Below are 221,423 nucleotides of genomic sequence, written 5' to 3'. Positions count from 1 at the left end.
GGAAACCAGCCCCACAATGCAGAATGTCGGACACAGTCGAGTTCAGAAGGGATGCCCTGTTCCCCCCAGGGGCTTGGAGGGTCAGTCTTTGGGCAGCCATTGTCGCCTGGGAGGAAGTGGCAGTGACCGTCAGCTCAGGGGGCGTCGCCAGGAGGACCAGCATTCAGTACCGTAAGAAGATCAACGACCTCCACCAGGACACACTGGTGAGTTGGCACCGGCCCTGGGGCAGCGGGGTGCTGGACATCAGAATCTTCACCACGGGTGTGGTGTGATGGTGGGTGGGAAGGAGTGGGAGGGGGTGATATGACCGACGAAGCCACATCCTATGAGAAGCGGGCGAGGATGAGTGCCTCCCTACCCCTCTGGGCATGCCGGACGCTTGCCACTGCCGCCTGTCCTCCACCCTCCGGCTGGTCCTGCCGGTCCTCCCAGACCCGTCCTCCAGCCCTCCCTGGTCCGGCGCCTCCTCCTCAGTGGCCACATGTTCCTCCCCCTCCACGTCCAGCACGTCGCTACCGCTGCTGTGCCCACATTGTGGAGGTTACAGCAGAACACCACAAAGCAGGTGACCCTCTGGGCAGTGCACCATTAGAGCGGTCGAGGCATCAGAATCGCACCTTGAGGAGTCCGTGCATTGCTCAATGACAGCCAGGTGGCCACATGGGCCTCATTGTATTGGGTTTCTGTGCGGTCACCAGCCTCGATACTGGTGTCAATAGCCAGTCCTAAGAGTCTCTTATCCCCCAAAAGCCAACCAGCAATTCTGGGGTGGTCCTCGAATAGGCTGGGGATCTCCGACTGCCCCAGGATGTAGCTGTGCATGATCTAGTGATGGTAGTCGCACATGAGTTGAACATTCAGGAAGTGGAACCTCTTCCTGTTGATGTAGTGTACTCCCCGATGCCCCCATGCGCGCAAAGAAACATGCGAGCCATCTATTACCCCCTGGACCTGGGGAATCCCGGCGATGGCTGAGAATCCTGCTGCCCGGGCATCTTGTTGGGTCTGGTCCAGGTCAAAGTTTATATAGGTAGCTGCCCGGGCAAACAGGGCATCCGTTACTTCACGGATGCACTTGTGGGCAAAGCGGTAGCTTGTGAAATGCCACAAGCATGTGACAGGAGCTGCATGCTCGCTGGCAATAGACCAAGGAGGATGATGAAATGTATTCAACAGTTTGTTTTCGAGGGGCAGTCACTTTTTTTAAAGCAAAGTTCTCTGCAGGCTGAAAATCTGAAATGAAAACAGAAAGTGCTGTAAATGCTCAGCAGTTCTGGCAGCATCCGCGGCGAGGCGAACAGAGTTAACGGACGCGATCTAACGGAAAAGTTTCTGCTTTCCTGTGAAGTACCCGCTCGAGCCCTGGAATTTTCCTGAGGTGTAAAAATTCAGGGCTGCAGTGATCTTGACGGCCACTGGGGGCAGGTATCGCCCTCCTCCACGTGGTGCCAAATCTGCAAGGATATTGCACAGGTGACGCTCTGTCCCCTTGCTGAGGCGGAGCCTCCTCCGGCACACGCTGTCTATCATCTGTTCGTAAGACCAGCGACGCCTGTACACCCTGGGCCATCGCTGGCCTCCCCCTCTGGGTCCCTCCCTGTCCTGATGAGCGGCTGGGTCCTCAGGATATGGGTCGGGGCCCTGCACATGGGCCGCAACGTTGAGTCTCTGTCGACGCTGCTGCCACTGCCTTCTCCGGTGTCTGGCCGCCTGGCCGGCCTGCCAGCAGCACCACGAGGACAGGCTCCATGGTGACCAAGATATCTATTCCGTGTAACATCTGGAAGGAATTGGAGATGGCGAGAGACTGACAACCAGCGATGTCTTCCTCCCCAGGACCCCCCCAGTTCCCCGTGGCTCACATCCTCCCCCCCCCCCCCCCCCCCTCCCCCCGACACATCCCCTGTTATCCCTCTGGGTGCCATCCAACCAGCCCTGCCCACAGAGCCCAGGCCACAGTGGGGGCCTCTGGGCAGCGGACCCCAGACGCTGTACCCCAGACACCTGTTCATAGCATTACCTGGATCAGGCGCTGGTTCCCTCACCGGTGCACACACGCACTCTCTGGTCGCGGCAATGTCCCCAGTGCTGAGGCCCAGACCCTCGATGTTCGGATGATTGCTGCTGCGTCAGTGGTGTTGAGGTACACACAATCCAGGGGGTGGAATGGCGAGCCTGCAGGTGCAACACCTGACTCTCCTCCAGTCTAGGGGCAGCCCCCGCCCACACCAGTGGCGGCGTTCCCCTTGCCAACCCCGGAGGCTCCACTAACTCCCCCCACCCTCCCCCCACCCCCCAACCCTGAGCACTGGGGCAGCAACCCCAGTGCCCTCGATCTCATTGCCCGGGGTCGAAGATGGCAACTCACCTCCTCGGATCCTCACAGCAGCCATTACACCAGTTTCACATTTTTTAAAAGGTATATTAATTGCCGCCCGTGTGACCACTTGCTGGGGAAGGGGTTAGATCACGAGAGATCGTTGGATAGGGGTCGTTCCCATTAATTGTATGGAGATAGGCTTGAAAATTAAATGAAATGAAAATCACTTATTGTCACAAGTAGGCTTCAAATGAAGTTACTGTGAAAAGACCCTAGTCGCCACATTCCGGCTCCTGTTCAGGAGGTTGGTACGGGAATTGAACCGTGCTGCTGGCCTGCCTGGGTCTGCTTTCAAAGCCAGCGATTTAGCCCTGTGCTAAACCAGCCCTTTAAGTAGTGATTATTGTTTTCTCACCACGCCACAGTGGGATTCGATCCTTGCCAACCGGGGGGGGGGGGGGGGGGGGGGGGGGGGGGGACGGTTAGATCGCAAGGCGATCGGTGCCAGACGCGCCTCCTCATTTTGGTCTCTCTCGCGATCTAATGGCCGCATCGTGCTCTTGCTCAAGTGTGACGCAGCCGTTAAATCGCACCCAATGTTTCGGGTCGGCGACCCTTCGTCAGGACTGCAAGAGACGTAAACAGTTTTAAGCCAGTGACAGGGAGAGCGTGTGAAAAAGAACAACAGAGAAGATCCGGAAAGGATGGAGGGGCAGGAAAGATTAAATGACAAAAGGATGATGGTAATAGGACAACAGAGGAACACAAGACGCGTCTAGAGGGGTTGCGGATGACAGAATCACAAACAGACTCTATTCAGAAGTTTTTTTAAAAAGCGTGTAAAACAAGAGAGGAAAACCAAAACCAGCAAAGAAAGTGGAAACAAAATGGGGGTGGGGGGGGGGAGATATTACTGTCTGAAATTGTTGCTCCAGATGTTTGCAAAGAGCCAAACCAAATGATGTGGTGCAGGAGCCTATGTGGAGCTTCATTGGAACACAGCAGCGGGCCAACGATAGAGAACTGAAAGTGGGGGCAAGGGGGAGAATTAAAAGGACAGGTGACTGGAAACTCAGGGTCACCTTTGCAGAGAGGATGCAGACGTTTGGCAAAGTGGTCACCCAATCTGCATTCAGTCTCCCAAATGTGGAGAGGATTGTATCATGAGCATCGCGTAAAGTATACTAAAGTGAAAGAAGGACAAGTAGATCGCTATTTCAGATGGAAGGAGTGTTGGGGCCTTGGATGGTGAGTAGGCAGGAGGTAAAAGAGCAGGTGATGCATCTCCTGTGCTTCCATGGAAAGGTGTTGTGGGAAGGAGGTGTGCTGTTCTTTGTGATGTTTATTCAGGACAGATTGCATAGTGTTCCACAAAGACCACTATGATTTTATTCACACTACTAAACTGGATTTCGACACTTAGCCCTTATTAGAATACAGAATTGATCAATAACACCAAACTGCACTCACCTACTGCTAATCTCACTGACTAATATAACTTCAATCTAACCTTCTCACACTAACTGCTCTGATAACCTCGCTCTACCTGTCCCCTGAGGTCCAGCATCACTTCTTTATGTCGTAGTATCGGCAGCTCCCTCTAGAGGCTATTCATGATACTACGTTAGCCCTTGTAATACTGATAGTTATGATAATACCTCATGAAGGAAGGGTTGTTCAGGGTGATATAGAATCGTAGAATGGGGCAGCACGGTAGCATGGTGGTTAGCATAAATGCTTCACAGCTCCAGGGTCCCAGGTTCGATTCCCGGCTGGGTCACAGTCTGTGCGGAGTCTGCACGTCCTCCCCGTGTGTGCGTGGGTTTCCTCCGGGTGCTCCGGTTTCCTCCCACAGTCCAAAGATGTGCGGGTTAGGTGGATTGGCCATGCTAAATTGCCCGTAGTGTCCTTAAAAAGTAAGGTTAAGGGGGGGTTGTTGGGTTACGAGTATAGGGTGGATACATGGGTTTGAGTAGGGTGATCATTGCTCGGCACAACATCGAGGGCCAAAGGGCCTGTTCTGTGCTGTACTGTTCTATGTAATGGTTATAAAACAGAAACAAGCCATTTGGTTCTCTCCAAGAGCAACTCGGCTGACCCCACTGCCCTGCCCTTTCCCTGTAGCCCTTCAATTCTTTTCTCTTCAGGTGCTTTTCAATTTCTCTTTAAAAACCAGTTTCAATCTGCCTCCACCACACTTCAGATAGTGTCGTCCTGACCCTAACCACTCAATCTGCCTCCACCACACTCTCAGGTAGTGTCATCCATATCATAACCACTCAATCTGCCTCCACCACACACTCAGGTAGTGTCGTCCTCACCCTAACCACTCAATCTGCCTCCACCACACGCTCAGGTAGTGTCATCCTGACTCAAACCTCTCAATCTGCCTCCACCACACTCTCAGGTAGTGTCATCCTGACTCTAACCACTCAATCTGCCTCCACCACACACTCAGGTAGTGTCATCCTCACCCTAACCACTCAATCTGCCTCCACCACACTCTCAGGTAGTGTCATCCTTATCCTAACCACTCAATCTGCCTCCACCACACTCTCAGGTAGTGTCATCCTTATCCTAACCACTCAATCTGCCTCCACCACACTCTCAGGTAGTGTCATCCTTATCCTAACCACTCAATCTGCCTCCACCACACTCTCAGGTAGTGTTGTCCTGACCCTAACCACTCAATCTGCCTCCACCACTCTCAGGTAGTGTCATCCTTATCCTAACCACTCAATCTGCCTCCACCACACTCTCAGGTAGTGTCATCCTTATCCTAACCACTCAATCTGCCTCCACCACACTCTCAGGTAGTGTCGTCCTCACCCTAACCACTCAATCTGCCTCCACCACACTCTCAGGTAGTGTCATCCTCACCCTAACCACTCAATCTGCCTCCATCACACTCTCAGGTAGTGTCGTCCTGACCCTAACCACTCAATCTGCCTCCATCACACTCTCAGGTAGTTTCGTCCTGACCCTAACCACTCAATCTGCCTCCACCACACTCTCAGGTAGTGTCATCCTCACCCTAACCACTCAATCTGCCTCCACCACACACTCAGGTAGTGTCGTCCTGACTCAAACCACTCAATCTGCCTCCACCACACTCTCAGGTACTGTCGTCCTCACCCTAACCACTCAATCTGCCTCCACCACACTCTCAGGTAGTGTCATCCTGACCCTAACCACTCAATCTGCCTCCACCACACTCTCAGGTACTGTCGTCCTGACCCTAACCACTCAATCTGCCTCCACCACACACTCAGGTAGTGTCATCCATATCCTAACCACTCAATCTGCCTCCACCACACTCTCAGGTAGTGTCATCCTTATCCTAACCACTCAATCTGCCTCCACCACACTCTCAGGTAGTGTCATCCTGACCCTAACCACTCAATCTGCCTCCACCACACTCTCAGGTAGTGTCGTCCTGACTCAAACCACTCAATCTGCCTCCACCACACTCTCAGGTAGTGTCATCCTGACCCTAACCACTCAATCTGCCTCCACCACACTCTCAGGTAGTGTCATCCTGACCCTAACCACTCAATCTGCCTCCACCACACTCTCAGGTAGTGTCATCCTTATCCTAACCACTCAATCTGCCTCCACCACACACTCAGATAGTGTCATCCTTATCCTAATCACTCAAACTGCCTCCACCACACTCTCAGGTAGTGACGTCCTCACCCTAACCACTCAATCTGCCTCCACCACACTCTCAGGTAGTGTCGTCCTCACCCTAACCACTCAATCTGCCTCCACCACACTCTCAGGTAGTGTCATCCTGACCCTAACCACTCAATCTGCCTCCACCACACTCTCAGGTAGTGTTGTCCTCACCCTAACCACTCAATCTGCCTCCACCACACTCTCAGGCAATGTCATCCATATCCTAACCACTCAATCTGCCTCCACCACACTCCCAGGTAGTGACGTCCTCACCCTAACCACTCAATCTGCCTCCACCACACTCTCAGGTAGTGTCGTCCTCACCCTAACCACTCAATCTGCCTCCACCACACACTCAGGTAGTGTCGTCCTGACCCTAACCACTCAATCTGCCTCCACCACACTCTCAGGTAGTGTCATCCTTATCCTAACCACTCAATCTGCCTCCACCACACTCTCAGGTAGTGTCATCCATATCCTAACCACTCAATCTGCCTCCACCACACTCTCAGGTAGTGTCATCCTGACTCAAACCACTCAATCTGCCTCCACCACACTCTCAGGTAGTGTCATCCTGACTCAAACCACTCAATCTGCCTCCACCACACTCTCAGGTAATGTCGTCCTGACCCTAACCACTCAATCTGCCTCCACCACACTCTCAGGTAGTGTCATCCTTATCCTAACCACTCAATCTGCCTCCACCACACTCTCAGGTAGTGTCATCCATATCCTAACCACTCAATCTGCTCCACCACACTCTCAGGTAGTGTCGTCCTCACCCTAACCACTCAATCTGCCTCCACCACACTCTCAGGTAGTGTCATCCTGACCCTAACCACTCAATCTGCCTCCACCACACTCTCAGGTAGTGTCATCCTCACCCTAACCACTCAATCTGCCTCCACCACACTCTCAGGTAGTGTCATCCATATCCTAACCACTCAATCTGCTCCACCACACTCTCAGGTAGTGTCATCCTGACCCTAACCACTCAATCTGCCTCCACCACACTCTCAGGTAGTGTCATCCATATCCTAACCACTCAATCTGCTCCACCACACTCTCAGGTAGTGTCATCCTGACCCTAACCACTCAATCTGCCTCCACCACACTCTCAGGTAGTGTCATCCTCACTCAAACCACTCAATCTGCCTCCACCACACTCTCAGGTAGTGTCGTCCTCACCCTAACCACTCAATCTGCCTCCACCACACTCGCAGGTAGTGTCATCCATATTCTAACCACTCAATCTGCCTCCACCACACTCTCAGGTAGTGTCGTCCTGACCCTAACCACTCAATCTGCCTCCACCACACTCTCAGGTAGTGTCGTCCTCACCCTAACCATTCAATCTGCCTCCATCACACACTCAGGTAGTGTCATCCTCACCCTAACCACTCAATCTGCCTCCACCACACTCTCAGATAGTGTCATCCATATCCTAACCACTCAATCTGCCTCCACCACACTCTCAGGTAGTGTCATCCATATCCTAACCACTCAATCTGCCTCCACCACACTCTCAGGTAGTGTCGTCCATATCCTAACCACTCAACCTGCCTCCACCACACTCTCAGGTAGTGTCGTCCTCACCCTAACCACTCAACCTGCCTCCACCACACTCTCAGGTAGTGTCGTCCTCACCCTAACCACTCAATCTGCCTCCACCACACTCTCAGGTAGTGTCGTCCTCACCCTAACCACTCAATCTGCCTCCACCACACACTCAGGCAGTGTCATCCATATCCTAACCACTCAATCTGCCTCCACCACACTCTCAGGTAGTGTCATCCATATCCTAACCACTCAATCTGCCTCCACCACACTCTCAGGTAGTGTCGTCCTGACCCTAACCACTCAATCTGCCTCCACCACACGCTCAGGTAGTGTCATCGTCACTCAAACCACTCAATCTGCCTCCACCACACACTCAGGTAGTGTCGTCCTCACCCTAACCACTCAATCTGCCTCCACCACACTCTCAGGTAGTGTCATCCTGACTCTAACCACTCAATCTGCCTCCACCACACACTCAGGTAGTGTCATCCTGACCCTAACCACTCAATCTGCCTCCACCACACTCTCAGGTAGTGTCATCCTCACCCTAACCACTCAATCTGCCTCCACCACACTCTCAGGTAGTGTCATCCATATCCTAACCACTCAATCTGCTCCACCACACTCTCAGGTAGTGTCATCCTGACCCTAACCACTCAATCTGCCTCCACCACACTCTCAGGTAGTGTCATCCTTATCCTAACCACTCAATCTGCCTCCACCACACTCTCAGGTAGTGTCATCCTTATCCTAACCACTCAATCTGCCTCCACCACACTCTCAGGTAGTGTCGTCCTGACACTAACCATTCAATCTGCCTCCATCACACTCTCAGATAGTGTCATCCATATCCTAACCACTCAATCTGCCTCCACCACACTCTCAGGTAGTGTCATCCATATCCTAACCACTCAACCTGCCTCCACCACACTCTCAGGTAGTGTCGTCCTCACCCTAACCACTCAACCTGCCTCCACCACACTCTCAGGTAGTGTCGTCCATATCCTAACCACTCAACCTGCCTCCACCACACTCTCAGGTAGTGTCGTCCTCACCCTAACCACTCAACCTGCCTCCACCACACTCTCAGGTAGTGTCGTCCTCACCCTAACCACTCAATCTGCCTCCACCACACTCTCAGGTAGTGTCGTCCTCACCCTAACCACTCAATCTGCCTCCACCACACACTCAGGCAGTGTCATCCATATCCTAACCACTCAATCTGCCTCCACCACACTCTCAGGTAGTGTCGTCCTGACCCTAACCACTCAATCTGCCTCCACCACACGCTCAGGTAGTGTCATCGTCACTCAAACCACTCAATCTGCCTCCACCACACACTCAGGTAGTGTCGTCCTCACCCTAACCACTCAATCTGCCTCCACCACACTCTCAGGTAGTGTCATCCTGACTCTAACCACTCAATCTGCCTCCACCACACACTCAGGTAGTGTCATCCTGACTCTAACCACTCAATCTGCCTCCACCACACTCTCAGGTAGTGTCATCCTCACCCTAACCACTCACTGGATAAAAATGTTTTGTTTCGTGCCACCTTCACTTATTTGCCGACCGTCTTCATTTGGTGTCCTCTGGTTTTTGAGCCTTTTGCCATTGTGAACAGTTTCTCTGTGTCTGGATTGCTCATGATTTTGAACACCTCCATCAATTCTCCTCTCTAAGGCGAACAGCCTTCTTTACTCCATCCACATAACTGAAGAACATTCTCCTAAATCGTTCGGCACTCTCCCCAGTACCTACACATTTTTCCGAAAGTGGAGTGCCCAGAATTAAACACAATACTACAATTGAGGCTGAAGCAGTTGAGGTTCACCATAACATCCTTGTTTTTATACTCTATGCCCTATTAATAAAACCCAGGAACCGATTTGCTGTGGTAGCCACTTTCTCAATCTGCCCTGCCACCTTATAAATTGTGCACACATAACCCCAGGTCCCTCTGCTCCTGTATCCCCTTTTGAACTGTATCCTTTCTTTTATACTGCCTCTTCTCGTTCTTCCTACCAAAATGTATCACTTCACATTTGTCTGCATTCAATTTCTTCTGCCACGTGTTTGGCCATTCTACCAGCCTGCCTATGTCACCTTGAAGTCTATCACTATCCTCGTCAAGTTTTGCATTTCTTACAAGTTTTGTGTTATCCGCAGGTTTTGAGACTGCATTGCCCAAAAGGTGTAGGGGGTGGCACGGTAGCACAGTGGTTAGCACTGCTGTCTCATGACACTGTGGATCCGGGTTCGATCCCAGCCGGGGCCACTGTCCGTGTGGAGTTTGTGCATTCTTCCGGTGTCTGTGTGGGTCTCACCCCCACAGCCCAAAGATGGTAGGTGGATTGGCCACGCTAAATTGCCCCCTAATTCTAAATGTTTTTATTCTGAGTGGTCCCCTCTGGCTAAGGGGAACCCCCTGCCCCAAGCTGTGAAAGGGGGAATCGTTTGAAGCACTGCCTAAATCGGTGTCAGAGTCTCCTGATGGGGTGTCTGGCATCTCAGCTTCCTGGGTTTCAACAGGCGGTGGCGACGGGGAGAACGGGCAGACCCGGACTGGCACATCCTGACCCTTTTCTGGAATCTCCTGCATGCAGCAGCGGATGTGGTCGAGGTGAGGGCTGGCTTCATGTCCCTGTGTCTAGACCAAATAGAAAACTGGACTAGTTGCCCGGGACACCAAGCCCAGGACTCATGGGGCGTCGGCGCTGAAACTGCGCACGTTTACAGCGTTCCCTGGCTTGAAATCGCACAGCTGTGAGCGTTGACCAGAGTCCGTCTCAGAATGGACCTGTCGCTGGTGAATATGAGCCCTCATGTCCGGAATGACTTGGGTGAGATGGGTCCTGAGCTGATGTCCCATCAGCAACTCTTTTTGTCTTAAAATTTAGAGTACCCAATTATTTTTTTCTCCAATTAAGGGGCAATTTAGTGTGGCCAATCCACCCAACCTGCACAACTTTGAGTTGCGGGGGTGAAACCCACGCAGACATGGGTAGAATGTGTAAACTCCACACAGACAGTGACCCAGCGCCGGGATTCGAACCCGGGTCCTCAGCGCTGCAGTCCCAGTGCTATCCACTGCGCCACATGCCACCCTCCCATCAGCAACTCTAATGGTGCCACATCCGTGGTAGCATGAGGGGCCATCCGGTAACTGAAGAGGAAAACGGGCCAGCCGCATCTCACAAGATCCTGTGGTCAGTTTTCTCACTGCAGATCGCCGAGCAAAGCTCTGTGTTGGCCCTCAAACTGGACCATATGTCAGAGCCAAGGTAGCTGTGGGTCCACCTGGGTTCACTCTTTTATGCAAGCCGTGACCACAATGAATATGAAACCAGTACCGGTTGACGATTGTCAAAGGCTGCGCATTAAGAAGCGCCTCGGCCAGGGCCAGCAACGCAGCGAAAGACTTGGGAGTCCGGCCTGTCCGGGTGTGAGAGACTTTTGGTGAGCACATAGGTGGGTCCCCCGACTGCAGTCAACTGGATAACAGTCTGTCATCCAACCCCAATGATTGTGTTAGACCGAATAAAATACTGTACCTGCTTTACCTACTGGGTTCAGTCCTCAGTCCTCAGTACCAGCACCGAACTGTTCATGTTTCCCGATGTGGAGAGACTTCCGGTGGCGACATTTAGGTGGAAGTTGCATGTTGGATGGCTCCTGCTCGAGGCTCTGCTTTTTGGAATTTAATGCCCAGTCCCAGGGGGCAGCTTTTGGATGACCAAGTGCAGGAAGACATAAGGAAGGAAGGGAATGCCGAAGAACCAGAAAAAAGCCATCAGGAAGGAGGGGGGTGTTGGTTAGAGGAAGTTCGCCATCGAGCGAACAGTCAGCCCGGCTGCATTTAACTTATACCCGGAGAAGGCCCCAAACCTCTCTTACCCCTACGCAGTCCAAAACACTGTGTACATTGTATGTACACTTGCCACTGGGCCTACCTCCTCCTGTCTCTGTGTGCCTTGAATGAGATAATCTCCCCTCGGATCACCGCCTTCAACACCTCATATAATGTGGCCGCTGACAACTTTCCATTCTGATTAACCTCCAAATAATCTCCAATCGCCAATCTCGCCTTTTCGCAAAACCCTTTATCTGCCAAAAAAACCCAAATGCAGTCAGGGGCTGTTTAGCTCACTGGGCTAAATCTTTCACTGGCTTTGAAAGCAGACCAAGCAGGCCAGCAGCACGGTTCAATTCCCGTACCAGCCTCCTCGAACAGGTGCTGGAATGTGGCGACTAGGGGCTTTTCATAGTAACTTCATTTGAAGCCTACTTGTGACAATAAGTGATTTTCATATGGCCCCAACTCGGACGATGTAGGGTTTGTGAAGAGGGTGCTGGGTACCATCCCGGATTTAGACACTCATGAGTTAATAGTAGGGGGGGAATGGAATATGGTGCAAGAGCTGAGGATGGACAGATGGCAGCTGCACCCACTGGCCCAGTCAGGGGGGACGGGGACAGGGGACGGGGACAGGGACGGGGAAGGGGGGGGAGCATAGCACATGACTCGGGCTCAGATAAGTGAGTAAAAGCAAATTACTGCGGATGTTGGAATCTGAAACTAAAGAGACAATGCTGGAAAATCTCAGCAAGTCTGGCTGCATCTGTAGGGAGAGAAAAGAACTAAGGTTTCGAGTCCAATGACTCTTTGTCAAAGAGGGAGATATTTAACACCATGTCGGGGGTGCTGCATATGGATTTGGAGCTCGGTCCCCTAGAGGCCATTTTCGGGGTGTCGGACCGGCCCGAGTTGCAGGCGGTACAGGGGCAGACGTTTTAGCCTTCACCTCGCTGATTGCTTGTAGGTGGGTCATGTTGGGATGGAGGTCTGCTTCTCCCCTCCCAGTGCCTCAGCGTGGCTGGGGGAACTGCTGGAATTTTTGACTCTGGAGAAGGTGAGGTTTGAGTTAAGGGGAGTGAAGGAGAAGTTCTACAATTCATGGGGTTTGTTTATCATGCACTTTCGGAAGTTGGTTGCCATTGAATACTAAGGGAGGGCGAGGGTGGGAAGGGGGGTTTGTTTGTGGTTTGTTTTTCGTTATTTTTTAACCTGTGAGTCAATGTTTTAGGTTGTATATTGGTGGGATTGTTTTATTGTTGTTTTCCTGTTTTTCTTCAGTTCGTGTGGTGAAAATGATGAAAATATGGCGAATAAAAAGATTTTTAAAAAATGTTTCCCTATGTGTGGCATCTCACCGTTCAGAGTTTGGCCTCTTTGGGCCAGGACAAAGTGGATTGGCGGTATAATGCACGGCCACTGCGCCACTTGCACTTCACCCTCATCGCCAATGTAGAATCCGACAGGAGAGACAACAGGAGCGCAAGGTAGGATAGGAATGAAAATAAGTTTTTTTTTAAAGATATTTTATTCCAAACATAAACAATAATAGCAAAACACCATCCCAACAAAACAAAGTTAACAGTTTGTACCTTTTAATCCCTTCTTTCCCCCCTCCCTCCTCACGATGAACAGCTCCTCAAATATTTCCATGAATGATCTTCACCGTACCTCGAAGCCCTCCTCTGACCCCCTTGAGGCAAATTTAATCTTCTCCAACTGAAAAAAAGTTGTACAGGTCTTCCAGCCAGGCTGCGACCCCCGGTGGCATATCTGGCCTCCAATTCAAAATAATCTGTTGCCGGGCAATCAGAGAGGTGAAGGCTACGACATCGCCGCCACTGGCCCCCTCCAGCAGTTCCGGCACCTCAGAAACCCAAAGATCGCCACCATAGGGTCCGGCTTCACCTCAGCCCCCACTGTCCTTGATAAAAAAGCTTCCCAATAGCTCTCGAACCTCTCTCATCCCCAAAACACATGAATATGATTCACTGGCCCCTACCCCACTTCTCACGCCATCTGTTACCCCTGGAAAGAACCCGCTCATCTGAGCCCAAGCCATGTGGACCCTCTGCACCACTTTAATGAATCAAGCTCAGTCTGGCACAGGAGGAGATAGAGTTCACTCGCCGCATTGCCTCACACCAGAGTCCTCATCCTATCTCCCTCCCTAACTCCTCGTTCCACTTCTGCTTGATCCTTTTCACTAATACCTTGTCCTGCTTCCCCAACCACACATAAATATCCCCAATACTGCCCTCTCCCACCTCACCTAGAGAGCAACATTTTCTCCGGTAGCATGTACTCTGGTAGTTGGGGAACGTAAGTAGCTCCTTTTGTGCAAAGTCCCGCACCTGCCAGTATCTAAACTCACTCCCCCTCGGCAATATCAACCTCTCCCGCAGCTCATCTGAACAAAAGGTTCATTACAGTAAACAGAAATATCAAAACTTCACCTCCTCTCCCTGAAGGGTCACCCTCCCTGACCTTCACCCAGGTCAGGGTTTTTGCACTGAGTGGTTCCCCCTTGCTAAGGGGAAACCCCACCCCCATATACCGGGGGGGATTCATACTTTTCTGTGAAAGGGGGGGAAAACCGTATAAAACACAGTCCTTCGTACCCAAAGGGGTGTAACACAGACCATCTTTTCTCTATGCTGAATGCGCATCCACTGTAATGCAGAGAATTGCCTGCCCCAGAGAGAACCATGGGAAGTAAGTGTGAGTAACAATATCCATTCTGAGAATTCCTCATCCAGTTCACAAGGAAAGGGTTAAGGGGGGTGTTGCTATCAATGAAATTTAGAATTATTTCTCTATATCTAACGGAATTGACACAGTACTTTCCAATCAAGCCCTTGGCATTCCAGCGCAATCTATGGTCTTCTGAAAGAAGAAAGAAACACTTGAAGTATTTGAAATAACATTCTTTGCTCTTTTAAATAATTTCAATCACGGCTTAGTCTCTTATGTTAATGAATTCTACAGGGCAGATTTGCAATTGAAAACTGCTTTGAAGGGCCTATTAGGTATAACTTCCCAGATTAGAGTAAATCTGATAATCTTGAGAGTACCTATTGTGAGTTTTATTCTGCAGATGTAGCCTCTTTAATCTAATTTTATAACAGGATCAGCTTCTTAATGATTTTGATCTTGAGTTTAACCCAACTGTTTTGGAACAAGTCATCTTCTAATCACAGCATGCAAATTGTAATTCGTACACCTTCATTTTAGTCACAGGATATATCCAACGCCCCTATCTCCATGTCAAATGAATATTCGGAGATGTTGAGGAGGATCTTCATGTAGTGGTGGTGAACCTAAGGTCCTCAGTTTGTGATGTTGTACAAATTAAGTAATGGCATGATGGGAAAACTGGTCAACTACTTGGTACAATGTAAGAAAAGCTGACCTAGCCATTCCAATATACCAGACGCCTGTAAGACTGATAAGGCCGACTCCGCATAACTTAAAGCATGAATAAGATCAGAGAAGGTCAAGCGATTTCAAAATGCCTGACCTCTATAACGTAGGATAAGGTTAACTCATCATGACCCAGGGCTGTATGAGTAAGACAAGATAAGGTCAGGAATTAAGGAGTCACCGACCTTTTAATGTTCTATCAAAGGACAAGATAATGGTATGAGGGATGAGACAACGAGTCCTAGAAGGTCAACGGGCCGTGCCTGTTTTATGACATTGCTTATGTTTCTACCTCTGATCGAATTCCTGACTAAGCTGTAATCACATAATCTTGATAATGATAATGTATAAAAACTGAACTGATTCTCTGTGTAAATGCGGACTTGAGGAGGAATAAGCAATGGATAACAACTGCTCTCTGAACTTAAGTTGCAGCCAATACTGCATGCGGTCTTTTCGTAAATAAAGACTACTTATTTTGTCGAAACTAACTTTGTTGAGTCTTTCTACCACAGTCCGGAAGCAGGAAAACTATTGACTTCTACAAGTTCTCCCACTGTGTGTTCCCAATCCTGATTGTAGGAAGCACCAAGTAGAGGCCAGGTCCATCTCCAAAGGTGAAAAAAGAAGAGGACATTTTTTAAAAAACTTGCATTTAAATTCCACCTTTAGTACAAAAGAATGTCAGAAACTGCTTCACGGGTGAAGAAAGGAGTAGACACAAACCTTTGAGGGGAGCAAAGAGATGTGGCTGAAGGGTGGGTTAAAGATATGTATTTTCAGGAAGATTTTTCTTGGCTGAGAGGAACTCAAATCTCCTACAATCACAAGATAATCACCACTCCCTTGTCCATTATACGCTGTCCATAATTTTCCAATGCAAGGTGCTCTCGGTTTACTTGCATCTTGCTTTTGAATATCTTTGGGAATTGGAGATAAATTTATCTGAGCTTTCTTAACATCTAAATTGATTTTGTTAAAAACTATATTTCCCTGCTTCTCCCAGCAAGGTGCAGAGTATTGGAAATTGTGTTGTCCCACATGACCATAGAGAGCGGACTGGTGGTGATTTAACCTGAGAATCACCACACCTCATGTTGGGGTAAGGAAAGCCTTTATGAATAAACTCAGGTGGTGCGAGAATTGAACCCATACTGTTGACACCACACCATGAGCCAGCTGTCCAGTCAACTGAGCTAAACCAGCCCTCATAGTTGCTTTATGTGACTGACTGGATGGAGTAGCTGGCATTTTACTGCCCATTTATTTTCAGTTGGTTCTAAGATTGAGGCTCCCTGTGCGGTGCAACATCCTCTTCATTTACTCAAAACCATCACTATCCCACTTCTTCCCCTCATAAAGCTCACCCTTCACCCATCCAGGTTCTGGTACGAGCACTCCATGGGCTGGATTTTTTACATGCCCCCACCAGGCATGTTTTCAACAGGAGCTGTGAGAGAATTTTGGGTTTGGGGGCCTAAGACAGGCAGTCGACTATTCATAAGTAATTTTAAGATCGTTTATTAAGAAATAACAGTGTAGACTAACGGTGGCAGCCATGGAGTGAGTGGTCTCACACAAGGCAGCTCCAGCTCAAAGACGTTGGTTTGGACACTTTATACCTATTAACGGGGTAACTCCAGCAGGAAAGTGATGCAGAAGGTGTAGAGGGAGAGGTTCTCCCCAAGATTGCCATGTCTACTGGCTACTAGTCCTGGCAAAAAACAGTTAAAAACCTGGCTAAGGAATTGGAGGAGACCTGTGACGCAGCAGTAATTACGCAAATGGTGGAGGGGGGAAGGGCCGTTACCAGTGGTATATCTTGTGATGCCCTATTATGTATTTTCTTGTATTTTCTTGAATTTTGTTTAATTCCCTTTTCTTCCCATGTACTAAATGATCTGTTGAGCTGCTTGCAGAAAAATACTTTTCACTGTACCTCGGCACACGTGACAATAAACAAATCCAATCCAATCCAATCCAATCCAATCCAATCCAGCAACATCTCTGCGAGGATGGATGGACCGGGTAGAGAAGTGCCACAAGAAGCAACAATACACGAGGTGGAGAAGGTGATATCCAACCAGAGCAATCAGATCGTGTCCCTGCAGGCGGAGGTGGAGATCCTGGGGTTCTATGCAAGTCGCTGCAAGTGAAGGTGGAGGAGCAGGAGAACAGGTCCAGACGGCAGAACATGCAAGTTGTAGGTCTATCAGAGGGTGAGGAAGGAACGAGCACCACAAAGTATGTGTCAAGGATGCTGGCCGGATTGGTGGAGGAGAGGGTGCTGGTCAAGGCCCAGAGGTGGAGTTATCCCACAGGTCCTTAAGGCAGAAGCCGAGGGTGGGGGAGCCACTATGGGCGGTGATTGTGCGGTTGCACAAGTTCGTGGAAAAGGAGAAGACTCTACGGTGGGCCAGGGAGAAACGAGACTGTGAATGGGAGGGGAACTGTGCCCAAATATACCAGGAAGTTGGCACAGAGCTGGCATGCAGGGTCAAGGTAGTGTTGTACCGAAGGAAGATTTGATTTGGGGTGTTGTACCCATCGAAACTTTGGGTCATGTTTGAACGCCGGGAAGACTATTTTTAAAAAAGTATTTTTGTTCGCTATAATTCCATCATTTCCGCCATATAAAGAAAGAAAAAAAAACAGAACAACCCCAACAATATAAAACCTAAACATAGACTCATAGAGAAAATACCCTCCCCCACTTAACGCCATCAAATAAGTTTACCCGATCAAATGTCTTCTCTGTATCCAATACCACCACTACTGTCCCATTTCCCCCTGTCAGCAACGTAATCACATTTAACAACCGTCTCACATTCAGAAACAACTGCCTTCCCTTCACGAACCCCGTCTGACCCTCTCCAATCACCTTCGGGAGACACCCTTCCAACTTTGTCGCCAGAACCTTTACCAATATCTTGGCATCTACATTCAATAGGGATATGGGCCTATATGACCCACACTCCACAATGTTCTTATTCTTCTTTAACAGCAGGGAAATTGAAGCCTGCCCCAATGTTTGCCCCCTACTTATCGCATCCTCAAACTTTCCCACCATCAGCGGCGTCAATGTATCCTTAGACTTCTTATAATATTCCACTGAAACACATCTGGTCCCACCACCTTCCCTGCCTGCATTCTCCCAATTGCCTCCTTTACTTCCTGCCCTCTCACCGGCCCATCCAACCCTAGCCTGTCCTCTTCCCCCAACCTCGGGTACTCCAACCCATCCAGGAACTCCCTCAACTCTCACTCCTCTCCCGGTGGCTCCGACCTATACAACATCTTATAGAACTGTTCAAATACTTTATTGATCTGCTCCGGGGCACCATCTTATCCCACTTTGGAATATCTCCCTCGACGCTGCCTCCCTCCGGAGCTGGCCGGCCAACATACGCCCTGCCTTCTCCCCATGTTCATAGACCTTTATCAACTGGTTCACCGCTTTCACTGTGGAGAACTGATCAAACTTTGCCTGATGCTCCTTCCACCTGGCAAAAGGGCCGGACCTGGGTCATGCACGTACCTCCTATCCACCTCTGGAATCTCCTCTATCAATTTTTGGTGCTCCTCTCTCTCCTCCTCGTTCACCTTAGCCTTAAACGAGATCGCCTCCTCCCTCACTACTCCCAGACCACCGACTGTAAAACTTCTCCTGAGCAATTTTTTTTTTAAATTTAGAGTATCCAATTATTTTTTTTCAGTCCCCTAACAGCCCCACATCCATTCTCCACCCGGTCTCTGAGCCACCCCCTTCTCCAGAATCACGCCACCCAATGTGGCACGTGATCCAAAATCAATATTGCTGAATACTCCGACCCTTTGACCCCAGCCAGTAATGCCTTCCCCATCATACAAAAGTCTATTCTCGAGTACACTTTATGTACCGGAGAAAAACAAATACTTCCGCTCCCTCGGATGCAGGAACCTCCACGAATCCACTCCTCCCATCTCTCTCATGGGCCCAGCCAGCGCCTTCGTCCCCCACTTGACTGGGCCAGCGAGCGCGGCTGCGACTGTCCACCTTCAGCTCTTGCACCATATTCCATCCCCCCACTATTAACTTGTGAGTGTCCAAGTCCGGGATGGCACCCAGCACCCTCTTCACAACCCCTGCATCATCCCAGTTGGGGCCATATTCGCTCACCAGTGCCACCAACCTCCCCTCTAATGCCTCCATCACAAACATGTACCTACCCCCCTGGTCCGCTACCACCATCTCCATCTGAAACCTCACCCTCTTGCCCACCCTCCCCTCCCCCACCGTTTGTGGTGTTTATTTTTTGGGAAGAGGTGATTTGTGATTTTGAGTTTGTTTGAGTTCTTTCTTTTTATGGGTAAAGGGTGTGTATGGTGGGGCCAGTTTGATGGGATTGCTGGCTGAGGCACATTCAGGTGGGTGAAGGGCCATTTGCACAGGCTAAGGAGGGACCAGTGGGGGGCAGTGGGGTGTGCGGGGGGAGGGGCCTTTGAGTGGGAGTTGCCACGCTAACAGATTATGCTGCTGAACGGAGATGAGGTGGGAGAGGACGTTGCGAGAGGTGGCTAAATGGGGAGGGGAAGAGAGGCGGAGGAGGGTTTGCAATGTGGCAGAGTTGGAGATTGAGCGTGGTCATGGGCGGGGAGGGGGGCCATCTTGGATGGACCCGGTTCAAGGCAGTAATAAGTAAGGTAGAACCGGTGGGGGATGTTGATGGATGGTAGAGGGATATGGAGGCGCAAGCCTCCGCAGTAAGAGTTGTGATGTGGAACGCCCGAGGGTTAAATGGACTGATTAAGAGATCCCAGGTTTTTGAGCACCCGAGGTGTTTGAAAGCGGAAGTGCTTTTTCTACAGGAGATGCACCTCTGGGTGAAGGATCAGGTTAGGTGGAGGAAGGAATGGGTGGGACAAGTATGTGACAGTAAATGGGGTGTTGGAGGGAACGGCAGTGGTGCTGCTCAACATATATGTGCCGAGTTGGCTGATGTGGGATTTGTAAAGGGGTTACTGGAAGCGATCCCAGACTTAGGCATGCACCAGCTGACTATGGGTGGGGATTTTAATTGTGTGATGGAACCAAAGGTAGACAGGTCGAGCCTCAAGTCAATGGGAAGGTCAAGGATGGCGAAGGAGTTGGGAGGGTTTATGGAGCATATGGGAATGGTTGACCCGTGGAGATTCAGGAACCGGCGGCGGGGGGTGGTGGTGGGGGTGGGGGGGGGGGGGGGCGGTGGGGGGGGGGGGTGGTGGGGGGGGGAATACTCCTTCTCTCACACATGTATAAGGTATACTTTAGGATTGATTTCTTTGTGGTGAGTCAAGCGGTGTTGACGGGGTGGTGGGGGCGGAATATGTGGGAATTGTGATTTCAGATCGTGTGCCGCATTGGTTGGCGGTGAGGCTTAGCTCGGGGCAGGTGCAGAGGCCATGATGAAAATGAAAAAATGAAAATCACTTATTGTCACGAGTAGGCTTCAATGAAGTTACTGTGAAAAGCCCCTAGTCGCCACATTCCGGCGCCTGTTCGGGGAGGCTGTTACGGGAATCGAACCGTGCTGCTGGCCTGCTTGGTCTGCTTTCAAAGCCAGCGATTTAGCCCAGTGAGCTAAACAGCCCCTGACTGCATTTGGGTTTTTTTGGCAGATAAAGGGTTTTGCGAAAAGGCGAGATTGGCGATTGGGGATTATTTGGAGGTTAATCAGAATGGGAAGTTGTCAGCGGCCACATTATATGAGGTGTTGAAGGCGGTGATCCGAGGGCAGATTATCTCGTTCAAGGCACACAGAGACAGGAGGAGGTAGGCCCAGTGGCAAGTGTACATACAATGTACACAGTGTTTTGGACTGCGTAGGGGAAAGAGAGGTTTGGGGCCTTCTCCGGGTATAAGTTAAATGTCGAGAAGAGTGAGGTGTTTCCAGTGAATGTGGCGGGGTGGGGAGCCAACTTGGAGGTGTTGCCATTCAAGGTAGCTAGGGAAAAGTTTAGTTATTTGTGGATTCAAGTGACGAGGAATGGGCTACAATGCACGGGTGGAATTTAACAACGTTGGTGGAGGAGATTAGAGGGGCTTGTAAAAGATGGGATACGATACACTTCACACTGGCAGGGAAGGTGCAGGTGGTAAAGATGAATGTGATGCCAAGGTTCTTGTTTGTTTGCCAATCCCTCCCGATTTTCCTCCCGAAGGCCTTCTTCCAGAAGTTGGAGACTGTGATTTTGGAGTTTATATGGGTGGGGTGTTGCACGTTTTACTTGAGTGTATAACGCGTTTATTGGAGTGTATTAACACGCCTCCGTTTAAAGGCCGTGTGCTTAACACTGCTACAGCTCTGTGTGTGTATTTTCAGCTCGGAGTCGCCAGGTGCCGTATCTAGACACCTCACAAGTATCTCAAGGTCAGGTTCAAAGTAATAAAACTATACACCGATTAGTAAGTTCCAACGATCAATATTTATTATACAAATATAATAAATACGCATGCACACGCTAAAGACTAATACCTATTTCTACTATTAAACGACTAAATACTTATCTAAGTGGGAACCAGCAAGGTCAGGGGACAAGGCCTTTGTTCCTTTCTGGGCTGCACCTTCTGTTCGTTACTAGTTGATTAATGTATAGGAAGGCTGGGTTCACGTAGCGAGCGTCGTTTTGGCACTTACTGAACGATGGCTGGTGCTCAACGGCTGGTGATGGAAGACAGGATCAACGGCTGGAGTCGGAGTCAGGATACAACAGCAGATCTGGGTCGAAGTCAAAACAGCAGTCCAAGCCGGAGCACAAAACCAGCGGAGCCGGAGCAAAACAGACAGAACCATGTGCGGGGTCTATCTTTATAGGGCCCCCAATGTCCGTGCCTTTTCGGGGCGGTCTTTACCTGCCATGTATCGATTGGATCATTTCCCAATCGATGTCTCACAAATCCCCCAATCTGAGGGTCTCTTCGATGGGTGGGGCGGTCTCTAGGGTCTTTTGTGATGGATACTTCGGGTGCCGTTTCGTCTGGGCGTCCACTCAAAGTATCCATTCAAAACCAAATGTTGCTATTGTGTGTGCCCAGATCTGGATTGCCTCATTACTATGCAAAGCGTTTTGCTATTTACACCTTTGGTTGAGATCTTCCACCTGGCCATAAACTAGTTTTGCTACGTGCAGAATGCTAATTAGCCTTTGCAGACTGCTTGTCCTGGCTAAACTGTTTTCTCCATTTTGTTAGCCCAGTGTCCATCTTAGGTGGCTACATTCCCTCCTTGTGATCCTCACAATTAAAAATTGTGCAGGATCACCTATGCACGTTGCTTCGAGTGCTTCTGGGTGCCTTCTTTGTGTTCCCTGACCTCGGCAAGTTCCTGGGCGTCTATTCTGTCCTTGACTATGGGAAGAAAAATTTTTACCTGACATCTCTACTTGGCGCTATGTCAAAGGGGACATGCATTACCAAAACCGGGAACCTCTACCTATCACAACTATCCTTGTCTTACCTTAAACATTTTATTAGTCTAAATCTCATCCATTCATACCACATTACATAACATTTCCTGACTCGGCAGTCGAGTCCAGGACAATATAATACATGGGTATTTTTTTTATTCACATAGTGCTTTATTCATTGAGGGGCTGGGGGGATTGGTGGAAACTAAAAATAGGGGATTGAACTCCATAGATGGTTGAGGGGCAGGAACGGGAGGCTCTCCTCTTCCACTTCCTCAACCTGAGGGTCTGTATGATTATGCAGAGGATTGCGATCACTAGCAGTGATTCAATCACATATGACATGGAGTACCATGTCATAAATTTTGTGCACCAGGTCTGAACTTCACTGATCAGAGCTGAGCACGGGGAAGTTGCTGTGAGTGAAACATTGACGGCGGGGGTTGTGGGGGAAATGTGCCTTGCTTCCACACATACAAATATAACATTTAACAGTAATAGGTAGGCTTCCATCATGGTCTTCTCTTCGTTCTTTTTCTCTTCCTCCTGTATGGCCGATCCTTGCTGTGAACCCTCTTTCGTCCTTCGAAAGCTATGGGATCAAGCACAGTATCTGTCAATACACAGTTTAATATCCGTACTTGTTAGTGTATCTGTCCTCTAATTCCAATTGACCCATTAAAATGACTGGCCAAGTCACACCCTGTGACTCCCCTCATTTTTTTTTCAAAAGCGAATTTAATGAACAGAATACACCTAACAACTCTCCTCCTGCGAGCCGTCTCGCAGGCTTTGCTCATTTACCATCCGAATGTTCCTGGATGTAAATAGCATGTGGGATGGCGGCCTAAGGGCTGCCTAACGAAAAATGAAAACAAATTTGAAAGAAAAGGTCGAATGGGTTGCGTATGGGCCGCTACGGGTACGATTTGAATGGGATCCCCGGGTAAGGCGTGCTGTGCCATACCCGAGCTTGGCTGACCAAAGTGGGTTCTCAGACAGGGCGGGTCCTCAGTGCCGTTTGTCCATTGCCTGAGTAACCTGGATTAAACGGGCAAGAATGTGTTTACCGTGGATTTGCAGCCTCTATTCGCCGAATAGAGGGGCACCTAAAAACAAGGGAGGAGCCAAGATGCTCCTTTTGAAAATTGAGCTGGGCTTCAGACATTTCAGATGATAAGGTGAGCTGGTCACCATAGAAAGTTCTCAGAGGTATCTGCGGACAAGCTAAAGTGCGTGCGAGGTGGTCACAATCTTTTCAGCTGAAAAGATCTGCAATCAAACCCTTAACATATTAACAAGGAAACAAACATAAACTGACAAACAAAACATACGTGCAGGTTCCATCAGAAAGGAGATCGCTTCCCTCAAGCGGTTCCTATTTTACATCATCTGGACACCTCACTTTTCCTCTGTCTCTGTGAACAGGGTCACAAAGGGGTTGCCGTATCGGGATTCAGACACGGTGTCGTCCTGCTCTCCCGGATCCCACACCCTTGTGTGGATCAGGCATGAAATTTTTGGGGATGGTGGAAACGTGTCTCTGGTGGACGGGGCGAGGTGTTCTGCTGCGTCTAGCAGGACATAGTGTGCATGGTTGGACTGTGTTCCATATGCCTTTAGCTGGTTAATATGGAACCACGCGGTCTTTCCATTGGGATATTTTATCCTGTAAACTGAGGGGCTAATTTTATCCGAAATTGAATATGGGCCTGAATATTTTGGTGCCAAAAAACTGCTGGGGTTGTATACAGATAGCATTACCTGTTGCCCAACCTGGAATTCTGTGGGGTGTACGGTCTTGTTAAAGCATGCTGTGCTTTGTTTACGCCGTTTCCCTAGCTGAACTGCGGCTGCGATCTGTGCAGACCTCACAGTCTCAACTAGGTCTTTAACTGTCTTTTCGTGTGTGAGGGCCGTCACTTCGGGGCTAGTCATGTCCAGTCCTAAAAGGAATTCTGTACCTTTCATAGGGCGTCCGGTCATGAGTGTGTGTGGTGTGTATCCTGTGGAAGTTGAAACTGTATTTCTGATGAACATGAGTGCAAATGGGAGCACTGAATCCCATATTGAGTTGTTTTCTTGAACCATTTTTCTAAGTGTGGATTTTAGGGTCCGATTCATGCGCTCTACAATCCCGCTGGACTGTGGGTGATACGCAATATGAAAGTTTTGTTTGATGCCGAATATTGTCAGGACGTTCTTCATGACACGTCCTGTGAAGTGAGATCCCTGGTCCGAATCAATGCTTCGGGGTAAACCCCATCTCGTGAAGGATCTTTGCAGCTGTCGTAGCTGTATTCGTTCTAGAGGGGAATGCCTCTACCCATTTGGTAAAGGTATCGATTACCACCAGAACGTATTTATAGCCATTCCTACAAGGGGGCAATGGTCCTATGAAGTCGATCTGGAGGTTTGTCCAGGGGCCATTAACTGGTCGAGTATGCCGAAGCTGTGCCTTTTTAGAATACCTCTCCGGGTTATTCTGGGCGTAAATAAGGCAATTCTCGATGTAGTGAGTTACATCTGTCCTTAGGTTAGGCCACCAACAGAGCTGCCTGAGGTGCCTCATGGTCGTGTCGATTCCTTGATGTCCATGCCCGTCATGGAACAAAGCAATCATTTGATTCCTGTCCTGCTGCGGGACCACATAAAGTTGGTCCTTGATGATCACACCCTCATGTGTGGTCAGTGCGTGTCTAAATTTGTCAAACTGAGGCACAAAGTTGCCTTTAAAAATCTCCCTGAGATCCTCATCCTGCTTCTGTGCCTCAGCTAAATCCCTGATATCGGTCTGTGAGACTTGAACTGCGCTCACAGGGGCGCTAGCTGGTGCGCTAGCTGGGGGTGTCCATAAGTGTCCTCGCCTGGAACCTGCCTTTGCCAGTGCGTCGGCTATTACATTCCCAGGGGGGATGACCTATGGTGGCTTCTAACTTTTATGATGCCGAAGGTTCTGTCCTTCGCTTTATCTAAAATGTGGCGGAGTAAAGGGGCTGATGGAAGGGGTTTCCCGTCTGCGGAGACAAAACCTCGTGTCCTCCACAGGGGTAGAAAATCCGTCAAACTGTTGCAGACATATAGACTGTCCGAATATATGTCCGCCGGGCTGGGGAAAGAATCGGGGTGGTCCACTATATAAGCTATGGCCGCGAGCTCTGCTGCCTGCACGCCTAAGTGACCTGGCAATTTTAACGCTATTTCTTCGAGAGCGCGACCCTGCGCATCCTCGACATAGATGCCGCATCCCGTGATACGCTCACCTTCTAAAACCGTGGATGAACCGTCCACGTATATCCATAGTGGTCCACACGTGTCTGTGTGTTGGGGGCTTTGTCTTGGGTTCCCTATCTTCCTGGGGGGTGTCTTCGCTATGAAGGGTCCTGTGTTGTGTAGGGGTGCTACAATTTCACATTCATGGGGCTGTCCTGGGTATTGGAGGTTGTCGGCTAAAAATGTGTGTGTGCGGGTCCGTTTTACTGTAATGTCCCGTCCTTGTAAGAGTAGTGTCCACCTAGCTGCCCTAATCTGGCTAACTGAACCGTCCTTCAGTCGACCGTCTAGGAGTAACTGTGTGGGGGTGTGCTCGGTCAAAATAGTGATGGGGTTGAGTCCGGTAATGTACGAGAAGTACTGAACTGCCCAGAAAACTTCTAGGAGGTGCCTCTCGCAGGCTGAAAATCCTTGTTCCACTGGGTCTAAAAGTCGGGAGGCATAAGCAACTGGTCTTAGCTGCTCGTGCCGTTCCTGAAGTAACACGGCCGAGAGGGTCAGATCTGTGCTCGCTACCTCTATTGCATAGGGGGAAAGGTGGTCTGGGACTTGTAGCGCGGGTGCTGCGCTAAGGGCTTTCTTTAACTCCTCCACAGCCTCTGTATGCTGCGGAAGCCATTCCCAGGGGGCTCCTTTCTTAAGGAGGTCTGAGAGTGGGGCGGCTTTTGTCGCGAATCCGTCGATGTGGTTCCGACAATAACCAACCAGTCCTAAGAACGACCGGAGGGCTGAAACATTCTGGGGAAGGGGCAATTTGACAATCGAATCAATTCTTTTGAATTCGATCTCGCGTTTGCCGTGCGTGATGACTGTACCCAAATACATCACTTTATTTTCCAAAATCTGGGCCTTTCTTGGGTTAACTTTACAGCCAATTGAGGTTAAAAGTTCCAGGAGCTCGGCCAGAAGCGTAATGTGCTCTGCCTTTGTGTCTGTCTGCAGTAGTAGGTCGTCTACATACTGTACCAGACATTCGGGGCGGGAAAAGTTTTCTAGACCATTCGCCAGCTGTCGGTGAAAAATGGAGGGGGAATTGTGGAATCCTTGTGGAAGGCATGTCCACGTATACTGCTGTGTTTTGAAAGTGAAGGCAAATTTGTACTGGCACGCCTTTGCCAATGGGATTGACCAGAAGCCGTTGCTAATGTCCAATACCGTGAAATATTTGGAGTTGAGTCCCTGTTTGAGCATGGTCTCGGGACTTGTTGCTACCGTGGGGGCTACTGCTGGGGTTACTTTGTTGAGTTCCCGATAATCAATGGTCAGACGCCATGATCCGTCGGGCTTTCTCACTGGCCAAATAGGGGCATTATTGGTCGAGGCTACTGTTCTAAGCACACCTTGCTCCAATAAGCTACCTATTACCTTCTCTATTTCTCCCTCTGCTTCTAGGGGAAATCTGTATTGTTTCTGTGGTCGGGGGTCAGGTCCGGTAACGTGAATTTGTCCAGTCATTCTGCCACAATCGTGCCGGTGACTGGCAAATGCTGTCCTATGTTTGTGTAATACTGCCTTTACTTGTCTGTCCGTGTTTAGTGTAGTCAGGTCAAATGAATAGTCTCCTACTGCACTAATCCGATTAGCGTAGTCTCCTACTGTGAGGGTAGCGGGTGCCCTGTCCGATCTTGCCATTCGCCAGACACACTGGTTCACTGGGTCGAACGACAGGCTATGGGCATTCATAAAATCTATCCCCAGGATGTGTTCTGCTGTCCGGGGAAGATTTACTAAAACAACTGGGTGTCTGGTGGAGATGTTCCCTAGCTGGATTGCTACGGGTGCTGTGATGTGTCCCTGCTGCGAGTGTCCTGTGAAACCGCTAAGTGTGATGGTGGAGGTGGTCGGCCACGTGTCTGCCTGTGCCGTGGTGGTGGAATTAATCGTGGTGCGGGACCCTCCTGTGTCCCAAAGTAACTCTATGGGCTTCCCTCTAACCTTAGCTGTGACTACCGGTCTTCCGGATTGATCCCAAAGAGTGTCACAGACCCAAGTGGGGGAGCCCGAACACCGTCAGTCCGTTCCGTCCACATTGGTCTGTCCTGACTGGATCCCTATACTATGGATTGGTTTGGCTTTATTCCTATTCAGAGTGCCTGTCTGCTGGCCTCTCTGTGATCTCTGGGGTCCATTACATTCCTTAGCCCAATGTCCTAACTGGCCACAGTTGTAGCATTCCTGCGACTTCTGTGGAGGGCTGTTCCTTCCTTCATTTACCCACGCGGGGTTTTGGTGCGCTCTCACTGCCTGTATGTCCGCTGCAGCCTGAGCTTCTTCTGGGGATTTCACTTTGCCTCTGCCCTGAACTGATTGCTCCCAAGCGCGGGACAATCTTTTCAGGACCCACTTCTCATTATGGGCCTCTTCTGAGGGGTCATAGCTGTTGCAAGCGCTCTGTCCTGCATCTGTGGCATGGGAAATTATGGTGCGCGTCCATTTAACCATATTTTCTCGGTTCAAATGGGCTCTATTTAAATCGCCAAAAACTGCGTTAAAATGGATCCACAGCCTTCCTGCGAATGCTGTGGGGTGTTCGGTTTTCTTCTGTCGGCACTTATTAAGTCCTTCTACGGGGTCACCTCGATTATACCCTATGGCATCTAAAATGGAGGTGTGCATTTCCTCTAGGGTGCCTCCGCCAACGTTCTGTGGGTCGGGGAGGGCTGCTACTACCGATTGGTCTAAACTCAGAACTGTGAGCTTAACCTGCTCTCTCTCGTCCAGGCCGTACATGGTTGCCTGTTGCTTTACTTTTGCGAAAAATTGGTGGGGGTCTGCGGTGGGGAGAAACGGAGTGATCTTTTCACACGCGTCCCTGAGTTGGGTTACAGTTAAGGGGGTGGTGTAAGTAATATCGGGTGCGCCTTCTGTGGTCGCTTTCCTTTGGGTGGTGACTGGATTCATTGGTGCGGTAACTATCTGATCTGTGGGGGGTTGGGGTGCTTGTCTTTTCTGCTGCGCTGCTGGCGCACATGTTCCCTGAACATAACGCTGCGCTGTCTCACTTAACTCTTTCCAGTCTGGGGCATTCTCCTCATCTAACTGCGTTCCAAAGGTGCTTTGAAACCCATTTTGCACTGAAAGCAGCGATTGCAGCTCCGCAATCTGCTTCCTGCATTTCGCATGATCTACTGTACTCTGTCTTTGTTCTGTGGTGGCAGCATGGAGTGTCTTAAAGCTGCCTTAAGGTCAGAGCATTGCCTCTGCAAAGCCTCTACCTGCTTCTCTAATTCTTCTCTTATCAGGACGGCACGTTGCACGTCCTGATAGGCCTTTTCGTACTGGGTCTGGGAACTGCAGAGATGGGCTAGACAAGACTGATGTGCCCTCTTGGCATCATCCACCTCTCTACCTTTCTCTGCCAACTTCCCTCTAAGATCCATATTTTCTTTCTCGATGTCCCTGACATCCACTTTACTCATTCGATTTCTCTCCTGTAATTCTGCCCGGAGCGTCTGAACGACCTCCTCTGTGCCTCGCAATTGTGCCAAACAGGACACGATTGCCATCGGCTTGCGTACTTTACTAAGGGTCTTCTTATGAATTTGAGAGAGGTTCTCCCACCAAGTATGTCCTATACTTCCGGGACCTGTCTCCTCATTCAAACAGAATTCTTTCCAAAGGGGCCATCCCTTTGCTTGCAGATACTTGCGGAGTTCCAGCTCCCACACGGGACACTGACCTACTCGGCTACTGCTGGTCGCTGCGACCACAAACCATTCTGGATTCATGAGGCGTTCCATTGCCTGCATGGCCATTTTCTCTGACTCACTTAATTTGGAACAGGGGGTGTGGAGGTTATGTCTCACGAACGGGTAAGGCTTACGCTATGTTCCGTTCACAAAACTACCGAAAGTTTGTCGCAACAAAAATGCTTTCAGGTTTTCCTTACAACCCTGTTAGTACGCATGCACTAAACACACTTCCGAATTACGTTTATTCGTTTGAACACCTTGAATACATGTGATTTCTTTCCTTTTTCTTTACCAGATTTCTAATTCAAATTTCAGGGTCCTCGACAGAGTGGGGGTGCCACTTGTAACCGGATCCCACCAGAGTCGCCACTAAATGTTGCACGTTTTACTTGAGTGTATTACGCGTTTATTGGAGTGTATTAACACGCCTCCGTTTAAAGGCCGTGTGCTTAACACTGCTACAGCTCTGTGTGTGTATTTTCAGCTCGGAGTCGCCAGGTGCCGTATCTAGACACCTCACAAGTATCTCAAGGTCAGGTTCAAAGTAATAAAACTATACACCGATTAGTAAGTTCCAACGATCAATATTTATTATACAAATATAATAAATACACATGCACACGCTAAAGACTAATACCTATTTCTACTATTAAACGACTAAATCCTTATCTAAGTGGGAACCAGCAAGGTCAGGGGACAAGGCCTTTGTTCCTTTCTGGGCTGCACCTTCTGTTCGTTACTAGTTGATTAATGTATAGGAAGGCTGGGTTCACGTAGCGAGCATCGTTTTGGCACTTACTGAACGATGGCTGGTGCTCAACGGCTGGTGATGGAAGACAGGATCAACGGCTGGAGTCGGAGTCAGGATACAACAGCAGATCTGGGTCGAAGTCACAACAGCAGTCCAAGCCGGAGCACAAAACCAGCGGAGCCGGAGCAAAACAGACAGAACCATGTGCGGGGTCTATCTTTATAGGGCCCCCAATGTCCGTGCCTTTTCGGGGCGGTCTTTACCTGCCATGTATCGATTGGATCATTTCCCAATCGATGTCTCACAAATCCCCCAATCTGAGGGTCTCTTCGATGGGTGGGGCGGTCTCTAGAGTCTTTTGTGATGGATACTTCTGGTGCCGTTTCGTCTGGGCGTCCACTCAAAGTATCCATTCAAAACCAAATGTTGCTATTGTGTGTGCCCAGATCTGGATTGCCTCATTACTATGCAAAGCGTTTTGCTATTTACACCTTTGGTTGAGATCTTCCACCTGGCCATAAACTAGTTTTGCTACGTGCAGAATGCTAATTAGCCTTTGCAGACTGCTTGTCCTGGCTAAACTGTTTTCTCCATTTTGTTAGCCCAGTGTCCATCTTAGGTGGCTACAGGGGAAAGTGCCGAGGGTAAAGAGGGATCTGCTACAGAGGCAGAGACAGAAAGGGGATTTAGCATTACCGAACCTGCGACACTATTATTAGGTGGCGAATGTGGAGAAGGTGAGGCAATGGAGGGGCGGGGGCAGAGTGGGTCAGGATGGAGCAGGAGTCCTGTAGGAGATCCAGTCTAAGGGCTATGATGACGGCTCCGCTGCCATTAGTTGGAGGGGATGTCGGTGTTGACGCCACTGTGTGGGATCCACAGGTTTAAGCTGGGGGAGATGGATGTGGGCCAGGACAGAGAATCCCCGCGACCGGGCCAGTTGCGGGAGAGTTTGAGTTGCCGAGGGGTAGTGTGTTTAGATATAGCAGGTGAGGGACTTTGCATGGAAAGAGTGGTGGATGTTTCCCAAGTTGCCGTAATACACTTTATTGGAGCAACTGCTGCTCCCGGATGAGTTAGGGATATATACGGGTGGCTGGGGGAGTTGGGGGGGGGGGGGGGGGGGGGGGGGGGGGGGGGCACAGGTGGTGAGGATCAAGAAAAAATGGATTTTTTTTTCCAATTAAGGGGCAATTTAGCGTGGCCAATCCACCTACCCTGCACATGTTTGGGTTGTGGGGGCGAAAGCCACGCAGACACGGGGAGAATGTTCAAACTCCACACGGACAGTGACCCAGAGCCGGGATCGAACCTGGGACCTCGGTGCCGTGAGGCAGCAGTGATAACCACTACATCACCGTGCTTCCCACCCTGGCCCTTTCTAAACACTGCACAGTGCAAGGAGCCATCCTACCAACTTAGAAATGTCAACCTGGAATCCTGAACCAAATGAGCCTGATGTTTCCAGACTCTGGTTAGAATTGTTACCTGTTTAGAAATGGCCTTTCCAGAGAGAGGATCCATGCTGCTTAGGTAATTTCTTACAACATCTACACTATGCACAAAATACCAGTTTATCAAAGACCCCAATTTCTTCCAGAGGATATGTAAAATAGTGCAGATGACTAGTCCCCCAACCCCACGCTCTCCCCCACAATAGGTGGGCAGGCACTGAAATTGGCAGCCCACCCACCATATATAAATTAAAAATTAAGGGTCATCTAGCCTGATACACAAAACTATTGACCTTAAGAATACAGATGTTTAAAATGTGTAAGAGAAAATCCTGCAAATATAGGCAACATCTATAGAGAGAACAGATGAGGTAGTATTTCGGATGCAGGTCCTTCACCAGAACTAAACATTTACAGCTGGTCAGGAATATTAATGCAATCTGATAGGAAACACAGAGGAAAATAAATTATTATTATTTAAACATGTTTAAAAAAATTTAGAGTGCCCAATTCATTTTTTCCAATTAAGGAGCAATTTAGCCTGACCAATCCACCAACTGCACACCTTTGGGTTGTGGGGGTGCGACCCACGCAAACACGGGGAGAATGTGCAAACTCCACACGGACAGTGACCCAGAGCTGGGATCAAACCTGGGACCTCGGCGCCGTGAGTCTGCAGTGCTAACCACTATGCCACCGTGCTGCCCAAAGGAAAATAAATAATGTATGAAAACATAAAGATTATTTCTGTCTGATGAAACAAAATTAGCCGTAAACGTTAACTCTGCTTCTCTCCCCACAGATGCTGCCATTTCCTGTGTCTTGCTTGCCTTTCAGGCACGTAAGGAGTAGAAATGTGAAGCCATTAATGAAACCCAAGGGAATATCGATAGTCGAGGAAATCGGAGCGTTGAGGAAATACAAGAAAATGGGAAACCTTGGAGTTGGGCCGAAATTAAATCAAGTTTGAAACCAGGATATGGCTAAAGTCTGCTGTTCCTGAATCCAATGTCCTGTCCAATTCCCACTCTGACCTCTCTGTAATTGGCCTTGTGTATGATTCTAAACTTCAGGACCCAACGTAACCCCCAGATTCACATAATTCCATTCCATCAGTTATAACTTGGAACAAAGGTTGGGCGCGATTCTCCGCAAAGGCGGAGAGTCGTGAAGGCTGCCACGAAACCGGCCGTGTTTCACGGCAGCCTCCGCGCCTCCTCCCGGGACCCGATTCTGCTCCCCGGTCGGGGCTAGCATCGCGGCCCCGTGAACTCCGGCATCGCGGGCTTAACGAATTTCGCTAAGCCCGCGCGCCAAAGTTAGCGACGGCTGACGCATATGATGACGTCAGCCGCGCATGCGCGGATTGGACGACTCCAACCCGCGCATGCGCGGATGACGTCATCCGCGCATATGCGTCAGACCCGCGCATGCGCGGTCCGTATTGCCCCTCAGCCGCCCCACGGACTTATCCTGCGGGGCGGCGGAGGGAGAAAGAGTGCGCGGGAATCGGACCCGCTGCCCGCAATCGGTGCCCACCGATCGCAGGCCCATGCCACCCTTGGCCGTGGTGCGGCCGTGCCAATCGGTGGCATGGTTGTGCAGAACAGCACTTTGCGGCCGTTTTCACGAACTGGTATAGCAGGTGTATTAAAAATCGTGAAAACGGCCGTAAAGGCCTTGGAAATCGGCCCATCGGCTAGGGGAGAATCGCTGCTCGCCGTAAAAAAACGGCGAGCAGCGATTCGTGTCGGGGGGCGGGCGTGGGGGGGGGGGGGAGAATAGCGGGAGGGCGTTGGACCAGCGTCGCCGTAAAAATTTGCACCACCCACTATTCTCCGCCCCGTCGTGAGTGCGGAGAATCGCGCCCATTGTATTTTCTATCTTCTTATGTTCGATTCATTTTATGTCCATGTTTACATCTTATATATCCCTATCAAATCAATTATTCACTTTTTCTTCAAATCAACTTCTTCATCATTATTATCCAAGTACTGTACAATTAGATCCATTTTCAAGACGTCCCATTTCACCATCAACGGGGCCCGCATTCTCGTTTAGCGCCACAACTTTCCTATTTTTATTTTTGGGCCTCGGCGAGGAACAGCCGGCTGAGGCCTGTCATGTGAGAGTACTTTTAGAAATGGGTGTTTATAAAAATATCTGTAGTGGATGTACCTTTAGGAAATGGGTGTTTATCAGTGATGCCAGGGTGTGGGTGGAACTGAACTCTGTCTCTGCTTTTTAGGTTCGGTTTGAGGAAAAGCTTGGGTGTGCCTGTGTTTCTTAGTTGTGCGGTTGCTCCACTGATGGACTTGCTGAAGAAACGTCGAAAATTTCAGTGGAGACTGCCTGAAAACTGTGATAACTAATGCTCCTGTGTTGGAGAATTACAAGGGACTCTGTGATCAGATTGAACTAAAGTATCTGACTTTAAAGAGAAACATCGAGGTGTAGAGAAATGGATGGATCGTGCAAACACCTTCTTTTCAAAGAGTCTGTCAATCGAGAAGGATTCCAGTTGGAGGAGGAAGAACAAAAATGGACTCTGTTATTATACCTGTTTGTGTGTGTTTTTTTTTTAAAACAAAAACGTATACTTACTGTCTACATTTCTTAAAGGATAATGAAAAGGTGAAAAATGAAATCATCTTGAAGTTGATGGGTTTTTTTTTCTTGGGGGAGGTGTCATGTAAGAGTAGCTTTAAGAAATGTGTGTTTATAAAAATATCTGTAGTGGGTGTACCTTTAAGAAATGGGTGTTTATCAGTGATGTCAGTGTGGGTGGAACTGAGCTCTGGCTCTGCCTTTTAGTTTTGTTTGGAGGAAAAGCTTGGGTGTTGGTGTTTTTTAGTTTCGTTTTAGTGTTGGAGTTGCAGCCAGCCAAAGAAGGTGTAATTTTCATCTATCTGCCATCTAAAGACTAGCTCTAGATCATGTGGTGAATTCAGAGTGATAACTGCTCTCAGTAGTCTGTAAAAAGGGTTTTTGTCTTATGGATGTTAAAAGGAAAGTTTAAGGATTAATTAGAGTGCTGTATTCTTTGGGGGTTGTATTTGAATTGATGGTTGCTAAGATATTCATTGTATGTTTTAAAAAGGTTAACTGAGTTCATAGAATAAACATTATTTTGCTTAAAAAAATACTTTTAGATTTCTGCTGTGCTACACCTTTAGAGTGGGCCGTGTGCTCCCCATACCACAATCTAGTAAAAGTCATGGGTCAGGTGATCTCCATGATATACTTTGGAGTTCTCTAAACCCTGGCCCACAACAAATTCGGGGCTCGAGGGGGATAAAAATCTATCTACTGGGTTGGCTTTGTGAACTTAAAAATGGTGAGGGGTGAGCATATTGTGGTAGCTTTTCAGGTGTGGTATTTTAGTTTAAGTAGGGAGTGTGTTGAGGCCACTGGCTCTTTCAGAGGCTCAGAAGATTTTGGGTGTGGAGATGGTCACACTCAGTACTTTACAGCCAGAGACTAAAAACAGACTTTAGATTTGGCAAATACATTGCATTTAACATTACCTGCCAAGGTACGAAAAGATGAGGTACTTACGGCAGTAGCTGAGCATTTAAAATTGCCTGAGATACAGTCTGATGCATTAGAAATGGCAAAACGTCAGTTCCAAATCAAGCAACTTGTACATGAAAAAGAATTAAAGCAGCTTGAATACAAAATGAGAGAAAAATAAAGAATAGCCCTAGCACAACAAAAAGAGAGAGAAAGGGAGATACAGATCAGGGAAAAAGAAAAAGAGAGAGAAAGAGATAGATAGGCAAACCGAAAAGACAGAGAAAGAGATAGGATGGAATTCTCCGCTCCCAGGAAAAATCGGGAGGGCCGTCGTGAACTCGGCCGAGTTTCACGACGGCCTCGGAGGCCGCTCCTCGTCCCCTATTCTCCCCTCCCGGCGGGACTAGGAGCGGCGCTCCGTAACTCTCGGCCGCCGAGCAGCGCGCCGAGAGTGACATGACGCCGGCGCCTATGTGACGTCAGCCTCGCATGCGCAGGTTGGCCGGCTCCAACCCGCGCATGCGCGGCTGACGTCACGACGGCTGACAGCTCGAACCCGCACATGCGCGGTGGCAGTCTTTCCCCTCAGCTGCCCCGCAAGACGTGGCGGCTTGATCTTGCGGGACGGCGGAGGGGAAATAGTGCGTCCGATTGAGACGTCGGCCCGACGATCGGTGGGCACCGATCACGGGCCTGTCCCCTCCCGAGCACAGTCGTGGTGCTCATTCCCCACCAGGCCCCCTACAAGCCCCAAAACCGGCATCTCACGGGCGATTTCATGACGGCAGCGACCAGGTGTGGTTGCCGCCGTCGTGAAACGGTCGCGAACGGCAGGCCGCTCGGCCCATCCGGGTCGGAGAATCGCCGGTCGCCGTGAAAAACGGCGAGCGGCGATTCTTCCGAGCGGGGGGTGGGAGAATCAGGGGGGGGGCGCCAGGGGGTTGTGAAATTAGTCGGGGGGCCCTCCCACGATTCTCCCACCTGGCGTGGGAGCGGAGAATCGCACCCATAGAGAGGAAAAAGAAAAGGAGAGAGAAGAAATGAATAAAGAAAGAATGGCCCTAGCAGAACAAAAAGAAAGAGAAAGGGAAATACAGATCAGGGAAAAAGAAAGTGAGAGAGAAAGAGAAAGAGAGGAAAAAGAAAGAGAGAGAGAGAGGACAGGTAAAGAGAGACAGTGTTTAAAATTCGGAAAATGGCCATGAAACATGACAGCCAGTTACGATTGGCGGATTTAAGAAAAACATACATACATACAAAAACATACAGCTTGCCAGTACATGAAAAGATCACTGATCTGTTCACCCCCACCGTGGCACCCAGACCCACCCCCCCCACCCCAAAGCCCCACCTAACCTATAAAGGGGTCCTCGAGTCCCCCGCACTCTATCTCATTAGGGCAAGGCACTCCCCGGCATGATCCCCAACGTGAGCAAAATGCTGCTCGGTCACCCTTACACCACCAGGAGGTGGGTCAGTGCAAGATTGGTAGTACCACCTGGACACCCAAAGTAGCACTGCCAGGGTGTCCAAGTGTCATCAGGGGTGCCAGGTTACCACTCTGCCTATAGCACGACCACCAACGGGTCCCCAATTGCATGGGGGTCCTCTCAAGTGCCTGTATGCTTTGGACCACGGTGTGGAGATCATTACAAATCTGCGCTGGCCACGCATTTTCTTTTCAAGTTGTTTCTCACTGTGTCTCACATAGAGCTATGTGATCTATTTAGTGCCCTTCGAGGCTGCTCCCCAACCTATCCCTTGCTGTCGATCCACCTCCTGCAAATTGAATCTGCTCTTCCTGCTTCTCACCGCTCGCCTCCAGAGACCTCGCTCCCCTCAGGGATTCGGGAGAGGGAAGCAGCAAGTCGGTGCGGTGGCGAGTTTCGGTGAGAGGATGTCCTGCAGCGACCCGGAGGGACAGGGAGAGGATTATAAATAATCTTTATTAGTGTCACAAGTAGACTTACGTTAACACTGTAATGAAGTGACTGTGAAAAGCCACTAATCACCACACTTGTTTGGTGAGCGGGAGGTTTGGCGAGCAGGGTCAGCAGTGAGCAGGAGAGGCAGTGAGTGGGAGGTTTGTGGAAAGTTAGCATATTTCTTATATATTTTTTAATTTATTTTATTGTGAAATGTATTTAATTTACCAATGTTGGAATTTACCAATGTAAATTGGCAAATTGGGGCAGCAGGTGACACAGTGGTAAGCACAGCTGCCTCACAGCACCAGGGACCCGGGTTCAATTCTGGCTTCAGGTGACTGTCTATGTGGAGTTTGCGCATTCTCCTCGTGTCTGCGTGGGTTTCTTCCGGGTGCTCCAGCTTCCTCCCACAATCCACAAATGTACAGGTTAGGTGGATTGGCCATGATAAATTGCCCCTACGTTTCCAGGAATTTGTGGGTTAAGTGGGGTTACAGGTTTGCAGAGATAGGGTGAGAACCTGATTAGGGTTCCCTTTCAGAGAGTGGGTGGAGACTCGATGGGCCAAATGGCCTCCTTCTGCACTGTAGGGATTCTATGATAAAGTATTTCAATTTATGGTGTATAATCTTTAAAAAAAAATCCTGATGGCAAAGATCCTACACTGGCTTCTAATGGGTCAATTTGATTCACTGAAAGTTGCACTTTTTAGGGGCAGAATTCTCCGACGCCCCGCAGGGTCGGGTGATGTCATTTACGCGGTGCCGTAAATGACGCGGCGCCACTCCTAGCCCCCTCAGGGTGGGAGAATAGGGGGCGAGGAGCGGCCTCCGACGCCGGAGTGAAACACTCCGGTTTTCACTCCGGCGTCCGCACTTCGTCTCCTGTTGGAGAATCCCGCCCGTTGTTCCTGTCTGATGTTAATAAGGGCAAACTTGCACCATCAAGTGGTAGATGTGGGTATTACCATGCAGAGAAGTTGAATTTGAAAGTCATAGAACATTAGTGCCGTTAGTTACCAGAGAAGAGGGACAAAATAAAGATAGAGGGAATAAAAATAGGAAAGAACACAATCCTGTTATAAAAATGATGTTATGCATTGGTTGCTGACTCCATCATAACATTAACTGCAAGACAACCATGATGTAGCAGCAAACATTTTGAAGATATCCCAAAACGAAAAGAATTTGAAGCTTTTAATATAATTAATGGTCAGCCTCGCAAGCTTCCATATAGTATTCACTCAAGTACAGATTTCAAACATGTACCATGAAAACGCCCTCACGATGCTTGGAGATAAATTGAATAGTTTGATACTTTGATCAGTGTAAATATTTTTAATGAAATGTTACATGGGTTCCCATCCAATGATAATGCACACATTGGCTAGCCTGGGCAGGGTATTCATCACAGGCTGCAGAACAAGCTAATGGCACTTTAACCAACTTCGACACCACCACGAAAGAATCCCAGTGAAAAATTCAGCATAAACACAAACAACATGTTTTCTTTCAGGCACTTTAAACAAACATATCAAAATCCAGGACAAGGCCCCGGTTTCAAAAGCAAGGTGCTACCCCGAGGAAGGAACATTTTATTTGTTGAAGAAGTGAGGATAGGGTTGGTCCATTCCTGCACTGCCCTGATTTTATTTTTTAAAATAAATTTAGAGTACCCAATTCTTTTTTTCCAATGAAGGGGCAATTTAGGGTGGCCAATTAACTTACTCTGCACATCTTTGGGTTGTGGGGGTGAGACCCACACAGACATAGGGAGAATGTGCAAACTCCACACGGACAGTGACTCAGAGCCGGGATCGAACCCGGGTCCTTGGCGCTGTGAGGCAGCAGTGCTAACCACTGCGCCACCGTGCCGCTAATGCACTGTCCTGATTAACGTCAAGTGTTTTTTGGTTGTTCAGTAGGGAGAGGTGCATGTCCCTAGTGGAGTCCACCAAAGTTTCCTGTAAGCTCTGCGCCCAACTGGAACCTCTCTCCGTACTCTTTACAAACGTACGGATTAGTAACAGGAGTAGGCCACTCAGCTCCTCGATCCTGCTCTACCATTAAATAACGTCATGATTAATCTGATTGTAAACTCCCACCTGCCCCTGATAACCATTCACCCCCTTTTTTATCAAGAATCTATCCACCTTTGCCTGACAAATACCCTATGGGCGGCACGGTAACGCAGTGGTTAGCACTGCTGCTTCACGGCGCCGAGGACCCGGGTTCGATCCCGGCTCTGGGTCACTGTCCATGTGGAGTTTGCACATTCTCCCCGTGTCTGTGTGGGTCTCACCCCCACAACCCAACGATGTGCAGGGTAGGTGAATTGGCCACGCTAAATTGCCCCTTAATTGGAAAAAATGAATTGGATACTCTACATTTTAAAAAAGAGGAAGAAAATAAAAGTATCCTTAGACTCTGCTTCCACCACTTTTTAAGAAAGAAAGTTCCAAAGGCTCACCACTGTAGCCACCGAAGTTGGCCACTTCCTGACCCAAAATGGTGATTTACAAAGCACGCAGGGAAAATTGGACACTTTAAGAAGGACAAGCAGGTTGCAGAATCTTTCTGTGTATTCTGGCTGCAAAGAAAGCAGACAGCACCGAAACCAGCAGTTTGTATATCAATGAGCGATCCCCGGGAACAATGGTTACAACGATTAGCTACATTTGGGACATTCTATAGCAGGTCAGACTTCCCGGCGCCAACGGGAGTCTGAAACAAAAGAGACAAACCAGTTAGGAAGAACCACCCCACAATCGAGGGACAGCCTCAGTATTGGGGGGATTCATACCAATCGATTGGTATGCGATCCAATTGATTGATAGTAAGCCCGGGGTCCGCCCAAAAGGGCGCGAAGGCCCTGGGACCTATAAAGGTCAGGTCCCAAATCCAGTTCACTCTCTTAGCCGGCCCTCCCAGCAGAACACCTTTGCAGCAGCTCTCTAAGAACTTGACTGTGACAAGTTAGGCCTGGCCAACAGCTATACCGACAAGTAAGTGTCCAACCAGCGCACGCTACAAGAATAGACAATCCTGACTCCTTAGCCCGTACCAACTGGGAAGCCTGCAGTCTCAGGACAGAACTAGAGGCCATTGTTCCCTGATCCAGTGGGTTTTCTTATCAAAGATAAGTATTGGCTCATAGTGGTAGGAATAGTTTAGTCCGCTTGTATTAGTTGCATGAGTATCAATTTACTGTGTAAATAATAAATGTGTTTGATTGAACATTACTAACTGGTGTATTGAGTCATTGATCTGAACTTGAACTTGAACCTCGTGGTGGTATCATAAAGATACCTGGCGACTCTAGAGCTAAGGAATAAAACAGAGCCAATTGAGTGCAAAGCACACTCACCACAACGAGCATCACCACCCTCTCAGAGAAAAAGGTTCTCCTTGGGCGTGATCTACTGGCCTCATCACTCCAAACTTGGGAAGCAAGAAACCTCTCGCGAGATTTACGATGCTGTCATGCTTCGCGAGATCTAATGAAATCTCATGTGGTGTCACAATCCGGGTCCTGTCCTCAATGGGCATGATCCAGACTTGCATATTCAAGTGAGTAGTTACTTTTACTTGAATATGTCTACGTTTGAGTTGTCACCTTGGTGACCTCCCTGGGGCGCCATTTTGCATTGGTCCCCACAAACGTGGATCAGGCGTTCCTGCATTTGGGAGGTCTCCCAGGCGTTGGAGGCCTCTGGGTGGTCAGGTTCCTGGCACTCCTGATGCTGCCCGGACTGCCAGGATGCCAGGCTGGCAGTGCCAAGGTGCCCATGTCGGGGATCAGGCCCGGGGGGGGGAGGGGGGAGGTGCCCTCCCCTTGTGAGGGGGGCATGAGGACTCTGTAATTAGTAAGTTGGGGCATTGGGTGATTCCATGTGCTGCGGAGGGGGTTGAAGTGGCACCCCAATCTTGCACTGGTGAGCTGATCCTTTAAATAAAATTGAGGGTGTCTTTCCTCCGGAAGTGGTGGCAGAGAGCAGGTCATTCATCATGTACACTGACGTCACGTGCTCGCGGCACGAGAGAGATTCCTCCATTTTGTTGCTGCCAGCAGTGCTGGTTTGAGATCCAGGCCTCTGGTGAACAACCCATTAAGAAGGAACTGAAAACAGGAACAAAGCAGTAAAAAGGTGATTTTTTTTGAGGTGTGGGTTTATTAACTTTGCCAGTGCAAATCAGGATGAAACGCCAATGTCTGTTATATGCAGGGAAGTACTGGCAAATGAAAGATTAAAACTCTCAAAACTTCAGAAGTATTTGAAGACTAAGCATGGCGGGTTCGAGTCCAAACCTCTTTATTTTTTTCAATGGATACAGTGAGAACTTCAATCATCAGCTGAAGCCCTTAAGCAGAAATGCAACATTGAATGACAAAGCAAGCGAGATCATGAGGGCCAAGCAGGCTCATCTGTCACATTAAAGATAAGCGAAAATGGTGGGCCGTGACATTAGGGCGGCATAGTTCGTGAAGGTCGGCTGGTGTGAGTCACTAAGGTCAGCCAGCGTGGGCCCCGCAGGATGGCCGGTTGGTAAAAATGGGTCCCGGGCAAAACAGTTTGACAAGCATTGACCTTACTGAATGGTAGATAGGCTCCAGCTGCTATTCCAGTTGTTACATATCCACTGAAACTCACAGATTGTTTGAAAACTGGCAAGTTTGTGTTGCATCAGTTGGTAGTTAGGCTTGTATAGCTTGTGTTACGTTAGTTCTATATAAACAAGTGACAATCCCCAGAGAGGCACTTCTAATCTAATGCCATTCTTCAAATGGCTAACAATAAGTTTGATTCCCAATGGGTCTGATGCATTTAGGTCTGCCATGAGCTTTATTCCTGGAGCACGACAATAGCAAACTTGCATTTAAGAAGCATCTTTATTTTAAGGAAAAATGCAAGGTACGTCACAGGAGCACAATCAGGCCAAAGGGCAGCACCTTCTTAATGGGGCGAGACAAATGGAAGGTGCAACACAAGGGGTGACTTTCTGATCCTATATTCTCCGCAGACAAATTGTGCTCGCATGACGTGTCCATTGGAGATACCGCAGCAATAGTGTAGCCCCAATTTTTAAAAATTTGTTCATGGGATTTAGGCACCCATTGCTCATCCCTAATTGTCCTTGAACTGAGTGGCGTGCTGGACCATTTGTTTTTCTAAAAATATTTTTATTAAAATTTTTTAATTTCTAACAATATGACCATTAAAAAACGATGTTACAATTTACACTATAAAAGAAACACAACCAACAGTATAGATCACATCCAAAAACCGACCCTCCCAACTGTAAATTGGACAGCCCCCCCCCCCCCCCCCCCCAACTCCCCAACAATTGACGGTGACTAACTTTTGAAAAAGGAAGTTAATGGCTGCCATCTCACATAGTAGAACCCATCAACTGACCCCCCCCCCCCCCCCCCCCCCTCCCAAACAGTGTATTTGATCTTCTCCAAATGCAAAGCCTCCAGGAGGTCACCCAACCAGACCGGGGCACTGGGCGGAGTAGGAGACCTGCACTCAAGCAGAACTTGCCTTCGGGCTATTAACGAGGCAGAGATACTGGGCCATTTGAGAGTCAACCACCTTGTTGTGGGTCTGGAGTCACATGTAGGCCAGACCAGGGTAAGCACAACAGATCTCCTTCCCTAAAGAAGGGTTAGTGAACCAGATGGGTTTTTACAATCATAAATTCATAGTCACCATGAGAATTATTTCCAGATTATAATGGATTCAAACTTCACGATCTGCCATGCTGGGATTTAAACTCGGGGCCCTCCAGAGCATTAACCTCATCTGCATTATCTCTGGATTACCAGTCCAGTGACGGTACCACTATGCCACACCCTCAGATCCCTAATCCTTGGGAGTGCAGCAGCCTGTGAGATTGCAGGTTCACCCTTAAAATGTTATATCTACAGTGTACATGCCGCATGCTTTTTTATGCTGAGATCCATTTAACATAAATAAAAACAGCAACATCTCCATTTCACATTATTTCCCAATCAAATAAAATGGCCTTGGATTTGTCCCGGCACTTGTAGTACTGATAACTCTTTATTTGTTGTTTGAAATCAGAGAAAAGGATAAGAGGCCTTGGTCTGTTAGCATTTTGGAATAAGATAAAACCACAAGAAGGTTACATATTTTAACATCAGTCTCAGCTGGAGGGAAGTCATTGGGCACACACCACAAACTAAATGCGCATAGATCTGCTCTGTTAGTGACTTGGTATCTTTCTCCTCCCTTTAAAAGTATATCTTCTCCCCTTGTTTTTGATCTTCTTGCTCCAGTATCAATCTCCAGTTGCACAAAGTGTAATGACTGGGTTGGACGGGGCGACAGAGTGGAATGGGAAGGTGATTAGCTCTTTTACCTTCGAGTCCCACTCTATGATATATTCATGAGAGTGGTTTGGCTCAATGTGCTGACAATTCTTGTTCCTACTCCAGGACAGATTATTTATTGAGTAGTAATCTTTGGCTGCCGAGATGTTATTCAATGATATGCTGTAATCATTGTCATCTATTCACTATACCATATTCAGAGTCATGCACATGTGTACACCACCCATAGGCCGGGATTCTCCACTGCGAGTCCGCCCTGCTACCACTGCGAGCGAGGACGGAGAATTTGACGCTCAGTCAAATCTCCCGTTCACTTCTGGGGACATGAGGGGTGGGATTCTCTGACCCCCCTGCTGGGTCGGAGAATCCCCGGGGGGGCGGCGCGAATCCCGCTCCGCAGCTCCGACGACGGCTGCCGTATTCTCCGGCGCTGTTTTTCGGGCAGGGTGGGGATTCACGCAACGCTGGTCGGGGGCCATTGGCAGCGCCCCCCCCCCCCCCCCCCCCCCCCGGCAATTCTCCAAGCCCCGATGGGCCGAGCGGCTGTCCATTTTTGGCCAGTCCCGCTGGCGTAGGTTATGCATGATCCCACATGGCGGGACGTGGCAGGTAAGTTGATGGGGCGGTCCTCGAGGGTTCGCGTAGGGGATCCGTTCCCGGGGCGGGGGGGGGGGGGGCATGGTGGCCTGGCCTGAGATTGGGGCCCACCGATCTGCGGGCGGGCCTGTTCCATGGGGGCACTTCTTCCTTCCGCGCCGACCCCTGTAGGGCTCAGAGAAGAGAACCCCTACCGCATGCGGCAAAATACGCCAGCCGATCTGCGCATGTGCAGAACCATGCCGGCGGTTCCGCGCATGCGCGAGATCCTGCCGGCCCTTCGGCACATGCGTGAACTCGCAGTAACCCTTTGGCGCCGACTGGAGCGGTGCCAACCCCTCCGGCATCCACCTAGCTGTTGACGCCGGAGTGGTTGGTGGCGGTTCTCGCGCTGGTGTGGGGACTTAGTCCCCAGCAGGGAGAATCCCGCTATAGAAGCACGTAGCTGTGAACAGATGGAGAATCCGGCTCATAGCCTTTGAGACTGGTGTCAGCCACTTTAGCACAATGGCCTCAAGATCAGACAGTTCTGAGTTCAAGTCCCATTCCAGATACTTAATACAAAATCTAATCTTACATTTCAGTGCAGGACGAAGGGAGTGCTGCATTGTCAGAGGTGCCATCTTTCAGATGAGATGTTAAACTGAGTCCCCGACTCCCCTTTGAGATGGATGTAAAAGATCCCATGGCACTGTTTTATGGCCAGAGGAGTTCTTCCTGGTGTCCTGGCCAGCATTCATCCCTCAACCAACACCACTAAAATGGATGATCTGATCAGTACCTCATTGCTGCTCATAGAAGCTCCTCTGCATCAATGGGTTAATGTGTTCCTCCATTACCACAGTAACTGCACTTCAAAAATAAGTACTCCATTGACTATAAATCGCTTTGGGATGTCCTGAGGTTGTGAAAGATGCTACATAAATTCAAGCCTGTTTATGTTTTTAATTCATACAAGGGATTCATCCAAGGGGTGTGAATGTCATTGGCTGTGGCAGCAGCTATTGCCCATCTACAATTGCCCTTGGTGGTGAGCTGCCTTCTTGAACCGCTCCAGTCCATGTGGTGTAGGTACACCCACTGCGCTGTTAGGGAGGGAGTTCCAGGATTTTGACTCAGCAACAGTGAATAATTCCAATCAGGATGTTGTGTTCCTTGGAGGGGAACTTGCAGGTGGTGGTGTTCCCATGTGTCTGCTACCCTTGTCCATCGAGGTGATAGAATTGCAGGTTTGGAAGGTGCTGTTGAAGGGGTCTTGGCAAGCATCTGTAGTGCATCTTGTACATGGTACACACTGCTGCCACTGTGCACTAGTGGTGGAGGGAGTGCATGCTTAAGGTGGTGGTGGATGTGGTGCAGATCCAGCGGCCTGCTTTGTCCTGGATGATGTTGAGCTTCTTAAGCTGCACTCATCCAGGAAAATTGGGGAGAATGCCATTGTGTTCCTGTCTTCTGCTTGGTTGATGGTAGACACGCTTTGGGAGTCTTATGTTTCTGACTTGCCCTTGTGGTCAGATTTTATTTATACAATTAACATGCTGGGAATAGTGTTAGCAAATCTTTACCAATCTCTCTTGCGTTGTTCTGTGACTTGCCACTGGGAGGCATATGAGAGCAGGCCAGAGAAGGTCCTGGAGCATCAGGAGTAGACTCTACCTGCGACACATTGGTGCCTTAGCCAGATGTCGCTGTGTGGCACGGGAACTTGTAAAAGAATCTTAACAGAACAGAAGAAACATAATAATGATGTGTTACTTGTATCTGAATGTAATGTTCCTCAATTCTACTGTAACCTGTCAGTAAGATGAATTCAGTCTTCCTTTAAAGTCATTCTCTACCGAACAGAAACACTAGGGATGGAATTTTATAACCCAGTTGCGGCAGGGGTGGAAAGCTAAAATGCAGCAAGCTGTTCCGAACTCAGTGGGGCCGGAAAACCCCGCCAACGGGAACGGATGTAAAATTCTACCCAGTACTGCCCCTTTAAACCCCAGCAAAATAAAAAGAACTATCCTGTAGAATCCGCTAAAGCAGCACACATTGACCAGGCAGGTAGAAAACAAAGATGGTATTTATTTACAATATTACTCCCCAAAGGGTCTCCCTCCCCAGCCTGCTCCCAGGTCAGCGTTTTTATAGCAGAGATCTCCCAGTTAAGGGGGTTGCCCTGCCCCCTCGTTAGTGGAGGTCACCTGGAATCTAATTGTCAATATCTTGTGACCTCCATGAGGGTAATAACAACTCCTAAAATGCGGCTAACTAGAGGATTGAAGTGAAATTTATATATTTTTCATGTTTCCCTATCAGTAATCCCACCTCCTGCAATTAGACTATATTAAAGAACAATTCAAGAGCAAAATCTCAGCAAGTTATTGTGGCATGAATCTGCGGGTCATTCGAGGCCGACACTCCAAAGAAGGGGTGCGGCACGATTGAGTGTGTTGTATTTTGGGAGAGACATTAAAACAAGGCCCTACCTGTCCTCTCGAGCACGTGGCACTATCTCAAGGGAGGCGCATTCACCCCAACCTCCTGGCCAATATTTATTCCTCAGTCATGTTCACCGTGCTATTTGTGGGATTTTACTGTGCACAGATGTTTTTACATTATAACAGTGACTACATTTCAAAAGTTACTCACATGTTGCAGCCTTGTGCCCTGGAAGGCTGGTTACGAGGAAAGGATCCTGCCTCAGGGACCCCACCCATTGGTTAGGATCCTCTCCTCTTGCCAGTTATCCCCAGCATTACTTTTAGTTCAATACAAGTCTTTCACTGGTACTAAATAGTTCAGCACTTTTTTAACTAATAGTTTTAGCAGCCTACTATTCGGATGCATGGGGAGTGATTTTCAGCCGTGTTAGCCATCAGCGAGACATTGGACTAAAATACGGTGAGGTTCGGGAAACACGATTCCCGCCGGCGAGATCGCATTTTCTGATTTTCCAGGTCCTCGGCGCTGCCGTAGTGAGAATCTTGCCATGGAAGATCGGGAACCTCATTCAAATACATAATATCATTAATGAGCCCTCACAGCGAGACTCCTCCTCCTCCTCTCACTGACCATTCACCAGTCGCCGGCATAACATCAGGCCAGCACGGTTTACAGCAGCTGTATATAAAGGAGATACTGGTGACCTCGCCTCCAAAGGGGGTGGGCACTCAGGCCGCCATCACCCTCCAGAAGGGGCGCTGGAGATGACGCTGGGGACCCAGATGAGTGCAACCCGAGGCTGGGGGAGAGGGTGGGGTCACTCGCAGGCCTTAGTGGCCCTTCATGCCTGTCAGCCTCTAGATTTAATGGGGCCTGGCATGCTGGTATGCAGGCAACGTTTCCCGTGTCCTCCTTGCTGGGCTGTGTACATCAACTTGGACCAGGACCAGGCCAGCCAGGACGCCAGGGCAATAGGCTTCACTGGCATGCCCCAGGTGGAGGGTGTCAGTGTCATTGACTGCAGCCATGTGGCTCTCCACCCCCCCCCATGGTGCGGCATCTGGCACCACTTCTGAACCGCAAGGAATACCATTCATTCAATGTATAGATCATCTGTGACCATGCCATGTGTATTATACAGGCGTGTGCCTGTTTCCCAGGGAGCATCCATGATTGTTACATCTTGGAGTGCTTGCAGATCTGAGCCACTTTTGAGAGAGAGCAGCGACTGGAGGGATGGTTCCTCGGGGACAAAGGGTACACCAGAAGGTGGCTGGTGACGCCTGTGCAGAGGCCTCAAACACCCCCTGAGACTCTCTGTGGCGAGGCTCATGCATCAACGCGTGAGCTGGGTCAACAGACAATTGCACTGCTCAAGATACAGTTCTGGTGCCTGGACCGGTCAGGGGAGCCCTTCAGTACAGCCCCCGGAGGATGTCATGCATCATTGTGGTGTGCTGCACTCTGCACAGCCTGGCACTGCAGCGAGGAGAGCAGCTGGGACAGCAGGAAAAGGAGGAGCACCACATCGCCTGGGCCGTGGCCAGGACCCACATGGGGTGTAGGGATCGGGATGCCACCTAGCCTCTCAGTTTGGGGACAACCAGGACTAGGGTGTGAAGGCCGCATCCCAACATGGGATTCGACATCCGCTCACTTCGGTGGTGTCTGGGGGGGGGTTGCGGAATCATTGTGATAGTGGCCACATTCATGGGCAGGGCACTAAATTGATTGGTCGGACACTGCAGGAGAATGATGATGACTTACAGTGAGGACAGAGTGATGCTCCTCTTAATCGCAGCGATATGTCTGACTCCTGCCTGACAGAGAGCTGAGTGTCCTGCCACTGAACAGGGTGATCCAGGGGCGGACAGAGAATGACACATCTCAGCTCCTACTGCCTTCTCCAAGGTCCTGGTGATTTTCTCGACTTAGACAAGATGGACAGTCTGTCAACACATTTTCAGCCCTTGGCGTCCTCATCACTGGAGCATACTGACTGGCGTGAGTGGCCTGAACGTTGATGTTGGGGGGCGGGGTTCATCCTTCTGTGGATGGGTGGGGGGGGGGGGGGGGGGGGGGGGGGGGGGTCCATGCCGGGAGCAGCGTGTCTTTACTGCGTTGTCTGTGTTGGAGGTGGGAGAGACGCACTACCATTCTCACACTGCACGGCGATGAAGTGTGTGCGGGGTTCTGCAGAGCATGGTACCATGACATGACATCTTGGAGAATCTGCAGGGTGATTTTTAATACAAGTGCGCTATTACAATGGTGACCTATTACAACTAGTGCCCAGATTCACCCGTGCCCACTAGTTGCCTATCGTTTATAGTCTTCCTCACCCTCCTGCCATGTCCAGGATCCACAACTGGGGTTGAGGTGGCCTGCTGAGTTCCTTGATGGGTGTCGCCTGGGGGACTGGACCTTGAGAGTCCAGGCCTACTTTTGGGATGCATGGATGTTGTAGTGCAGCCTTCCTCAATGCTTGTCTCTGAGATATCTCCTTCAGAGCTGCTTGGGTCTGTGGTTTCCAGAGGGCATGAGGATGGTCCGGGCTGGTCGACTGATTGACCTGCAAGGGAAGCGAGATGACATTAGTACATCACAGGGGCAGACTGATGGGAGAAAGTTAACTTGCGTGATGCTTGCACCATGGCTGCATGTGTTGAGGGTTCTCACTTTTGTCAGCTGCTCTCACCTCGGCCTCACCTTGGCCAGCTCTAGGGTTCTCTCCTCATTGGGTGTTAGGATTCTCAGCTCGGGCATGACTCTGGCAGTCTGTGCCCGCACAAGCCGGTTGTGCTCAGGTTTGCCCTGCAGTGAGACAGATGAGGAGAATGTAGGTGGGAGCCCTGCCAGGTCAGATGGTGATGAAGTCTGGCATGTGTGGGATGTGAGTGAAAGCGGGGATGTGAGGAGCAGATTATCTACTGGGGGGACCGTGGGGAGGGGTGGGAAAAAAGAGTGGCATCACAAATGTTGGGGACTCCGTGAGGTGGCTGGGTCAGAGGTCACCATGCAGGTGAGATGGGTGTGTGAAGGGGTGCAGCGGGAGACACAGGGAGGCAGACTTACCCTCGCTGCACGGAGAAGGTCACTCATCTTCTCCAGGCACCGTAGCCCCGTTCTCTTATAGAGCGAGCTGGCAACCACTGTCACGGTCACTGCCTCCCAGGCAGAGTTGGTGACCTTGCTTTCTGGGCGTCGGGCTGATCGCAGGTACAGGATGTCAGCCCTCTGCTCGATATCATCCGGGGATTTGGTGAGGGCTCCGTCCATGAATCATGGTGCTGTCTTCCTGGCAGCTATCCCTTCGAATCGACTCAAAACAAGTGCTGGGAAGCTGTTTAAGAGGAGCACCCCACTGGTTACAAGGATTACATTTTCACACGGCGAGCGAATCAGAGGCAAGCGCCTCGAGCACGGCGTGAATTCCGTGGGAAAAAATTGTGAAAGAGGCTGAATATAAATGAGTTTTCCCACACCCTGCCTTCTCACCAGGACTGACACTTGGAATAATTATTGGAAATTCCGCCTGTGCTAAGAATGTGCAGCAGGATTTTATTGGGTATATCTGACAGGTCAATGGTGTTTGTGGTCATTGCATTATCAATGAATTCTCGGGATCAAATGATGCATTTGGGAATGTTCCAGGGTCATGATCCCACTGTAAGAAATCTTACACCAGGTTAAAGTCCAGCAGGTTTATTTGGAATCGCTAGCTTTCGGAGCGTAACTCCTTCATCAGGTGAGTGAAGAGGTAGTCTACACAAACACATATATAGATAAAGTCAATGATGCTAGATGATACTTTGAATGCGAATCTTTGCAGGTAATTAAGTCTTTACAGGTCTGGATGGTGTGACTGAAGAGAGGGATAATCACAGGTTAAAGAGGTGTGAATTGTCTCAAGCCAGGACAGTTGGTAGGATTTTGCAAGCCCAGGCCAGATGGTGGGGGGCTTAATGTAGTGAGACATGAATCCAAGGTCCCGGTTGAGGCCGTACTCATACGTGCGGATAGCATCTCCACATCATGATCCCACTTGTTACTAAAAGTGAGAATGTTGGAACAATCCAAATCTTTGTGATTGGACGAGTTGGAACCCTCACTGATAATGCTTATACACTTAAACGGGATTATCAAAGAACTAGATTTAATTCTGGTCCATAGACTCTAAATCAAATGAACGCCAATGTCACTATTATTAAGGGAGGAAGGGGGTAACAGACATTTCTGAAGTCCTCCCGATTGCAAGTGAACAGGAATTCAAGGCAGGCAAACAGAAAAAGGGTAGCTGCAAGTAATATACTCGCCTCCCAGCCAATCCTTGCTTTAAATAGCGGGTCATATCTGATCCTTTTCTATTACCACCCCCCACCATCGTTCAATGTGTGTTTTTTTTAAATAGCTGTTATTTAAAGAGACCCATTTGCAGCAAATACACAGAGGAAGGATTGATGACCCCGGTACAGTGACGATATAACCAAGATTTTAAATTGGAGCGAAAAAGCCTGATTTCTGCAGTGAGTTTAATTTCGCCTTTGAAACTCACCACAAGAAGAATCTATTGAAGGGATGTAACAAAAAAAAAGCAACCAGCGCCTCTGAAACCCATTGTTGTCTCTGAAATACACATCTCCCGGCAACATTCTCCGGAAAACTGTTGCATTTCCCCCTTCTCCTGTTGTAAAATTGGTAAGTGTAGGAAATCCTGGGACAATTTGCACCAAAAGGGATTCGCAACTGGAAATTAATTCGTTCAATGCCCCTTCCCCATCAGCTTTGTAATTTTGTAACTGGTTACTTTTATATTTATAGCAAAATCTTTAACCTTAATTTAGACCGCAAACGTTGCACTTCAGGAGGTTTTGCGGGGGGAATGTCCAGTTTGCCCACACACCAATGGGCTCTCAATCGCAACAATCTATGAAAGGCGATGGCTGTTTTTGAATCGATCGGATGGGGATTTCTCAAACTATTCCCATCGTTTGCAGGTGGTGATCGGCCAGCCGGTTTTCGGAATAGCAGACGAGATGCCAGGGAGAGGTGATCTGGAGGTGGGAAGGGAAGGTCTGGCCGGCTCGAGGAGCCCCTGAAGCGGGGGCGATGGAGCTGAGGGAGCAGCTTCCACCCCTTCCCCGAGCAGAGATGTTGGAGCAGGCGCCAGCTCGCAGGCGCCACTAATGCTGCCTCGGTCGGCAAAAACCTTCCCACCTCAAGAGAGGAAAAAAATGATGAATTTTCGGAAGACCAAGTTTGCAAGGTAAGATTATCTGTCAGTTAATTGTTGAATCCCATCTATTTCCCTGAGGGATGACAGTGCTCATTGGTGAACCAATTTGTGTTGTCTCTGCTTTTGCTTTTTTTATAAAGAACATCTCGGCAAATGTTTAAGGCGTTTGTGTGACCATGTCCTTTATAAAGGTGCAGGATACATTCAATACTTTTTGACAGAGTAAGTGGATTTGAAGTGGAGTCTCTGTTGGTCATGCAGGGAACCACACTGCCGATATCCAAGCTCCCCAGACAGCACTGTGATCAATATTGAGTGATGTGGGTTGAGGGATAAATGTTACCCAGCACAGCAGGGAGGACGCCTCTTCCTTGCAACCAGTGGGGTGGGATTATTGATCCCCACCTTAGATTGGGGCCTCAGTTCAACGTCTCATCGGAAAGACATCTCAGCAGAAGGTCAGGGGCAGGAGGTTTAGAGGGGATGTGAGGGGAAACATTCTCATTCGGAGGGTGGTGGGAATCTGGGACTCACTGCCTGAAAGGATGGTGGCGGCAGGACAGTTAAGAAGTAAAAAAAAGTAACGTCTCCATAGTCCCAAATGACCATTGGCTACTTTCCCCTGTGAGAGGGAGAGCTGACTGGTGGTGATTTCATCTGAGGATCACCACATCTCAGGCGAGGGGCAAGGTTCATGAATAACCTCAGCCGGAACGGGAAATGAACCCCACGCTGTTGACCTCGTTCTCCATCACAAACCAGCTGTCCAGCCAACTGAGCTATTTAGATGTGCACTTCGATGCCAAGGCATACAAGAAGAAGTCTTACAACACCAGGTTAAAGTCCAACAGGTTTGTTTCAAACACTAGCTTTCGGAGCACTGCCCCTTCCTCAGATTCACCTGAGGAAGGACCAGTGCTCCGAAAGCTAGTGTTTGAAACAAACCTGTTGGACTTTAACCTGCTGTTGTAAGACTTCTTACTGTGCTCATCCAGTCCAATGCCAGCATCTCCACATCAAGGCATACAAGGCCAAGTGCAGGAAAATGGGATTAGAATATCTCGGTAGCTTTTGACTGGCACAGACACGATGGGCCGAAGGGCCTTTCTGTACTGTAAGACCTCTAAGTCTATGACTCTATCTGACAGTACAGCACTCCTTCAGCACTGCCCTGGAGTATCAGCCTAGATTTTGTGCTCACGTCTCTGGTGGGACTTGAACCCACAACCTCCCACGCTGAGGTAAGATTGGTACCGAGTAGGGCACAGCTGAATATACTGGAAAGATGTGAGCAAACTGTCTTTTACACAGCAGTACTGAAGAAATTTGTAATGTGGAAACAATCCATCCGACCTTTGTTGGGTGTTTATCCCCATCATGGATAAACACGGTAGCATGGTGGTTAGCATAAATGCTTCACAGCTCCAGGGTCCCAGGTTCGGTTCCCGGCTGGGTCACTGTCTGTGCGGAGTCTGCACGTCCTCCCCGTGTGTGCGTGGGTTTCCTCCGGGTGCTCCGGTTTCCTCCCACAGTCCAAAGATGTGCGGGTTAGGTGGATTGGCTATGCTAAATTGCCTGTAGTGTCCTAAAAAGTAAGGTTAAGGGGGGGGGGGGTTGTTGGGTTACGAGTATAGGGTGGATATGTGGGTTTGAGTAGGGTGATCATTGCTCGGCACAACATCGAGGGCCGAAGGGCCTGTTCTGTGCTGTACTGTTCTATGTTCTATCATGAGCACATGGTCAATGTTATCCCGCACCCTTCCTTTCTTCAAACAACAAATTAGCCTATTCTCAAACGTGATCCCCACTTCAGTCGTTAACTCTGGTAGCCTGCCATATCCAACCTACTTGATTTGTTAGTGGAGGGCCTGTCCACTCACTTTCCCTCCCTATGGATTTCTTAACCTGTGCTCAGCACTTCCGTAAGTGTCCCAACATGAGATCAGAAACAAAAGGTAACCTTTTAACATTTTTCTACTTCCAAGACAAATAGGGACCACGTCAGTAATATTTGATGTGAAGCATTACCCCTCAATGTGCAGCCTGCCCAGTTTCTCATCCATTTAAAATAATGGCTGAAAAATCTGGCACTGTAAAATGGACACATCACTTTCACAACCCAGTTATTCATGAAATGAAAATCGTTTATTGTCACGAGTAGGCTTCAATGAAGTTACTGTGAAAAGCCACTAGTTGCCACATTCCGGCGCCTGTCCGGGAGGCTGGTACGGGAATCGAACCGTGCTGCTGGCCTGCTTGGTCCGCTTTAAAAGCCAACGATTTAGCCCAGTGAGCATCCCCCCCCCCTCCATGCATTCCTCGCATGAACCACATTGCACCAGGACCCCAAAAGGTAAAATAACTCCTTTACCATGTAAACCAGTTGTGTCATTAAGTTAGCAAAATAACCACAGTGGCGCAGTGGTTAGCACTGTTGCCTGTGGCACCGAGGACCCGGGTTTGATCCCGACCCCAGGTCACTGTCCGTGTGGAGTATGCACATTCTCCCCATGTCTGCGTGGGTCTCACCCCCACAACCCAAAGATGTGCAGATTATGTGGATTGGCCACGCTAAATTGCCCCTTATTTGCAAAAAAATAATTACGTACTCTTAAGTTTAAAAAAATAGTGAACAAAATTCTACATTTAAAAAAATTCCCCTGAAAAGTATACTTCATTCATAAAAGTTGGAAAGGTACTTTGTCAATTTAATTGCGACAGTACATTAAGTAGTTTACAGATTAATTTGGCTGAATGCCTCACATAGCATTGGAGCCTCACTCCACTTACAATGCAGTGTGGCGATGCCAAGGTGCCCAGGCAGCTGTGCTAAGATGCCCAGGTGGCACCACAGGTGCCAGGGTACCATCCTGCCCAGAACCCGACTACCCGGTGGCCTCTGATCACCTGGTGACCGCCTCCCAAGTGCCATTTGCGTCTGGTCAACATTTGTGGAAACTAGTGCTAAGCGGCCCAGGGTCCAGGGTATCCCAGGGTGGGCATGTGATTCCGGGCTTTGCGATACACCGGCGCAGACATATTTAACTCGAGCTAACTGTTCCCTTAAATATGCAAATCTGGATCCCGCCCAATGAGGGAAAGATCCATGTTGCAATGTCTCGCGAGATCTCAAGAGGAGTTCTGAGCATTGTAAATCTCACGAAAGGCCTCTTGCGAGATTTAATGGCCTCATCTCGTCACCTAGTTGGGCCTGACGGGGCCGTTAAATGTGGCCAGAGCCTTGCATTACAGAACTGCTATAGATGAACTTTGACCAAAAAACCACGCCATCACATTCCAGACACTCTTTTACATACACATATTCCAGAAGGAGATGGATAATGGACACTTCCCCAATTCAAGAGCCTTGAAGGCAGTATCACTGGGAATGCGTAATGGATTCAACATGGAAAGCCCTTCTCACTATCATCCAAGCTACCATTTAAAAAAATAAATAAATTTAGATTACCCAATTATTTTTTCCAATTAAGGGGCAATATAGCGTGGCCAATCCACCTACTCTGCACATTTTTGGGTTGTGGGGGCGAAACCCACGCAGACACGGGGAGAATGTGCAAACTCCACACGGACAGTGACCCAGAGCCGGGATCGAACCTGGGACCTCAGCGCCGTGAGGCAGTTGTGCTAACCACTAGGCCACCGTGCTGCCCCAAGCTACCATCTTGATGCTTGTTTGAAAGCTGTGGTGATGAGGCATTCTGACAAATGTTTTAGGTATGGCTAGATGCTCACCATGGTTAGATGCATCGCACTGTTCATTTGGGATGGTTTGCTGCTCTTCCCCAATGACAGAATGAAACACGCAAAGTTAGCGGGAGCAGGGTAAAGTTCCCAACACTCTACCTCAATACTGTGCCTCAAGCAAATTTGTTTGAAGATCATTTGAAGTTAATCAGTAGGTTCATACGGAACAGTGTTGACCCCCACCCCCTCCCATGCCACTTTTCAGCTGCAATGGTGAGGGAAGATGAGGGGTGGGGCTCTGATGGTAGGGCTCGGTGTCTTTTTCTTCCCCCCCCACCTCCCAGTTTGCCTTAATTGAATTCAGGCATGGGAAGACCACCCTTGGCAAATGGGGGCCTAATTTCAATAGCAAAGTTCCATCCTGTTGGCATTATCGGGGCATCATGCACTTTCAACCACAGGCTCCAATAAGATCCACCTGGTCTCCAATCTGCCAACTAACATTTATCAGAAGCCATGAATTCTGGTTGCAGGTGGCATGACAAGAAATCTGTCATGGAAGGTCAGGAACCCAGTTTAAATGTATTATATCATTAGTGAGCCCCCCTCCACCCATTCTGCTGACTGAACATTCATCGGGCACCAGCACGATTTACAACAGCTGTATAAAAGAAACGATAACCCCGTGACCTCCCCAACAGAGGGGATATCAGGGGCGAAATTCTCCGAAGACCTGCGTGACGCCCATTTCCGGCGGGCAAAAGCGGTGCGGATGACTCCGGCGTCGGGGCCTTCTTTTAAGCCGTAAATCTCCGTTCCCGAAAGGGCCAGCAGCGGACTGATGCGATACGCGTCAGTTTCACCCGCTGCGGAAGTGGCGCGTTGAGAGAGAGAGAGCGGACGGTACCGGCGCTGAGAGGGGGGGGGGGGGGGTACTGGCGTTGAGAGGAGAGGGGGGGGGGGTACCGGCGTTGAGAGGAGAGGGGGGGGTACCGGCGTTGAGAGGAGAGGGGGGGGTACCAGCGTTGAGAGGAGAGGGGGGGTATCGGTGTTGAGAGGAGAGGGGGGGTACCGGCGTTGAGAGGAGAGGGGGGGTACCGGCGTTGAGAGGAGAGGGGGGGGTACCAGCGTTGAGAGGAGAGGGGGGGTACCGGCGTTGAGAGGAGAGGGGGGGGGGGGTACCGGCGTTGAGAGGAGAGGGGGGGGGGTACCGGCGTTGAGAGGAGAGGGGGGGTACCGGCGTTGAGAGGAGAGGGGGGGGGTACCAGCGTTGAGAGGAGAGGGGGGGTACCGGCGTTGAGAGGAGAGGGGGGGGGTATCGGCGTTGAGAGGAGAGGGGGGGTACCGGCGTTGAGCGGAGAGGGGGGGGTACCGGCGTTGAGAGGAGAGGGGGGATACCGGCGTTGAGAGGAAAGGGGGGGGGTACCGCCGTTGAGAGGAGAGGGGGGGTACCGGCGTTGAGAGGAGAGGGGGGGTACCAGCGTTGAGAGGAGAGGGGGGGGTACCGGCGTTGAGAGGAGAGGGGGGGTACCGGCATTGAGAGGAGAGGGGGGTACCAGCGTTGAGAGGAGAGGGGGGGGGGTACCAGCGTTGAGAGGAGAGGGGGGGTACCAGTGTTGAGAGGAGAGGGGGGGTACCAGCGTTGAGAGGAGAGGGGGGGTACCGGCGTTGAGAGGGGGCGGTACCGGCGTTGAGAGGAGAGGGGGGGGGGGGTACCGGCTTTGAGAGGAGAGGGGGGGGGTACCGGCGTTGAGAGGAGAGGTGGGGGGGTACCAACGTTGAGAGGGGGCGGTACCGGCGTTGAGAGGAGGGGGGGGGGGGGTACCGGCGTTGAGAGGAGAGGTGGGGGGGGTACCAACGTTGAGAAGGGGCGGTACCGGCGTTGAGAGAGGGGAGGGTACCGGCGTTGAGAGGAGAGGGGGGATGGCGGCGTTGAGAGGGGGGGGGTTGCGGCATTGAGGGGGGGTTGCGGCGTTGAGAGGGGGGGTACCGGCGTTGAGAGAGAGGGGGTACCGGCGTTGAGAGGAGAGGAGAGGAGGGGGGGTACTGGCGTTGAGAGGAGGGGGGGGGTACCGGCGTTGAGAGGAGTGGGGTACCGGCGTTGAGAGAGGGGGGGGGCGGCGTTGGAGGGGGGTAGGGGTGGTGGGGAGGGGGGTAGGTGTGGTGGGGAGGGGGGTAGGGGTGGTGGGAAGGGGGGTAGGGGTGATGGGGAGGGGGGTAGGGGCGTTGGAGGGGGGTAGGGGTGGTGAGGGGTGTAGGGGAGTTGGAGGGGGTAGGGGTGGTGAGGGGGGGTTGGGGTAGGGGGCAGCGGCATGCAGAGGGGGGGGGCAATGGTGCGTTGGCCCCGGGCATCCGTCGCCCCCCCATCTGCATGCCGCTGCCCCCTACCCTAACCTCCCCACCACCCCTATCCCCCTCCCCACCCCTACCCCCTCCAACGCCGCTACCCCCCTCCAACGCCCCTACCCCCCCACCCCCACCCCACCCACCCCTACCCCCCCTACCCCCCCCCCCCCCCACCACCCCACAAACGCCGGTACTCTCTCCCCCACCACAACCCCACAAACGCCGGTACTCTCTCTCCCCCCCACCACCACCCCACAAACGCCGGTACTCTCTCTCCCCCCACCACCACCCCACAAACACCGGTACTCTCTCCTCCCCCCCCACACAAACGCCGGTACTCTCTCTCCCCACCACCACCCAACCCCCCACACAAACACCGGTACTCTCCTCCTCCCCCCCCGCACTCGATATTGGTAACTGAACGGCGTCAACCATCATCAATGGTTGACGCCATTAGAAACCTACTGTGATTTTCGCCGATGTGACCATCCGGGCCGGAGATTTGTTGACAGTAAAAATTAAATGAAATCCCGCCGGCGCCAGCTGTTCTCAGAGGCTGCCGGCGGGATTTGCACAACGCTGGTTTTTGGCCGCTCGGAGAATTCAAAACCCGGCGGGAGCGGGAATAACGCCGCCGCTGGCCGATTCTCCGACCCTGCGTGGGGTCGGAGAATTTCGCCCCTGAGGTGAACACTGGTCGCCATCACCCTCCAAGGTGGCAGTTGCAGAGGGAGCACTGGAGAGGACGTGGGGTATCCAGATAAGTGGATCGGGCCGGGGGTTCAGTATTGACATCCCGGGGGTGGGTTCGTTCACAAGCCTCAGCGGCCCTTCATGGCTGTGATCCTCAAGGTCAGGGGTCTGGCGGCTGGTTTGCTGGCTGGTTTGCAGGCAGCTTTCCGTGTCCTCCTTACTGGGCTTGTGGCGATATCACCGCTGAGGGATTTCCCTGTTAGAGTGGCAGCTGGAAAGTGGATGGGGGGGCAGGTGAATCCACAGGCTCAGCACAGGACGCGACAATGAGGTCCCGGAATGGGGTTCCATTAGATGCCAGGCTGCACAGGCTGAATGGGGGACTCTGATAAGGGGTATATTTCAGCTTCGTGAGGACTGAAGATCCTCACACTTGGGACAGGACGAGTATAGGGAGAATGAACCTCTACACCCAGGCAGCACTTTGAAGCCGGACGGCATGAGCTGTCTGAAAGTTTAAAGCCGCTGGTTATGGAGACCAGGCTGTCAGGGATTAGTGTATGAGTGGCTGGCTGTTCAAATTGAAAGGCTAGTTTAATCCTCAGCCCATGAGAGTTGGGGGAATGAGGGCTGTGATGAATGTGGGTTGGTATATCTATTGTATTATATGCTACAATAATTATTTAAAAGCCTGGTTTAGGGTGTGTATATATTTGCTGCAGTAATATAGGGCGGGATTCTCTCAGCCCGGGGCCAGGCCGGAGAATCCCCGCGACCTGTGCGAATCGCGCCATGCCACCCCTACGCCGGGGTGCCATATTGACCCCGTTTAATTACATTTCGATTTGATGCTTTAAGTCTCATTTGTGATTTGCTTTTTGTTAAACAGTTTCCCTTTAAGGGACTGTCCCTTTAATTTGTCACTCAGTTCATTTAATTTTGTTTACTTAGTTATTTGTATTAAACAAAATAGTTGGAAACGTTTCCCCAAAGTGTTGAACTCCGAGTCTCATCCTCACATCGACACAACAGAGAGGTGACACAGAGTGGCTCCCAATGGAAGGCATGGTGGTGAATTTGCTCATCAGCCACCCCGTTCAAGTGATGACAGGGGACACTGTCTTGTTTCCCCATCAGGTTAGAACGCAGTTCCATTGAATGCACTCAATTGCCCTCACTCCTCACTCATGGAAGGGGGGGGGGGGGGGGGGAGGGGATGGTCCGCGGACTGCTGAGGCTCAAATGTTGATGTGCTCCATTCAGAGTCTCCTCATGTTGGGTTTAAAACAATCTAACCCCTCCCTAAAGAGACACAGCTTCATGTGGACAGCACCATAATATTTACACACTGCAGGTAATAATGTTTCTGGTTTTACAAGACTGTCATTTCCTCTGAGTTACACCATGGGAAAGCTAGTAGTATGAAAACATTTTGCACCTAGTATGTGTCCATCACGCACCAATGAAAAGTTTTAATATGTCGCACAGAGCCAAAACAATCTTTAATTTTAAAAAAAGTTAGCGACTCACTGACATTTTGTTACAACTCCCGAGTTTAGAAGTAGCTAAAATTGCATGGTTTTATCAATTAACAGCAGCAGTTTTAAAGACGAAGGTCAGTTCAGCAATTAAACATTGCAACCATGTTCCAGACCCCAGACCACCATGTGTAACGTTTCCCCATCACTTCCTACAGTTGGCACCTGTAGAGACTACAAGAGGGAATAGAAGGGAAGCTAGAAAAAGGGGCTACTCATTTAGGACCGCAATGAGGAGAAATGATGGGCGGGATTCTCCGACCCCGCGCCAGGTCGGAGAATCGGCAGTGGGGGGGCACGAATCCTGCGAAGCCGCTCCGACGCCGGGCTGCCGATTTTCCAGCAACCGGAAAATCGGCGCCAATGGAGCCGGCGCGGTCGCTGCGGCGCCGGTCAGGGGCTGCTCAACGTGCCCCCCCCCCCCCCCGGCGATTCTCCGCACTCGACGGGACGAATGCCGCCGAGTTCAGCCGAGTCCCGCTGTCATCGTTCGCATGTGGTCCTACCTGGCGGGTGTTCTGGCTGTGGCGGCTGGCCTGGTGCGGGGGAGGGGGGATCCGACTCCGGGGGGGGGGGGGGGGGGGGGCTTCACGGTGGCAAGGCCCATGATCTGGGCCTACCGATCGGCGGACGGGCTAATCCGTGGGGGGACCTATGTTCCTCTGCGCTAGGCCCCTGTACGGCTTCGCCATGTTGCCCGGGGGCTGGCATGGAGAAGGCAACGCATTCGCGGACCCGCGCCTGTCGTGGCGCTCATGCGCGGACTCGCGCTGCTCGTGCTGCGCCTGTATCTGCAGCAGGAGCTGCGTGAAGCACTCCAGTGCCATGCTGGCCCCCTGTGCGGCGCAGGATCGCTGCTCCTAGGGGCCAGATGACGCCATCGTAAACGATCCGCCGTTTACGACGGCATCAACACTTAGCCTCATTATTGGAGAATCCTGCCCGTTTTCTCTCAGAGTCATGACTCTTTGGAACTCTCTTCCTCAGAAGACAGTGGAAACAGAATCTTTGAATATTTTTAAGGCAGAGCTAGATAGAGTCTTGATTAACAAGGGGAGGGAAGGTTATTAGAGATAGATAGGAATGTGGGATTGAGGTTACAATCAGGTCAGCCATGATCTTAGTGAATGATGGAGCAGGCTCGAGGGGCCGGGTGGCCTACTCCTACTCTTCACTCATTTGTTCATATGAGTAAGATACAGTTCGGGGCTAGGGCACGGGGAATAGCCATGAGGCAGCAAAGGTGAAATCTTTCAATCTAAGTCCCAATAAGCCTAAAAGCCTCACGCACGTGTTGGAGGAAGCATGAGAGAGGAACCTAAGGAAGTGCTAGGGAGCGGAGAATAGAAGCAATTTTGCTCTTCAGGATGATTCTGAAGCAATGAAAGATCCAGTGAGCAGAGATGGGAATCACGGACGTCAAATTGTTTTATACTACGGAAAGTATTTGAGATAAAATCTTCCTGTTGTGCCGGCAGTTGTCTCACTATCTGGTTGAGTAATGTCATGACGCTGAGCAGCTCGTCATTGTGCCTCTGTTTATATGACATGAATAATGCTTGTTTCTTTGTTGACTCGTTCAAAACCGTGACAGGAAAATCAGATAAATTATTAAGACATGTTTAGATGTAACAGATGTCTCATCCATTAGTTTATGGTACCAAGGGTTTAGAAGCAGTGTGTTCTCTTGGGGGGTATATTTTACTTCAGCCTCTGATTTTAACGAAAAGTCGGTATGTGTTTAAAATAGGAAATCTTTGCGCCAACTTTTTTTTTTGCTGACGTTAGTGGCTGGATTAAAATGGGCCATCTGGGGTAGAGACAAAGCCATAACTCATACCAAGTAATGACTACCAGTTTCCATGATTCAACAATTGTTACTGGTTTAGGCATACCGAGTCTGAGACAGATAACCCTGGGAAAATAGATTCAAATCCAACCTTGATTGTTTTGAGGATTTCACTTCAGTTTTAAAAGTTAGTAAATGAAAGTCTGTGGCTAGATTCTCCGATTCCCCAGCCACTGTTTCTCAGCGGCTCGATGTTCGCTGGCGTGGGATTCGCTACTCCTGCCGCTTGTCAGTGGGATTTCCCATTGAAGCCGCTTTGAAACCCACAGGTGGAGGTGCGCTGCCAGCGGGAAAAGTGAATCTCGATGACTGGAGAATTCCGCCCATAAAAAATTGACCATGAAGCTGCTGAATTATCATAAGAGTCAATGATCCCTTTAGAAAGGAAATGTGCCATCTTTACCCAATCTGGCCAAATGGCCCAAGTCAAGGTGATTGACTCTTAACAGCCATCCAAAGTGACCTGGCCAGCCTCCCAGTTATATTAAACAGATGGACTTCAAAGGTTCAAGAAGGCAGCCCATCACATCATCTTTGTAGGCCAACCATGGATGCGCAACACATGAACCCCCCCCCCCCCCCCGACTCTAAATTACTTGTTTATTGAATAATTTGTCCAAAAGATCCTGTCCCCACATTTTCCTGTCTTTCTCTCGTCATGAAGACTTGACCTGGCCTTTTGTGCTGGATGTTTCTGCCTCCCACCAGGAATTATTTTTGGTGGGGTGGGGAGCACATAAAATATATCCAGTGACTAGCCCACCGGTCCTCCTATTACAGATGGGGGGGGGGGGGTGGAGCACCTATTAGTTTACCCAGCTTTAGACCTATCAAGGGCCTTGTAGCTAATAACTGCCCACTTAAGATCCGTCAAAATCCGTCTCCACTGTGTCATGTGAGTGTCCCTTTATCTTCTCAAATGGCTGCAGTGATGTCATTGTCTGGGTGGAGCTGGGCTGTGGCTCTGGTTTTTACTTTCATTTTGAGCTGGGAGCTTGCTGTGGCTCTGAGTTTTACACTGTTGGAAGCTGAATTCAGACAAAGAAGGTTTATTTTGTCTCTCTCTCTCTGCATGTTAAAAGTTGTCCAGATCACTTGATAATTTAAAAGTGATAACTGTTTTCTAGAAAGAATTCAAACCTACATTTTTGGTAAAAGGCTTTTCCTGATTTAGTGGATGTTGTTATCAAATTGAAACAGTTGAAAGGAAAGTTATTTAGGTGTACAGATAGATAGATAGTACTGTAGCTGTGTGGAGTATTTATGTTTGTAGTTGATAAAATGCTTGCTGTGTGTGTTTTGTTTTTGATTAAAAGTGCTAAATGCCTCTGTTGAATAACACCTGAAAAGTAGGCCCTTGTGCTCCTCATAACCAAAATTAATAAACAGTTGTAGGTCAGCTGAACTCCATGATATACTTTAGAGTTTTCTAAACCTGACCCATAAAAGCTGACATAAAACAGTGACAGGTGGGTGAGATGGGGAAGGCCATTAATTAAACAACTTTGTTGAAAATCGTGGTGGCACGGCAGCACAGTAGTTAGCACTGTTGTTTCACAGCTCCAGGTTCCTAGGATTGATCCCCAACGTGGGACACTGTCTGTGCGGAGTCTGCACGTTCTCCCCGTGTTTGCGTGGGTTTCCTCCGGGTGCACCGGTTTCCTCCCCAGTCCAAAGATGTGCAGGTAAGGTAGATTGGCCGTGCTAAATTGTTCTTAGTATCCAAAAAGGTTAGGTGGGGTTACTAGGTTACTGGGATGGGGTGGAGGTGTGGGCATAAGTAGGGTGCTTTTTCCAAGGGCCGATGCAGACTTGATAGGCCGAATGGCCTCCTTCTGCCCTGTAAATTCTACGAAAAGGAAGGGGGCATATCATTATGAGTGGTGCATTGGGTGCACCCCTCCCCCAAGATATTGCCCATATTTATTCCTCCCTGCTGGCCTCCAAACTCTGTTCCCCCCCCACCCCTCTCACTCCTCTTACGCCTTTCATGAAGCTCCCCGATCCCTCTCTGCCCAAAACCCCGGACTTAGTTCTTTCCGGTGGCCATGTCCTCTTCATGCTGTGGCCTGCTTCCACTCCCAGCAAGGCCTACAACTGAGTTTCTGGCACGGCTGGAGCTGCTAGAACTACTGGACAATCAGAATGGTCGGCAGCTCTCAAGGGTGGGAAACTTCCTGCTGAGGGGCGGGAAGCCCAGCTCCCAGCTACTTTTGGCTGCCAGCAGTGTATTATCATTTCAGGCTGGCCTTATTTAAAGTTGATCAGTTTGGACCTGTAAATTGAAGCCCAATGTGTGAACCTGGATGATGAGCACTCAACCAAGGGTCGCCTCAGCCTAAATCTGATATCAGGCCCACACAGGGCCGACCCAAGGTACCGGCAACTCGGGCAGTCGCCCGGGGCGCCATGTGCTAGGGGGCGCCAGAGACTCGGGTCCCGCGCATGCGCAGTTTGGCCGGTGCCAACCAGCGCATGCGCGGTGGCCGCCCTCCCCCAGGGCGGCCCCCTCCGCCCCCCTCCTGCCCTCCCCCCTCCGGCCGTCCGTCCCCCCCCTCCGGCCGTCCGTCCCCCCTCCGTCCGCCACCCCCCGGCCCCGCCCCCCTGCCCCCCCCCTCGGGCCCCCCTATGCCCCGCCCCCTGCCTCGGCCCCCCCCCCCCCGCCACCTCGGCCCCGCCCTCTGTCCCCCCCGCCCCCCCCTCGGCCCCGCCCCCCCCTCCTCGCCCCCCCCCCCCCCCCCCCCCCCCGGAAGGGTGCTGAAGTTCAGCTTGCCCGGGGCGCCAGCAACCCTAGGGCCGGCGCTGGGCCCACACATGCACTTTCAATTCATTTATGTTAAGCTGGATTTGAACCCAAACCCAGAACCCATTGGATCACCCTGCCCAAGGTTGCCAGCCCTCCAGGGTGACCTTTAGCCCCTATGAATTAAAGATTTAATTGCAGCGAGCAGCCCCGACAAAAAATTGGTATTGAATTATAAAGAATTGTGTGCTTTTCTTAATTTTCTTTGAATATATTCATTTATTAGTAAAAGTATTGGATGGTTATAAGTCTGTTTGACCGGGCAGAGCATTTGGAGGTGATGACCCCCTGTGCACTTGGCTGTATAACTACACCCCATTAGTAGAACTCCTTGAAGTCTGCCTGCTAAGTGGAAATCTTCATTACACCAATGATGATTTTGGAAACTTTAGAGGAATTCAGCAAAGTTTAAACTTTAAAGCCTTATGCCTTTTTTCTGAAGTAAAGAAGTGCATAGGAATCCATTCACATCCACAAAAGTTGTGTGAACCTTTCCAGGCCTTCCAAATCGCTTGAGACCTATTTGCTTATTACCTAATTTTCTGGCATTCGCTCGTTGTCAGCAATGTTAACATGGATTAGATCATTCAGCAACGGCACCCCACAGGAGAATTGGGCAAAGTGGCACTGCCGTTTCACTCAAACTAATCACTTTATTGGAAGACAGACCTAACTTTCCAGTCTTTTGCTGCTTTTAGAAACTTGGAATGTGTTTGGCCTTGAGCACCTAAAATAATAGCAGGAGTCTTTGTTTCCTCATGCATATCTTTCATAACAGGGTAGATGAATCAATGACATAAACAGAAATAAATCAGCATTATGTGACAGCCATAACAGAAATGTGTTTGCAAGGTGGCCAAGTCTGGGAACTGAATTGTCAACTGCAATTGATGTTCCGAAAGGGTAGGAAGAAAGGAATGGGGTTGCTCCATCAATAAAGGATGAGTCAGTGGGAGGCATGGTGGCACAGTGGTTAGCGCTACTGCCTCAGAGGGCCAGGGGCCAAGGTTCAATTCCGGCCATGGGTAACTATCTATGGAGTTTGCATATTCTCCCCATGTCCAGGTGGGTTTCCTCCGGGTACTCCGGTTTCATCCCGCAATCCAAAGATATGCAGATTAGGTGGATTGACCATGTCAATGTGCAGGGTTACAGGGATAGGATGGGGGAGTGGGACTAAGTAGGGTGCTCTTTCGGAGGGTGGGTGCAGACCCGATGGGCTGAATGGCCTCCTTCTGCACAATGGGGATTCTATGAGTACAATAGTGAGAAATAATCCTGGCTCAGAGGATAAAATAACGGGCTTGCCTTCTGAGGAAAGTTTGGACAGGCTGGAGCTGTAACCTTTGGAGTTTAGAAGATTGAGAGGTGACCTTATTGAAACATATATGATCCTGAGGGAGCTTGACAGAGTGGATGCTGAAAGGGTGTATCCCCTTGAGCGAGAGACTGTACCTAGGAGGACACAGTTTAAAAATAGGTGGAGCCCCATTTAAGGCGGAGAGGAGGATAATTTTTCTCTTTGAGGGTGGTTAGTCTGTGGAATTCTCTTACCCAGACAATAGTAGAGGCTGGTCATTGATTATATTTAAAGCTGAGTTAGAAATTATTGACTGAGAAGACAGTCAAGGGTAAAGGAGGTAGACAGGCAAGTAGAGGTCACAATCAGATCAGTCAGGATTTCATCAAGTAGCGAAGCAGGGTAAAGTGGCGGCACAGTGGTTAGCACTGCTGCCTCACAGCACCAGGGACTCATAATCGATTCCGGCCTTAGGTGACTGTGTGGAGTTTACACGTTCTCCCTGTGTCTGCGTGGGTTTCCTCCGGGTGCTCCGGTTTCCTCCCATCCAACTGCATATCTTTGGACACTAAGGGGCAATTTAGCATGGCAAATCCATCTAACCTGCACATCTTTGGGGAAACCCGGAGTAAATCCACACAAATACAGGGAGAACGGGCAAACTCCACACAGCCAGTCACCCAAGCCTGGGATTGAACCTGAATCCCTGGCACTGTGAGGCAGCAGTGTTGACCACTGTGTCACCGTGAAGCCAGATTGTTTTCAGTTATAGTTTCATGGTCACCATTACTGAGACTAACTTTCAATTCCAGCTTTTTAAAATTTGTATTATATTGTCATTTTCTAAACATCCTGCGACTAGATCCTGAATGATAAATCCCTGCACTTTCCCAGTGACAGATTTTGGGTTAAACTGGTCTTTAGTTTCCTGCTTTCTGTCTCCTACTTTTCCTGAATCGGGGTATTGCATTTGAGGTTATCCAATCTGCTGGGACCTCTGCAGAAACTCAGGATTTAAAAAAAATTCTTTCACAGGATGTCGGCATCGCTGGCCAGGCGACCCTTGGTTGAGTGCTCATCATCCAGGTTCACACATTGGGCTTGAATTTACAGGTCCAAACTGATCAACTTTAAGTAAGGCCAGCCTGAAATGATAATACACTGCTGGCCCTTGAGAAGGTGGTGGTGAGCCACCTTCTTGAACCACTGCCGTCCACGTTTTGGAGGTGCACCTATAGTGCTGTTAGAAAGGGAATTCTGGAATTTTGACCTCGTGACAGTGCAGGAACAGTGTTATAGCTCCAAGTCAGGAGGGTGCATGGCTCAGAGGGAAACTTGTAGGTAATGGTGTTCCCTTGCATCTGCTGCCCTTGTCTTTCTAGGTGCTAGCCGTTGTGGGTTTGGAGGGTGCTGCGTAAGGAACCTTAGTGACCTCCTGTAGTGCATCTTGCAGATGGTACGCATTGCTGCCACTGTGCATCGGTGGTGGAGGGAGTGAATGTTTAAGATGGTGGATGGGCAGCTTTGTCCTCAGTGGTTTTGAGCTTCTTGGGTGTTGTTGGAGCTGCTTTCATTCAGGAAAATGCAGACACCTGACTTGTGTCTTGTAGATGGTGGACAGGCTTCGGGGAGTCAGGAGGTGAGCCATTCATGTAGGATTCCCAGCCTCTCACCTGTTCTTGCGAGCACAGTATTTATCTGGATAGTGCAGTTCAATTTCTGTCAATGGCAACACCCAGGATGTTGGTAGTGGGGGATTCAGCGATGGTAATCCCATTGAAAGTCAAGGGACAGTGGTTAGGTTCTCTGTTATTGGTCATGGTCATTGCCTAGCACTTGTATGGCACAAATGTTACTTGACATTTGTCAGTTCAAGCCTGTATATTGTCCAGGTCTTGCTGCATTTGGACATTGACTGCTTCACGAGGTAACCGAAAGGGCCAATGAGTGTAATGTTGTTGATGTGGGGTATATGGACTTTCAAAAGGCATTTGATAAAGTGCCACACAACAGACTAGTGAGAAAACTTATAGCTCATGGAATTAAATGGACAGCAGCAATGTGGATACAAAATTGGCTGAATAATAAGTAACAGAGAGTAATGGTCAATGGATATTTTTCAGGTTGGAGGAAGGTTTGTAGTGATGTTCCCCAGGAGTCGGTAGTACGACCCTTGCTTTTCCTGATATATTTATATTAATGATCTAGATCTTGGTGTGCAGGGGACAATTTCAAAATTTACAGATGATATGAAACTTTGAACTATTGTAAACTGTGAAGAGGACAGTGTAGAACTTCAGAAGGACATAGACAAGTTGATGAAGTGGGCAGATAAGTGGCAGATGAAGTTCAATGCAGAGAAGCCTGAACTGATGTATCTGGTAGGATGAACAAGGAGAGGCAACATAATATAAGAGGTAAAATTTTTAACGGGGTGCAGGAGCAGTGGGACCTGAGTGTGTATGTGCATAGATCATTGAAGGTGTCAGGATAGGTGGAGAGAGCAGATACTAAAGCATATTCCGGGCTTTATTAATAGGGTCATAGAGTACATGAGCAAGAAGGTTATGCTGAACTTGTACAAGGCACTAGCTGGAGTATGGTATACAGTTTTGGGCATCACTCTGTATGAAGGATGTGAAAGCATTGGAGAAGAGGTTTACAAGAATGGTTCCAGGAATGAGAAATTTCAGTGTGAGGTTAGATTGGAGAGGTTGTGACTGTTCTCTTTGGAGAGAAGAAGGCTGAGAGGAGATTTGGTAGAGATGTTCATAATCATGAGGGGGCTGGACAGAGTAGATGGGGAGAAACTGTTCCTGCTTATGAAGGATCAAGAACGAGAGGCAAAGATTGAAAGTGATTTGCAAAAGAAGCAAATATAATGTGAGAATGAGTAGGAACAATGTGCAAGAGTATGGGGAAAAGGCAGGAGCTGGCACTCAGTCACTATGCTCATTTGGAGAGCTGGAGCAGACACGATGGGCCAAATGGCCCCTTCGGCGGCGAACCAATGCTGTGATTCTGAGTATCCCAGGAAGTACGAATGGTACTGAACACCAATTGCAAATCTCCCATCACCAAAAATGTATAGCTTAGATAATAGTTAAATCAGATGCTAATCAGTTACTATAACTAACAAAGTAGCTGATAAGGTAAGTTGAGATAATGGATTAAAACATTGAATTACTTAGCAGGAGAGGAAGAATATGTGAAGCCACCTTCGGGCGAACCCTAGTAGCGAACCTCTCAAGGCGAACTTGACTTTCTCGAGGCCAAGAAAGCTCGCTATGTCCGATAGCCATACCTAAGCCCTCGGGGGCTTTGAGTCCCTCCATGCTAACAGTATTCGTCGCCAGGCTACCAGGGAAGCAAAGGCCAGAACGTCGGCCTCTCTCTATTCCTGGAGTCCCGGGTCCTCCGAAACACCAAAGATTGCCACCTCCGGGCTCATTACCACCCCAGTTTTCAATACCCGGAACATGAGGGGTGGAATTCTCCGCTCCCCACGTGGCGTGGGAGAATCGCGGGAGGGCCTCCCAACATTTTATATGCCCCCCTGGCGCCCCCAGCGATTCTCCCCCCCCCCCCCCCCCCCCCCCACCCCGGGCTCGGAAAAATCGCGGCTCGCCATTTTTCACGGCGACCGCTGATTCTCCGAGCCCGATGAGCTGAGCGGCCGGCCCTTCACACCCGTTTCACCACGGCAGCAACCACACCTGGTCGCTGCATTCGTGAAACGGGCGCCAGATGCCCGTTTGGGGCATCTAGGGGCCCGATTGGCACGGGAGCACCACGACTGTGCTCGGGAGGGGACAGGCCCGCGATTGGTGCCCACCGATCGTCGGGCCAGCGTCCAAAACGGACGCACTCTTTCCCCTCCGCCGCCCGGCAAGATCAAGCTGCCACGTCTTGCCGGGCGGCTGAGGAGAAAGACGGCCACCGCACATGCGCGGTTCACGCCGTCTGCGCGATGAAGTCATCCGCGCATGCGCGGGTTGGAACCGGCAACCCGCGCATGCGTGGATGACCTCGCAAATGCGCCAATTTGCGCGTCATATCCGGCGCAACGAGGTCGCGGCCGGGAAAGATGGAGGCCCACTCCTAGTCCCCCGGGTGGGGGTGAATTAATGCGGGGACCAGGCCCCGAGGCCGTCGTGAACCTCGGCCAATTTCACGACAGCCATCCCGATTTTTATTGGGAGCGGAGAATTCCGCCCGACATCTGCAAATTTCTGCAAATACACCCTGAGTTTAGGGCAAGACCAGAACATGTGTACATGGTTAGCCGGCCCTCCGGCGCATCTAGCACACTTGTCCTCCAGCCCGAAGAATCTGCTCATCCGAGCCACCGTCATGTGGACCCGGTACATGACCTTAAACTGGATCAGGCTTAGCCTGGCGTGTGTTGCGGTCGTGTTTACTCTGCTCAGGGCTTCTTCCCAAGTACCGTCCTCCAGCTCCCCCCAGAGCTCCTCCTCCCACTTAAGCTTCAGGTCCTCGGTCTACTTATCCTCAGCTCCCATTAGTTCCTTGTAGACGTCTGAAACTCTATCCTCTCCCACAGAAACTACCCTGTCCTGCCTCCCCTTCGGCGGGAGACATGGGAAGGACGGCACCAGTCTGCGTACAAAATCCCTCACTGCGAGTATCTAAAGTCGTTCCCTCTCGCCAGCCCAAACTTCTCCTCCAGCGCCCTCATGCTCAGGAAGCTCCCTTCCAGGAACAGATCCCCCATCCTCACAATCCCCGCCCTCCTCCACAGTCGATACCCCCTGTCCATGTTCCCCGGGGCAAATCAGTAGTTGCTGCAGATTGGGGTCCACACCGATGCTCTTACCTCCCCTACATGCCTCCTCCACTGGCCCCAGATCCGAAGAGCCGCCACCACTATCGGGCTGGTGGAGTACCGTGCCGGCGAAAGCGGCAGAGATGCCGTGACCAGGGCTGCTAAGCTAGTGCCGCTACATGAAGCAGCCTCCATCCACTCCCAAACCGACCCCGCACTCACCATCCATTTCCTTATCATCGCTATGTTGGCCGCCCAGTAATAGTTGCTGAGGTTCGGCAACACCAGCCCCCGTTCTACTCTGCTCCTTTCAAGCATCACCCTCTTCACCCGCGGGGACTTCCCGGCCCATAACAAATCCCAGAATAATTTTATTCAGCCTCTTAAAGAAGGACCGCGGGATAAAGATGGGGAGACACTGAAAAACAATCAAGAACCCCGGCAGAATCATCATCTTCACAGTCTGCACTCTCCCGCCAATGACAGCGGGAGCGCATCCCACCTCCGGGCCTCCTCCCTCACTCGTTCCACCAATCGGGACAGGTTGAGTTTATGTAACCTGCCCCAGTCCCGTGCCACCTGAATCCCCAAATATCGGAAACTCTCCCCCGCTAGCCTGAACGGCAACCCCTTCAGCCTACTCTCCTGCCCCCTCGCCTGAATTACAAACAACTCGCTCTTATCCATGTTCGGTTTGTATCCGGATAACCGGCCAAATTCCCTCAGGGTTGCCATAATACCGTCCATCGCCACCATTGGGTCCGATACATAACACAGCAGATCATTCGCGTATAACGAGACTCTATGTTCCACTCCCCCCGGACCAGCCCTTTCCAGCCCCTAGAAGCTCTCAGTACAATTGCTAGCGGCTCTATGGCCAGCGCAAACAGCAGTGGGGAGAGAGGGCAGCCCTGTCTTGTCCCACGATGCAGTCTAAAGTAGTCCGATTTCGTCCTTACACTCGCCTCTGGGGCCTGATACAACAGCCTAACCCAGTCGATGAACCCCGCCCCAAACCCGAACCGTCCTAGTACCTCCCACAGATAATGCCACTCGACCAGGTCAAAAGCCTTTTCAGCATCATGGCTACCACTATCTCTACCTCCCTACTCTCCGGGGGCATCATAATCACGTTGAGCAGCCTTCTTATGTTGGCCACCAGCTGACTCCCCTTTACAAACCCGGTTTGGTCCTCCACAATTATATCCGGTACACAGTCCTCAATTCTGGTCGCCAAAATCTTGGCCAGTAGCTTGATGTCTACGTTGATCAAGGAGATCGGCCTGTGTGACCCACAGGCCTTTGGGCCCTTATCCCGTTTCCGAATGAGCGAGATCGTGGCCTGCAACATCGTCGGGGGTAAACTCCCTCTGTCTCTTGCCTCGTTAAAGACCCTGACCAGCACCGCCCCACTATCCTGGCAAATTTTTGTAAAACGTGAGAATGGTGGGCCTCCCGGAGGGGGCAGAGGGGCTAGATGCTGCCACATTTGTGGAGTGTATGTTTCAGAAGTTGCTGGGGAACGAGGTGTTCCCGCGTCCGCCGGTGGTGGGCAGGGCACACAGAGTGCAGGTGATGCAGCCGTGACAAGGGGGTTCCCCACGAGCGATGGTGGTACGCTTTCACAGGTACCTGGACAAGGAACGGGTGCTGCAATGGCCAAAGAGCACACAAAGCTGTATTTGGGACAATATCACCCTGCAAGTGTACCAAGATTTGAGAGCGGAGGTGGCCAAGTCGAGGGGAGGCCAGGAATCGAACCTGGGACTCTGGAGCTGTGAAGCAATTGTGATAACCACTATGCTACCGTGCTGCCCAATAGACATACAGCTATGAAGAAGAGCACTCATATAGACCAGACTCCCTCATTCTTTTGTGGCAGTTTTTCCTATAGTAAACATAGAAACATAGAAAATAGGAGTAGGAGTAGGCCATTTAGCCTTTCAAGCCTGCTCCACCATTCAATATGATCATGGCCGATAATCCAGCTCACTAACCTGCTCCCCCTCTCCCCCCATCCACATAACCTTTGATCCATTGAGCCCCAAGAGCTATATCGTAATTTGTCTTACTTTGTCATTGTGGTGATATGATTTGCATACCTGTCTGCCATTGGGGCAGAACACCGGCTTACCATTGGCCCTGGTCGGTCATGTGCCTCTCGACCGATTGGTCGAGAGGCTGAGTTAACCACGCCTCCTTGCCGAGGTATAAATAGTCAAACGCCCGGCAGTCGTCCAGTTTATTGTAGACGACCGCAGGGCTAAGTTCTAGTTTATTAAAGCCTAACTTTTGTAAAGCAACTCGTCTCTCGTACAATTGATGGCCCATCAGTCATATAGCACCAAGCAACCTTTCGAAGTTACCAACCTTTGGATAACAGGCAACTGACTTTGTATGTCTTCATGCACAGAAGGTCCTTCTGCTTAGTAACTAGCTGATGCACTATCAATTACCACAAAGACAAGAGTAGTGGAATAATCGAGGCTTCATTGAGCAAAGATATTGTGCCTCCTGTAGCTGCTACCAGAATGGCTGCAGCACCGGCGAGAGCACACATTTATACTGGGCGGAGCCAGCAGGCAGGGATTTACCCATGTACCTCTACCAAATGTGTCTTACCGTAATGCATATAATACTACTAGTGGTGACTACCACACTAGCCTGATGCCCTGATATCATTTCCAATTGAGGACAAGACCACTCATGTTAATGTTTAAGTGAAACATGATTAAATTGACATTGATTATGCCACTTAGGGTGGCACAGTGGCGCAGTGGTTGGCACTGCTGCCTCACAGCGCTGAGGTCCCAGGTTCGATCCCGGCCCTGGGCCACTATCCGTGTGTAATTTGCACATTCTCTCCATGTCTGTGTGAGTCTCACCACCACAACCCAAAGATGTGCAGGGTAGGTGGATTGGCCATACGAAATTGCCCCTTAATTGGGGAAAAAAAATTTGATACTCTAAAATTTATTTAAAAAAAAGATTATGCCAGCTAAAAATATACGTGAAATTGGGGTATCCATTTAGCCAGGGTGTCAATGAAATTAGAAGATGCTGTGGGAAGATGTACACAAGTGTGAAAACCCAAATGGAGAAAGGTTTTTAAAGATCTCAATCAACCTTGCATGAGATCTTTATTCTTTAAAAAAAGGACCAAGGTCCATGATGTTGTTTTCCAAAGTAACGGTGTCAGGGTTCCAGAGGCTGGGTTCTATATACTACCCTCCAATCTGATTAAATGACCCCCACACCAAACATGCCACATTAGAGGGCACAGGATTTTGCCCAGTGTTACTGATCTAGGGACGCAGGAACAGCCAATTCCAGTGTGTGCACAGCTCTGCCTCGAAACCAGAGTTGCGAATCATATTTCGCAGGTTGGTTGAGATAGACTCAATTCGTGTCATCTGTCTGAAATATATGTCAATTATATTTGAAGACATCTTTGAACTGTAATACGAGTTTAAGGCGCACTATGAGCTTTACTCTTCCCCATTAAGCCACTTAGTGGCCTCTTGCCCTACCAAAGATGACAAGACATTAATTTTGAATCATTCCCCAACAGGGAATGAACTATCAAATTTAACCCAGGCTGCTTCTGCCCAAATAAAGCTTGATTATACTGATGGGTCACAGAGCCAGTCCTCTAATGCACTGTAATCACAAGATGACAGCAAAGCCTGCCACAATTCACTCAGCTAATCGTCTCAAATATTGCCATCAGGAGGGGTCTAAGAGGAGTGAGGACAAAGCGGAGACAAAATAGTGAAAGTTAATTGGGTACAAGTGTGAAAATGGCCTGTGTCCCTGCATCCATATAAGCATGTAAAGATAAAATGACTATCTCCAACAAGGGACAATCATCACCTCTTGACATTCAATGGCATTACCATTATTGAACCTCCCACCATCAACATCCTGAAGGTTACCATTGATTAGAAATTGAACTGGACTAGCCATATGAATACTGTGGCTATCAGAGCAGGCTGATGGCTAAGAATCCTACGGGAATAACTTGTATCCTGACTCCCGAAAGCATGCCCACCATCTACAAGGCACAAGTCAGGAGTCTGATGGCATTCTCTCCACTTGAGTGCAGTTCCAATAACACTCCAAGAAGCTTAACGCTGTGATGTCGCTGGCTTCTATGACAAAGGACTAACAGGTTAACTCTTTACTGAGAGATCTTAACAGCTCTTACATGCTGTGTTTCTGCCCATGCTGGGGAAGAACTCTTGTGCTACTGACATGCCCCTTCCTGTGTACACATCATCACAAAGTACACATGACAACTTAGTCTGCAGGCACCATCCAGGATAAACAGCCCATTTAAGCAGTACCCCTTCCACAAACATTCACTCTCTCCACCACCGACGCACAGTGGCAGCTGTGTGTACCATCTACAAGATGCACTGCAGGAACTCACCAAGGTTCCTTTGGCAGCATCTTTCAAACCCATGACCACTACCATCCAGAAGAATAAGGGTAGCTGACACATGGAAACACCACCATTTGGATGTTCCCCTCCAATGCACTCACCATCGTGAGTTGGAAATATATTACCTTTCCTTCACTGTCGCTGGGTGAAATTCCTAGAACTCCCTCCCTAACCGTGCTGTGGTTCAAGAAGGCAGCCCACCACCACCTTCTCAAGGGCAATTAGGGATGGAAAATAGTTGCTGGCCTAGCCAGCGATGCCCACATCCCATAAATGACAAATAGAAAAGAAGTAAAGATAAAAAAAGTAGTTTGTATACTTCCTGGTAAATATAATGGAACAGGTCACAGCAATTGATTTTTTTTTTTTTCCTAAAATTTAGATTACCCAATTATTTTTTCCAATTAAGGGGCAATTTAGCATGGTCAATCCACCTACTCTGCACATTTTTGGGTTGTGGGGGCGAAACCCACGCAGACACGGGGAGAATGTGCAAACTCCACACGGACAGTGACCCAGAGCCGGGATCGAACCTGGGACCTCGGCGCCGTGAGGCGGTTGTGCTAACCACTAGGCCACCGTGCTGCCCTGCACAGCAATTGATTGAAGAGTCTTGGATATCCTAACCTGAGCTGTTTGTTAAATCTTTCTCTTACTGAATGAGAGACCTTCGGCGAAATTCTCTGTTGGCCGACGCTAGAGTTGGGAAATACAATTGGGCAGAGAATTTGGCATCGGCTGAAAATAGAGATTGGTGCTGGATGCCAAAATGAATGCCATACTCCAGTCCCTCAACAGTAACGTGAATACGTTATAAGCTGCATGCCGGCGTGGGCATGCAAATTGTATAATAAAGGCCATTGGCATATCATTAATGAGCCCAACCCGGCCATTTTCTGGGCCTTCCGTGATGATCCGCCAGGAGGATTACCGACGGTGAGGTTCACTTGTGATGTTTCAAATTGAGACACAGGTGCTGTGGCTGCTGAGAGTGTGGGAGGGAGCACAGACAGTGTCCAACATCGCTATAGTGTGCTGACAATTGTGCCGCTGGCCGGGTTTGTCTGCCAGGGCCGGGGTGAGTTGTGTGGGGGGGAGGGGGCAGCTAGGAGGTAGACCGTAGGGCTGGGGTGGCCAGGCACGGACCGCCTTTGCCACAGCCTGCAAGGCGGCCATGTGGATGTGCACGCTGCTGACTGCCCATTCGGAACCTAGCACCAAGGGTCATATGGGTGCCCCCCCAGGCCACCCCCCTTTGGAACCAGTACCTTCTGGTCCCAGTCGACCCATCAACAGGATGGGCGTGCTCCAGCACAACCAGTGCCATCATCTTGGCTGGGATGGGCAGCACGGTGGCTCAGTAGGTTAGCACTGCAGTCTCACGGCGCTGAGGTCCCAGGTTCGATCCCGGCTCTGGGTCACTGTCCGTGTGGAGTTTGCACATTCTCCCCGTGTCTGCGTGGGTTTCGCCCCCACAACCCAAAGATGTGCAGGGTAGGTGGATTGGACACGCCCCTTAATTGGAAAAAAATAATTGGGTACTCTAAAATTTATTTTTAAAAAATAAAAAAATAAATCTTCGCTGGGATGACGGTTGGCACGCATTTGAATTGCGCGAGTTCTACGTGGCGCTGTTGCTAGCCCATTAACGGGACTTGAATCGCTCCTGGACCGACGCCGCTTTCGTCCACGCAGAACACTCGTGATTCAGTCCCGGTATCAGCACTAGTCTCTCAAATGGAGAATTCGCCTCCTTGTGTTTTGCACATCTTCTATTATTTTACAGGAGCCATTTCTAATAATTAGCAGTAATTATAATTCATGGGGTTCAATCTAACGCTGTTCTGAGACAGGGAGTAATGAGCAATCACCTACAAAATGTTGGAGGATCCAAAGAAATTAGATCCATTGATTTGGTCAACTGAGAATTTGGGCGTGATTCAGCAGACTTGAATTTAAGTGGGTGGCACGGTAGCACAGTGGTTAGCACTGTTTCTTCACACCACCATGGTCCCAGGTTTGATTTCCGACTTGCGTCATTGTCTGTGCGGAGTCTGCACGTTCTCCCCATGTCTGCGTGGGTTTCCTCCAATTTCCTCCCACATGTTCCGAAAGACGTGCTGTTTGGTGAATTGGACATTCTGAATTCTCCCTCTGTGTACCCGAACAAGCGCCGGAGTGTGGCAACTAGGGGCTTTTCACAGTAACTTCATTGTACTTGTGACAATAAAGATCATTATTATTAGAAGCACCGAACTATTCAACAGCATTTTGTCATATTTTTTGACTTCGGGCAGATTCTCTCTGCCTAGGCCGCACTTAGAGGCTGATCGCAGATCGGGGCGCCATATTGACCAGCTGCCCCATCTCTGCGCCCCCCCCCCCCCATTACAGGCGCCCCTCCCTATTTTTGTGACCCCTCCTAACCCCCATAACCTTGGAGCCCCCTGGGAACTGTCTTACCCCCCTCTACCTGGCCAGGCCATCCCAACACCCGCATCCCCCCCCCCCCCCCCCCCCCCCCCCCCCAGTCTGACCCCTGGCAGTGCCAACCTGGCACCCTGGCACTGCCAGCCATGCATGCTGGCAGTGACTTAGCACGCTGATAGTGCCACCCATACATCCTGACAGTGTCAGGGTGCCCAGGTGGCATCACCTGGGTGCCAGGTTGGCAGTGTTTTTTTTCTTTTTTATAAATTTAGTGTATCCAATTAATTTTTTTTACAATTAAGGGCAATTTAGCGTGGCCAAGCCACCTAGCCTGCGCATCTTTTTGCGTTGTGGGGGTGAAACCTATGCAAACACGGGGAGAATGTGCAAACTCCACACGGACAGTGACCCAGAGCCGGGATCGAATCTGGGACCTCGGCGCTGTGGGGCAACAGGGCTAACCCACTGTGCCACCGTGCTAGGTTGGCAGTTTTTAGGTGCAGGGAGAGGGCCAGGGTGCCACTCTGCCCTGTCCCCAACCACCTAGGGGTTTCCAATGGCCTGGGAGACACCCTCTAGGTGCTGTTATGCCTGGTCAATGATTGTGAGGACCAGTATCAAACGGTGACCTGGTGAGGTCTCCAGGCGCGGCCCGTGAGTCCCGGTCACTGGGTGAATCCAGCACCCGGGTATTTAAAATAGCTATACGATGAGATCAGATTGCGACAGACGGAGCGAGCAATGCCGGGACCAACTGGATTGCTGAATCACACCCTTTATCTCCATTTAAAATGTACCAATTTTTATTCCATGAGGGTTAGCTCTGCACGGTCATCAATCCCACTCGAGTAGCAGAGACGGGTTGTCGGGCGGCTAGGTAGCACAGTAGTTAGCACTGTTGCTTCACAACGCCAGGGTCCCAGTTTCGGTTCCCAGCTTGGGTCACTGTCTGTGCGGAGTCTGCTCGTTCTCCCCGTGTGTGCATGGGTTTCCTCCAGGTGCTCCAGTTTCCTCCCATAAGTCTAAACGACATGCTTGTTGGGTGAATTGGACATTCTGAATTCTCCCTCCGTGTACCCGAACAGGCGCCCGAATGTGGCGACTAGGGGCTTTTCACAGTAATTTCATTGAAGTGTTAATGTAAGCCTACTTGTGACAATAAAGATTATTATTATTCTGCAGCTCGTATTATTCCATTACTTTGTTCTCTCTCAGTGCAGCTGTTCCACTGCTCTTCACCAGCCTCGCACATTGCGCCGTCCATAAATCTTGGTTCATCTGAAACTCTTGTTGCCTATCTCCTAACTCGTTCACCCAGCACCTCTGTGCTTGCCAACCTAGATTGACTGCCTGCCCATCAATGACTTGAAAATTCTCATTTATGTTTTCAAATCCCTCGAAAACATCACCCCCTCCCTCTTTCTGGAACTTTCACCAGCTCTACAACCCTCCCAGGATTTCTGTGTTCTATCGAGTCAGACCTCTCGTGCTTTGCAGTTTCTCACTGCTCCATCATTGGTGGTTGTGCCCTCAGCTAATCAGCTCCAATCGCTGGAATTTCCTCCCTTAATCTGTCCACAGCCCTGCCTCTCTCTTTTAAAGCATACTTTGCTGACCATGCTTTTAGGCACCTGATCTAATGTCTCCTTACATATCTCAGGCCACGATTTAGAGGCCATGTTAGCTGCCGGCGCAAATCCTGTAGTGGCCGCTAAATCTCGCAAGAGGTCAAAAATGGGATATCGAACATCCAGTGCAGAAGGAGGCCATTCAGCCCATCAAGTTTGCACCGACCCACTTCCACCCTATCCCCGTAACCCAATAACCCCCCCCCCCCCCTAACCTTTTTGTCACTAAGGGCCATCCCACCTAAACTGCACGTCTTTGGACTGTGGGAGGAAACCGGAGCACCCGGAGGAAACCCACGCACACACAGGGAGAACGTGCAGACTCTGCACAGACAGTGACCCAGCGTGGAATCAAACCTGGGACCCTGGCGCTGTGAAGCCACAGTGCTAATCACTTGTGCTACCGTGCGCCGGGTCTTCCCAGGCATCCTCCAATTACGTGATCAGGTTCACGCCCAAGAAGTATGCAAACTGTTGGGGTTCGGTGGCTTTACTCGTGAGGGGGGGGGAGGGGGGGGCGCAATAATATCACATGAGTGTCGTCGGTCTTGGAGTGTGCTGTGTGTGGTGTGAGTCTGCTCTCTGTGGCATGGGCATCTGGGGCGGGGGTGTATGGCACCAGGGCAGGTGCAGGGCACATGCGATGGGGTGGATTGTGATGATTGCCATGCAGCCGGGCCAGATGGGCAGGGTAGTTGAGACCCTGAAGGACAAAGCAATCTGGTGCCCACTCCGGGGAGTGCAGATCAACTGGAGGATTAGCAATCTACTCGGCTTCAGAATGAAGGGATGACCACTATGAGCTCCCTGGCTGAGCAGGGTGCTTATTAGCACTGCTTCTCTCTGAAGGAGAAACCAATGTGCTCAGTTAGAATCCTGTGCTTCAAAGATGACCCTTAAGGGTCACCTGGACACAAAACATTAGCTCTTTTCTCTCCCTACAGATGCTGCCAGACCTGCTGAGATTTTCCAGCATTTTCTCTTTGGTTTCTGATTCCAGCATCCGCAGTAATTAGCTTTTATTCAGATACTGGAATTTAGGTGTCAGGGCTGTCAGCTTGGTGGCTCAGGAACAATTGGCAAGAGGGTCGCATCTCTCCCTGGTCCCCAACACCTGAAAGTAAGACGTCTTCAAGCCCGCTCCAAATCCCGCCATCCAGTTCAAAGGCGGATCTCACGATCCAGATGTCCGTGTGAGGTCAGTCTCTCCTGAAAGTATCCCCAGTGGTCCCACGTTTGAGGGAGGGGATACCCAGACTGAAGGCCAGATGAGGGCACATGCAAGGGGCAGCCCCGTACTGGAGCTGTGAGTCTGCGTTTGCTGCAGGTGATGGTCCTGGACTGGCTGCTCCCAGGTCAGGATGGCCAATGAGTCAGGAGATGTTAATGATCAGTAGCTGCAAAACCAACCTCCCTCTCTGATCCCTCGCAGCAATATCTAATTCGATATTGGGCCAGTGGAGCTGGCAATCATTAATTACAGCACTGAAGGTGGATAGACTCCAGCAACAATGTGCAGTGGTATTCATAATAGTCTCCAGATCAAGACCGGGGCCTTCAGGTCAGGATCAGGGGCTGAAGTGACTTAGCCGAATTTGAGGAAAATTCCACCCTCAGTGACTTGTTTATCAATACTCTGTGAAGCTCCTTGGGCCATTTTACTACATTAAAGCTGCTCTATTATTACATGGTTGATTTGTATTTGTACTGCTGATCTCCAGTGCTTTAGCATTTAAGGGCCATACTCCACACCAGTACTATGAGCAACCCATGAGTTTGATCTCTCGAACTACAAATTCTAGGGCCAAGATTCAGGCAGGAATCCATCACTTGCGAGACCGGTGGATTTGGAGAGTCGACTGAAAGTCCCAGCCGCGGGTGGCCTCTGAGTCTGAAATCATCCGAGGTCTCAGGAGTACACCTTTGGTTTGGTGCTTTTCATCTGGTAAAATTCCTCACAATTGTCTGATGCAGTTAAATCATCTCTCATTGAAATTCTACAACGCTCAGCTCTGCATCCACCAGTGATTATTCTGTGATTACTTCAGGCTGATGAAGTTCATCAATTAAGGAAACAGAAAGCACCAATATATTATGACGGAACCCTCCTGTTTTAAAGAGACCAGCTCATGTCAAAGCGTTTCACCACACTATATTTTGAGCGAAGTTTTAATTTAATGCATGAAGAACAACCAGTCCATCAGCCAAGAGCTTGAAGTGATGTATTTTGAACTTCCCTCCAGTTCCGGGCAGGGAGGCGTGCTCTTAGTTACCTAACATTATTCATTTCTGTCTGGCTTAGAGATGGATGATCTGCTTGTGGCGACGTGCATTTCCACAAATTAAAACTAGAACTCCTCCCAGCCGAATGTCACCCAGCCCCGAGACCTTCATACCTGCCCAGCAGTGTTGGAATACCACTGTATCCCCGCCCTACATGCCAGGCTGAGCATTCAGCTCACCAACAGCCAGGAAAGAAAGCCCCTTCGATTCCAGGGTTTGTCTTTACTGTCAGACATGCTGCACCCAGTGGAGGTGGTGGTAGGACTGACCTCTTCCGGGTAGGCCTCAAGCCTTCCAATGATGTCATTTTGTTTACATTACAGCACTGCCACCAAAGTCAAGGCTATCAGCGGGCTAGATCCTGAGTGGTTACATTTCCTCTTAATTCAGCACAGGTAACATTGATTAATTTAAAAAAAATTAATTTACGGGATGTGGGCTTTGCTGGTTAGGCCCGTAGCTGCCCTTCAGAAGGTGGTGATGAATTGCTGCCTTAAATCGCTGCAGTCCCTTCCCAAATAAAACAGCCCGTTTCATTTGATTTGAGGAATCCTGTTCAGGGATTTCACCTACCGGCTGGAAATCTAGCGAGTGACCCCGTTTCCTCTTTTTGGGAAAGCTCGCCATAGCAGAAACCAAACCAATCAGGCAGTGGCTAGACCAGTGATGGGCCTTCCCCTGAAACTCGCCGGTGAGCAGGTCTCTCCAAATGGACAATTGGAGGCCGGCCACCAGCTCTTGTGCTCAGCAGTGTCACAGGGGAGATGGTGGCTGCTAAAGAAAAAAACACCTACTAGAGTCCCAGGATAATCAAGTGACCCAGCCCACGGATAAATAATTCAGAGGGAATGGGTTTTGTAGGGTGGGTGCCATGCAGAGAGGTGTAGGGAGTTGGCAACAACGCCATGGTGAGGGGAGGGGTGCTCTCGGTGGACCCCCCCCTTCCCAATGTCAGTCCTTCAATCTGACACTGAGTTACTGTGATCGAGGAACCCTTCCCATCTCCCTTTTGGAGGTGAAGGGTTGGCCACACAGTTTTGGCTGTCATGCACTCAATAGGTGACAGGGCGGGTAGATCGACCATGGGCTTTCCCACCAAGAACTAATCCTGACGGTGGTGGGAAGGTAAGGAATGGGGTTACGGTACTCCACCACCCTGCCCAATTACATGCCCTTCTCGTCTCCAAGTTTGTCACCAGCGAGAACAAAAGATTGGGCTCAACGTGTTCTGTCATAAACCACAATTTGTCCAAGGATGACGGGCACTCAAAGCAGAAATATTTTTATAAACACCCCCCGCCCAGAATCATCAATCTACATCTTCATCACAGAGAACCTTCAAGCTGATTTGACAATGCGCCTTTCCTAAGAGTTGAAAACAATGCTAGGATGTCAAGTTTACCTGCCTGTTGATGTTGAGCTTAATCTAGGGATATCGGTCATGAAAATATATGTGCCTTGGTTCATTTAGCTCTTGGGAGAGCATTTCTTCTTTTGTTTGATTATTCAGTACTTATTGGAATGAAGAAAATAATCCACAAAATATTTTGGATGTATGGTTCCCAAAGCTTTCCAATACTGCAGTTTTTCCTCACCTCATGTCTGCGTTTATTGTAGAATTATTGGGAGAGATTGATTGCTGTGATTGGTCAATAGCTCTATTGCTGCTCTATTAGTGTTCATTAATGTCCATTAAGGAAGAAAATCTACCATCTTTAACTAAATAATCCTATCTGTGACACCCACAGCAGTGTCATTTACACTTAACTGTCCTCTAAAATGTCATAGCCACTTAGTTGTATTTAAGAAGATGACTGACCACTACTTTCCCAGGGGCAGTTAGGGATGGATAATAATTGTTGGCCTTGTCATCAATGTGCTGCATGAATTTAAAAAAGGTGCCAGCTAGTGTGGTAGAGGGGTACTCCATGAACCTTAGTATGTTTTCGACTACCTTTTTCTAGCTGGGCAGCATGGTGGCACAGTGGTTAGCACTGCTGCCTCACAGCGCCAGAGACCTGGATTCGATCCCGACCTTGGGTGACTCTGTGTGCAGCTTGCACATTCTCCCCATGTCTGTGTGGGTTTCCTCTGGGTGCTCCAGTTTCTTCCCACCGTCCAAATGTGCAGATTAGGTGGACTGACCATGCCAAAAATGCCCCTTAGTGATCAAAGGTTAGGTGGGGTCACAGGGACAGGTTGGGGGAATTGGCCTAGGTAGAATGCTCTTTCGGAAGGTTGGTGCAGACCCAATGGGCTGAATGGCCTCCTTCTGCACTGTAGGGATTATGATATGTCGGGACTTGAGAGTTAAGCCAACATGTTACAATCACAGAAATGTAATGGCGCAGAAGGAGGCCATTTCCCCCCTCATTGGGGAAGCTCATACTCCCTATGGATTGTGGGATTGCCATTAGTCCCCAGCCAGTAGTAAGCAGGCAGTTTATAACAGTATTCAAATAATCAACTAATAGCCTCTTGAGTGCCTCATTTAAACTTGCCTCTACCACATTTCTGGGCTGTTTCATTCCAGACCCCAAACACTCACTGTGTGAAATTTTTTTTCCTCACATCGCATTTGCTTCCTCTGCAAAACACCTTAAATCTGCATTTCTCTCGTTCTTGATGCTTTGACGAGTGGCAACAGTTTCTCCCTATATACCTGTCCAGCCGCCCCCCCGGCCATTATTTTGGACATCTCCATAAAATCTCCTCTCGGCCTTCTTCTCTCCAAGAACATCAAGATCAAGTGATCTTTTGCCCTTCTGCTCCATGGGAGGTTTCTGTCCTCCCTGAGCTCGCCTTAGGACACCCGCATTACGGTGTGACAGGTGCACCGGTGCTGTTCCAGAATAGTTCCAACCTCTCCAACCTATCCTTGTCGCTGAATGAAGCAACAATAAAGCAACAACATGGCAATACAGGGAGCAGAGTGCTCTCACTGTTGGTGTTGGCCTGACTGATAGCTCTGCTTAGCAGCACAGTGGAAGAGTTGTGTTGAACTTGGCAGCACAGTGTGTAATTGTGCACCACAGAAAGAATATCACAAGTCGTTCGTTTAAATGTTCTTGCGACATTTATTCAGCGATGAGCAGAGGCTGGGGCTGGTTTAGCACACTGGACTAAATCGCTGGCTTTTAAAGCAGACCAAGGCAGGCCAGCAGCATGATTTGATTCCCGTACCAGCCTCCCCGAACAGGTGCCGGAATGTGGCGACTAGGGGCTTTTCACAGTAACTTCATTGAAGCTTACTTGTGACAATAAGCGATTTTCATTTCAGGATGAAATGGGCACTCATGACACAAGCCTCTCATAACAAATTGCACCCCCCCCCCCCCCTCCCCCAACCACCACCCCCAACGCCTGTTAATGAGCATCAAGTAACCAAATTAGTTAAGGCTGAAGTAAATGTTAATAAAAGACAAGGGTCAACTGCTGTCATACTTTGTCCGTTCAGGCACCGCTGTCCATTTTTGGAGCAGTTTTGAGTTTGCTGCCTTCTGAACTGCTAGCTGGCGATGATAAAGTGGATATTTTCCAACTTCTGCTGCCAGCATTGGAAATATGCCCTCTTCATGTGTAAGGCAGGCTGGCAGACAAACCTCCCTCTCTGCTGCTGGTGGAAAGCGGGAAAATTAACTTCTTAACATTCTTTATATTGAATAAAAATAGGTAGTGGATCTGACCGGGCTGTGCTCTGGGAAAACAGTTGTAAATGAAGCCCCATCATTAAGATTGGATGGCCCTTCTCGTTCCTGTACTCTCTGGGTTTCACCGCCTACTTTAGGGACTCTTAAAGTCTGTACGCACTTCCCCTTTAAAATTGGGCATCTTGTGCCATTACACAGCATTAGGTTTCACCAGCACAACAAGTTAATGGTTTTTGAAGAATAGATGCTAACAGCAGTCTGCAAAAAATATAATGCAAAAAATGAGCTGCTGGGATGCTCAATATGTCTCTTCATCTCTGGAACTTGGATGGAATTTTCATTATCAATAAAGCACATTACAGAATCAAACCTGGGCGGAATTCTCCGACCCCCCGGCGGCTGACAGGCTTTTCCCGCCGGCGTGGTTTAATCCACCTCTGTTACCGGTGGGATTGGCGGCGCGGGCGGGCTCCGGGATCCTGGGGGGGGGGGCGCGGGGCGATCTGACCCCGGGGGCATGCCCCCACGGTGGCCTGGCCCGCGATCGGGGCCCACCGATTCGCCGGTGAGCCTGTGCCGTGGGGGCACTCTTTTTCTTCCGCCATGATGCACCAGCGCATGCGCGGACTTACACCGGCCGGCGAAGTCCTTTCTGCCCCGGCTGGCGTGGCGCCAAAGGCCTAGCCCCTCAATTTCTGGGCTTGGCCCCTAAAGGTGCGGCGAATTCCGCACCTTTGGGGCGGCCCGACGCCGGAGTGGTTCACGCCATCCAACACGCCGGGACCCCCTGCCCCGTCGGGTAGGGGCGAATTCCGGCCCTTGTCCCCACCGTCTTCCCTCCCTTGATTCCATCTCCTCTGTGCGTAGGTCCCGGAAAAAGCTGTTTATCCGGCTTAAATAAATAAATGCCATTTTTACATTGTGCTGCAGCCCATTAGAAGATTCTGGCTGTCTTTTACCCTCGATGATAGCAAACGAGATTTCCAATTGAAGAACCAAAGCACCCTGATCCAATTGCACTGTGCTAATGCTATTTTAACAATGTAATGGGAATCATTTTCTCTCTGTGATGTATCCTTTAACTCATTGTCCTTGTTGATCAAGATTAGATGGGCTGTGTATTTTAATGTAGAAGAAATCTGATCAATGTGATTTGGAAAGTTCACCAAATTGGAGAGAAGTAGCTGTATTGTAAAAATTGTGAAGTTACTCTTTATCTTGGCAACATAAATGCCCTCTTGATCTACATCAATTGGCAATCCATATCAGTTAACAGGGGCTTTGGAGGGGATGAGATGTTACACTCACTTACATACTGTGAGAATATTGTCGATATCAAGCACAAATGCTTGACCATTAAACAAAGTTTAATCAGAAGCACTTTTTAATACAAAGGAACCAATCTCCAACTCGTGATGGAATAAGGAAATTGCATCTTCATGGGCCCCAAGAGCTGCTGATCTACACTCCCTCAATACATGAACTCAAATCAGTGCATCTGCATGTATGCCTGCTGTTCTAACCCCCCATGGGGAACCCATTACTGTATTGATCTCTCCAGAGGGCTCCTGGAGTACCAGCTGCCCAGATAGGAAGTGGAGGCCACTTGCCTGGGGTTGGTTATGTACTGATATAAAAGCTGGCCCAGAGCAGGGCCTCGACAGACTAGTCCTCCCAGCAAGGATTCTACTGGGAGCAAGATGCTGCTTTAGGCAGATCTTTGTATAGAGTTAAAACACGTTAATGTCCAATTTCCGCCTGCTTCCTCAAGTTACGAACCCTGCCATATCAATTAATAGTGTCACAATGCAACATTGGGCCAGTTTTACAACACGGCCAATTTTCCATTAAAGCGACAGCAATACTGGAAGGGGTGTATGTCTGACATTCCATAAAATCCTGTGAGGATTTTTAAAAAATTGTTTTTTTATGACTGTGGGTATTTCTGCCCATCCCTAATTGCCCTTGCGAAGGTGGTGTGAACTGCCTTGAACCGCTGCAGTCCCTTGAGTGTAGATGCACCCATTGTGCTGTGAGGGAGGGAGTTCCAGGATTTTAACCCAGTGACAGGGAAGGAACGGCAATATATTTCCAAGTTTGGGTGCTGAGTGACTTTGAGGGGAACCTCCAGGTGGTGGCGTTCCCAGGTATCTGCTGCTCTTGTCCTTCTAGATTGTAATGGTCGTGGGTTTGGAAGGTGCTGCTTAAAGAGCCTTAGTGAGTTCCTGCAGTGCATTTTGTAGATGGCACACACTGCTGCTATGGTGCGTCGGGGTGGAGGGAGTAAATGTTTGTGGAAGGGGTAGGATCAAGTGGACTGCTTTGTCCTGGATGGTGTTGAACTGCTAGAGTGTTGTTGAAACTGCTCTCATCCAGGCAAGTGGGGAAAATTCCATCACCCGACTTGTGCCTTGTACATGGTGGACAAGCTTTTGGGAGTCAGGAGCTGAGTTACTCACCATAGGATTCCCAGCCTCTGACCTGCTCCTGTAGCCACAGTATTAATATGGCTAGTCCAGTTCTGTTTGTGTTCAATGGTAACCCGCAGCATGTTGATAGTGGGGTATTCAGCGATGGTAATACCATTGAATGCCAAGGGGCGATGGTTTGATTCTCTCTTATTGGAGATGGTCGTTGCCTGGCACATATGGGGCTCATATCTTACTTGCCACTTGCCATCCCAAGCCTGGGTACTGTCCTGGACTTGCTGCATTTGCACGTGGACTGCTAAAGTGTCTGAGGTGTCGCGAATGGTGCTGAACATTGTACAATCAGCAGCAAACATCCCCACATCTGACCTGGGCCTGAATTCTCTGGTCATTGCAACATTTTTCCTGTTGGCAGCGCATCCCTGCCAGCAGGTTTTACGGGTGACTCCAATGGGAAATCCCACTGACAAGCGGTGGATCTCACTGCCAGTGAATGGCATGCTACCAAGAAACATGTGGCTGGGGGACCGGAGAATCTCACCCCTGATGTTAGAAGGAAGGTCATTAATGAAGCTGCTGAAGATGGTTGGGCCCAGGACACAACCCGAGGACCACCTCCAGTGATGTCCTGGAGCTGAGATTATTGGCCTCCAGCAACCACAACCATCTTCCTTTGTGCGAGGTATGACTCCAACCAGTGGAGAGCTTTCCCCTTGACTCCCATTGACTCCAGTTTTGCTTGGGTTCTTTGATGCTATCCTCAATCAAATGCTGCCTTGATGTCAAGGGCAGTCACTCTTGCCTCACCTGTGGAATTCAGTTTTTTTGTCTATGTTTGAAACAAGGCTGTATGAGGTCAGGAGTTGAGTGATCCTGGCAGAATCCAAACTGACCGTCCATGAGCAGGTTATTGCTGAGTAAGAGCTGCTTGGTAGCACTGTTGATGCCCCCTTCCATCACTTTACTGATGATTGAGAGTAGACTGATAGGGTGGTAATTGACCTGGTTGGATTTGTCCCACACTTTGTGTCCTGGCCATACCTGGTTAATTTTCACAATGCCAGGTAGATGTCAGTATTGCAGTTGTACTAGAACAGCTTAGCTAGGGGTGCTGCAAGTTCTGGAGTACAAATCTTCAGTATTATTGCCGGAATATTGTCAGGACCTATAGCCTTTGTAGTATCCAATGTCTTCAGCATTTCTTGATATCACGTGAGATTAATCGAATTGGCGGAAGACTGTGACACGGGGGACCTCTGGACCAAGATGGATCATCGGCACTTCTGGCTGAAGGGAATTGCATATGCCTCAGCCTTGTCTTTTGCACAGATGTGCTGGGCTGCTCCATCATTGAGGATGGGGATATTAGTGGAGCCTCCTCCTCCAGTGAGTTGTTTAATTCTGCACCGACATTCACAACTGAATGTGGCAGGACTGCAGAGCTCAGTCCTGATGTGTCGGTTGTGGGATTGCTTAGCTGTGTCTATCACTTGCTGCCCATGTTGTTTGGTACACAAGTAGTCCTGTTTGCAGCTTCACCAGGTTCCACCTCATTTTTAGATATGCCTGGTGTTGCCCCTGACATGCTCTCCTACACTCTTCATTGAACCAGGGTTGATCCCCTGGCTTGGTGGTGATGGTAGAGTGGGGGAAATGCCGGGCCAAGAGGTTGCAGGTTGTGGTTGAATCTGCAGTGCCTCATAGATGCCCACTCTTGAGTCGCTAGATCTGTTCTGAATCTATCCCATTTAGCACGGTGGTAGTGCCACACAGCACAATGGAGAGTATCCTCATTGTGAAGATGGGACTTTGTCTCCACAAGGACTGTGCAGTGGTCACTTCTACCAATACTGTCATGGACAGATGCATCTGCGGCAGGCAAATTCTGAAGATGTGGTCTAGTATGTTTTTCCCCCTTGTATATTCCCTCACCACCTATCACAGACTCAGTCTAGCAGTTATATCCTTTAGGGCTCGGTCAGTGTGTTTCTGTACTGAAGTCCCCCACCCAGAGTATATTCTGTGCCCTTGTCACCCTCAATGCTTCCTCCAATGGTGTTCAACATGAAGGAGTACTGATTCATCAGCTGATGGTGGCTGGTAAGTAGTAATCAGCAGGAGGTTTCCTTGACCATGTTTGACCTGAAGCCATGAGACTTCATGGGGTCCAGAGTCAATATTCTCCATCCCGACTGTAAACCACTGTTGCTAATGATGAGTTAGGGATATGTGTGAAAACATGAATATCCAGTCATGAATACGGCTGCGGAAAGGCCATTTAGTAATGGGGAGGGTGAAGGAAACCACGCTGTAATAGATTACATGCTCCGGAAAACATTGGCAGATCGACCAAATTGCAAGTTAAATTCAGCCTTAGCATGGGCGGTACATGCAAAGAATTTGTTGTAGGTAGTCGGTGGAGATGTGTATGTGAAGATGGATCAAAGAAATAAAGGTGTTTTGTGGGGAAGCAGAACTTTTGACTCCTTTACTCTTCAGCAACCCAGAAGCTTAAACATGTGTTCAAAGATGTGCAGGTTGCGTGGATTGGCCATGTTAAATTTCCTCTTAAGTGTTCATAGATGTGCAGATGATGTGGAGTTGCGGAGATAGGGCAGGGGAATGGGTCTAGGTAGGGCGCTCCTTCAGAGAGTTGATGCAGACTCGATGGGCCGAGTGCCCCCTTCTGCACTGTAGGGATTCCATAGATTCTATGGACAACAACTTGCAATCCAGCCTGGCTGGGTCTTGTTTGCACATTCAGGTTCACATTAATCACAGCTGTGCCTGCAGCAGGAAGACAGGTGAGAGAGTCCATTGAGATTATTATCTCCTTGGACAACTGCTCTCCTGGAACCCAGAGAGTAAGATAAAACTGTCTATGGTTACTGGTTTGCATTCTGAAAGTGGCGGTTGCTCCATATGTTTGAGTGAATTCAAAGGGTAGATTTTTAGCTTGCTGCTGGCTGTAATTCTGGCACTGGAGATCAGGCATACTTATAGAAACTGCCTGGTTTTTATTCTTCTAATGTAATGAAAGTGAGCAGTTTCTAATGGGCAGCCAGTTCAGTGTGCCATTTCTGGCCTGGGTGACAATCTAACCCCTCAGGTCAGGGTTCATGAGTTTCGCTCTTTGCAACGCATGGAAACACTTATACCGTATTCCTTTGTATGATTAATTTGGAGACCACGTTAAATGGGGATAACTCCGGAATGCCTTATGGTGCCCTCAGTGGAACTTTCAGTAATGTAAAGGTTTTCACACTATGCCTGTTTGAACAGTAAAAGCATCCCGCAATTCAATTGTAGATTTTGCCCTTTCAAATTTGGCTTGTGTCTGGAGGAAATATCTCGTGTTCTATTACATCGGGGTAAAGTTCTAATGGTTTGCCTTTAACTCATCCACCGTTTCACCCACAGCGTAGATTTCCGTGTAGCATTGCAAGCAGTAACGCCAAAATCATTAAAATGCCAGCGGCTATGAGAATAGAGAGGTGTTGATTTTGCCTGACCTCTGAGCATTGCTGAAAATAGCTGTCATCTATTTCAGAGACAGAGAATATCATTTTATGTTAGTCTATCAAAGCTATATGTAAACATTGCTAAAAATATTTCAATACAATATTTCCTTGCACTTAATATCTTACAAGGGAAAAATAGTTCGCACTGATTTTCAGAAAGGGAAAGATTTTCTGGAAATGGGCGCCACGGTGGCATAGTGGTTAGCACGGCTGTCTCACCGCGACAGGGACCTGGGTTCGACTCTGGGTTTGGGTGCGTGTCTGTGTGGAGTTTGAACCTTCTCCCCCTGTCTGCGTGCGTTTCCGCCGGGTGCACCGGCTTCCTCCCACAGTTCAAAGACGTGCAGATTAGGTGGGGCTAGGGGGATAGGGTGGAGGAGTGGGCCTGGGTAGGGTGCTCTTTCAGAGTGTCGGTGCAGATTCGATGGGCTGAATGGTCTCCTGCACTGTAGGGATTCTATGGAAAGCACCTCCCTAATCTCTAATTTGGCTGTACGTGATGGGGATTCATAGTTGAAGTAGATTGTAAGTGGTATGTAAGGGCAGCACAGTGGTGCAGTGGTTAGCACTGCAGTCTCACGCCACCGAGGTCCCAGGTTCAATCACGGCTCTGGGTTACTGTCTGTGTGGTTTGCACATTCTCCCCGTGTTTGCGTGGGTTTCACCCTCACAACCTAAAGATGTGCACGCGAGGTGGATTGAACACGCTAAATTGCCCTTTAATTAGAAAAAATGAATTGGGTACTCTAAATTTTTGTTAAAAAAGTAAATGGTATGGAAAAGGAATAGGTTTATTGGGCCAATCCATTTTTTTCCTTATTGCCTGTTTTCTAAAGTCCTTACGTCAGACAAGTGCTCACTCATATGTTCCAATGGGAAAGAAAAATTCCAAGGGGAGGATCCACCATCTGTTGCTAAATAAAAATGTGAAAGATAATATCAAACTGACAGAAAAAGCCATTAATTGCACAAAGATGGGTAGCTGGCCAGACGTTTGGACAGAATGTCAAAAACAGTAAAGAATGACTAAAAGATTAACAGAGAGGGAAAACCTAGAGCACAAGCAAAAGCCAGCTAGACATATACAGTCAGATATTTTGAGTTTCTATAAATATTTTAAAAAGAAAATAGTTAACAAAGTAAACAATCCTATAAGAAATGCATCTGGGGAATTAATGATGGAAAATAAGAAATTTGCAGATGAATAAAACAGATATTTTGCAACGGTTTTCACTATAGAGGTTACAGCTGAATCCCAGAAATAGCTGTAAATCAGGAACTGGATGGGAGGGAGGAACTCGGGAGAAATTCTAATCTCCAGGGAAGTGGTTCTTAGCAAATTGTTGGAACTGAGGATTGACAAGTCCACAGGTCCTGTTGCATTTCATCCTACGGTCTCAAAAGAGCTGGCTCGTGAGATAGTTGATGTGTTGGTTTTAATTTTCCAAAATTCATTAGATTCAAAGAAGTTTCCATGAGGTTGAAAAATAACAAATATCAAATGTAACTCCTTTATTCAAAAAGGGAGGGAGACAGAAAGCAGGAAGTTGTCGTTCAACAAAGAACAAGGCAGCACAGGAACAGGCCTTTCCGTCTTCCAAGTCTGTACCGGTCATGATATTAATCTTTGCCAAAACCCTCAGCACTTCCTTGGGCCGTATCCCTCAATACCCATCCTATCCATGTGTTTGTCAAGATGCCCTTTGAACGCCGTTAATGTAGTTGCTTCCACAACCTCCCCAGGCAACGCATTCCAGGCACTCCCCACCCTCTGTGTAAAAAAAAAAACCTACCTCACACATCTCCTCTAAAGTTTGCTCCACGGACCTTAAACATATGCCCCCTGGTGATTGACCCCTCCATCCTGGGAAGAGTGTCTGCCCATCTACCCTATCCATGCCCCTCATAATCTTGTAGACCTTAGGTCACCCCTTAACCTCCGTCTTTCTCATGAAAACAGTCCGAATCTATTCAGCCTCTCCACATAATTAACACCCTCCAGAACAGGCAACATCCTGGTAAACCTCCTCGACACCCTCTCCAAAGCCTCCACATCCTTCTGGTAGTGTGGCGACCAGAATTGTGCGCAATATTCCAAGTACGGTCTTACCAAGGTTCTATACAACTGTAGCATGCCTTGCCAGTTTTTATACTCAATGCCCCGCCCAATGAAGGCAAGCATTCCATATGCTTTCTTAACTGCCTTGTCTACTTGTGTTGCCACCTTCAAAGATCTGGAGACATGCATGCCCAGATCTCTCTGACTTTCCATATTCCTAAGAGTTTTGCCATTTACAGTATATTCCCCCCTATGTTAGACCTACCAAAATGCATTCCGGATTAAACTCCATTTGCCATTTCTCTGCTCAAGTCTCCAACCTATCTATGTCCTGCTGTATCTTCTGGCAATCCTCAACACTATCTGCCACTCCACCAACCTTGGTGTCATCTGCGAACTTACTAATCAGATAGGCTACATTTACCTCCAAATCGTTAATGCATACTACAAACAACAGAGGCCCCAGCACGGATCCCTGTGGAATACCACTAATTACAACCTTCCCTTCTACTGCTACCCTTTGCCTTCTGTGACCGAGCCAGTTCTGTATCCATCTTACCACCTCACCTCTGATCCCTCTGGTCGGTAAACTTAACATCTGTCATAGGGAAATATAAAAGCTCTGATTAAAGATGTTGGCCGTGATTTTTCAGGCCAGTTCACCATGGACGCAAATCCTGTAATGGCTGCTAACTCTCACGAGAGGCCAGAAATGGGATTTGCGCCGACGAGAACTCCAAACGCAATGTTCCCATGCCCTCCCTGCTGCGCAGCGAGGGCATGAACCTGATTACCATGAAGATAAATAATTTCAATATTCATAGATGGCTTAGCGCCGTTGCTTCCAGGGTCGCCAGATGTTCCTCCTTGCCGGCATTATGTCATGCTGGCGGGAATCACTATTGGTTTCCAAAAACAGAAAGCGGCCGTGATGACCACACTGGGGGCTCAGAGGGGAGTTTAGCCCCCCGATGGTGTGGGACATGGCTGGGCAGTTCTCTCGCAAAGCCCCCTGGCACCCAGTTAGCACTGCCATGGGCAGGGACAGGGTTAAGGCCTCTAGGAGACACCATTGAGGAGGGGGGGGGGGTTCTATTAAGTTGGAATGCTGACGATTTTGGCGAAGGGAAGATAGGGTGATGGTGGAAGATGGGGGTTTGTGCCAGGATGGTGGTGGGTAGAGAATTAGAATGGGGGGGTGCGCCAAAGCCACGGAGGATGGGGGGTGGTGTGGCTCACCCTGATGCTTGCCTGGTGTGGGGGGGTTTTACCCAACCGTTGAATGGTGGGTGGATGTTGGCCCTCTGTGTTGGAGAGTTGGGTAAGTTTCCCTTGTTTGGTGGGGAACCCGTTGTCCAGTGATGGAGGGGGAGGTTGGCGAGGAGGACCTTTTGCTTCACGTTGAGATCGGGGCACCCAGCTGTATGAGGCCCTGCCCTGCCAGCGTGACAGTGCAAAATGGTAAAAAAAAAGCAGACATGCTCTTCTGCTATTTTTTTAGGGCGTCATGGTGGCACAGTGGTTAGTACTGCTGCCTCACAGCGCCAGAGACCCGGGTTCAATTCTGGACTCTGTGGAGTTTGGAAGTTCTCCCCATGTCTGCGTGGGTTTCCTCCGGGTGCTCCGGTTTCCTTCCAGAGTCCAAAGATGTGCAGGTTAGGTGGATTGCCCAGGCTAAGTTGCCCCTTAATGTCCAGGGATGCGCAGGTCAGGTTCTGGGTTCTGGAGATAGGGCGGGGTGGATGGGTAATGTAAATGGGTGGAGTGCTCATTCGAAATGTCGGTGCAGACTCGTGCCGAATGGCCTCCTTCTGCACTGTAGGGATTCTATGATTCTATCATCTGGAGTGAAACGCTGACTCTATTTCTGGGGAGAAACACTCTGGTTTTCAGACAGGATTTGACGCTTTACCATTTCTTTTAAGGAAAATTCCGCCTGTTATAACAGGACACTTAAATAACTTCAAGGTAATCAGGCAGTCAACATGGTTCTGCAAAACGGAACTAATGTTTAACCAATTAATTGGATTTCTTTGAAGATGTAACAGGTGCTGTGGATAAAGGGGAACCAGTGGATGTGCTATACTTAGATTTCCAGAAGGTATTTAATAAGTTGTCACATAAAAGGTTATTGTGGAAAATAAAAGCTCATGGTGTAGGGGGTAACATATTGGCATGCATAACAGATTGGCTGGCAACAGGAAACAAAGGGTAGCTATAAATGGGTCCTTTTCTGGTTGACAAATGGTAGATTCTTGACGAGCAAGGAGGTGAAAGGTGAATGGGAGTAGGCAGGAATGTGAGGTTGAAGTTAAAATTAGATCAGCCATGATCTTATTGAAAGGTGGAGCAACCTCGAGGTGCCAAATGTCCTGCTCTTGCTCCTAATTCGTATGTTCATATATTTGGTGCACCAGTTTAGACACTTCAATGTTTAGTCATGGCTGGTTGCTGTCCACTTGCTCAAGGCCCTGGCAGCCTTCCGAGGAATATTTGACAATTCCTGCTCACACTGGTCCCTATAACCTCCAATCTTAACATGAAAATATACTTAACTAACTCTTGAAATGAATTATAACGATGAGAACATTATTTGTTCTTTATTGGGACTATAAAACCCAGTCCTTTTGTATTTGTGTCCTCCAGCACTGAACTCAAAGTCCAAGTCAAATAGACTGCTAGCTTATCCATGGCTCCTACACGTTTAAAGCTGCTTTTAGATTTCTCTGGGAGCTAGAATATTGTGTGCAGTTGAAAATGAAATGAAAATGAAAATCGCTTATTGTCACGAGTAGTCTTCAATGAAGTTACTGTGAAAAGCCCCTAGTCGCCACATTACGGCGCCTGTCCGGGGAGGCTGGTACGGGAATCGAACCGTGCTGCTGGCCTGCTTGGTCTGCTTTAAAAGCCAGCGATTTAGCTGAGTGAGCTAAACCAGCCCCTAGTAAGCTAAACCAGCCCCTAGTGAGCTAAACCAGCCCCTGGTTTTGGTCTCCTTTTCTGAGGAAGGATGTTCTTGCTCTTGAGGGAGTGCAGCAAAGTTTTACCAGACTGATTCCAGGGATGGCGGGACATCATATGAGGAGAGATTGACTTGGTTGGGATTGTTCTTGCTGGAGTTCAGAAGAATGAAGGGGGATCTCATAGAAAATTATAAAATTCTAACAGGACTAGACAGGGTAGATGCAGGGAAGGTGTTCCCGATGGTGGGTGTGTCCAGAACTAGGGGTCACAGCCTGAGGATTTAGGGTAAACCATTTCAGACAGAAATGAGGAGACATTTCTTCACCCAAAGAGTGGTGAGCCTGTGGAATTCATTACCACAGGAAGTAGTTGATGCTAAAACATTGAAAATATTCAAAGGCGGCTAGATATAGCACTTGGGGAGAATGGGATCAAAGGTTTGGGGAGAAAGCAGGATTAGGCTATTGAGTTGGATGATCAGCCATGATCGTGATGAATGGCGGAGCAGGCTTGAAGGGCCAAATGGCCTCCCCCTGCCCCTATCTTCTATGTATATATATATATCTATGATCCAGGCATGTTTATGATGGGCCTCCCAATTTCAAACCCTCCCTAACTAAAGCATTTAACGTTTTGCCTGCGTCTCCTCCCTGTTACAATTATACAAACAGCTGACATTATCTGAGTTTACACTTCATGAATTACCACCTGAAAACCTTGAATCCCTGGATGGCAAACTTCACGATAGCTCCCACTTTGCAACTTGCTTGCTGGCAGACGAGATCGGGAGATGGATGGGGGAGTGATAGGGGAGGATCTAGAATTGTGTCTTCAATGCCTGGGAAATAATCTGATTGAGCAGATCTCTCGCTCTTTAAGGGACCCTCCTGACCTTCATTTCATTGATTTCAAAGGGGCAGAAATGGGGTGAGTTCCACAACAGGCGGACTAACCACTCAACCAGCTCACTAGCCAAGTCGCAAAGACGGAAATCAACTCCCACCCACGCTGCCACCAATTGTATCTGACAGCTGGGAAGTTGCAGAGTGGAGGTGCCATGATTCATTATAGGGCAGAGTTGCCAACACCAAACAGGCCCATTCCTGGAGGTTTTATCATTTGACCTCCCAGTTCAAACCAATACTCCTACCAATAACCCAGCTTACAGGTACACAAGTGGCCCGTTGGAAAGGGAAGAAGTTATTGTTACTCGGTGGGATTCACCTTGACTGTCAGTCAAAATGCTTTGGTTCTCCACCTCTGATTTTTTTGAAACCAATAAAGTGAAGTATTCAAAGGGAATTTTAAAAATCAGTTTTCATGCCTCTGACTTTTCTACTGGTTCCTGGGTTGCTCATAGCGATGTCCTTGAGATTCAACTTCATTCCCAGAGACTCCGGAACAATCCTGGGTGGTTGGCAACCCTATTGCTGGAAGAGTAGAAAAGCCCTGGAGCTCCTTTACCACACTCTCAACCAGCCATTTCCAGTGTCTGAGCTCTATGAACAGAGCACATCCTCCTCCCTAAATCTGTAATATAGGATCAGAAACTAGATAAGGATGATACAGGTGACTGGAATACATTTTTCTTCTTTATTCTTCAATGGGATGTGGGTGTTGCTGGCAAAGCCAACATCCATTGCCCATCCCTAATTGCCCCTGAACTGGAAAATTCAGAGAATGTGTGAGTTTGGAGTCACATGTAGACCAGATCAGGCACGGTCAACAGATTTCCTTCTCTAAAGGGGATTAGTGAACCAGAGAGGTCTTTATGACGATTCCATGGTGACCAGTTTAGATTCCAAATTTATGAATTGAATTTAAATTCCATCAGGCTACTACCATGATGGGATTTGTACCCGAGTCCCCAGAGCACTCGCCTGGCCCTCTGGATTACGAGATAATACCACTGTGCCACCATCCCCCTACCTGTACCTTTTTACAGTGATGTAAATATATCACAATTGTGCTGAATAGCAGAGTTAATTAAGAAAACAGTACACGTCATTTTTCCAAGATGCATTGTACAAAACACAACAATAACTTGCATTCATATAGCCTCTTTAATGTGTCCAATTGTCTCAAGGCAGTTCACTGGAGCGTTGACTCCCAACCACGAAATGAAGGGCATGATTCTTCTCTGAAGTGAAGTGAGGCCGGTGAACAGCAGGAGGAGACAAAAGCGAGAACCACGCCAGGCGCCAAACAGTTTGCGATGCAACTGGCCCCTCCCGTAGGCAAAATCAGGATCTCGCTAGCGAAGGAATGAAACCAATTATCACAACTTAAGTCCTATTTCCAGACAATTATTGAGAGCCACCCCATATCCAATGGCCTCCTGTAATTCAGCGGCCTCCCCAGCGAGTGGTCACGCTGGCGCCGATTAGTACTCCTTTTTAAACAGTGAACCTGGGGGAGGGGCTTCTGTGGGGAGCTGAGGAAGTGAGTAGCCATCTTTGCTCACAGGCAAAGAGCCCGGGGGCACTGGGCTTGCTGCCCTGTGCTCGGCTGGGGGTGGAGGACCCTCGGCTGGGGTGGAGTACCCTCGGCTGGGGGTGGGGGACCCTCGGCTGGGGGTGGGGGACCCTCTGCAGGGGTGGGCCGCCATGGAAGGGTGGGGCGAGGCACTGGGGTGGCAACCGGGAGGCAACTGCTCGCGGCACCACCATGCCAACCCCTGGATGTGAATCCATCCCTGCCCATTTGCCCCAACGATCCCCCATAACCCCCAAAGACTCCCAAGGCATCTGGCCGTGTGGCTAAAGGCTATTGCCAATAGGGAATTGGCAATCGTGGTTAAGTGAACACACCACACAACCCAAGTGCATTCCCATGGGTGGGAGGGCCATGTAGCATGTGGGAGTCTTTGCCTTGCATCCCAATCATACCGCGATGCCTTGACAGTGTACCTGAACACCGCGGGTGGCAACACCACACATTCAGCAGCCAACGGCCAAACACCCAGGGGTTGGGACACAACTCCGGGGACAAATCCATGGTCGGAGGGTGGGTGAGTGCCACGGGGAGGGGACCAGCCAGCGCCAGGTCCACGTGATGTTATCAGTGGGTGTCCGGGGTACAAGGTTTGAGGTCCGGTAAGGGAGGCCCGCTGCATGGGTACGGCATTCCAGATTGGGGGGGAATGGATGGGCGCCCATGGAGGGTCCTTGGGTGGGAACCACCATTGTTTGTCAGTCTAATACCCTTTCCCAATGCCTCACAGATATTGAATGCTATGGCAGGGATATTGGGCCCAGAGGTTACCCTAGTGATGCTGCTGCTAGGTGATGTGGCCAGACCGGAGACGGCGGCAACAGCAGCAGCATCTGCAGATGCTCAAGGCGGCGGACATGTACCAGAACCCGCCCCACACCCTGAGGACCCGGCTGCCCAGAGGGTGAGTCCTGTGATGGACCAGGATGCATAGGCGTCGTTGGTCATTTGAACAGATGACGGACAGCAAGTGCCACAGGAGGCTCCGCCTCAACAAGGAGACGGTGCGACAACTGTGCCATGTCCTCACAGATTGGCACCGCATGGAGGAGGACACCCACTTCCAGTGGCCGTCAAAGTCACCTCAGTCCTGAACTTTTACGCCTCGGGATCATTCCAGGGCTCGAGCGGGTCCTATGTGACATCTCACAGGCCGCAGCCTACAGTTATATCTGACAGGTCACGGATGCCCTGTATGCCTGGGCGGAAGACGACATCGTCTTTGACATGGACCGTGCTCAGCAAGATGTTCGGGCAGCAGGTTTCTCCACCATCGCCGGGATGCCCCAGGTCCAGGTGGTAATAGATGCCACGCATGTTGCCTTGTTTACCGGGCCATCGGGGGGGTGCCCTATGTTAACCGAAAAGGGTTCCACCTCTCAACATCCAGCTCATGTGCGACCACCAGATGAAGATAATGCATGTGTGTGCCCTCTTCCCGGGGAGTGTCCATGACAGCTACATTCTGGGGCAGTCGGTCATCCCTGGCCTCTTCGAGGAGCACCCAGAATGGGCGGCTGCCTCTTTGGGGATAAGGGGTATCCGCTGAGGACCTGGCTCATGATGCCAGAATGGAGGCCAGTGACCGATGTGGAGATCTGGTACCGCGAGGCCCACGTGGCCACCCGGGCTGTGATTGAGCGGTGCATCGGACTCCTCAAGGTGTGGTTCCGATTCCTTCACCGCTCCGGAGGTGCCCTCCAATACACCACCCGGAGGGCTGCCCACTTTGTGGTGGTCTGTTGTGCCCTCCACAACCTCACACAGCAGCGGGGCGACGAGCTGGAGGTTGGTGATGAGGAACATGTGGCTACGTCCAAGGAGGAGGACAAGGATGATGAGGAGGTGCTGGACCGGCAGAGGTTGGAGGACAAAGCCGGGGAAGAACCTGAGGACCAGCCAGAGGTTGCAGGACAGGTGGCAGCGGCGAGGGTCCGGCAAACCTGGAGGCCGGGGAGACCCTGATACTCGCCCAATTCACTTAGGACCTGGCCTGGTCCGTCACCTCCCACTCCCATTTCCTACCCTCCCCGGGAATGTGTCACGTCGCTCCAGGGTGCTGGGACTGTGTCGGCACCGTCAGCTGGTCACTATCGAGGGCAGGAGGGTTAAGATAACCCGTAGAGAGCTGAGCGCTGGTGCTCCTCAATTTATGCCATAGTCTGACCCCTGCCTGTCCGCTGAGTGCTCGCTCACACCCACCACCTGCGCAGTGTGCCGGGGACAGGGGGTGCCTGGAGAGATGTGCCAGTGGCCAGACCGCATTACCGAAGGAAGTGACAGAGGCATCATACTGGTTGTGCACAAGGCTGTTAATGGTTTATACAAGTTCCCATTCTCCTGATGGTGTACTGATGCGGTCGCCATCCTAGCAGTGTTGGCGGCGACATCTCCTGCGCCCATAGCCTCTGGGGCTCCTCCAAGTGGCTATGGATCTGCTGGAGTGACACTGACATCTCCCTCTGAATGTCCCGGTTGCTCCATAACGTCTCCATCAACTCCGGATAACCCTACTTCACAGGCACAGCATCAGGCTGGAACCCAGCTGGGCCCTGGGATCCAGCAGATCTTCGACTGCTGTCTCACCTGGGGGTTCCTTCCTCCAACAGATGTCTATCAACAGTAGTGTGGTACTCCACAGATTGTGCCCCAGAAGCCTGACCACTAACATGTCCCACCGAGGTGTGCGTATTTGCGGTGGTTGAGGGTGGGGCGATAGCTGTGACATGACTATAACGGTTGCATCGTCAGAGCTCTCCTCCAAGTTGGTCTCGTGGGCGCCAAGGAGAGGTGAAGGAGAGGGTGCCGCCTGGGATGGGCTGGCGCCATCGACTGGAGGACATGTGGGAGAATGGACACGTGGTCAGTGAGAGGGATGGGTCAGTCAGCAAGGCAATAACAACTCACGTGTGACTGGTCCTCCGGGTGGAGCCTGGTGGCTCCTCACCTCTGCGGCGTCTGCCAGCCTCCACGTTGGTGACCGCTCTGTCCTCGGCCACCCCAGTCACCTCCAGGGCGCGCTCCTTGGAGGAGGTGAGAGTTCTTATGTCCGGTACCCTTCCGCCAGTCTCCTGACAATTATGGGAGAGCTTTTCCTGAGGAGACACAGAGGGGGCACGTTAGCCACAGGCGTAGTTCACAGTGGTGGGAGGGGGTGATGAGGTAGGTTGGGGAGGGGAGAATGAAGGGGGAGGGGGGTAGGAGGAAGGTTGTGGTGGTTTAAGGGGTTGGAGGGAGGGTTGAAGGGGGTGGAGGGTGGAGGGAGGGTTGTGGGTCGCATGGGTTGTTAGGGGGCGGTGGATGTTCCCGGGGGGGGGGGGGGGGGGGGGGGGGGGGGGGCAAGGGCATTGGTGTCTCCTCACTTGTGCTGCCCGGTGCAGTTCGTTGACCTTTTTTCGGCACTGGAGGCCAGTCCTCCTACTCACACTCCCCAAGCTCACAGCAGCCACCACCTCGTCCCAGGCAGCACAAACTGCCCTGTGGCTCACGCTCTGGGACACTCGATCGAACAGGCCATCCCTCCTCGCCTCCACGGCATCTTGGAGCTTCCCCAGGTCAGCATCCCCAAATCCTGGAGCTGGTCTCCTGGGCGCCATTGTTGCAAGCTGTTTGGGGTTGGCTGAGGAAGTGCAGCTTAAGTGCTGCTCGACCTTGTTAGCGGGGGCTGATGAGCGCGGTCCCAGCGAATCAGATGGCGGGAAGACTGCAAGGCCTCGTTAAATGGACCAATTAACGTTGAATTGTATTGCCGGCCTCGCTGGGCCGGGCGCCGGGAAGCTCTGATCAATTTGCGTTCGCTACAACATATAACATAGAACATAGAACAGTACAGCACAGAACAGGCCCTTCGGCCCTTGATGTTGTGCCGAGCAATGATCACCCTACTCAAACCCACGTATCCCAACAACCCTCCCCCCCACTTCTTTAACCCTACTTTTTTAGGACACTACGGGCAATTTAGCACACTTAGAATTTTTTCTGCAGAATCGTGCCCGAAGTTTTCGGCCAGGCGTGGGGAAAAGCATGGTCAAAGAGGCTGTCATAATATCCACTCATGTATATAGTGAGATGCAGACAGGCAGTGATTGACACATAGGATGACCAGTAAGCATACAACACAGTACAGCCAATCACCAGACAGGAGACTACAACTATAAAGCCAGAGGGCACTAGGTTTCCCGCTCTCTCTGGACCCAGCTACTGAGACAGTCAGAGTCCACGAGCTAGCCAGTGCAAACACCATGCAGTAGCTAGTAAGTCTGGTCAGGCTGCTACAAGGTCACCAGTCAGATCAGTATAGTGTCAACCCACAGCTGAATATGTATAGCAGTTCTATAGTTGAATAAAACAGTGTTGGATCTTCTCCAGTGTTAGACGCCTGTTTCTAACTTCCCTGCATCGAGTTCAGTCCACATCGAACCAACCTGCCTAACACATCATGGTACCAGAGTATTACTGATCTTGACGGACCTACCTCGAGTGAATCAGCATTGACCAGCAAGCAGCCATCCAGCGAAATGGAAAACATCCAGCCTCCTCCGCAGCTCCTCATCTCCGGCAACCTCAGCGCCAACTGGATAATCTTCAAGCAAAAGTTCCTCTTGTACATCGAGGCCTCCGACCTCGAGGCAGCTTCGGATGCCAGGAAGATCCCGCTAATTCTCTCCACTGCAGGGGACCGCGCCATCCATACCTACAACTCCCTTACATTTGCCGACGGCGAAGACAAAACAAAATTTAAAACAGTCCTGCTGAAGTTCGACAACCACTGCGGCATTGAGGTGAAAGAGAGCTTTGAACGGTACATCTTCCAGCAGAGGCTTCAGGGTAAGGATGAACCTTTTCACTCCTTGACCCATCTCCGCATCCTTGCACAGTCATGTAACTATGGCTCAACGGCTGATTCTATGATCCGGGATCAGATCGTTTTCGGGGTCCACTCCGACTCCCTGCGGCAGCAGCTCCTTAAAATCAAACAGTTGACCCTCTCTGTCGCTATTGAGACGTGCATTGTCCATGAGCATGCCGAGAATCGTTACTCCCACATCAGGGCGGCAGAAACTGCAAAGCTGGCCTCCCACAAGGCGACCGACCGCACTGCGCATGTGCGATGGCGCACGGAACGCGCTGACGTCAGCGTCATGACGAGTCCGAATTGTGGCTCCGCCCACTTAAAGCGGCAATGTCCGGTAAAAGGACGCTGATGTCCACAGTGTGGCAAGCTTGGCCACTATGCAGCCCTTTGCAGATCTGCTCCACTGCTCAGCAGCCAGCGATCCCAGCTGCGGCGCAGAAGTGTCCGCTCAATACAGCAGGGCATGCCAGATTCCGATCCTGACAGCCCAACGGACACTGATGCTGACTGCCTCAAGTCTCCATATTGGGTGGGCATCATAACCACACATGAGCTGGCCTCCACCACGCCTGCGCAACACCTCTCGATCCTCAGTGTGGATCCAGACGATGAGTGGTGTGCTGTCCTCACAGTTGACAAGGCTCGCATCCGATTTAAACTGGACACCGGCACGTCTGCAAACCTCATCTCACAATCCGACCTCGACACCATCCAGGCCCGACCAAGCATTATTCCACCGGCCTGCCAGCTCCTTGACTACAATGGCAATCCCATAGTTGCCAGTCGCTCGTGTCAAGTAGGGGTATCCAACAAGGCGATCAAGGTAATATTGCGATCTGAAATCGTCAGGCCTGACAGGGCGTCCCTGCTCGGTGCTCGCGCCTGCAAGGTCCTGAACCTGGTTTAGCGAGTCCACACCATGTCACCGTCACCGGCGACGGCCTCGCCAGATGGAAATTTGCAAGCCGACATAGATGACATTATCACGCAGTACCTCAGCGTATTCTATGGAATGGGCACGCTCCCATACCGATACAAAATCCTGCTCAAGCCGAACGCTACCCCTCTAATTCATGCACCACGCCAGGTGCCGGCGCCCCTCAAGGATCATCTGAAAAAGCAACTACAGGGCCTCCAAGACCAGGGCATCATCTCGAAGGTCACAGAGTCAACAGACTGGGTCAGCCCCATGGTCTGCGTAAAGAAGTCATCAGGGGAGCTCCGCATTTGCATTGATCCTAAGGATCTAAACCGCAACATCATGCGGGAGCATTACCTGATCCCGAAATGTGAAGAGTTAATCAGTGAGATGGCTCATGCCAAATTCTTCACTAAGCTGGACGCCTCCCGGGGCTTTTGGCAAATACAGCTGGACACATCCAGTCGCAAGCTGTGCACGTTCAACACCCCGTTCGGTCACTACTGCTACAACCGCATGCCTTTCGGCATCATATCTGCCTCCGAAGTGTTTCACCGCACCATGGAGCAGATGATGGAGGGCATCGAGGGGGTGCGAGTATACGTGGACGACGTGATTATCTGGTCCACAATGTCCCAGGAACACATCGCTCGCCTCAAGCAGGTCTTCCAGCGAATTCATGAACATGGTCTCCAGCTCAACAGGGCCAAGTGCTCATTTGGTCAATTGGATATTAAGTTTCTAAGTGACCACATCTCGCAGCAGGGCATGCGGCCAGACGCCGGCAAGGTCTTGGTGACCAACACCATGAAGACCCCGGAGGACAAGAAGGCGGTCCTCCACTTCCTCGGGATGGTCAACTTTCTTGGGAAATTCATTCCCAATATGGCATCCCACACCACGGCCCTCCGCCATCTCGTCCAGAAGTCAACGGAATTCCAGTGGCTGCCCACACATGAAGCGGAATGGCGTGAGCTGAAGGCAAAGCTCACCACAGCCCCGGTTTTAGCGTTCTTTGACCCAACCAAGGAAACCAAGATATCAACTGATGCAAGCCAGGACGGCATTGGGGTGGTGCTCCTTCAGCGAGATGACTCCTCGTCCTGGGCTCCAGTAGCATATGCCTCCAGGGCCATGACGCCCACTGTGCAACGGTATGCCCAGATCGAAAAGGAGTGTCTGGGTCTCCTGACAGGAATAGTCAAGTTTCATGACTACGTTTACGGCCTGCCGAAATTCACGGTGGAAACGGTCCACAGGCCTCTAGTCCACATAATCCAGAAGGATTTAAATGACATGACACCTCGGTTACAGCGAATTCTTCTTCGACTCCGCCGCTATGACTTCGAACTTGTCTACACACCAGGCAAAGAGCTGATCATTGCAGATGCCCTATCCCGGTCCATCACCACACCGTGTGAACAAGGTGGCTTCATATGCCACATAGAAGCGCAAGTGCAATTGTGTGCCACCAACCTCCCAGCCTCTGACGAACGGGTGGTCCAAATTCGTGAGGAAACGGCCAAGGATCCTCTACTGCAGCGTGTGATGCAGCACCTTACCCATGGCTGGCAGTAGGGACAATGTCCCCAATTCTTTAACGTGAAAGACGAGCTGACGGTTGTGGAGGGAATCCTTCTGAAACTCGACAGGATCGTTATTCCTCAGAGCATGCAGGCTATGGTGCTGGGTCAACTCCATGATGGTCACCTTGGAGTCGAGAAATGCCGACGCAGAGCTCGGGAGGCGGTTTATTGGCCGGGCATTAACCAGGACATTGCCAACACAGTCCTCAACTGCCCCACTTGTCAGAAGTTTCAACCGGCTCAACCCAAGGAAACACTGCAACAGCACGAGATCGTGACCTCTCCGTGGCCCAAAGTAGGTGTAGACCTTTTCCACGCCAAGGGGCGTGACTACGTACTCCTGGTCGACTACTTCTCCAGTTATCCAGAAGTGGTGAAACTTTCCAACCGCATGTCAAAGGCGGTCATCAAAGCCTGCAAAGAAACGTTCGCCAGGCACGGGATACCGGTCACGGTAATGAGCGACAACGGTCCATGCTTTTACAGCCAGGAATGGCCTGATTTTGCACAGTCCTACAACTTCTGTCACGTTACCTCCAGTCCCCATTACCCGCAATCAAACAGGAAGGCCGAGAAAGGTCCATATTGTCAAGCGGTTGCTGTTCAAAGCTGCAGACTCAGGCTCCGAATTCAACCTGGCAATGCTGGCATACAGGGCAACCCCACTGTCCACTGGGTTGTCTCCAGTGCAGATGCTCATGAATCGCACTCTGAGGGCCACAGTTCCAGCCATCCATGTTCCAGAAATTGACCACCTCACGATTTTACCAAAAATACAGCAGTCCCAGGCCCAACAGAAGGCCACATCTCATGCTCATGCCACGGATCTACCCGAGCTGGCTCTAGCCAATCATGTTCACGCCCAGTTGCCTGAGGGCGGCTGGTCAGCCACAGCTGTTGTTGTCAAACAAGTTGCCCCAAGGTCTTTCCTTGTCCGCATGGCTGATGGCTCCCTGCTACGGCGCAACAGACGGGCATTGCGAAGAGTTCCACGCCCACCACCTGACCGCAGTGCTCTGCCGGCCATCATACCTCCTCCAGACGTACCCTGCCACGAGGCCACCGATCTGCCAGCGATCCTGCTGGCCCACGCGACCACCGGGATGGCAGCGATCTCACCTATCCATGTGCAGGCGGCTCCTGATCCACCTCTGCGGCGATCGACAAGAATTCGTCATCTACCACAAAGACTGAATCTGTAGACTGAAATTTTGTAAATTTTGTGACTGAATTCATCGATTTAACCTTTGTAAATATTGCTTCGTTTGCCATGTATCTGCACTATCGACACCTTCCCACGTATATACATTTATTCAAGCACCGTTTGTATATAGTCAGGCATATATATATACGTATACATACCTCAGTATTTATTTAACTAAAAAAAAAAGGGGGAGATATCATAATATCCACTCATGTATATAATGAGATGCAGATAGGCAGTGATTGACACATAGGATGACCAGTAAGCATACACACAGTACAGCCAATCACCAGACAGGAGACTACCACTATAAAGCCAGAGGGTGCTAGGTTTCCCGCTCTCTCAGGACCCAGCTACTGAGACAGTCAGAGTCCACGAGCTAGCAAATGCAAACACCATGCAGTAGCTAGTAAGTCTGGTCAGGCTACTACAAGGTCACCAGTCAGATCAGTATAGTGTCAACCCACAGCTGAATATGTATAGCAGTTCTATAGTTGAATAAAACAGTGTTGGATCTTCTCCAGTGTTAGACGTCTGTTTCTAACTTCCCTGCATCGAGTGCAGTCCACATCGAACCAACCTGCCTAACACATCAGAGGCCAGTATCTCTGCAAGGAACAGAGTACAAAAACTAAGAGGTTTGGGAGTTGCAGAGCACAGGGCCTAGGTTGTCCAAGGCTAATAGGAAGGAAATTATTTACTGGGCAATTCAGATATTCCACAGATTAAGTAAAGGAGTAGGTTTGGTGAAGTTTGAATTTAACCTCAGATCTAATTGGGGATTTTTTTGGTGTACTCTCAGAAAGACACACAGTGTGTACACACAATAACGGGGCTTGTGGACAAAAGGAAACACGGTGGATGGGTTACTATAGCAACAATAACAGTAATTGAGAATTTTTAGCACTTGAACAAAAACTTGGATCTGAAATGAAACTGAAGCAAGGTTTTAAAGTGGTTGCTTGGCAACAATAGAACAGATTGAGGGGCTAGGGAGCAAACTGTCTTACAGCCTTTGTATTAGGCAGATAGAGAAACAGCTATGTGATTAGAATGCAGATTGGCAGAAGGAAGCAGACTGAAATTATGGTGTATATTCACTTAAATCCTGACTGCGCCTATGATCTGACTCCAACTGGTTTATATCAGATGCACTGGGATCATTTAATGCACAGCTTATTTTTAAAAAGTGAGGAGGAGATACAATAATTATATTAATTTTCCTTTAGAGCCTTGCCTTATTTACTTCATCGTTCTCCTCCCCTCCATCACCCACAGGGCCTCTCGCCTGTTCTTTCTCGATTCATTAGTTTTGGCTGTCTTCCATTCTTTTGACGTTGCTTTCATTATTCCTGACATTTACTTCTACAAATCCTCTCTAAAATAGGAGGGAGCAGACTACACTTCCTCCTCTTCTTCAGCTATAATGTGGTCTTGCGCCCCCTCCTCCCCCCCCCCCCCCTCCTTCCCCCCCCCCCCCCCCCCCAACTCCCATGAAGATACAAGATGGACAGGGCAAAACTGCGTGATTATGTTCCATGTGGCCCACACTATCAAGTAATCAGAAAGTGAATTCCACATTCCTGCCCTAAACCTATCTACCTTTCTCTGATATCCTTTAAGTTGCTTTTTAAAATCCATGGCAGAATTTAATGGGCCCCTGCCAGCGGCTTTCCCGTGGCAGGAGGTCACTAAACCCGTTGGCTTTCATGTCATGACCCCTCCGAGCAGACCACATTTTAGTAAAAGTAAGTGGGGGGGGGGGGGGGGGGGGGGGTGTCAGTGGACCCACACCCTAACTGAGGCTCCCAAATGAGCAACGAGTGGCCACTTCAGAGCCATTTCCCACCTGGTCTTAATTTTAAGACTGGTAGGAGGAGGTCAGAATGGGGGGAAAATCCAGCAAGTCACACTGCTTAGGCCTCAGGCTGAAGGGCGGGATGCCTCCGTCACTGGCCCTCTTTACATGTCGGTGCCCCCCAAGGTTTCTCTCAGTCTCCTGAGTGCTACCTCCCCTCCCTGGTCTCTCCATCAAGACCCACAACCCCTCACCACACCGGTGCTCCCTCCCATTACTGTTGCCTTCCTCCCCAGCACTTACCCCCATTCTGGCTCCAGGACCTCTCCCTGTGGATCTGCCACAACTGCAGCACTGCTGGTCAATCAGATTGGTCGACATTTCTCTGCGGCGGCAATTCCTCCTGACTGAGGGGCAGAATTCTCACCTCTGACCAGCTCCTTGTGACAATCAAGATTATTATTATAAAAATGGCCGACAGGGGGCAGCCGACATTGGTGAGGATGCATTCCCTGCTGACTCTTCAGGTGACGGAACTGGAAACTCTTTCACGGGTTAAATTCTGCTCTATCTGTTTAAGCAAGATTTTGATCACATAGAATCATAGAATTTACAGTGGAAAAGGAGGCCATTGGGCCCATCGAGTCTGCAGCGGCCCTTGGAAAGAGCACCCCAGCCAAGCCCACATCTCCACCCTATCCCCATAACTCCACCCCACCTTTTTGGTCACTAAGGGGAATTTATCATGGCCAATCTACCTAACCTGCACATCTTTAGACTATGGGAGTAAACCGGAGCACCCGGAGGAAACCCACGCACAATCGGGGAGGACATGCAGACTCCGCACAGACAGTGACTCAAGTCGAGAATCAAACCTGAGACCCTGGAACTGTGAAACAACTGTGCTAACCACTGTGCCACCGTATGACCTAATATCTCTGTATATGGCTCAACATTCAATGATGTCCTATAATGCTCGTTTGGGTTGTCTTGCTCCATTAGAAGGATTATATTTAACTAGATATTGTTGTTGTAGAACATAGAACATAGAACATACAGTGCAGAAGGAGACCATTCGGCCCATCGAGTCTGCACTGACTCACTTAAGCCCTCACTTCCTCCCTATCCCCGTAACCCTATAACATCTCCTAAACTTTTTGGTCACTAAGGGCACTTTATCATGGCCAATCCACCTAACCTGCACGTCTTTGGACTGTAGGAGGAAACCGGAGCACCCGGAAAAAACCCACACAGACACGGGGAGAAAGTGCAGACTCCGCACAGACAGTGTCCCAGCGGGGAATCGAACCTGGGACCCTGGCTCTATGAAGCCACAGTGCTAGCTACTTGTGCCACTGTGCTTAAGACTTAATTCCGAGCGGCCGCACGGATACGACATAGTCCCGCTGGGGTCGTACACCCCTGGTCGCTGCCGGCGGGATCTCTGTGCGAAGGATCGGGAGGTGACCTGTGGGGCGGGGAAAAGTGCTCCTTCATCGGGGGGGGGGCCTCCGATGGGGTCTGGCCCTCGATCGGGGCCCACCGATCGGCGGACTGACCTCCCACCCCCCCCCCCCCCTCCTCCCCCCCGGCCAGCCCCGACTCAATATGGCGTCTGGGTTCAGGGGCTGAAGAAGTCCCCTGCGCATGCGCAGGTTGGCGCGGTGCCCATTTGGCGCCGGGAAGGGAGGCTGGAGCAGCGTGAACTGCTCCAGCGCCGTGCTGGTCCCCTGTGGGGGACTGAATTGGTCGTCCCGATGCCCGTTTCGCGCCATTGTGAAATGCGACGGCGTTCACAATGGCGCAAACACTTAGTCTCCATTTTGGAGAATCGCCCCCGGGGAATACGTGCAAATTCCACAGGCAGTCACCCGAGATCAGATTCGAGCCCAAGCCTGTCGCTGTGATACTGCAGTGCTAACCACTGTGTCACCATGCCACCCCTCAATTAATGTTTATTTATGTCAATGGATATACAAATCTGGAGAGATGCAAAATGGGCTGGAGAGTTGCTAACTATTTTACACTATCACACAACGTCACTATCTGCTTTTCTTTCTTTGAAAAGATCACTTGATCACTTGATTAAGCACAGAAACAACATGTTTCTTCAGAGCTGCCCAGTTCTGCAATTTGACCAGTGAAAACCAACACTTTCTGGGGAAATATCTCACTGGATGGATATGTTTCACTGGGGGAAATATCTCACTGGGTGGAAATATCTCACTGGGTGGAAATATCTCACGGGGGAAATATCTCACTGGGTGGAAATATCTCACTGGGTGGAAATGACTCACTAGAAATGTCTCACTGAGGGAAATATCTCACTGGGTGGAAATGTCTCACTGGGTGGAAATATCTCACTGGGTGGAAAAGTCTCACTGGGTGGAAATATCTCACTGGGTGGAAATATCTCACTGGGTGGAAATATCTCACTGGGAGAAATATCTCACTGGGTGGGAATGTCTCACTGGGTGGAAATATCTCACTGGGTGGAAATATCTCACTGGGAGAAATATCTCACTGGGTGGAAATATCTCACTGGGTGGAAATATCTCACTGGGAGAAATATCTCACTGGGTGGAAATGCCTCACTGGGTGGAAATATCTCACTGGTGGAAATATTTCACTGGGGAAAAAAAACAACCAACGCTTGCTCTTCTAAATGGTCATTGGAATTTAGTTAAATGCAAATTACTACACATGCTGGAATCTGAATCAAAAACAGAAAATACTGGACAATCGCAGCAGGCCTGGCAGCATCTGTGGAGAGAGAAGGGAGCTAACGTTTCGAGTCTGGACGACTTTGACAAAGAGTTATCCAGACCCAAAATGTTAGCTCCCTTCTCTCCACAGATGTTGTGAGACAAAGAACAAAGAACAATACAGCACAGAAACAGGCCCTTCGGCCCTCCAAGCCTGTACCAGTCATGATACCAACCTTGGCCAAAACCCTCAGCACGTCCTTGTGCCGTATCCCTATATACCCATCCCATCCAGGTGTTTGTCAGGATGCCTTTTGAACGCCGTTAATGTATCTGATTCCACCTTCAGACCTGCTGCGATTTTCTGTTTTTGATTGGGATTTAGTAGTGTAGCTAAGTTATTGATAGACTTGTGATGTATATTAAAATGACCCAAAGGACATTACAGGAGCGTTATTGGACTAAAGTGGACACCGAACTACTTGGAGAATTAATTGGCTGGAGGTGAGATATCTGCCTCTACGTCAAGATGTCTCGGAGAGCTCTCAGCAATCTGACAGTAGCTCTTAATCCCAACTGTGTGATTGGGAGTGGTCCCCAGAGTCTTATGTCTGGGATCCAGGCTGCGTACCCACCCCCCCTTCCCCGCAGGTGATGGTGAGCTGCCTTCTCTGTGCATGTACCATCTGCAGTGCTGTTAGGGAAGGAGTTCCAGGATTTTGTCCCAAGCCACTGAAGGAACGGCAATATAATTCCAAATCAGAATGCTGCGTGACTTGAACAGGAACTTGCCCTTGTCCTTCTAGCTGGTGGGTTTGGGGGGGTTCGTGATGAAGAAAGCTGGGCAAGTTGTTGCAGTGCATCTCATAAATGGTGCATACTGCAGCGATGGTGACCCAGTGATGGGGATTCCAAGTATTGGATAGGGTGCAGGTTTAACGGGCTGCTTTGTCCTGGATAGCTTTGAGCTGCTTGTGTGGTGTTAGAGATGCTCTCATCTAAGCAAGTGGCTTGTGCCTTATAGATGGTGGTCAAGGTTTCAGGAATGGGGAGCTAAAACACTTGTTCCAGATCCCAGTCTCTGGCTTGCCATTGAAATCATTTATGTGGCTGATCCAGTTTAAGTTTCTGATCAATGGTTACCCCTGAGATATCGATGATGAGATATTTGATGCTGCTAATAGCCTTGAACGTGGGTGGTGGTTAGACTTTCTCAAGTTTGAATCTAATCTGGAAATTCCTGCTTGAAAAAACAGATGTTTTGCAATAGTTTAGTTTAGTTTGCCAGTACTGAATGCCAGTACCAGTGGAGGGAGACAAGTGGTTTTTCAGTGGGGTGTGACATGGGGACTGCTGATTATGAGTTCAGCAAACTAAACTAAACTATTGCAAAACATCTGTTTTTTCAAGCAGGAATTTCCAGATTAGATTCAAACTTGAGAAAGTCTAACCACCACCTACTTAGTGACCTTACCGCATAATGTCAGAGCAGGTTGAAAATCGAGAATGCTGCATCACCATTTGCCAAAATTCAATTTTTTAAAAAGGAAATCAAATCTCACAAAGCAGCCCGTTAAACCTGCACCCTATCCAATACTTGGAATCCCCATCACTGGGTCACCATCGCTGCAGTATGCACCATTTATGAGATGCACTGCAACAACTTGCCCAGCTTTCTTCATCACGAACCCCCCCAAACCCACCAGCTAGAAGGACAAGGGTAGAGCAGTTGATGTGGTGTATATGGATTTCAGTAAAGCGTTTGATAAGGTTCCCCACGGTCGTCTATTGCAGAAAATACGGAGGCTGGGGATTGAGGGTGATTTAGAGATGTGGATCAGAAATTGGCTAGTTGAAAGAAGACAGAGAGTGGTAGTTGATGGGAAATGTTCAGAATGGAGTTCAGTTACGAGTGGCGTACCACAAGGATCTGTTCTGGGGCCGTTGCTGTTTGTCATTTTTATAAATGACCTAGAGGAGGGCGCAGAAGGATGGGTGAGTAAATTTGCAGACGACACTAAAGTCGGTGGAGTTGTAGACAGTGCGGAAGGATGTTGCAGGTTACAGAGGGACATAGATAAGCTGCAGAGCTGGGCTGAGAGGTGGCAAATGGAGTTTAATGTGGAGAAGTGTGAGGTGATTCACTTTGGAAAGAATAACAGAAATGCGGAATATTTGGCTAATGGTAAAATTCTTGGTAGTGTGGATGAGCAGAGGGATCTCGGTGTCCATGTACATAGATCCCTGAAAGTTGCCACCCAGGTTGATAGGGTTGTGAAGAAGGCCTATGGTGTGTTGGCCTTTATTGGTAGAGGGATTGAGTTCCGGAGCCATGAGGTCATGTTGCAGTTGTACAAAACTCTAGTACGGCCGCATTTGGAGTATTGCGTACAGTTCTGGTCGCCTCATTATAGGAAGGACGTGGAAGCTTTGGAACGGGTGCAGAGGAGATTTACCAGGATGTTGCCTGGTATGGAGGGAAAATCTTATGAGGAAAGGCTGATGGACTTGAGGTTGTTTTCGTTAGAGAGAAGAAGGTTAAGAGGTGACTTAATAGAGGCATACAAAATGATCAGAGGGTTAGATAGGGTGGACAGCGAGAGCCTTCTCCCGCGGATGGAGGTGGCTAGCACGAGGGGACATAGCCTTAAATTGAGGGGTAATAGATATAGGACAGAGGTCAGAGGTGGGTTTTTTACGCAAAGAGTGGTGAGGCCGTGGAATGCCCTACCTGCAACAGTAGTGAACTCGCCAACATTGAGGGCATTTAAAAATTTATTGGATAAGCATATGGATGATAAGGGCATAGTGTAGGTTAGATGGCCTTTAGATTTTTTCCATGTCGGTGCAACATCGAGGGCCGAAGGGCCTGTACTGCGCTGTATCGTTCTATGTTCTATGTTCTATGTTCTAAATCCACGAGGATACTGCTTTTGTACATCATGTGATTTTTCTCTGTTTAATTGCTGGCTTTTGTATCTGGGTACTCTTCCCCCTTTGCCTTTGTCAGAGCACATTTGGGCCATCTACTCTGTCATGAACTATCTTTCTGCTAAAATTATGAGTAATTATCGTAAATATAAACCTCTGCAGAAATCTCTGGAGTAATCCATGGGAATCAAAATACCTTCTGCATCAGTAAAAATGCAAGGAGACATTAATGCAAACTCATCAATTTCTTATTCAGCATCAGTACTTTTAAGAGGTATTTGATTTCCACTGGCTGACTCTTCTTAAAATCAGTGTGAACTCAAACTTGCAGTGAAGCTCACACTGGACCAATTGTTAAGTTGGATCAGAACAGCGCAGTGCTTCCATTTGGAGCAATAGGGTTAATTGGCACAAGTCGCAGAGTTCTGTTTGGTGTAGATTGTCGCAGGACTGTTTAGGCTGACGAGGTGGTCACGTCATTGAGATGACCAGCAGACAAAGGCTGTTCTCATGCTCCATTTATTGGTCAGTGGTGGAATGGTGCTGCCTCAAGCGTCTCTGTCCTTTCCAACACGGGTGATGCATGACCTGGGGAGGCACAGGGTCGAAGGGGTGAAAATAATAAATTGAGAGGCTTCATCCGGATTCCATAGCAGTCAAATGTGAGTGACGTGGAACTGTTCTGTCAACTGGATTCAACCAGCTTTTCTCCAGCGGGATGCAGGATGGATGCATTGCAGCGACGCTCCAAGGCTTCTTTGGTAATACAGGTTGAGCATCTCTTGTCCGAAATCCCGAAAACCGAAAAATTCCAAGATTCGCACTTTTTTTTGAGCGTGCCGCACTTGCGCAGTTCCCAACTTGCGCCGCATAGGCACAATGTTCTGCACATGCGCAGTTCCCAACGTTCTGCAGATTCGCAGTTCTAAACGTTCTGCGCATGCGTAGTTCCCAACGTTCTGCAGATGCGCAGTTCTAAACGTTCTGCACATATGCCGTTCCCAATGAGCACTGCTCATTCACAGTTCCCAACGTTCTGCACATGCGCAGTTCCCAACAAGCACTGCACATGCGCAGTTCCCAACAAGCACTGCACATGCGCAGTTCCCAATGTGCGCCACACAGGCAGTTTCCAACATTCTGCACATGTGCAGTTCTCAACGTTCTGCACATGCGCAACTCTAAACGTTCTGCACATGTGCAGTTCCCAATGTGCACCACACCTGCGCAATATATTCCAAAATCCCCAAAATTCTGAAGTCCAATGCACACTCGGCCCAAGCATTTCAGATGAGGTATTTTCAACCTGTACTTCCGGAACCTGCGATCTCCACCGCCCTGGTGGAAATGCATGGAAAGCATGTGTGCAGGAACATCATCACCCTAGGTTCCCTACAAATCTCAATCCCCCCTGATTTGGAGGCATGTTGCCATATTTTCATCTTCCTGAACTCCCTACCTAACAACATTGTGGAATCAATGATGCCAGAAGAAGATCTTGTCAAGGGAATTTGGGGATGGTCACCAAATGCCAGCCTTGCCAATAATGCTCACATCTTAATAGCAGATGAAAAAAATGGTTAATTTAAAGTAATTCTGGTACGAATTCTCTGATGCTACCACTTGTTGCTGTGCATTTGTATATGTGGAATGGTAGGGTGCAACTTGATGGTTAGGAACAGAAATTCCCAACAGGGTAACTCTCCATGTTTTGGTTACCAGTTCTCAGTCAAATAACTAATGGCTCCTCGTCATGGGAGAAATTAATCAGTGCTTGTGGAGATAGGTCTCAGACCAGAATGAATATTAAATACCAGTAAATACTGGCAGCATTGACACTGGCCAAACTGATGATTATGGACAGGGTATTGGCAGAAAGAGTAATATTAGAAAGTCAGAGTGTTGCTGTGTTCCTTGTGAAGCTTACAAGGAGCATAGATTGGAAATTTGGTGCTGAATAATAGTAATTGAATAATAATGAATAATTCATAGTAATTTGGTGCTGGATAATAGTAATTGTCTCCATACCCAACCCCATTTGGAACATGGCCTCCACTAAGAGCTAAACATACCCCTTTAAAGGGTTGCTGTAAAGATCAAAGAGCGAATGGTTTTGTATAAGCGTGGCTTTTAGTATCTTTGCAAATTGAACACAGATGGCAGTGAAGTCGCTAAAGGAAATTTAGCTTCTGTTTGGACATATATATATATTGTGGTAGCTCTTGAATCCCGTGGAGAATAGGTTTGCAGGAATACTCTCTGCTGTGTACATTGTGCAGTCATTAGTCCATTTAACTCTGCAGGCGCGAAATTGCCGTGTTTTTTATAGTTGCCAACTCTGGGTGGATGTATTCCTGGAGGCTTTAACTTTTGATCTTGCACATCCAACCGTCCGCCCAATCAAACATACTTTATCCACCCCCCCCCCCCCACCCCCCCATTCTAATAAATACACTCAATAAACTAACATTTTCAATGGACATGAAAAAAATAACCATTTTTAGAAATGTGTCTTATGATTTTTCTCCAGGATTTCTTACGACTGTGCCCGGAGCGGCGCCATTAATCCCTGCACACTCCTGCGCAATTCTGGAGTGTTGGTAATCCTCGCTGCATGTGCTGCTGCTGTGCTGATTTGCAATTTGATTTTAGCTGTTTGCTGGAGTAATTTGGTGCTTTACACAACAGCACATCTTCCTGCTTTTTTTTTGTCTGTTACTATCCTTTAACTAACTCAGCAGCATGTCAATGGACTTAACGAGAGAGTGCTTTGGAATGACTGCAATGTTCTACCAACCAGGGATAAATTTTCCGAGTCTGCAGTCATTGCCTAAGAGCCTTCCTAAATGGGAAGCCAGATTGGACAATTAGATGTGGAGATTAGCACGCTCAATCCTATTTTCTGGTCATAAAAATTAATGGCTGGTAAAATTAGAGGGCTGTGAATGTAATGTACTGCTCTCAGCATCAAATCGAGCCATATACTGTGCTGCCAAACAAGACTCTCTGAGCGCTAGTTTTGAAGACGTGCCTGTGCGTTTCCCTTCTCTTTCCTCAAACAAACGGTATGAAAAGCGAGGATGAGAAGATGGAACAATATTTCATCTAATTGCTACGAACACGGGAATACGCCTAATGCCATTCAAGTCTGTAAATGCCCAATCTCACCTGACCTCGGATGCTAAATAGACTCAGGCCTGGTGAGTACTTGGACAGGTGACCACCCAGAGGAGGTCTGCTGGCGCAATGGTAGCCTTCCTACGTCCGGGCCACACACTCTGAGTTCAAGTCCCTCTTCAGCCCTTGTTGGCCACGGAAAATATATTCCTGATTATCAGCTGGTTAATCCTTCCAATATCCCTGATAAAATAAAAGGGGGATGAGGCAATAACAATGTTCGACACTCAAGGATTGTCTTGAAGCTCCAACATTGAAGATGCACAGCAATGTTTTCTGGGATACTGGGTTTGGGTCAGGGCAGGGGGTTTGCCAAGAAAACTGCATGTTAATCATTGACTGGCAACATGGTTTGAAAGCAGCAATCCTACAGTATTAGATATAGGAACGCTTACAGAAACCTTCTATAGATGCCTGTCTTCTTGTCCGCACTGGAGACAGCCCACAGTCTAATTGGCTGGTATGACCTGTCCCGTACCTAATCAAGGCCCCAACCCCGGGGAAATTTGCTGCCAGTTCCAGTTTTGCAACGGGGCAAGTTCACAACCCAGAATTGAACCTGCCTCCCCTTTCCTTGCGAGAAACTCCAGAGTGTTATTTGACATTCGAACAATGGAAAGAAAGTAAAGCTTCTCATGCAATCATGATAGCAAACACAACCCGAGAATGAAGGAATTGTCAATTCGGTAAGGAAATGTCTCCCAAGCATCCAAAGATGTGCAGGTTAGGTGGATTGGCCGTGCTACATTTCCCCTTAGTGTCCAGGGATGTACAGGTTAGGACAGTCACGGGGATAGGGCGGGGTGGGCGCGGGAGTGGGCCTGGGTCGAGTGCTCTTTTGGAGGGCCGGTGCAGATTCGATGGGCTGAATGGCTTCCTTCTGCATTTTAGGGATTCTGTGATTCTACGAAACATCATGACGCTCGAAAAAGTCACAAGTGATTGTAAGATTGTTTGCAGAACGGGATGTTTCTCTTTTCCCTCTTCAGGTCAGCTATCGGCACGATATCAAATGTTTTCCAGTTCCAAAAGTTCTCAGGCCTTCTTGTCTCTTAGTTCTGCAGCAGTCAGCATGTTTACCATGTCCTGGCCTTGTCGCCTACTAAGGGCCCCAATCAGTCCTGCTGACTGTACTCTGTCCCTGGCATCCCGGGACATTAAGCAAAAGCCAGCCACGGACTCTGATCTGGGCTGAGTCTGTGTTCTTTCTTTTGCCTTTCAGCAAATTCCCTTATTTTACCAAGGCCATTCTTCTCTTCAAAAGCAGATGCTAAACGGCCATACTGAAAAGTTCAAAACTGGTTGATGCTGTGACTACCATGGGGAACCTAAATTATTTGGTGATCAGTTAGAAGCTTACCCCAGAATTTGGATTGCTGCTTTTTCAGTATGTGCTCATGTGGGTGTTCTGGCCACGTGTAGCCCTGTGGGTTAATGTCTCAGTCCCCGTGAGATATGGAAATATTTTACTTCCTCTAAATTGTTGAGTTTACTTTGAAACATTGGGATTGATCAAAACTAAAGAAAGCAGATCAATAGTCAAGAATGAGAAAAGGCTATTTGGCCCTTTGAATGTTAAAACCCTAGCCCTCTGAATCATATTGTAGCATACGTCTGTGTTTTTCACACACAAGTGGGGTTTGTTTCCTCAACTGCTCTTGCTGGGATATGGGCCAGAATTATACACTCTCCCTGGCGGGTTCTGAGGTGGGGTGGGGGGAGGGGCTGGATGGGGGCACTTATAACAGCACAGACAGAAGGGGGCGATTCTCCAATATTGGGCCCAAGATTTTGCGCTGTCGTGAACGCCGGCGCAAACCGGGCCCGGTCATGTACGATTCTGGCCCCCACAGAGGGCCAGCACGGCGCTGGAGTGGTTCACGCTGCTCCAGCCTCCTTACGCGGTGCCAAATGGGCACCCCACCAACCTGCGCATGCATGGGGGACTTCTTTTACGCGCTGGCCCTGACCAACATGGGGTGGGTGTACAGGGGCCGGACAAGCCAGGAAGTAGGCCCGAGGGGGAGAGGCCTGCCCGTCAATCGGTGGGTCCCGATTGCAGGCCAGACCCTATTGGAGCCCCCCCCGGTGAAGGAGCCCCCTTCTCCCCCCCCCCACAGGCCGCCCCCCGGCCGTTCGCGCAGAGTTCCTGCCGGCAGCGACCAGCCGTGAACAGTGCCAGCAGGACTCTGTCATATCGGAGCGGCCGCTCGGCCCATCCGGGCTGGAGAATCAGCGACCCCCGATTCCAGCGGCCAGAGCCGCGCCAAACACGCCGGCGGAAATGGCGGCAATTCTCCGCACCTCGGAGAATCGTGCGTCGGCGTCAGGGCGTCGTGGCGCGATTGCGCCAATTCGGAGAATCGCCCCAGCATTCCCCCTTGAATCATGCCCAACATGACCCAGCTACGATTTTACAGTGGGATGGACAGGGCCTTTGACAGGAAGCCTGCCCAGACCTCAATTAAGACACTTAAGTGACCGTTAAATGTCTAATTAAGGGCTTTTTCTCATCCAGCCATCCATTTTTAGGTTGGCTGACGTCTGATCACTGAGGGTGGCAGCACCCTCCCCACCCAGACTGGAGAACTCCAGCTCTCCCTCCCACCTCGGCCTGGCGTCGATAGCGAGATCATCACTGCAACCCCAACACTGTGGACTGGGACTAAAGGCACGTTTCTCCCAAAAGGGAACAAAGTCTCTTAGCGAGCTCGTTTAGCCGCGTGTTTCCCGGCGCTAACAGTGCCAAGAAACATATGGCTTTCTTCTTTTATATAAATTTAGAGTACCCAATTCCTTTTTTTCCAATTAAATTGCAATTTAGCGTGGCCACTTCACCTACCCTGCATATCTTTGGGTTGTGGCGGTGAGACTCATGCAAACACGGGGAGAATGTGCAAACTCCACACAGTGAACCAGGGTCGGGTTGAATAAGGGGCCTGAATGGCGAACGTGTGGCTGAGGCCATGCAGAGCCCCGTTTTATACAATGGGGAGCTCCGCTCGCTAGAAGTCCCCATTGTACAGGAGATTGGGGCGGCACTTTTAAATGGCACTCTGGTTTCCATGGCTCCCTAAACAATGCCTGTCCTCCAACTCAGTCCGAACGCAATGTGGGAAGGTTCCCAGCCCGCCTGTACCACCCCCCCCCCCCCCCCCCCCCCCCCCCGCCTTGCAACCCTGGCCCAATCGCGCACAGGCAGACAATGCCAGCTTGGCACCTTGGCAGTGCCAACCTGCCACTATGGAAGTGTCAGTGCCAAGCTGGCACTACCAGGGACCCAGATGGCATTGCCAGCTGACATGGCCAAGGTGTACAAGCTGGCACCTTTTTGCATGCGTGATTGGTCCAGGGGTGCCCTGCGTGGGTGTTGACCGGGGGGAGGGTGGGGGGGGGGGGAGTGACCGGTAACACCCATCGTCTTTCGGGCTGGGGGGAGGTCGGGAATTGCTTTGGGGGCCTCGGAGATCGGGACGCCATTTAAAAATGACGTCCCAATGTCTCACTAAACTGGGGAGTTCTGGCGAGCAGAGATCCTCACTGTCCAAAACTGGGCTATGTGTGGCCTCAGCCGGGTGTTCCCTGTTCAGGCCCCTTATACAACCTGAGTCGTGTTGAGTAGCCTTGTGTTTCTCGGCACTACGAGCGCCGGGAAACACATGGCTAAACGCACTCGCTAGGGGGCTTTGTTCCCTTTTGGGAGAATCGCACCCGCTGTTTCGTCATTGTTGCTGGGTCAAAATCCTTATTGAGCAGAGCTGTGGGAGTGCCTTTAGACACACAGAGTGCAGTGGTTCAAGAAGGTGTCTCACCAACACCTATTCCAGGGTAGTTAGGGTTGGATAATAAATGAGGGCTTTTCAAGCAATGCCCACAGCTCTTGAATTTATACAAATTTTAAAAATTGTAGTGACTTATTTACATATTCCACATGCAAATATTCGAAGCCATGCGATAGTCACCTTCAGGTAATTTGTTCACCACTTAGTCTGTAGAGAGGACACTCCTCGGTAAGGTGCAGCATTGTTTCTGTCTTTCCGCAAGTGCATAAGGAGGTTTGTACGGAGGCCCCAGTGGTGGAGGTTAACTGCACAGGGGCGCTGGCCTGTCCTGAACCTGTTTAGCAAGGACCACTGTCATCGTGGCAGTTCAAAGCCTGTCATTGGACAGATGGGGTTTGCCACAAGGAACTTTGTTAATGATTTCTCGGTTTTCCATTCCTTCATGTTTACTGTTGGATCTTGCTCAGGAAGAGTGCGCCATATGGGCCACCGCTGTGGAAGGCAGGCAGTAGGTAGTGTGAATATAATTTGCCTTCTTAATTACCAGCTACACTCCACTTTCTATGATTTGTATGCAAAACCATCCAAATCTCTCTGAATACCAACATCTACCAGTCTCTTACCTTTTAAAAAATATTTTGCCTTTCTATTCTTCCTACCAATGTGTAGAATGACACATTTCCCCATATTATACTCATTTCACATAACAGTAATAGGATCCATTTAAATATGAGCGGCCACAGCCATTCACTTGCAATGGGACAGGGCAGATGACCAAAGTCACTGCCGCATTCCTCGGATTGTAGGGTAATGTTTGAGGGCGAGCACCTCACCACCACATTTCCCTTCCTTGCCACCACTAAATTGCCCAACTATTGGTGGTTTTACAGACTGGACCTATTGGCCGGGATTCTCCATTGCGAGTCTGCTTTGCCACCACTGCCAGCGAGAACGGAGAACCTGGCACTCAGCCAAAACTCCATTCACTGCAGCGGGAATGGAGAATGCCGCCGGCGTGAACCGACGGAGAATCCTGCTCGTTATTCTACATGAGAATAGGGTAACCGGGGAGGGTTTCTCTGTCCATTCACGCCGGCGGGATTCCCCGGTCCTGCTGCGGTGGATGGGAGATTTGGCTGAGCGCCAGATTGACCGTGCTCGCTCGCAGCGGTAGTGGGGCAGACTCACAGCAGAGAATCCCGGCCCAGATGTCTGGGCCCAATTTGACTCCAACTGATTTGTTTATTTACTGTGAAATCTAAACAGAGAATTATTGAATTGGCTGCTGGTCCTTGAAAGCCTAAACCACATAATATACTTGTGCTGTTCTCTCTGGCACTCAAAGCTGTCAGGGGTGATTCTCCAAAATGGAGACCAAGTGTTTGCGCTGTCGTGAACGCTGCCGTGTTTCATGACGGCGCAGAACGGGCACTGGGACGACCGATTCTGGCCCCCGGGGCCAGCATGGCGCTGGAGTGGTTCACGCCGCACCAGCCTCCCTTCCCGGCATCAAATGAGCACCGCGCCAACCCACGCATGCATGGGGACTTCTTCAGCACGCAGCTCCGACTCAGCATGGTGTCGGGGTTCAGGGGCAAGCTGCGCAACAAAGTAGGCCCGGAGGGAGGAGAGGCCGGCCCGCCGATCGGTGGCCAGACCCCATCGGAGGCCCCCCCACCTCCGGTGAAGGAGCGCTTTTCCCTGCCCCACAGGCTGCCCTCTGACCCTTCACGCAGAGATCCCGCCAGCAGCGACCAGGGGTGAACGGCGCCGGCGGGAGTCTGTCGTGACGGAGCGGCCACTCGGCCCATTTAGGCCGGAGAATCGGTGGCCCCGTCGCGTCAAACGCGCTGGCACAAATGGCGCCGATTCTCCGCACCTCGGAGAATCGCGCGCCTCGGAGAATCACGATTCTCCAAGGTGCAGAGAATCGGCGCCATTTGTGCCAGCGCGTTTGACGCGGCGCAGGAATCGGCGGGGCTGCCGATTCTCCGACTCAAATGGGCCGAGCGGCTGCTCCGACACGACAGAGTCCCGCCTGCGCCGTTCACCCCTGGTCGCTGCCAGCGGGATGTCTGCGAGGAGACGTCGTATCGCGGCTGTGGCGATTCTCCGGCTCGGCGTGGAGCTCGGAGAATCGCACCCTTAGTTTTGCAGTGAGAGAAACAACATGATAAATTTCAATGGGCAATGTCATGCCAAGCAGCAATGCCAGTGAAGAGATGAAGACAAGGAGATACAACCTTAAAATCAGAGCTGGGCAGTTTAAGAGAGTTAGACAAAGCTTCTCCACACTAGAGAACTTCCTTCACAAAATATATCAGATACTAGTTCAAATCAGAGATCAACAGATACTTGCTTAAAATAAAGGTCATTTAGGGATTAGAGCCAATGTGGGTGGATGGAGTTAGGATACAGATTGGCCATGATATCGCAGAACGGCGGAACTGGCGCGAGGGGCAGAATGGCCCAATTCTGTCCCAATTAGAACAAATGGATTAACAGGAAATGTGTGAAGAATTCTTGATCCAAAACGGGTATCACCTTCATTGTTGCCAGCTGTCTAACTTTATACTTCTTTCAATATTCCTTTCATATTTTGGGGAACCATCTGCAATTGAACTGTGTATACCAAAGGACATTGGTCCTGATTGAAGACCTCGGTTGGTTTGAACAATGTGGGACGCAACTCATTAGATGCAATGAGGGTGGCAAGGTAGCATAGTGGTTAGCAATGTTGCTTCACAGCACCAGGGACCCTGGTTTGATTCCTGGCTTGGGTCACTGTTTGTGCGGAGTCTGCACATTTTCCCTGTGTCAGCATGGGTTTCCTACGGGTGCTCCGGTTTCCTCCCACAAATCCCGAAAAACGTGCTTGTTAGGTGAATCAGACATTCTGAATTCTCCCTCGGTGTACCCGAACAGGTGCCGGAGTGTGGCATCTAGGGGTTTTTCAGAGTAACTTCATTGCAGTGTTAATGTAAGCCTATTTGTGACATTAATAAAGATTATTATTATTATATTATAATCACAGCTATCCATTCAGACAGATGTAAAAGATCTAATTCAAGGTACAAAAAGGGAGTTGTCCATGGGATGTTGCCCAATATTTATTCTTAAACTAACACCATCTAAAGCAGCATATGTGGTCATTTATATCATTCTGGGAGCTTGCAGTGTGCAAATTGGCTGCTTCATTTCCAACATTACCCCTCAAAAGTACTTCAATGACTAAAAAGATTTGGGACATCCTAACATCATAGCCTGAATTTTCAGGATGGTGAGTGCACGGTGCCCATCATCCCCGCTGACCCGGACAGGCCTGCTGCCAGTTCACACTCAAATGAGCATTGATTGGCAATGGGCAGTACCTCTGTGGCCACTTGGACGGAAGCCCCATTTTGGAGAGCTGTCGGCCATTCAGATTGAGGCTGGACGGGAAAAGGCCCTTAGGTGGCTAATAAGGGCCTTAATTGGGGCATGGGTGATCATCCTATCTGAGGCCCTGTCGCTCCACCGTAACATCACGTCCAGGTTGCATGATATTTTCTGACCCTCCCACCACTCCTCCTCAGAGCCCACCGGGGGGTGGACGGGGAGGGAAGTTGTAGGGGCAGCATAAAATTCTGGCCCATGTAAGGTGTTATATAAAGGTAAGTTCTTCCTTTCTTTAAATGAAGATTTGAATTAGAGTGATGACTGTACCACAAGTCTCATGACGCATTCTCCACCATGGTCCATCATTCACATCAGATTACTCAGTGACAGACTCCTTCGTCTCTCGATGCTAAAATGTCACCATTAGATAAACATGGTTGGAGGGTGTGGAATTAAAATTTGGGGGGTAAGGGAGCAGTTCTGGGTTCGCTGTCCTTTATACCCCCACATTATTTACTTCCTATTGAAGTTAACAGATTGAAAATAACATCTGACGTGAACGTGTACCAAACCGTCAGATATCTACTGCCTGTTTTGTACCCTTGCCCAAGTTTAATTTCACCCCTATCCTTTTCGATCCTTTTCACATGGGCAACGATTAAACTGGCACAAACCAATGTGAATGCCACGTCCATATAATAAAAATCTTTAAGTCGGCTTACATTGACACTGCAATGAAGTTACTGCGAAAATCCCCTAGACGTCACACTGCAGTGCCTGTTCGGGTACACAGAGGGGGAATTCAGAATGTCCATATAGTTGTATATCACTTTTTAATCACCGAAGTGGCAACATCGTCCAGTCCAGGCTCAATAAATCCTGTACTCAGTGTAATGTCAAAGGAGGAAATAAAGCACTTTCAAGAAGTTGGGTTTTGTGCTGAAAGAATTTTTATTTTGCACAAGTAACAGGCAAAGTAGTCTGGCATAAGGAAGAAAGGATCTGCATCAACTTTCTCCGACTTACACATGACTCTTTTAATGGAGACAGCGGCATAGTTCAATTAAAATAGCGCAAATTAGGGTCAGGGCCAAACTGACTGGTTTGACAACTCTGATTGGGTGTCGTCCTTTTGTCACATGACCTCCCACCTCCAACTACTCCCACCATTGATTCATCCTCCTGTTGCAATGCCCCGCCATGGTCAAATGATAATACTTTTAAGACCAATTGAACTAACCTTGACTATTATAGAAAATGTCCTTCCTTTCCATCCCCTCGCTGTCACTTTTTAAAATAGTTTTTTTTTGCAAATAATACCTGCAAATGTATGAGAACATTGAAACGACAACACCATTTTGTTTAAGGGCCCTATGAGTATTTCTCCTGGGTTGCTCATAGCAGTGTTGTAGAGTTTAATTTCTGGAGACACCAGGACAGTCCTGGAGGGTTGGCAACCCTGGACAGGAGATGCACTTGGTGCAGACGGAGAAGGAAAATTTCCCCCTGATTTCCTGCTCCCTCTACCCCCAAGGGAGTAATGTCCCACAGAGTGGAGGCATGTTGCAGCAATTGTGAAATAACCGTGCACGAGAAAAAGCCACCTGCAGAGAGCATTTCAACCAGACGTCCTCCACCCAGATAGAAAGACCTGATGAATGGAAAGCCCAGGAATTTCAATGTCACGACTTTTGAAACTCAGCAAAAGATCAGTCTCGCTTTGGAGTCACCCATGGCCATTCGACAGCTTGACAGTATTCAGTAATCCAGCAATGATTTAAGCAGTGAGATGACTTGATACATGCAATAATGTCAGTTTCAATAGCTCTGGTTCAAACAACTATAACTCATGGTAATTGAGTATAAAGGATTGCTTTCCCATAGGAAGCATTGAATAAGCCTCAATGGATTTACCATCTGGAGTATTTTGTTTCATTTGGTCACACTCCAGAAAAGCTCTCAGTTTATTTGCTTTGAATAAGATGGTCAAAAGACTTAACCAAAGTGACACTTGTGTAGGGCCCCCGTCTGTCCACTTTTAGACTGATGAGAAGCAGCTTCTGCCCTGCATTTGCCCATATTTAGGACTTTTGCATGGAGGAAAAAGACAGTGACAAGGAATTTAGGCAGAAATACTGCAGAAACCCCACTGACACAGGTGGGGCAAGAATAGCTGTGAGGAATTCTGCCCCCAATGTAGATTGCCGTGTTACAATCACATTACTGCCTTGTCTCCACCTTTCAGTTGAGATGTCCCCCCTCACAGGTAAATGTAAAAGATCCCGCGGTGCTATTTTGAAGATGAGCCGGAAAGTTCTACCCTGCTATCTTGGATTATATTTGGCTTTCGACCAACATCACTAAAACAAATTATCTGGCCATTGTCACGTTGCTGTGTGGGTATTTGTTCTGTGCAAGCTGGTTGCTGCGTTTCCTGCCTTCCATGTCAAAAGTATTTAATTGCCTGGAAGGCACTTTGCAATGTCCTCAGGCTTTGAAAGTTACAAAATAAATGGCCCCTCCGTGGCTTTCCTCCTTTAGTTAGAGCACTTCCATAATGAGCAAGAGAGGAATGTTGGTCAGCAGACCAGTAGAACTCTCCACACGTCTTCAATAATTATTACACCAACACATATAAATTATATATATATATAGACCGAGATTCTCTGGCCTCTCTGCGGCATGTTTCTCGGCTGATGGAGGTGGCCCGCTTTGACTGGTGGCGGGATCTTCCAGTCCCACCGCTGTCAATGGGATTTCCCTTTGAATCCACTTCACGCCACCGGCAAACCCATGGGGGGATGGGTGGTTGGCAGGACCAGAAGCTTCTGCCGGCATGAACAGCTGGAAGATTTTGCCCATATATACTGAGTGTGTGTTTATGATCAGAACCTGTAACAACAGTTTCAAATGCAATAAAATATTATGGCACCAAAAAGGTCAAACGGGTCCTCAATCTGAGCATCTCAGTGTAGCATGTTGGGCACTCAAGAGCAACAGGAGCCAAACTCATGCCCTCACATTCTGTAATAACCTGCTCTTGGGTGTCGTATTAACACATCAGCCAGCTCTTCTTACACTTCATTTAATGCAGCTTTGATATCACTTAGCAAAGGATGGCCAAGAAATTAATAAAGAATATATGCAAGTATAAAGAACTAGCAAGATACATAACAATCAATTGTACAGGCGGCTGGCTGCGTCCAGTTTGAATGGAAGCAATCATTTGGTGGAAAGGAGGAAGCTGATGGGAGCCTTTGGGAAATGGCATCAATGCAAAATAATAAAGGCAAGAAAAAGTCACCTTCTACTGAGATGACCTGTCACAGATCATGATTTATTTTTCTTTACAGGTTTATGAATAGCAGAGTGCCCGCCAATCGAAGATATGAACCCACAGAATACGAGCATGCAGCAAACTGTGCCACCCATGCAGTAAGATTTAAAAAAAATATTTTTATTCTCCATTTTCAAATTTTCTTCAGAATTTACACCCCACCAACAAACAGTAAACGGTAACAAATACAATGTCAATCCCCTCATCAACAACAACGGTCCCATCCCCCAACCACCCCAAATAACGGCCCACCTGACAATATAAGCATCAAATAAAACAAACCCTCCCAGGGTGGAAAAAAAAAGGAAAAAAGAAAAAGGAATCAGGAATCACCTATGGTCATAATTGACACATATAGTCCAGCCCCAACCCCCCCCCCAATATTCAATGCCATCCACTCCTCGAAAGAGCACCGTGAATGACACCCATGAATTGTAGACCCCCCCCCCCCCCACCCCACCCCCGCAGAGCCCTCCACTCCACGTCCTCTTGTAAACTCCTCCCCCCAACCTCGGTTCTTTCCCCCAACTTTTCACCCCGGCTAGACTCACCGAAACCTGTTCTGCCAGGCTCCGATGGCCGCAGCCCCTCCCCCCACCTCACTCCCATTCGCTGGCCGGCTTAAACCGGCCAGCGTGGAAGTCCCTGCCTGGGCCTCCTTCCCCCTTGCCCGGCCCCAGGAAAACCAAGAAATCCCCTTTAGCACACAACCCCCACATACACACCCAAGCCCAAAGAAACATCATTGCAACTGAAAGTCCCATCTCTTCCCTTGTCCAAATATATACAGCGTTGACTCATTTAGTACATAAACCAACATGCAGTGAAAAAATAAAGTTACATGAGGCTACATCAGTACATGACCGTTTCTCAATTCAGCCACAGTCCTTCTGCCTCCGCTGCTTCCGTCGTCCCAAAATAAAAGTCCTTGGATTTGTAGGTCACCCTCAACTTAGCTGGATAGACTATGCCGAACTGCACCTTGCTGATGTACAGTGCCTTCTTCACCTGGCTGAAGGCAGTCCACCTCCTCACCAGCTCCACTGAATAGTCCTGGTATATGCGTATACCAGCTCCAGCCCACTGCACCACCCGCTTCAGATTTGCCCAGCACAGGACCTTCTCCTTCATGCTATACCTACGGAAACACACTTGGCGGCCTTTGGTATAGGCCTCCATGACCGATGAGCCCGATCCAGTTCATATCGGGAGGGATCACACGCCTCCCCCAATAGCTTCGCCAACATCATGGCAAAATACTCTGTCGACCTCGGGCCTTCCACCCCTTCGGGCAGACCCACAATCCTCAGACTCTGTCGCCTGGATCTGTTTTCCAGGTCTTCCATTTTGGCTCCCAGATCCTTGTTGGTTTCTATCACCCTCTACAACTCCTTCCTCATCGAGGTGAGTTGATCACTGTGCTGCGATAATGCCTCTTCCACTTCCTTCAGTGTCTCACCTCACAGCCATCAGCGTGGTCATTTCTTGTGCTGTGAGCGATGCGGCCTCCCCTGGTGCTCCAGCCTCCGCTTTCCTTACAGCTCCTGCGCTGACTTTTTCACTCAGCGGCGGACGTCTGTTAACCCCCTTTTTCAAGGCTGTTTTTCTCCTAAACTAAGACGTTTCTCCTCCCTGTGCCTTCTTACTGCCTTTTCAGCCTCCGTTGCCCCCGGGACCGGGCGTTAAAACTCTAAAATTCCTATTCCCAAGCGGTAGCTCTCCAGTGTGCGGCTGCCTCCTGCCTGCCATCACTGGAAGTCATCCATGCAGTAAGTTACATTGTGATCAGAAAGCTGTCGGGGGGGATTCTCCATTTCGAGTCCATCCCGCTGCCAGTGAGGATGGAGAATTTGATGCTCAGCCATTCAATGAAGCGGGATAAGAAACAACTTAGAAAAGGTCACAGGTCAATAAAGCAAAGTTATCAAATTTTATTTTACCTGAAAGTAGTGACCATAGGGAGTACATAAAATATTTTTATGTTCTAGGAAAGGTACATTTCAAAGAAAGATACAAACAATGGTTTTAAAGGTGAAAAACAAAAAACATATTTAAGGAAAGGTTGGAAGCTTTGTTGAGGGGTGTGGCCATGTGAGACCTTGGAGCGTGCTCAGTGGTAGGACAGATCTGTGATGAAGTCAAGTGAGCTGTCTTCACACGCCCCTGAAAATGCCTGTTGTTTTTAGAAAGCACAGTTTTGTACAAAAGCTTTTGGAATTCTCTGCACCTGGGTAAATGAGAGGTAGAGAAACTCTGAGACATATCTACCATATAGCACAGTGGATGCCTTGTGGTAATGTTACTGGGATTTCTACAGACTAAATATAGGGACTGTTGCCTAAAAGGGGTGTTTATTTGTGCGTCTAACCAGGTAGAAATCTTATTGGGGGAAATGTTTTCAAGGCTAATTTTAACTGGGTAAATGTAATTTTGTATGTTTAAGTTTTCATCTCCTTTCTTAATAAATGTTTTAATTTTGATATTTAAAATCTCCAACAGTGTTACTGGAAACTGAAATTTGTACACCATTTTCTGATGATAAAATACAAATTGAAAATAGTTGTGGTAGCTTGCCAAGTTTCCCTTTGGAATTTGGTTAGTACAGCAATTACTACCTGCCGGATCATAACAACATATGCCGTGATATATCACTGAATATCATCTAAATTATTAAAGCAGAAAAGGTACTTAGTTATCTATGTAATGTTGAACTGATAGTCAATGTACTCTGCAGGATAGAATTCAGGCTGAAAGTATCAGCAGTTTCCTTGGCAGCAATCTCACTCCATGAGGCAGAACTTTGTAGGTTATAATCCAGCTCCGGAAACTTGAGCTCATAACTGAGGCCAACAGCTCGAGCGTCAGCAATGTCAGAGGTGCCATCTTTCAGATATGATGTGGAGATGCCGGCGTTGGACTGGGGTGAGCACAGTAAGAAGTCTTACAACACCAGGTTAAAGTCCAACACGTTTGTTGACTTGAGCGCAGCTCCTTCCTCAGGTGAATGGAGAGGTATGTTCCAGAAACATTTATATAGACAAAGTCAGAGATGCTGGACAATGCTTGGAATGTGAGCATTTGCAGGTAATCAAATCATTACAGATCCAGGGAGAGGGGTAATCCCAGGTTAAAGAGGTGTGAATTGTCTCAAGCCAGAACAGTTGGTAGGATTTTGCAAGTCCAGGCCAGATGGTGGGGGGTGGATGTAATGCGACATCTTTCAGGTAAGACATTAAGACAAGGCCCTGGATGTTAAAAAAATTCTATGGCACTATTAAATGATGAGGATCTCTCAATCAGCATCACTAAAAGATAGACTATCTAGCCACTAGTTCATTGCTGTTTGTGGGGCATTGGTTTCTGCATTTCTCACATTATTATAACAAATAGCGTGAGATGCCTTGAGGTTTTGAAAGATGGGTTACAAATGCAAATTCTTTCTTTCTTTGAATGCTTGACTATTTCACTATCCAACATTTTTCAACGGTAAAAGACAACCAGAAGTGGCATAATTTTGTCTTAAATGAGCTTTCACATTTACAGGACTGGCTCCTTTTCAAGTTGAACAATGGTACATTGGAAAATCCTGCCTGTAATTTCCTTCCACTTCTGAAACGCAAGTTATGTTTTAGCCAGACACAATAAAAATCTGTTTGTTAACCGTTAAGTGAAATGAAAATGAAAATTGCTTATTGTCACAAGTAGGCTTCAAATGAAGTTACTGTGAAAAGCCCCTAGTCGCCACATTCCGGCGCCTGTTCGGGGAGGCTGTTACGGGAATCGAACCGTGCTGCTGGCCTGCCTTGGTCTGCTTTCAAAGCCAGCGATTTAGCCCTGTGCTAAACAGCCCCTAATACATTTTGGTAGTCTGAACCCTGTTTCTGATTAGATATTGTCCCAAGATGCGTAGCTTGCACTAATTGACGATTTTGTTCAGAGGTGTCGCAGGAAGGTTTGAATTATAAAGGCCCCGCTGGTACTGGAGGTGCTGTCACCTAAGTGTGGCTTTACGTTTTGTTGTTGGGTCAACAGAGAAGGAGGCTAACTCAGAGAAAGTCATTTTAACTGAGCATTTAGGCCAAAAGTTCATGGGGTTGGGTAAAATTGTGAATTTACATCTTGCCCAATTCTTTACAAACATTTTGACATCATTTTTGCATTCAATGAGCTCTTTTGACATTAAATTTTCTAATTTGGGATGAGATTGAACACAGATCAGCAATGCTTTTCCATCTTTGACATCAAATGGGTGAGATGTTCAAAGGCATCCGGTGCCCTCAAAGCTCAAGTGCACTCAAAGCTATCCAGTGTGCTCAAATCTATCCTTGCACTCAGCAACCTGAAAAACACAAAGTAAATAATTACTTAAATAATATCTGAATTTATTCTGCTTTTTCATTCAGACCTAAAAAGCTTCCCACTATACAGTACATGCTTGAGGGCACCCTTAAGATTCCCATCAGTTCCTAATTAATTTTAGTCTCAGGGTCTATACTTTCCACCCACCCACCTCCCAATCTCAGAAGGTAAACTCTCTTCCCCATCCCCTGAGTTTCAGGGTCTAAACTCTTCACCCGGTGTCCTCTCCCTCCAATCTCCAAACTCCTCCCACCTTCCATTCCCCAAACTCTTCCCCCCGCCACTCCCTTGAGTCCCCAAACTCCTCCTCTCTCTGTGCCCCAAACTCCCCCCCCCCCCTCCACTGCTCCCTCTGGTTTCTGAAATCTCCATGGAGCAGAGGTAGGCGGCGGCACAGTGGTATTGTCACTGGACTAGTAAACAAGAGACCCAGAGTGATGCTCTGGGGACCCAGGTTCAAATCCCACCACTGCAGATGGTGAAATTAGAATTCAATAAAAATCTGTAATTAAAAGTGTAATGACCATGAAACTATGTCAATTGTGGTAAAAACCCATCTAGTTCACTGATGTCTTTAGGAATGGAAATCTGTCATCCTTACCTGGTGTGGCTGACATGTGACTCCAGACCCACAGCAATGCGGTCAACTCTTAACTGCCCCCTCAAGAGCAATTAGGGATGGGCAGTAAATGCTGGCCACGACCCATGAACGAATAAAAAAAATGATTGTCCTTTGATTCTTATGCAGATAAGGATCAGCTGTAGTGTAAAGCCAGTATTCCAGCAAGGTTAAAACTAGCCCCTTGTACCATGGCTGTCCCTATTGCTACCTGTTGTCTGAAATGAGAAAATGCTGTATGTTTCCCCCAATCTGATCAGCGTGAAAATTTACGAATTTCTTGTTTAGCGAAAGCAAACACGTGTCAAAGAATGGAATCAACTAACATGAAGAATGCCGTTCAGATTATTGTGTCTGTACAGACTTAATGAAGAGAACTATCAAATTAGCCATGTAACTACTGAACCCGCCATGTAGTTATCGACTTTCCTTTTGAATGTTAGAATTACATACGAACGTACAAATTAGGAGCAGGAGCAAGCCAGTCAGCCCCTGGGGCCTGCTTTGCTATTTGATAAGATCATGGTTAATCTGATTGTGCCTCTTCTCTACTTTCCTACATACCCCACACACCCTTTGACTCTCTTGTTAATCAAGAATCTATCGAACTCAGCCTTAAAAACATTTAGAAGTCTTACAACACCAGGTTAAAGTCCAACAGGTTTGTTTCAAACACGAGCTTTCGGAGCACGGCTCCTTCTTCAGGTGAATGGAAAGGCTTGTTCCAGAAATGTTTATATAGACACAGTCAGAGATGCCCCGGAATGCGAGCACCTGCAGGCAATCAAATCATCAAAGATGCAGAGAGAGAGGTAACTCCAGGTTAAAGAGGAGTGAATTGTCCCAAGCCAGTTCAGTCGGTAGGCCTCTGCAAGTCCAGGCTTGTTGGTGGGGGCCGAATGTAACGCGACATGAATCCCAGATCCCGGTTGAGTCCGCATTCATGCGTGCGGAACTTAGCTATAAGTTTTTGCTCAGCAATTTTGCGTTGTCGCGTCTCCTGAAGGCCTCCTTGTAGAATGCTGACCCGGAGATCAGAGGCTGAATGTCCTTGACTGCTGAAGTGTTCCCCAACTGGAAGGGAACAGTCCTGCCTGTTGATAGTCGCACGATGCCCGTTTATTCGTTGTCGCAGTGTCTGCATGGTCTCGCCAATGTACCACGCTTCGGGACATCCTTTCCTGCAGCGTATGAGGTAGACTACATTGGTCGAGTCGCACGAGTATGCGCCGCGTACCTGGTGGGTGGTGTTTCCACGTGTAATGGTGGTGTCCATGTCGATGATCTGGCATGTCTTGCAGAGATTACCCTGGCAGGGTTTTGTGGTGTTGTGGTTGTTGTTCTGAAGGCTGGGTAATTTGCTGCAAACAATGGTTTGTTTGAGGTTGCGCGGTTGTTTGAAGGCCAGTAGTGGGGGTGTGGGGATGACCTTGGCAAGATGTCCATCCTCGCTGATGATGTGTTGGAGGCTGCGAAGAAGATGTCGTAGTTTCTCCGCCCCAGGAAAGTACTGGACGACGAAGGGTACTCTGTCAGTGGTGTCCCGTGTTTGTCTTCTGAGGAGGTCGGTGCGGTTTTTTGCTGTGGCGCGGTGGAACTGTCGATCAATGAGTCGAGCGCCATATCCCGTTCGTACGAGGGCATCTTTCAGCATCTGTAGGTGTCTGTTGCGCTCCTCCTTGTCTGAGCAGATCCTGTGTATACGGAGGGCTTGTCCATAGGGGATGGCTTCTTTAATGTGTTTCGGGTGAAAGCTGGAGAAGTGGAGCATCGTGAGATTATCTGTGGGCTTGCGGTAAAGCGAGGTGCTGAGGTGACCGTCCTTGATGGAGACGAGTGTGTCCAAGAATGGAACTGAATTTGGAGAATAGTCCATGGTGAGTTTGATGGTGGGATGGAACTTATTGATGTCATCGTGTAGTCGTTTCAGTGATGTCTCGCCGTGGGTCCAAAGGAAAAAAATGTCATCGATGTATCTGGTGTATAGCATCGGTTGAAAGTCCTGTGTGGTGAGGAAGTCCTGTTCAAACTTGTGCATGAAGATGTTGGCATATTGAGGTGCAAATTTGGTCCCCATGGCTGTTCCGTGCGTCTGGATGAAGAATTTGTTGTCGAAGGTGAAGACGTTGTGGTCTAGAATGAAACGGATGAGTTGCAGAATTGCGTCTGGAGATTGGCAGTTGTCGGTGTTGAGGACTGAGGCTGTTGCAGCAATGCCGTCGTCATGGGGGATGCTGGTGTAGAGTGCCGAGACATCCATTGTGACGAGGAATGTTCCTGGTTCAACTGGTCCATGGGTGCTGAGTTTCTGTAGGAAGTCCGTCGTGTCGCGACAGAAGCTGGGTGTACCTTGTACGATGGGTTTCAAGATGCCCTCGATGTGGCCAGAGAGGTTCTCACACAGGGTCCCATTGCCTGAAACGATAGGACGGCCTGGTGTGTTGGCCTTGTGTATTTTCGGGAGGCAGTAGAGATCTCCAATGCGGGGATTACGTGGGATTGAAACGACTACACGATGACATCAATAAGTTCCATCCCACCATCAAACTCACCATGGACTATTCTCCAAATTCAGTTCCATTCTTGGACACACTCGTCTCCATCAAGGACGGTCACCTCAGCACCTCGCTTTACCGCAAGCCCACAGATAATCTCACGATGCTCCACTTCTCCAGCTTTCACCCGAAACACATTAAAGAAGCCATCCCCTATGGACAAGCCCTCCGTATACACAGGATCTGCTCAGACAAGGAGGAGCGCAACAGACACCTACAGATGCTGAAAGATGCCCTCGTACGAACGGGATATGGCGCTCGACTCATTGATCGACAGTTCCACCGCGCCACAGCAAAAAACCGCACCGACCTCCTCAGAAGACAAACACGGGACACCACTGACAGAGTACCCTTCGTCGTCCAGTACTTTCCTGGGGCGGAGAAACTACGACATCTTCTTCGCAGCCTCCAACACATCATCAGCGAGGATGGACATCTTGCCAAGGTCATCCCCACACCCCCACTACTGGCCTTCAAACAACCGCGCAACCTCAAACAAACCATTGTTTGCAGCAAATTACCCAGCCTTCAGAACAACAACCACAACACCACAAAACCCTGCCAGGGTAATCTCTGCAAGACATGCCAGATCATCGACATGGACACCACCATTACACGTGGAAACACCACCCACCAGGTACGCGGCGCATACTCGTGCGACTCGACCAATGTAGTCTACCTCATACGCTGCAGGAAAGGATGTCCCGAAGCGTGGTACATTGGCGAGACCATGCAGACACTGCGACAACGAATAAACGGGCATCGTGCGACTATCAACAGGCAGGACTGTTCCCTTCCAGTTGGGGAACACTTCAGCAGTCAAGGACATTCAGCCTCTGATCTCCGGGTCAGCATTCTACAAGGAGGCCTTCAGGAGACGCGACAACGCAAAATTGCTGAGCAAAAACTTATAGCTAAGTTCCGCACGCATGAATGCGGACTCAACCGGGATCTGGGATTCATGTCGCATTACATTCGGCCCCCACCAACAAGCCTGGACTTGCAGAGGCCTACCGACTGAACTGGCTTGGGACAATTCACTCCTCTTTAACCTGGAGTTACCTCTCTCTCTGCATCTTTGATGATTTGATTGCCTGCAGGTGCTCGCATTCCGGGGCATCTCTGACTGTGTCTATATAAACATTTCTGGAACAAGCCTTTCCATTCACCTGAAGAAGGAGCCGTGCTCCGAAAGCTCGTGTTTGAAACAAACCTGTTGGACTTTAACCTGGTGTTGTAAGACTTCTTACTGTGCTCACCCCAGTCCAACGCCGGCATCTCCACATCTTAAAAACATTTAATGACGCTGCTTCCACTGCTCTCTGGGGAAAGAGAATTCCGTGGACTCATGACCTGCTGAGGGGAAGAAATTCTCCTCATCCATGTCTCAAGTGAGAGATCCCTTTTTAAAAACTAGTTCCAGTCTCTCCCACAAGGGGAAACGAGGGCAGCACGGTGGTTAGCACTGCTGCCTCAAAACACAAGGGACCCGAGTTCAATTCTGGCTTTTGGCGACTTTCTATGTGGAGTTTACACGTTCTCCCCATGTCGGTGTGGATTTCCTCCGGGTGCTCCAGGTTCCTCCCACAGTCCAAAGATATGCAGGTTAGATGGATTAACCGTGATGAATACAAGGGATAGGGAAGGGTGGATGGGGGTGAGGAACTGGGTAGGGTGCTCTTTCGGAGGCTTGGTGCAGATTCGATGGGCCGGATGGTTTCCTTCTGCACTGTAGGGATTCTGCAATTCTATGGTGCTTTCAGCATCTTCACAGACCAAGTCCCTTCAGTATCTGATATTTGAGGGGCTTGTTTAGCACAGGGGGCTAAACAGCTGGCTAAACAATTCCCATACCAGCCTCCCCGAACAGGCGCCGGAATGTGGCAACCAGGGGCTTTTCACAGTAACTTCATTTGAAGCCTACTTGTGACAATAAGCGATTTTCATTTCATTTCATTCACTCTCAATAAAATCACATCTCATTCTTCTGAACTCTAATGGTTACAAATTTAACCTGTTCAACCTTTCCTCATGACTCTCCATCCCAGGAATCAGTTGAGTGAATCTGCTGTGAACTGCTTCCACCACATTTTCAGGTAGTGTTGTATTCCAGGTTGTGACAACATGCTGTGTGAGAAACAGAAATCTCATCTCCTCTAGCCTTTTGCCAATTACCTGAGGAAAATATTCTCTGTCAGCCTCCTGCCATTTCTACTTATTTACGCCATCAGTGCTCTTCATGATTTTGAACTCCTCTATTAAAGACTCCCTTAGCCATATCCACTCTACAGAGATTAATCCCAGCTTCTCGAGTCTCTCAACTGAAGTCACATCCTAATACATCTCCTCCGCACCCTCTCTAATCATTCAGAATTCAGCCAGAATATTTGGAAGTGTCATTTTCGGCGAGTTTGACCTGGATTCACCCACATTAAGTCATTCTTTTGGACTTTGAGGGGTTTTCTCCCCTGTCCAGCCCACACTTGGGGCTGGATTCTTCCACCAAGAACGCCACAGGCGAGACACCGACAATGGAAAAATCTATTGACCTTGGGCGGGATTCTCCGGTCGGCGGGCAAACTCGGCCGGAGAATCCGGCCGTTAGAAATGTTTCATCACTGGGGAGCTGAACTCACCGGCGAGGTCCTCAGAAATCAGGCCGTCATTTTGAAAGAGTGCCCTAATCTCTAAGTGAGCTTGATGGTCAGACCACACCCTCCACCCACAGACAGTGTCACCCCCCGCACACATGGGTATTACCCCCTGCTCCCCCCCAAGTGAGGACACCCTACTATGGGGTGCTGCGGGCCCCCCTTTTCAGCCCCCCCCACTTCATTTTTCTCCCCCCCCCTTTTTGGGACACCCACCTGTCATTCCCTAACCTTTAAATGGCCCCTTTATTCCCGCCCTTCACCCCCTTCCACCCTTCATATCCCCCCTCATTCCCCCTCTTTCAGGGGCTTGGCACTCCTCAGGCCCTGACTCTGGTACCACCACCCTGGCAATGTCACCTGGGCACCGTGGCAGTACCAGTGCCAAGTTGCCAAAGCTGGTAGTGCCAAAGTGCCCGGGTGCCACCCTGCCCCCAACCACCTAGGGGTCTCAAGGCCTGGGAGACTCCCAGGTGCCATTGAGAGTCTAATGGCTCATTTAAATATGCTGATCTGGATCTGGCCAGTGAGAGCGTGATCCAGATCTTGACGTCTTGTGAGGTGAGGTTGAATCTCACGAGACCTTTTGAGCGTCGCAAATCTCTCAAGAGGCCTCCCGCAAGATTCAGCGGCCTCGTCCCAACACCAGGTTGGCTGTGATAAAGCTGTTAAATCATGCCCACAATCTCCTTGAGTACAGGGCAACTTAAAGAAAAATAAAATGAAGTCGTAGAAAGTAAAATCACTAAGAATGAAATACCCGAATGGGGAGTTGATCTATCCATATCTTGGGTGGGATTCTCCGACCCCCCGCTGAGTCGGAGAATCGCCGGGGGCCGGCCTCAATCCCACCCCCGCCGTGTCCTGAATTCTCCACCACCAGAGATTCGGCGGGGGCGGGAATCGTGCCGCGCTGGTCGGCAGGCCTCCCCCCGGCAATTCTCCGGCCCGCGATGGGCCAAAGTCCCGCTGCTGTCAAGCCTCCCCCGCCGGTGGTAATCAAAACACCTACCTGACCGGTGGGACTGCCGGCGCGGGGTCCTGGGGGGGGCGTGGGGGGCGCAGGGCGATCTGGCCCCGGGGGTGCCCCCACGGTGGCCTGGTCCACGATTGGGGGCCGTGGGGGCACTCTTTTCCTTCCGCCTTCGCCATGGTCTTCACCATGGCAGAGGCGGAAGTGACCCCCTCCCCAGTGCATGCACGGAGATGATGTCAGCAGCCGCTGACGCTCCAGCGCATGCGCGGACTTACGCCGGCCGGCGAAGTCCTTTTGGCCCCAGCAGGCGTGGCACCAAAGGCCGTCCACACCAGCAGGCGGAGTGGGAACCACTCCGGCGCGGGCCTAGCCCCTCAATGTGAGGGCTTGGCCCCTAAAGGTGCGGAGACTTCGCACCTTTGGGGCGGCCCGATGCCGGAATGGTTCATGCCACTCCATCGCGCCGGGACCCCCCCCCCCCCCCCCCCCCCCCCCCCCCCCCCCCCAACCGGGTATGGGAGAATCCCGGCCTTTATTTTTATTGAATTAGCTGTCAATAATGCCAATGACATTCAGGGGAAAAAATGCGGTGGAATACTCCGTTGTGTGATGCCGAAATCGGGAACGGCGATCAGGCTGAGAAAAGCTCCTGACGCCGAAATCGCGGCAAGCACCGGTGCTAGCCCCTCACTGGTAGCAGAATCGGTGTGTGTGTGGTGCTGACTTTTCCATTGGAGAACACCACGGATCCTCCGTTGGCATCAGCACCTGGAGGCAGGAACGGAGAATCCAGCCCATGGCCTTTTGGTGGGGTCCCAATATACCAAGAACTTTCATCAGTACCTTTAGGGGGGAAAGGCAAACAAACTCTGCTTCTCCTGGCAGTCACTGCTAGCTCACGAAGAACATTAACCTCAAAGTAAAATGTGAATTATCCCGATATAGCCCTTTGAAATCTCTTACTGCGTCTCATTCTGGTCTCTGCAATTTCCTGCAGGACACTTGTCATCTGATGTTTTCCTGTATTACAAGAGCTGCCTAAATGCAAGTTGCAGTTGTTCTCACATTAACATGGTGCCTCATTACACCAAGGCATCTCAATCCTCTTCACACAATGAAGTGCAGTAGTGCTCGATAAGATAAGACACGAAATAGGAGCTGGAGTAAGCCATATGTGTCCTGAAGCTTGCTCCGCCATTTTGGATGATCTTTGTCCTCAACTCCACTTTCCCACTTGACTCCCATATCCCATATCCCCGGAGTCCCTTAGGAGTCATAGAATGGGCAGCACGGTGACACAGTGGTTAGCACTGGTACTGCGGCGCTGTGACCTGGGTTCGAATCCCGGCCCTGGGTCACTGTCCTTGTGGAGTTTGCACATTCTCCCCGTGTCTGCGTGGGTTTCACCCTCACAACCCAAAAGATGTGCAGGTTAGGTGGATTGGTCATGCTAAATCGCCCCTTAATTGGAAAAAAAAATAATTGGGCACACTAAATTTATAAAAAATAAAGAGTCATAGAACAAGAGACACTCAATCTTTGCTGCACTGAGGGAAAAACTGGAAGCCAGTGAAGAATTGTTTGAGAACAAAATGAGGTTGTTAACAACCTAATTGGAATGAAATGATGATGGGGGCTATATATTTACTCACTGTGAGGCGCAGAGAAAAGGGATTATAATTTTCATGGAAAAATACGTCCCAGTGGTAGTCACTAGAAGTGAGTGAGTGTAACAGATTCCCCAGCACAGACACACACACGCGCCATCCAATGACGTACAGTCAGACACAACCCAGATCAATTTATATGAGCCTGAAAAGATATTGGAGACATTTAACATTAGAACCGCACGGCTTCCCATCTGGCAGCTGTTTATACTTTAGAATTCTGAACAAAATTATCACTGAATAATTTATTAACCTTCAGAAGCAAGAGAACGGCTCTGTTTAAAATCTAAAGTAAATCAACTGATTTAATATTAATCAAGTGGATTATATTTGTTGAGTTGGAAAGAGAGAGAGCTGAAGAGAATAAACAGCAGGCCATTAGCAGTGTTGACATTGGAGTGATGTCAGCCTTGCCTACTCCATAAATCATTGTAGTTTGAATTATGTCACAAAACTGGGCTGGACTGGAGCAAAGGCAAATGATGCCTGCTCTGTGATTGTCACTTTTGTTCAACAACCAGAAGTGAAACCACAGCTTCTTCCTCTTCACTGTCATTTTTAATCAATTCAGTTTTAATGAACGAAGGTGATCAATATAATCGCACTTTATCCTGCATCCGTGGCATAATTTCCTGCACTAACGCATCCATTTCCTGAGCCTTAAAACCACAGCATCCCTTCCTTAGACTTCCCTTCATTTTAAATTCGACAGGCTCTTAACACCCGAGCCTGTCACCATCAAAACCTCCACCCAGTTTGCCTCACCTTGTGCATTGCCCCTTTCAGTCTAGGCTAAGTCTGGCACCAGCGATATTGACCTTTCAACTGGACTTCTCAATTCGAAAACAAATCTCCCTGGTGTGAGACAAATGTGTATCACTTGCGATACTTCATTGATTGGCTCAGCTGGTACCCCGAGTCAGAATGTGTGGGTTCGAATCCCACTCCAGAGACTTGAGAATAAGATCGAGGCTGGTGCAGTATTGAGGGAAAGCCGCACTGTTAAAGATGTGCTGTCTTTTGGATGAGCTGTTAAATGAGGGTGGACAGCAAGGACCACTTCACGGAAAAATAGAGGCGTACTCCCAGGGCCCGGAAGTGTGCAGTGCAGACGATGCCAAACACCTGGGCCCAGAGACAGCTTTAAAAAGACGGATCTGTGAGACTGAGTTCTGATATTTTTTAAGCCAGTCTGTCAGTGCCAGGTCAGTTTCTGAGCTGTCATAAAGGGGAGGTTTAAAGGGATGATTTAAAGGGATCAGTTTAGGCAATCGGGGAAAGACCGGGGAGGGAGGGGGGGGGGTCTGATCGGACCGGAGGGGCAGGGGGTGCGCGTCAGGCCAGAGGAGGGTGAAGGGGGGTGGTGTAAGGCAGGAGAAGAGGGGGCGGCGTGTAAAACTGGAACAGGGGAGGGGATCGGACCAGAGAGGAAAGGGGGCATCAGTCTGGGGGGGGGGGGGGGGAGTGATCAGGTTGGGCCAGGGGTGGGAAGTAATGTGGTGGGTCCCTTAGGGAGGCCGTGTAATTGGGGGATCTCCCGTGTGATGCACGATCAATTGCACAAAGACGAGAGTTGAATACAACTGAGGCTTTATTACTCTAAGATGTGTGGCCTCCTACAGCAGCTGGCGAAATGGCAGCTGTACAGGGAGAATACATATTTATACTCTGCCTACTGGGCGGAGCCAGCAGGCAGGGACTATCCCCGCACCTGTAGTACAGGGTCTTACCACACATCTCCTAATATACACAACAGTGGTGATTACCACATTCACCCCCTGTTAAAATTGAGTCCGGCAGGGGTGGCGGAGAACTATATACAGAGCAAGTTTAATATACAGAGGCAAAAAAAATGTTTGAAGTCCAGTACAAGGTGCTTTAACAGTCCCGAACCAATTACAGCTTTAGCCAGTCCAGGGCCTTGATTGACTTTGGGAGCAATACAGTGGTGGCGACGATTCCGGTGGTGGTCTGATCCTCGGTGACTCCGGGAGCATGCCGAAATACTCTTCATGCTCGGGCATGGGCAGGTGAAGGACGGATGGTCCTGGGGGGGGGGTGGGGGGTGCTGCTGGATGTGCGGGGGGATGGGAGGGTGGCGCCAGGCTGAAGGTGTGTGTGTGTGTGGAACCTGCTGGTGCCAGATCCCTGAGGGAGACAATATTCTGGTGGCCGTCGGGGTACGCTACGTAGGCATACTGGGGGTTAGCGTGGAGCAACTGCACCCTTTCCACCAACGGGCCCGCCTTGTGGAGTCATACGTACTTACAGAGGAGTACGGGTCCTGGAGCTGCGAGCCAAGTTGGGAGCGACACCCCGGATGTGGACTTCCTGGGGAAGGCAAAGAGACGTTCATGGGGTGTGTGGTTAGTCGTAGTGCATAGGAGCGACCGAATGGAGTGCATTGCATCGGGGAGGACCTCCTGCCAGCGGGAGGCCAGGAGATTTCTGAACCGTAGGGCCAGTTGGACGGCCCTCCAGACCGTCCCGTTCTCCCTCTCCACCTGTCCATTTCCCCGGGGGTTATAGCTTGTCGTCCTGCTGGAGGCGATACCCCTGCTAAGCAAGAACTGACGCAGCTCATCGCTCATAAATGAGGATCCCCTGTCACTGTGGACGTAGGCGGGGAAGCCAAACAGAGCGGAGATTGTGTTGAGGACTTTGATGATGGTGGCAGACGTCATGTCGGGGCACGGGATGGTGAAGGGGAATCTGTAGTACTCATCGACCACACTGAGGAAGTACCTGTTTCGGTCGGTGGAGGGGAGGGGCCCTTTGAAATCCACGCTGAGGCGTTCAAAGGGGCGGGAGGCCTTCACCAGGCGTGCTCGTTCCAGCTGGTAGAAGTGCGGTTTGCACTCCGCGCAGACCTGGCAGTCTCTGGTGATTGCCCTGATTTCCTCGATGGAGTAGGGCAGATTTCGGGCCTTTATGAAGTGGTACAACCGTGTGACTCCTGGGTGACAAAAGTTGTCGTGCAGGGTCCGGAGTCAGTCTCCTAGTGGACTGGCACATGTACCTCGGGATAGGGTATCTGGGGGACCGTTGAGCGATACAAAATCTCGTAGTTGTAGGTGGAGAGCTCGATCCTCCACCTCAAGATTTTATCGTTCTTGATCTTGCCCCGTTGTGTGTTGTTAAACATGAAGGCTACCGACCGTTGGTCAGTGAGGAGAGTGAATCTCTTGCCGGCCAGGTAATGCCTCCAATGCCGCACAGCTTCTACGATGGCTTGGGCCTCTTTTTCGACGGAGGAGTGCCGAATTTCGGAGGCATGGAGGGTGTGGGAAAAGAATGCCACGGGCCTGCCTGCCTGATTGAGCGTGGCGGCTAGAGCGATGTCTGATGCTTCGCTCTCCACTTGAAAGGGCAACGTCTCGTCGACTGCGTGCATCGCGGCCTTGGCGATGTCAGCTCTAATACGGTTGAAGGCCTGTTGAGCCTAGGCCATCAGGGGAAAAAGACTGGATGAGTGGGCGGGCCTTGTCCACATAGTTTGGGACCCACTGGGCGTAGTAAGAAAAGAACCCCAGGCAGTGCTTGAGGGCCTTGGGGCAGTGGAGAAGGGGGAGCGCCATGAGGGGGCGCATGCGGTCGGGTTCGGGACCCAGAACTCCGTTCTGGACCACATAGCCGAGGATGACTAAGCAGTTCGTGCTAAATACGCTAAATACTTCTCCTTGTTATCGGTGAGGTTGAAGAGAGAGGTGGTGTTGGGAAATTTGGCAAGGTTGGCATCGTAGTCCTGCTGATAATGGTGACATTATCTAGGTCCATACACGAGGGAGGTCGGGGCGATAGCGGCGACTGCGCGGGCCTGGTACACCGCAGCGAAGTGCCCCTTTTTCCCGCAGGCCTTGCAAAAGGCGCTGCGGGCCGGGCAGTGTTGGCGGGGGTGTTTCTGTTGCCCGCAGAAGTAACATCGGGGCCCCCCGGGGTTGGCTGGCTGGCGAGTGGCACAGGCGTAGGGTTGGCTGAGTGGGGTCCACGGTGGGACTGCGGAGTCTACGATGCATAGGAGGGGTGGGCCGGGGGCTGGAGGGTTAGGCCTGAAGATTCCGCAAGGTGACCATCATCAATAGTGCCAGCTTTTTGGTTTCTGTGAGCGTGGCCCCCTCTAAAAGTCGCTGGTGTATGAGGTCTGACCCTATCTCCGGAATGAAAGTGTCCCGCATGAGGAGGTTCGAATGTTCAGTGGCCATGACGGCCTCACAGTCACAGTCTCTGACCAGGGGAATTAAAGCACGCCAGAAATCTTCTACGGACTCACCACGGAGTTGCCTACGAGTAGAGATTACGTGTCTGGCGAAGAGCGTGTTCATCCGCTGGGCGGAATTCTCTTTCAGTAGCGCCATGGCTTCATCGTAGGTCGGCGCGTCCTGGATATGAGGAAATACGTTGGAGCTCAGCCGCGTGTAGAGGATCTGGATCTTCTGAGCTTCCGTAAAGGGCCTGGTGCAGACCTGATTTAAGCTTCGAAACAAGCTGGCCAATGTTGAAAGTCCTTTTTGGCGTCGTTTGATTGCGGATCCAGCTGCAGGCGACCCGGCTTGACACCGAGGTCCATCTTCTGAAAATCTTAGAGTAATCGATTGATGCACGATCAATTGCACAAAGACGAGAGTTGAATACAACTGAGGCTTTATTTCTCTAAGATGTGTGGCCTCCTACAGCCATTTCGCCAGCTGCTGTAGGAGGCCACACATCTTAGAGTAATAAAGCCTCAGTTGTATTCAACTCTCGTCTTTGTGCAATTGATCGTGCATCAATCGATTACTCTAAGACTGGCGGGGCCAGCAGGCAGGGACTACCCCCATACCTGTAGTACAGGGTCTTACCACACATCTCCTAATATACACAACAGTGGTGATTACCACACCATGCAAGACTGGGTCTGAGTTTTTTAAATAGTCACTCTGGAGTTAAATATGATTTTATTCCCCTTTAACTCTTTCAGAGTAACTATCAGGATAGAATTGGCAGAACCATCCGAAAATAGTGATATAAATCGATTCTGTCAGCTGGTTCCCAGCCCTGCACAATTGTCCAGAGACAGTTAGAGTGATGTTCTTTGATTTATGAATGGGGATGGCTTTGAAGTGTAATGTCTCACAAAAAACATCAAGCTATGTTTTGAACAAAGCGAATTTATTTACACTACAACTAAATAGATTCGACTTACTTGCTAAGATATAAAAGAAAGCAGATTAACTAAACCTATGACTCTAACTACAGAACTCCTGATAACACGACCACTCACTACCGCGCTTAACAACCTACTTCCCACGTATCACGTCATCAGGACTTCCGGTGACGGTGGGCGGGAGGCAGCCGCGCGTTGGAGGGCTCCCGTTCAGGAACGGCATTGTAGCGGGTTAACGCCCGGTCCCAGGGGCAGCGAAGGCAGTAAAAGTCAGGAGACAGCACAGGGAAGGGAAATGTCGAGGATCAGTAAAACAGCTGCAAGTCCGTCGGGGAGTAGAAAGGTCACCGCGAGGTCGGTAAAGAAAATGTAGGCTGGAGCACCAGGGGAGGCCGCATTGCTTACGGCTGAAGAAATAACTGATGAACCATCAATTGAACGCGAGACGAGTTGCTGTACAAAAGTAGGCTTTAATAAGCTAGATGTTAGCCTTGCGGTCGACTACAGTAAATGGCCGACCGCCGGGCGTGCTGGGTATTTATACCTCGCCCTATGTTAACTCAGCCTCTCAACCAATCGGGGAGCCGTCACATGACTGGTCTCAACCAATCGGTCAAGAGGCACATGACCGACCAGGGCCAATGGTAAGCCGGTGTTCTGCACCAATGGCAGGCAGCTATGCTAATCTTACCACTACAATAACTAAGGTGATGGCTGTGGAATTCGAAAGGCAGTTTACAAAACACATGGAGGCAATGAGGAAGGAGATGGGGGCGGTATTGAAAGTGCTGGTGGAGGAGGCGATTACCCCGGTGAGGACGGCGGTATTGAGCGCAGTGGCGGAGGTGCGGGAGAAAGGCGAGGCGCTGAAGGAAGTGGAAAATACATTATTGCAGCACAGTGATCAACTTACCTCGATGGGGAAGGAGATGCGGAAGGTGATAGAGATCAACAAGGATCTGCGAGGCAAAATGGAAGACCTGGAAAACAGATCCAGGCAACAGAATTTGAGGATTGTGGGGCTGCCCGAAGGAGTGGAAGGACCGAGGCCGACTGAGTATTTTGCAACAATGTTGGCGAAGCTGTTGGGGGAGGGGGAGGGGGAGGATCCCTTCCGATATGAACTGGATCGGGCTCATTGGTCGTGGAGGCCTATACCAAAGGCAGGTGAGCCGCCAAGTGTAGTGACTTTGTGCTTCCGTAGGTACATTGTAAAGGAGAAGGTCCTGTGCTGGGCTAAGCAGAAGCGGGTGGTGCAGTGGGCTGGAGCTGGTATACGCGTATACCAGGACTTTACGGTGGAGCTGGCGAAGAGGAGGGCTGCCTTCAACCGGGTGAAGATGTCACTGTACACTAGCAAAGTGCAGTGAGGCATTATATATCCAGCGAAGCTGAGGGTGACCTACAAGTTCAAGGACTTTTATTTTGGGACAGCGGAAGCAGCGGAGGCGTTTGCAAAGGCAGAAGGACTGTGGCAGAATTGAGAAATGGTCATGTACCGATATAGCCTCATGACTGTATTTTTTCTTTTTTGTTTCACTGCGTGCTGGTGTATGGGCTACAGGAGCCAACGTTGTGTATATTTGGACAAGGAAAGAAATGGGACTTTCAGTTGTAATGAGGGTTCTTTGGGGTGTGGGTGCGTACATAAGAACATAAGAACATAAGAACTAGGAGCAGGAGTAGGCCATCTGGCCCCTCGAGCCTGCTCCGCCATTCAATGAGATCATGGCTGATCTTTTGTGGACTCAGCTCCACTTTCCGGCCCGAACACCATAACCCTTAATCCCTTTATTCTTCAAAAAACTATCTATCTTTACCTTAAAAACATGTAATGAAGGAGCCTCAACTGCTTCACTGGGCAAGGAATTCCATAGATTCACAACCCTTTGGGTGAAGAAGTTCTTCCTAAACTCAGTCCTAAATCTACTTCCCCTTATTTTGAGGCGTATGCGGGGTTTGTGTGCTGAAGGGGACTTCTGGGTTTTCTTGGGGTCGGGCAAGGGGGAAAGAGACCCAGACTGGCCGGTTTAAGCCGGCCAGTGAATGGGGGTGAGGTGAGGGGGGGGGGGGGGAGGGCTGTGGCCATCGGAGCCTGGCAGAATAGGGTCCGATGAGTCTAGCAGGGGTGGAAATTTGGGGGAAGGAACCGAGGTTGGGGGGAGGATTTTTACAAGAGGAAGTGGAGGGGAGGAGTTGGGGGGTGGGTGTTTACAACTCTTGGATGTCATTTACGGTACTCTTTGGAGGCTGGATGGCATTGAGTGTCGGGGGGGGGGGGGGGGGGGGGGGGGGTAGGGGGAGAATTCTATAGGTTAATGGTGACCATGGGCGATTCCGGACTCCTTTTTCTTTTCCACTGTGGGAGGGTTTGTTTTATTTGATGCATATATTGACAGGTGGGCCGTTGGTTGGGGCGTTGGGAGGATGGGATCGTTGTTGATGTTAAGGGTATTGACTCTGTATTTGTTACTGTTTACTGCTTGTTGGGGGGATGTAAATTTTGAAGGAAAATGTGAAAATGGAGAATAATAATATTTTTTAAAAAAGAGTACCACGTCATCCACGTGTATGTGCTTGATCGCCATCTAGTGGTTGGATGTAGTTACAGTAAATTGTTAACCCTTCAATATTCTTATAATACACGTATTGTCACAGTTAGCACTTCTGGGTAATTGCCAGGTAAACCGTGGCGGGGTTTGGAGGCTGGGGGGAAAGTTTGGGGGAGGATAGGGGAAGGTTGGGAGGAAGGTTGGATGAGAGGTTGAGGGGAATGTTGCGGCAAGGTTGGAGGGTGGGATTGGGAAAGGTTGAGGGAAGGTTGTGGGGGTTTAGGGGACGGTTGGGGGCTGTGGGAAGGTTGTAAAGGGTTTAGGGGAAGGTTGGGGGTTGTGGGAAGGTTGTAAGGGGTTAGGGGCAGGTTGGGGGTTGGTTGTGGGGATTGTGTGGAAGGTTGGAGGGGGTTTGGGAAGAATGTTTGGAGGAGAGTGTTGGGGGGATGGTTGGGGGTTGGTTGTGGGGAAGGGTGGATGGGTGTTGGGGGAAGATGGGAGGGGTTTTTGGATGGAAGTTTGGGAAGGATGGAGGGGATTGCTGGGGGGAAGTTAGCTCCAGAATTGTTTTGTAGTTCTAGTGATTTATTTTTAGCCACGTTAGATACATCAGTTAATTACTCTGTGATTGATTATCCTCAAAGAATCAGCATTGGGCCTCCAGGTTCACCATTGCTATCATCACTCTGCTTTACAGGTGTAAAGCAAGAAAGATAAAATCTACATTTGTACAGCATCTTCCACAATGGGCAGCATCTTCTGGCCTCGTTACACTCACTCTGAAGCGTAGCAAGGTCAGTGAATAGTGGGAGAGCCCAAAAACGAGATCCGCGTTGGGCGCCAAACAGTTTGCGATGCAACCAGCCCGCTCCTGTAGACGAAATCAGGATCTCTTAGTAGAGTGGCGAGAAACCAATTGTCACCACTTAAGCCCCATTTCCATACAATCAATGAGAGCCACCCTTTATCCAATGGCCTCCCGTCATTTACCGGCCTCCCCAGCAAGCGCTCACGCTAGTGCCGATGCTTACTGTCATGGGAGTGTCCCTTTAAGAAATGTATTTGTTTTATCACATGGCTTCAGTGATGTCATTGTGTGGGTGGAGCTGGGCTGTGGCTCTGAGAGTTGGTTTTACCTTCGCTTTGAGTTTGAACTGGTTTTGTTCTGCACAGGTTGAAAGAAGGTTTTTTTTCTCTATCTGCATTTTAAAAGCTGTTTCCAGACTGCTTGATAACTTGAAAAGAAATAACTGGAAGAAATTCAAACCTGCTGTTTTGAAAAGGAAACAGGAGCATCCATACCAGGTCTTGAGTGCTGTGTGCTGGGCCATACCTTTTCTGGTTCATGGGATCTTGTTATTAACTTGGAACAGTAAAGGGGAATTTATTAAGGGTTATACATTAAGTACTGCAACTGTGTGGGGTATTTAGTTGGTAGTTGATAAAAATGCTTACTCTGTGTGTTTATAAAAATGTTAACTAAATTCGTAGAATAAACTTTGTTTTTGATTAAAAGTGCTGAAGGCCTCTGTTGAATAAAACCTGAAAGGCAGGCCCTTGTGCTCACCGTAACCAAAATCAATGAACAGTTGTATGTCAGGTGAACTCCATGATATACTTTGGAGTTTTCTAAACCCTGCCCCCTGTGTGAGGGGTGGGGGAAGAGGGTTTGTGAAGGGTGGGGAAGAGAGAGTGTGGATGCGAGGGGTGGGGGAAGAGAGAGTATGTGCAAGGAGCCAGGGTAGAGAGCGAGTGTGTGAGGGATGGGGGAAGAGAGAGTGCGTGCGAGGTGTTCTCAGGGTGGGGGCCCCGAAAATGAATATGAGCACGCGGTCCCATGAACTGCAGCTCCATCTCTACAGTATGTGCCACTTGAGTTTTCAAAAGGTCTTCAGTAAGTTACCACACAGTTCATGACAGAAAGGGGATAGAAAGCTGTGCTGAAAGGCTGTGGTGAGGTAGATAGACAAGTTTGTTTCCGTGTAGTATGCGCTTTAGAATTCTGTATGACTCTGCCAAAATACTCCAGTTCCACAATGGGGCGCTCCTTAATTGTAAAAGTTATCATGGCTGAGTGGTTGGTGCACACATGCACAGAAAGTAGCACCTTACACGATGGCTGCACTGAATGTGTTAGAAATGTATTAATATATTCCCTGAATACCAAGAGAAAAATCTTGGTCATTGGAAGATTTCTATAAGTGGCCAACACCAAGATTACAAATGATGCTTTCCCGTGGAAGATACTCCAGTTCCAGTCCATTAGTTCAATCCTCCACCGATCTGCCTTCCTGTATTACAGTATTGCCAATTTGCTATCTTTCTAACTGCATTATTTCAAATGAACCTTATAATCTTCCTGCCAGTCCTCACCATTCTTAACAAGTGCTTTTTGGCATTGGGACATCCCGAGACTGGTGTTTAGGCTTATCAAGGCGTGCAATGTTAAACTTTTGGTTATTTGCAGATAAACTAAGCCCTAAATGTCAAAATGTGGAGCCTGTCTCAGAACACAACCTCTGTCCAGAAATTGTATTGTTAATCATTGTCAACTTTATGTAACTACAGGACTTAATATAACAATTAGCTTTGTAGTAAGTAAATTCTTTTTGTGCAAGATGAATTTCTCTGCTGCTTCTCAATCTTCTCTAACAAGCAAATGCAGTGCAGGACTCAATGGGTTCTGCACTGTATAATATGAGGTGGAGATGCCGGCGTTGGACTGGGGTGAGCACAGTATGAAGTCGGTTAAAGTCCAACATTCACCTGAGGAAGGAGCTGTGCTCCGAAAGCTAGTGATTCGAAACAAACCTGTTGGACTTTAACCTGGTGTTGTAAGACTTCTTACTGTATAATATAAGAATCAGGCACGCAACATCACATTAAGTTTCTGGCTGAGATATTCACTGAGACTGCGAGATGTTGTAAGTTTATAAATGGGTTCTAATTTACTTCACTGCTGTAATGATGAAGATAAGTGATAATGAACTCTACTTATTGAGCACAGTGACAAACAGTGCAGAATAACGATTTGCAGAATAACAGAAAATGCCAATTTAACTTTTGAAGTTCTGTCTTCTGGTAGTAGAACTCTCTCTGTGCTGTTGTTTGCACTGGTGGTCATGAAAATGTACCCACTTGTCCCCTGTTCCTCAAGGATAGAAAGTAAAGGAGGGAGGATTCACTGAATTGGAAGTGTGACTTAGCTCAGGCTGATTTTCGTGTGCTTTTGGACAGTTAGTGCGGGAGGTTTATTGGTGTTGGTGAGGAGCAGGCCACCCATACACAGAGGTTGAGGATGCTACCTGGCTAAGGAATACCCAGAAGTAGAGGAGAAAATAAACTATGGTGTGATTTGGGAAACAGCGGGGGAACATCGTTCCTCAAAAGCTCAAGAAAATGAAAATAAATGAAAGTGCCAGCTGTGGCACCTTGAGACGGCAACGTTTCAGTGGGCCTGGGAAGGCCGAGGTTTTGGTAGGTGCCATGGAAAGTATGTGGGAGTGAGAGTGTTTGTATGTATGTATGTAGGAGTGAGAGTGAGTGACTGACTGAATGAGTGTGTGGAAGGGAGTGTGAGAGACGGGATGAGTGTGTGTGTGTGTCTGTCTTATGTCCAGTCTCAGGTTTCACACTTACTCTCAACACCACACATACACACACACACCCACCCACACACCCACATACAGTGACCCTCTCAAACTCTGGTTATTTTTATAACTTTTTAAAAAACTTATAAATTTATTGCTATGACATTGCTGTAATTTTGCTCAACTTAAACCCTCAACTATTTTTTGAAATTCTGTTTATTTTTATGCCAAGCTTTGTCTTTCTGAAAACTGCTCAACAGCCCCTTCAGTGAGAAACGTATGCAAATGTGTCCCCCACCCCTTCCCGAGCAAAAAGGTTGGACAAGCTTAACCTGGACTGACACGCACAGCGCAGTACTGAGGAAGTGCTGCATTGTTGGAAGTGTTGTCTTTCAGATGAACGTTGAACCAAGGTCCCGTTTGCTATTTTAGGCAAATGTAAAAGATCCCATGACACTGTTTGGAGAAAAACAGAAGAGTTCTCCCTGGTGTACTACCAACATTCAACCAACATCACCAAAACAGATCACTATAAGACCATAAGACCATAAGTCATAGGAGTGGAAGTAAGGCCATTCGGCCCATCGAGTCCACTCCGCCATTCAATCATGGCTGATGGGTATTTCAACTCCACCTACCAGCATTCTCCCCGTAGCCCTTAATTCCTCGCGACATCAAGAATTTATCTATCTCTGCCTTGAAGCCATTTAGCGTCCCGGCCTCCACTGCACTCCGCGGCAATGAATTCCACAGGCCCACCACTCTCTGGCTGAAGAAATGTCTCCGCATTTCTGTTCTGAATTTACCCCCTCTAATTCTAAGGCTGTGCCCACGGGTCCTCGTCTCCTCGCCTAACGGAAACAGTTTCTTTGCGTCCACCCTTTCTAAGCCATGTATTATCTTGTAAGTTTCTATTAGATCTCCCCTTAACCTTCTAAACTCCAATGAATACAATCCCAGGATCCTCAGCCGTTCCTCATATGTTAGACCCGCCATTCCAGGGATCATCTGTGTGAATCCGTGTCCCTTCTGTATACAAATTGTCTGCTGCAGTTCTTATATTTCGGCACTTTAAATAGTACCTAATTGGTTGGAAAGCATTTTGGGAGATCCTGAGGTTGTGAACAGTGCTGTATAAATGCATGGCTTTCCCTCTGTCACGTTGAAGCAGGAAATATGCTTGTTTAGCCATGTGTAAGAGATGAGAGACACAATGGGTGATATTCTCCGTCCCACCGCACCCATTTTCTGGTGCGGTGCACCCCCCACCGGCAGTGGGATTCTCCGCCTCGGCTTCCAGCCAGTGGGGTTTGCCATTGCGGACACCCCCACGCATCGGGTAATCAACGGGCGTGAGTGCTCTGCCGCCGAAACGGAGGATCCTGCCGACGTAAAATCCAACCCAATGTTTGAATGACCACATGACCTAAAGCTGGGGTTGCCAACTGTGACTAAATGGATTCCTGGAAGTTTCATCACGTGACTTGCCCCCATGCTCCAACCAATAGTTGACCAACACATCCATCCTTGTGACACACGGCTAATTAGAAAGCAAAATGTCTTCATTACCCAAATGGGCAATACTAGATTTATTTTCCCCATTTTCAATGTTTTTATATCTATTAAAGAGAAACGTTGAAAGAAAATGAAAAAGAAACAATTTAATGCAGCTAAATCTTTCTCAAGGTTTGAACATAGCAATGACCTGGACGTTGATCTCCAATTCCTGGAGACTCTAGGCCAGATCTGGAGGATTGGCAATCCAATGTACAGCAGTGAGGAGTGAAGGCAGGGTAATATTTCTCCTGCTAGAGGACGGAGAGGAAACCCTGAGTGAGATAAACTTATTTTTGTGCCCAAGGACAATTCTGTTAGAACAGGCGGCAACCTTCCCCATGCTGAATAGCACGGGGCTGGATTCTCCACTCTGCCGCGCCACTTTACTGCCCTGCCCTGCCGGCGGGATTCTCCGTTATGCCGGCCGGTCAATGGGGTTTCCCATTGTGAGGCAGCCCCACACCATCGGGAAACCCCCATGCTCCGGCTAAACAGATAACCCCACCAGCGGAGAATCCCGATTGCTTGCTTCTTGTGACAACAGCCCAAACGCGGGGAGGGAATGTATCTTCAGGCTGATTTTGAGCTTAATAATTTGATTGTATTAATAACTGTTGAGCCACTGCTCGGGGGAACTCAGCAGTTAGATTATTTTATAACAGCTACCTTATCCATCTCTTATTTCAGGTAGGTATAGTATTACAGGATGTATTGTGGGCAAATCGCCCGATTAAAAATGATGATCCATTTAAATTCAAAATCCAACGCAAAAAGAATAAGAAGCTGCTAAATGATTGTGTGGAACTTGACCCGGCACAAAAAAACCCTGGAAGTTACCCCGAATTTCTGACGTTGACAAAAATGTTGAAACATAGGCCAGGATTCTCCATGTTCGCCCTGCCACCAAGAATCTGGCGCTCAGCCAAAACTCCATTCACTGCATCAGACCCGGAGAATCCCGCCGGCGTGAGCGGATGGGGAATTTTCCGTAATGTTTTAAATGTTAAAATATTAAAACAAAGAAGAACATTCTGAATAACCAGAAATGAAGGGATAGATTTGCCGTGCAGACCGCAGTGTGTTTCGCGGCAGCGGGAGGTGGCCCGCTATTGGTCGGCGGCAGGATCCTCTGGTCCTGCCATTGTATATGGGGTTCCTCGTTGAATGCACCTCTTGCCGCCATGAAAGCAGCGGCAGGGGTGCGCCGTCAGCAGGACCATAAGATCCCACAAGCATGAACGGCCGGAAAGTTCTGGCCTCTGAACTTCCGAATCCCAGCGTCTCATTTAGGGAGTATCCGAATGATATGCTGGGGAATCCCTCCAGGACGTTCTCAAAACGCGGCTAAGTGTTGACGCCGTTGTGAACACTGGAGTGTTTCACAGAGGCGTCAACGGGCCTCTTGGCCCAGCGATTCCGTGGCCCATAGGGGGCCAGCATGGCATCGGAGTGCTCCACGCACATCCGGCTGCCGATACGCGGCCCTGCACTTCCGGCCACGGGTCCGCCCATGTGCGCGGTGGCCGCTTCCACACTAGCCCCTTCCGTGCCAGCCCCGCGCGACATTGAGGACCCACACAGCGGGCCGGCGTGGAAGAAGGCAGGCCCCCCGCCCAGATCATGCGCACCCGCTGATCGGTGGCCCTGATTGCGGGCTTGGCCGTCGTGGAGTCCCTACCCCCGGAGACTGATCCCTCCGCCCCCCCCCCATCAGGGACGGCCACCGCAGCCGCGACGCAAAGCTCCCGCCAGGTGGAACCATACATGAACCACGCCGGCGGGAACTCGGCCGGTCGACAACGGCGCCGCGTTGTTCCAACCATGCGCGCATGACTGCCGCCGATTCTCCGGTCGCCGGAGGTTTGCGTCCCGGCGTTTGACCTGATCGCGTGTCTGACGTCCCATTCTCCGCCCCCGTGCCAAGCGCGATTTCGATGCGGAGGTTCGGAGAATCTCAGCCACAGTTTCATAGAATCATAGAATCCCTACAGTGCAGACCGAGGCCATTTGGCCCATTGAGTCTGCACCAACCCTCCAAAAGCACACCCCTCCTCGGTCTATATCCCCACCCCATCGCCCTACCCCCATCCCTGTTATCCCACCTAATGTTTGGACACTGAGGGGCAATTTAGCATGGCCAATCCACCTAACCTGCATATCTTTGAACTGCAATTGTCCAGAAATGGTGACTTCCCCTGGACCATTGCGCTGGGCTGGGAACCATCGGACAGAAGCGATTTGAATCACTAACTTCAGATGGTTCTGTCAGTTTTACCCTCATAGTTCAGAAGGAAAAAAATACTTCGAGCTCCAAAGTAACTATTTAAACACCCAGACTGAGCTTCACCCAGGACACAGAACACAAACAGGACCCTGCAGCAGACCACCCAAACCATCCCCACCCCTGATCTGAACCGAAACAAATCCCCCCACCCCCAGAACTGAACCCAAACTGAAGCGAGTCAAGGGCATGTGAATTTCAGTGAGGGTAAGACCATCCCGAGTGGCAATGCGACAGAGACACAGGCAAATGTGTAAAATGAGCCAACACTTTTGAATGTACCGGTTTCCTTGGGGAGATATGTTGGGATATGGATTTCTAGCAGGGGAATCTTTTCCTTCCAACTAGCAACATTCTGATATCCCCCAATCTGCCTGGGAAAGAGGGAATGGTGCTTTTCAATGAAAAGGAGGGACAAACTGAAGGGAAACTATTCACACCCCTTGAACCAGTTGTAACCTCACACTCCACCAGTACTCCAACACATCTACACGTATCCAGTATCGCAGAGTATTATCTCACTTGTAACACATTCCAATCTGCATGTTATCTCACAAGTAGTATATTGTAGTCTGCTTGTAACTTACACATGGTACATGACAGCCTGCGTATTATCTCAGATTCATCACATTCCAGTCTGTATGTAATCCCATATGGGACACATGCCAGCCAAAGTGGTAAGGTATATGTGACATTTCCAAGCAACCTGTTCCTCAGTCTCCACATTGAAATCATTCAAAATTATTTACAACTTTAAAAACTGAAACCATTGTTAATTTGGCTTTCGTGAGCCATGCAAATACATCAATAAAATATAAAAATATTAATATTTCCACACATGTAATAATTTCAATGGGTTTATCTGACAATGTTGAATGCTGAGTTGGTCACAAGAAGTCAATTCCTGTTTTGGGAGGCAAAACTGTAATGGAATAGTGGAATGCCTTTAAAGGAGGGTTCAGGTACAATTGGGGTACATTCCTGTGAGGGGGGTATGGTGGGACAAAGAATGGTGAGATTCCTGTGAGGGTGGATGGTGAGAGAGACAAAAAGTAAGATGAAGCAGGAAAAGGGTGTGCATGATGGATAACATGTTGATAACACAGTGAAAACAGGCTGAATGCAGCAAGTTCAAAAGGGAGGTGCAGAAAGTAATAAGAGAACAAAAAGCGAAAATGAGAAGAGACTGACAGCTAAAAGAAAAGGGAATGCAGAAGCCATCTGTAGACTTTTAACTAGTACAGTGGTAGTAAAAGGGACCAATTGGGGACCAAAAAGAGGATTTACACATGGAAGCAGAGAGCACGGCTGAGGCACTAAACTTTGTATGTCTTTAACAAGAGAGAAGATTCTGCCAATGTCATAGTGAAAGAGGAGGTAGTTGAGACACTGGAAGGGCTAAAGTTTGATAAAGAGAAGCATTAGATAAGGCAGCTTCCACTTAAAGTTGATAAGTCGCCAGGATCACATGAATTGGGTGGAAATTGCAGAAGCACTGGTAATTATCTTCCAATCCTTATTAGATACAGAAGAGGTGCCAGAGGACTGGAAAATGACGATAGTCGTTTGGTGAGTCAGAATGAGTATTGATGAAAAAAGACATCTTGCCCAAGCTTTTTGTCATGCACTCATCAGGACAATTCGCAAGAATACCAATGTCAGGGGAAACAATTACTTTATATTGTACGAGAAGAGAGTGCTGATTGGTAGAGGTGCTGCCATGGAGAATGCACCAGTTAATAGTGACTGAAAATTTAGACTAGGCAGCTTGACTCTGATTGGTCAAAACATTCCCCTGAGGAATGAACTAGTGAATGGCTATCACTTATTTTATTTAGCTGAAACAGGCACAATGTGTGTACATCTTTTTGTCTGCAAAGGGCAGGGCCCTATGTATCAATATATGTTGCTTCCAGTACCACACTACAAGCTCAACTGACAAGCTTTAATTGGTTGTAAGCATTGCTTTTAGCACACTGAAGATTATTTAGTAAATGTCATCCAATGGCGGAATCACATCTAATGCTGGACACTGTGTTATGAATTTTGCAAGCATGGTCTGGTTGGGTATGGCCTGTACCAGGGACATGCTGTAAGATATGATCCACCAGTCTTTGGAATGTGTGGCCTACAAACCTAGAATCACACTGGTACTGAAATTCATATACCATACTACTCATTTGCGTGATAGGCAGAATGTCTTTTTGGCTTGACAATGCCATCCTGTTAGTGGCGAATACCACTTGTGTTGCGACTGCATTGTAACAGTGTGAAACAGCAAGCTTCACCTGTTGCTCAACTTTGAAATATCATGCCTTTCCACGGAAACCTGAGGCAGACTGGCCACTTTTCAGGACTAAAAGTGACAGCCTAAGGTTTGTGCGATTTACAGTGAGCAATGATCTGACCAGGGTAGCCATTATCCCACAGGATGCCTGCCTTTGATGCACCCTATTTCAGCATCAAGCTCACATGGTGAGCAAATGGTTTGGGCACTATTTACAAGGTTTCCAACAAGCCAATCTTGTGGTGTGTGGAGGATGCTAGAATGTAAGAATACTAATGCGCGTAATACCCAATGAATGTAGATTTGCAGTAGACAATAGTAGAGAACCCCCTGGCAGCTTTCTCAACTAACACATTGAGGAAAGGGAGTGTGTTTGACTGTTCCATTTCAAAGGTGAGTTTGAGCTGAGGGTGGAGCCCATTAAGACATACAAGGACATTATTACATGCTGTTACGGATTTAAATATAGCGAACCTCTCATCCACATATGAGAATTATGCAAGGGTTAGGAGATAGGTGTCATCCCATCGAAGATACGTTCCTCATGTAGCCCAATAATGATGTTTGTGTGAGCTGGACCTAGAGAGGATCCTATGGCAATGCCATCAACTTTGAGTCATTAAAGTTGAACTCAACAGCGTGAGTTGCTGAATTCATAAGCTCAATTGATACTTATTCCTGCAGTGGCGGCGGGGTCTAAATCACAATGATATAGTGCCCCGGCACAAACATTATCTAGAGAAAATTAACAATGACTTGGACAAATGTGGATTATTTAAGAAAATCCAGTACGCATTTCTTGCAGGCAATTTGTTTAACTAACTTGATGGAGATTTTAGCTTAGGTTACAGAGAGGATTGATGGGGGTAATGCATTGAAGTCCATACATGGACGCCCAGAAGTCGTTTGAAACCTTGCCACATAACAGGCTTCTCAGCAAAGTCAGAGCACATGGGATAAAAGGAACAGTCTATCTTAATTATGTAATCTTGGGTGTGCAGAGCACAATTTCAAAACTTGAAGATTACAGAAGGCCTGGAAGTAATGTGAACTATGAGAAGGAGAGTGATAGTTGGTGATTGTTTAATTCAAAGCAGCATCAAGCACATCAAAGGACTTCATTGGAAGTTAAGTGGAGGCAACTGAGAGAGTGCACAAACACCCAAACATTTATCTGCCCAACCCCTCAACTTAACTCACAAAGTTTCAACTTTACTTTTCTTGCATTAATGAAATTATAAAATTGAACTATTTCCCAGCAATTTTGGAGATGTTAATTAGACAGTTTTGAGGTTGAAGTTTCCCTTTAAGGAAGTATCTTTTCTGTACAGCCACTATTGCGCATGGATTTGAATCCTTATTGGAATGTATCTGGTTATCCTGAGACTGAGATTTGGTCTAAAAATTAACCAGTTAGATAACACAGTTTTTAAACTTTAGATTCTGTTCCCTTAATCCACACTTTAAAGTCTGAGGAGTGTCATGACCATGTTGTAATAGGCTAAAGTGAGTCAATTTTCTCCAGATCTTTAATTGTGAGCCAGTCAGTACAGAGATGCCTGACTTGAAAACATTTGCATTATCAAGTAGCTTAGACATTATAAACATGGGCATTCCTCCTCCTCCTGGCTTACTCACCAATGATCCATTCCTACTCCTCCTGGCTTACTCACCAATGATTCATTCCTACTCCTCCTGGCTTACTCACCAATGATCCATTCCTACTCCTCCTGGCTTACTCACCAATGATCCATTCCTCCTCCTCCTGGCTTACTCACCAATGATCCATTCCTACCCCTCCTGGCTTACTCACCAATGATCCATTCCTACTCCTCCTGGCTTACTCACCAATGATCCATTCCTACCCCTCCTGGCTTACTCACCAATGATCCATTCCTACCCCTCCTGGCTTACTCACCAATGATCCATTCCTACCCCTCCTGGCTTACTCACCAATAATCCATTCCTACTCCTCCTGGCTTACTCACCAATGATCCATTCCTACTCCTCCTGGCTTACTCACCAATGATCCATTCCTACTCCTCCTGGCTTACTCACCAATGATCCATTCCTACTCCTCCTGGCTTACTCACCAATGATACATCAGCGATACTTCAAACTAAGATGTCTCGTTCAGCCATGTCGGACTGATAGAGACTGGTTTCTATGATTAATCAATAACTCCATTATCATTTTATTGGGAACTGCAGGGTGGCAGACAGTTAATTGAATGGACAATGGTCTTTTTTCATCTGCAATTCCTACATTCCTTATAACCTGGTAGTAAAGAACAGAAAAGATCCCAGGTTTTGTTTGACTGCCAACAACTTCTGGTTCCCTGAGGGATCTTTTCAATGTGCAACTGCTCGACATGTTCACATCAATGAAACTTTAGAAATAATAGGTTAAATCAGAACCGTGGTGTCCAGCCTTCTTCAGCACAAGATCACTTTTAGAATCTAAATGCAGCACAAGATCTACTCTTAACAATTTGGCTTTACTAAAACCCCCAAAATATACATCATGCATAACACTCACCTATTCTTAGTGTCACATCTGTGCTTGCGCATTATCTGAGAATGCTGTGAAGTCTGGGTTGCAGTTTGAGATGGCTAGTCTCATACAGTCCATCAGATGGGTATCTGTGAGACGAGTGCGATACGTTGACTTGATGATTTTCATCTGAAAAAAAGCCACCTCACAGAGGTTTGTAGAATCAAAGTAGGCCTCCACCTTGAGTGTACAGGATGTCTGAAGAGGGAACTTCTCTCTGTCTTCTAGTCCCCAATAGTTTTTGTCCCATGACCTAACTATGTCATTTTGCATGGTGATGATTTCCATGTCAAGTCCACTGCTTTGTTCAAACACCTGTTGAAATGGTTCTGCCAGTTATCCAAATTCCACTTGCTGAAAAGGATTTGAGACAAACACAGTGATTTGTTCCATCTTGTCTAGCTCTTGAAATCTTCTATTGAATTATTTTTCAACTTGTTCAGGTGGTCACAGAATTTGTCTGAATGGAACCCTTTCTGTTTGACCTGCTGTTGAATTGTCTCCAGATTTGGGAAGCGCTCAGTAATTTTGTTCTTCAACTGGGAGGACCACAGGCTCAGCTTCAACTTGAACACATTCACTGCACTCACCATGTGTGACAATTCTCTGTCCCTCCCTTGAGCTCATGATTCAGCTCGTTCGATTTTGTACTTAAATTTGTATGAAATGGCAAGTCTAGCAACCTTGCATTATCTGACAGCTCGCTGTACACTTCATTTCTCGATTAAGAAAGGTGACAATTTCAAGGGAGCAGATCTAAAAATCTCTGGAGGACTTTTCCTCGATTTAACAACCTCCCATCTGCATGAAGGATTAGTTCACTGTAGGTGGAATCAAGCTCATCGAGTAACTATTTGAGAAAGTGATGTTGCAGAGCTCTAGCATGAATTGAGTTGACGATTTTGACAACAATTGTCATTACATGAGAAAAGTCATCTTGTTCGCTAGCACTTGTTGGTGAATAACACAGTGGTAATTGGTAAAAGAGGGGAATTCAGGATCAGTTCTGTAAAATGTAACAAATCGTGCATTAACACCCAGCATTGACGGTGCACCATCAGTTGTGATTGACCAGTTTCTTGACCAGAAAGTTTTTCTCAGTCACATAACTTTTGAATTCATTGTAGCCACCTTGGCCTCTTGTCCTCCCTTTGAGTGGTAAAAGAGAGAGGAAGCCCTCCTTTGTTGGTGAGTCTTTGAATGCCATGCGAACTAAACCAATCAGCTAGGCTATATCCGTCATGTCCACTGACTCATCAAACTGCAGTGGGAAACATTCACAGTCTGATAGGTCTTGGTGTATTTGCTGAGACACATCTTTGGACAACAATTCCACCTTCTGGCTACTGTTCAAGCACTAAGCGGAATGCTCTTGATGGCTGTCATAATTTCAGCAGCCAGCTGAAACAGCCTCCGTGATAACTTCGCCATCAGTGAATAGTTTCTCAGGTTTCACCACTTTCTGCTAATGTTGAAAGGCGCCTCTTTGCTATTCTTTGCCTTTCGCCACAAGCTTTGAAAAGAGCGACTGTTGAGTTTTAAAATTCCCTTTAACTTCCCAACTCCCCTCATCTGAACTGTGTGTTTAAAGGGAAATTTTCTTGAAATTTTGCATGCATTGTCTTGTGATGCCGTTCCAAATGACCTCTTTTAATCAAGGCTGCACACTGTTGACAAATAGTCTTGCCTTTCTTATTCATAAAAAGAAATCTGTTTTCCCATCCCTAATAGAATTCGTAGGTTTTGCCCTCTTGGAGGTCCCTGGCTCCTCACTCTTCATTTTATCTTCAACAAGCTTATTCCAAGTTTGGGCGCCTGTGAGAATCTTGTTGCCCAAGTCCTGCAGAATTTTGGCGTTGTTCGGCATGCGATGAGCAGAGTTGCTCAGCATTACGAGAAATCCTGTATCTCGTGCGATCTGGCGCGGTTCAGCGGGCAATGACATTGATTGTTCGCGACCCTGGGATCGACTTGTCGATCGCAATCGGCTATTTGGCGACCACTGGATTAGAGTCACAGGGCTTTGATACAATAAGCACATAAGAAGTAGAAGGTGTGGACCATATGGCCCCTCAAGCCTGCTCCACCATTAAATATAATCATTGCTGACTTTCTGCCTCAACTCCATTTTCCTGACAGCTCCTCATATCCCTTAATTCCTTAAGAGACCAAATATCATCCCTCTCAGCCTTAAATGTATTCAACGATGAAATATCCACAACCCTCTGGGCTAGAGATGTCCAAACATTCACAATAATAACACAGGACATAAACTGGATGGAACAATTCCTTACCCATTGTTATGGGTCAGGGTTTAGAGAACCCCAAAGTGTATCATGGAGTTCACCTGACCCACAACTTTTAATAGAATGTGGTATGGGGAGCCCACAGCCCACTCTACAGGTGTGGTACAGCAGAAAAGGACAAGTATGTTTTAAAACAAAACAATGTTTATTCTATTAACTCAAGTTAACCTTTTTCAAAAAAACAAACAGTGAACATCTAAACAACCACTAATTCAAATATGACCCCAAAGACTACAACACTAAGTAACCCTTTAAGCTGTTCTTTTAACATCCAAAGGACTTAACAAACCTTCAAACAGGAGCACATTAGGTTTACATTCAATACTGAGAGCTTTTACAATTCTGGGTTCACCAAATGATCCATAGATAGTCTTTGGATGGCAGAGATCAACGGTACATCTCCTTTTTTACTTCAGATGCAGCTCACTGAAAAACACAGACACATCCAAGCTTTTTCTCAAACTGAAACTAAAAAGCCGAAGTAGAGCTCAGCTCCACCCACACTCTGACATCACTCCAGTAACATGAGCAGCCCTATTTCTTAAAGGTACATTTCGTAAACACCCATTTCTTAAAGGTACTCTCACATGACACCAGTGAGATTCCGATCTCAGGCATGCTCCAAGTGGGTGGATTATGTAGTGCTTGGGTATTCAAGCAGAAATGGAGGAGAAGAAGGGAGGATCCTGGGGTAAGTCACCTAAGGTTCTTCTCTTTTGTGCCTATGGCCCAGTTGGAGAGCAAGTAAGTAAAGGAAAGTTGTCATAGTCCCAGATGACCATAGGCTACTTTCCCTTTGAGGGGAAGAGCTGATTGGTGGAGATTTAACCAGAGGATCACCCCACCTCAGGTGAGGGGCAAGGTTGAGAAGGCAGGGCCTTCATGGATAACAGTCGGCATGAGAATTGAATTTGTGCTGAATGACAAACCAGCCGCCCAGCCAACTGAGCGAAACTGGCCCCTATAAAAGGAATTAAGAAGGTAACAAATAACCAACAATTGAAGCATAGAGGATCTAACTAAAACTTTACATTTAAATCTCACTGTTTCCTTGGGATATTTATGAGCAACCAAGTCAGTGAGCTCACCTATCCTTCCTGTTTACTTTCAGTTCTGGATTATTCCCAGCATCCTTGGCAGTTCCATCCTATGTGGCCTTTCAGACGACCAATGGGAGATGATCTCAGCATGGATCTACGGGTTCGGGCTGTGTGGCCTTTTTATTGTCTCCACCGTCTTTCACACCATCTCTTGGAAGAAAAGTCATTTCCGGTAAGTGACATTTTCTCGCACTCTGAATATTGGTACGTATAGTTCAATGATTAATTTGTGCTTTAGATAACCAGTCATAGAATACACGGCAACAAGGTTTTATGTTAAGGGTGTGGGTGTGGTTGAGGGATTCGGGACAATACCACCTAAATTACTGTTCTTACGCTTCTAACTGCTGGGAAGAAACTGGCCGAGGCCGAGAAGTTGGAAGTCTCCTCTTCTCGGTGTTTATCTGTTAGAATGATGCCCCAGAACACCCTACTTCCTCTTCTGGGTTAGGTCCACTTCAGACCAAGGCCCTCACAAAGCTGTTTGACACTCCCCCCTCGCTGACCTGATTGATAGCATATCTCAGTGACACATGGATAAAGGGGTGGGATTTGTTGCTCAGATATTATTTGGCCTCTCAAAATTATATTTCTTTACAGAACCTTCAAAAATTAAAATTTTTAAAACTTAAAAATAAAAATAAAAAATTCCTTTCAGTAAAATATTTTATTTTTATCTACAACAAATGTAGTAAATATTTCCCTGCAATCTGTATTTGTTTCTTGAGGAATAGGGATTTGTTTTAAGGCATATTAATTTTGCATTTATTTAGCAACTTTCACAATGCCAGGCCATCCCAAAAAATTTCACAGTCAATTAAGTAAGTCTAAAGTGTGTCACAGTTAATTTAATAAATTGACCAGATTTTGATGAGTTATTCATAGATTAAATATTTTAATGAAATTAATTTTGCATTACTGGGGCATATTTCTCTAATAATAGAAAAAAAAAGTAAGTCTAAAGTGTATCATAAGGTCGGAAAATGCCACAGCCAATAAAAACCCAGCACTGACCCACAAGCAGTAATTGGGTAAATCTAATTTTAACATTGCAGAACACCCGCAAGTACTGCACTGGAATGTCTGCCCGCATTACGTCCTCAAATAGCTTTCTGAATCAAAGGCTAGCATGATAGAATCACATCAGCACAGAAGGAGGCCATTCGTCCCATTGAGTGCACTGACCCTTTGAAAATGCATCCTACCTAGACCCACGCCCCACTCTGACCCCATAACCCACCTCAGCTTTTTGGACACTAAGGGACAATTGAGCATGGCAAGTCACCAAACCTGCACATCTTTGGGCTGTGGGAGGAAACCGGAGTACCCAGAGGAAACCCATGCAGATACAGGGATAACGTGCAGACTCCACACAGTTACCCAAGGCCAGAATTGAACCCGGGTCCCAGGCGCTGTGAGGCAGCAGCTAACCACAGTACCAACGTGCCACCCTGAATGCTCCCATTGTAGCAAATAATGGTCATTTTAACTTGACCAAACTGCTGGAAGCAGGATCGATGGCCAGCATATGTTATGTATCTGTCTGGAAGCTGCCAGGAGCTCACTGATCTGAATTTTATCTTGCTACGGCTTCTTTGCATATGCATGTCGGGTCCCAATGGCGGTATTGGATCTGACTGCATTGGCCCTTATTGAGAAGCTGCTGTGTCTTTCCAATCAAGTGAAGGCCTTGGGGACAAAAAGCCCAAGCAGGGAATAGATTCTCTGACTGCAGAGAATCTTTGCAGAATAGGCTTTGTTGATGGATGTTAAATATCTGGTAGTTCACGGTAAGTACGGTGGGCAGGTGCTGGAATTTACTTAATTAATTATTTTAATGATCAAGGAAGTCAGCGGTAGGAAGGAAAAGTTTTATTTTACTTTTAACAATAAGCTGCCCCCGGCAGTAACTATCTACAATCACAGTCCCAGTTGGGACAACCAACATGCCGGTCCCTGCTCGGGCCGGCTTTTAGGCTTGGTTTAACGAGCCCCTGCTGGGTGGGCCCCTGCCCCCTGCATGGGAAAACTCGCACTCTCTCTGTGGGCTTTGTGGCTTATGACTGCCCGCCCCCCCCCCCCCCCCCCCCCCCCCCGCCCTGAGTTCAAAGGTTCCCCCTCTGCTGTCATCTGCAGGAGGCTTCTGCATCACTTTCCCCGACGCTAAGCTTCTGCCTGCAGCGGTCTGGGTTGGGTGGTGTGTACCAGTTTGTCGATCGCTTTTTTTCCTGGCCGAACTCTGGAGTGCTATTGCTGGAACCTCGGCCCCGGACACGGCATCATCCGTCTATGTGTATTCTTCCGTGTCCATATTTAAATCGGATTCATTTTCTGCTCCTGCTGGTCTGGTCAATGGGCCATGGTCGGATGGGTTCCCTGGCTGAGGGGTGGTTCCTGGCAAGGCAGAGGCATCGACGTCTCTCGTTGGGCATCATGCAATGTGGGTCCCCGCTTCTCAAGGTGATCCACATGCTTGTGTTTGATTCTCCTTTGACTCGATTGGAGATGGGCCCTCTTCTCTCTATTATCACTCCTGGGTGCCAGACTGCACCATCTCCAAAGGTGTGGACATAGACCGTGTCTCCTGCTTGGAACCTCCGCGCTGGTGCCCAAAGGTTATGGTACCGTTTCTGTGCTTCTTACTGCCCTTCCATTTTCCCACCCGGGTTCAGAAAAGTCAGGCTTAACCGGGTCCTGAGCCTGCGGCCCATCAGAGGTTCTGCAGGTGCCACCCCTGTTGTCCTATAATGTCTATGGAACCTGCAGTCTGCTTCTTCATGTCTCTTTTGAATGTCTGAACCACCCTTTCAGCCAGGCCGTTAGATGAGGGATGGTACGGGGTGGTTCTAATCTGCCAGATTCCGTTTAGATTAGTGGATGTGACAAACTCTTTGGTCATGAATGGCGTTCTGTTATCCGTCACCAGGACTTCAGGGATTCCGTGAATGCTGAAAGAGGGCCTAAGCTTCTTGACGGTGGCCCGTGATGTAGTCAAGATCATTCTGTAAATGTCGAGCCACTTCGAGTGGGCATCCACAATGATAGGAAATATAGACCCCATGAAAGGCCCGGCAAAATCAGCATGCAGTCTCACACACTGACAACCTGCCCATTCCCAGGGGTGAAGGCAGGCTGCTGGTGGGGGTTTTGGTGCCCCTGACATACCTGTGAACTGCGTATGACTCGCTGTATGGCCCCATCGATGCCAGGCCATCAGATGTAGCTCTGAGCCAGCATCTTCATTTTAGAGATGCCCGGTGACCACTGTGTAGATCCTTCAGGAGGGTCTCCTGACTCTGCAGTGGAATTACAACTTGGAGTTTCAGGACATAGGGCCAGAGGGCTGCTGGGGGGGGATTCCCCTGCAGACCGCCATTTATTAGCATGTGGTGGAGCTACGCCAACTTGGGATCTCTTTGTGTCCATGCTCAAACCTGAACAACTATCACCGGCAGAGTATCCATAAAATTCAGGGTCACCACAGCTTCCTCCCCCACTGGTAGGGACGGCGGAACTCACGGACAGCGGGCGATGACTAAGGCCTTCAGCGTGGCCTTCAGCCTATCTGTGTACCCAGGCAGTGTTGGAGCGAGTACTCATATGCAGCGAGCAAAAGTGCCCGACGCTGAACCCGGCCAAAGCAATGGGGGGAATCCCCTTGTCCTCTTCATAGAGGCCCAGCAGAGGCTTGTGGTTGGTAAGGATGGACAAGTGCCCCCCCCCCCCGCCCCCCATAGATGTACTGATTAAACTTCTTGACACCAAATATCACTGCCAAACATTCCTTTTCTAATTGGACATAGCGGCGGTCTACGCCTGCCAAAGGTCTTTAAAAAAGCAACAGGTCTTTCCGTGCCTAGTCCCACCTGTGGGCCACCCAATGCCACAGTGGGAGGCACTGCCATTCAGGACTAACGATCGAGATGGGTCGTAATTGGTGAGGAGATGCCAGGATGACAGACACCACTTCACCCCAGCGAATGCTTCTTCCTGTTAGGCACCCCAAACCCACTTTTGGTTCTTCATTAGCAGTATGAGGAGGGGTGCCAACAGGGTGGCCAAGTTTGAGATGTATTTTCCATAATAATTCATCAGGCCCAAGAATGACCAGAGTTCGGGGATCCCTTTTATGGCTTGAACTTTCTCCTTTACAGGGTGCAGGCCGTTTCCGACTACTCTGTACATCAAGTACGTTACCGCCATTGCTCTGAATGCATTTGCTCCTCTTCGGCCAGGCACCAACTTGGGAGAACTGCCTGAGAACTTCCTCCAGGTTTTCCATGTGATCCTTGTTGGCGGTACCCATGGTGAGCATGTGATCCAAATATACTACTATGTTTGGCAGCTCTTGAAGAATGCCTTCCATGACTCTTTGGAAGATTGCCAGAGCTGAGAGACTCTGGACAGGAGACGAGTGTCCTCAAATAATCCTTTGTGGGTGTTTACAGTTACATATTTCCTGGATGCAGAGTCCAGATCCATCTGTAAGTAGACATAGCTCATATCAAACTTTGTAAAGGAACACCCTCCAGCCAGTTTTACATTTAAGTCTTCCACTCTGGGAATCGGGCAATGGTCCAGCGGAGAAGCCCTCTTCACTATGAGTTTATAATCATAGTGATTTGTCCGGCTTCATAACCGGTACTATGGATGAGACCCACTCCACAAACCAAACTGGCTGTATGATTCCCAGATCCTTTCAGCGCTGCAGCTCTGCATCAACCTTGTCGAGTAAGGCGCAAGGATCAGGCCTTGCCCTAAAATGTTTGGGTTGAACCTACCTGGGTCCACGTAGATTTGTGCCTTGGCCCCCTTTATTCAGCCCAGACCCTCCAAGAAAAGTTTAGGGTACTTGCCCAGGACTTCATACCGATTTCCGGTGCCCATCCATTGCCAATCAAAATGGAAGGCTCATAACTAGTGACACCCCAAAATATTGGGTCCCGGTCTCTTCACCAGGACTAAGGGAAGCTTGATCTTTTGCTGTCCGTGTGTCACTGGGGTCACGGTGGTCTCCACGATGCTCAGCGATTCACCTGTATAGGTTGTAAACCGGGCCTTGGTGTCTTGCAGTATTTGTGGTAAGATCATTGTGCGTAGCCGGCGAAATGTCTATTGGCCAACGATGGTGCCAGCAGCTCCTGTGTCCATCTCCATCACCAGAGGATGCCCGTTCACTTGCAATGTGACCCGGATCGGCGCCATCTTTGTGGTCGTGATGCAGTTCAGCTGCATCATATTGTCGACATCCCGTCAAGCCACATCCAAGGCCCTGGCTTATAGTAATCTCCTCAGCTGCCATGGGCTGCATTCACTCCGCAACTTCTGGCCACCCTGACCACCACGTGTTCTGCGTCCAAACATTTGGCAATGCGGTCAGCGTACTCCTTTATCCTTGGGGAGGTATCCTGTGGGTCTTCAATGGCTGAGTGCTGGGCCCAATAGGCTCACGTCGAAGGCCTCGAGCTTACCAAACAGCGGCATTTTTAAACCTTGCATCCTCACGTTGCTGCACGGTAGTCATCTGAGGTGGCTGGGAGTTTTGAAAAGTGAGTTCATAGTCTCCTTTTTCCTCATCGCCAGTTTAGTGACCAAGGAAGCCAGCAGTAGGAAGGAAAAGATTTATTTTACTTTTAGCAATAAGCTGCTGTAACTATCGACAATCACAGTCCCCGTTGGGACAACCAACATGCCGGTCCCTATTCAGGCCGGCTTTTATGTTCGGTTTAACGAGCCCCGGCTGGGTGGGCCTCCACCCCTTACCTGGGAATCTCATACTCTATGGGCCCAATGGGGAGATCGAAAATGATTTTTCCGTGGGCCTCGTGGGGTTTATGACAACTATATTCAGATGTGTGTATAAAGAGTCAACCAGCACTGGGGCATCGTGTTAGTTTAGAGGAAAAAGCTATGATAAGTAATAAACAGTGTCCTAGTCTCGGTGTCTTCTTCAGAACCAGACTTCAAAGTTTCTCTGATACACCACAAGGAGCATTTCCTTTCACTGGATCAACTCTTCCTTGCCTTGCTGACTGCCAAATCCAATCCATTCATCAACCTGACCTGATCAGATTGAACAATTGTTTACAGCTTCCCACTGACTATTCAGCAGAAGTGCACACAATGCTTCCCAGTGGTAACTTGTCGATACCCCCAGTAGCACAAGATACATTCAACAAAAAAACAAGGGAAGGTGAACGATGCCCACGGCCAGCAGGCAGGTAACAAATTACTCAACCTGAAACTCTGACAAAAATTTTGAGTATAACATCTGACTGACGGCACATCGAGTCCAGCAGAAATTGTGAGTATGTGCCCACAACCAAGACTACATCAAGTACCAACACTAAATGGCTTGACTGTGGGATGAAACAGATGCCAAATCAGAACAGTACCACAGAAGCACTGAGTAATCCTATTGAAAACAGAACATGGTCTGAGACGCAACAGAAACAAAGCACCCTGAACCAATATTCTTTGTTCCTAAATACATATCTTTGGATTACTTCACACAGGGTATTTTCTCTTGCTGTCAATTAAATAGTTTGATTTTCTAAGGGGGAAACTCTACTTTAGAAATGGGGGCTGTTGTTATCTGATGTATATGTAGTCTTTATGTACCTTTGTATATGTACCTTTAAGAGAACGTATATTGAACTGCTGTCAATTATTACCAGGATGTGATGTCGTAGTCGCATGACTTGTTCCACATACAGGTTTGTAGAAGTCAGGCAGCTATACATAGTCTCCTGGTTAACATTGTATTGAAAGCAGTCTTTTCTACAAATAAAGAACCTAAATTATTGTTCTTCTAATCCCTATCATATGATTGGTACATTTATGTTGAATAGATGAACATAACAGCAACGGCTTTCTGCCTGGAATAGTTTCAGGAAATTATCTGCTGGGGTTGTTTTGAGGCCCAGGAAATAAAATAGCCCAGAACTGATTTCTGGAGCAGCAGATACATTTCAAGCCCACCTCACTTCCTGGGCGACCAGAACCCATCTGATTAAAACCAAGGCCAATGTCTTTCAATCAATTGGCTGGATTTTACTTTGGGGCTAGTGGTCCCCGTCTTTTGGCCCTGCCTGACTAGCCCCAGAGAAAAGCTGCCCTGACTTATCTCAGGATCCAATCTCCATCACTGCGCCTCTTGGTAGACTGGCTGCATTTCCAGCAGCGACCATTACTTCTGGTGGCACTGTTGTTCCTGGAGAGCTGTGCAGCCATCAAATTGGCCAACAGCTCTGGGAGATAGGACATCCTCCTACACGGGGATGAAGACAAGGCCTCATGCTGTTAAAAGTCTGATGACCGTAAAATCTGGTCGGGGCTGAGCGACGTGCTCGCCCCTGACTTTTCAGCTGGGGGTTCAGGAGCCACCACCTCTGTGTAAAATTTCCATCAATGCGTGTTTGTCTAAATTCAGATGGCCTAACCTAGTTACCCAAAAACAAAAGAGCCTGTCCTATATTTCAGTAATGATTACAATCGCTTTAATCTGAAACGTTCCATTAGAGACAAGGATCCAGTTACAGTGACGGTGTCCTACTTATTTTCTGTGAAGCTCATCAGAGTATTAGAATACAATGTAAACCTGTGCCACTGTACTACACCCAGTGTAATTCTATCCAAGCATTTCCTTTGTTTATCCAGAACAATGGAGCATTGCTTCCACATGTTTGACAGGATGGTGATCTACTTCTTCATCGCTGCATCTTATGCCCCCTGGTGAGTCAACAAAAGAACTGTTGAGTATTGAATAGTGACAACACTAGCTGAGCAGGCTGGGAAAAGAACTGAAAGAAACCTCAAATGTATTTCATGCCATTAACCTTAAGGTGTCCCAAAGTGCTTCTCACCGAGTGAATTCTTCTCAAGGAGTAGTCGCTAATGTTGTGTAGGTGAATTCAGCAGTCAATTGGCACACCGCAAGATCTCACAGACAAAAACAAAGAATAGTGGTTTTGTGAGAATTGGCTGAGGGAGGAATATTGGCCCGTGCACCAGGGGAATGTCATAGTCTTAATCCAATATTACCAGCAATCTTTTTACAGGCACCTGAAAGATGAGCACGCCCAACAGTGCCGCACTCCTTCAGTGCTGTACTGTAAAGTCGGCACTTATATTAGTTATTTCAAACACGAGGCATCAGGTCATTTTTAGTGTGCCGTTGCGATGTGCTTTGGATTGATAAACGTATATACTGGGAGTTAAATGGCCACTCACAGCTACATTAACCCTTAGACATATTTCTTATCTCCATTAATGATATCAGCCAGTTTAATAATTAGGGAGCTGGACCGAGCAGTGAATAAAGAGGATGTCTGTTCACCCTGGAGCCTGCCTTGTAGTTTATTCCACACAGATCAAACTTAAAACATGGAGCTGGGCCAGCCACATCTTTTGGTAAGCTTACTTTTTTTTGTCACATCATCAAAACAATTCTGTTGTTCAAGCCCTTGAGGAGACACAAAGCAGTATCAGGTGACTGATCCTTAATGCCAGGGGTTCATATTCATTGACATTAAAACATTTAATCGCCTTACAGTAGACAATATAGCTAACCCTTTCTGAGCATGATGGGATGTGTAGCCATTACTGTGGGAACTGAGATGAGAATGCAAGTTGTAAGATTCAATGGGCTTTCTCCAGCCCTTCACTGCATCCCCAAACACCCACACAGGGCACCCTCGGCTTAATTGCCAGCACACAAAATGCCAGCTTGGCACCACCAACCTGGCACTACCCCTGCCAGTTCACAGTGCCACATGGGCACCTTGGCTCTGCCAAGTGCATTGTATGTACCTGGGGGTCGCCGATCCACTGTGAGACCTCCACGAGTGCCATTCCATCTGGTTCCTGTTTGTGGGGACCAGTGCTGAACAGCACTCGCCCAAGGTCTCCAAGGTGAAGGGGATAAATCCCAATGCCTCAGGTGACTCAGGAATCTACACATTAAAGTGAGACTGGTTGTCTCGCTCTAATATGCAAATTTGCTAAAAAGTGATCTCGCGCACAATGGGCGGAATTTACATTGCAATGTCTTGTGAGATCGCGCTAGATCTCACAAGGTGTTGTGAGCCGGGTAGATCCCAGGAGCAGGGTCTCCCGACTTCTATTGCCCACTGTTTTTCAAGCGCAGCGTGGCCATTGGATCGCGCCCAACGTCTCAAAGCGAGAAAGACTTTGGAATCCGACCAGGATACATCTCTCTCAGCATATCCTCGAATTAAATCGTTACTTACTTGAAGCTCACAGACTCAGATTTTGAAACAACAGAAGGATCATTGGAACTGGAGTAGGCTATTCAACCCCTTGAGCCTGCTCCCCCACTCAATGAGATTGTGGCCGATCTTAACTCCATCCATTTTCCTTGGTCCCATATCCTTTTCTACCTTGTCCAGCAAAAATCAATCAATCCCAGATTTAAAATTATTCATTGAACTCAAGCCTACTGCTTTTTTGTATGAGAGAGTTCCACACCTTAACTACACTTTGTGTGAAGAAGTGCTTCGTAAATGCTCTGCTAAATGCCAAACTTGGATTTTTAAGTTGATGTCCCTTGTCTGAGACTCTCACGCTAGCAGAAATTAAGTGCTCTTCCCTATCGACTTCCCCAGGGTTGTCTGTTTTTTATTCTACTTTGGCTTTCCTGCAACAAATTGATACAATTGAATAGTTTGCTGGGCCATTTCAGAGGGCAATTAAGAGTTAGCCACATTGCTGTGTGTCTGGACTCACATGTCGGCCAGACAGGTAAGAATGACAGATTTCCTTCCCTAAAGGACGTTAGTGATCCAGATGGGTGTTTGTGGCAATTCAGTAGTTTCTTGGTCATCATTAGTGAGCATAGATTTTTATTCCAGATTTTTGAACTCACATCTCTAGGCTTCTGCGTTCAGGCTTCTGGGTGAACGATCCGGTATCACTGCCACAATGCTACTATCCTTCAAAGAATGCACAAGACCTGGCCCTGGAGGATAATACAGACAGAAACCTCAAAATCAATTTAAAATAGTTGATATCAGATGCTATGATGGGGTAGGGCTGTAGGATTATTTAATGAGCTGGAATAAATCAAATTATCTGTCATGTTCAGATATCCGTTTTTGTTACTTTGATAAGAAATGTAAAAGGATATAGTCACTTTGCTGGGATTTGCCAGTTTTAGATACCATCGAGAGACAAATATGGGCTGGAAGGGTCTTAACAGTTGTCCCAATCATATTATGGCACGGGGGTGGGAGAGTCCATGAGGAAATTGACAGCCTGGATGTACAATCTCTATTTTCACTTATTTAATCTAACTTTTCCAGTTGGCTGCGTTTTCGGCCAATGCAGTGCACACGCAGTTATACCGCTTTACTCCGAGACGTCATTGCGAGTGATGGAGATCAGGGGCGAAAATCTCCGACCCCCAGCAGGGTCGGAGAATCGCCCGGGGCCGCCGAAAATCCCGCCCCTGCCGTGGCAGAAATTCTCCGACACCCGGAAATTGGCGGTCGCGGAAATCGCGCCACGTCGAGCGGCGAGCCCCCTGCGGCGATTCCCCGGCCCGCGATGGGCCGAAGTCCTGCCGTTGGGAGGCCTCTCTCGCTGCTGAGGTTTGAACCACCTCTGGTGGCAGCGGGATTTGCGGCGTGAGCGGGCCCCCGGGGTCCTGGGGGAGGGGGGGGGCGCGGGGCGATCGGACCCCAGGGGGTGCCCCCACGGTGGCCAGGCCCGCGATCGGGGCCCAGCGATCGGTGGGCAGGCCAGTGCCGTGGGGGCACTCTTTCCCTTCCACCGCTGCCACGGCCTTCACCATGGCGGACGCAGAAGAGAATCTCCCAGCGCACATGCGCCGGTGGTGACATCAGTGGCACCACATCACTAGCGAAGGCCTTTCGGCCAGCCCCAGCGCCGGGCGGCGGAGTGCCAACCACTCCGGCGCGGGCCTAGCCCCTCAATGTGAGGGCTTGGCCCCCAAAGGCGCGGAGAATTTCGCACCTTTGGGGAGGCCCGACGCCGGAGTGGTTGGCGCCACTCCGCTACGCTGGGACCCCCCCTCCCCCGCCGGGTAGGGGAGAATCCCGCCCCATAACTCTTCTCATTCCCCAGTCTCTGTGTGAGGCTCATTCTCTCCATCTATCTTCTCATTTGTTTTAAACAAACTTCAAGCTCGCAGCAACCTAATGAGAACTCAAACTCAGGAACAAAATTCAATTAGCAATCCTGTGGATTTTGCAACCCTGACAGCTCACTCATCGCTACGTTAAACATTTTGCTATTCTCTGCACTATTAAAGTGAAATGCAGTCCGCTGTTTTCTCTTCCACAATCTCTAACATACAGAGGGCGAGATCTTCCCGTCCCTCTGAAGCTCCCCCGCCCTCATGGCGGGTTCTCCAGCAGCAGGTGGGGGGGGTGGAGCAAACCATACAAGACACCGCAAACTTTGGCGGGACCAGAAGATCCCACCAGGTGTGTGCCAAAGAAACAAATCCGCATGTTTCCCAACCGGAAACCCTGGATAAACAGGGATATCCACTGCTTGCTGAAGTCTAGGTCTGAGGCGTTCAAGTCAGGTGACCCTGACCTATACAAGAAAGCCAGATATGATCTAAGGAGATTCATCAAAGATGCCAAAAGACAGCACCGGAGTCCCAGGCTAGCCACACGGACCCCCGCCGTCTATGGCAAGGTCTGCAAGACGTAACAGGATACAAGGAGATGGCATGTAAAATCACCGGCTCCAATGCACCCCTTCCTGATGAGCTTAACGCATTTTATGCCCGCTTTGAACAAGAGGTCAGCGAGAGCAAGCCCTCCACCCCAGAAGCCGCGGATGAACTTGTATCTGAGATCACCACTGCAGATGTCAGAGCAGCCTTCTCGAAGGTCAACCCACGGAAAGCCACTGGCCCGGGTGGGGTACCCGGACGAGCACTCAGGTCTTGCGTGGATCAGCTGGCGGGGGTATTCGCAGACATCTTCAACCTCTCCTTACAACAATCTGAGGTCCCTATCTGCTTCAAGAAGATGACTATCATCCCTGTACCAAAAAAAAGCCAAGCAGCGTGCCTCAATGACTATTGTCCAGTGGCTCTGACATTCATCATCATGAAGTGCTTCGAAAGGTTAGTCATGGCACAGATCAACTCCAGCCTCCCGGATTGCCTTGATCCACTACAGTTCACTTAACTCTGCAACAGGTCCACAGCAGACGCCATCTCCATGGCCCTGCACTCTACCCTGGAACACCTAGATAACAAAGACACTTTTGCCAGACTCCTATTCATCGACTACAACTCAGCCTTAAACACCTTTACTCCTACAAAACTCATCTCCAAACTCCATGGCCTTGGCCTCGGCTCCTCCCTCTGCGACTGGATCCTGAACTTTCTAACCCACAGGCCACAATCAGTAAGGATAGGCAACAACTCCTCCACGATCATCCTCAAATGCGGTGCCCCACAAGGCTGTGTCCTCAGCCCCCTACTATACTCTTAAATACCTATGACTGTGTGGCCAAATTCCCCTCCAACTTGATTTACAAATTTGCTGATGACAGCACCATAGTGGGTCGGATCTCAAACAATGACGAGACAGAATACAGGAATGAGATAGAGAATCAGGTGAACGACGACAATCTCTCCCTCAATGTCAACAAAACAAAGGAGATTGTCATCGACTTCAGGAAGCGTAGTGGAGAACATACCCCTGTCTACATCAATGGGAACGAAGTAGAAAGGGTCGAGAGCTTCAAGTTTTTAGGTGTCCTGGTCCCCCCATGCCGACACTATAGTTAAGAAAGCCCACCAATGACTACTTTATGAGAAGACTACGGAGAAGACTCTCACCAACTTCTACAGATGCACCATAGAAAACTTTCTTTCTGGTGGTATCACAGCTTGATATGGAGCCTGCTCTGCCCAAGAACGCAGAAAACTACAAAAGGTTGTGAATGTAGCCCAATCCATCACGCAAACCAGCCTCCCATCCATTGACTCTGTCTACAATTTGCGCTGCCTCAGAAAGGAAGCCAGCATAATTAAGGACCCCATGCACCCCGGACATACTCTCTTCCACCTTCTTCCGTCAGGAAAAAGATACCAAAGTTTGGGGTCACGCACCAACCGACTCAAGAACAGCTTCTTCCCTACTGCCATCAGACTTTTGAATGGACCTACCTCATATTAAATTTATCTTTTCTGTACACCTTGCTATAACTGTAACATTATATTCTGCAGGCTCTTCTTCCTTCCCTATGTACAGTATGCATTGTTTGTACAGCATGCAAGAAAACCCCCCTTCCGGCAGCATGGTTTGTAGCAGCAGAGGCAGCCTGCATTGACCAGCGGTGGGATATTCCAGCCCTGACGCTGTCAATGGGGTTTCCTGTTATTTGCACCCTCCACCGCCACGGAGCCCGCGGGGGGGGGGGGGGGGGGGGGGGGGGGGGGGGCATCACCGTTGGCAGGGCCAGAAGATTCTGTCAGTGGGAACAGCTCGAAAATTCCACTCACAGTGTTTCCATAATGTCCAGTTGTCCCATTTATAATATCATTTCCTTCTCTTCTATGTCTCCAGTCCTTTATCTGACACTAATTGCTGGCAGAAATGAGGGGAGGGGGTGGTGGTATTCTTGCCAGTACTTCACCCTGCAACGTATGATAGGGAAATACTTGGGGGTAACCCACCTCAGCATGGAGTCTGAGTTTTTGCCTTTACCTCACTTTATCATGCATTTAGAAGAGTTATAATAAGTAGGAATAGAGGAGCATAGGAACAGGAGTAGGTCACTCAGCCCCTCGAGTCTGCTCCGCCACTAGCTGATCCATATCTTAAATCCACTTACCTGCCTTGATTCCCTTAAAATATTTAGAATCCACTGTTTTAAGAAAGGAGGTAGGCAGAGAGCGGGTAATTATAGGCCAGTGAGCTTAACTTCAGTAGTAGGGAAGATGCTGGAATCTATCATCGAGGAAGAAATAGCAAGGCATCTGGATTGAAATTGTCCCATTGGGCAGACGCAGCATGGGTTCATAAAGGGCAGGTCGTGCCTAACTATTTTAGTGGAATTTTTTGAGGACGTTACCAGTGCGGTAGATAACGGGGAGCCAATGGATGTGGTATATTTGGATTTCCAGAAAGCCTTTGACAAAGTGCCACACAAAAGGTTGCTGCATAAGATAAAGATGCATGGCATTCAGGGTAAAGTAGTAGCATGGATAGAGGATTGGTTAATTAATAGAAAACAAAGAGTGGGGATTAATGGGTCTTTCTCTGGTTGGCAATCAGTAGCTAGTGGTGTCCCTCAGGGATCAGTGTTGGGCCCACAATTGTTCACAATTTACATAGATGATTTGGAGTTGGGGACCATGGCCAATGTGTCCAAGTTTGCAGACGACACTAAGATGAGTGGTAAAGCAAAAAGTGCTGAGGATACTGGAAGTCTGCAGAGGGATTTTGATAGGTTAAGTGAATGGGCTAGGGTCTGGCAGTTGGAATACAATGTTGACAAATGTGAGGTTATCCATTTTGGTAGGAATAACAGCAAACGGGATTATTATTTAAATGATAAAATATTAAAACATGCTGCTGTGCAGAGAGACCTGGGTGTGCTAGTGCAAAAATTTGGTTTATCGGTGCAACAGGTGATTAAGAAGGCAAATGGAATTTTGTCCTTCATTGCTAGAGGGATGGAGTTTAAGACAAGGGAGATTCTGCTGCAATTGTATAAGGTGTTAATGAGGCCACACCTGGAGTACTGTGTTCAGTTTTGGTCTCCTTACTTGAGAAAGGACGTACTGGCATGGGGGGGGGGGGGGGGGGGGGGGGGGGGGGGTGCAGAGGAGATTCACTAGGTTAATCCCAGAGCTGAAGCTGCTGGATTACGAGGAGAGGTTGAGTAGACTTGGACTGTACTCGTTGGAATTTAGAAGGATGAGGGGAATTTTATAGAAGCATATAAAATTATGAAGGGAATAGATAGGATAGATGCAGACAGGTTGTTTCCACTGGTGGGTGAAAGCAAAACTAGGGGGCATAGCCTCAAAATAAGGAGAAGTAGATTTAGGACTGAGTTTAGGAGGAACTTCTTCACCCAAAGGGTTGTGAATCTATGGAATTCCTTGCCCAGTGAAGCAGTAGAGGCTTCCTTCATTAAATGTCTTGAAAATAAAGATAGATAATTTTTTGAAGAATAAAGGGATTAAGGGTTATGGTGTCCGGGCCGGAAAGTGGAGCTGAGTCCACAAAAGATCAGCCATGATCTCATTGAATGGCGGAGCAGGCTCGAGGGGCCAGATAGCCTACTCCTGCTCCTGTTATGTAATCTGTAGAATTTATAGAATTCCTATAGTGCAGAAGGAGGCCATTCCGCCCATCTAGTCAACACCAACCCTCCGAAAGAGCCCTCTACCTCAACCCACTCCCCCACCCATCATCATGGGCAATCCACCCAACCCAACCAATCCATCTCAGATTTGAAACGTTCAATTGATCCCCAGCCTCAACCAGGTTTTTTAGGGAAGGGGTTTCAGCTACTTTTTGTGTGAAGAAGTGCTGCCTAACATCATCCTGAAACAGCTAAGATCTATTTTAAGTTTATGCTTCCTTGTTCTGCATACCCTATACTTCAATCCCCATCATGACCTTTTTAATCACTTTAAAGATTCAATTCAAACAGCCGTTCATCCATTATACTTACAGAATACAAGCTTGGTCTGATGGAACCATCAATTCAGTGAACACGTGTAGTTGGATCTGAACAGAGGCTTTAATACACTTACAACAGAGCCAGCCTATTCGTCATTGAACTCCAGATGACTGCAGGCTGGCTCTAAGGCACTGATCTTTATACATCGGTCCCAGGGGGAGGAGTCCTGGGCGGAGCCAAGGGAGGAGCCCAGTACAAACTCTCGCGTACTCCCAGAGCGACTCCCCCTGGTGGTTGGATAGTGCAACTGCACTTACAATGGTGGATAGTGAACATATATACACGGAGTTATATTGGCAACTATATACAGCATTGATCTTACAACGGGTAGATAACAAACATATATACATGGAGTGATATTGGCAACTATATATAGTGTGAATCACATTCACCACATGGTCTATGTAACCTGTCCTCATAATTTAACACGCTAAACCCCAAAGAGTACAATGGATCATTTGTTTACGTGTTCCCACATATAACAAGAAAGGACACATTTTGGAAAGCTGAAAATTGATCCTTTGCTTAATTTTTGCATTATAGAGCATCAGCCCATTCCCTGAGCGTCCCTGGTACTATCTAAGGTAGATAACCATTAAGGATAACGTCCGTCATTCTGTTGTAGTGCGAGAAAACAATAGACTAGTCATAGAATTTACAGTTCAGAAGGAGGCCCTACCCAAGGTTAACACCTCCACCCTATCTCCATAATCCAGTAACCCCACCCAACAATAAGGACAATTTTTGGACATTAAGGGCAATTTATCATGGCCAATCCACCTAACCTGCACATCTTTGGACTGTGGGAGGAAACCGGATCACCTGGAGGAAACCCACGCACACACGGGAAGAACGTGCAGACTCCGCACAGACAGTGAACCAAGCCGGGAATCGAACCTGGGTCCTTGGAGCTGTGAAGCAATTGTGCTAACCACCATGCTACCGTGCTGCCCAAAATGTTAATCAGTTAACAGTGGAGCTGTTTCAGTTGATGGAACTACCGTGCAGAGAAGGAGGTTATTCAGTCCATTGTGTGGGCCCCTGATTTTTCCCTAGACTCTGCAATTTTCTTTTCCCTTTACTGAGTACATGTCACATTTCCTTTTGAAAGTTTCGATTCAATCCATTTCCACAACTTTTCAGGCAGTTCGTTCCAGACCATAACATCCCTCTGAATAAGAGAAATTTCCCTCCCCCACCCCCCCCCACCTCGAGGTTTGTATTGTGCACCCAAATGTATATCTACCTCCCCAGTTTCCACCCTGCCCCCACACACAAACAGATGCCTACATATGTGTTATAAATAATATTGCCAATTGTACAGAGTTGCTGCTGTTGAGCTGGTGCATAATACCTTACCAGTTATTTTATTTTATTTTTTATTTCTTTTTTATTATTTTTATTTTTTTTGGTATGTTTGTGTGTGCCCTTATCTTCTATATCTTATATATCTTATTCTGTGTACATAATGGTAAGTATACTTTGTTCAAAAATCCAATAAAAAACATTTATAAAAAAAAGAATAATCACATAAAGCAGACCCTTTACTCGCACACTAGAGAAGCCCCTTTACCATTCTCAACATCGGTTTTACAGAACCTGCTACTTAAGGGAATAGTGTAGATGGGCTTTAGAGGGGTTTCACAGGTCGGTGCAACATTGAGGGCCGAAGGGCCTGTACTGCGCTGTAATGTTCGATGTTCATTTGGACCAAGCTGACAACCTCATTCAGAACCCCTTCCCGATTGCTGGTGTGGGTAAAATAAAAATTGGATAGTCAGGATCTGGAGAGATTGGCACTGAGGCATGGTTTTGGACATCTGCTAAATCTGACACAGTAGCAAAATACTGTGAACTCACAACAGGAATCCTGGAAATACTCAGCAACTCAGGCAACATCCGAAGGAATAAGATGCAGAGCAAAATATTCCGCTCCCACCAGACACAGGATCGTGGCAGGCGGGAAGCATGAGTTTGCAGGAGGCCAAAAGTTAGTTTCCCCACAGCGGGTAGTTGGTTTGGAGTCTTGTTCCCCTGACATTCATAACAGGCAGCATGGCAGCACAGTGGTTAGCACTACTGCCTCACAACACCAGGGACCCGCGTTCAATTCTGGCTTTGGGTGACGGTGTGGAGTTTGCAGATTCTCCCCGTATCTGTGTGGGTTTCCTCCGGGTGCTCTGGTTTCCTCCCACACTTCAAAGATGTGCAGGTTAGGTGGATTGGCATAATAAATTGCCCCTTAGTGTCTAAAGATGTGCAGGTTAGGTTACGGGATAGGGTTGGGTTGGGTGGAGCAGTGGACCTGGGTAGAGTGCTGCTACCTCGCAGTGCCAAGGACTTGGGATCGATCCCAGCCCTGGGTCACTTTCCGTGTGGAGCTTACACAATCTTCCCATGTATTCGTGGGTCCCATCCCCAAGACCAAAATTGCGCGGGGTGGGCGGTTTGGCCATGCTAAATAGCCTCTTAAATAGGAACAAAAGGAATAAAAGCTGTCCCCTCGTACTATTGCATGGCTCAACTTGTGACTTATCTTTAGTGAGATTATGATGTTGAGACAAAACCATTGTCTCGATGGAGTTAAATTTCATAAACTGTTTCTGGCAGAAAGTATGGAATGAGCGGACTGGGACTGTATGGGCATCTGCTTTGCTGACTGATCCTCTGATTCAGTGGATGAAATCTTGCTGCTTGATCCTGGTGGTTTGAATCCCAACCTCTTGATGTTTGGGCTTTGTAGTTGCTCTATCCTGGAGAAAAACAAAAAATAGCCCACCTCCAGGCTCCTCAAACCTAACTAGATAGGGCGTGACGCATTCATTCCGTAAAGGAAGAGTTTCTAATGTAAGGAAGCACTGGCACATTTTTGAAATGTTAATCAACACTTGGGATTTTGGGTCTGCAGCAGCCATAAAAATGGAGAGGAGACCGGGAAAGGCCTCTCTCCCGGTCGCTCTCTATTCCCTGGCGGTCTTGGTGGAGCACTGAAATAAAGGTGAACTCTACCAAGGATGGGAGGAAGAGGACAACCTCTCTACCCAAACAGGAGTGATTGGAAGCAGCAGAGGAAGTCGGGGAACTGGAGTGTGGACCTTCCAAATTGGAGACAGGGTACCAGATGGAATCAGGAGGGCAGGAAAGATGAGTGGCAGAGCACTTTCAGGTGCCAAATCCTGCATTGACCCACCCAGCATGGCCTCAGCACAGTCTTCCATGACTCCACTTCTGTCCCTTGACCACCCTCTAGTCCTGCCCGTATCTACCCTCCCCCTTCTCTTGTTCCACAGACTCCCCCCCCCCCCCACCGCTCCCCAACCCCTACCAATCCTGACTCTGTCTCACTTTTCCCTCTCATGTTCCACCCTTCACTCCCCAACCCTAGTCCTGCCTGCACCTTACCCCTTCCCACTGGTCAAGCCTCCCCTGCTCAGTCTTTGTACGCCTTGCACTACAGGCACCCGGGGTGGAATTCTCCCCTACCCGGCGGGACGGGGGGTCCCGGCGCCGAGGAGTGGCGTGAACCACGCCGGCGTTGGGCTTCCCCAAAGGTGCTGAATCCTCCGCAGCTTCAGGGGCTAGGCCGGCCCTGGAGTAGTTTGCGCCTCGCCGACCGGCTGGGAAGGGGCTTGGCGCCACGCCAACTGGTGGGCCTCTGCCGGCCGGCACGAGTTGGCACATGCGCGGGCGCGCCAGCATGTGCTGGCATCATCCCAGCGCATGCGCAGAGGGGTTCGTCTCCGCACCGGCAATGGCGGACCAGTACAGCTGCCGGTGCAGAAGTGCCCCCACGGCACGTGCCCCCACGGCACATGCCCTCCCGCGGATCGGTGGGCCCCGATCGTGGGCTAGGCCACAATGGGGGCACCTCCTGGGGCCAGGTCCCCCCACACCCCCCCCCCCCCCCCCCTCCTCCCCGAGGACCCTGGAGGCCGCCCGCACAGCCAGCAAATACCTGGTGTAACATATGGCGGCGGGACTGGCAGAAAACGGACAGCCACTCGGCCCATTGCGGGCCGGAGAATCGCCGGGGGGGGGGGCGCGATTCCCGCCCCCACCAAATCCCCGGTGGCGGAGAATTCGGCAGGGGGTCGGAGAATCCCGCCCCATATATTTCGCAGTTACGCTCTTAAAAGATGCGGAAGCAGCGTCTACTGACTTCCAAATTTGCCAGCTGCGTGCCACTTCCGAATAATCGTAAAACGGACCGTTTTAATTGTCCATTAGCGGGGCACTTAATTTGAAGGGGGAAAGTAATTCCCGTGAGTTGGCCTTTTCGTGAGTCTTCATGAGGTGGAGATGAATGTAAATGTGGTCCCCAAGATAGATCCGTGGGAAACATGACCGCCTTTAACCCACTATCAAAGTTGGGAGAACAAAATTCCAAACTAATTTCCTGTCAGTGGGAAACAGAGGCTGGAAAAGTTTCTGACTGTTCGTGCCAGCGGGATCTTCCAGTCCCGCTGATGACACATCCCCACTGCGGGTTTTCTGGCAGCAAGGGGTTCATTCATCGGAAAACCCTGTTGAAAACAATGTTCCTATCGCCAGCAAACGGCGGGGGGGGGGGGGGCATAAAACCCCTCCCACATTCACGTTAAATTTAGTGACACCCACCCACCATGATTCCCAGTGGAAAAATCCACCCAAAATGTACATTTCCTAGCACACATTATTGAATGCCTTTGACACTTTGGAAAATCTGCTCATTTTCCTTATTTCCTGGTTTATTTCCTTCTGACCATTCTCACTCCCAACCCCATCCTCCCTTTCCCAGCCATGCTTTTGTAAATAATACTTTTTTTACCCCCCCCATTTTTGGTTTTCCCAGCACTTTTCCCTGGGAATGACAGCATTCTGCCCGTTCTGTTCTTCACCAGACTTTTACCCTCGTGTGGTTGAGCTCACCTGGATGTGTCGGTGGTGTTAACAGTGACACAGTGAGAAAGGTCAATGTAATATCCCACACCAGATTTCTAATAACTTTTGTATAAAAGGTCAGCCAGTAAGGCACCGTCCATAACAGGAACCCGGCTGGGATCTACCAGGCAGTTTATATATTATATTGTAAATAAAATTATGTTTCTTTATTTTACTCGGTGTGGACTCCCATTGTCCTTATCAAAGCTTCATCCCTTGACAGGCACTGCGGTAGAAGTACCTTCCCAGCACTATTACTACCTAACAGTTTTGTTATCATTTACCTAAACGACCACAGTCCCTGGAAATACTGTTAAAAGTGGAGGCTTTGAATGCCTTGGACTTAGGGTTGCCAGGGAGTGTCGAAGTAATGTCAGAAATGAAAAGTTAATCTCCTAGATGCGGCTTCCAGTAACTCTGGAAAAACATTATTTGGTCATTCAAAATTTTTAACACTTTCCTTTCTTAGTTCCAAAAATATGCGGAGGTGGTGATAAAGAAGACTGACAGTCAGGAATCATCCATTTGGGTAATGAGAGATAAGGAAAGTGATGATTTTCAGAACTGATGGAGAAAAGTTACATGCCCCAAGGGTGCTTGTGTCTGTTAACCAATGGTGGAAGGGTGGGGGTGGGGAGGTTTGAGGCAGGAGGTCACACCACCAGGAATATGTCTGACCAGAGTTGGCAACCCTACGTGGACTCCATCCAGGAGTCACACACCAGGAATATGTCTGACCAGAGTTGGCAACCCTACGTGGACTCCATCCAGGAGTCACACACCAGGAATATGTCTAACCAGAGTTGGCAACCCTACGTGGACTCCATCCAGGAGGTCACACACCAGGAATATGTCTGACCAGAGTTGGCAACCCTACGTGGACTCCATCTCCATACTTCAATACATTGCATCAAGAATTAGTGAAAGACATAAGGGAAAAGTACATCCGACATTTTCCAACTGACTGCTAATGAGCCGAATGTTTCTGTTGTGTTCTGCTGCTTCGGATAACACAGGCTGCGACTTGATGCAGTCTTAACTAAAGGATGCTCCAGACTCTGAAATGAGTTCAACGTGTTTATTGAACTATTAACACAGTTCTCAAATGAGTTCGACTCTCTGCTAATCTAACTGTAGTAACTCAGTCTAACTGTACTAGCTTGCTCTAAGCCACGTGCTGGGGTGTGATGCTGCTGATCAACCCTGTCTAACTCTCTAGATGTCTGTCTGTGGAAAGAGGCAGGGTGTGAGTGCCTCCTCCCTTTTATAGTGTTTATGTCATGCCCCCTTGTGGTGATGCCACCTCTGAGTGTCCTGACTGCCCATTGGATGTTTCCTATTCTGAGTGTTCATTGGTTGCATGTTTGCATATCATGACAGTTTCCACATTCAATCATTGATTTTTATTAATGTACCTTCACCAGGACAGCACGGCGGGATGGGACAGGGGTACAATTTTCTAAATTGTTTTACAGGATATGGGCATTGCTAGGCATTTTTATTCTTAATCCCTAATTTCCCTTGAGAAAATGGTGGTGAGCTGCCTTCTTCAGCCATTGCAGTCCATGTGGTGTAGGGACACCCAAAGTGCTGTCAGGGAGGGAGTTCTAGGGTTTTGACCCAGTGACAATGAAGGAACGGCGATACATTTTCAAGTCAGGATGGTGAGTGATTTGGAGAGGAATTTGTGGGTCATAGTGTTCCCAAGTATCTGCTGCCTCTGTCCTTCGAGATTGTAGTGGCCATAGATATGGTCCTGATTGATTAGAAATAACAATAGGGAAAGATGCCTAACAGGCTGTCAATTCACCAGTCCATCCCTTGCTACTCTACAAAGTCAAGATGTACCCTTTAAGTAAGGTAATAACTCATTTAAAAATCTGTTTAAAATAGTTTCACACCACTCTAAGCGTTCAAACAAACATATTAAATAGTTTCATTTTAGGGATGGGGAATTGAGGAACTGAGTGGAGTGAATTGTGAGGACAGGTTCATGCATAAAATACCTTCTTATTTTCTTCATTCTCTTTAAACCTTGATTGAACTCAGTGACTTACTGAGAAGGGACTTTTTTTTTATAAATGTGGAAACATCCACCAGTTGGGAGAAGTGGAAAGAATCCATAACTTATCCAAATTGATTTATATAAGGATTTCAGGATTAATTCACAACCGCATTGAACTTACAGCAGGAATACCTGCTCAATTGCTCTGATTTAATGAGTTACTCATGCAACAATAATGTATGCAGTGGTATCTAAGGAAATGCACAATTAATTTGCCAAGTAAAGCAGGCTACAGCATTTAGATTCGCTGCTCAGGAGGCTGCTGAAATCCTGGGCCCACGTGTTCAGCTTTTAATTTAATTGCTCGGGGATGAGTTTCTTGCCGGACAATCAGAAAAGGCTTGTCAGCTTATTCTAACTTATTCCAACTGGATCAGGTGGGCACCTGGGCCGCCAAAAATAATTTAGGGCCCCGTTAAGGTGACAGTGGAAATGGAGTGAAGGGATTGCAATATCTTTTCAGAGACAATTTTAACTATGCCAAGTGAGGTGGGTTAATATTACCAAGCACCCCCCCCCCCCCCCCCCGTAATCCTAGGTGCTTCTTAAATCTTTCCACAGATCTTTGCCTCTCCTGTTCCATTCCAAGAGGTTTTATTTGGATTTTCCCACTGTTTATGACTCAAGCTGGAGGTACCGTTCTGAAAGTGTTGCCCATCTCTGCTGATCCCACCCAGGCAGTCATTTCCTTTTGTCTGACATCCTGGGCATCCTGGACGGTGAGCTCCAACAGGTTATTCAACCATGGAAAGCATTGTGGCTGAGCCCAACCCCATCAGGGCTCGGCATCGCAGTTCGTGCTTTCCAGCTGCCTTGCCTTCCCTGGATTGTGACAACAATATTCCTTTACCATGATCCAGGCTGGGATTAGCTAACTCCGGAAAGACCAGGAATTCAACCTGGGATCTTCTCGTTTCCAACATCATAACCGTGAATATGCTTCAAAAGTACTTCATTGGCTGTAAAGCACATTGGGAAACCCAAAAGTCACGAGAGGTGCCATATTCCTTTTTGTCAGTATGCATGACTCGATACTGCCACCATGTGGTTTATTTAGCCATTGTAAATAAAAGGAGCCAGATGAGGGATTGTGTGAGCTGAGGGACAGTGACTATCCAACTAGTGTTTTATGGTACAAAAGGATAAGATCATAATGAAGACATTCTACCTATTAGATCCATACCAGCTCTTGCTGGAGCAATCCCACTGATTCAGTCCTCTCCTTAGCTCTTTGTCCTGCTCTGCTTCAATTATCAACACACAATTCCCCCAAAAGATTATTGTTTTTTGCCTCGACCACTGGGCCAAAGCATTCCATGCTCTGGCAACTCTCTGCATAAAAGAAATTCCTCCTCCTATTTCTCCTCACTTCAGTACTGCTAATTCTAAAATTGCTGATGATCGAAGGGTTAGTGGTAACATTTTTCACACTTCCTCCTTACAGCCACTCTGACAAATACTATATATCATATAAATAATTGTCACACAGCCCCAGAGGCTGCTTTCCCCTTTGAAGGGAGAGCTGACGGGTGGTGATTTAACATTGAGGATCACCACACCTCAGGCGAGCAGCAAGGTTGAGAAGGCGGACTCCTCATGGATAAGCTCGGCCGATATGGGGATTGAGCCGTGCTGTTGCCGTCAGTCTGCATTACGAATTGGCCCTTCAGCCAACTGAGCTAACCAACCCCAAGTGCTGGGTTATAAATCCCCCTAACCAGCCCAGAGCCGGCTGAGTAACACCATTACATGTCACAGCAGCCTCTGAAGTTAGCGTCTGATCTATTCACAAGATCCTGGCTTTACCCCTTTGTTGAACTGAACCAAGTTAATGTGCTGCTGTTCCCTTCCGTGTAGGCTGAATCTCCGGGAGCTGGGCCCCTGGGCATCTCACATGCGCTGGATCATATGGATGATGGCCTGTGTAGGGACCGTCTATGTGTTTCAGTTTCATGAACGGTGAGTACCTAGACTGACTGAAAGTGAAACAGAAATGAAGGGCGTAGTGAGGAGAAGCTGGTATGTACTTATAACCGCATTATAGTTATTTTCTTTTAAACTCACTAACAAAGAAGATTTATTGCAATAACCTGCTAACCCATGGAATGCTGAATACTGATCCCATCCCACTCTCAGCCCATTTATCCCCTTACTCCCCTATTTCACCCCTCAGGAGGGGAGTCAGGTGTTTAGGGAGAGATAATCTGTCCCAACAGCACAAACTGAAGTCCACGTCTGCTTTGCTCTCCCCTGCCCCCAGAGGCTAGCCTAAGACCAGCACTTTTCGTAGCCCAGTCCACCTTCCCAACCAGGTTATTGATGCAGATTCCATTTGGTGGGAAGAGTACAGTGCAAACTAATTAAAGAGGTGGACATTTCTTTTAAATTACTCTTTTGGATTCTGATATGGGTAGACAGCCATATTTTCATACTTCACCAACACCTGAACTTCTGTTTGGAAATGACAAGAATATAAAAGACTGAAAATGGATCAGAAAGCATTACAAATGCCGACAGCCCTCTCTCCTGGAGTGACATACATGGACTGATGGAATTGCCTAGAGCACAGAGAAGGTAGAATTTTAATCAAATGTGTACTTTTAGTAGAAGCAGGCATCTAAGCCTAAACGCTGGCACAGGATGCGTTGCAGTGCACAGGAACAGGAGGAGGCCGTTCAATTCCTTGAGTCTGTTCTGCCATTCACTTAATCATGGCTGATCTGTTACCTTAATTCCATTTAGTCTCCTTTGTTCCATATTCCTCAATATCATAGAATTTGCAATGCAGAAGAAGGCCATTCGGTCCATCGAATCTGCACCGGCTCTTGGAAAGAGCACCCTACCCAAGGTCAACACCTCCACCTTATCCCCATAACCTAGTAACCCCACCCAACACTAAGGGCAATTTTGGACACTAAGGGCAATTTATCATGGCCAATCCACCTAACCTGCACATCTTTGGACTGTGGGAAGAAACCAGAGCACCTGGAGGAAACCCACACACACACGAAGAGGATGTGCAGACTCCACACAGACAGAGACCCAAGCTGGAATCGAACCTGGGACCCTGGAGCTGTGAAGCAATTGTGCTATCCACAAGGCTACCGTGCTGCCCATACTTGCCTAACAAAATTTATCAATTACAGTATTGAAATTTTCAATTGAAACCCCCAGCCACAAAACCTTTTGGCGAAGTGAGTTCCAGATTTTCACGACCCTAGGTGTGAAGATGTGCGGCCTGACTGAATAGTATATCACTCACTTGAAGATTATGTCTGCTTGTTTGGGATTCCCCACTAGAGGAAATAGTTCCTCTTGATCTAGCCGATCAGACCCTTTCATTATCTTAAACACCTCAATTAGATCCCCCCCCCCCCCCCCCCATAATCTTTAGTACTTAAGGGGTCACAAGCCTCTATGTCCTCATAAGTAGCCCAGTTAAATCTGTGCCACATGCTCTCTATGGCCAAGAGAGGTGCAGTGTCCAGAACTGAATGCAGTTTCCCTGTCAGAGTCCATCAGCCTTTACATAACCAGGTCACCTACAGTTCGTGCTAACTGATGGCCATTGGGAAAAGGGTTGGAAACTGGAAGCTGACAGTTCTCAATTGCTTTTCCCTCAACAGTGATGCCTCTGTGTGAACAAAAACATAACTGTTACAATCCTTTCTAATCTCTCAGCACATATTACACATTTCAACATTTATTACAAAATGCCCCAGCAGCAGTTTAAAAGCTTTACTGTGGTCGAACAGTATTAAGGGCTCATCGCTGTAGGGATCTCACGGCTGGGGGATGGGAACACATTTTGCCATCCAGTGTCATAATGCCAGTCTCGGCAGTGGTGGAAATTTCTCCTCACTTTGTGCCAACTCTGTCATAACCAGCACAGCCCTGTACCCTACGGTAGTGTGTGTTTGAATGGATCCTTTATAACCAAGATATGATGCTGTGCGCAGAATCCTTGCAGTGGGCACAGAGGGAACCTCTGACCCATGTGACCTGGACTGAAGCCAGTTTCTAAGGATGAAACCATACAATCACCATTCACTTTACCCCTGTCAGCCCAACCTCTCTTACTTTGTTTGAAGGAAAATAAAGTTTGGAATTGCCAGTTTTGGTTTGTTGGCATCATTGTGCATTGTGTTGAGGGAACATATGAAATTAATAAGTGTACTCTATAAATGGCTGTTCTCACTGTCCCACCCAGTGAAATAATTGACAGTTTGACAGTGCTGCTGTAATTTGCCATCAATGTATTTCAACATAAATCACGTTTAGGCACTAATGTTAGACTCAGGTGGGGATATCAATCCGACTGCTTTACCAATGTGGGTAAAGTGCATGCACGTCACTCGGTAAAGCAGTCTTGCAACTCCTGTCAAACTGTGGAACAAAACAAATTTTAAGACACTCCAGGGGCTAAATCCTTTTCGGTGTCAATAACACATATTGATCATAAATAAATTCTTATTAAAATCCCAAGACATTATAAAAAATATTTCCGTGGAGTTTGCACATTCTCTCCATGTCTGCATGGGTTTCACCCCCACAACCCAAAGATGTGCAGGTTAGGTGGATTGGCCACCTAACTAAATTGCCCCTTAATTGGAAAAAAATAATTGGGTACTCTAAATTTATAAAAAAATAATTTCACATTCATTCCTGCAATTGATTTCATCGTATGATAAAGCAATTTCCATATGAATATACAAAATGGGAACAGAAGGAGGCCATTTGGCCCCTCGAGCCTGCTCTGCCATTCAATAAGATCATGGCTGATCCATTTGTGTTTCAAATTCTACATTCTCATCTACTGCCGATAACATTTGATTCCCTTGCCCAACAAGTGTCTATTTAACTGCCTTAAAAACCACCTCCTCATCCTTCTTTAAATAGGGAGACCAAATCTGCACAATGTTCAAGATATGGACCCACTAATGCCCTGTATAACTGAAGCATAACTTCCTTATTTTTATGTTCAATTCCTTTCGTAATAAAGGGTAGCACTCCATCATTCTTCTCAATTACTTGCTGTACCTGCATACTAACATTTTGCGACTCATGCACTTGTACAACTAGATCCCTCTGCACCTCAGAATTCTGCAGCCATTCTCCATTTAAGTAACACTCTGCTTTTTTATTCTTCCTGCCAAAGCGAACAGCTTCACATTTTCCCAGATTATAATCCATCTGCCAGATTTTTGCCCTCTCGCTTAACCTATCTATATCTGTCTGCAGCTCCTTATGTCCTTTTCACAAACATACTTCCATGCTTATCTTTTGGTCATCTGCAAATTTAGCTACCATGCCTTTGCTTCCCTCGTCTAAGTCATTGATATAAATTGTAAAATGTTGAGACTCCAGCACAGACCTTTGCGGGACTCCACATCCTGCCAATCAGAAAATGATCCTGTTATGTGCACTCTCTGTTTTCTGCCAGCCAGTCAATCTTCTATCCATGTTAATATGTTACCCCTTATACCATGAGTTTTTCAATTCCACAATAACCTGTTTTGTGGCTCTTTATCAAATGCCTTCTGGAAATCCAAGTACAGTGCGTCTACAGACTCCTCGTTATCCACAGTGAATGTTACTCCTTCAAAGAACTCTAATAAATTGGTTAAACATGAATTCTCTTTCACAAAACCATGCTGAGTCTTCCCAGTTACCTTGAGATTTTCTAAGTGCTGCCAAAACCTCCTTAATGATTGATTCTAACACCTTCTCCATAATTTTGACCGATAGTTTCCTGTTTTCTGCCTCCCTCCCTTCTTGAATATTTGCTACTTTCCAGTCTGATGGAATCTTTCCATAACCAATTGAATTTTGGAAAATTATCACCAATTATCACCACTACTACCTCCTTAGCCATCTCTTTTAAGATGCTAGAATGAAGTCCATCAGGATCCAGAGACTTGTCGTCCCATAGCTCCATCCGTTTGCTCAATACCGCTTCCCTAGTGATTATAGTTCACCAAGTTCCCCTTTCCCTTCTACCTCCAGAAATATTGCTATTGCTGGAATGTTTTTTGTATCTTCTATAATGATGATAGAAGCAAAATATTTTGCATTCAGTCCTGCGATTTATTTCATTTTATGATCAAGTGATTTTGATGCTTAATTTTCGGTGTTAATGGACCACAGTCACAACCAGCTTGAATTTAATATATTCCAATATAAAATATACTTTAACCTCTTTATGCATCGTTTAGATGTGAGCTGCACTATTAGTTTTCTCATTAACAGTAAAATGCAAATAACTTCATTCACTAAAGTAATTCCTTGATATTCTTCACTCCCATTTTATTTCAATCTCTTCTCTCACTTTCCTTCAGTCTCTTGGTGCATGGCTTCCATCAGTTTGATTTTTAAAAATAACCTTCAGACCCGCGAGCCTATACCGCGCACTGTTGCCTCTGAAGGTGAGAATGACAGAATCGTTAAACGTTCAGATTGGAAAATCCCATTCGAGCTGCACTGCTCCCTTTTTTCTTTGGATCTTTTCTGATGCGTCATAAACAAACTTAATCTTCAAAGTAGGATTTGATTGGTATCCATTACCAAGAGGTAGTGGCTGCTGAACCCAGCTTTCTGCTGCTGTGCAACGCTAGGTCACTTCATTAGAATATAATATCCTCAAAGTGGGGAAAAGAAATAGAAAGGGTTAATGGATACTACACGATGGAGTCATAGAGCCATTATAGTACTGAAAGAGGTCATTCAGCCGATTGAGTCCATGCCAGCTCTCAATCCACTCCATCCAATTCCCTCACTATCCCTGTAGCCCTGTATTTCTCTTAAATGCTCATCCAATTTCCTTTTGAAATCATTGATTGCCTCCACTTCCCCCATCCTTGAAGACAGCGAGTATTACCACGCCCCCACCCAGTATCTTTTGGCCAAAATCTTAATCTGTATCCCTGAGCCCTTCTACAGTCCAGCAAATGGGAACAGCTTATTTTCTTCTGCCTTATCTTGTACTTGTTTTATTAGATCTCCCGCAATCCCCTTTGCTCCAAGGAATAACAGGCCCAACTTTGCCAATTTAACCTTGCAGCTAAAATCCCTCATCCTTGGATCCACCCTCTGCACCCTCTCAAGGACCTTCACAACCCTCCTAAAAAGAGTGGTGGCCGCAACTGGAAGCAATACGATAGCTGTGGCCCAACAAGAGCTTTATAAAAGGTTGAACGTAACTTTTCTGGGTTTGTACTCAATACCTTGGTTTATGAAAACCAAGATCCCACATGCTTTGCTAACTGCTCTCTCAATATGTCTGCCTGGCCATGTTCGCCAGATGGATCTTGGTGCTTCAATACTTCCCCTCACCTGATCATTAGTAGAAAGGTAAGAAAGTTCTACAATTGCTTGATATCAAGTCCTAATGAGCCAGTATGAAATGGAGAGGTAGACACATACGTTAATCTGCCAATGATTGCGGGCTATCAATTGTGATCCTAAAAGCTGACCTTAAGTGAGATTGCTGTTATAGAATTTTCTTAACCATGGGTCCCAAGCTGCAGTGGACGGAAATGGCTGTCCTAAGGTAAGATTGCATCATATTAGATCTTTACAGGCAGCACGGTTGGTTGACTCAAAAGGCAGCTTAACACCTGATAGCCTGTTCCTTCAATTTGAGGATCCTCTTATTCCATCTGCTCGGCTTATAACTGGTTCTTGCTGGTTGAAAACTGTAGCAAATTAAAAGTTACAGCAAAGGTAGTGTAAAAGACTGGACTAGAGCCAGTGGTTCGACAGTTCTGTACCAGATGAGTTCACTTGGTCTATTGAGTCAGGGCATAATGAGATCACTATCATTTAAAGGGACACTTTAATTAAAATACTTCAAGTCTAAAAAGGTGTGTTAAAAATTAAATCTGACAATTATTAAAATGTTAGCCATTCAGGAAGCTGAACAGATCTCAATGTATATAATCACACGAAATTCTAGTGCAGGCTTTGCTTTTCAATTTAGTGACCATGGGAGGGTCTTTCCAAGTGTGTCAGTAACATTACTCAATTCAGCACTGCCAACGAGAAACTAAAATATTCAGATAAGCCTGTTTTACTGGCAGGACAGTATGTGAAACCATCAAGGAAGGCAATGAGTGCCCAGAACACAAACCATCTTTCATTAGATTACCTGTGACAAATAAAGAGCTAGTAAGTGTTGTGCCCCCAGTAGCCAAGCAGGGAAGGATGGAACACGAGAGACTAGTTTTTATACATTTACGCTCTACTTGGAGTCACACTGTGGTAGCGTGGCCCATTTAATGGGGCAGGTTCGACAGATGACGTAACCAGCTTGGGCCAATCGCTTGGGAATGCACGAACCGGCCAACAGGGAGTTTGCATGGAACCCTGGGAACAGGACTATGGGCAGTGTGGACCCCGGATCTGAAGGATTGGACTTATTATATTGAGTTCTATGCTTGTTCCTTACCTGCCTTTGCCTTTCATCAATAAACCCCTTGTTAACTATTAGAAGCCTCCAGTATATGTCTCGAGCCACCACAAACCACCTACATGCACCTCCAACCAATAACAACCCTTTCAGCCTCTTCCTACAGATAGAGAGAGAGAGCACAGGTGAGTCCCCATTGCTACATGCCTCCAGAATGCAATTTAACACCCAAATAACGTAACATTAATTGATTCCCCTTTCTCTCCTAAAGTTCAAAACCTTCTATACTCTACAAAGCATTACATTGAGCGACAAAAACAAGATATTGCGGATGCTGGAGATCAAAAATAAAACGGGAAGTGCAGGAAAAAGTCAGCAGGTCTGGCAGCGTCTGTGCAGGCGCAAAAGAGAAGGTTAGGGATAGGGTAGAGCACGGGGGAGATAAAATGGCAAAAATGTCATGGAACACAGGCAACGGGAGTGGGAATGATAGTATTAAAGACACAAAGGTTTGTCAGAGTAGGTGTTAATGGCAGAATAAAGGCCAGCACTGTCTGAAAGCAAAAAGATGAGAACAACACACAGACTGGCATTAGGGGGAAAGTATTCAAAATGGAGGAAAGAGTTCATGGTTTAGGGACAACAAGGCAAAACTGCAACTTATAGAGCAGAAACCCTAGCGATAGGAGGCACATCAATGATCCCAGTTGCCTATGGGCAGCAGTCCATTAGGCTGCCACTGATAGTGGTACGGGGCCCCAGCCCGAGTCTGCTGGGTCAGGATTGGTGATAGAGATACCGGCTGGATTGACAGTGGATCTTCCGGATGGGCACTAGGGGGGGCGATACGAATCATAGAATAGAACCATGGAATATCTAGAGTGCAGAAGGAGGCCATTCGGCCCATCAATTCTACACCGACCCTTGGAAAGAGTACCCTACCTAGGTCCACGCCATGACTCCGGTAACCCAGCGACCCCACCTACCTTATTTTTGGATACTAAGGGACAATTTAGCATGGCCAATCCACCTAACCTATACATCTTTGAACACTAAGGGGCAATTTAGCATGACCAATCCACCTAACCTGCACATCATGGCGGAATTCAAACCCAGGTCCCAAAAGCATCACTCTGGGTTTCTGGATTACAAGTCCAACAATAATACTACTATGCCACTGCCTCCCCTACTGACACTGTATCGAAGAAGTTATACTGTGGATTTCACAACTTTTTCAGAAGTGCCTGGGCAAAATAACGGGGGCCGTAGGCAAGATACATGTTGACCCTGAGTCCCAACTTAAGTACTTCAGTACCCAGTTCCCTATCCATTACTAACAAAGGTAGAAGGCGGGCTATGCTGATTGGAGAGCCTCAGTATCATTAGGGCAGTGCAATTTAATTGGGCAGTGTCTGTAGTCCTGGTGCTGAAACCAGACAAAACCATCCATTCTCATATTTTAAAATAAATTTAGAATACCCTATTCATTTTTTCCAATTAAAGGGCAATTTAACCTGCACATCTTTGGATTGTGGGGACGAAACCCACGCAGACATGGGGAGAATGTGCAAACTCCACACAGACTGACCCAGAGCCAGGGTCAATCGTGGGATCACCGCGCCGTGAGGCAGCAGGGATAACCACTGCGCCACCACACTGCGCTGGGGACTATAAGTTGACAGTAAACAAGGCCTCCCGTCTGGATAGGTACCCAGGGCCATGAATAGAAGACCTCTACGCGAAGTTAGCAGGGAAACATTCCTTTTCTTTTTTTAATAAATTTTAAAAAAAATTTAGATTACCCAATTATTTTTTCCAATTAAGGGGCAATTTAGCGTGGCCAATCCACCTACTCTGCACATTTTTGGGTTGTGGGGGCGAAACCCACGCAGACACGGGGAGAATGTGCAAACTCCACACGGACAGTGACCCAGAGCCGGGATCGAACCTGGGACCTCAGTGCCGTGAGGCGGTTGTGCTAACCACTAGGCCACCGTGCTGCCCAACATTCCTTTTCTAAGCTTGATATAAGTCACACTTATCTCCAGCTGGACCTGGATGCTGATTCTCAACGTTACATGACCATCAATATCAACAGAAGCCTCTATGAATATATGAGGTTGCCATTCGGAATGTGATTGGCTTGCGCAATTTTCCAGCATGTATGGAGAATATCCTCAAAGGGCTATCACATGTGCCGGTCTACTTGGATGACGTCCTGATCACCGGAGACAATGAAAAGGAGCACCTAAGCCATCTGGAAAAAGCCCTCTGCCAGTTTTCCGAGACAGGCGTCCGCCTCAAGAGGGGAAAGTGCGTACAAGGAGGTCGCATGCTTGGGGTATTGTGTTGATTGGGACCCGCATTAAAGAAGGTGTGAGCGATCAAACAAGCCCCCACACCAGAGTTGAGGTCGTTCCAGGGTCTCGTTGACTACTACAGGAAATTTATTCCTGGCATGACGACTATCCTCGTATCACTTTATGCATTGCTAAAAAAGCACCAAGAATGGGTGTGGAGAGTGCCGCAGGAGGCGGCTTTTGCCAGGGTTAATCAGCGGCTATCACCATCGAGCTTGTTGACCCATTACGACCCTTCAAAGCCCCTTTTGGTGATGTGCGATGCCTCACCTTACGGCATTGGTGTGGTGTTATCCCACCGCATGGATGACGGACTGGAGAGGCCGATAGCATATGCTTCACGGACTTTGGCCACTGTGGAATGCAACTGTGCCCAAATCAAGAAAGAAGGGCTGGCCGTCGTTTTTGCAGTCACGAAATTTCACCAATACGTGTATGGGTGTTGATTCACTATCGTGACGGACCACAAGCCATTACTCAGTTTAGTTAAAGAAGACTAGGTGATTCCGCCCTTAGCACTTGCACGGATACAACGATGGACCCTATTACCAGGGGAGTACGAGGACGTATCTAAGCATCGCCCGGACACACAGATTGCAAATGCGGATGCCCTGAGCCAGCTCTCATTGCCGCGCACCCACCTATCCCCACCGAGGGTTGACAAAGTTGTATCCACTCTGAACTTCATGGACACCTTGCTGGTCACTGCCACCCAAAAACACGACTGGATGCAGAAGGACCCAGTGTTGATGAAGAGGCGCCATATCGTCCTGCATGAGGGCTAGCAAGGGAAGGTACCAAAAGAGCTACAAACGTTTGAGGCCAAACAGGAGGAACCTAGTGTGGAGGATGGTATTCTCCTGTGGGGGGCTCACATCGTGATCCCAAGCCAGGGCAGATGGGCTATACTCCGAGACCTGCACAGCAGTCATCCAGGGGTGTAGAAAATGAAAATGGTGGCGAGGCTTGGATGATATGATTGAATGAATGGCCCTGCAGTGTACCACATGCCAGGAGCATCAGAAGCTCCCACCAGCCACACCGTTAAACTGATGGGAACGGTCGGGCCAACCTTGGCCTATACGCAGATTTTGCTGGACCTTTCCAAAGCTCCATGTACTTGCTCGTGGTAGACACCCATCCTAAGTGACTGGACATTCATTGGATGTCGTCCACCATCTCGAACCACCATTGAGAAGCTGCGGCTCTTGTTTAACACCCATGGCATCCTGGAGGTATTGGTTATGGACAATGGAACACATTCAACAGTGCAGAATTTGCCACTTCATGAAGACAAACGAGTGAAGCATTTCTGAATGGCCATATCACTTCCTCAACCGATCTAGCAGACCGACCGGGCAGACCTTCAAGAAGGGCATGAGGAAACAGGTCATGGGCACTGTCAAAACGAGATTGGCACTCTTCTTATTTAGCTACTGGACTATGCCACATGCCATGACCGGAGAGGCATTGGCTGAACTGTTGATGAGCCGGAGGCTCAGACCCACCTCAGCCTGATGTTCCCCAATATTGGTGGGAGAGTGCAACACAGTCAGGACCTGCAGAAGTAATGTTGAGACAGGCAGACACTCAATTAGTCTGTCTAAGTCCCCTGTAAGCCTCTTTGCATCCTCTTCACAATTCACATTCCCACCACGGTTTGTGTCATCAGCAGATGTGGAAATGGACGCGATTCTATCAAACAATTGCTAAGTGACATTTTGGGTGCATTTAGCCAGATGTTTCATGCAGGCTTTTTGAGTGAGATCCAGTCCTGGATTCACCCAAACTTGGTTATTTCTTTAGGCCTTGCGGAGTTTCTCCCTGGCCCAGCCCACGTTTAGAAATTTCTTCAGCAGTGGAGAGCTGATCTCGCCGGCGAAACTGGCTCCTCAGAGATTGGGGCACCATTTTGAAAGGGTGCCCCGATCTCTAAGTGAGCTTGAGGATCTGCCACCCCCCCCCCACCCCCCCCCCCCCCCCCCCCCCCCCCCCCCCATCCATAGGCAATGCCAGATACCACAGACATGTGCATTCCCCCCCCTGCCTTCAGGTGTGGACACCCAACACGGTGTCACTGAGTGATGTACCACCCCTTTAAGACCCCCTTCATTCCACCCCAACCTTCATGAGACCCTTTCATGCCATCTCTTCACCCTCCACCCCTCATAACCCCACCCCTTCTTTCATGGACATGGCCTCCTTAGGTCCCGACCCTTGGCAGTGCCAACCTGGCACCCAGAATGCCCGGGTGCCAGGGAGAATGTCAGAGCTCTGCTATGTTCTGTCCCCAACCACCCGGGGGCCCCCAATGGCCTGTGAGACCCCGAGTGGCTATCACGACTGGTCTCCATTTGTGGAGACCAGTGCTAACCGGCACCTGGTTGAGACCTTGCCGGTGTGGCCGGTGAGTCCCGGTCGCTGGGTAAATGCTGCATTGGCATTATCTGGATCATGCCCATACACTAGTCACAGCCTGCCAACTTGAGAGTTATCCCCACTGTCTGTTATCTGTCTGTTGTCCAATCTTCAATCCAGTATATTTCTCCCAACTCCATGATCTCTAATTTTGCTAACTAACCTCTTGTGCAGCACCTTATCGAAAGCCTTCTGAAAATCCCAAATACACCACATCCACTGGTTCCTCCCTCATCTACTCCCAGCAGGTTTTTCAGACTCTGCCCAATCTCACTGTTATTTCTCTAAATACTCATATCCTTTATATCCTTTATATTCTGGCATTTTCCCTACTACTGATGTCATGGCCAACAGGTCCATAATTCCTTGTTTTCTCTCTCCCTCCTTTTTATAAAGAGTGGGTTACATTTGCCACCTTCCAATTTGCTGACACATTTCCAGAATCTATAGAATTTTGAAAGATAACCGAAATGCATCCACTATCTTTACAGCCACTTTTAAAAAACTCTGGGATTTATATCATCAGGTCATGGGGATTTATCAACTTTCAGTCACGTTAATTTCTCCAGTAGAGGGATCCAGGAGGTAGGGTTGCAGGAGCCTCAGCCCTTGTCCCTGTCCAACAGTCTTGAGATTCTTGCTCCCTCTGTGGACAGGAATGGGGACTGCAGGGAAGATGAGTAAACTGACTACAGCTCCGTGATACAGGGAGCCATTTAAGTTGGGGGTAGAGAAAAGAAATGTGGTCGTAATCGGGTATCGTATAGTTAGGGGCATTGACACTGTTCTCTGTGACCAGGATCGAGAATCGCGAAGGTTGCGTTACCTGCTTGGTGTTCGGGTTTGGGATATCTCATATGGGCTGCAGAGGAACTTGGAGTCAGAGGATAAAGATCCACGTAGGTACCAACGGCATAGGTAGAACAAGGACAGAGGTTCTGCGAAGGGAGTATGAACAGGCAGGAGCTAAATTGAACAGCAGAACCAAAAAGGTAAGAATATTTGGATTACTACCTGAGCCACAATTGGCACAGTGTCAATAAGATTAAGGAGGTAAAGGCGTGTTTGGAGGTGGGGTGGGGAGAGGGTTTAGTTGTATGGAAAATTAGAAAATCAAAGTTAAAGGAGAAGGTAGAAGCGCAGGTTAATGAGGATATTAAACTAGTTAAAGGGGCCAAGGGCTCAGGAGAGGTTAGTAACATTTCCAGAACACGTAATAGAACAGAGAGTACAGAAGGTGGCAAGAATCTAACTTCAGGCAGACTAAAAAGATGACAAATATGAGAAGGGGGGTGGTCAATGCAGGACTGAGGGTGTTGTACCTAAATGCATGGAATATACGAAACAAGGTAAATTAGCTTGTTGCGCACATTGAAATTGGCCGGTACGATATTGTGGGAATCACAGAGATGTGGCTGCAAGAGGATCAGGGCTGGGATCTAAATATCAAAGGATATGTGGCCTAATGAAATGACATATAGATGGGCAAAGAGGTTGCATTGTTAGTAAGGAATGAAATTAAATCGATAGCAATAAGCGATATAGGATCAGAAGGCATAGAATCTCTGTGGGTGGAGTTGAGGAATCTCAAAGATAAAAAGACCCTGATAGGAGTTATGTACAGGCCCCCAAGTAGTCAGGATGTGGGGCAGAAAATAAATCAGGAGAAAAAACAGGCATTTAAAAAAGGCAATATTACAATAATCGTGGGGAACTTCAATATGCAGGTGGACTGGGAAAATCAGGTTGGTAATGGATCCCAAGAAAAGGAATTTGTTCAATGTCTAAGAGATGTTTTTTTGGAGCAGCTTGTGACAGAGCTGACGAGGGAACAGGCAATTATGGATTTGGCGATGTGAAATGAGGTAGACTTGTTTAGCAAACTTAATGTGAAGGAATCTTTAGTGAGCAATGACCACAATATGATAGAATTACATTGCAGTTTGAAACGAAATGAAATGAAATGAAAATCGCTTATTGTCACGAATAGGCTTCAAATGAAGTTACTGTGAAAAGCCCCTAGTCGCCACATTCCGGCGCCTGTCCGGGGAGGCTGTTACGGGAATCGAACCGTGCTGCTGGCCTGCTTGGTCTGCTTTCAAAGCCAGTGATTTAGCCCTGAAGAGGGAGAAGCTGGAATCCAATGTAATGGTATTACAATTAAATAAGGGTAACTACAAATACATGATTGAGGAGCTGGCCAGAGTTAATGGAAAAGGAGCCCAGCGGGGAAGACAGTGGAACAGCAATGGCAGGTGTTTTTTGGGGTTATTCGGGAGGAACAACAGAAATTCATCACAAGGAGGAGGAAACATGCTAAGGGGAGGACGAGGCATCCATGGCTGATGAGAGAAGTCAAGGACAGCATAAAATCAACAGAAAAAACAAACAAAGTGGCGAGGATAGTGGGAAGCCAGAGAATTGGGAAGCCTTTAAAAGTGAGCAGAAGACTATTAAAAAAGCAATAAGGGGGGAGAAGATGAAATATGAGTGTAAGCTAGCTAGTAATATAAAAGAAAATAGCAAGAGTTTTTTTCAATTTATAAAAGGTAAGAGAGATGCAAGAATAGACATTGGAACACTGAATCATCAGGCTAGAGAAGTAGTAATAGGAAACAAAGAAATGGCAGAGGAACTGAACAGTTACTTTGCATAGGTCTTCACGGTGGATGACACCACTGGGAAACCAGAACTTCAGGAGAATCAGGGGCAGAGGTGAGTGCAGTGGCCATCACTAAGGAGAAGGTTCTGGGGAAACTGAAAGGTGGATAAATCACCTGGACTGGATGGACGACACCCCAGCGTTCTAAAGGAGATAGCTGAGGAGATTATGGAGGCATTGGTGGTGATCTTTCAGGAATCACTGGAGGCATGTAGGACTGGAAAATGGCTAATGTAACACCCCTGTTTAAGAATGGAGGGAGGCAGAATACGGGAAATTATAGGTTGGTTAGCCTGACTTGGGTTATTGGTAAGATTTTCGAGTCCATTATTAAAGACGAGATTGCGGAGCATTTGGCATGATAAAATAGTGAATCAGTATGGCTGACAAAATCTGACAAAATCTGTTACAATTCCTTGAGGAAGTATCAAGGAAGTTAGACAAAGGAGAATCAGTGGACGGGATCTACTTGGATTTCCAGAAGGCCTTTGACAAGGTGTTGTTAAATAAATTAAGAGTCCACAGTGTTAAGGGTAAGATGCTGGCATGGATAGAGGATGGGCTGACTGGCCGAAGGCAGAGAGTGAAGATAAAGGGGCCATTTTCGGGATGGCAGCCTGTGACTAATGGTGTGCCTCAGGGTCGGTGTCAGGACCACACTTTTCACAATCTAATTGACCTTATTGAAACTTATACTGAGGGGCCCAGATAGAGTGGACATGGAGAAGTGTTTCCACTAGTAGGAAAACCAGAGTCCGAGGGCCAGCCTCAGATTGAAGGGACGATCCTTCAAAACTGAGATGAGGAGGAGTTTCTTCAGCTCAAGAGTGGTGAATCTGTGGAACTCTTTGCCGCAGATGCCAAATCACTGAGTGTCTTTAAAACAGAGATAGCTAGGTTCTTGATTAATAAGGGGTTATGGGGAGAAGGCAGGAGAATAGTGATGAGAAACATTTCAGCCATGATTGAATGGCGGAGCAGACCCGATGGGCTGAATGGCCTAATTCTGCTCCTATGTTTCATGGTCTTATTACTTTTTTACTAATACTAATTTCTTTCAATCCCACTGGTCCCTTAGCTTCCTGATATTTCAGGGAGGTTTTTCGTATCATCCTTCACAAAGACAGACACTGAGGCCTACATTTTCCGGGCCGCACACCGTGGGAATCGTAGAGGGCGGGACAGGTAATTTGATGGACCAGCAAAATATCTGTTGACTTCGGATAAGAATTTTCAATCCCAACCGCCCAAAGTATTTTAATTTCTCTGCCACTTCCTTATTACCCATTAGAAATTCTCTGTAAATGCCTTGCATTTGTCTTTACTAACCTTTAATAAACTTTCATCTTTGTTGTCACAAGTAGGCTTGCATTAACACTTCAATGAAGTTACTGTGAAAATCCCCTAGTCGCCACACTCTGGTGCCTTTTTGGGCACACAAAGGGAGAATTCAGAATGTCCAATTCACCTAACAGCACGTCTTTCGGGACTTGTGGGAGGAAACTAACGCAGACACGGGGAGAACGTGCAGACTCTGCACAGACAGTGATCCAAGCTGGGAATCGAACCTGGGACCCGGGCGCTGTGAAGCAGCAATGCTAACCACTGTGCTACCGTGCTGCCCAGCCTGTTTTACAGTCTGTTTATATGTCCCCCACTAGTTTACTTTCCCATTCTATTTTCTCTTTCTTTACCAATTTCTTGGTTCTCCTTTGCTGAATTTTAAAATGCTCCCAAACCTCAGGTTCGCTACTTTTTGCTGGCAACTTTATATAGCACTGCATCGAGTCTAGGTGCCTGGCCAGCTTAATTGATCAATCAAGCTTCATAATTGTTGTATCTCTTTAGGTTTCTGTGATTGTACGATTAACTGGGTTGGGAATGGCTTACCTAAATAGGGTTGCTGTTTTGAAGTTTTACAAGACCAGGATGATACTTTGCTTAATATCTAAACCAGTATAATCAATCATGCTTTTCTCAAATTCCGTCGAACTGCCCCAGGAGAAATCATCAGATGCATCATGAAGGTGCCTGAAATTGATAATGCACTGTGGGATCTGCTTTTAATAGGCCATATCCTATTTTCAACAATACAGATAGCACCAAAAATTGCCATGCATCATTCTGGCCATTTTAGTTTCCGTCAATGTCCTTCCACAACCCCTACTTTTTAGGCAGCTTCAGAAACACCTCTCTGCGAAAAGCATTGCATTGGGAAAATGTTGCTTTTATGTTGATTGACCTACATTCCCATAAGAATGTGGCCAAATAAGAGCCAAAAACATTTTATCTGTCCAGTAGTGGGGGAGTCCACTCTAACATTTGCATCACCCAGTTGCTCTTGCTCCTGGCCTCGATTTAACTTTATAAGTCCCACGTGCAGGGATTTCTTCAAATCCAACCACCCAGCAAAGCTATTTGACCCCTATTGGTATGTCAGATCAAATTCCAAATCCTTTCCAGATGTCCCACTCCCTTTGTTTTGCTTCTCTTACTCGTTAATTCCCAGCCTTGTTGGCAGTTACCAAAACTTCACAATAATGAGGATATCTTTTCGTAATTCTGTCAGGTAGCTTTCCGAGGCCTTTATTTTATTGTCTTATCTATTCAAGCTATAGCCTCTACTTCCACTTTTCGGTGTGTGGGGACAATTACTATGAAATCTCTTACACTATTGGAGGTTCTTATGGTAATTCATGATCATTTTCAAATTCAAGAGGCACTTCTGGACATCTATCACTTTCATGGAGTAAAAAAACTCTTTCGCTCCATTCTGCCAGCCCATGGATCTCGAAATTTGGCCATCACCCTCAACATTCAACCAGTGGCTATTTCTTGCCATCTCACAACCGTCACCATCTCCAGTCTTTAGTATTGTCTGGACTTATGACTGAGCGCCCACTCTGGGTAATTGTCCTGTGGATGTGATCATTCTATCACGTGTATCATGATCCATCATTCTCTGGTCCTTAATCTGCCACATGCTGTTCCTCAAGACCCTCATTAGAACATTTGAGGTAAAAAGTGTCTTGTTTAATTCTATCAAATTGCTCAGAGTCTGATTTTTTTCCCCACATAATTTCCTTTGACAGGTCCTATGTTACCTTTAGTGCTCTCTTTTATTGAGTATCCCCAACTGAATACAATTAGTGCCCAATTGATCTTTATATATTGATACCTCCAATTAGCCATTAGCCCTTCTGTGGACGACATAGTCAGTATTTAATTTTGCCCATGACGGACATGATTATAGTAACAAACTCGTTCTCCAGGTTATACTCTTTGCTCTTCTCTCTGACTCCCCATACCCTCTGATGTTTCCTCTTGCAGGTATAAAATTGTGGAATTGATCTGCTACATGGTTATGGGCATCTTTCCTGCACTCGTCATTCTCTCAATGGTAAGGTTGCTTTGTGTGTGTGGTGTGTGTGTCTGAGTGTTAGAAAAGCTAGGGGGTTATGTTGAGCTTGTAGAAGTCACTAATTTGGTCTCAGCTGGAATATTATGTCAGTTCTGGGTACCACACTTAAGGAAGGATGTGAGGGCATCAGAGAGTGCAGAAAAGATTGACGAGAATGGTTCCAGGGATCAGGAACTTCAGGTATGAAGATAGATTGGAGAAGTTGGGACAGATACCCTTCGAAAAAAAAAGAAAACTGAGAGATTTGATGGGGGTATTAAAAATCATGAGGGATCTGGACAGAGTAGATATGGAGAAACTGTTCCCATTGGTGTAAGGATCGAGAATGAGAAGGTGTAGATTTAAAGTAATTAGTAAAAGAAACAAATGAGATATGAGGAACAATGTTTTCTCCCAGTGGTTAAGGTCTGGAATGCACTGCCTGAGAGTGTAGTTGAAGCATTCAAAAGGGAATTAAACTTATTTCATAAGAAAGAATGTGCAGGATTGCAGGGAGAGGGTGGGGGAATGGCTCTAGGTGAGTTGCTCATTTGGAGTGCCGGTGCAGACATGATAGGCCAAATGGCCTCTTTCTCCATCATAACAATTCTGTGTGTGTGTGGATATATCACAGTGTTGTGGGTACGTGTATGCGTTTCCGAGTGTTATATATGTGCGTAGGAGCATTGGAGTGTTGTATGTGTATTAGAGTGTGAGTCTGAATGTTGTGTGTGCAATTGTGTGTCTGAGTGGTGTGTGTGTGTCGGAGTGTTATATGTGTGTGTGGGTTTATCCGAGTGTTGTGTATGTATATCTGAGTGTTATATACATATATGTGTGTGGTATATGTGTATCCAAGTGTTATATAAGTGTGTGTATCCGAGTTTTAAATACATATGTGTGTGTATATCTGAGTGTTATATACATATATGTGTGTGTATCCAAGTGTTGTATATGTGCATGTATCAGAGTGTTATATACATGTGTGTGTATGTGTGTGTATGTGGGGGTGTGTGTGTGTGTATCCGAGTGTTATATATATATCTGTGTATGTATCCGAGTGTTATATATATGTGTATGAGTGTGTGTGTGTCCGAGAGTTATACACATATGTTTGTGTGTGTATCCGAGTGTTATCTACATGTGTGTGAGTGCGTGTATGTATCCGAGTGTTATATACATAAATGTGTGTGTGTATCTGAGTGTTATATACATATATGTGTGTGTATCCGAGTGTTATATACATATATATGTGTGTACGCATTCATGTGTTATTTACATATATGTGTGTGTGTGTGTGTGTGTGCATGTATATCTCCGAGTGTTCCATACATTTGTGTGTGTATCCGAGTGTGAAATACATATATATGTGTGTGTGTACGCATCCGTGTTATTTACATATATATGTCTGTCTGTGTGTGTATATATCTGAGTGTTACATACATATGTCTGTGTGTATCCGAGTGTTATATACACGTGTGTGTGTGTATCCGAGTGTTATATACACATGTGTGTATCCAAATGCTATGTACATATGTGTGCATGTGTATCTGAGTGTGTGTGTGTGTGTTGCCCCTCCAAAAATAAGTCCTTTACCCTCTCCAGCCCCTTATCTTTCCACCCCCCAAACATGGCATCCAGTTTCCCCAGTTGGACGAATGATTCCCACAAATAGGGGTCCACCTCACCCCCCAATGCCAGCGGAGCTGCCGCCATACCTTTAACGTGGAAATGACCATCGGATTTGATGAATACTTAGCTGGATCAAACGGCCATGGAAGCGGACGCCAGCTCCTCCAGACTTGACCCCTTATCTGACCCCAGTTCCATTTGTACCCAGAAAACCACCCGAACCAAACTAGCACCTTCTCCGCCCAGGTTTGGCAGCGCCAACCACCCAGCCTGACTTTCCTCTGTAAGACCCCCCTCCGAATCAGAAGAGATTATCCCACCCAAATAAAGCCGCTCCAGCCCCCAGGAAGACCATAAAGCACTAAAACAACAATATGAATCAGGGCAGTATATTAATCTTAATCGCTTGCCAGAGACAATGAAAGGCTGTCCCATCTCTGCAAATCCCCCCTCACCCTACTCGCCAAATTAGTGAAGTTCAACTTGCAAGGCCACCCCCAATCCCACGCCACCTGGACCCCCAGACAGCGGAAGGTTGTCCTAGCACAATGAAAATGTAGCCCCATCACCTCAGATGCCCCCCTCAAGGGGCCACTTACAAAGTACTCACACTTCCCAACATTCAACTTATATCCCAGAATTCAGCCAAACCTCTCCAATATCCTCATAAAGTACCCATCCCTGCCCCAGGATATTACATACAACAAGAGATTGTCATCATACAAAGACACCCTATGCCCTATTACCCCCCCCCCCCCCTCCCCCATTCACAATCCCTCTCCATTTGTCTAAGGCCCTCAAGGCAATTGCCAATGGCTCAATCGCCAACGTGAGCAACAATGGACACATAGGACAACCCTGCCTCATCCCCCTGTACAACCTAAAGGTCCCTGAACTCAAGGTGTTAGTCCACACATTAGCAGACAGTGCCTCATATAACAGCCGCACCCACGACACAAGCACAGGGCCAAACCCAAATTTCTCCAGAACCATAAACAGGTATCACCACACAACCCTGTCACAGGCGTTTTCTGTGTCCAAAGACACAATTGTCTCCAGCTCTGGCCCCACCGCCGGTGCAAGAACACATTGAGTATCCGCCTCACATTAGACAGCTTCTTGCCCTTCATAAAGCCCGTCTGATCCTTCCCTACAACTTCTGGGAGACATGGCTCCAAACTTAATGCTAAAATCTTAGGTAGAAGTTTTGCATCCACATTAAGCAGAGAAATTGGCCAGTACGATCCACACTCTAGAGTCCTAATCCTTCTTTAGAAGTCATGATGTGGAGATGTCGGTGTTGGATTGGGGTGGGCAGTGTAAGAAGTCTTACAACACCAGGTAAAAGTCCAACAGATTTGTTCTCCACATACTCGTGCACCATCCCATTTATCCATGGACAACAGGTCAAACTGCATTTGCAGCTTCTTCCTGCATGCCCAAAGCTCTGGCATGGGATCACTTGCATTCTCTCTACCACAACAAGAATCTCATTCACCAGCTCCTGGCTCTCCTACCAAGCCTCCCTATCCAGATGAGTCAAAATGACGTCCCCCCCTAATCACCACCTTTAACCCCTCCCACAACGTGGAGGCAGAGACCATCCCATTCTTGTTCCATGCCACATAGTCCCTTATGGCCAAAGAAAACTTAGCACAAAACCTGAAGTCAATCAACAAACCCACAACCAACCTCTACCCCGTATGCTGCACCTGAACCACCTCCAGCTTCAAATACACCCAATATGGCACATGGTCTAAAATGGCCACCGTCAAACATTCTGCACTTTTTACCCCAGGGAGCAAAGTCTTACTCATAATAAAGGAGTTGATCCTTGAGCATACCTTCTGCACCATCGATAAAAACAAAAACTCCTTAGCCCCCCTCTGCCCTTGAGTTCACGAACCCAAATCTTCACGGATCCCATCTCCTCAATAAATGCCGCCAACACCATTGCCATCACAGAATGAGACAGCGACTTTGGCCTGGAGCGATCTAACCTTGGAGCTAAAACACAGTTAAAATCCCCTCCTAAAATCAGCTGGTGGATATCCACCTGGGGAATGGCAGCTAACATCATTCCAATTTGGGGTGTACACATTCATCAACAAAACTGCCTTCCCTCTCAGAATTCCTGTAGCCATCACATAATGATCACCCTGATCGGCCCCCACCGTCCCTGCCTGGAAACAAACCCTCTTGAAAACCAAAATCGCCACCCCACTTGACCTACTATCAAACCCGGAATGAAAAACCTGACTCACACAAACCTTCCGCAACTTGGTCTGATCCCGCAACCACAGGTGAGTCTCCTGCAAGAACACCACAATGGCCCCCAAACGTTTCTCACCCTCCTCCCCCTCGAATGAGCCATCATGGTTTAATGTTCCTACCCTAATTCCCGGATCCCCAGGTCCACCTAAGATGGCCCCTAGCCCCATCCCTAAGATGGGACAAAGAAAAGACTTTAGCACTCCCCTCCCCTCCGCCATAATCTACTGTCCCCTCCTTCCAGTCCCACAAACTACCTGGCACCATATCCCCCCCCATCCCTCCACCATACGAACAAATAGCTAGGCCCATTGTATCCCACCCCATCAGGCCCAACAGACAGCACTCCCCCCCCCCCCCCCCCCACCTCCACTCCCGTTCACTAGCTTCCCCTCTCCCCATCGCTAGCAAAATGGTCGCCAGCGAAGAACCCCTTCCAATATGCCTCAAAACCAACATCCAACCCCACCCCTTCTATCCCAAACACCCGAACAACATGCCCACCCCACTTATCATTAACCAGCCTCTTTCCCCTCCAAAACCCACACACCCATCCCCTTGTTTTTATTAAAACACCCCCTCTAAACAAGACCAAATACACCCAGCATACAAACACATATAATAATAATCTTTATTAGTGTCACAAGTAGGCTTACATTACCACTGCAATGAAGTTACTGTAAAAATCCCCTAGTAGACGTTCTCTGACCACCCTCAGAGACTCCCTAACTAAAGGAACCACCCTCAGAGACTCCCTAACTAAAAGTACCCCCCCAGAGGCCGCTAAGGAAAGAAAACCCCAGAGACCCTACAGAAAAGAGACCACTCTCTGGAAGCTGGAGAACAGTCCAGACAGCTCCGGCATATCAAAAAAATCATCTTTCAAGTCCATGGTGACCTGCAACCTCGCCAGGTACACCGCCCCAAATCACACGCCCTTGCTGTAGAAAACAGCCTTTTCCCTGTTAAAGGCCGCTCCCTTCTTAAGAATAATCTTTATTAGGGTCACAAGTAGGCTTACATTAACACTGCAATGAAGTTACTGTGAAAATCCCCTAGTCACCACATTCCGCCGTCTGTGCGGGTACACAGAGAGAGAATTCAGAATGTCCAGTTCACTTAACAGCTTGGGCGCGATTCTCCGCAAATGCGGCGAGTCGTAACGGCTGCCGTGAAACTGGCCGTGTTTCACGGCAGCCTCCGCGCCCCCTCCCGGGACCCGATTCTCCCTCCTGGGCGGGGCTAGCAGCGGGGCCCCGTGAAGCACGGCATCGCGGCCTTAGCGACCGTCGCTAAGTCCACGCGCCAAGCGTCACGCCGGCTGACGCGCACGATGACGTCAGCCGCGCATGCGCGGATTGGACGGCTCCAACCCGCGCATGCGCGGGGCCGTCATCTCCCTCGGCCGCCCCGTGGACTGATCCTGCGGGGCGGCGGAGGGAGAAAGAGCGCGTCCGTTACGGACACACTGCCCGTGATCGGAGGGCACCGATCGCGGGCCCATGCCCCCCTTGGCATCGGGGCCCTGGATGCCCAGAACGGGCATGTTGTGGCCGTTTTTACGACGGCAGCAAGCAGGTGTGTTTGCTGCCGTAGAAACGGCCGTAAAGGCCTGGGAACTCGGCCCATCGGCCTGGGGAGAATCGCTGTTCGCCGTAAAAAACGGCGAGCAGCGATTCATGTCGTGGGGCGGCCGTGGGGGGGGGGGGGGGGGGGGGGGGGCAGAATAGCGGGAGGGCGTGAAAAATGTCGGGGACGCCCTCCCGCTATTCTCCGACCCGTCGTGGGCAGCGGAGAATCGCGCCCACGTCTTTTGGAACTTGTGGGAGGAAACCTGAGCACCCGGAGCAAACCCACGCAGATAGATAGCGAACGTGTAGACTCCCCACAGTGACCCAAGTGGCAATCGAACCCTAGACCCCGGGGCTGCGAAGCAACAGTGCTAACCACTGTGTTATCGTGCCGCCCACCAGCTCAGTCTTAATGTCCTGATAAATCCACACCGTGAGCCCATCCCAATCGATATTCTGGATCCTCTTTGTCCAATCCATGACCCGCTCCTTCTGTGGGTAGTTATGAAAATGAATAATCACCGCCTGCGATGGCTCATTCGGCCTTGGCTTCTGCCAGACCTCTCGGTGAGCTCTGTCCATTCCTGGAGGGGAGAACACCTCATCCCCTCCTACCATCTGAGAAAACATCTCTGAAAAGTACTGGGTCGGTTTCAAGCCCTCCAATCCCTCTGGAAGCCCTCCAACTGGAGGTTTAACCACCTTGATCTGTTCTCCAGATCCTCTATCTTCAGCCTTGAAGCCTCTGTTGCTATCTGCCATCATCAGCAACTCAGCCTCCAACAAGGCAAGTTGATCCTCATGCTGTGACATGGCCTCCTCCACCCCTTTCAATGTGTCACCCTGCACTTTAACCACCTTCGAGGTCTTCACCAACTGCTCCTAAATCAGGCCCAAAGCTTCCTCGACAATGGCCTTAAAGGATTCTTTGATCTCCTTGCCCTGCCACTCAAACTGCCGATCCATTTGTCTGCAAAACTTCGCCATTATACAGCCAACACGTTCAAAGTAATGGGTGAGGGGCCATATTCTCTCCTTCACCTTCCTTCAATGGGCTACCTTCCTGAGCTTTCTAAGTGTTTGGCTTCTTTCTTTTTTGTTTATTTTTAGAAAATATTTTATTGAAGCATCTGTAATTTTCACAATTTAACATGTTGACATTTCTAAAACCGCGCAGGTCGACGCACTAAATACCCCCTAAAATAACAACAAACAATAAACCACGTCCCCTACTACTCCCGCCCTATCCCCAATTACCCGTATGCTAAATTCCCTGTCCTTATTTAACATTACATGCCTCCTGTTTTCCTCCCCACCACCTCTTCCTTTTCCCCCCTTACTGCTGACGTTTAGTTTTTGTTGAAGAAATCGATGAACGGCTGCCAACTCCGGGCGAATCCCTGTATTGATCCTCTCAGAGCGAACTTGATTTTCTCCAGACTGAGAAACCCTACCATATCGCTGACCCACACTCCTGACTTTGGGAGCTCCGAATCCCTCCATCTCAGCAAGAACCGTCTCCGGGCCACCAGGATGTAGGCCTCCCTCCCCCCCATTGCCCCCAGATCCTCTGACACCCCAAATATTGCCAATTCTGGACTCGGAGTTACCCTATCTTCCAGGACTTCATAGAGGTTACGGTGCAGAAGGAGGCCATTCGGCCCATCGAGTCTGCACCAGCTCTTGGAAAGAGCACCCTATCCAAGCCCACACCCCCACCCTATCCCCATAACCCAGTAACCCCACCCAATACTAAGGGCAATTTTGGACACTAAGGGCAATTTAGCATGGCCAATCCACCTAACCCGCACATCTTTGGACTGTGGGAGGAAACCGGAGCACCTCCAGAAACCCACGCACACACGGGGAAAACGTGCAGACTCCGCACAGACAGTGACCCAAGCCGGGAATCGAACCTGGGACCCTGGAGCTGTGAAGCAATTGTGCTAACCACTATGCTACCGTGCTGCCCATATGACTTCTGACATAACATCCGCAAATTCCCTCAGTTTCGGACAAGCCCAAAACATATGAACATGGTTGGCCGGGCTACCGTTATGTGGGCCCCGTGGACTACCTTGAACTGAATCAAGCTAAGTCTAGCAAAGGACGAGGATGCATTTACCCTTTTCAAGTCTTTTTCCCACAGTCCAGTTTCCAGCTCCCCTCCTAGCTCCTCTTCCCACTTCCTCTTCCCCTCTCTGATAGGAGCCCCTTCCCACTCTAACAATTGCCTGTATATCTCCGAAACCTTCCCACCTCCAACCCGTTTTTTTTCAATAGACATTTTATTGAGGTATTTTTTGGTCTTATGTTTGGCTTGTTTGTTGACGCTTTCAGCGTGCCTCCGTCAAGAAACATTTCTCTAAACCCACATTGCGAATTTGGTCATCAAAATCCCCCTATAAACTGGGTAAAAGGGATCAAAAACAAGGACCTTGCCAGGAGCCACCTTTTGTGCATCTTGCTCTTGCATGACTTCACCGGAGATCCAAAGTCTTGCATTTCTATAGCATCTTTCATGAACTTAAGCCATCCTAAAGCAGCTCCGGCATATCAAAAAATCATCTTTCAAGTCCATGGTGACCTGCAACCTTGCCAGGTACACCGCCCCAAATCACACGCCCTTGCTGTAGAAAACAGCCTTTTCCCTGTTAAAGGCCGCTCCCTTCTTAAGAATAATCTTTATTAGGGTCACAAGTAGGCTTACATTAACACTGCAATGAAGTTACTGTGAAAATCCCCTAGTCATCACATTCCGCCGTCTGTGCGGGTACACAGAGAGAGAATTCAGAATGTCCAGTTCACTTAACAGCTTGGGCGCGATTCTCCGCAAATGCGGCGAGTCGTAAAGGCTGCCGTGAAACTGGCCGTGTTTCACGGCAGCCTCCGTGCCCCCTCCCGGGACCCGATTCTCCCCTCCCGGGCGGGGCTAGCAGCGGGGCCCCGTGAAGCACGGCATCGCGGCCTTAGTGACCGTCGCTGACGCGCACGATGACGTCAGCCGCGCATGCGCGGATTGGACGGCTCCAACCCGCGCATGCGCGGGGCCGTCATCTCCCTCGGCCGCCCCGCGGACTGATCCTGTGGGTCAGCGGAGGGAGAAGGAGCGCGTCCGTTACAGACACACTGCCCGTGATCGGTGGGCACCGATCGCGGGCCCATGCCCCCCTTGGCACAGCCGTGGTACGGCCGTGCCAATCGGGGCCCTGGATGCCCAGAACGGGCATGTTGTGGCCGTTTTTACGACGGCAGCAAGCAGGTGTGTTTGCTGCCGTAGAAACGGCCGTAAAGGCCTGGGAACTCGGCCCATCGGCCTGGGGAGAATCGCTGTTCGCCGTAAAAAACGGCGAGCAGCGATTCATGTCGTGGGGCGGCCGTGGGGGGGGGGGGGGCAGAATAGCGGGAGGGCGTGGAAAATGTCGGGGACGCCCGCCCGCTATTCTCCGACCCGTCGTGGGCAGTGGAGAATCGCGCCCATGTCTTTCGGAACTTGTGGGAGGAAACGTGAGCACCCGGAGCAAACCCACGCAGATAGATAGCGAACGTGTAGACTCCCCACAGTGACCCAAGTGGCAATCGAACCCTAGACCCTGGGGCTGCGAAGCAACAGTGCTAACCACTGTGTTACCGTGCCGCCCACCAGCTCAGTCTTAATGTCCTGGTAAATCCACACCGTGAGCCCATCCCAATCGATATTCTGGATCCTCTTTGTCCAATCCATGACCCGCTCCTTCTGTGGGTAGTTATGAAAATGAATAATCACCGCCAGCGATGGCTCATTCGGCCTTGGCTTCTGCCAGACCTCTCGGTGAGCTCTGTCCATTCCTTTTATGTTTTTTATGTTATGTCTTATGTTTGGCTTGTTTGTTGACGCTTTCAGCGTGACTCCGTCGAGGAACATTTCTCTAAACCCATGTTGAGTATTTGGTCATCAAAACCCCCCTATAAACTGGGTAAAAGGGATCAAAAACAAGGACCTTGCCAGGAGCCACCTTTTGTGCATCTTGCTCTTGCATGACTTCACCGGAGATCCAAAGTCTTGCATTTCTATAGCATCTTTCATGAACTTAAGCCATCCTAAAGAACCTCACAGCCAAGGAATTACTTCAGACGGGTAATCGCTGTTATATAGGTAAACATAGCAGCCATTTTGGCACCACAGCAAGCTTCCACACACAGCAATGCACTGAATGGCCAGCTAAGGGATTGAGGTTGGGTCATACTGTTCTGAAAGTAATCAAAGTTTCACTGGAGTGAAGGTACCCCCACAACCGTGAACCTCACCACTGTTTATTCTGTGTTTGACAAATACAGTCAGAAAAGTACAGGAGAAAATTGAGCTTACATTTGACATACGGTATGATAATCAGAATTCTCAATGACCAAAAATATCACTTTTATGTAATGTCTTGACTGGAGAATCAGCCTGTGAATCACAAAACAATACCCGCATTTATGCAGCACCTTTCATCATGTCCCAAAACACTTTACAGCAAATAAAATACTTTTAAAGTCTGGCCACAGTTGTAATGCAGGTAAAGAAGTAGCCAATTGTGCACAGCAAATTCGAATAAACGGCAATGAGACCATGACCAGGTAATCTGTTTTAATGAGGTTGGTTAAACCAGGGAGAAATCCAAGGCTCTTCTTCAAATAGTGCAAAGGGATCTTTTGACACAGACATGGTACATAGAACTTTACAGTGCAGAAGGAGGCCATTTGGCCCATCGAGTCCGCACCGGCTCTTCGAAAGAGCACCCTACCCAAGATCCACATCTCCACCCTATCCCCATAACCCAGCAACCCCACGGGCAATTTTGGACACTAAGGGCAATTTATCATGGCCAATCCACCTAACCTGCACGTCTTTGGACTGTGGGAGGAAACCAGAGCACCTGGAGGAAGCCCACGCACACACGGGGAGAACGTGCAGACTCCGCACAGACAGTGACCCAAGCTGGGAATCGAACCTGGGACCCTGGAGCTGTGAAGCAATTGTGCTAACCGCAATGCTTAGTGTGCTGCCCTACCTTTGTTTTCATCTTCCAGGCAGGCAGTTTAACTTCTCATCTGGCATCTCTGACCAAATAGCACTCCCTGAGTGCTCCACCAGGATTTTCAGCCAGGATGAGGGGATGGCAACCATTTTTTTTTCCTGAAGAGACTTTTCAAAAAATAAAATTGCCTAAAATAAAGGGTGTGATCCAACGGCCACGCTGCGCCTGAAAAGCAGATCGTCACAGCGCAGTGTGGCTGTTCAAAGCCGGGAGACCCCGTTCCCAGGATCTACCTGGCTCGCCTCGCAAGACGTTGCAATGTGAATCATGTCCACAATAGGCGGGATCACTTTTTGCCAAATATGTATATTAGAGTGAGGTAGTTAGCCTCACTCTAATGTGCAGATTCTGAAGTACCTGAAGCTTTGGGATTCAACCCCTCTGCCTCAGAGACCTCGGGTGAGTGCTCTTCAGCACTGGTCACCACAAACAGGGACCAGATGGAACGGCACCCGTGGGGCTCTACCAGGCGATTGGAGGCCCCTAGCTGCATACCCTTTGGTCACGGTGGTGTCCTAGCACTGCTGGTGCCCCCTGGCAGTGCCACCTAGGTGCCATTCTGGCACTGCCAAGGTGTTCAGGGGCATTGCCAGCTGGCATGGGCATTGCCAGGGTGCCAGGTTGGCACTGCCAAAGTGCCATGCTATATTTGTTTGCCCGTGCAACCGGGCTGGGGTTGCCCAGTATGGGTGTTTTAGGGAGGGGCTGGGGACTCTCCCATAGTGCGCTCCACTGTACAAAACAGGGCTATGTGCGGCCTTGACCGCGCGTTCCCCGTGTTTCTCGGCACTGGGAGCGCTCACTAGGGGACTTTGCTCTCCTTTGGGACGATTGCGCCCAAAATGTACTGGGAGACACTGGACAGATTTCAGCATTTCAAAGCCAAAACTTGGCAAAATGCCAAGTGCCATTGGTAGAATGCACAGTTTGCGTATGAAAATATTGAATTAATGTATCAGTAGAAATTAAAAAATCGGAATTAAAATAGACCGAATTTTGATTCTCACTTTTTAAAAAACATTTTGTGTTCATAACTTTGTCAATAATGTCATCTTCAAAACAAAGTTTAACTTAAGAGGTGCAGAATTCAAATAAATCTTTTGGCTATTGAATCTCATGACTGAAAGTGAAACTTTGAATAACACATTCGGAACAATTTATCATCTCAGTTTTATTAGAAACAATAATGGTGACAATCACAAAACCCTCAAATCTGTAAGTATGGTGTATCTCTACCATTCAAACTGGTGTATTCAGGGCTCAATGATATTTTTTTCTTAAAATAATCATGTGAAACCGTTAATTGCAGCAAAACTATGAGTCTTTTATCCGCACAATAAAAATACACCTCTCACTTTTCTTGACTTAATCATTTTTAGGATTTTTGGAAACGTTTAGGGGGGCAGTGAGGGGGGATGACATATGATGTTAAAGATCCACATGCAACTCTGGAAATGCAGGTTCAGACCCCTGGTCTGGATTGTGTCTAGCGTGGGTATTAAATCCCCAACCTTCTAACTCAGAAGTAAAAGTGCTCCCATCTGAGTTCTGTCGGTTCCCCAACTATAAAAGAATAAACATAATAATTACGTTAAACCACTGGAGGAAGGCTCAAATTAAACCAACTGAAAACAACTTGTATTCGGGCAAGATGTTCTGGCCTCTCCGTGGCGTATTTCTTGGTGGCAGGAACTGGCCCACCATTGGCTGGCGGCAAGATCTTCTGCTCCCACCGCTGTCAATGGGATTTCCCATTGAATCCATTTCACACCGATGGGAAACCCGCGGAAGGGGGGTGCCTGATTGGCAGGACCGGAAGATCCCGCCAGCGTGACCAGCCGGAAGATCTCACCCGTTGTCCTTTTTTTGCTCCCAAATCAGCAATTGTCTCAGTTACTGGCAGTGCACCCATCTAATCCAAAGCAGATGGTCTGGTCATTATCATGATGCTCCTTGTGGGATCTTGCTGTGCACAAATTGACTGCCGCATTCCCCTATATTACTGCCAAGGTGACAATATGCTAATGACAGGTTTAAGCCATCTTATTATCTTTAAGTTATTCAGGATGTTAATAAGACGCATACAGTTTAATTACAGCATTGATTACTTGGCCAAATGCTTTATTGAAATAAATGTTTTTTTCTTGCTCTCTTGACTCAGCCTAACACTGATGGACTGTTTGAATTGCTGGTGGGTGGTTTCTTCTACTGCCTGGGAATGCTTTTCTTCAAGAGCGATGGCCGGATTCCCTTCGCACACGCAATATGGCATCTCTTTGTGGCCATTGGAGCAGGCATCCACTACTATGCCATCTGGAGGTATCTGTACCACCCAGCCATGCTGGAAATGAGGACTTCCAAGTGATCAGATTGCAATCTGCGAGAAGCAGTGCACAAAGTGATAGAAACAAAATGAACACCACTAACAAAAATGGTTTGAGAACATTACGAGGATCTCTGCAGGCCATGATGTGGAAGTGTGAAGATCAAAGCCAGACATTCCAGGATCTTTTGTAGGTCTTTCAGCACTGAATCGCCAACTCAAAGGCCAGTATTAAACACAGACACAAACACAGATATACAGATGGAGATATGCACACAGATACAAACACATGCACACAGACACAAACATGACACAACACACATGGACACTCAAACACACACATGCACCGACACAAACACACAGAGACAAACAGATATGCAAACACAGGCATACACACACATACAGATGGATAGACACACAAACGCACAAACAGACACACAATGGCATTCCTCTATGACTGGACTAGCTTTTATAGCTACTCGATAATTTTCCACTAACCATGGAGTTTTATAGTCATATTTCTCTCAAAGAAACTTGAATTCTTATTAGCTGTGCATATTTGCCAGACACAGTTATACCTTAATAGATTATTTTTCTGTGAAAAGTACAAGTAAAGGTTGTGTTTTCAAGGATGTTCTTTATTCACCTGTGAACCAGGTAATGGACTGGATCTGCCAGAAATTGGCACAGTTGTATACCTGTTATGTTGTCTTAACTTGTCAGATTTTGGAATATTTGCCCATAATTATTGATATAAACTGCAATTATAACACATTTTGCTCAAGGAATAGACAAAGGCAGGGTAGAAATTGGACCTCATTGCACTCATTCTCCAGGATAATGCAATGCTCTGTGCCCCTAGGGTTCCTAAAATACATTTGATTCTGTATTGTCCTTGGATGATTTACAGACATCCCATCCTTGAGACGGTCTGAGGCCTCTTGAATAACTATTGAGAGGCCTGATGCCTTTTTGAGGAACCCTCCGCAAGATTAGTCAGTGCAGGCATCGGGCTTGTTCCGCTCAGGTTTTAGTATGATTGCTGCGGCCTAGTCAGTAACCACCACCAAAAAGTATAAGTATTCCTGTTTTTAATTTAGCCTCCTGTGGAGCAGCATTGCTTCTTCCAGCTCCTAGACCTTTCCCGAAAGTTTCTGCCTACTCACAATCTCCTCCATCGCCCCCACGCCCTCACTTTCCAGGTTACCTTAAAGTTGCTATCCATGAGAGAAATTGGGGGTTGGGGGGGGGGGGGGGGGGGGGGGGGGGGTGGTTGATGGCCGGTAGGGGTATTCGCTTCTCCAGAGATAGCTCGCTCGTATTTGTAAAATGAGATCTGAGGTCCAATTTCAGGTTGGTTTTAGGGATCCTAGTTCCAGCACGGCACATCATAGCCGCAGGGAATTATTAGCCCAGCACTTCAGTGGGCCATGGGGCCTTTAACACAAGAGTTTTTTAATGCCTTTCTATTTCCTATTTTCTTGCCTCTTGTGAGTGCCAAGTCTTTCTGAGGAAGCTTTCCAGTACCTCACTCCATGTGACCACTCTCCATAGCAAGGCAGCAATTGTCAACAAGTTATTGGGGGGGGGGGGGGGGGGGGGGGGGGGGGGGGGGGGGTCATTACAATTGAAACCCCTTAATCTCCACATCTGCAGGAGTCAGTGGACAGCAAACAAGCACAGTGGATTTTTTAAACTTCCCCACTGTTACACCAGGCACACTGAGGCCATTTGGCCCATCCATATAGCCATGGATTGAGCCAACTCAGCACATATCAGGGATCGAACCATGGACCTGCCAGTTTATTCAGCTCAGTGTTAGGCAGTGCCTTGACACAACTACTCCACCCGGGGCAGTCCTGCCTACTTTCTTTCATGTATAAAAGGCGATACTTTTCTGTAAATTTTATATAGAGCTTTTTTATGAATTCTGTCGTATTTAAGAAATATCCACAGTGGACTGAAAAGTGGCACAATTACATTTCCGCACATAAAAAATGGCTGAGTTAAAGAAACTTGCAGACAGCAATTGCCCTTGAAAGGAGAAATATCCCAGTCGCAAACTCTTGCTCATTCAGGTGTAGAAATACATTATTAAAGTCATTTCCCAAAAACATTTAAACACCTCTTTCTAGTTTAAATATGGGTGACTGTCACTCTTGCTTGCGATGGGAGGGTAACTGCTCACATATTGAACGCTGACTGTAAAATCCGAATGTTTCTCTCTGTGTGTGAACAAATGCTCTTTTCAGAGATATCTTGAGGTAAATCTTAAACTTCTTAAGATCCAAAGTCCAAAGATGTGCAGGTTAGGTGGATTGGTCATGCGAAATTG

The 221,423-nt window shown here is 48.5% G+C and overlaps 1 protein-coding gene across 2 annotated transcripts; it reads left to right on the top strand.

The window, feature by feature from the left end:
• The first annotated feature begins 51,353 nt into the window (after positions 1-51,353).
• On the top strand, positions 51,354-220,313 carry mmd2a (monocyte to macrophage differentiation-associated 2a). Of its 2 annotated transcripts, XM_038821047.1 has the most exons (7): positions 51,354-51,532; positions 128,112-128,193; positions 164,303-164,463; positions 171,951-172,025; positions 188,842-188,943; positions 206,162-206,231; positions 218,927-220,313. In XM_038821047.1, the coding sequence occupies exons 1-7, from the start codon at positions 51,453-51,455 to the stop codon at positions 219,128-219,130; spliced, it is 774 nt and encodes a 257-aa protein (XP_038676975.1). In that variant the 5' UTR covers positions 51,354-51,452; the 3' UTR covers positions 219,131-220,313. The 2 variants fall into 2 exon arrangements, with proteins under 2 accessions (XP_038676975.1, XP_038676976.1); XM_038821048.1 differs by lacking the exon at positions 206,162-206,231.
• Positions 220,314-221,423: the final 1,110 nt, after the last annotated feature.

This window comes from Scyliorhinus canicula, chromosome 15, assembly GCF_902713615.1.
Source record: "Scyliorhinus canicula chromosome 15, sScyCan1.1, whole genome shotgun sequence".
Classification (NCBI taxonomy): Eukaryota; Metazoa; Chordata; class Chondrichthyes; order Carcharhiniformes; family Scyliorhinidae; genus Scyliorhinus; species Scyliorhinus canicula.
This window is presented reverse-complemented; position numbering and strand designations above follow the sequence as displayed.

Coding starts and splice junctions, on each gene's coding strand:
- mmd2a (XM_038821047.1), top strand. CDS start 51,453: ATGCTGCCTCGGTCGGCAAAAACCTTCCCACCTCAAGAGAGGAAAAAA. Junction 51,533..128,111: donor CGGAAGACCAAGTTTGCAAG/GTAAGATTATCT, acceptor TTTTCTTTACAG/GTTTATGAATAGCAGAGTGC. Junction 188,944..206,161: donor GTGTTTCAGTTTCATGAACG/GTGAGTACCTAG, acceptor TTCCTCTTGCAG/GTATAAAATTGTGGAATTGA.